This window comes from Vidua chalybeata, chromosome 3, assembly GCF_026979565.1.
Source record: "Vidua chalybeata isolate OUT-0048 chromosome 3, bVidCha1 merged haplotype, whole genome shotgun sequence".
NCBI classification, from domain to species: domain Eukaryota; kingdom Metazoa; phylum Chordata; class Aves; order Passeriformes; family Viduidae; genus Vidua; species Vidua chalybeata.
This window is the reverse complement of record NC_071532.1, coordinates 77479052-77767409: the sequence shown is the minus strand read 5'-3', so window position 1 is coordinate 77767409 and position 288358 is coordinate 77479052. Positions and strand designations below refer to the sequence as shown.

The following is a 288358-nucleotide window of genomic DNA, read 5'->3' as shown; positions in this document are numbered from 1 at the left end:
TGATCCTTTCAGTTCTTTTACACTCCTACCTTGGAATGCATGAACCAGCCTCTGGAGGGGCTTTTCTTCTCTTCATCCTGAGACCCGTGGGTGCTCAGCTTCAGTCAATTAATTGCAATTAACCTTCACTAATTTGCAGACCGCTCAGTCAAACAAGGCAAATCCCATTGGAGCTTGGCTGGCAGTGGCCAGGAAACCTTAGTGGCCAGGAAACCTTAGTGAATCTGCTGAAGAGAATGTCATACACAGGGGTGCCCTCTTTCCTTCTGTACATTTACTGCTCTCTCTCTATTTAGTCTTCTGAGGCATACATGGACATGTTTTGTTTTCATAAGCACAAACCACTTTTATTCCAAAAACAAATTTACCTTTTATTTAGGTATCGGAATAGAATTGCACTAGATAATTGTGGTCCTGATTGCTTTCATAAGCAGTACAAATGTGTCTTCTTTGCTTGTTTTGTTTCATTTTGGTTCATTTTTTCTTTTCCATATGCCTATATTACAGGGAAATACTGAGCCTACACAATGTATGCAAACACAATTTGTGGTTTAAGCAAGAGGAATCACAGTTGGGTGACATTCTGTAATTCATCAAGAGGTCTGACACTGTGTTATGAACAGTTATACCCTTTTCTGTATTTTATTGTTATACACTTTTCTGTATTTTGGAAAACCTTTTTCCCAACAAATATTCAAGTACATTATTTGATCAAGCAATAATAACACTTTAATCTACCTTGTGTATTCTCTTCAAAATAAGAGGTCAGAGAATAATAGTTCTCTCTGGCTTTAAAACGAATCCCATAACAAATGGTTTTAGATGCAAAGATATGGTGAAAGGATTTTTCTTACTTGGAGAATTTAATATTTTGCTGGAAGAAAAACCATGTCCATGGAGTCCAAGATGACAGATAATGGGACTTATTCCTTTGGTGTCACAGATGTGTATCCCACGCAGATGTACAGCTCCCCTGTTCTTCAGCAGAGTCACTCTCAAATCAAGGTCTGATGCCGTTACTTCCTCCACTGCTATCAATCACCTCTGGATTAGGGGCCTTCAGAGGATAAAGGAAGAAGTATCTGAATCTATTAATTTGCATCCTTGCCCCCCATTGACTCAGTATGAAGAAAAGGAGACTTGGCACATGGTGGCAGAAACTCAGTACGTTATGCAGAGGGAGTGAAACAAGCTGTGAGGTGGGTAAGACAGGTGTAGAGCAGCTGCAGCACTGTGGAGTTCACAAAATTCAGTCTCACAACTCAATGACACCAAGTGGGTGTGGGAAGAGACCTTGATCAAACTGTTACAGGATTCTCCTATTCATCACCTATATGTTCAACTCCTGATCATGATTGCCACAGAATATTACTGGTCTCAAGCACTGATTTAGGAGCACCTCAAATACCTGCACATTTCTATCAAAATCAAACAACCTTGAGCTGTGCTTCTTTTTCTTACCAAAAATTAAATTAGTGCTGGGATCCAGTTCTCCCAGATTTGTCCCTGAAAAGACAAGTGCCAGTTCTATCCTAGTTTTTCTGGATATCTTCTTTTGCTACCAGGCAAAAATGGATACTTCCATAGACCAGTCCATCCCACACATCTTCCATACCTCCTACAGGAATGTAAAGTACTTGTTAAGCTTTTAAGTGGGCAACAGTGGGTAATATGAATGTGTCCTACAGGTAATATAAATGTCTTCTACAAGGACATGGGTATTATTACACCATGCTTGATCAGGATTTTGTTCACTGCCCACTGTTAGCCCCAAAACGGCATAGCAAAATTCTTTTCTGTCTTGGCTGTTCCTTTGAAAAAGATTAGATGCCTGGCTGCTTTCAAATTCATTTAAAAGTCTAGAATGCAGCCAGATAGCACAATAGTCAGTCATGACTGTTTTTATCAGGACCTCATCTGTTTCAGGATGTCAGTGGAAGTTCTGCTTAACCAACAAGGGTAGAAGTTGCCCTAAGCATTCCCCCCTCCCTCTGGCTATTATATTGCTTTGCCAGCAGTTCCTGTAATTCATCTATAGTTTTAGGAACACCTTTTGCTGGAAGTTAGAAAAGTGAAAGAAAACACTGGAAAGTTAAATTTAATAATAAGTTAATAAGGATAATTCGGCAATAGTGTAGAAAGACCATTTATCTGAACAAAAAGCTCTGGATATGTATGGCCATGTTAGAAAAAGCAACAGTCAAAAATAATATAATAAGGAATTCTGTAAAGCTAAGGGGTCAAAGTGGAGACCCAAGATGATATTTTTCTACCTGCAATTTTAAAGCATTTCTAATGACACAGGACTTTTGAAGGAGATGGGGGAAAATGTATCTTTCAAGTTTGCTCATTTGGCAGACAGTAATTCAGCTGAGCTAAGCAAAATGGAGCTGATAAACGCCACTCTCCTTGGTGATAAGGGGTTTTTCTCCTTTATTTTTAATGAATACAAGAAGGACCCAAATTTTTTCCTACAGAAGACCACATCTGGAGATTTGCTACAAAATTCAGGGTCACTGTCTTGTTTAAGATGGAGCAAAATAGAGCTACCTAAATTTTTAATAAGAAAGTAAGACCTGAACAGAACACAGCTCCAACATGCCATGCTAAGCTGCTGCCAAGGCTGGCCATCTTGAGGAGCTGCAGCCATGGGTTAAACCTCAGTGAGTCTCCAGGACTTGGTGGTACAGGCACAGCAGGACCATGAAACATCAGCCTTGGCTGATCCAAAAGCTGTTTTCACCCAAAAAGTTGTTCTGTAAAATGAAACCCAAGTCTGCAAAATTATTTTTCTCTTTGTATCTTTTAATAGGGATAAGCAACATTCATCAGTTTTTTTTTTTTTCCCACTCAAATGTACAGCCATAATTCTAGATTCCCTGCAGCATTTTAGGTAAATTTCCATTCCTTCCTTTTCATGGAACACATACTCCTGGAAGAACCAAGTGGAGATAATCTAAATAAATATCATGAATAGCTTTATGAAGACAAAGGTAATTATAAAACAAGTCCCAAATGTTTGTGAACCTTAGACTAATTTCCACCTCATTGATGCTGATGCTGCACATCGCAATTCTGAGATGGCCTCTCGTGTCTCCCTGATGTTATTGATTGGAGAAGGTACTGAGATGAGAACCAGGCTCTGCATTTCACATTTTAAGGTCACTTTTAACAAATGAACTCATTTCACACCAAGCTATCCTAGAGCATCTTACCATAATAAACATAACAATTAACAAGCCCTCTCGAGGCTTGCATAATAAGCAAGCCCTCTTGATAATTTTCAGGCATGGGGCAGTTGACCTTTTGTAGGAACTTCATGCCTCTCCTCTAGCCCATCCCTGAGGGTCTGTCACAGCCAGCTCTGCCCACAGCCCTGCTGAGAAACCTGCTCTCCTCTTCTGCCCTGTGCTGCCTTGGGCTGCATCCACTTCCTGCTAGCCAGGCATCCCATGGGTGTTGGGAAAAAGAGAGCACCGAGCTACCATCTGGAGCTGATCTCAAAGCTCATAAAGCTTCCCCACAAGTGCAGGGTCTGGGTAATCACACTTTGCAGATGGTGCAAAGCACCAGACATTTGGAAAAGCCCAATTGCACCCAAGGACAACCAGGGTTCTTAAAATTTCAATTAGTTTATAAGAGCACATGCATTGTTGAAACGTCATCAATGATGAAGTAATTTGCATTTAACTCAATTATTATGTTGTGGGATTCACCAGAGCTCTTCAATTCAGGTTACTAAAGAACCAGGACAGGCTGCATGTTAGTCACCAGTTTGTCTCATGGATGCTTCAGCCTGCGTGGTGGAAAAGGAGGTGGATGTGCACAGTAGTCCCATTGCAAAGAACATTGCCAGCACGATGAGGGAGGTGATCCTCTCTGTGTAGCCCTGGTGGGATGTCTGGAGTGCTAGGTTCAGGTCTGGGCTCCCAGTACACAAGAGACTTTGACATACTGGAGTGCATCTGGGAAGCATCTTCATGTCCCTCTTCTGAACTCACTCCAGTGAATCCTGGAGAAAGAAAAGCATCTCACCAGCTGGGGAATTCCAGCTTCTGCTACAGGGAGGAGGCAACCCAGCCTGAACATCAATGCAGTTTCCTAGAGAGCATCGACCCTGGAAGGTTGTTTGGTATAATCAACACAATCCACATTTCCCAGACGGATGGTAAAGATAAAAAAACGACTGCTGCCTAAGGAATTTATTTTTTTAAGCTAAAAGGCTGTCTCTATTGGGAGAATTCTACCCCTCCACACTCAGCCCCTCAGTGATGCTCCAGGAGAGACTGGCTGGCAGCAAGAGCCCTGCTGCCTCTGCCATCCTGAAATGATGACCCTCTTCCAATGCCAAGATGCTCCCAAGTTAGCAATCATTCAGCTGAGGTATCCCAAAGCTGCAATGGCTATAATAAACATTCAGAGAAAACTTCCTGGATGTCAGCAGAGGGTAGAGCAATATCCCTACAATGCTATGAGAATTTTACCATGTAACAGTAGCTCTTTCCATGCCCCATAGCTGCAGGTGTAGTGGGATGATGGGGTCACTGTAAGGTGTGGGTAGTGACATGCAATCTGAACACGTGACAAGACAAGTGTTGTCTTATTTGACTTTGGTTAAAAATTATGATGGTCTGTATACTTGCTGTATCACGATGACCTTGTTTCCCAGTTTCCACTTCCACTTTAGAAGATGGTCAGTTAGCTGCACTTACAAATTGCCAGTAATCCTTAGCTTAAGAAGAAAAATTTCACTGCTAAATTACTATTATCTTGTCCTCTCTTATTAGAAGTTCTCCTATTTACTTGTATTTCTTTAAGGTTTCATTTCTCTTATCATTGGAATTATTATAAATATCTTACCTGTATTTGGTATTCTCCAGTTTGGTAATATTAGATTATAGTTGTGGAAAAATATATAACCCCTTGTTTATAAACCTAGAATCGTGCATCTAGGCAATGTATCATCCAACAAATTTATTTGTTTGTATTTGCCCAGTGGTGAATCACTTTCTTCACACCACTGTACTCTAACCTCGTAATGACATTCATTATCATAACATATTCAAAGCCTCTGCCTTTGGCTTTGAAGTTAGGATTGGTTCTTATAAGTAGTAAGGATTGATTCTTATAATAAAGATAAATGGGATGGGAAATCTGGTAGTTAGTGCTAAGCTAAGTTACAGTAACTCTTTAGAATAAGAGTTCTACATTCATTTGTCAATTAGAAGTTAATACATAACTTGGTTTAAAACCAGGTATTAGCATCTGGACTTTTCCCAATTTTGTTCTGAAGGACTGCCTAGAATCATTGAATCATAGATGGGTTTGGGTCAGAAGGCACCTTTAAAGGCCATCTAGTCCAACCCCCCATGCAATAAGCAGGGATGTCTTCAACAACATCAGGTTGCTCAGAGCTCCATCCTGCCTGTACCTAAACGTTTCCAGGGATGAGGCACCTACAGCCTCTCTGGTCAACCTGTTCCAGTGCTTCACTGCCTTCATGATAAAAAATTTCTTCATTGCATCTAGTCTGAATCTACCCTCTTTTGGTTTTAAAAATTACTCCTTGTCCTGTTGCTGTAGGCCCTACTGTAAAGTCTGTCTCCATCTTTCTTACAAGCTCCTTTTAAGTATTGAAAGGCCACAGTAAGATCTCCCTGGAGGCTTCTCTTCTCCAGGCTGAACAATTCCAACTCTCTCAGTCTGTTTTCGTAGGATAATTTTTGTGGCTCTGTGTCATGGTACCCCAGCAAAGATGTTTCTCATCCCATATTCAAACTTTTCTCTGTCCTGGGCTTTGAGATGTGTCCTACCCTGCTATAATGATCTCTGTGTTTGGTATCTCATGATAGCCTCATTTCAGAGGCTGGCATGCCTTCCCTGCTGCAGCTATCAACAATCCTGTGATTTTTAGCAATGTAGTAGTGGAAATAAAGGCAAATCAGGCTGCTGAGAGTCTCAGTTAAGTAGGAGGGAGGTTTTTTTGCATTTGATGTAAGGAATTGGCTTATGCTGAGGATGATGCATGGAGTAATTTTTTCTCTACCCAGAAAAGGCAAACAGCTTTATTTCAGCAGAGAAGTTTAAGCCATCTTTGTTTTAGCTGGGAAACAGATTATAAAAGATATCAATGCTTAGTAGTTAGGGATGTGTACAGATTAAGTTCTGGGATCATTTTGCTTTAGGGAATTTTGGTAAGACATCTGCAATAGTAATATAGGAACACATATATACAATAATGATGATAAGGTAACCATGGCAATGATGATAAGACAGAACTGATTCCAATACACACATGTCAGCCACAGAGGAGAGATCCATGAAAATAAACAGTTTAAGAAAATGAGCATGTCAAATGCATATGCTCAGGCCTAAAAGCCACTTGTGCAAAGGGTAGTTGCTTTACCCATTAGAATATCGTCTACCCTCTTGTTCCTTTTTTTTTTCTTGTTAAACTAGACACATGATGGACCTGGAGGGTATAAAAGACTGTTTGAGAGATTTGCTTTCTTGATTTTAGCAAGAGAGTGAGTTAATAAAGATTTTGGCTTCTGAGGCAGCCATAGAAATACCACAGTAATAATTTCTGTTTGATTGGACAGGCGAACCAAGTACAAGACAAAATGTTTGAGCATTTCTACTTTTATCTCAGAATAAAGCTGAAGTCAGACACAGAATTTCTTTTAAAATTAGAGGCAGCAGTTTCTGTCTGGGATGCCTGTATTATGATCAGAGGCTGACAATGGAGTGGCAGGTCTGGGAATGGGGATGATGTCAGGCCATGCTCAGGCACATGCACAGCCCCTTACTTGTGCAGTCACAAGAGCCCAACCAGGTTTTCCAGCTCCACTGTTGAGTCCCAGTATCTCTCAGTCCTCTATACACGTCACAATCCACGTAGCACAGTGATCTCATAGATGTAAAGAAGTGCAGCAGGTAAAGAAGGGGACCCCATCAGGGAGGGTCTTTAGAGATGAAGAACAGTAGTTTTTCAAGCAGTAACCAATCCCATAAACCCGATTAAGAAAAAAATTCCCATTGATTTTTGCAGGAATTTTCCTCTGTTGGACTTACAGTATTCATCCCACTGCAATGTATTTCACAAGCATTTGATTGCAAATATGGTTCACAGGTCCATAGGCTTGGATTAGCATTGTTAAAGACACTGAAGTTTCCACTCCTCCATCTTTCAGGCTTGCAGCTTCATGGCAGTATCAACTGTTGCTTTTTTCCTCCTTGAAACAGAAAGGAAAAATACAAATTTGCAATATTACAAATCTGTTTTGCATAAGTCCTTGGGCCAAAGCCATCTCTGATGGAACTCTGTTGCCTGGAGTTGTATATATTTTCTTCCTGCATTTCATTCCAGAAGTGTCATCACTGTAGGCAGTAAGATGATTTGCTAAGAACAATTGCAGAGATTATCACAAAGAGATCCTGATCTCAAACCTAATCCAAATCTCTGTCTAATACTCCTCACATTAAGTCCAAGTTCAATGTACTGTGCAGTAAATTATGCACTTGGCATCTCTTGGACCAGGCAGCAGAAGAAGGGGATGAATGCATAAAACAGGAAATGGATCATGGCCAATTAGTGGTGCAGAAACCATGGAGGGTCATTTCGAAAATAACAAATGAGCCTGGCAGGCTGGCATGTCTTTGTGCAGTGACCTGGATCAGGCAAGTGTTGAAGACCTTATCAGTGTGGGCTGGTCTTGGTGCTGCAAGATGAGCTTAGGAGGCCCTGCTAGTCTGCAGGCACAGAGCAGCTGTGTGAGGAAAAGAACAAGAAGAACTTGAGATATAAGTCAAACTTGTCACTGCAAGACATTTACAAATCATCTGAACTATGGTCCCCATTACTCAGAGCCTGCTTCTGTCCAAGAGAGATATCTATCCAGCAGGGAGGAGGAGAGGAAAGTCAAAGCACAGATTTCAGCCAATTCCTTTCACTATTTTTTTCCCCTTCAGCTTTCAAGAGGGGAAAAAAGCATCTGAGGAGCTGGGAACATCTAGTCAGGTCATTAGAGGTCCACGAGCCCAACTGAGCTCAGAGCCCACCAGGGCAGGCAAAACACAAACAAACCATACAAGTTGCTCCCTTCTGGAATGGGGCCGCAGGATAAAGAAGGGAAAGGGTAGAAGGGGAAACAGAGGCAGAGAAAGATGATGGGATTTGTCTTGGTTTGTTGTTGACCACAGTGGTGGGCACTGACCTCCCAGGAAGAGGTTGGTGAGACAACATGATGCCCCCAGCTAATGACTGTCCTGGTGGGTACCCTCTGGTTGGTCAGAGTGGAGTCCAAATGTACAGAGGGAAGATTCTGTTCCAATGTGAAAAAAAACACCTAGTAACAATAACACTAGGGTTTTGATGTTTACAGATGATCAATTTAGTTCACTGTAACTTGATGTCAAGGTGAAACAGAACAAAAGATGAAAGGACCAGATTTTTTTTTTTTTTTGTGACACCAGAGAGCACTTAGAAGAGAGGGAAAAAAAGCAAAAGAGAAGAAAAAGGGAATAAATACATTTGAAAATCTTTTCCTCACAGCTTTTGTTTAAAGGAGAGCTAGGTACTTATATGTACTTAATATTTCATACTTGTTTTTCAGGCAAAGAACAGGTGAGAACTCAAAAGAATGTCTTCTTAAGTCCCATTGTATTTTCTTTCTGTTTTTTAACCTTACTGGTTTTGTTATGTGGCTCAAAAACATCTTATATCAGTTGTGCTTTAGATTTCTTTCCATCATTAAGGACTTCAACAAATAGTTTTCTCCACAGAAACACTTGAGGGCTGGATATTAGAAATTGTAATTTCTAGAACCTGACGCATGAATTGATGAGGTATAGGTGAAAATGAAGACAAAGGCAACTTTCTTGCAAAAGAGGCAGTTGGAATTGCAGCCTGGAATTAGGTTGTACAATGCATATTCCTGACACCAGACAAGTTTTACTCATTCTTCTTTCTGAGCTTGTTACTGATTCCATTACAGATAAACATGTTGACAGCTCATCTTAGGAAAAGAGACATCTCATCTCTGTAGAGAACCACCTGCAGGATGGGGTGTGTGGCTGCATAATCTATACAAATCCTTGGGCAGAAAGAACTGCATCTGTCTAGACAGACAGGCAGAAAAATCTTCAACATTATTGTCTAGATCTTCAAGTCCTCAGTAAGAAAGCGACCCAGGACTACTAGCTACAGTAGGTTGTGCTGAATTTTTGAGCATTTTTATGTTGGGATTGAAGCTGTGCAGAGAAAAGAAATTCTGATTAATGTAAATTTTCAAGGTCTTCATGTAAGTCTTCACCATGAAACCCTTACGCTTCAGAATTCTTCACAAAAACTTTTTGAAGATTTAAGTTGCTCAAAATATGTTTCAGCAATGATACTTCATTTTTATTTTATTTCTCTGAAATGTTGTTACAATATAAAATAGAATACGCAAATAAGCAATTCAAAGGAACACATTGCCTTTAAAACTAGAAACCTTGATGTTTAATTCCAAAATACAAGATAGTTCAAAAGAGGATAGTCTGATATCAGAGCTACTTTTGGTGTTCAGACTGGAATTTGGCGAATTTGACATGGTTATATAATAGAAAATGGTACTGCTAGATTTTTTCCTGTCCAGTCCTCATGGGCATCTGTTAAAATGGGTACAAATTATTAAGTATTTATCAATATTAACATTTTTCCTTGCTGCACAACAAAGTTTATCAAACAAGTATTGTAGCTGGTTTTTGACATACGTTAAAGAGAAAAACAGCACGTTGTTTTATATGAAATTTTATACTGCTTACAAAGGAGTTTTTATTTTATAAACTCACTTTATAAAATTGTACTAAAAGCAACAAATGATTGGGAGAGGACACAAAAATATCTGATTGTATCAAATAATAAAATTACTTATTCAAACACCACACATATATAACAGGAGATTGATTACTATTCTGTAATAGGGCCACGACACAGTTGATCCTATGGTACAATAGGGAAGTGACACTGTCACATTGCACAACCAACCTTGGACATGATAACTGTGTAGATAGGGTGAACAGAAGCTTTATGAAGGAACAAAATAACATTTTAGAGTTCAAAAAAAATGTACGCAGAAACCCCAAAAGTTGCCCTTTACCAGGTAGACCCAAGACACTTGCTTATGACCAGTGGACTTACAGCCACAAAGGAAGTCTGGGACCCCTTGTGGAAGAAGCTTTCTGAATTTCAGATGGTCATGAACTGGAGCTGTACAAAGGCACTGGACTCCAGAATAATACAAACACTGGGGAAAACAGGACATTCAGTAAGTCAGGAGGAACAGCAAGGAATATTAGAAGTTGGGAGGCTTCACCCTAGGAATGAGGACCGGGTCAGACTTCCAAAGGAGTGGAAGTGCTGTGTTAACTCATGGTCTAGATGAATAGAGGTGCAATAGCACGACATATGAGTTTATCCACTTAAAAGTAACCCAGCTGTGAGTTAGTTGAAGTTTGCTAACTGGAAATGACAGAGAAGAAAGAGCTGGGTGGACACAGTCAGCTGACCATAGCTATGACATTTCCATAGGTTAATAGGCCAGTTGAGCTATTTCCACTTGATACATGAACACAACTGTTTTGGAGACTTAATCTGGACTTTTGCATGCAACTGTAATTATTCATGTTTCAGAAGGCAGCTTAAACTAGACCAGGCAAATGAAGAACTGGTAGGAATAGCCAGGGAATGGAAACAGCTACAAAAGTGAAGTCTAAAAGAAATTACACTTTTATATATATTATATGGTAATAAACCATAAATTCAGTGCCTACAGTTACAACAACATGATGTTTTCCTAAAAAGATTTATTCCACTTCCTGCAAGTTTGGTAGCTTTAATCCAGCTGGTTTTACACTGCCTTTTATCAATCAGCTTATGGCAGAGTTTACCATGTATAAACTTAGAGAGCAAATGCTGAGACAGAATCTGATTACCACTCATAAATATACTGAAGGTGGGAAAGGGAAAGCAATAGAGAGGAACAAGAGCTAATGAAGCTCCAGGACTACATTGTAACCTGGACAAGAGCTAAAAATCGTTCATAAGCAAATTCAGTCTGGAATTCTGAAGAAGGATTTTAATTGTCCAAGTAGGATAGCTGGAGAATGGCTGTGTAGTACAAAAAGAAGGAGCAGAAAACTTAATTGGTTTTACAGTTTCATCAAACTGAAACTCAATTAATATTTTAAAGGGATTTCATGGCATAGCTCTCTGAAATAATTGAGATCTGGATTCAGTGATCCAGATCATTGCTTCTAATTCTATTTTACTAAAATACAGCTGTAAATAATATGCCCAGAAAACACAAAAGACAACAACAACAAAAAAAAAATCCTATGAAAAAAAGCATAATGGAGAAAATAGAAAATAGGTACAAAGGGCAGTGTCACAGTTCCAGGAGAAAGAAGAATCTGAACTGGAAAGCAAAAGATGCATAGGGAAGAGAGAAAGCACTAGGCAACACATGAGAGTTATTTAGTAAAAAAGAAACCACAATGAAATTGTTTGTGTCAGAAACACTGTGATTTAGTATCCTTATAAAAAAAGATAGGAAATATGAGCTGTACACAAAGGGCTCTCACAAATGACCCTGGCCTGGGAGGACCTGAGAGGTAAGTCAGAATATGGAAATAACACAGAGTGGCCTACAGAGTCTGGGGACATTACAAAAGAAAATAACAAGATGAATTTCCACTTGTAAGCATGAAAATATACCTGAGGCAAAATCCTCCAAAACACTTGTAGTCAATGGCAAACTGCTAGCAGGAATACTGAAACACTTTGCAATGAGAGTGGGTGGCCGATTGAACATAAGTGCACATTATAGTTTGGCTGCAAAAATGCTGATGGCAATTTTAGGGTGAAGTTCCCTTGATATTTGAATCAAAGGCAATAAAGATCTATTTTCTTCATAATTTTAATGCAAATGTATCTGGAATAATACACCCAGTTAGGGGCGTTGCTGTGCATGGACAAATTGGTAAAAGGAGAAAAAACAATAAAGCATACTAGGAATCTAGACAGACAGTCTTACGAAGCAGATTTAAAAGCTCTGTGTGTATGAACAACAAAGGTCCTTTCAGCCCTGCTTTTCTGGGACTCCATGCTAAGCAGGTATAGATTCAGAAGACAGGAATGGCAAAGGGGAGGTAACACTTTAGACTACTACATAGAAACAGAAGTGCCAAATGGGGTGAAAGTAGCAACATGAAACCATAGGCTGAGTAGCAGGCAAATCTTTCAAGATGTACTCAGCTGTAGAAAAGCTGCTGGGGGACGTGGTGGAAGCCTGGTCACTCAGAATTTTTGCAAGGCTGGACAAAACATTGGAAAATGTACCATAGGGAGCAATTCTCTGCTGGCCAAGAGCAGTGGAGCAGATGATCTAATAGGCTTCTTGCATCTCTAACCTCTGCAGTTTTATGATTTCTTACTGTAAAGCACAATATTTCAAGAGGAAAAAGAAATAAATACAAGGTAAAATATTGGATGGTAAAAAGCCCCAGCAAACAAACACAAAACAGATGGAGAATGAATCAAGTTCTGTCCTTTTGCCTTTCTGTATTTAAAGGAGTTGCTTCTGGCACATTGTTTCCTTGTCAGAGGCACTTCATTTTCTTTCTTTCTCTTACCATTTTCTCTCTCACTACAAAAGCAGAAATAGCCACTTGGGACTGCTGATGTCTTTCTAAGGAAGGATGCTGCTCTCATGCTGTGGAACAGATCAAGGCTTTGGTCAGTCAAAACTTAAAAATCTAATTGTTTTCTTTGAAAACAGATTTCTTTTTAAATCAAGGCCCAAGCAATTACATGCATTGTGGTATATTCCCCAGCACAGCAGTCCTTCTCATCTTCTGCATTTCCTTCCTCACCCCTTCCAGTACAGACTCTCATTTTACCACCTTCTTCACCCATTCCTTTTGTGGAAGCTGAGCATTCACAAGTCCATACTACCTTTAGGGAGAAGTATGTGTGAACAGCATGTCCAAAAAAAAAAAAAAAAAAAAAAAATCAGGGACAGTAGTTCAGGTTTTTCAGTGTGTATTCATTTGTCCCATTCATCATTAGTGGGGATTGTGAGACCTCTGGTGACTTTGAAATTTTGATCAGCACACAGGTCCTGATGACAGGCAAATGCACTTTCAAAGGGAATAATAAACTGATTTTCAGAAGTCATGGCAGCTTTGACATACAAACATGTCATCTAGATAGATATGTAACACAAGACTATGCACATCGGCTGTTACCTCTGTCTGCCCTGGGGCATTCTCACAGCACGTGGTCCCCCTCAAACACCAGGGTACAATCTACATGAGATCAACAGGGTTACTGAAACCTCGAGGCATTGTTTCAAAATGCTGTTTGAGCAGGGGTTTCTTTGCTGAGGTTTGTTTGCTGGGAGTTTTTGTAGAGAAGGAGTGTGGTAAATATAAGAGGGCAGATTGTAATTGTCTGTGTTGAAAAGAGTTTCCCAAAGCAGGAGCTTCAGCAACACTTCCTAAAGACATATGTATGATATTACTTCCTCAAAACCTACTTTCAGATAGCAGTAATAATCTAACTGTGATTTTGGTCATGACAATACCTTTAAATTGGGTGGGGTTTTTATACAAGGAAAAACTGTTTCTGTTTCTTGTGCAAATCATGCATTCTGTATATAGACTATGAGTACTTTATCTATCAACAAACTGCAGCCAGCTTCAGATGAGTAGCTGTGATTTACCACAGAGCAAGGCTGGACTTGCACTGTGAGAAGAGAGATATTCAGCCTAGAGACTGAATCCAGGATCTTAGAGCTTCTGTCTAAAATTGCCTGCACATGCTGGGATAGTTAGCCTGTCAGGACCAAGCAATTCCTAAGGGAATGTCCTCCAGTACATGGCTAGTTTTCAGAAGATAAGCAAACCCAGCAGACATGCTGTTGAGTAGAAAGTGGTCCGAAGGTGCTTTGCATACCAGTTTCATTCTTCTTCCCTTTGCCATGAGTCAGTCCTTCCCAGCCTACTTTAGTCCTTTAATATTTTGACTTATGAAGCTGAAGAAAGAAAAATAAAAAGGAATTAAAATCAATCAAAAGCCTGAAGTAGCCTTAACACAGGCTGTGGAAGAGTAGAGCCTCTCTGATGACAAGCTTGTGGTCAGAGGGTTGCCTGGAGTATCTGAGGGAAGGGGATCTGCCTGAAATGTCTGTCTTACAAGACATGAGGGAAAAGAGATTCTCATTTACCTTATAAAACTACTGGCAGCACATACAAACTTGTCACAGTTTGTGATATTAATGATAGCAATGGGATATGGGACTTTCAGATTTTACATCTCAGCTTCACATTGCTGACAGCTCACTGCTCATCGTTTCCAATTTGGGGGATCTTCTCATCTATTTTTAGTTACCTAAAGATCTGGCATATGGTCTGAGCTTGTCATTTGCCTTCCTTTTAGAATCAGTGGAGAGGGCCATGACTACGTGAGCTGTGCCATCCTGTCCTGCAGGATTCTGAGCTCGAGTGGGGATGTCAAACTGGGGACAGCAGTGCTCACTGATCTACAAGCAAAGGTGCTTAAAACAGACGGAGAAAATGGCTTCGCTCGCACAATTAGGAAATCTGGTTTTGTGCTCAGCTAGAGCATTGTATGTCAGTGAGAGAAGATATGAACCTTGTCTTCAGGCTCAGGTTTGCCCAATGTCTTTAGAAATTACAATAGGGTCTCTGATATTCTTATCTTGGCATGTCAGTGCATGTACACCCTCGCTTACACAGGGACATAAAAAACAATACAAGCCAGGAAGACAGAAACACTTGCAAATACCTCTTCAGACAAAAGAGAAAAGTCAGTGTTCTGAGCTCTGCCTGACTTTTAAAATCCTCATTTCCTCACTCCTGACAGGTGTGAACAGGACACCATCCTGTTTGGGGACTGTTTTCTAAAGGAAACACATACAGTTAATGAACCTTGATCTAAAGTTAGAGAATGATATGAGTCCAAACCATCTGGCTTGGGATACAGCTTCAGCCTCCCTCTTTACAAAGCTAAGGTTCAGCCTTTTTGTGTTCCTTTGAGGACTGTCCTTTGCTCCTCTTCAGGCTATGTGGTCCTTGTGTTCATATACCCCTGGGAAAAAAAAAAATTAAACCAAAGCAAAACAGCCCAAAATTCATCCAGGGGTTGAAAGGAATATGTTACGCCACACAGAGCGCCCATTACTTTTGTTGACTTCAAGGCTGTAGTCACTCACAGAGAACGGGGTGAAAATATTTACATTGGGATTTCAAGGAAGACTGCTCCTATAAATTAGTAAAAGGCATGAGTCATCCCAGCGCAGTGTTGGATCCAGGAGATGCAGTTATCAGCCCAGCATAACACTCTAGCATCTGTCCAAAACACTGCACACCCTCATTAGCACGCTATTCCTGGGAGCTAAGCAGGCTGAAGGTTGCAAAGAGGTGCTATTGTTATACCAGGAGTAATTCTTATGTTTTATTGATACCCAATAAACTGTGTGTTAGCCTGAAAGCACAGAGAGAGAGAGAGGGATCAGAGGGCTGGAGTAGTCTGTTATATAACACTCAAACACAGGGAGTGGAACTGGACAAATCCTTTTCAATTACTTTTTTTCAATAAACATCAGGTTTGGGGAGGAGGACCATCTGAGCAATTTAATAATTAATAAGAATACATTCATCTTGCTATACAGCTGGACACATCACCTGTGAATAAATCCCCCAGATAATATATTTGTGGATCTTCATAATATTTTTTCATTCTGCTTTTTTTTTTTTTTTTTTTTTGTGTCTGTCTAGTCCCAGTTGTCCTAGGATTTTCCTGGAAATCAACTAGCAAGATAACCACTTGGGGGAAAGGGAACGAGCCTGTGGACCTCAGGCGCTTGGCTGTTCAGGAGCAGAAGTGATGTTTGCAATGATTAGGGCTCATGGCAATGCAGGGAACCTGGCTGGTGAGCTGCACAGCTTAGGTGATGCGACAGGACTCTGGAAAAGACAGACAAATATGGGTGCTGTGCACAAGCTGGGAATTACTGTGTGTGTCAATTAACCTTGCAGATCACAGGGTTTATTAGGCTGGATTATTTATCCCAAAGATAAAACACTGAAAGAAAGTAAGGCATCATTAAACAGCGCAGCCTTGCGCAGAGTTTCGGCAGTGAACCAAGTTTCCGAACAATTTAATTTATTAGGGACCTAAATTGTACTAGATTATCAAATCAAGTGGAATAGAGGGAGGCAATGCATTTTATGTTCAGTGTTCAGAATGTAATAAGTGTGTTATTCCATTCATGCCATGTCTCAGCCTGAGTTCTGAAGAGAAAGGGATATTTCCTCTGTAGGGTAATTTTCCTTTTTATATCCATTTTTAAAAACTGTCAAACTGTTGTCATGAAGGAAAGACATTTCTAGTTTATCACTGAAGCTTGAAACCTGTTAAATGTTAAATGGAGCACTACATATAGTCCCAATACAATGGGAAGAAGCTTAACTGTTTGAAGTCTGTCTTTGTGAAGATTATACCCTGGCAGAAAAAGACAAAAGGAGAGTTTTGCCTTGGGAAAAGAGAGATTGACAGGCCTGCATGTTTTTCTGCAATCAATATTGTAGACAGAGCTCTTCTTACACGGTGGGGTTCAATTAAAGAAAAAAACATGTGAATTTGGGGGAATTCCCTAAAGAGTTCAAATCCTTTCTGAGAGGAGGGAATGTTTTTTTCAAGATGAGCTTGCATGAAAAATTCATGCAGTGGATGGATACATTCATACAAAAAGAAATTTGATAAATAAATAATTGTTTTAATACTGAGTCACATAGCAGTTGCCCATCCATATTGACCACTTTAGTTGCAAAACTAGTCCTTAGTGTAAACATGTGTAAAATTAAATCATCCAGAAAAACAAAATAAGACAAAAGGTCATACATGTTAACTGAAGCAAGTAGTTCATACTAAAGTCTCTCACAACATCCAGGAAATAAGAAACTGCCACATGCAGACAAGAAACCAGTACAGGGATGAACACAAAAAGACAGACAAAACACAGCATGAGAACGGGTGATAAGCAGAGATTTGCAGCCATCAGGAAGAAGAGAAGAGGAGGCAGCTGCAAAGACAGGAGGCCGGAAAAGATAGACGAATTGAGCTGGAAATATATACAGTTATGATAGCGGCTATGAAAGCGATTACATGAAGCTGCAATTAGCTAGCTGCACTCGACTGCTATTCAGCCATACTTGCAGCCCTCTCCTCATTTTCCCCTGTATTGACTGCATGAGAATCAGTTATCTTTGAGTTATGTATACAACACCTGGGATAGGCAAATAAAGCCTGGTCTAGGATCTCTGCATTTCCAGGCCACGGAGAAATGCAAGAGGACAGGAGCTCAGGGAGAGCTCATCAACTAGCACAGCCTGCATTTCTACTGCACTCCTTCCCCACCAGGAAAGCAAAATCAAAGAGGGAAGACTCCAATAAGAAGACTCCAAGAAGCTTTTTCTTCTAGTAATTTCTGTGTCTTTGGTACCTGTCAGTTCCTCTCCCTCACCTTTTTTCCATCTTTGCATGGCTGTTTTTTGCGTTGTCTCATATAATTTTCTTTCTTCAGCCAGTTCTTCCCTGAGATATCTACAACTCAGTGAACAGTCCTGTAAACATCTTTCCTTTCCTTTTCTGCACCTTTCTCCACCTGCCTTCTCCCCTACCCATGCCCCTTGCTACAAGAAACCTTCCTTTGTGTTTCTTTCCCAATCTGTCTCTGCACATATTGTTTGGCCATGTGATTCTGTCTGCGCCAAGGGAAGCCCTAGGACATAAGATTGAAATGGCCTTTTCTTCAGTTGCAGGGTAAGCTGCCCCAGTGCTGGCATGATCCTGACAAATTAGGTGAAATATTCTGTAAGAAGCTAGGAAAAGTCTCACAATCACTAGTCCTTGATCTCACAGGGGACTTCAATTTATCAGATGTATGCTGGAAATATGAAACAGCACAGAGGAAGCAGTCTAGAAGGTTCCTGACACAACTGGTGAGTGAGGCAGCTAGGGAAGGCAATCATGAAATGACAGAAATTGTTAGAGAAGTAAGGACGAGGATCAGCAGAATTGCTAGCTTGGACTTCCAGGGGACAGACATTGTCCTGTTTAGGAGCCTGGTTGAGAGAGTCCCTTGAGAGGCAACACTAAGGGCTAAGGAGTCCAGAAGAGCAGGACATATTCCCCAAGAAGGAAATCTTAGAGGTGCAGCAGCAGACCACTCCCATGTGCCAAAAGACAAGCTGGTGTGGAAGACCAGCCTGGCTGAACAGAGAGCTTTGGATGAAATTGAAGAAGAAAATTACCTTTGGAAGAAGGGGCAACAACTTAGGAAGACTACAAGGATGTTGCATGAGGTTATGCAGGGACAAAAAAAGGGGCCAAAACCCAATTAGAATTTAGGGCTATGGTTTACTGGAGACTTGGGGATGCTGGGTTAATGGTTGGGCTCAATGATCTTAAAGGTCTTTTTCAGCCTAAACAATTCCATGATTCATCTTCCTTTCCCTTCTCTGAAAGGGACTCCCAAAGCCTTGCTCTGAGCATTTGTCTTGAACTGCTCCCCAATGACAATGAGAGTGGCTTCCTAAGCAGACCAAAAAAATGAGAAGAAAAGTCATGCCTCCCATCTTTCCCCCTGTAACAGTAATTACCTTAAGAAAAGAAAATTTTTCCAATTTTTTAAAAAAAGAAGACAGAATTAACTCTCCTTCAGCCTATGGTACTACAATAGCCCATGCTCTGCTTTGACTCATGACTGGGTTAGTCACCTTCAAGTTAGAGAAGAGCACTATGTAGTAAAAATACTAATTTTTAAAGAGTTAACTAAAAACCAGAGGCTGGTGGTTGTTTTTAGTTATAGGATACATCCAAACTGCATTGCTTAGTCCCAAACTGTGTCCCTTACTACATTAGATGTTCCACCACAAAAGAGCCCCTCTGTGAAGGAGGCTGATGAGCAGAACTTCATGGCCATTGCAATGGTGAAGACAGGTTTTGGCAAATAGTGCTTGGGCAGAGAGCTAGGTTTATGTAAAATAACCCCAATCTCTGATTTATAAATCTGTAAAATCCATCCTTGCAGTGAAAGGAGAAAACTCATGTGCCTGGGCATTTTTAAGTCTTGTCCAAAAGACCCTACTACAGAAAAGTCATTTAATCTACCTTAGAGGGATGAAGGGCTGAGTCAACCCTGCTAGGATTTGAACCTATCACTCCAGGGAGCCTAATTATTGCAAATGTGGTGTTTAAACCACTAAACCCTTCCCTCCTGCTCTAATCACTTCTCAAAGAGTCCGTTTTGATCCCTGAAGTTTACACAGCACCTGTGATAAAGGCAAAGTATTTAACAAAGTCTCTTTAAGCTGAGTATATCATTATTCATATTACAGCAGGTTTAAAAGAGCTGGGAAAGGATGAGAACATTGTGCTGCAACAAAGATCACAGCAGCAGCATCACGAATTGCTTCTCAGCTCCACTCTCACTTTTCTTTCTGCTACACAATAGAAAAATAGAGTGAGAGGAGAGCTGAGACAAACTGTGTGTGCTCCCTCCATGCTGCACCCCGAACCCTGGGTTTGCTTGAAGGAGGTTTCATGTCATGTGTCTTGGCCGCAGGCTGGTGCACGGCTGGAGGGTGACAGCTGAGTGAGCTTTGTTCCCCTCTGTACCCACGCCAAGTGTCACCAGGAGCCATGCACTTGGGAATGATAAGGGCATGACTGTGCTGCAGGAGCACGGGAGGCTCGGTGTGTGGGCACTGGGAGGGCATCGGTGCTGCAGGGTAGCAGGTGATAAAATATCCGTAACAGGAAATGCTAATGACAGCTCCTTGAGTTTTTTTGCTTATCTCAGGATGTTGGTAGTATTTCTGCACAGTTTAGAAGGCAGAAGTGGAAGCTGATGAGAAGCTTGACAAGGCTCCTGGTTGGAGGTGGAAGAAAAAGCAGGGCTGAAGAATAAAAGGAAGACTTTTTTTTTTTTTCAAACTCTGGGCTTAAAAAAAACCATATCCCATGTTCCTCCTCAGAGATAACATTGCAGCTAATAATTTTGCCTTTTATTCCCTGGGAGAAAAGGAAATTTTTGTCCCCCCCTTCCTCCTTCCATTACCTGGAGGGATGCATTTTTTTAGTACTGACACACAGAGAGACTAAATCTAAAATGCTAATGGACTGGCAGTGTTTGCAGTGGGGTGAACAGTTTTCTGCTGGAAGGCTGGTTGGCAGGATACCGTCCTGCAGTCATTGAATCATTGCACTGAATCACAGCCATGTTGGCAGGATCCCATTCTGAGGAAGTTCACAGTACTGTCAAACACCTGCTGTTGCCGTTGAATGGTATTATGCAAGATCTGAAATTCTATTTATCGAAATCCCTATTTGATTTTTTCCCCCTCCTTTTCAGTCACTAGTCTCAAATGACTGCAGCAAAACCTATTCCCAAGAGCATTTTAATTCAGCCTGATGCCAGGATACCAGTTCTCATAGGGTGAAAATCTGCTCTTCTTTGTGCTGATGCAGAGATTCCAAGGTAGCACAGGATATAAAGATACACAATCATTCGTACAGCATGCACTCTGAAGAGTTACTCAGGTAAGAAGATCAAACAGACTGACTCACAAAAGCCAACCACCTTTTATTTCCCTTGAAATCCCCAGGTGTACAGCCTGGTGGGAGAGTCCACTGCTATAAATAGGTTTTATCTCTTACTCTTCTTAAAGGTAGCGGTCATTTCAAGTTTGAGTCACCATTATGAGAAACTTGGCTTACACACAACTAGGAAGTGAACAATGCCAGGCTATGAGAGCTAGAGAGCAAGTATGCTTCTCTTTCTATTAGCTCATAAAATATAGTAATTTAAAGTGGTATTTCACTGGCATGACCTTCTGTCCTGCCATACATCCCATTTCACCTTGATGTTTTGGGGCCCTTCCTCAACAGCAGTAGCTCCACTCTGTCTCTGACTTTACTCACAGCCCAACTGGAATCAAGCATCTCTGGCACATCCCTGCCCCAGGGCAGCCTCAGCCATCCCAACTTTCCATGCAGCCACCTGTATCATGACCAGATCTTCTCCTTCTTTTTATTTCTACGGACCTGGCATTCTCTTTCCTGCAATCCTCTAATTTTGTCTGTTCTGCAAACACCACTCCCTGACTGACTCTTTCCTCAACCAGTGAGTCTGCTCTCTGCACAAAAAAGGTCTCTTCCTGTCCAAACTAAAATATCTATTTGGCTAGCAATTCATGAGGAGATGTCAGCAAGTTATGCCAGGCTGCAACAGAGCTCTTCCTGTCAAACCCCAGTCTTTCCTGACAGTTCTTTCTTGAGCCATTGGATAACATCATTACCTTGCACCAAACTCACAGTCCGTGTGTGAACTTCTCTTTAGCTTCTCACACTCATCCCCTAGCTTAAATTTCACCCTTTTTAAAGTAAAAATAAAATCTAACTTCCTTATCCAGTTACACAATAAAACCCTCAACCAGGAGCTCATTAACTGGGGTCTCAGTTCTTGCTGCATCCTTTACTTTAGCACTAACACAATCTTGCCTTGCCAGTATTCCTCTGAGCACCACTGCAAAAATCATTTTTGTAGCCTGTCTTTTTGCTCATGTCACCTCTCATTGTGAATCCCTCCACTGGCTGTCATTGCTCTGTTGTGTAAAGATATTGCTTGTCCCTGTGCTGTCATTTTCTTTTTAACACTTAGAAGATGATTTCTGTCTCCCATTTGCCCATGGCTCTCATCTCTGCTGCCCCGTTTGAATCTCAGACAAGTCCATTTTCTTTCATACCATATTCTCCTCCACAATAACACCTGGAGTTTCAAACGGCATGTCCCCAAACAGGTGTAAAAAATGCCTTGTTTTTGTCCTTGAAATCCTTCCTCTACACTTGCCTTGCATGGGAGAGTTACAAAAGCCTTCATATAGTTAGGCTGGCAACAAGTTCTTCATGATGACCAAGAATCCCTCTCCAACTGTACCCTTCTCCCTTCCTTCCTTCCTTCCACAAGAAATCACCATCTCTTCATCAGATTGTGTCATGATAGGATTTAACAACATAAAAAAGATTTCAAGTAAATTTCTTTAAAAGAAACCAAACCAATAATCAAGAAAAAAAAAAAAAAAAAAGCAGCTCTATGAAAAACTGCAAACCACACACAGTTTTACACACATATTTTAGAACAGAGCCCCAGAATTAGTTTATATTTGTAGGAGGGGTGTGACGGAACCTGCAGCTGGGGTAACAGAGATTGGTTGCTGGGATATCAGTAATGCAGAACTGTGTCCAAAGCCATTTTCTCCCCCCAGTCATGTGTAGAGCCTGTGGCAGTGCAAGGGCCTGGACCCCTCTCACAGATCCCCAGTTAGTGCCAAGCACTCAGGCATTAATCATCTGCACACTTGCTGTCTTCAAGCTGATACAAGCTATTCACTTCTAAACTAAGAACTCGGAAAGAATTGCTTTCAAAACCAGGAAGCAAGAGAGTAATTAATATGACCTGTCTATCTCCCAGATTATTAAACTGCACTATAAATGTTTTGTTGCTGAAGATTAATTATGTAAATCTTCACAGGAGTCTCACACAACTGAAGGAAATATTAATGTTTGTTCATCAGCTCTGATTTTTAGCTCTCAGCTGCTTTCTAAAGGTTGTTGGAGTTCTAGTCTGCTATCAACATCACACAATTACCATTAGCAGTAGCCCCAGTGCTTTGTGCTGCATGTAGCTAATAGCTCTGTGTGCATATGGTTGACTAGAGCTTGTCACAGAGATTCACACAAACACTGTCTGAACCTACAGAAATGGCAGGTCAGGAGCTGCAGCTCTGGCTGTGGTGACACCCACTGTAACCTGCTCCTAATTCCATGACCAAGAGTTGCCAGCTGGTTCATGGAAAAATATTGCTTAGTGAAAAATAAAAGAAGCTGAATTTTTAAGACCATTGAAACATTAAATTTATTTTTATTACTTTTTCAGTGTGTAACACAAATGCCATTCTGAAAAGCAACTTTGAAGGCTTTCATGGACTCCTTAGAGCTTTTTATTTGCTACTGGCAAGCAGAATCAGCTAAGTATTATTTCTGCTGAAATTTTCATGAAGCTCAGTGAAATTACTTTCAGCATGTCCAAAACTCATAGGCTCAATAGAAAAATATGTTTTGTCAAGTTGGTATTTTGTCAATAGTCAAGTGCTAACATGAACCTGTGTCTTGAGGACTTTGTGGGAATGTGATCATGTGTTCAAGCTCCAGCTTCAGTTTTTGCTACCAGCATCTCCACTGCTCAAAGTCACAGGATTTTGCAACCCAAGAGCTCTTCTGGACAGAAGGGAAGCTGTGGTGCAGGTGGAACACCTCATTACAAAAGCACAGTAAGAAACTAATTTTAAACAGGGAGCAACTCTGCATTTTAAGTTACAAGGGAAGGTGCATACTTGGCTGCACAGTTTCAAATTTAGGATTTCTCTTTTGTACTCCAGGCCTCACAGCCATTTAACAGTTTATCTTTACTGCTGAATGGAGATTTTCTTTAAAAAAATGAATCACTTTTACTAGAGCTAGCCATGGGAAAATTATATGGCAAACCTGTCTCTTGTTGATCCCACATATCTCAGTACATTGTTGACCCTGAAACATAAACTCAGAAATAAAAGATATCATTGATTTTCAGTCCTTCCCTAATGATCATGTTAGCAGAAAATCTCAGCTACCTTGTTTGTTTTATACAATCTCCAAGCACCTCCATGCCTCCTCAGGAGCCAAACCCAGTACTTATTAACACTCTGTTCCCCCGGGCTCGTTGTGGAACACTTGGTTGCTGCTGCTAGTGGCTTTCATGCATAACTGCACAAAATTACAAAACAAGCGTGTTAAAAAAAAAAAAAGCATGCAAAATTTACATGTGAACAAGCAACAGGGGCCACACAACTGATTATATTTTCACTGTCATGTTGTATTAATTAAAGGTTCCCATCCCATAATTAAAATGAAGCAGCCAGAGAAACTCCACCATGTTTTGAAGGGTGGCTGAATCAAAGGGTTGCTCTTAGGGGTTTACAATAATGCTGCCAGGTAGTACCCAGGGCTTTGAGTGAAGAGATCATTCTAAACAATGGCATTCAGAGCTTGGATCCCGATTTCTATGAAGTATAGGCTTGTCACCCAAGGTTTTGTTCTGGCCCCATCTTTAATTAGAACCTGCTTTGGCTTTCCCTAACTCAGCTGCAATACTTGGCATGGAACTCCTGCATATTTAGATGACAACTAATGAGGATTTTTATTAAACTTGAGCCTCGTCTGTGTGGGAAAAGGGAGCAGCTTTTTAGAATCAGATGGAAAAGACTTTTGCCTCTGGAATATTTCTCAGCACGGAGCAAAGAACTGGGGGAGGAGATGGCGATAGGAATGCTGTCAGTGCTGCCACTAATGGGGCCTGCCTGGGGCACACAGTTTGGTATCCCTTGGAAGGTGACCTTGACTGCTAACATTTGCATGTTAGCAGCCATTTGGCATATTTGATTGTGTCTGCAGCAGAAAGAAGCACAGTTCTCTGAGAGAGATGTAGCTCTGATCAATGTCTTCAACGCCACTGTCCCCTTGTCCTGCCACTCTCTGCTGTTTGCTAGTTAGTCTGAAAGCACAGGCTACAAGAACACCATGGCATTGCCCCTTCTTATTAATGTGGGGAATCAATTCCATCAAGCACCATCCATACAGGCTGACTCAAGGTACAATCTGCAAATTAGAGGCCTTCTCAAAACAATTAAGTAATTGAAATGGGTAAGAAAAGTGTTTGTTGTCCAATGAACCAAACAGCTGGCCATTATTATTTGCCTTTGGTGTGATTTATCAGGCTTGGACATGTGGGAGAGACTGTAGGTGTGTGCCAGAGGTATTGCTGGGTCAGATCCCAGAAAGCTTTGTGACTGCAGCTCCTGTCATTTCCTTACCCCACAGGATCTGTCTTGCAGAAGGTGGAGTTATGACAATAATTCCCAGTCCTTTCTGCCACATGTTTCAGAAGTTCAGCAGATGGCTGTGTGCTACTACCACCTGGCCACAGGGTGCTGTCACCCTTCCAAACACATGGCATTAGCACCTCTGAGGGACAGGCCAGCCCACTGATGCTGATGTGCTTTAATTCATGATATCAGGATGGCTAAGAGCACACATGGGGCTAGATAGGATGGCTTACCAGATGGGTGGTAATTTGTTAAGCTGAAAAAGCTTTCAAATGAGTAATCATAGGCTAAGGTCTTCAGCCAACATAAGAGTCATCTGGTTTGTCTTTAATATAATTGTAGGAAAAAAAAGGAAATTAGAATTTTGGGGCATAGTGTGTGCCAATCCTTTTATTTACTTCGAAAATAAAAATCTCCCTTCTGCCTTCCCTCTCTGCTGCTGAAAGTTCAACCACTTATCAAAATAGTGATGCCCTTTGTCCTGGTACATTACTGTAATGCTAAAACATATGTTATATTAAATATTAACCAACTGCTAATTGGAGCATCATTTGGCCACAGAAAGAGGTGGCTTCATATTATCCATGGTTGTTTTCAGTCTCCTCAGAGATAATAGGATAAGGTAACTTTGCTCTACAGTTAGTTTTTCCTTTTACTCCATCAGCCTTGAGCTTGAGAAGCATTGCATCATCTCCTGAAATCAGTCTTGTGCTCCCTTTTGCACCACAGTGTATGTACACTAGGAATCTCCACTGTGGGCAATATTGCACAGAGTATGAGCTGATGAATTGAACACTGGATTTCAATTCAGTTTTCCAACTGTCCTCCCAGGTGAACACGGGAAAATCACTTCATTTACCCTGTGTTTCTCTTTCCCAGGTATAAATTACAGGAGGAAAACCATCATGTTTAAGTTATTAAGGTTGTCTTCTCCCTGCAGGTCATAGGAAGAAATATGCATTGTAAAATCCCATGCTGGAAAATCTTTGTCAAAATCATTGCATCAGCTATACTGTTGACAAATTCTTAATAGAGATTTCATTCAACACACCTGGAGATGATGAGTGGCTTACAGCTACAGTTGCAGTGTGAGATGAATAACCGTCTGATTAATTGAATGGCGGTGATTTTTCAGAACAGGATGTGTAACACACCTTCATTTGCATGGCAGGAACTTCAGGCCTTAAGATATTTTCCAGATTCCTGAGCAAAACCAGCTTCTCACTGAGAGCTGCAGCTGGGGCAGTTGCAGGGAGGGACCAGCTGGAAGACCTGCAGAGTTCAAGGAACAACAGAAGCTAGGGGAAAAGACAGTGCACACTAGAAACTCTGACCATACTGCAGTTTGGTCACTCTTTATCCTTTCAGCACGGACAAGATGTAAAAGTTAGCAATTGGATTAATAATTAACATTCCCCAAGCTTCTTGGATGTGGTCAGGTTTTTGCAGCTTCAGATATACCAAACTGGGCAAACTCTAGTCTCACAGATCTGGCCCTGTGGCCCATATTTCCCCAAAATCCTAATGGTACAGGCAAAAGCTCTGAGGCTTCAGAGAAGTCAATCATTGGCAACTCAGGGTTGGAAAGAAACTCTCTCAATAAACAGTTTGTCCCCAGAACAGGGAGTTATCCTTAAAAAGCACTAGGTACCTGACTTACCAAGATAAGTGGCTGGGGTGGGTGATGGTTCTCTGTTCCTGTGCTCTTCAACACCTTCATGAATGTCTTGGATGCAGGACTGGAAGGAATTCTAAGCAAATTCACAGATGATACAAAACTGGAAGGAGCTATTGACTCCCTCATAGGCCATGAGGCCCTGCAGAGAGACAAATTAGAGAACTGGGCAATCACAAACCACATGAAGTTTAACAAGTGCCAAACTCTGCACCTGGGATGGGGCAACCCTGGATGCACGGACAGAGGAGAGAATGAAATGCTGGAAAGCAGAACCACAAAAGGGACTTGGCATTCTTGGTCAGGGGAAAGTTGAACATGAGCCAGCAGTGCCTTGGCAGCCAGGAGGGCCAACCCTGTCCTGGGGGACATCAGGCACAGCATGGCCAGTGGGGAAAGGGAGGGGATTGTCCCACTCTGCTCTGCACTGGGGCAGCCTCATCTCGAGTGCTGGGGGCAGTTCTGGGTGCCACAATGTAAGAAAGACATTATTAGAGAGCATCCAAAGTAGAACTACACAGATGATGAAGGATCAAGAGATGAAGACAGATGAAGAGCAGCAAGAGGCCACTTGGTCAGTTCATCCTGGAGAAGAGGAGACGCGGAGGAGGCCTCATTACAGTCTACATCTTCCTCATTAGGGGAAGAAAAAGGACAGGCATGGATCTCTTCTCCGTGGTAAATTAACCAGCTAAGGCTGGTTCAAAGGAGAAAGCTGTGGAGGAAGCCATGGTTTGGTAGTTCTGTGATCCCCTTGGCATGCCTTTTGTAGCTGCAGTGTGCCTGGAGCTCTGGGCTTTGTGGTTTTCAGAACCCTAACCCTTGGCGTAATCGTAACCCTAGGCAGGGGAGTACAAGCAGCCTTGGTCTAAGGCTGGTTCAAAGGAGAAAGCTGTGGAGGAAGCCATGGTTTGGCAGTTCTGTGTTCCCTTTGGCATGCCTTTTGCTGCCACAGAATGCTTAGAGCTCTGGGATGTGTGGTTTTTGGAACCTTTACCCTAGGCATAACTCTAGGCCCAGTTGAGGGAGGAAAAGATGCATGGGGAGGATGCTGGTGCCAAGCAGAAAGGCGTGCAGGGTGCCATGTTTTGGCAGTTCTGTGCTCCCCTTGGCATGCCTTTTGCAGCTGTACTGTAGAGCTCTGGGCTTTTTGTTTTTCAGACCCCTAACCCTAGGCATAACCCTAACCCTAGGCATGCGCCTCACCCTAGGTGAGGGTGTAAAAGATGCATGGTTGTGAGGCTGGTGTCAAGCAGGAAGGTGGGGAGGTAGCCATGTTCTGGCAGTTTTGTGTTCCCCTTGGCATGCCTTTTGCAGCTGCAGTGTGCCTGGAGCTCTGGGCTTTGTGGCTTTTGGAACCCTAACCCTAGGCATAACCCTAAACCTAGGTACAGGAGAAAATTATGCATGGACCCAATGTAATGGCCTGAAGGTTTGTCAGGGTAGGTTTAGGTTGATTATCCAGAGAAGGCTCTTTAGCCATAGGGTGTTTTGTCACTGGAACAGGGTCTCCACAGAAGTGATCACAGCACCAAGCCTGACAGAGCTCAAGTGCTTGGACAAATGCTTTTGGGCACATGGTATCATTCTTTGCCATGATGCTGTACAGGGCCAGGAGTTGGACTTGATGATATTTGTGGGTCCCTTTCAACTCAGCATATTTTGTGATTTTGTGCAAAGTCCTCTACCTCTGAATTAGAAAGAACAGGTATAAGCTGAGCCTCTTTGTATTCACTTCCCATCTTGCTGCCTAAAGGATGGATGAGAGAAGAACTACTGAGCCACCTGTCTTTGGGGCAGGAGCCTGGGCTGACCCTCCTGGCCATACAGCAAGGCTTGGCTATCAGCTTCAGAGCTGAGCCAAGGAGAAATGCTGATGGCTGCAGTCAGGAAACAGTGAGGCAGTATGGTCTGAAGAGTTATCCCAAAGTTAGAGTCACTGAGGAGCAACCTCATCCACAGAGCATCCATCCTGTGTGGCCAGATCCACCATTAGCACATCTCTAGATTTGCTTACTCAACACAAGCTGTTACAGGAGTGAGACATTAAAGATTTGCCTGGATATTTCAGTGTTTAGAAGACTGTTTTTTTCCCTTTCTTAAAGAACTCAGAAGTCCTGTTCTGTTTTGCAAAGAGTTAATTCTCTATTAAGAAATATAATGCAAAAAAAAAAATATTTTCATTGTGCAGGCCCCAGGTTTTTGAGATGCTTCAGTGGGCTACTAGGAAATCTCTTTAGGACAGAGTCTGGCTGAGCTGTCAGATTGACTGCTAGAGGCACAGCTGAGTTTCAAATGGATGAGCAGTGCGCATGTGAGACACATCCCAGAAAAGGAAGATGTTTGACAAGTGAAGTGTTTTTATTTTATGATGGAGAACGAGCAGGAACATCAGACAGGTAAATCAGCCTGCCAAGCATGAGAGTTCCTGACTGACAGGCTCATCACCAGCCCTGCTTGCTCGAGAGGATCCAGCACTCATTCTCCTGAAAAGCAACCCTTTAAATTGTTATTTGCTGACTTTTCATTACTGATTATAATTGCCATGTGCAGGTTTCAGAAGAGCAAAGGGAAGCCTTTGCTTTGCAGGCAGGGGAGAATGGAACATGATTCTTCTTGAACCAAACAGAAATGAAGGAAGCTGGTGCAAGTGAAAAAAGCCTGGAAATGGTCAGAATAAAAACCAAACAATCTGAGGCAGAGAAGCAGGACTATCACTGATGTTTATCATAATTTAGTCATTAAAATCACAAAATACCAATTAGAATATATTTAAGGATTGACTCCTACTAACATGCTCTAGCAATGCAAGCATCTTTATGTAAGAAATTCTGAAAATATAGCCCTGTAATTTGAGATTATTTACTATCATGTTACTATACAAACATGTCTAATTAAGCCTTTTGCTGAGTGCTATGATAAAGATGTTCAAATAAACAAACAGACTAGAAGGACAGCATGAGGACATTGGACAGTGTGACATAAATTGTTCACCCATCTGAATGTGAAATGCCTTCTTTAGTCACAAGTGCCAAGGCCACTAGTGAATGTGTCCTTTCATCTCTGAATGGGTGAAGAAAAAACCTTGCAATACAACATCATGCATTTTGTATGGACTGTATTCAGCAAAGTGTTTAAATGTGTGCTTTTATTACTATTCAACAGTGAAGTACTTAACTTTTACTAAAATCCAGGAGAAAAGTTATGCTGAATCAGACACTATACGCTGAATATTTTAAAGCAAAACTCTTTTGGCAATGCTTAGAAACACTTTTAAAACTTTATTGGGACCATTTTGAGATCTCTGTACTTCTCAAGCTCTGGTTACCGTAAGGTCAACTGTACACAGACCAGAAGAAAACAAATATTAAACTTAATTAATCCAAAGCGATTCATAAAATGTCTGAAATAATTTTCCCGTACCTAGGAAAAGGTCTCAGCTTTGAAGTCTGCTATGTGGAGAATACTCAGGGCTAAAGACAAAAGCTAAAGATCTTGGCAGAAGTCTTTGATGTTCTCCCTTCCACCACTGTTATAAAGTTCACAGTTCTACTCAGTAAAATTATAAGGTATTTGATCCTCAAGCAAGACTTGGCACAAAACTGAGCCCTGCATGCAGTAGCAGTGAAAACAGAATAACCCCAGGGGTGAGGGCAGGGAGGATCTTTGGAAAGAAATAAATAGGCAGGATATCCAAAATGGCAGCAGCTGGAAGCTGCTCCGAGGTGGGATGTCAGGATGAACCCCCTGGGAGATGCGATACCGCACACAGGGCAGGGAAGGAGGTCAAATGTGCAAGGCCCTGTAATTTGTCAGACAGCTAACACCATCATTACCTGTGTGTGTGTGCATGGGGCATGCTTGACAATAAATTACACGCACAAATTTCCAGGCTAAATGTCCTCTTATTGGCAGTACAGAGCACTGCACCACCCCCGCCCCCCATTAGGAGATATTGTTTTATAATGGGCAATAAAAGTTGGCTCTCACAGCGTGAGCCTGAAAAAGAGTCACTGCTGAAATTAGCAGCAATGTCAATAGTTTGGATTTTTCTGCATATTACATATTTTTCCTTTTTCTGACACAGCTGGGAGGAGGAGCGTGGGCTTGAAAATAGTCATAGAAGTGGAGAAGGGGTCTGAGGGTGGAGCAAGGGAGAGGAACAGGGGAGAAGAAAAGGTCTCTTGTTACCATTGTTACCCAGTATCAGGCACACCAGCCTCAAACAGCAGGCATCAGGGGCAGAAGCCAACATCTGAGCAACATCAGTGGAAGAAAGAAGGTGAGAGGACACAGAAAAGGGAAAATTAGTCTTCCCATTCCCAGTGGAGACAGGATCAAGCCCAGAAGGAAGGAAAACCAGCAGCCACTTCCATAAGGTGACTGCAGGGAGGAGATCTGTCCCGTCACCCTGCTTGGTCCAAGAGCAGCATGTGACTTATCACAGCTGTATTGCCTTTTTGTATTGCTTTCTCACAGCCATCTCTGGCTCAGGATGAAGGCTCTCTTTTGCAGTTGACAGATGCCACTCTCAACACTTTCAGGGCTGGGAACCAAGGAATTGCAGAAGATGCCACTTCTCCAAATTAGATAAAGGCAGAAGCCTTGGCAGTGGCACTGCCACTTCTTATCTATGCACCCTGTTGTGTTTCAGCCATAGTGAGCCTGCCTGGAGTGGGAATAGGAGAGGGTGGTGAACGCAGCAAAAATATCAACCCTGTGAAATTTAAATATGTTGAATTTTTCCTACATAAGCTGTATCTAGTGGTTTCCTAAGAGTCCAATACTCCTGTTTCTTTAGACCCCTGCCTTGTTACTCCCAGAATAGCCATCTCTTTATATCCTGTTGAAAAACATCAGCTGCTGCACTGGTACCTCCTCTGATAACCAATGAGGAGAATTGGCACTGAGATGGACGAGAACAACTGCAAGGTAATGCACACTGAGAGATACCATTTGAACTACCCATATGCATTGCTGGGTTCTGAATTAACTAAAACCATTTAGAAAAAACAAAGGTCCAGGCAGCTCACTGAAAAATTTGCTATTTTATGCTGGTCATTATCTCAGATTATGTGGAGGAGAATTTTTAGTATTATTTTTGTTCCATTATATAAATTGAAGACCTTTGTTCCATTCTGGTTATTTCCGATTGAAAAAGAGGTATGGTAAGAATAATAGGAGCCTGGGGACAGGTGACAAAGAGGATTAGAGGGATGGAAAAGCCAGGGTGTAGAAGAGATTGAGATGTAGGATTTGTCACAGTTCCAGGGTTAGCTGCTTCTCTGACCTCTTTCTAGTATAGAGGCATGCTCTGCTTCTTCAGGCCCCTGTGGGAGTCTGTCTATCTGCTTGTCCTTTCCCTGCTAACAGCTCCCTGACAGCTTAGTGAACATGTCTTTCAAGGAATTTGCTTTTTAATGTCCAGCATGCTTGGGATGTTTTTACTCCTGGCCTTGGCAAAAGAAATATATAGCTGGACTCTGAAAATAGCATCGTTCCATCTCTGGCTGTTTTGTCATGACCCCTACCATGCTAATTGCTAATCTGGAGGCACTGTGCAGCCTTCCAGCTAGTGAGTTCCCTGCTATTAAACTGAGCCAATGTTTGCATAGAGTAGTGTCCACTGCCACTCCATCACATACCTTATTCTTAGTGACTTAAAAGCAGCCCTGCATCCTCCACACTCTGGTTCACTGATGGTGACACATACTTGAAGCCTTTTTCCCTTTTTAAGAATGGGGGATCTGTTTATCCTTTTCTAGTCAGAGGGAATTTCACCAGACTCCCATGACTTCTCAAATATGTTGGACCGTGACTTAGCAACTTCCTCCACCAGTTCATTTACGACTCGTGGATACATCTGATCAGGTCATGGACTGAATCATGGAATCATAGAATGGGTCGTTTTTGAAGGGACCTCAAAGATCACCCAGTTTCAAACCCTCCTGCTATGGGCTATGCCATTCACTAGATCAAGTTTCTCATGGCCCTATCTAGCCTGGCCATTGTGGCAAGCACATTTCTCTCTCTCTCAGGAATTTTCATAGAGGTGCACAGAGAGAAAGAAAGAGAAAACAATTTCTATTTCTGCTCCTTGTTTTTCTCATGTGGAATGTGCTTGGAGAATTGTTTACCTGGGGTGATTGCTTGATTGGATTCTGGTGAGAATTTTTTGAGCCTGATGGCCAATCCAATCCACCTGTCTGGATTCTGGTGAACAGGGTCATGAGTTGTGAGTAGTTAGAGAAAGTAGCATGTAGTCTTTAGTATTTTCCTTTATATAGTATATTAATGTATTATAGCATAGTTATAATAAAGAAATCATTCAGCCTTCTGAACTGGAGTCAGACATCATCATTCTTCCCATTGGGTTCGCCTGCATTTTACAACAGGGATGGAGCATCCACAACTTCCCATAGCAACTTGTTCCAGGGCTTCACCACCATCTGAGTAAAGAATTTCTTCATAACATTTTCCCTACTCTTTCTTTTATCACTGATGTACCTTTTAGTACATCACTTTTCTTGTTGCCCTTGACATCCCTGGCCAGATTCAATTCTATCAGGGTTTTAGCTTTCATAACCTGATACCTGGCTGTTTGGACAATTTCTTCTGTTCCTCTGAGGCTACCAGTCCTTGCTTCTTGTTTTGTGTTTGAGTTTGTTCAGGAGCAAATATTTCATCCGTGCTTACCTCCTGGAATTTTTGTCTGACTTTCTCTTTGTTGGGATGCATCTCTCCTCAGCGTGGAGGAAGAAGTGATTCTTGAATATCAACCAGCTCTCTTGGGCCCTTCTTCCCTCCAAGGCTTTATCCCACAGTGCTCTATCAAGCAGATCCCTGAAGAGGCCAAAGTCTTTTCTCTGGAAGTCCAGGGAAATGACAGGTATTAGCAGGGGAAATTGCTCTGCTCTTCCCCACTCAAAGCTGCATGGCTGAATGAGCATGATGAGGAGAAGCTCACCTGAGGCTGCTCTGGTCCCCAGGGAAGGTGGACTTAAATACTCCTGAGATACTGAGAGAAAGCCACTAGGCTTGTTTCAAGCAAACATAGAGGGCTGAATAAACCCACCTAGTGCCTCTCATTTCCAAGGATGTTCCATGTTAGCCTACTGCCATCAAAAATAAAGCAGGCACTGAAGAGTAAAGAAGTGATCAGCAATTTTTCTAATATATATAAACATTCTAGTTCTAAATGCCCTGGTCTGTAAATTATTTTGTACCTTAGCTTGGTGTCATTTGGTCTCTCAGCTGCCCAAGAGAAAAATCAAAGTGGCATAGGTCCACTTTTGGCTCCTAGATGCTTACACATATCAAAAAAACAAGCTGATGCCACTGAGGTCTGAGTGAATCTATTCCTAGGAAAGCAACGATGAAAAAAATCAAAAAAATCTTGTAGGGGCAACTAACCCTTGTGAAGAATTAATGGAGAAAGCTGTTCCTGTAAAAAAATTAAGAATTAGTTGTGCCTTCAAATCTCCTCAACTATGGAAATGTAAAAATATCCTCATTTTTCATTTTTTGTATATATAAGCCTATTTTTCAGAACTGCCCTTCTTTTACACAAACACATACCACGGTACATACCCTTCCTTCCTTTGCTGTCATAAATTATCTTGTGGATATGCTCTGTGAAGTTACTAACTGTAGCTTAGCTATTAATCTTGGCTCTAACTTTTTGTAGACTTCATCTCCTTGCCAATCCATCTCAGGCAAGAAAGAGAGAGCTTTGGTCAGGGCTCTTCTCCCCTCCAGGGAGCACCACTCTGTAAAGTGTCTGTAACAATGCACCTTTTAATGATGCTCCCCTTTGGCTTTTACTGGGCTCATTGCAAGGCTTGTACTCCATTTTCCTGTAATAACTCAACTGCCACCAGGTTGGTGCTCCTGACAGTTACATCCTTTCCAAGACTTTTCTGACTTGCCCCATCTGGAGCAGGGAGATGCAAAGCGACTGCCGTGCTCTGGGGAAGCGATAAGGGCTCACCTCTTCAGTGACCTGGAGTATTTCCACTGGGGATACCATCAGCAGCAGCCAGCAGAAGAGCACATGAATTAATGCTCCCTGCAGATCCCTGGGGTGGTGTTATTCACTCGTTTCCCTGCACATCTTTCTGCAGACCTGAGCACATGTATAGTTTGTGCCATGTTTACCACCTTAACCTCTTCCTTTAGTGGACTGCATCAAAATAGAGTCAAAGAAAATTCATTCCCTATACTAGATGCTAATACAAATAAGAGAACTCTTCAGCTGAGTGAGTTCAGATGGTAAAATAATTGGTGTAACTATACTCAGGATGAATATATGCATGCCAGATGCAGTCAAAACATTTATGTCCTTTACCTCCAAAGCACACAACTCTACCAAATAAGAGCATTTTTGCAGACTCAGCCAGTGGAAAGAACTGATAAGCACTTGAGCGACCCTCATGTATATTTATTCTGGTAGGCAAGGGTGATGGGTGCACACACACACAAAAAAGCTTATGTACCTTCTTCTATTGCTATAAAGTATTTCTGATGTATTTTAAAATATTAGAGACTATACATGCACCTCCCACCTTGCATACCAGACTAGGAGGGGCAAGGATGAGCAGCGTGATAAGGCAAAGGCCATGCATGAAAATGTAGTGCCTGGAATTCTGTTTTATTTTTATAGGTCAGCACCTGATTTTGGTAAAATACGTTAGGAGGCTAGTGTCCTCCCACACCCAGATGGGCTCAGGCATGCCTGCTTCAGAGATTAAGGCAACGCCTGCAGGGTAGGATGGAATTCAACAGCAGCCACATCAAGAACAGAAACCAGTATTTTGTTGAAAACAGAATAAAGCCAAACAAAACATCCTTCTCTGAACAGCAGCACACAGAAATGTGAGAATATCCCTTCCTGGGAACATTTAACTTCCCTTCCCTTCCCTTCCCTTCCCTTCCCTTCCCTTCCCTTCCCTTCCCTTCCCTTCCCTTCCCTTCCCTTCCCTTCCCTTCCCTTCCCTTCCCTTCCCTTCCCTTCCCTTCCCTTCCCTTCCCTTCCCTTCCCTTCCCTTCCCTTCCCTTCCCTTCCCTTCCCTTCCCTTCCCTTCCCTTCCCTTCCCCTCTTGTCCTCATCCTGAAAATTCCTGAATCCACAAGTTTAGCACTAGAAGTCTTTCTCCCCCACTTTTCCTCTCTCTTCATCATTTTATATAACAATTAATTACCTATATTGCAGGGCATGTTACATCTGACATGATGATATTTTATATATCGATAAAACAGGTATAACTACATAGATATCCCACCCCTTCCTGTTTCCTTAAATATGAGCTCTCAAAAAAATATTGAAAATTAAAGTGGTGGGCTGAGACTGTAAGACCACCATGGCTGGCACAGGAGTGCTGTGACTGACTGAAGTCGAAGTCTCCGTTGCAAGGCCCAGGCACCACCCTCCCCTACTGCACCCTACTAAGCAAGGAAGGTAGTCAGCCATAAGTGACATCTAGGAACTAAATACTTAGGACAGAACATAATTTTTGCTAGGAACACTGCACTGTGACCTTGAGAGTTTGCTGAAAGAAAAAGATTGAGCCTCTTCCTTTGGACATGGTCAGCAGAGGAATGGCCCTGGTGAGACTACCTTCACTGGCCTATTCCATCATGACCTTGTCAACCCAGGATATGCAGAGAAGGGCAATAGTAGTTCCTGGCTTGTGAATGGTTACAATTCTTCTTAAATTTGATAAACCTTAGGGCAACATTTTCCACTAATAACAGATGAGTGCATGCAAAGCTGGTAGCCTCTAAAACTAGGCATGTGTATCCCCCCCTACCAAGACTCAGTTGGCAGCTACAGACACAAAGTGCAAATTTTAGGAAAGTGCACTCCAGAAAATCGAGGAAAACTGTAGTGCACTTTGTCATGCTTGAAGAGTTTAATCCATTGAAAACAGAGATCAAATTGCTGATAAGCAATATACTTACTTAAGGGAGGAAAAAAACCCACTCTGGCAAGGTAGAGTTGCAGTAAATAATTGGTAAAATATATTCACAGCTCGAACAAATGCAGTCTTCTGGAGGAGGCTGGTGAGTTGCTTTTCCCATCACGCTGTAACCTTCCCTCTCAGTCTGAGACTATTAACTTCTGACAAGGTGTGAGGCCTGATTTAGACTGATCTGATCTGATGGAGTGACCTATTTCTATTATCTGCTTCCTCTCTCCTCCTGCTGCTCTCTTCTCTGATGGCCACTCTGGCTCACTCCCACAGCTCTGCCAGCAGCTTCTGTATTTCAGCTTTTGGAAGAGTCACCATAACAATGAGAACTGGACATGGTTTCTTAGCTCACAGGAATTTTTGAAGCCATCTCTCTTGTCTCACACACATCACAGGGAACTCTTACACAGTACTTTTTCCTTTCTTTATTTAATGTCATCACTCCCGTTGTAGCAGAAATGCCCCTCAAACACGTAAAACAATCTGGCTATATGCTAGCCCACTATTTCTTGACACTTTTTCTCCCTTCTCTCCACCTGATGCTGAGGGTCACTTCTCCCTTGGGATTCCCACCCTGGGAACAGGGAGGGGCTGTGGGAAGCAGAGTGGAATGGAGGTGTCTTCACTCTTGACTTGGACTACAGAAGGCTGCACATATTTAGGTGCCTTTTTCTAGAGCAACTATGCAGGGTCCTATCAGGTTCTGAACTTGTCCATTCTTGGATTTCTTTTATAACTCACTGTGAGAAACAAGCCAAATTCTCCAGAATTTGGGGGATTTTGCACATCTTTTTTATTTTCCTTTAGATTAATATTTTTCTTTTATTTGTTTGTTGGTGTTTTTTTTTGTCTGCACTCTGCAAGCTATTGCCCTTTTCAAACTGCTTGACAGAACACTGCTTCATGACACAATGTTGACAAGCAAAATATTGAATGGTTAAATGCTATTTTCTAAAACAACATGGGACAGCTTACCACCAGGAAATTTACCATGGACAGAGACATGGGAGAAAAACCATCCATGAGATTCATTACAGATTTATGATGCCTCAAGTCAATGCTGGCACTTGATATAACATTAGGGTTCTAATTGTCTTAAACTAGGATTTTGTGACCTAAGAGAACTTATTAAAAAGTTTCGATCTTTTACAGCTAGTCTTTATACTAGGACAAGCTGAAAGAGCTCGGAGATTCTGACCTAAAGTGAAATTGATATGAATTTTAAATGTGAGTGTAGATAAAGTGGGTGCAATGATCAGTTCAAATATAGTCTATTTGAGGCAATTTTGTATTGTATAACATGCTAAAAATTGGACAAGACCTTATTTGGTTTCTGTGTTTGAAGCTTTAGCAGGTATGTGTCCCATGTCTAATCAATACCAAAACCATGTCTTGGTTTTTTTGGATGAGTCCCAGAGTCACTGCTTAAGGACTGATGGAACTTAAATGCTGGGACTTTACTTCATTGTGCAGTTTTTCTTTCCATTTCTGTATAATCATTGTCATTCTGGAGAGACGAGGTATTGTATATCAAGGAGCATATTCACAGGCCTTTTGTGTTGGCTTTCATCATGATAACAACAAAAGTACTGGTGGTAGCAATAATACAAGCAATAATACATGTACAAAATATACATGCATGTCCTGAATTGCGCCCTATTGTGTCTCAAATCTTTGTAAATGCTGATAATATTTTGTCTTCCTAGAGGTAGAAGATGCTTTACTGTTTCAAGCTTTTCTGCACAGAACCTCTTTTCAAGGTTGAAGCATTGTTGGAAGCTAACAACGGTGGTTTTGAAATATGTTATTTAAGCTGGAGAGTGACAAACACCCTACCCTTCTCCTGGGAGAGTAGCTGTGCTTTCACTTAATGAGGTAGCTGAAGACATCTCTGGTCCTTTTCCTACTTTGAGTCCAAATGCCAGAGGCAAAATGATGAGCTTTCCTTGCATGTGTGCAAAGATTTCAAGCTCTGTGTCTCTATGCACTTGCAGCTGTTGTCACCTTTCTGGAAAGGTCATTTTGACTTGCATAGTTATTAAATCCTGTCTCTTTTGTTCTACCCAGACCAACCCTAGGCCAATGCATCGATGAAGCGATGTCTGATTCTTTGTAAAATGGAGCATGATGGCTCGACTGTATTCTGCTTCTTTTTGAGAGCGTGGCATTGCTCAGTGGCAGGGTATGTGGGTCTCTGTGACCATTATGCCTGTTAGTACCACAAAGGGTAGCAAAGCAAGAGTACAGCTGTGCCAGTTATGATAACTACCTGGTTCAGTGGCACCGAACAGAGAGAAGTATCACTTCGTGATTTTTGCATGCACGGTAACAATGAACTATCCTTCTACCCCAGAAGATGCCTCAACTTGGAAAGCTCCTTTGCTTCATAACAATGGCTGTGTCTTCTGCACTATGTTCTTTACAATGTACACTTCAAAAAGATTCCTAAAAAGAGACCCTATGTAGCACCTCTCTATGTTATATTCAGAGCATATGCTCGAAAAGAATTCTTATAAAACTCTTCTTCATGTAGCACTTAGATAATGAGTAGGCCCAACATTCTAAATATAGGGTAAATGTCACATGCACATGGAGGAATTCATCCATGAGATTCATTACAGATTTATGATGCACAACTCATTAGGTTTTGTTATCTGATTCACCAAGTTTTCAATGAAGACAGATTGTCACACAGGAAAAGAGGAGAAGAAAATCCAGTCAATTTATTCTAAAGAATCCATTCTATCCATAGGACATTATTTTGTGAGAAGTCTGCTTTAAATCAGGATGTATGCAATTGGTTAATGAAACAGTTTGATTTGATGGCACTTGGTTGTCCTTATCAAATAGTATTTATTTCATCAAAGCAAAGGAAACAGAAACTCGTCCAGAAATTGGAAGCCTTGCTCATTAATCTAATGAGAGCTGTCTTCTCTTCCCATTTCACTTTCATGCCTATTGGGGACAAGAAGGTTGTTTGTTTTATCATCATTGTCCATACAGCTATCCCACTCTGCAGAATCCATGATGACTGCATTTTTGAAAGAGGGTCTCCCCAGGGACTGTAATTATTCATCTTTCAGGAGACACAAGATCTATAATACACAAGTGCTGCAGACAAGAACTAGTTTACAGGTTTATCTCATGACTGAAAGTATAATCCATCTTCTCTGGCATGATTTAGGAGGTGCTGCCTAAGAAAAGAAAGAAAGTGGGTCAATCCCATTTCAACTTGTATTCCCCTATTCACACAGGTCTTATTCTTTTAATTTCTCATTGAAGAGAATTAACGCTTGAGTGAGCAGAAGAAATGGGCCCTGTTTCCTGTATCCTGTAGCACACCTTGTAGCCATTAGGGTTGTGCCTGCACCAGCTTTGGACTCCCTGAGAGCTTTCTTGCCCCAGCAGCGACCCAGTCTGGCATCTGCTCTGTTATGAGGAAGCAGAACAAGGAAGCCCTGTTTCTAGTGGAGATAAGTGGCTTAGGATCTGGAAACCTTGACAACTTCATGAGGTAGGAATCAAGCTATCCATAGAGAACTTGAGTGTATTAATGGAATTTTCCTAATGTTTACATGGTAGGTCTAAGCCTCTGAACAGGAATTCCAAAATTTTCCATGTTTCCTCTAATGAATGATGCCTTAAGACACTTCCTTGTGTCTCAACCCTTCCTCTTTTGCCAATAAGTCAGTCACTTCCCACTATTACCGCAGAATAGCCCTGTAGCTATCACTACAACTCCTTTCCCAGAAAAGTTTATTCTCAAGATGGGACTTCAGGTAGTTTAAGCTTCTTGGAATGCAATTTAGCATCTAAAGACACTGAAGACACAAGACTGGCATATGTTCATGCCTCTGTTTCAAAGCCCAGGTTGGGTGTTCAAAAGAAAACATGAATGGACATGGCACCAAAATGAGAATTCATCTGCAGAATAATAAGCCATGTATGACCGTGTTGCCTCCTTAGAACTTATTTTTTCACCTTCATCCCCCCATATCTTTAATTTCCATGTATGCTAAAATCCCCATCGTAAACAACCCATTCCTCTGTGTTTCTGTTCCCCACACCCTACAATAACCATCTGTTATTTCTAAAAGGTAAACATAGCTTGTCTTTTTCATTATGACATAATATGTTACTCAACAACCCTAAAATATTTGCATTTTCTATAAAAACCTTGGCCAAATCTACTTTCTGTGATCTTACACACAGTCTTGCCTGCTCACCAAGCACTAAAAAGCCTTCTAAAGGATTGTTAACAGAGAAACCACAAGGTCTCTAGCAATGGGTACATTAGGAAGCAGGCATCAGTCCTGGGTGCTCACACTGCAAACTATTTCAAATACCAGAGTAAGACAGGAACAGCTAAACTGTGCTCCAGACATCTAAATTTAAGGATTTACGTTTCTTCTGATGCAGCAGATGACATTATGAATCCGAAAGCAACAGAAGGAATGTACAGCTCTGCCTTGCTTTTGCCATTAGGGATTAAATCAGCTCTGCTAGGTGTTTGCAGATAAAAAAAACCCTAAAAACTCTAAAGAAACCAGTTCAAAATTCAGCAGTGGTCTTAAAGAGTTTGAATCCAACCACCTCAATTTTAGCTGTAGTTTTTAAATACATCTAAAATATACTAAGATGGCTAGAAACCCTAAATCTAGGGTTCTTTGAACATATAAATCCAAATATCATTGTTGCTTCTTGAGGCTGTCTCTGATTTTGTTAGGCAGAATTACTGATTTTAGTAAGGAGCCATCCTTTGAAATCAATATGATTTTCTGGGCAATATTTAGGAAAAACAGCCTCATCTCTAATATTTATACTCATTCAATTATGACCATCTGAAATGAACTAAGTTAAAAATAAGTCTAATTTATTTTTTACCATTTCACAGCAATGAGTGAGCTGGCTGATTTATATGATCATTGGTATCATCATAGTGTCTAGATGAGAACTTGCTTACAACTACCTTATTTTTTCTGGCTTGTGCACTTTTGTGCAGACTCTGGAAGGCTGCAGACACTGCAAGAAAATAATCACAGGCAAAAAGCACCCCAATAAATTAATAAGATAGTTTCCATAAGTCCCAAGTCTTGAAACACAAAGAAATAGCCCACAATTAAATGAAATTTCGGGCTTCACCTATTCAGACCATGTTCATTAAATAATATAGATCTTCCAAAATCTTATTTATTTGTTGCAAAAGCATTTTAGGTTTTCAGCTCACCTTCATTTTCATGCAATTTTAGGATGGTAAACTGCAGCAGGAATTGATTTGTCTGGAATTTGCTAATTCTCTGTACCTTCCTCCCATGTTACTATAGTTTCTCCCTGACACCTGCCCTTCTGTGACATTTTTCTGGGAAGCTGACCACTGTGCTTTAATTTATTAAGCCCTCCACATGAAGATATCAATTGCCTCCTGGCAACAGAAGCATTCATTATATGTCTTTGGGGGACAGGCATTTTCAAGAAAAAAATTCTGAGTGAGGGACACCACTTGCTGTTAGCTCTTTAGAAAGGAGGACACTCTTTACCCTTTCTTTCATCAAAATTATTCAAAGGCAGAAATACTGACATTTCTGCCAAAATGGTCGCTTACCAAGAGCTGGAGACGCAGTTTTAGAAATGACATGTACAACAGTTGTGCCTGGGCTTTTGAGAGCAAAAAGAGTCTCTTGAAAGGGAGAAGCACATGACTCTGTGCCGCTGATAGTTTGTGGGTTTGGCTGTGAGATTTGCTTGAAGCCCTCGTGAAGCCCAGACTCCCAGGTCCCAGGGGAATGCTCACTGGTTTCTACATTCTGTCACTTGTTTGCATGAAGGAAAACAGCAAACTTAGTCTTACCAAATATTCTAAAGAACTGAACTGGGGTGTTTGGGATATTATTAGAGGACTAGACACTAATTTATAGGCAAGTGTGTTCTTGATGCAAATCTGCTAGTGCCAAGAGGGTCCAATCATTGCATGTAAATGGGCTCAAAAATGCATGTAAATGACTGTAAATTATAAACCATATTTTTTAAAAGAATATATGTTGTAAAATTGACTCTAAAAGGACACTTCAATTTCTGGGCACCAGGACATAGAATGAGGAATTGATGAGCAGAAAGGAGACAGAACAGAAGGCCAGTAACAAGACAAAATGATTTGACACTGCATCTGAAGAACTTGTAATTCAGATTTGGAGTTCATATAAAAGCTGAGATATAAAGTGAGAAAACTGAGACAGAAAATGCCCTGGCAGACATTAGCTTCTGAAGCCACAAGACTGCTTGTGCCAACACTCCAGGTCCCACTCCTGTAGAGCACTTTGCACACAAAACCTATCTCACAGCTGGCTCCATTGTCCCCTTACATCCCTGATCTCTTCTGAGAACATCCCTAGGATGTCTGGCAAAGAGCAGATCTTATCTGTGCAGGTTTCCCCCTCCTGTGAATCTTGCAATCAAATTTAAAGAGAAGTCAAGGTTCTTTATAATGAATGACATTGGGGAGACAACAAAGGTAAATTGTAACCAACTCATGCTTTTAGCATGCCCAATGCCAAAAGTTTCTTCCCATAGCACGTTCCTACAGGACTGAGCAGGATGGTGCCTGGGATGAGGACAGGATATTCTGCTAAGGAGGTTGTGATAGTGGGCAGCAGCAAAGAGAGGCTGGAGAAGCAACAGGAAGGAAACTGCTCTTTCTTGGCAGCAATGCAGCATGGCAGAGACCATGAGCAGAGTGGGCAGCACCACAGGGAAGATGAAGAAATATCTGGGTGGACAACAAGAACTGCCTGTAGCAGGAAGCAAAAGTTTGTGCTTGTAGAAGAAAGGAGACTTTCCTAGGAATATAAAGAGCACCATAAGAAGTTCATAGATGTTGAGAAAAAACTGAAAGTTGCTGGACAGAGTGAAGAGTGAGAAAGTTTCTATTAACCCATTTTGCTTTCAAGCCTTTTATTTAATTTGGTCTCACCCATCAGTACCTTGGTTTGTTCCACTGCTCTGTTCTTGTTGCGGTTCAATTTGTTTCAGGGGGTTGTTTTGTTTATTTGTGCACATCTGTCTAACAAAGCACAGCTTCGGATCTTGGATACCTTTCTTCTCTGCTAATATGCTTACTTAAAAGAAAATGAGAGGTGCATCCTTCTGAAAGTGTCAGATATTTTGTTAGGCCAATCCAATGATACAACTGATAGAACCCAAAATAAAGCCAAATCAAACTGACTTCACCAGGCTGTACATCAAAGAGCACATAGTAACAGATGAGAAAAGCTTTTCAGCAGCTTGCCACTATGAGTTAACTCAGTAATATACCAAATCTAGAAATACTTGCCATTTCACAGGCTGTTGGATCTGCTTTAAACAGCAGATAACTGGGGAAAAAAAGCAAGATGGGATGAGGTGTTCATTTATGGATTTTTTGGAGGGGATCAGTCCATGGATATTAAGTCAAAGGCCATATGTGTGATGATACAGCAAAAGTGATTTTTTAAGACAAAATATGGGCTAAGATACCTTGCTGACCACCCATTTGTGGTTAAGTGAAAGGACATACATCACTGGAAAATATTAATAGCTAGTCTTCAAGGAAAAACAGTGGAATACAGTCAGTATTAATCACATCCCTGACTCTATCTCAGGAGCCAAGAAGAGGTCATTTTTTTTTCCATCAGGAACATCTTGGTACTTAAAAGAAAAAAATGCATTCACACTTAAGGGTTTCTGTGGTGTAACCATAGAGATGTGTTAATGTAATAATCACACACAGCCATGTAGGGGCTTGTGCTGTTTTGTGCAAAGGGGCTTAGCAAAGTCCAACCTTTCTCCACACAAATGCACCCTTTTGTAAGTAAAGATAAGGAAATATGTAAGTTTTACAAAAGCAAAGGTTTTATTAAAATTTAATAAACTTAGTTCCCCTAATTATTTTCTTTGTGGTCTAAAATTGTGACAGAATCTCCACATTATGCAAATCAGCACACCCAGAGTAGCTCTGGGGATATGCTCCTGCTAAGAAACCAGTCCATCACTTCCTCAAGGCTCTGACATTTTGAGGACCATGTTACGACACAGAACAGCAATTCTGAAATGCCAGAGCAATCCCACTTTATCACCACGTGGTCCTGCTGAGTAAAATAACAAAGCTCAGTTTCTCGGTGCAGTGTACATTTCAGCATGCAAGTTTATTTTTCTGCAATGACAGTTTTCTTCCTCCTCTAATTTCACCAGGAATTACTATGGGCCTGCATACTCCTCAGGTGATACTGGCTTAGCAAACTGATTTGTTACAGCTTCTGGACAGAATCAAAATTCATTACATTAATCAGATTCTTTGATATTTCTGTAGAGCAATGCTCTCAGGTGTGGTGTGGAACCACAAATACAGATATTCTTAGTGTCCAGTAGTTTTTAAAACCTGGTGAGAAATATCTTAACGGACAGTTCATCATCTCTGCTGATGTGTGCACATGTACTGTTAACATTATACTGAGCAGGCATAGTAAAACCCACCAGAATATCCTATTTTCTGTATTTGTAACAAGTGAGCCCACCTCTGTGGGAATCCATTTCCAGCACAGTACAGAGACATCTGGTAATTAACAGGAAAGCCACAAATCATATCTAAACTCACCTAAACAAAGCCAGAGATGGTCTAATTTATTGCTGGTGGCAATCCTGCTTTGAGTTGCTGTAGGTAGCCCCTAGCAGCCCTCTAGCAGTTAACAGGAAAAGAAAAATTCCTACTGGACTTGAAATGAATTGCCTGTGTTTGGGGAGAGGGGTGGGAGTAGATTAAGATTTTAAAAATTATGCAAACATTTCCTATTTGACCAGGAATTTGTCCCCTCTAATATTGAAAACATGTTTCATTTTCAGCTTGCTGATGCATTCAAAAGCATTATTTCTCTAAAAAGTGAGAAGATAATTGCCTGCCTGAGAATGAAAATGTATTGTGATACCTTTAGCTGTTTTCCGTTCTGCAGATCCACAATACTCCTTTGAGTTTGTGATTGGTGATACACATGATGTACTGTAACAAAATGTTATCTTGTTTTTGTGCTACTGAAAGGGTTCTTGGCTGTTTCTTTCCTGAACTGTGGCATCACAATATACATATTGTACTCACTGGCAGACAATTCTCTGACTGCTTCCATCTCCCACCTTGCTACGGGCAGAGCTGTATTTCGGCACTGTGCAGACATGCACTGATGAGTGCTGAGCTCTGCACCTGGACCTGTCCAGCAAAGGGCAGCAAGGCTCGTGAGAGATCTAGAAAACATGTCTTTTGAGGAACAGCTGAGTGAGCTGGGGTTGTTTAGTTCCAAGTAGAAGAGGCTCGGGAGGACCTCATTGCTCTCTGCCACTCCCTGAAAGGAGGTTTTTGGGGGCTGGTCTCTTCTGCCATGCCTGCAGTGACTGGACTAAAGGGAAAGGCCTTGAACTGAGACAGGAGATGTTCAGATTAAACATTAGAAAAATATTTTTCACTGTTAGGGTGGTCAGGTGTTGGAATAGGTTGCCCAGGATGGTGGTGGAGCTATTCAAGAGGCATCTGGATCTGGCTCTGGGTGATGTGGTTTAGGGGATTAGGGGCTACAGTGGCAGTGCCAGGTGGATGGTTGGACCAGATGATCCTAAAGGTCTCTTCCAGCCCTGATGATTCTATGATTCTGTGTAGGCAAGACTGCACTTCTACATGGAACCAACTTGCCCGCCCTGGCAGTTTCTGCAACATGGCTCTGAAGCTTGCTTGCTTGCCCATTAGGGTTTCAGAATGAGGAAAATGTGGACAATTTTCCAGAGACCAAGAAGATACTCTACACAGGGGTCTGCCCAGTGTATCTTCTCTAACCCATATTGCTACGTCCCCTCCAGAAATTTCATTTAACCAAAGAAGGTGTCATAAAAGGTAGGGAACAGTCAGAGCTCTGACCGAGCTGCAGCTGAACATGCTCCCAGCAGTTAGGAGCAATAAAGAAAAGCCTCTTGAGTGCTCAAGCAGGGAATTAATTTTTTCCAAGCTGTATCTTCACAAAGGTGTTTAGACTCCTGATAGTGGCACCTGAAGAACTGAAAAACAGAGAACTTGCTTCAAACAAAAACATATTTGGGAACTTTGTACAGTCACATTGTTTCAAGACAACTGTTTGACAAATGAGAGCATGGTGAGTGCTAAACAAAGGTGATCTGTTCAAATAATGTCACAGCCTGAAAGAAAATACCACTATCAGAACTAGTCAAGTGTGCATCCATCACGACTAATAGCTGGTGTCAGTCCCCCCTGAGTGACAAGCCCTGTGCTCTGGGGCAGGTGGAGCCCAGCAGGGCTGTGGTGGCAGCACACCAGCTGGGACCCTCCAGCTGGCCGGGGGCTGCGGCGGCCCCAGGGCTGCACACAGGGAGCCACGGGAGCAGGGCTGGGCGACTCACAGTGCTGGTAAGGAGGCAGATAAAGCACCCTACAAAATATAGGTCACAAGCCAACGCTAAACTAACATGAGGAACCAGTTCATTTACTGCTTGACAGCTGAAATGGGTGGGGTTGAGGAGGAATGAATCTACGGGTCCCTGAAGAACTCATCCTGCTGCTGTCCACAACAGCATGGATGGTATCAACAAACATGAGTATTAATGGCACTGCAATTCTGCTATTTTTCATTTAAAACCCCCAAAACTATCAATCAAACAAACAAAACCAAAGGTAAAGCTTTAGCTGTAAAAGGTCCAGTGGAGAATCAAGAATTTCCCTCCTTTTCTTGGTTTAAATCATACCCAGTTCAAATTATATGAACCCATGTACCTTGAATCTGTAAGGGCTTTGTTGTGGTTACCAGGAAAATAGGAAGAAATTACTGTCCCAGTGATTTCTTTTTCAATTATCAAATAAAGGGTTGATGACTATAAAATATGAGTGACTTGTACAGAGAATATGTGATATCTTTTCTCATTGTCCTGACTACTGCCCCTGTAATCATATAAGTAATTGAGAACAGACTGCACCACCCTTTATAATTCCCCTTCGAGGCACTTAGAAAGGATGGGAATTCATTCTGTTCCATTTGCAGCCAAACTTTGCAATTCTGAAATTTCCTACCCCAGAAAATCACATTTATGAGGTAAAATGACCATAGGGGGAATGTGAGTCTGATGGAGAAAGGAGGCTGATTAGGTTATTGGTGTGTCCACAGTAATAATCATGTTTAAACTGGAACTGGAACATGGCAATGTCCTTAACAGGCCTCCTTGATCAGAACCTATAGAAAGAAAGTGGAAAGAAGGGAAAAAGGTAAATCCAAAGAAAGAACATGGTAGAAATAATGTAGAGCAAGGAATATGGGAAGAAAATGCTGCACCAAAAAGCCAGCAATGGGCTGCATGTTTTCCCATGTATCAGGGATCAGTCAATCCAGCTCATGGTTTGTTCTTACACCCTTCTTAACTGCACGGGGTGCCTGTTCAGCGTAATACAAAATGAGATGTGTTTCTGTATTTTAGCAGAGTTTTTAAAGTTCAAACCACCTTTAAAGTGCGTTAGCAATCCTATAACACCTGACAAAGAGGAAAGGCTGGGTACAGTTCTTCCTCCCCAATACACCCAGTCTTCTGCGCCATACTCTCTGCCCCCAAAATAGACATGGTAAGAAAGAGGCATTCTAATCTTTACAGACCATTCACTTCAATGGGCTTTGCTTTGCTTGAGCCCTCCACTTTTGTATTCTAAAGAAACCAAGAGAAAGCTTGTGAAGATCAGAGGCAGCTGAATGTCTTTATGTATAAAATAGCTTGAAAGGTAGGGCTTAACCCAGCAAAAGAGAGAAAAATTCACAGTTCACCTACTCCATCCAGTCACAGATTTGTAATTTTGACACTTGTGATAAAGCTAAAAGAAAAAATGTTAAAATTACATGGGGAAGGGAGGACGGTAATGAGTCTAAACGAAAAGCCTGAGAAAAATAATTTCAGGACTTAAATTGTCCCTATAGATTTCCTCCAAAGACTGACAGCATGTGGTACTATCTTACTCTAATTTTCTCCAAAGGGAAAATGTGACTCTGTATTAACATTGAATTAATCAGAGGAGCCAAATATATCTGTATGCACAACATATCTGTATCTCCCTATCTCAGAAAACTTTCTACCCCAACTGAGCACCAGCTGGAGGTGAAATTCTTGCAATGGAGCCCTTTCTGTTTAATCCCTTAATCTTCTCAACAGTAGGGATTCTCTCTTAAACCCGAGTGGAAAGTAACATCTGCACTGTTGAAAGAGAGAAAGCACCAGAAGGCAAGCCACGGAGGTCTCAGCTCCCTCTCTCCCACTCAGTAGTTTTCTCTTGAAGATGCCTGTTTAAGGACAGTTTACTTTTAATGGCAGTGGCACAGATCAGGCAGAACCCCAGAGGCTGAAATATTTTCTGTTTCTGAGCAGTTATGGCTCCCCATTCTCATGATGTGGCAGGAGAACTTTAAATGACAAGGAGACCACAGAGATGGATTAACCTGCAGAGATGGATTAACCTGTAAGTGGTGTTATTCCCTGAAAGTTACTACCTCTCCTCCCTTCGACCTTCCCTTCTTATTATTCATGGTTAGTATTTTGACAGCTTGGACCACAGTGATGTTCCTGTCTGTAACATGTCCTGACTGTCAGTCCTGGAGCTTTATTATGGGTTTCAATGTCTCTTTGAGATTCGAGGTTAAGTAACATAGTAGCACAGATTAATTGAGTGGTTGCCTCCCAAATGCTAGGTCAAAATTTCATGGGTCTGCTGGTTAACTCAGCCTTACAAAACCTCATGAAAAGTCAGGCACAGCACTCACAATCTTGTTATGTCTTCTGACAATCTAACAGAAAGAGGAAAACATCCCTCTCTAATCAGAATTAAATGTAAATATGTATTAATATATAGAATTCTTATGTATAATGTCTTCAAAATATCAAACCACTCTGAACTCAGGTGACCAGATGGGCTGCTAATGTGACTCACTTCATTCTGTTCTCTCTTTGAATATCTGTCTTGTTTCCTCTCTGCCCCTTTTCCTCCCTTTTTAAATTCTCACAATGCTGCAGCACAAGTATCTGTTGCAGAAAGGAGAGGTGATGGTAGCTAGCCTTATGTTGTTAGACTGGCTTGTTTCTGAAACAGTACTCACAGTCAATTAAAGCAAACTTTTTACCAATGGCCAAGAAAATCTTCACAGAAATTCTTCACACTTACTTTTTTAGTGACCTTTCGACTTTATAATAGTAATCACTTGCTCTGGAGAACAGAGCCTGACCCATGCCATATCTTAGGTTAGAAGCTACTTTTTGGAAGAAATACTAAGTTGTGAGTCTGAATCAGGCATATGCTGAAAAAGGCAAGTGCACAATGATAAGAATGCACCTTTTTGGTCTTCCATCTGAAGTCTGTAATTTATCATAGGTTGCATTGGATATTCTGTGATTTCTGGTGAGGATTAAATATAAATAATGCTTTACTTTAGCTTTTTGGGCTCAGAATCTGTGACTTATTTTATGGTTGCAGAAAAATTGGTATGCAGGCCCAGTGCTTCCTTCAGTCTCAGCTGGAAGCTTCTGACTCCTCACTAGGGTGGCACCTGCCCAAGAACCAGTGAGTTACTGAGCTGTGACACGACAGAAAAAGTCCCCAGGTGAGACATTTAGATGGCACTGCAGTGGTGTTCCAGAAAGATATTCAAGGGACTGGGGACCTAAGTTTACAAGCAGCCCTGAAGCCCCATGAGCATATGTAGGGCATCATGCCTGTGGGTATTCTCTTTATTCAAGAGATGCTGATAATAGCAAACTCCTCCCCTACTGAACACACCACACTTTCCAGGTTGTCTGTGTCCAAAACAGACCGGAGACTTGAGGCAGACCTTCTGCTCTCCTCTGTCTACCAGCTGGATCCATCACACAGAAGACATGAGGGTATCCCAGACTCTCACAGAATCAGGTCTTAACAAAACATATAAGTAATAACTTAAAGATAGGTAAATTATTTCAATGGGGAAAATTTAGGTAAAGTGACTGAAAAAGATGAACTAGAAAGGCTGGTAAACAACTTTTCTCCTATCCACTGGGTCCTAGATGGGTCGGTACATTCCTCCAGTCCTTGTTCAACTTCCAGTGCCTTCATGAGCCAAAAATACCCAGTAAGGTTTGGCAGTAAGTCAGCTTCCCTGTCAGGCCTCCTTCGTCTCTCACAAGCTTCTCAGTCTGTTCCTTGCTTGTTGCCCCTTTTGTCCACTGCCCATCCCACCCTTATTTGGGAAAGCTGTACCATGCCCACCTTTTCTTAGGGAAAAAGAAATCATCCTCCTTTCACCTCCTCCCCCAAGGTTTGGCTAGACCCAGAAGGCAGCAGCGAGGACATTCTTACTCTCATAACCTCTGCAACATGATGTACAACACACAACCGTGGGCCAGAAATAAATTAGAGAAGGAATACTTATGTTCCAAGGTTGTGGTATACTCTGCTGTTTTTATGTCTGCAGTGTTTCTGGTGGGGCCCTTTAGAAAGCCAGAGTTAATGCAATGGTCTATGAGTAACAGAGTGCAATTAGTGAAGGCTCCTGGAAGCTTGCAAAGCAGGAGAATCGATCTTTGCAAACCTTAGCCTTAGCCTGGAAAGAGGTGGTTTATGATCATGGTGCTTTTTGACCTATCAGCATCACGGCAGTATATTACAAAGGCTGTTGCTGTTCTTCGCTGGAGCAGCACTGGAAACAAAAGTGGATTAAGGGGCAGAGGGCACTGCACCACCTCCTCAGCTATCCAAATGCAAAAAGATATATATTGCATGGCCAAGAAGAGCTTGTAATGTAACAGCTTAGTACTGTTATTAACACACCAGCCCAGTAAGAATCCCCATGCCGTTGCATTCAGAAAGTCAGGTGCCTCCCCTCACTGTGTATTAACTGGGAGGCTCAGTGGTGAGCACTGATTCATGGTCAGCATCTTTCCATTTCTGCCCTGACCCAGATTCTGAGCTTTTGCTCCAAACTGGCATGACACTGCAGAGATCAGGGGCCATTTGCTCTGTTGTTGGCAGCTAGGTACAAGACTGTCCAGGGAGAGGTGGAGTGGAGGTGTTGGAAAACGTTAAGTCTCAAAAATAGATATTTTTACCTGGGAAACCCTAGAACGCCACTGTGCAATCAGGCAATGCCAGGGATATGCCATACTCTGCCCTTAGGAGCCAACAGCTCTGCTTTGCTGGGGGCTTTAGTGGAATTGCAGTTGGTGGTGATGTAAGCACACGAACCTCTCCCTTCCACTTCTCTTGATCCCATTGCTTTGAATTGCAGATTCAGGCTGAGCATACAAAAGAACACACTGTGAGAATATGGTTTTCTTTCTTTTCTTTCTTTCTTTCTTTCTTTCTTTCTTTCTTTCTTTCTTTCTTTCTTTCTTTTCTTTCTTTCTTTCTTTCTTTCTTTCTTTCTTTCTTTCTTTCTTTCTTTCTTTCTTTCTTTCTTTCTCTCTCTCTCTCTCTCTCTCTCTCTTTCTCTCTCTCTTTCTCTCTCTTTTCTCTCTTTCTCTCTCTCTTTCTCTCTTTCTCTCTTTCTTTCTCTCTTTCTCTTTTCAAAATCTCTGCAAGTGTGCTGAGAAGGGGCGGGAAGGTGTCTGCCGCAGATTATTACTGAGACCACTTGTGACACTTTCTCATTAGCCTGTGTAATGGGAAGCCAATCTGCTGCTCAGGAAGCAGCACTGCAAATTATTTTCAGCCACAGATGATGCAGTCTGGCTTTGAACTGCTTGGGCCTTGTTGCAACAGAAGCACCAGCAATATTCATTTAATGTGCACTGACCTTTCCCTGACCTGGGAGACAGAGACAGCTCCTGCTCTGGCCTTTTTCTATCACCATGCTTTTTTCTGTAAAGATTTTGCTTGGCAGACTACCAGGAGGAAAATTCTAAATGCTATCTGCAAAAAAAGTACCAAGTTTGTTTGGCTTCAGTACAGCTAGGGGAGAGAAACAATTTCGTTTATCTCTCCTCTCCTGTAGCCATGCTGAGGACACATGGCAACTTTTGAACCTTAAATGACAACGATGTGGAGTGAGGACAAAGGAGTAATCTGGACAAAGGGTGCCCCTAGGGCATTAAAAATAACTACTCCCCTCACCTTCTGTTGCTGCAGTAAGCTCACAGCACTTGTCACTCAGCAGGAGATCTGTATCAAATAGGATGAAACTGGGGATGACAGGAAGCTCCTGAATGCAGACAAATCCATCAAGCCCATGCTTTGGACATGAAACTCTGAACTACTACCTGCTCCTAAAATGATATCACTTTAATATGCAGTTGTAGGGGCACAAGTTTTCATTTTTTGTGATGGCAGAAGAGAGACTGGGGATGATGCCCTGACCCCAAAGCTTGACGTACTACACAGTGGCAGGCCAGCACAGCCATAGGACCAATTGCACCAAAATCTGAGCACCCACAACAGAGGCATAAATGAGAAGGGGAAACAGGAGACAGATGTGGAAGGGCATGAAGAAACACCTCTTCCTTGAAAATCAACCAGAGCTCAAGGGAAGAGATCATGAAGAAGCAGAATACAAGATAAGAGATTACTGCTTGGTCAAAAGCATAAGACTTCATACTAGAGTTGGATGAGCCCTTACTGACAACACTACACAACCATCACAGTGCCTGACTGGGTCAGGCACTCAAGACCTGATCACAGAATCACAGAATCATTAGGGTTGGAAGAAACCTCTAGAGATCATCCAATTCAACATCTGTGCCAAGGTAGGGTCAGCTAGATCAGGCTACACTGGAACACATCCAAGTAGGTTTGGAATATCTCCAGAGAGGGAGATCCACAACCTCCCTGGGCAGCCTGTTCCAGGGCTGTGCCACCCTCAATGTAAAAAATTTCTTCCTCATTTTGAGGTGGAACTTCTTGTGTTTTAATTTATGGCCATTGCTCCTCGTCCTGTCATTGGGCACCACTGAAAAGAGTGGCACTCTCCTCCTGACATTCACCTTTGAGATGTTGTATGAATTGATGAGGGCCCCTCTCAGTCTTCTCTTCTCCAGACTCAACAGGCCGAGCTCCCACAGGTTCTCCTCATGAGAGAGATGCTCCAGACCCCAAATCATCTTTGTGGCCCTTGCTGGACCCTCTCCAGTAGCTCCTTGTCTTTCTTGTACTGAGGAGTTCAGAACTGGACACAGCACTCCAGATGTGAGCTCACCAGGGCCGAGTAGAGAAGGGAGGATCACCTCTCTTGACCTGCTGGCCACACTCTTCCTGGGCACCCCAGGGTCCCACTAGCCCTTCTGGCTACAAGGACACACTGCCAGCTCATGGTTGTCATCCACCAAGACTCTCAGGTCCTTCTCAGCAGAGCTGCTCTCCAGCAGGTCAGCCCACAGCCTCTACTGGTACTTGGGGTTATTCCTCCCCACATGCAGGACCCTACACTTGCCCTTGTTGAACCTTATTAGGTTTCTCTCCACTCAGCTCTCCAGCCTATCAAGGTGCCACTGAATGGCAGCACACACTTTGGGTGTATACCTAATGGTATACTTTTGTATCATCTGCCACCAGAAGGCAATTTTTGTTCTATTTATTCACACTCCATCTTGTTTTCTGCCTCCTTGCTCTACAGATTACTCTGAAAGCTAAGAAAAACATACTGCAATTTCAGTTGCCTCCTTGGAGGAAGGCCTTTATATTTCCTTCTCGGCCTTTCTTGTTCTCTGGTTTATGGATTGCTGACATACTCGTGTGGCCTTTGTTTTGACCTCTGCACTATCTGCCAGGGCTTGACAGAGCTCATCCAAGGAGCAAATGGCCATTTGTCAGAAATATTTATGCAAAGACCGAGCAGTGATGTCTCAGAGAGCCTGCCCTGGATGCAAAAGGGTTGTGCCACATCAAACTGTTCTGACATCAGTTGTCACCTTGGCCAACCACGTAAGCAAATGTTGGTCTGGTACCCACTTCAAAGAAGCTGTGCAGAAAGATCTCACTTTTCCAAACTGCAGGGCTGTGAATGCTTCCTCTAACATGTTTGCACAAACTGTGAGGCTTAGAAGGGATAAAGGTTCCATTCCAGCTATTTATCCTGTATAGAATCAGAAACCCAAAAAGACATAGCCAAATTAATTTCTGGCGATAGAGGAGTTTAAACAAATTGCAGAGTCACGGGACAAAGCCTTGCTGCCTAGAAAGGCCAAGAGGGAACAATACTAGAGCCAATTGTAATTACCTGCTAACCCTGGTACTTCTAAAGCTGACCTCTCATTGCTATTGCTGGCTGCTTATTTTTTACAGCAATCTTGAATGTTTACATTGAATTAATAAAATGCAAACATTTGGGTCATTTACTTCTGGGCTTGGTAATTCTGACATTTCTGGTATTTCTTCTCCAGTGTGCAGAAAGCACCCTCCCTCTCCTCCAGTTCTGTAAAGGCTTCAAGTAGCTCAGTATAATCTCTGCCTTTTGTTCCATGATCCCCTGTGTGGGTCCTTGCCCTGATTTGGGATCAATCTGAATATATCCTCTGACAAAACAACTACACCCCATCTCAGCACACTCCTGCTCCACATTCTGCTAAGTTGATTATAGGGCTAATTGGACACAGGCAACAGAGCAATTTAACTTCCCTGGAAGATGACAGCACTTAAATGCCCAGAGCCATTGAGAGTAGCTCTACGCAGGAGCTAATTTTTCCACCTCACTTATCACAGGCAGCTTTCATGCACTGGAAGTTTTAGGGCAATACTTCTCATCAGAAAAGAAACCAAGTGTTTGGAAGCACACTGCATCAGCCCAGGACATTAATTTTCTCATTGTCTAATCTGTGTTGAGGTGTGCCCCAAATGGCCCTTTTCCCTACTGGGAAACATAAAAGCCAGCAGCATTACAGCTCCTACAAAAAATGATGCAGAGGATGGAGTGAGCCTGCTGTTGTTCACTGAAGAAAGTTGAGGAAAATGGGGTGAGATTGGGAGGGCAAAAAAAAAAAAAAAAGAAAGACTGAGCATTTGGGGAAAATTAAGCAGAGGAACAGAGAAAGAAAGGCAGACGAGAGGACAGAGGCTTCTCCTTCAGCTGAGTTGCTCCTTCCTGGACAAGTAAAGCTATGTCACTGAACAAATTTGGGAAAAACTTTCTGGTTATCTGGCAAGAGGCTGCTGAAAAAGAGAGCTCGTAGTTTTGAAACCTTTCAAAGGAATTGTTTCCTCCTGGTATTCATCAGTGCTGGTTTCCCATGGGTGTGATAGGAACGGGGACTCTTTTTAAAAGGTTTTAGCTGCTTGAAGGTCACCTCAAACACCACTCTGGAGACAATGACATGGGTAAACATTTCAGCCTCACCTATGCTCCAGCAGAAAGAACAGAAACCTCACTGGTTTTGTGGTATCAAAGTGCTCCCTTGTGAAAATGAGAGAGCCCATATATCCAGACATCTCAGTCCTTCATGTGGCTTGAACCCCACCACACACCTAAGTCCTGTTCACAGCCATCCTTCCATGATGGGCGTGGGGCTCTGTGCTGGGGACACACAGCATTGCCCTAGGAAATGCAACCTGTTGTGCGAGAGCACGTCGCCCCCTTTGCCAAACAAATAGCAGCTGGGAGAAAACATCTACCCCTAAATGTAGATTTATTAACACTCAGCACCAGGAAAGTCAAGGTCAGGGGTTAAAGCTTGCCTTTATCCATCACCTCTTGATATGACCTTGGTGGGGCTTTTTGCAAAGGGCAGGGACAGTTGAGGCTGTAATGAGCTGCTCTTCCCAGGAGACCCAGCACGATGAAACAGTACAGAACATCCACTTTCATGTATCAGTGCAAGAATACAGGTTTGATTGGCAAGAAGTTTCCCATTAAAAATACATGGGAACTTACCTCAGAGAAACAGAGAGTAGACCCCACAGGATAAAGTCTTTTCAGCCAGCTTTTAATGAAGACAATTATATCCATGTATTTGAGGCTTTCCTTCTTCATTCTTCTCTAAAGAAAACAGGCTCATTTCACGGGGCAAAACTAGAATGAAAAATAAACTTACAACTGTTGTACTTTAACTGGGTCAATTACATTTTGAAATCTGAGTGACTGTGGTTTTAATACAACTAAGATGGTCCATAAAAATATTAGCTCACATGAATGTGTAATAGCTGCTTTTCAGAATGAAATGGTTTTTAAATTCTGAGGAAATTAATAGTTTCTAAAGAAAGAAGAATACAACTTGGGTGGTCACTGAGACCATTTATTTTAACGAGTTTGCCAATAGATTCAATCAGACAAGGAAGGATCTAATGCTGCTTTATTCTGAGTACCTATTGAGGCATTCATTCATCTCTCAATCAAGACTAGATGTCACAAGTTTTGTCATTTGTTTGAACTTATATTCCAAACATGGTAAACAAGGTGCTCTTTGGTGCCCTCCTTCACTATTTCCTGTCCTGTCCCTCCCTCTCCAGTCACACATGGAGAGCCTGTAGCAGTTTGCTCAGTGGATTTGTGGATTTTACCCAGTGAACTACGGAGTTTGTTTCACCTATCTGTATTTCTGAATTTGAACTCCAATCTCTTATTCATAACTGATGTATCTCAAAGCATGGAAATTCACAGCACACAAAATATCCTCTTCTGCTCGACTGGTTCTCTGTTACTACTGACACTGACACAGGGCCATTATTTTTATGCAGGTAAGGACAGGGAAGAAGGCCACCCAGTCACCAATCCAGACTGGAATGATGCCAAAAATTACTGGTGTTTCATGTGGAATAAAGGCAGGAAGATGGTACACATAAACCAATTTACACTCCTGTCTGCTAGCAGATCTGATCCATCAGGATTAGATTGTTCTGCACCTTCTGTGCAGTACATCATCTTCTGAGGTTCTGAGGTGAAGTTAGGGGTGCAGATGGAGTTCAAGCATCATTCTTAGAAAAAAGAGATGCTTTGGAGTACTCAGATCATGATACCTTTAAAGGTGCCCAACAGGTTCAGAGCAGACACTGTAAAGAATACTTCTTTTAAAATTGTCTCCAGCTGGAAATCAGAAGACAAATGAACCATAGTCGCCAGCATTTTTTAAAACTTTGGTCTTGGTTTAAAGAGCTGAACTGTGAACATGGTATCATGTGAACCATAACAGCCTCATTAACTTGAAGCAGACCTGGACCTGCAACTCTTTTAGAATGGCCAGGGCCAGTCACTTCTCCACCCACCTCCAGCAGCAGCACTGGGGAAAACAGAGGCACAAACATCTGCCACACACACGCTCCCACTCAGGAACCATCACACCAGATGGTATTAAAAAAAACATCAGATAGCACAGGCAAGAGCCCAGGGACAACAGGGACTACAGCAGCACTGAATCTTGGCTAACTCTAAAGCTGGGTAGATTGGGCAAAATGGCTCTTCTGTTCACTCTGCCTTGCACTGCCCTTCTACGAAGCAGCCACAGTGGGCCACCATCATGGCACTTGGCTGTGTTCCACTCCATCCCCAGAAGCTGCAAGAAACTCACAGAGGGAAGTACCCTTTATCAAAGTGCCCAGCCCTGCCAAGACAGGCTTTGGGTTCAAATAACATTAATTTGCAAAATTCTCTGATTTCTCTCTGAATGTCTTCTGTGTTGTTTAGGCAAAGTGTTTTTCTTAGAGCAGTCTATTTTTTCTCAATATTGCATTTATAAGAAGAATTTCCTTACCCAGAACCAGCAGACACTCCCCCTGCTCCACACTTCCTTATCTTCCTCTCTGTCCCCATAAAACTATTATTTAAAAACAAGAAAAAATACCCTGGCAAACCATTTTTCTCCCCATCCTCCCTGCTATCTGTTTAAATATCCTTGACTGCAAGACATTCAGTACAGAACAGTCATCAATTTTTAATTCATTTAATCTCTTGGTAACAGTGTTCTTGTGAACTGAAGGGCCCCTGAGGAAACTTCAGAGAAACCTCAGACACTGGATCCAGGAATGAAATTTTGAGGATAGAATGGACTCTGTGACACTGTATGGGTTAATGGAGGAAACAAAAGATACTTAAAACTGAGAACCTTTCACCCCCAGCCAAATCAAAACACATTGTAAACCAGAGCTCTGTACCCTAACACAGCACAGATTGAAACAAGCAGCAGGGAGAGAATTCCCTGTGTCAGAGATGTTCATGATTCAGCAAACTTGGGAAGGAGCCCTCTGAGTAAACATGTGGGTTGTCTGCACTCCTGGTCCTGCTCCTGCTTCTTCGTTCTTGTTCCAAGAAGCTCAGAGAACATCCTTTTATGCTGTCAGTAATTAAATTCTGCCTGCTTAAATGCCCTGGAAGTCTCAAGAGAGGACAGTTTTTCTCCTTGAGTCTGTAAATGTGGGGGAATCTAATACTGTGTGTATCTGCATTGTTCTCCAAAGAACTGTCACTCAAAAATGCACAAAATGCTACCTGTGTACAATATGAATATTAATTGGCTCTGTAGGCATTTTAGGGTAGGTAGCAAGAGCATTCTTGGTTATACTCAATCATGTCATATAATGGTAGCACTCACAGGCCCCAGATGTACTGGAATGTTGCATGAAAACAGGGAAAGAGCAAAACCCTTTCCCCATTATTTTATCATCTCATGAAAGAGGTTAAAAATAACTTATAGGTCCAGTTCTGTGGCAGCCAGAAATTATGTGTTTTATCTGAACCCAAGTTTTCTCTTCAATGGCATGTATAAGAACTACATTTCTCTGAGGAGGCTTTTGGAAGGAGAGACAGGTTTGATCACATGCTGTACGATACCAAACTTAATGCACACATAGAGCCACATCAGCTCTACAGCACCCAACAGCACAAAATGCACATAGCTCCAGATATCCAAAGTGTCTGGATCCCACTGACTATCACAGAGAAACGCAGTGCTAACAAGGGTGGCAGCAGAAAGAAGCCTAAAGCCTCCAGCCAGCCTCCTCAGCACCCTCAGCCCTCCTTCTGAGTTGAGATCCCTGGCCTGAATTTCCTTACCTGTAATACCTGGCAAGCTGCTCTGTAGGGATGGGAATGGCTCAGTCCTGCTCAGCTTCTAGAGGTCAGTGCTAAATAGCTACTTCAAGCAGACTCAGTTGTAAAGAGACTGTGACTGTCACACAACACAATTCCTGTCTTTCCACATGCACCTTAATGTAACAGGCAGGCTGCTGCTGTAATGACAGGCAGCACAAGAACACAAGGCAATTACATTTCAGGGCTACTCAGTAAATTGGTATGATTTTTTTGCAAGATTATGCAATGTATAGGACATTTGGGGTCTATTTTTCAAAAAGTGTGACTAGAAAATCGCGATGCAAAACATGGCCTTGGTGCTTAGTGCTAAAGCACTTTCCACCAGTAGAACTGCAGCTCATCCAGCCAGGCACAGAAGTGCTGGGGCAATATGCAAAGTTACTATTTCTTGCAGAGACTTCCCCTATTTGTGATGCCTTTTTCTAAACAAGTTATTTGCCATTTACCAGCAGCAACCTCTGATTCTTTGCCTGTGTACCTCCTGTTCTCTTTCACACTATTAAGAACATTATTTTCTATTCTTCTGTCAGTGGAGTGTGCTGATGATTAGCACTGCAATATCTGGTCCCCTTTATTGAAAACGTTAATCCTTCCTTTTTGCAGGGTTTCTTTAGCCAGGGGTGTTAATACTTGGTTAATAGAATCAGGCTGCCTTTTTCTGCATCGCTTGAGTTGCATGTGTTTTAGGAAGGGAATTATTTTTTATCTTTTGGTCAGAATTTATTATAGTCTCTTGTTTGGTTCTCTTTTTTTTTTTTTTTTTTTTTTTTCCTCCAGAGGGGCTGCTTTGACTTTTCTTGTTTTGTTTTGTTTTTGGGTTTTTGTTTGGTTTGGTTTTTTTTGTTTGGTTTGTTTTTTTTTTGTTTGTTTGTTTTGTTTTTTCTGTGATTATGTTCTAACATTTAGCACTCAGACCACTCATTGTTCTGTGTCTTTTTTGGTTCCTGTAGTCTGTAAAGGGAACTTAAGAGTGTGTCCATCAAGGAGGAGTTACCTGTGTTCATAACCAAGAAGAAGACTGGGAGCTGAGAGGCTCCCCTCACTCATTGCAGAGGTAAGGCTTTCCTTGGCATTCCACAAGCTTCCCTTCAACCTGCAGATCCTTTCAGAATTTTGATAGTAACTAGCATCCACCAACTGCTCATAAGACATTTTTTTTTCCATGGAGAGAGCATGATGTGAAGCATGGGTCACCTATTGTACCTTCAGGAATCAGAGATCCTGCCCCAGGGGAAAGATGAGGTTGCCAAGATGCAAACCAGAGATGGCTGCAGAATGAAGTGTAGGTAACTTCAGTGGCATGATCTTTTAATCCTGATCAGGCAGCAGTTCAGTGAAAACTCTTCTTGTATTGATGTGAAGAGCACAGGCCCTATTTCCCACAAATTGCTGTTGTGATGATTTTCTTTAAAAGGAAAGACATCACCTGGAGAAATGCAGCCACTCAAGGAAGAAAAATGCCAAGTCATCTGAAGATTTGTCTCTCCTGATTGCAATCACATTTTATTCTACAGTAAAGAGAAACAGTTTTGACATGAAACTAGGAAGCAGTGGATGTTCAACATGAGGCTACTGTGGATATGGGACTCCAGGATGACTTTCAAGGTCACCTCAACACACAGATGTGCTCCCACTGGAGATAGTTTCGAAAGGCACACCTAAAGCTGGATGCAGGCAGCCAGCGGAAGGAGCAATGGGGGCACTGCGAGGCAACTTTCCTTGCGCCTTCTACGAGTCAGACCACGAGGCCGGCAGAGCTCTCCTGTGACCCTTCGCTGTTCCAGCTCCCCGGCACAGGCGGGCCCCGGGAGCGGCCCCGGCCCCGGCCCCGCCCGGAGCCGCCGCCCGCGCACGGCGCCGCCCGGTGGCAGCAGCGCCGCATTGCACGGGCAGCGCACGGAACCCGCCCTGGGGCTGCGGCGCGGGTTTGAGCGACAGCCGTCCCTAATTATGTTAATTGCACAGCTTCTTCTTCTTTTTTTTTTTTTTTTTTTTTTTTTTTTTCCTCTCCGGAAACCCTTAGGCTTTTGTTTGCAGGGAATAAATAAAGAGGGATTAGTTACGTTTATCTGTGTTTTCCTAAGTCTTTACGGAATAACTGTTACGTGTAATTAAGTAATTTGTCTGTCCTTGACCAGGCTGATAGCAGCAAATTACCAGACATTACTGATGAGGTTCCATTACATTTTAGAAATAGATTACATGGATCTGGGATTTATTGATTTTTATTTCTTATTTTAGACAGGATCAGCTGGAAATAATGGTCTTATGAAGGTGAAAATGCAATGTGCTTTTGTGCTTTGACAAGTTGCCTTTATCTAGCAGTATTGTTTGGCTATATGTGGATGTGGGACTCCAAAACCATTTTTAATGTTGCCCCAACACAGAGATATTTTCCCTCTAGAGAGTTTCAGCAGGCACACCTGGAGCTATGGGAACTGATTGAATCCCTCCCTCCACCCACCCATCCATCCAGCTGAGGGGCTGTTGTCTTCTCCACAAAGGATCTGCACTGAACCAGCTGCACGGCAAGTTTTCCATTCACAGCTTTCCCCTGCCCAGTGTCAAACATGCTGATTGGATATTTTCAGGCAACTTTTGTTAAGAGCAATATCATCCTGGATCTGTCCTCTGTGATCCTGCTAACTGATATTTAAATAATTCACACTCTTCAAGGATCCAGCTTAGCTGCTTCCCCTATACTTTGCTGCATCTCAAATCACTAATCCATATACCCTTTTCTTCAAATCTGCTTCCTGTGAGGTTTCCCATATAATTGTCAACCCAGATTGATGAGTTTCTCTTCAGTAACCACGAAGCACTGATGTGCAGAGAGAATGTCAAAACATCATGTTTAGAAATAGATTCTCTTGTCCAAGATACAGATACCATTTCATTCACATACTTTGAAGGCACTTTATTGAGCCTGCCAGATCCTTACAGACTCCCAGGGAATATGTTCTCCTGAAAACTGAGACTGGATTCTTCACCTTAAAATTTACTAATCTTATTACATCTTTGTTTTTTAGGTATATATGAATTTACTATAATCACACAAACATACTTCATACTAAACATATGCACCACTCTGCCAACAGAAGGCTTGGGAGTATGTCTACAACTCCTGACAAATTGCAAAGAGGAAAAAAATCTTCCAAGGAGATACTGCACTGGTGAATTTGCCAAGAGGCCTGGCCAGAACTGATTACAGCCCACCATGGAGCTCTAGAAAATGTGGCATCAAGGCTAGGACTTCAAAACTGAAAGGCAGCAACTAATCATAATTAAAGGGCGTGCATGTTTTTTTCATCCCCTGGGAGCTAGCTCTTGGGGTAAAATAAGAAACTCTTTCACTAAACCCCATTGTGTGGCTTTGTCTTCCGAACACACTGGGGAAAAGAAGGGGAGGAGATTCAATAAGTGCATCCAGGAGAAACTTGGATTACAGCCAAGAGTCGTGATCTGGACAGTGCCAAGACTGTCAGCAGCACAGAGAGGAGGGGTCGCTTCCAAAAGACTTTTTGCAGAGATTTTATCCCTGCCAAACCCTCCTCCCAAGCCTGTAAGTAAGCCATGGTGGTTATGCCTTTTTTTAGTACATGCAGAACCTCTACTACCAGAAATTAGAATGCCATTGTGATGCTTCTGTTTCTTGAGGAAATGTCAGCTGTTTCCTCAGAGAAGTAAGCAGCACCCAAGGGCAGATGCCAACGCACAGAAAACATTTTAGGTGGTTTTGGTCACGGGCCAGCCCATGCCTGTGGATACCTGGGCTAAACTGGTCTAGTTTTCTGGGACATGGGATTTCAGGGTTTGTTTCTCTGACAACCTGACCTGGCACACAGGCAGCAGAATATGCTCCAGGGAAGGCAGCTATTTTCAACAAGAGAAATGTGAGAAGGTGGGAGTCCCCCAGCCCAGTCTGGGGCAGCCCCAGCAGCCAGTGGGGCTGAAGCACTGGCTACCCACTGCTTTGGGTGAGGTTTACCAAAGTGGGATAAGCAGACTCCAGCTGCTCACTGGCATGGCTAAAGGACAGTCCCCCTCCCTACTCCTCTCCTCCTCTCTCCCCTGCTTCTCTCAAATCAGCTCTTGTTCTCAGTCTGCCCTAGGTGAACGGATTCAGCTCATTAAACTGGCTGAAAGATAATTAACTATGCCTGTTAGGGAAAAAGGGCAGGACACACTCCTCAGGGACAGGGAGAGGCGGCCCCAGAGACATTTCTCCATGCTGTGAGTGGCTAGTCTTGACCAATCCTCCCGTTCAAACAGGCCAAGGAGGGACAAGTAATCACAATTTTTGCACAGACTACCTTCCTTGTGATCATGTGCCCTGTCCCCCTACCTGCATCCAGGCTGGCAGCTAGAAGCCACCAGGGAGCTTCACGTGCCCCTCACACACTACACACACCAGCATGAAGGCACCTCCTCTCCTCTCTTCCACCTCCCACACGCAGCATCACCAGTCCGTGGATCTTGCCAGAAGTCCACCACTGGCAGCTGTAGTTGTGCCACCTTAGCCTGAACAGACACGTCCAAGTTTTGTTCCCACTGATAAGTATGTGAGGGTTTCATAGTGCCCCTGAGGAAGGATGATAATTATTTTGCTTATTTTAGGAGTTTTTATAACTGACCTCTCTGTTGTCAGAACTACAAGTCCCACAGATCAGAATATAAGTTACATTGTCTTTTGTCATCAAGGGGAGCACAAACTTCTCTCGGTTTCTTTCTTCTCCTCCATGGGGAGAAACCAAACTTGTTTTTTTTCAGTAGCTCAGTCATTGCCCCTTTGTTCTGTTTGTATAAAGCAAAATGCAAAGGATCCTGAAGAAGCAACCAATTTTTGTATTCTTATTACAAAGAACAAGTATGTCAGAAATCTTTTGTTTTTTTCCCTTGGAACCTGTCTTTCTACGTAAGTGCTTCTTGAAACATAAAAAGTCCTTATTTCATTTCCCTTTCCATTTGGAATGGGTGGAGAATCACACAACAGAAAAGGACAGTTCATTTTCCTAAATGTTTTTTTCTAACAACCAACAGGATGGCAACTTAATGCTGACACCACCTCTTCAGGTCTTAGGGTCTTGGCCAGGTCACTGCGGAGAAAAAAAGCCCAACGTGTCTGGATTCCTTGCACCGGATTTTCTGAATGGCTGCTCCTCCAGCTCTGCAGCTGCTGCCCCACGCTTCACTGGAGAGCGCTGATGTCCCATGAGCTCCTGCTCTGCTGCCTGCCCTGCCTGCTCAGCCGGGCAGCCTGGCAGGGACCCGGCAGTCCTGCGAGAGCGCTGCGCCGCGCTCTGCTCTACTGTGTGCTCTGCTCTCCTGTGTGCTCTGCTCTCCTGTGCGTTCTCTGCTCTCCTGTGTGCTCTGCTCTCCTGTGCACACTCTGCTCTCCTGTGTGCTCTGCTCTCCTGTGTGCTCTGCTCTCCTGTGCACACTCTGCTCTCCTGTGTGCTCTGCTCTCCTGTGTGCTCTGCTCTCCTGTGTGCTCTGCTCTCCTGTGCACACTCTGCTCTCCTGTGTGCTCTGCTCTCCTGTGTGCTCTGCTCTCCTGTGCGTTCTCTGCTGTCCTGTGTGCTCTGCTCTCCTGTGCGTTCTCTGCTGTCCTGTGCGTTCTCTGCTCTCCTGTGTGCTCTGCTCTCCTGTGTGCTCTGCTCTCCTGTGTGCTCTGCTCTCCTGTGTGCTCTGCTCTCCTGTGCGTTCTCTGCTGTCCTGTGTGCTCTGCTCTCCTGTGTGCTCTGCTCTCCTGTGCGTTCTCTGCTCTCCTGTGCGTTCTCTGCTCTCCTGTGTGCTCTGCTCTCCTGTGTGCTCTGCTCTCCTGTGTGCTCTGCTCTCCTGTGTGCTCTGCTCTCCTGTGCGTTCTCTGCTCTCCTGTGTGCTCTGCTCTCCTGTGCGTGCTCTGCTCTCCTGTGTTCTCTGCTCTCCTGTGTGCTCTGCTCTCCTGTGCCCGCTCTGCTCTCCTGTGCCCGCTCTGCTCACCTGTGTGTTCTCTGCTCTCCTGTGCATTCTCTGCTCTCCTGTGTGCACCCGCCCCACCATCGCAGGCTGGCCTCCCACAGCAGGCAAGCTGATAGGGCAGGGGCTCTGTGCTCAGGTCTGGCTCCCCTGCACAGCGTCCTTTCACCTCTGAACCCAGCCAGGCGTTCCCCTGGCCAGCAGTGTCACCCGCAGAGCTGTGCATGGGGTGTCACTGACCGCTGGCTCAGCCCGGCCATCATCTTGCCAGGTGCCAACCTTTACCTGACTCCAGCCTGCTCCCTTCACATGGGGAAAGGATCACTGGGGCACAGCTCTGTGTGGCCTTCAGCCCAGATGGAGCTTGCACTGTTCTGAAGCACTCCAAAGCACCGCACTGTGCGTCTCATTCTTGTCACACAGACCCTCTTCCCTTGGCTGCCTCGCAGAGCACAGTAGTCAGGCTTTAGTTAGTCCCATGTCTCCATGCTGTCTCTGGAAAGATGCTGTGGAGCAGCTCTTTCTCTCCAGACACCTAACCTAGGTCTCTTTACCTCATTATCTGTGAAATAGAGGCCATCTATAACAGATTTTTTCTTACATCTGATTGCTGACTGTGTGAAAATCCTTGCTGTAATACCTTCTCCCCATTCAATTTTTAGCAGATTAGGACACAATTCCACTTTATTCAGAGATGTATCATCAGTCTTTCTGAAATCCTGGAGTGTTTGAGGATAGCTTTTAATTTGGGGGGCTGTAGAAAGCATTGGCTCTCTCCTGCTTTTGAACTTTCAGCCGGTGCAGGGGACCAGGAACAAAAAAAAGGGACAAACACTGAGTTATGTGCTTACTGAGTGAGACTCCCTCTATTTAAAACCAGTTTCATCTTAGGAAAGGTTTTCTCTTGACAGAGATTCTTTACTCTAACACTTGTAATGAGTATTTATTACAACATTTGCATTTGTCAGTCTCTTGTATGCACTAGGCTCTCTGGAGATTTAATGTAGCTAAATGAGACGATGGACTGGATTTCTGGTGAAATATCAGATACTTGTCCTCTCTTAAAAAAAACAAAGCAACAACTTCCTATAGTTTTTCAGCTTTTCTTACATGGCAGCACCCATTCTGTTTCACATAGTGCCAACAAGACACTTTAAAATTTCCTGGACCTTCTACCTTGGCAGCTCAGCAAGAACAGCTTTTTCTGAAACCTCCCTAATCAATTGACTTTGCCAAGCCTTTTGCTTAACAAATCCTGCAATTGCTTCCAGCTTTTTCCCACAAGTGATACCAAATTAATGGATTTGCAGTCTCTTGGCGAGTCTCTTGGCCTTTCCTTGTCTGATTAGGCACACTCTGGCCTGCTGGGAGAAATGTACTGCATTGATAAAGATGCTGGAAGAGGTTCATTTCATGTCCCACTTTTCTTTTGCATTCTTGGATTCATGCAAGTCAAAATGTTACATTGGCGAGATTAAAAATCTCCAAGTCCCTCAGTATGGGCACATCTCACGTCATGACTAATCCACTGTCTTAGGTATCCTAAGCAGTCATGCATGCTATTCCAAATCTGTCTTGTATTTAAGAACTTGGCCCAAATTCATAAGAGTGTATTCTTAAAATATACTTGGGGCTTAACTGCACATGCAAATAAAATGTTCATACAAGTAACCTAAGGGCCCAGCAAACCTAACTTTATGCCTCTGTCAAACAATCCAAACCAAAGCAGTATATGAAATTACTACATTTTTAAGCATGGATATTTTGAGCATACAACTGCTTTCCGAATGCTATTTTCTCTGTCATATGTTTAGAATCACTGTCCTTAAACAACAGACTTTTCTTAGAAAGAAAAACAACAAATAGGATTTTGTAATTTTTCTAAACAGTTTCAGTTCTATTTCTGCCTTGTACCAGGTATTGTTTCATTTCCAGATAATCCAGTAAATCTCAGAAGTAGCTAACTCTTGCACCCCACTACATATGAAAATGCTTGCACTTCACTTTCCACACTCTTCCTTTGGCCACCAGTCATGCTGCACATATGATAGGGTTCAAGTCTTCTTTCACAGAATCTGTGTTCAGACTGCTAATAATTTCCAGTTCCCTAAGTGCCCCCCTAGAACTAGCAGATTCCTCTGACCCTAGGCTTTTCTTGAGGACAGATACTGATTGTTGGGCTGAAGAGATGCTCTAGGACTTGAGGATCATGAACCTACATTCCGCAGCATCCATGGATAGGAATCCCACCACCAAGCCTTTGCACACCCTGGGCAGGAGAGCTCTGCACAGCTTCTCCTGGCATTGAGCCATTTCACAGCCAGGAACACAGCCACAACCCAGTGAGACAGAAGGGGAGGCAGAAAATCCTTTGGTCAGCCTAATTACTGAGTTACAGCCTGGGAGGGGAGAGATACAAACCTCCTGGATTGTTTCTGTTTAATTTCTTTCTGACAATAATCCAACATGTACACAGGAACACAAAATCAGCACTTTAGTTCTGATCCTTGGTATGGATGTCATCTGCTCAAGAGAGTCTTGGATAGGATGGGAGCTATAAATCGTGGCATATGTTTGGTTTTGCATGCTAGTCATACATTCAGAGATTATAAATTCCAATTTTAACAGTCCTGTTCTCCAGCATTTTTCTGTCATCAAACTGCTTCTTCCCCCCTAAATGTTGGGACTGGAAAAAACAGGGACTTGAAACATTCTCAGTTCAGAGGGTTGTAGGCAGAGTATTTGAGGTAAATCTCCCTATTTGGTCAAGAGCTCCTCTGAACCTGATCACCCTTCTTTGTTTCTGGGGTTTGGTAACACTGCTATATCTCAGCAGCTCTTGATATTGCTATACAATTTTCCTTGGGTTTCTTGGGGGGTTTAGGGTTTTGTTTGTTTGTTTGTTTTTCTTCCAAAAGGCTTATTTCTCCTGTTCTTACCCCAGCAGTGAGTATTAGATCAATGCACCTTCCTTCCATTCCTTTTTTTTTACCTGAAGGTAACTTTTGCTGGACTGACAACCCAGGGGATTCTCAGCATTTTATCTAATAGTGAGCAGTAGGATAAATGTCACTCAGTCTCTTGGAAGATGTCCTCAAACGCTTCTCACTAGTTCTGATCCACAGCCACTCCAGTAATGGTGTCCCTTGAAAGGGACTCAACACTTGATACATATTACCTCCCACTATTAACATCAATACATTTCTCACATTTTATAACTTACTCTTACACCCATCTCTAATAAACCCTCAGTGGAATAAATTTTATCCTTTTTCTGACAGTACATCTGAAAACTCCTCTTTGTCCCAGTAAGACTGTGTGTAATGCCTGTGTCCTTGTTCCCAGCAGGCTGTCTAGGACATTCTTGATACAGCTCTTGGTTTCAGGTCAATCCATTTAGCATCTCCTCCAACACTATTAAGAAGAACACCTCTGAGCAAACAGGACCTGACACCATTCTCTGTTGTCATCATTTACATTCATACTTGGGCAGTGACAGTGTTCAGAAATCACAGTCACATCCAGAAAAATGTCTGGCACCACTAAAGAGCAGCATCAACCCAGGCAGCTCCTATGGCACTGGGACTTAACAGGAATGCAACCAGGGCAAGAGATGTCACTCAGTCCCTCTAGTGATGTGTACGTCTCCATCCTGTTGTATTTCACCATGCAGGATACCAGGGCTTGCTTCTGGCACCAGGGCAAAAGCAAAGAGGTTCACTGGAAACAGCTTCTCCTCCCTCACATGTGTGAAGGAGAAAATAAAGAGTAGAGCAAAAAGGAATCCCGCTGAAGGCATCCAAATGCTCTTTCTGTTGTCATGACTTCTTATACCTGCATGTTCTGGCAAGACAAGAAAGCCATCGCAGCTCCTGGATGTTTCTTTTCAGTCACTGGCTCTTAGTCACGCCCTGTGCTTTTTCCATACTTCAGGGAGCTCCATGATCTGTTTTTGTGGCCTTTGGGTTTGGGACTTGCTTTTTTCTTTTCTGATAAGATATTTCAGATAATCTACAAGTCAGCTATGGGAGTATTAACTTTTGCCCTAAGCTTCAGTGTGAACTAGGCAGCTATCCTTTGTGCAAGAAATTTTTGTTTTGTTGTCAAGGGTTAATTATCTTCACTGTAGTACTTCTTTGTGTCCCACTCTTACTGTCTTGGAATTTAAGGGTTTGAGGCAAATTTCTTTGTTACAGATAACAAGCTGCTATTTTATCTTCCCTGAATTGCAAGATTGACTGGGAAACCTTAGATCAATCACAAACTATGTTAGGCCTTCACCTTCTCTGTAAAGTATCAGTTTAAAAACATACTTCTCATTTCAAGGGCAGTGCAACACTTTTCAAATATTTGTAGCAGTTTCACAGATAACTTTCTCTGTCTGAGTGGATAGAAAATTATTAAAAACATCTTCAGGACCAGCTATTGTGGAAAAAAGAGCTGCCTATTGTGTTCTTTCTCCTCTGCAGAGGTGACCTAAAGCTGACTTGGTACTTTCCTCACTTACCTGTTTCCATTTTCCCGGAAAACTCAACACTGGCAGTGCTTCTCTCTGCCTTGTAATTCCAGAAGTGCTGGCCTCATGCAGCTTACCCGTGGTGCTGTGTGCTGCCTGTCCATCACTCAGAGCACTGGAGTATCCCAGAGGCAGGCTCCCTCTGCCATCTCAAGCTCTAGCTGCTCATTGTGGGGTTAGCCTGACAGTTTGAAGCACATCACAGCTTGTCCCAGCCAATTCTTTGCAGACTCTCTGAGGCCATAACTTCTTCTTGCTTTTAGTGATCATTTCTTGGTCAGAGTGAATGAGTGCTGCCACCTCCAGACATACTTTTCAGGTATCAACCTCCTCTCAGTTATTTGCATTCACAGTTATACCAAAACTCTTGCTGGTGGAGCAAGTTGGTTGATCCACAGCACTGGAGGACATTATGTTACTGGAGGCCTTGTTGGAGAAGATCCTCAGATAAAAAATACTAGGAAATCTTTAACAGCTGCCTTCCTGCATTTGAGTTTTGCTGTTAAAAATTTCTTGGTATTTTTTTGCCCTGTCCATACTCTTTTGATCCAAGGGATAAAATATGAATTTGCCCATTGATCACAGCTGCAGTTACATTTTCAGCCTGAATGCAAGAGTTTACGAAATGGAAAATTTGAGCAGACATCTGTGGATATTCTAAACATAAATCCAAAATAGATTTTCCCCAGCATATTTCCCTTAGTATGAAGTGACACTCTCCTGTATAGCAGCTCATGTGCTGCTCCACCAAATGGAGAAAGACAAAAGTAGATGTTTCTGTTAGTGGAGACCATTTAGCTCATTACCAGCTGATCATACACACATGTGTGTCACCTGCAGAAACAGGACTGGGATATTATTAGCAGGCTGGGGAGAACCAACCAGAAGATTTGGAGCATTACAACAGAATTCCAAAGTACAAACCAGACTTTAAGGTACCGGCTCAAAACATCAAATTGTCAGGTGTTGAAATTGGCAGCATCTACATTGGTGAAGGCTATGTCCTGGAAGTGTGCCTCTGAACAGGCTGCTGTGCTAGTTGTTGAGATGCCCACCAGCAAGGTCTTGTCATAGTCTCTACCCTGTACTGGATCCCAAATGCCAGCTGAGGCTGGTCAAAGCATGACCAAGGAGGCTGACCTGATGCACATTGTCACAGAGCAGTGAGAAGTCCCAGTCTTCAGCTGCAAATGAAAGAGAAGCAAGTTTGCCTGTTATCCAGCAGAGAGCTCAGAGCCTGCTGTGTGATGCACATGTCCAGCTCAGGAGATTTTTCCCCTTACTGAGACAGAGAAATGCTACATTATCTCAGTAGACTTCTGAAGAGAAGAACCAACAGCATTTTGGGTTAGATCAACTCAAACCATGATACAGGAGTTCTACACAAAACACCCACTGAAGCATCTAGTGATAATGGTTTGTACACCTGACTTAAAACCTACATTTCTGAATATTCTCTTGCATGGCTTCATTGTAGTTCCACGGAGGTGCAGCACCAGAAAAATCTTATCCAAATATGTGTCAAGTTCACAATTCTGTAAGTCCCAGCTGTTGAAGAGATCAGAGAACTTCCAAATGCAAGTGCATATCCAGTTTCAGCTGGCAACTGCCAGCATGTTTAATGAAAAAAATCCCAATCCCAGCCCCCAAACATATTCTTTGCTAGGCACTGTAATATATGACCTTCTTCTGTAAACTTCTGGTATCTCCAGGTTTCATCCATAGGAAAAGAATAGTTGGAAAAGTACCACAGCTTCTTTTAATAAGATACTATTGTGTTTTTAGTGAACTCCAATATCAGGAAGCATTTTTCAAGTGCATCACAGAAAATTAATTTCTTGCAATATTCCATAATTGAATTGCATTTTAATCTATCATTTGACCAATAATGTAAGACATTTATATTTTGGGATTTTCTGTCTCAAAAACAACTCTTTCTCACAGACCCCACTTCTTCATACCTGTGACATCACATGAATCATGACATCACAGTCATTACCATGACTGTGAGATACTTGCCTCACAATATTACTGTGTTATCAAACAGAAGCAGCTGGGTAACGTGGGTGAATAATCCTGTTCTGTATATTCAGCAATAGCAAAATGAATACCAAAAATTACTGACAAACTAAATAGCTACTTCTATAAATACTCCCCTTGCAAAAGTTCACCCTATTTTAAAAGCCACTTGTTAAATGCTATTTAGTATATATATAAAGACTAGTGAATGAAGACCAAAGTCCTTGAAACAGACAGGAAAAATATCTCATTACTAAATGTAAAGTAAAGTTCTCTATGTCTTTGCTTTATTGTATGACTTTTGTGTCCCCATCAGCCAGAAAGAGGCATTTTGCTTGCTATCACTACCAGCTGCTTGGGCATTTCTGGTTTTAAAAAAAAGTAAACAAGTGTCCTGTACATCGGTTACCATAGCACTTTTCACCACTGCATTTCATTCCTCTCAATGTTGAGAGGCAACATTAAATCCCTGCTTGGATTTAGAACCACCAGCTTTCTCCACAACAAATGGAGACAAGTAGGTAAGTGACAAGTAGTGAGGGTTGAGCACCAGAAATCTGTTCCGGAGAGTCAAAGAATTCTGTTTAATCAGTGGAAAAGGAAGTATGATAGAGTTGGAAAATACCACAACAGTTTCAAACTAACCTAATTTGGGCCAAATTTAAAGCCAATGCCAGTGAGCAAAGCACCTTGAAAGGAAGCAAATTTCAGCACCCCATGATCTGAGTTGCTTGGGTACTCAGCAAGATTACCCACCATGTTGTTATGACTGATGACAGCACTGTTGACCAAAGAAAAGAGCCCAGCAGCATCTGGGCATTGTGATAGGACTCATTCTTAGAAAAGGTATCCTGCCCTGCAAGTGGATAAACTTTGTGCTACGGAGACATGTCCTGTCCTTGTGCTTAGATAGTGAAGCAAGCCCATCCATATTGCACACAAAGTCCAAGCCACAGCCCAGTGAGTTGTCACTGAAGGCAGATCTGTCTACACATGGAGAGAAAATGTGCACCAAATAGCACTGAAAGCTCCAGAGGAGAGTTTGGATAATAGAGCTGTTCCCTTTCCTTCACACCGAAACAAGTAAATGAGATCTCTTTCCCCTCTTCTCTCTTTAAAATATTAGAAATCATTACCAAAGCTTGGCTATTATATTCCCTGTGCTTAAAAGCCCCTGTTTTCATGTGAAAAGAACATTGAATGCATCACATTTATTGCTGAACAAATGCATTTGCCAGTTCTCTTAAATGCCAGAACAATTGCTTTAACAGAGTTAATAAGGGGGGGTGGTGATGCGAGCAGCCTTATTTTTGTCCTTAGTGCCCCAAAAGGAAATGTGTTTCTTACTAATAATAGTGTATGTGACAGAAAATACCAAGTACATGCAACTGTTCTCATTCACTTGCCAAAACGGATAATTCACATCAGGGCTTAAAAAAGTAAAACAAAATAAACAGAAAACCACCCCAAGTAAACAAATTAACCCTTCCCCTTCTACCAGCAATTCTCCTAAACTGAAAGCTTGAATCGAAATTATTTTGCCATGACCAGAGGGTGAATTAAAGGGAAGAAGAACAGAGCTTGTGTTAAAATTCCCTGAGGAGCTTGTAAGAAACCATCCTGTCTGACACATTTTTTTTTCTCCAGTCAACCGTTAAGCACGCCCTGCCAGTGTAAACCAGACCTGTGGAGGAAACAGCTTATTCACACCCAAATTTACTTCTAGCCATGCATTTTTTTGTAGTACTCAATACAATTCTGACAGGCTCAAACATTCACCAGTCATAAATTCACTTTCCTCCTGCCTCCCCCTAGAGAAATCATGTAACTGGGCTTAAAACCAGGGAGACTTAACTGAAATTTATTAATAAATGTTGCACAGTTTTGTTTCAGTTCCTGATTCTCAAAGCTACATGTACTCTCTGCTGCATTTCCAGGATTTTCTGTAACCACAATGACAAGGAATGACATTCTTTACACCCCTTTATTTCCAGTAGCTGAAGCTGTAGGGGGAAAATAAAAGTGAATCACTATCCTACAGCTCCAGATGGAGCAGATGTAGCAATGCTGCTGCCTTGTTAGTTCAAGCCCAGCACGCTTAAACCCGAAACCCCAGCACACTGCCTTCAGAGGTGCTGGAAGTGAATGCCACACCTAATTCCAGGGGAGAAAATGGTACAAGATAGTTGGCTGAGGGTATATGCCTGCACCTCATTAACAACTTGCCTCAAATTAGCAACCAGCTCTCAGAGAAAAGTCTTCTGCTTGAAATCTAATGGACGATGGCATTCCCAGGCCCTTCTTCCCTGACTTGGGAGATTTCAGCACAGCAGGAGCACTGTGATGACAGAAAGTAGCCAGGGGACCCTGTACCTGGGATGGCACCTGCAGTGTGTTCAGTGGTTACCAGGAGCCTGTTCTCAGGCTGGGGTGTGCCCCTGTGGGTGGACTTGGTTCAGAGGGCCCATGGCCAGCAGGGCAGGGCAGGGGGGAGCTGGAGACTGGCCCCGCTGCAGTGCTGATGGGGCAGGGGCTGGTGGCCAGGGGGTGACATGGGGTCCAGGGCCTGGAGAGCTGAGGGGAGCCCCACAGGATGGGCAGGGACAGGCAGGGCTGGCGGTGCCAGGATGTGCTATGGCAGGGCTGTGACATAGTCTGGGACAGGCTGGAGTGGATCTTCTCTCAAACGTGGCCTTTTTTCCCTTCAGGAGGAAGGGGATGTTTTGGTGTTCTACCACGTGCACACAGATACCTGCAGATCTCTAAAGCCTTCCCCAAAGCCACTATAGACACCCCTGTGCAAAAGATTTATTCCTTCCTAAATTAACCCTGGGTTCGTAGAGGGACCAGAGGCTTATAACAAGTCTCCTGCTGCCTGCTACAGGAAAATCACTCTGTGCCTTCTACTCCCTCTTTGGCTACAGTGTACCAATGAGTAATTGTAGTGAGCATTTTCTTCCGTGGAGCAAGGGCTCTCTAAATCCTCAAGAACCTCTGGTTGAATCCATTTAAGACCAAGCAATAGCTTAGCAGTCAGATCCTGAAAATCTATTTTTGACAGCCCAGGACCTAAGGATAGAACCTTCCTTTCCTCCCTGTTGGTGCTCTCTGGAGGCCAGCATGCCAATGAGACCTGGCATCCCCTGCCCACCTGCCCTGAGAGAATCAGTGGGTCCCTTCTTCCCCATCCAGGGTTTTGGCACAGCAGGATCACAGTCAGATCCAGGCCCACTTCTCAGCTCCCTTCTGTATGGCAGCTGGACACAAAATCCACACTGTTCCTCTCAAAGACTCATTTTATTTGTGCAACAGGACTTCAAAGGCTGATCAGATATGAAGCCTTTCTAGTTTCTGGTTAATATGATGTATTTATTCACTGTAGGAACACTGCTTTCTAGTTTAATCTTCCAGGAAAAAAACACACCAAAATAAAGTAAGGAGTAAAGACTTACTAAATAAACTCTTAACCCTGTCTCAATAATCTCCAGTAGTAGAAAGCATTATCAACCAGTGCTGTGGAAAGAGCTGACCCAAACCCTTCCTCCTCTCCTTGCTTGGACAGACTCAGTCCAGGCAGTACTCAAGCCTTCTCTTCTTTCCAAGCCTCTTCAGAAATGCTTGGTTGTGATTTAATAAAGACAGTTTTAAAGTAAACTTTTTCTACATCTTATTTTATGTCTGTCTTAAAATGTAGGGATCTTAAGGCTCTCTTGGCTTGGCACACTTGGATCTGCTCTGCTACAGGGTCAAAATAGCCACTAGTGAACATCAGAAGGCATGGCCTGTGAAGGTACAATCCCTCTGAGATCTGTTTGATCATTTTTAGTGTACAATAGATAGAATAAACTGATACTGTGTAGACTGGCTTAGCACCTAGACAGAGGCAGACTTGCAAACCCAGTGCTGCTATCAAAAGAGCAGCCATAGTCCAGCACAGAATCATCTCCCATCTCTCACAAATTGATTCAGTTTCTATTCACCCTTCAATGAGCTCCAAGAATTAGCAAAAAACAGCTGATCTCCACAGCTGTCTAGATTTTGGGGGAGATGGTGAGGATCTGGGATCCACAGGGTTAGAGATATGCCTATGGGCTTCTGCACAGTGTTAACAGCCCTTCTACTAAAAAGTGTGGGGCACCACAATTCTGCAGTGAAGAAAAAGCCCATTTTTTCTTATGTATTTGGAATGACAATCCAGCACAACCAACAGCCTTCTGGGTGCCCATTTTACATCAGCCCTGGTACATAGATTATTTTCCATGTTTTGGTAGTGATGTGACAAGCTTATGGCCTACATGGTAGGAGAAGTAATTCCTTTAAAAATCATTCCTAAAAAGCAGACACAGGTAAAAACCTAATTATTAGAGGTGTTCCTAGCCTTATTAGGCTTACAGTTATTTCCAGTTCATGTATAATGCTAACTAGTCTAATAATTTTTTATTGTCAAGTGTGAAAATGCAGTATTAAAGGCCACCTCCTTATTTAAGACTGAGAGTGTGAAATGGGGAAAGTGTTAAGAAAAACAAAACAAAACCAAACCAAAACAGAAAGAAAATTAAAGCTCTGTATGGCTTTTTTTATTGTTATTTATTTTCAGTTGCTGAGAATTTTATAGACTCTCTTTCATCTTTGTTCCCTTCAAAGACATGTCTATTTTTTCTTCATTCTGAAGGCATTCATTCAGTGTGAAGCAGTGGCATGGCTCCCTGGGCAGAGAGCTGTCAGCAAGCCCAAAGTGCTGCCATGCAAACCAGGCCCACATCAAAACTTGCCACAGGTCTCATGAAGCTGTCTCAGGGAGAGCCATTTTCTGAGAAAAATATTTCCTCCTTTTCCCTTCTTCCCATTACTTTCACCATCCATATTTTTATGGAGGAGCCCTTTTAGCACAGTATTTATTTCTGAGTCATACAAATCAGCTCCAAAGCTTGGGTAGTGCCAAAAATGGGCTATTCATATTCATTCGTGCTCTTGTGCACATCTCTGCTCTCATAAAATGGAACATGTGTCTGATGAGCTTATTTATTTTCTAAATGTGTGGCAGGAAAAGATAGAGAATGTGCAGGAGATAATGGTAGAAGCACTGGAATAACATCAATAAGGCATTTTCAAATAGAAACTTCACAGTTTGCCTGATCTCTGCCAAACTCTGTGAAGTTTGGTTATAATGGTGTCGATTTTATTGTTAGGCCCTTAAAATACACAGGCAAACGCTTCCGTCAGTTAATTCCCAAAATAATGATGCTGCTCAGTACAGAGATGACTCACTCCAAGATGCCACTTGACTGGTTGCTGTTCACTTCCACAGGGTAGAAAACTGCTCAGGTTGTCACCTGTGCTGTTGCTTAGAGCCTTTTGGGGGCCAGGGCTCTTTGAGTACCCCCATCTGCAGCAGTTGGGTCTGCTGTGACTCATCCTGCACACAAAACTCACGGTCAGCTCCCATACCACAGCCCTGATGGATAATGCAGCACAGAAAATGCTCAGGGAGCAAATTTCTCCACTCCCTGGTGCACCCACGACATAACAACACCTTGCAGAACAGGTAGACCACCACCTCAGAGGCCATGGGGAGCGCTCACGATGCTGGCCTGCAGCATCTCTTCCCACATAAGAGAAAAAGGCATTATTTTCACTGTAAGATATTGGTGCCCCCTAATAGGACCCCATACTAAAATGGAAGATGCTCCCCACCCAGCTATCTTGTGTACACAAGCCAGTAGCTAACTGATCAGTCCTCTCTTTGGCAATAAGCATGCAACCTAGATAAACCTATATCTACCAAGTTACTATTCCTGTCCTTTCTCCAAAGATATTGAACATAATTTCAGGTTCTGCAAGTGTGTTTCTTGCCCACATTGCTGACACTGTATCCCCTGTGTCACAACATTCTTATATTTACGCTAAAAGTATGATGGAATTAAAGAGCACGATTATGAAATATCCTTAGGGAATAATTTTGTAAATATATATTCAGTGCTATGAGTCCACTTCAACAGTAAAAAAAAAAAAAAAAAAAAAAAAAAAAGAGAAAGAAAGGAAAAGAGAAAAAAAGTCTCAGCTCTTCAGAAGTATTTTTATGAACCTCAGGGATGACTCATCTCTGGCAGAGGAGATTTAACAGGATGCAAAGAAGGGCTGATTCCACACCGAAGCAGGGAAACCACCACTCCTTCAGTTTGATGAAGGAATCAATTCAAGGCTAATTTTTTTTTTTTTTTAACTAGAACTTCCCTTACCACCACAAAGAGCCCCCACCTCCTCATACATGACTGACAAATTGTCCTCTCTATTTCCACATTGTGCACGGACAACCTTGCCCATAACCTGGGCCGGGGGATGTGTAATAACAGGGACAAGAATCCTCTGCTACCCTGAGAAAAACCCAGAAGGGCTGCTTCCTTTTTTCTTTTTTCCTTCCCAGAAAAATGCATCTCCTTCAATAACCACCCTCTCCTTTCCTCACCAGGCATGGCAATTCAGTATCAGACAGAGCCATCTCTAATCTCCCATGTACCTTTCAATTTACTTGCTGCCAGGGCACTAAGAGTTGCCTCTCTCTGTGTGGCAGATAAAATGAGCTCAAAGTTACACTTTCAGGGATGGAGGTCAGTTCCCTGATATATCTAGACTGAAGCCTCCAATCACTTGAGATTTGTCCAAGTGAGAGCTGTGAATATGCTGCATTTCTACAATCTACTTATTAACATGATAACAAATGTAATGGATGCCTTCAGATGCTTGAAAGCTGAAGGCAGAAGCAAGCGTGCATACACATAAGGACAGCTTCTACATTTTTAAGCCAATTTGCTACTTGCCTAGAATTAAAAAGAGGATAACAACTTCAGATCTGCAAAGAGTTTAATGGGAGCTAACAAAGTCTAACTATGGCTGACAGGGCAGAGATGGATGATGTCTTCCCTACCACAGATAGGATTTTATTTTGTGGTCTTAAATCTTTTAAGTCTAAATTTTAAATACTCTATTACTCTCTACCATTTTGAAGTTTGCGTACAGCCTCCTGTAAGAGAGTTGCAAAAATCCATTTGGGATCATTTTTCAATCAACAGGTTAAAAGAAAGACAAAGTGCTCCCAGCTATTTTTCCAATGTATCTTGCATTTCTAACAGCAGAAAGTATATTTTAGAAAAAGCCCTGCTCTTGGTGCGGGCTCAATAAAGTTTTCAAAAATCTCATTCAAAACAAATTGGTAAGAGGATTTTGCTGAATGAAGATTAGAACAGTCTCACCTATTTTGGTGGAAGGACCCTTTCCAAATGCAAGTCAGGAACAGCTTTTCCATTGTTCTCAGCTGAAAGGCAGTCATGCACTTGGTTTCCCAAAAGTCCTGGGCCAGATTCGACACTGCACTGTTACCTGCATGACACAGTCAATTCACCTGGAAGGGAAGAGCAAAGATCCTTCCTAACACCAATAACACACACACTTTGAAACAAACATGTGCTACTTACTCCACACCTGGAGTGGGAAAGAGGGTCCTCAGTTTTTAAGCCTTCTCAGTTTTAGATCAAATTGGGGGTCATAGATCATACTTCTGGGGCAGAGGTAGTGTCTTTCCTGCCCCAAGCACAGCTATACAGTGCCATGTGAATAAACAATAGACCAAGGCAAGAGATCAGAGAAATATAACAGTGCTCTGACACCTTGAGTTTGGATTACTTACAAACTGCATCAATTCCTGGCAAGGCTGACCTAACTTGTGATCCTGAGAGCTCGAAAAATTGAATTCCACAGAGTTCACCATGTAGCGGTTTTTTGATGAAAACTTTAAAAAACAGTGTTGTTTGGTTTTTTCCTCTCCACAGCAGGATAGTTCTAAGAGTGTTGCATAAGCGTCGTGACTTCTCTTTCTGCTTTGAGACAAGTTTCTTTCCGTGCTATGCACTGAGTTCTCCTTGGGTTTTTCTGTCCACCCCAGAGGATGCTGTGTTTCCATGATGTATTATTAAAGTGTGTATGTTGTTTATGAGCTACCCTGATATCCTTCAGTAGGGAGACACAATCTAAATGTAAAATAGCATTACTGTGATAAATAAGGAGAATTCAAAGCTGTGGCATCTTCACTGCATGTACGAGATGTGCTTGGATACTAAAGCTATCCTAGTTTGCATGTAAAACACTAATACTTTGTAGTTTCTTCACTGAGATCTGTAAGTACAGAAACAAAGTGTGACTTCTAAATGACTAATGTTTGTGGCTGCACTGCAGACCTGAGACATCGCCTCCGCAGCCACCTGAAAATGACTGACTGGTTAATAGCAGGCAGGATGGAATGGGAAGAAGAAAGGCCTGAAGTGAAAAACTGCCCCATCAGTTGGCAGGAAGCTTAGGAGGTGTTTTGTTGATTCATAGCACAAAAAATGTGAGAATTGGGGGAGACAGAGGCCCAAAACCTAAAAGGCTTCACTGGCATTAGCAAGGCATCTCACGGAGAGACGGATATAATTCCCTCCCCGAGAGATCTCTGTGGGGACTGTGTACAAGAGCCGCCAAAAGTGAGGCAGCAATGACCCCACTCTGCAGCACTCTTTTGACTTAATAGGAACAGCTGGTCAGTGAAGTGTTTGCTAGAAATTTAACAAGGCTCAAACCGTGAGAAACGTCTGCCAATAAATCAAAAGGGAGCACCAAGCGAAATGAGTTTTAATTTAAATTCGTACCTAAGGCTGATAGATGAGAGCTTCGTGGCTCTTCTGCATTGCATTAGCACACACAGGTCTGTGCCCACAGCAGCAGCAGCAGCAGCTCAGGGAAGATGTTTCTGGGTGGCAGCGTGGGGTCTTGGGTTAAGTGTGTGGCCATCGTGCACCACACCAAGGGGGGCTGTGGGGAGAGGCAACAAGGAAGTTCTCCCTAATGGCACAATTTCCAAGCCATTTGAACACCATGAAAGCCACCTTGGCCACAAATGTTTTGGGGTCTGCTGTGCCCCATTGCTGCCACCAGCTTGATTCCGCTGTTCCCTATCAGAGCAAGCTGCCATAGCAGAAAAGGCTGTGGCCATAGGGATAATGTTCCCCCAAATGGTAGCTGGGGACAGCAAGGGGAGGGAAGTCAACTAAAATTTCTGTTCCCTTGCTTGAAGAAGCCCTCAGTGAAAGGCCAGCTTTCCCTGAATCTGCAGGATATGGTGGGTGTGGGCAGAAGCCTCCAGATGGTCACTTCACAGTGACCAAGGCCATCACAGGTACAGGGGGTTCATGAATCCCTTCCGATTCCCTGAGCAGTTTTCAGTCTGGTAGCAAGGGCTGTATTTCAGCTTGAGACACTCACAGGCAGACTGGATGCCTTTGATCCCCTGGGGGATCAGGAGAGTCATGCCAAGGGAAACCTGGGTGTTTGCTGATTGTGCCTGCATGTCACTCTGCTCTACCAGGAGCAAAGCTGACTCATTTTCAGGGAAATGCTCAGTCACACTTACTGTGACTTTGGAGAAAAACTTTGTGGTTGCTCATGGGCAACTTTAGCATTCACTACAGTGGCAATTCCACTGCAGACTTTGTGCCACAGCTGAGCCCGTTTGGCATCCATGCCTGCTGGTTTGTCTGAAGGAAGCTGGCATCTGATTTCCAGCTGTGCTGCACCATGTCACATGGGTTTCTGTGCCCTGGGAAAACTGAATCTGCTGCTGAAGCAGCATTCACTTTGCCAGGAGGTCTTGTGGTGCCGTCAGTGGAAATAATCACTTTTCAGGCTGTTGGGGTAATGCAAGCAGCCAGTCAAAACCGCATGAACAAGAATAGCAATGGGATGTTGCTGCCTCACAGATGAGAGAGCACAGCCAGGTGCCGAGGTCGCTGCCTGTGTGTCTCCATGATGCAGGGTCCTGGAGCCAGGCACCCCCAGGGGCCTCTCCCTACCCTCCCAGCCCTCTGCCCGTGGCTGGAAAGCACTGCAGAGGTACATGGACAGCACGCTGTGCCTCAAAACATCATTTGTGCTGCCCAAGGTGGCTTGCTCTGGATCTCACAGGGCTGCTGGATTGTTTGCTCACAGCTCATGATCCAAGATACAGGGCTGGTTGTCCCTTCATCTGGGATGTGGCATCACTGGAGAGGCAAAGGAGAGAGAGTAGGTAGGAATGGCTGAAGGATGAGCTGCTGAATTTCTCTGGGCTGGCCTTGTTGCATCCCGGGTTTGGGTTCAGATTAGGGGTTCTGATCTATGTTAGCTAGCCGAGTGCTGTGTACCCCCGCGCACCCCCCGTGTTTCCCCCACCTGACGCAGTGGTCGGCTCCGTGTCTCTTACTATTGGAGCTTCAGCCTGCCACTCCTGTAACCACTCCCCGTCCTGTCCGGAGAGTTCTGTGTCTGTCACCTCAATCCCACAACCCCATTTGCCCCAGAGCCCGGTGTCCACCCCTGTCGCATTCCCATTGGTCGCCGTGGTCCACGTCACTGCCACGGCACCTATCCCCATTGGGCGGGAGGGCTCCTGCTCTCCTTGCCCCACCCCTGATAAAACCCCACACCTCCCAGATCTCGGGGCCATTGCCATCCATGCAGAGTTGGGAGCAGTCTGCAGCTTCTCCACCACAGCTCCTGCGGCCATTAAAGCCTTCCAGCCGTCCACGCGGACGAATTGGACAATTCCTTTGCCTCTTTGTTTCCTCTCTCGCACTGACGGCAGTACACAGCTGGCCTGCCCCGGTGCGTGGCAGCAGAAGCGCCCGGGAATCCCGACAAGCACCGGCCCCACCGAGAAGCAGAGGCGCCCGAGCCGGGCACTCCGGAGCCGACCGGGGCCGGGAAAAATAATGCATTGTCGCATGGCCTGTCACTGAATTCTGCATGGCTACTCTTTGCTTGTGTTGGCGAATCAGTTTGGCTGCTTTTTTTGTTTTTCCCTCAAATGAAATGAGAGATATCCACAGCATGACTTACAACAAAGTGTACCAGGGGGTATTTCTGGTTTATGAACAAATCTAAATAGATGCATCTGTATGAAAGGAATTGTGATCACTGCCTCTTATACTCACCAATGCTCTGACTGCAAGAAACTTCAACAAACTTATTTTTTTGTAATGTTTTCCAGAAGTTTCAAACAAAAGAGACTGAAAATAGTGGACAAAAAAAAAAAAAATTAAAAAACAAACAAAACAAAACAAAACAAAAAAAAAACTAAACAAAAAACCCAAACAACTTCTATGCATGCACACACACATATATGCACATAAAATGGATTAGATTCGTTCTGAAGCTTTCTAAAACAGTAGCTAAACTTTTTAAAAGCCAGAGGCAACCATATTTCCTTCAGAAATGATCTGGTAGGAAAATATCAAAAGTAGAATGTGCAGGCTTTTAAAGAAATGTGTAGGAGCAAAACGAGCTCATTTCTGTTTTAATCCAAATTGAATCATATGTCTTATGTCAAAGCTATAAAAAACAAGGAAGGTAAAAGAGGTAATTCATGTTCTACAAACTTTAAAAAAAATTTGTGTTACATTATTTCCTTCTCTTTACACAAAAGAATCCAAAAAAAGGTATCAATTCCTAGCAAGAAAATTTCACCTCCTTCCTACCATTAAGAAGAAACTAAGGAAACACATCCCCTTCTGGTATAGTCTGTTACAGCCCCTCAGGAATCAAAGGAAGTAGGACAGTTTCCAACAATGGAGGACATGATCCTCAGATCTTTAGTAAGTGAAAAAGCATCCTGTCTGGAACTGTTTGGGAGAGGAAGCTTATCCAGAGCTAGCTAATAAAATACTTTTGGTGCCCTGTAAAGGAGCTCAGTTGCTCCCGAGTTAAAGCCACTGCCATTGCCTGCCTGTTGGTGGAAGCGCCGCGTCCCCTGGCCCTTTTCCCCAGCCCTGTGCGGGTCAGAGGAGCTGCCCGGCCAGCAGAGCTGCCATCTGTCCCCTTGGACACGTCTGCCATTATGTAATGGCCCAGACTCGGCCAACTGACCAGGCAGGGCTCCCAGTGGCAGTCTGCTGCCACTGTGGATGTCGAGTACACTGCCCTCCCCTCAGGTCTGGGGGAGGGACAGCATCCAGAACAGGGCTGCATGAAGGCCCTGGGTACCAGGAGCCTGCTTCTTCCCTCTGCTTGTTCACAGAATCCTCAGATCCTACTGGTGCAAGAGCGGAATCTGTTACACAGCAAGGGCTGTGCCACAGACTCAGCTCTGAAAAATTACAGTGAGCCAGGTAGTTCTGGAAAGCACAACACACTCTGCATGCACATCCTGTCTTCATGGCTCAACACGCCCAGCTGGGACAGTCAGACACTGCACAAATGAGCCTGAGACTGGGCTAGGACACAAGGAGGATAAAAGACCTAAAGATCTCCGGGCAAGCTGAAAAGGTTCTAGTAGCCTTGGAGCCGTATTCAGCTAAAAAACGTTAGGCACTGATGCAACAAAAGGATAATGTCTGGTCCAGAGAGTATTTAGAGTGTGTAAATTGGGTTCCTGCAGGACACAGACCTCCCACTGATATTACAGACAACTTCAGAGTACCCAAGCAGCTGAAGACTCCAGGAGGGAGCCACATCCATCCAAACAATACAGACTCCCTGCTGCCTGCTCAGCACTTTCCTTGGTACATGAAGCAGGACCAGCCATCTCTCCCTCCATTGCTGCAGATCAGGGTGCATCCCCTCATTTCTCTTGACACAGTGTGGTGGAAGGTGATGTCGTTTCAATCCACCCCTGGTTTTTACCTCCTTCCCTTCTCAGAGCAGACTGAGAGATCTTCACAGCATGGCTTCTGTCAGTGGGTCCCAGGCCACAATGGGGACTCCTGGACACAAGATCAGAAACTAATAAAAGAATAAAAATCCAGTAAAAGTTCTTGCAACTACCTCCTCCAGCTTCTTGCTTTCTCATCCCCCTCACTCCTGGGTTCTGCAGCAATAATTTCTGTGAACAGAATAATACCGCAGAATTCAGGTTATCTCTGGAAAATCTTCCCAGAACAGCCTGAAGTGGCCATATGATTTTAGAAAAAGTGGGAGGATGTCACTTTCACTCAAAGGCCAAGATTAATTACTTTAGCTGGATCCATTAATCCTGTCTTAGCTGCACAGGTCTCCAAATCACCTGCCTCTTCTGGGAACATTGAAATATTAGCAAACTAATGCAAAAACTATCATCACCCCAAGATGTGTTCATATCGTGCTAAGAAACTATTCCATGCCTTTGCACAAATTATGTTGGCCTCTTACACCACCAAAGTAGCCTTTATTTAAGAGATTTAATCATGTTCAGAACAAACAAAAGATCTTTCGGAAGATCAGAGAACTGCATAAAATCACTACCATAAGGAGAAAGATGTTTCTGAGATGCTCTCTCTATTTATTTTCTGCATGTGAAATCAGTCAGTCATTTTGAATGCTTGATAAAATCAAGGACAATTAAACTAAATTGAGCTTTAATTTCAGACTGTGACATATGTCTATGGCTAAGTATTTCTTTCTGAAATGTCTGGAATTACTAACCAGCAGCAGAAGCTAAGTTCAAATATCAGTCAAGGTGGCAAAAAGTTCTTCACTGATCAAAAAGCAGACAATAAAAGTGTTGGAATACTTTGCACTACTCTCAGAACAGGACAAGGTCAAGCAGCAATGACCAAGCTAATGAGGAATCCCACCTTTCTGTGCAAGAGGATAAATGAGCCCCATTGAGGGCTGAGCCCTCAGTATTCCTGAACAGCACCAGTGCCTGTGATCCCAGCTTCCTGCACACTCAACACCACCTTCCTGAGCTGCATCACTGAAGATCTGTAGAGAAACAATCCTTTATTGGCGCAGGCACAACTGCAGCAATTGTTTTTAATCCCAGTGTCAAATCCAACTTTCATATCTTTTAATACCAAAACCATTTTTCTCTGCTTCTTATGTCTATGTACCTGCCTGTTACAGGGTCTGGCTCTTCTTTTTCTGAGCAACTGGTGCTTCCCTGTGAACTGACCAGACAATTGCTCCTCCTGACAAAGTTTGCTCAGGCAGCAGACTTTATTGCCACCCCACATTAGCTCTGAGTTTGACTCTGCTCCTGCATCTTTGATGGCAGGTCTAGGCTGGTTGTTAGCCTGGCATGAAGTGCTGTGCCTGCATGATTTTGATCATGTTCTTTCCTTTAAAATCCTCAGATGACCTATGAGAAGAGCAAAGCTTTTCCAGGCTGAGCAGATGGCTTGCAAAGGGATACTTTTTCAGGAAGGGCAGGCTGTGTTAATGACTTTTCCAAAGTTCCATCATCCCATTGCCAACAATGTCATTTCCAGAAAGTGAACCCTGTGGCAAGACATCAAGGAAAGATGATTTTAACAACACAGCACTATCTTCTGCCTATATGAAAAAGTTGTAAAGACTCTTTGGCCACTCAAACAGTTATCCAGATGAGTTTTCTGTAGGTTCTGGATGGCTGAAGTCCTACAGAGGGGAGCTGAAGGGAGATGACTTGTACTTTCTGGAAAAGTCAAGTCAGTTGAGACTAAAGAAACTACTGAATCATTTCATTAGAGACCACATGGATTCGGAAAAGGGTTTTAATTCCATCCAGGAAGCTACAAAGTAGGATATTACACAGACTAGGGGAAAAAATTTCTATCAAACTCCTTATGAAGTTGCTCATTTGTGAAAAATCCATCCAGCTCAGTGTCTAAGGCACAATGGCTGGCCTATCAGCAAGGCACTATTCAAATCCCCTCTGTCCAGTGACAGCTCTATCACAGCTCTAACACAGAGGAGGTGTTAGATGTCTTACTAGAGGTCGGCAGAGCAACTTACGCAGGGAACTGTGGGTTCCTCTCAGCCCTAATGAGCACTCATTTCTGGAACAATAAAATCTCCTTTTCTCAGTGACGACTTTGAGAGAAAAATCACCTATGAAGCTGATTAAGATGCAGCTTGAGTACAGCAAAACCTTCTAATGTCTGTTTCCATCTACCTTTGAAATGCAGGCTGCTACACAGAGGCAACCAAATGTCCTAGTTTAACCTCTTATGTGGTTATCAAATCAAAAGGAAGAACAGTGAGAAATTCAGCAAATCAGAGGCTTCACAAGAGGGTTCAGGGACTTCAAAACAGCCTCTTCTCACATGCAGCATTTGCATGGGAGAGCAGGGGGAAGAAACGGTGTGTTCAGCTCTCCAGTCGGTTTAGGACTTATTCCTGTAACTTTCAAACATCATTTTTCTATTATAAAATTTAATCCACTTCACAGGAGTGACTTATTACCAGTTCTGTTTACAGCACAGGATGCCAAGAAAAAACCATCTGAAATAATGAATGTTACCAACTCAAACAAAATCTCTTGACAACAGGACTCTCTTTTTTTCTATTATTTATTTCTTGGAAAGATATAGAAATGCTATTCGTATGATTAGCTACCCAAGTAAATCAGAGAACAGCATATAAATAGGATTCACTTGCAAAATGGAAGCAGAGACAGACCCATGGAATATGTCAAAAGGGAGTTTAATTATGCCCTGTTTTTAATGAGTGACAAAACCATGCCATGAAATCCATAACTGCGGTATCAGAGAAATTTGCAACTCGGTAAAGTTGAAACACAAATTTAATTCTGCAGTATGCACAGACACGGCTGAGAAATTACGCAAAATTTTCTCTAAGAGACATCAAAGCAGTTAACTTCAATCACATTTTGCTGGGGCTGATATTCTCTTTCATTTTCAGAAAGTTTAGGGAATTAACAATGGTCTTGGCAAACATTTATTCTGACAAGTTAGTATGCAGTCCTTCTAGCTATAACAAGTATGCTCATTCCCTGGATCTCAGTGTACACATCATTCTCTCTCCCCACAAGCATTTTGGAACAGAGCCCTGTGTGCTGAGGAAGTTACAGCAATAGAAAACCCTACCCCCATATCCAGTCACGTGGATGTCATGAAGCTGAATTCTTCTTTATCCAGGGGAATAGAGGAGGAACCAAGAAATGCTAGACCAGGTCAGCTGAATGTCTGTGAGCTGCCTCTGATCCTGCCTGGATACCACATCCTGAACTTAGGTGATTCATCTTCCCTTCAACAGGAGCCATCACAGCCACCTTGGTTGTGACAGTCTTCCCTCCTTCAGGACATTGAAGCCCTAGTCCAAAACATGGTCTTACCTTCACATCACTGTGTTTTGATTTGAGATGGATTGCTACACCTGGAGCAAATGAATTTTCCTCAATACTGAGCAAAACAGAAGCAGGCAGACTTTGCGAGCCGCCAGAAGCTTTGAGTTCCCATTTAGGGAACGTCAGATGAGGAAATGATTTAGGCATCACAGACATGAAGGAATGAGGCTGGGTTCCTATTTGGGAAATTACACTGCTTTAAATATAAGGCTGAGATTGGAGATATTTTTTGCAAAATCATCTTCTAATTACTCCAGGCTTTATGCACTTGTGGGTTCTTCAGTCCTTGACTCCTTGGGAAAATGCAGGAAAAGATTTGGGGTTGTTGTGGAGGGTAGTTTTGTACTCTATCATAGGATCATGGCTCAGCAGAAAGAAGCTGTAGGTTTTGCCATGGAATGGCATTCCAAATTGCAGCTCCTCTGACTTTTTATCTCCATTTGCAAAACAGGACAAGAACCATCTTGCAGGAGCATAATCCAGTGTCAGTGAATACTTTTGTGACCCCAGAAGGGAGGGTACTTCAGAAACACAGAACGTTATTTTAAGCATTATTGTCAATGAATGCATTTGTGACATCAATTAAAAGCTTCTAAAAGACCACCTGCTTGTAAAACTTTGAAGTGCAATGGGCATTGACAATGGGCTTCTATAGATGCTATCTTTCAGATTTAATCTATATGTGTTGTATGTGCACAAGACGTTGCACAACAGCCATTCACTCATGTTCGAAAGTAATTGTGGTATTCTGGATGATGATTTGTTGATTAGTTAATTGCTGTCACTGAACATACTGTATGTACATTAGCTGTCCTGTTTTAATGAGAAACAGAACTCTTTAATGTTCCTCTTCTGACATTTTTTCATTCTTAATATGCAATTTAAAAATTACAAATGCAACCATCAGAAGAGGTTGGACTAGACAGTCTCTGGAGGTGTCTTCCAATTTCAGCTATTCCGTGACTTTGTGAAAATATCTTAGAATATTTAAACAGCATCAGGGGGAATATCATCACCTGTATGTGAACAGATACTTGAGATACCAACATGGCTGGTAGCACAAATGAGACTGAAGTGAGCAGCTTTTATCTCACACTGCAACAGAAATGCCTTCATTACAAAATGTGAATGCTCACTTAGTGCCATTTCAGATAGGTGCTTGTCCCATGTAATTTGTAAATATTTCTCCTGAAAGGCAGGTATCAAAAGCCATTATCTGGCTACATTTCAGCTGGACCCATCTTTCTGCACCTTACTCAACACCAGCACAATGAATGCATCTCTCTGTAAAAGACTGAAAGAAAATTCCACATTGCCATCAAAAAGAGCACAAGGCTGGGCCTTGGGCACGTGTATCCCTGGGGAAGGGTACACACACATTGCTGCCTGACCTTGTGAGCCCTTGGACTCGTGTGACCTGTCATCACAATGGTGGTGGCACAAACTGGGCTCTGCATCTCTAGGTTTGGTGTTCCATTTGGCATGGTTGATGCTGACATCCTGCTCCACAAAATTAAAAAATACCCCCCTCTGCCCTGTAGTTTTATGAGGACCACATCTACCTGAAAGTTACCTTGGTTGTTGCTTACCCAAATTTTTGCTGTGCTGTAACTTTCTGTCAACATGATCATCTGTGTTTCATGGAGTTTGTTCTGAATAAGCCTGAACAAAAGTTTGCATTATATCTGCTAAACAAAATTTCTGATTTGTGATACAAAATGGCTTAGCTGGCATCCCACAGCCTAGCACAATACATGCAAGCCTGTAGGTCACCTACAGATCGCCCACCTGAATGTCAGAATTAATTTTGTCACTAAAGTACCTGCAGCTGGGCACAATGGAGGTGATGTGACACTCTGATACCATTTATTTTAACGAACAACAGGCACTCTTTGAATGTGAATTGAGTTCCATTGCCACTTAGAATCTATCCAGGAACTTGAAAACAAGAATTTTAGCACTTCCAGTCTCTGGGCTGAAGCAATTTGCACAGAGTATTACAACTTATTTTCAAGGCTCATCTAACAAAGCTGAAAAAATTCAGTTTATGAAAAGTGCAGAATAGATTTCCTGAATTCTACCTGCTGACTGTTGCATTGAAGAGCACATGGATAATCTGAATGTTGCATTGCCATTGCTGATCACCATTTACCCCACGGATTAGCTGGCCAGCATCTAGCAAGCAAACAATCCTCAATTGCATGCATTTTGTAGCACAACAAACCTGGATTTGATGATCTGAGAGGTCCTAAAAAAAACATTTTAATAGTTTTATGATTCTAAGGCACATCACAAGAGGTGATAACCCCTTCAGCTGTCAGTCCGTTTGCTTTAGTGCAGTGGAGAGGGGATAAAGGCCTAGAACCAGTTCACTCGGGAAATGAAGCCCTGCTGCTGTGAGGGGGGAGGAACCCATAGTAAGAAATTACTTTTCGAGAAAAGAGCATAATTGTGAGACATTTTGTAGTTGTAATGCCTCACGGATAGATTTGCATTTGCATATTACACACTAACCAGTCCCTTGTGCATCATTTAAACTCTCTTCACACAGGCAATGCTCTGTCAGTTTTCATAACCCAGCTGCCTGTACAGGAATTGTTCTGTTTTCCCTCCTGAAGCTGTATATGAAAGCAGAAACATTCTGTGCTCACAACTGGCTTTGTGGAATAGGTATTTTTGTCTAATCTCCACAAACTCCGAAAATATTTTGCCTATGAATTGAACAGGAGCTGCGACATAATGCAGTAAATTTTGAATTTCATAATCAATGAAAGCTGATCTTTTTCCTCCTTGAAGCTATCATTAGCAGATGTTGCAGGCGTTTGGTATCTGCTGCACAGTGCTCCACAGAGACACAGGTACATAGGCTCAACTCTTTTCTCCATCAGTAGGGTGAGGAGTCCCAGTGTCACATGTTGCTGTTCTCATTCCGTTTCTGCAAGCCTCATGATCACTCCCTGTTCCTTCACAGCTCTGGGCCAGCATGACCAAATCTTAACGAGTGTGTCTCTAATTTTCTGTGAAGCATCAAGAAGCCTCAGTGGCACAGTCAGATTTCAAAAGGACAGCAGTTATTATACACAAACCCACAAGTATTTGCACAGCCACTCTGTGCCAAGGGCTCTGTGGCTCCTGTAAATAGAAGACAGAAGAGTTACAGGAGTTGGTAACTACAAAGATGTAGCTGAAAGTGACCTCCTTTTGCTTTAGACCTGCGTGACTGCATACCTGCTACTGATGGACAGTCAGCCCATTTCCACCAGTCAGAATGACCCAGCCATGCACTTCACCTCTCACTGGAGCTGAACAGCCTGCCCTGTTCCCCTGGGATCAACTTGCCTTCCCTGCTGATAAAATTGTGCCCTTGAAGGAAAGGAAGAGGGGTATTTTGCCACCCCATTAGACCAAAGCACCTCCTTCAGACACCTGTGCCTGTCTCTAAAGTCTCCAGCCCCAGTCCAGGGTACTGAAGAGCATTACCAAGCCATGCAGTCCAAAGCTGTGCAGGGGGGAAATACAAACAAGCCTGTCAGTATCCAAATGTCTTGGCTCACCTCCATGGGGCAACACTTTTGTAAGGCCATGATGGAAAAAGCCAATTTGTACTTTTACTGCTACAAATGCTGGAGGAGATTGGGCTGGAAAGGAGGGTGAAACACCATAAAACCAGGCTTTTCCCTAATGCAGTCACACTGCTCTCGCTGTGCCTGGGGAGCTGCAGCAGGCAGCTTGTCCCACATGGAGGGAGAGTCCAGCACCACTTCTAATGGGTGCACCAGGCTCAGCAACAGGAAGTCACCAGCCTCATTTAGCTACAGGCACTTTCGAAAAATGACTTGGCTCTGACACCAGCACCAAAGGAAGTTGTGGTTTTCTGCTTGACGTTTGTAAGAGGAAGCCAAAGGCCAGCTGCTGGTTACACTGGCTGGCACAGGCTTCTCTTGGTTTCAGGAATAAAACACACAGATTTGATGAAAGCAGCAAATGGTGAAACGCACAAAGCCAACCATGACTGCTTCAAACTACAGCATTTACCTGCTGCAGATTATTTTTGCAGAATAGCAGCAGGTCACTGACTCACACGGATAAGTATTACCTGGCAGCAGAATTATCATCGATTTCATACGATTGATTTCTCAGCCAAAAAGTAACATACTAAATCTTTTCTGTTAAAAGAACAAAGTGCCATGGCAGGAGAAAGTAAATTATTCTGGAAGACCACAGCTTAAAGACCAGAAAATCTTTCAGAGACGTTTTTCACTGCCTGATGGAGGAAAGAGACTTGTTTTGCTCCTTCGTGCTTTCCAAGCAGTTATTTTATGGGTCTCAAACCTCCATGTTGTCAAACCAGAATTCTTCATTTAAAAGATCCTGCATTCAATAGTCTATCAACCGAACCAAAGGAGATTATAAGAACTAAAATATACAATGAAACAGGACTGACTGCCAAGCAAACTGACAGGGGGAATTCAAACGAAGACTGTTTTTCTATTCTTATCTTACCTCATTATAAGTCAGAGCTTTTGTTTACCCCGGAAAGAGACATGTTTCTGGTTTTGCACTCCTTCTGTGCCAGTCTGAGTGTGTCCCCTTGTTCCTGCAATGCCAGGCCTCTCAGCAGACTTGCTTTTCTCTTGGTCCACTTCATCAGAAATACTACATAGCCATGTTTGTGGCCAATTTATGATGCTTCTTAATCTGGAGTTCACCAGAACAGTATTTGGCAAAGATAGCTGCCTGGAATTTATTCTTTTACCTCTCTAGTCCTGGACTCTGCTCAGTTCTTTGTCTGAAATTAATACATACACAGGTAAAATGTGTGTATTCCTATTGGCAGGATATGAGGTAAGAGGAAAGTGGAACATGGAACCCTGGCCCCACATTCCCCAACTTGAGAGTCCAATTTTCCCTTGCCGTGGAGCCAGGGTAGGCAGCAGGAAGGCCAAGGCCATACCCAGCTGCTGCAACAGTAAAATCTGTCACGAGGAGCTCTATTGGCTCTGCACATGGGTTTATATAGCACAGATTTACCTAAAAAGGGCTCTGAAGTGTCTCCATGCTCCTGTGCTCTGATGCAGAGATGTGTCTCACATTCACTGTGCTACTCCCAGTGATCTGGGAGCGTGCTCATGCCCACGGATGTGATTGTAACCCCAAGCTTTTGGGGCTCAGGAATGGTGTGGCTATTAGAAGAAAAATGTCTTACTGTAACTCTGCTCTTTTAGCACCTCACCACAAACACGCTGGCTCTTGGTCCTCCCTCACTGCTGCCAGCCCTCTCTCTTGGCAGTGCACCTGAGTCTCATGGCTTCAGGGTAGCTCCTCACCTCCCACACCAGCCCTTGCTCCTTCCCTTGTTCTGCTTCCCCTGCTCACCACTTCTTTTCTTGTGCAAATGCCTCTTTTCTCAGTGTCACTGATGTCTGCTCTGCTCTCATCTTTCCACTGGAGTTCCCTACTCCTAGTGCCATCTCATTATTATTCTCCCTCTTCCCTTCTTCTTCCATACACGAGATACGATCAGCCCTGGCTGCCTTTCATGCCCCTTCCTCCACAGGACCAAACTTGTAGCATCTGTATGGTGTCCTGTACTGTTGCCTGGTCTCCAGTTGCTCCCACTTCAATGCACTGATTTTCTGGCCACAGAAAATCTCAGCATCACCTTCTGCACCCACAGCAGTCTGTGGAAATTTGTACTCTTCTTCCAAGCTTTTTCTGTTGAATCATCTTACCTTCCCAAATGGAATTTTTTACCATTTGGATTAAAGTTTCCCATGCATTGATGATTAAATCAGTTCAGAAACTTTTGAAGTCTGTTTTAATAACAAAATACTGTTCCTCCAGTGTTACGTACTTGGCATTTACACAGACCTATTTCATATGATAATGTTATTGTCTCCCCACATTAAAGTTCTGAGTAGAAGAGTTAATCAAAACTTAATTTTCTCAAAGTATCATAGATGAATGCTCCTGAACCCAATTAGTATGCTTTCTGCTAGTCAAATAGACACAAAGATAGTGAGGGTGGAGGAAGGAGAAAGGAGAGATGAACAGTATTTCTGATGAAATAAATTCCCATAATGGGAGTCAAATTGACAATAATTTGATTGAAAAATGTCTATTGTTTTTACATCCAGTGCTAAGAGAAGTGGAAATGGTTTGCAGTTAAATTTTACTTTAGGTTTCTTTGTAACACTGAAAGAAAGTATTATTACTGTTCCCTCATCAAGTTCAGTCTTCTATATTTTCACACTTCTGGAAAGGCTCATGCTCATGGTCTGCCCCCCATTGCTGACTCTGGATTGAAATAAACCAGATTAAAATGAGCCCCGACTGAGGGAAAACTGTTTTGTAAATGTCTCAATCAACCTCCAACCTCAGCCCTAGAGATCTCTGCAGAAGCTCAGCAGACTCTCACCAGGGAAGCAGAGAGCGCTAACCTATACTCCCATTGCAAACATTAACTAATTTATCCAGATGTCAGTGTAAAGAGTGTGTCTTACCTTCATTTGTACAGGGAAATGGGGTCATGAGGAAGGGAAGGAGGAAAGGGCTTTCTTCATACAATGAATACTGTCACAGCTGGTAGATGCTGCTTTGATTTCCCTGTGCCAGCATGACTGACAGGGACAGCACTGCCCTACCATCGATCCTCAAGGCTGGGGTCATACAGGGATGAGCATGCAGGCTCTGAGTGGAGCACTGCCCTCAAAGAACATGAGTGGGGGGTCACTCACAGGGCACAGGTTTCTCTCAGCCTCACACCTGATCGTAGGACAACTGGAAAAGCAGGTAGGTAGGTGTAAGGAGGAGCCCAAGCTTGGGGAACTATTCCAGAAGCACAGAGGGTAGAAACTTGACACTGGAAACAAAGGGATGCAGGTGAAATCTAGCCCCTGCAGGGTTTGTGAGTCTTGGAAGCTGCAGCAACCCCCAGGCAAAGTGAGAGCAAACCTCATGCTGTAGCATAGGATTTAAAGCATTTCAGCCAAATGTTACTTCCATTCAAGTTAGCAGGACTGCTTGGATTTAGCAGCAGCTGTGTGGGGCTGGGCTGCTGGCTGGGGTTAAACCATGACAGAGGACTAATGGAAAGCAATATCATCTATTGAAAATAAATAGCTCTTGACTAACTAATTGGATATCTTTAAATGACCTTATAAATTTAACTGACATTTCAAGAGTTTCAATGCTATGAAATAAAAATATTTAACACTTTGCTCACAAAATCCTAATAACACAGGGGAGTAACATAAAATGTGACACATCATACTGATTGAGAAAGAATTGAGAGGAAGCATTGAAGAGGCAAAAATCTGCATGAGAGATGCAAGAGGAACAAATCTGATTTCAGCTCCCTTTCTCTCTCTGCTGAGTACAGATGAATCCTAGGAAATTACCTTGCTGTGCCATGACCTTTGAGAATACTCTGAGATTGTAAGAGACAATTATGCCTTACACATTATGCAAATATCAAGTCACACCTCGCAGGCACAGAAGCGAAGAGCTGCCATGCAGAGGAGCAGGGATCCTGAAGGACTGCTCCAGTGAAAAACCAAGCCAACAAAAACTACACAGTGTGACATGCTGGCCCAGGCACATAAATCCCCTTCCTTAATGCACACAGAGCAGAGGACTGAGCAGGGCTTAGAGAAGTTACCATATCTCTCCTGGTGTGCTCAGATGTCAGATCTGGTTTGGCATTTGCACTGAAGCACCGCAAAGTCAGAAATGGTTGAGCGAAACACCACAAGAATTGTACACATAACAAGAACATAACAGCAGTGGAGGCAGGATCTTAATTAGAAAGAAATTATAAAAATCAAGATAGGCTTTTTAGCTCCTGAAAAGTGCCACGTAGACAGCTGCAGCTTGAAAAAGGAAACTGCCTTATTACAATACAAGTCCAGGGGCTGATCCAAGTAGGTGGGCTACCAGCTGTAGGGTCATGCTGAATGATAAATTGTCAGGGAAGACTCCACAGACCTCTTGCACAACTTTTGATGCAGCTGCACTTAACACTGAATGGATAAGCCACACAACATTAGCCTGCCATAGAATATGTACTTCAGGCACCAATTGGTTTCCTTCTGCTTCTATCTGCAGCAAGATCAAATTGCACTTAAAAAGGGCACAATGAATCATGGCCACTGCTGGGCTGGGGGGCTCCAACCTCAGAGAAAAGCCACTGAAAAATGTGGACCATTTCTTGGAGGACTGAACAACAGTAACACTGAGGTATCCTTGTACTTTGCACTGGTACCACAGTACCACTGAAAAGGCATCAAAAGCAAATACATCTTTAGGGAAAGTATTTTAAACCATTGACTTTATTAAAATACATAATACACGGTTTTTAGAGGAATGTACTTACATTTTCTGGAAACTCCACTGAACCCAAATTTTAATTATATATTTAACAAATGACAAAACAGTGGATGAAATCATGCTGTACACCAAAGAATAGACAAGTTAGGGTATTGTTTTTCATCATCATTATTATTTTCCTGGCACAGGCTCTTCTTTGCTTTTTAGCTTAATCTCTGGAACATCTAGTAGCAGAGAAAGGAGGTTTACATTTCTCATGGCATTAAACTCATCTGGTCCAAGTGGAAGTCCATTTGTTTTCACCACCTTTATTCAAACCTTCCCCAGGAGCCTCCCCTTCCAGAAAAGCAAAGGTGACTGACCTCTCTGAAAAGCTACAGGTCACAGTGCAAGACGACTTTGACAGTCAAATGTGAACATGGAGCTCTGTACATTCTCAGAATCATTACTCTTTCAAAATATCCATTTCAAACCAAGAGTGGGAAAAAAGACACTGTCAAAATACAAGGGCCAAAACACACACATGGACTTAGTGGAATGCACGTGGAAGACAGCTTGCAGTGCTGCAGCTCTGAAGTAAAAGGTAAATCAGAAGCCAGGTTTTGTTGAAATACAAGATGCAAGAGCTGGGAAGGAGAAAGACGGAAATAACCTGGACACATTCTTAAAAAAATGAAATTTCCAAACCACACGGAGAAGTGTGTGCACACACACTGCAATTGCCATGAACCATGGAGATCAGTGACAAAGTGTATGTTACGAAAATTTCTCTGACAAGTATAATCTGGGGGAAATTATTCATACTGAGCAAAGAAATAACTGTGTGTTTCAATGCAAGATGCACAGAGGATGCATAGGTTTTCACATCAAATTAATAAGGCTCTTTTTAAGAGATCATTTTGCAACCTTGCATAGGTGATATTATATCTTTTCAATAGATAATGTGCAGAAACTATGTACAGTTGAAAAAAAGAACTTTGATGAAAGCATTTTTTCCCCTCAAGTTTTACCATAGTATAAAAAGTAACTTATATAACTCCTTCAGTTCTCTAAAACACATATGGAATATCCCAGAAAGAGAAACCAGGAACACCATCTAAATGACGCCGTGTGCATTTATACAACAGGTTGAAACAACCAGAGAAGCCACCACAAAGCAGAGTCATAACGTTTACATATAGAAAAAAAAAAAAACCAGGAGTAAATTTTGTTTACAAACATGAAAACTCATTTAAACAGAAATGCATTTTAGTTATAACAAATTCATGACCTTCACTAATCAGACTACTGAATGCATGGATGACTCACACACTAAGTAAATGATAGAAAGAGCCAATTCAATCCCTGCTTGATAAATGGACAGTAAACTTTAAAATCTGCATTTGGTTTCCAATTAATCCCAGCTCAGAACAACTCCTCCCTTCGACAGCCAGACGGCAACTTCTCAAAACTAATATTATGAACATCTGCCAGTCTGCTGCAACAAAAGCCATTAGGGCATTCATGTGCTTCTTCATTTGGTAAGAAAGAAAGTCAGCCAGAGGATGAGCACAGTGCCACAGGACAGCCAACCCCATCTTTGAAAATGAGTGTCCTGTTCCCTGGGACACTCATTCACCGCCCCACAATGACTTACTTTTGCCCTGCAATTATGTCACTCAAGAGACTTCCTGTCTGATGGGGCTCTCTTCCACTGAAACTGCCTTCTCCTTTACACAGGAGCTGCCTGGCATTTGTTTTGCCATTTTGTGCCTGGATGCAAGACTTCATTATCAGCACTGCTTATTACTCTTGCATATCACAGTGAAGTGTACTTTTTAGTAGTATTTACAATGGTATCACTGTGGAGAACTAAGCCCTGTACTAGAAACAGTCTCTTTAACAGAGACCTTAATACTAAAGATTTGGTGCATTTCTGATCTACAGATAACAAGGCAAAGCTAAAATCAGCCCACTATACATTTGGCATTAGGTTCAAACATGGGGAGAAAGCAAACATCTAGCACATTCCCTTGTTTCAAAGGGATGCTATTTACAAGAAGAATTTGCTTTTTTAATATTTCAGCAACAAAAACTCAGCTAATTTCAAAATTAGAGTAATCTAAGGCGACTTAGTTTTTAATCAACAGAGAACACAAACAATATTGCTGTTTGCTGTTAAACACAAATCTCAAAAATGCAGGGAAACTATGATCTGTTATACTATGGGTGACAAATCACAGCCAGTTTCATAACAACAGTAAAAAAAACCACTTCTGCTTCTTTTAAACACAGCTCCTAAAAAGTACGGCATCCCAGTATTTCCTCAGTTCCAGACTGCTGACATTATAAATTAAAGGTGAAAAGAGATCCATATATAAACAAGGCAGCTTTCCACTGACTTCATTGTACTTGGTTCTTGTCTAAACCTTTGGAAATTTAATCTTCAAATACCATAAGGTAAGGTTGAATTTCTCAGTTACAAAACAACGTCCATTTGTAAGTGGAATTCCGAAAAACAAAACAAAACGAAAACCAAACTCAAAAAACACACACAAGTATTTAGAGCAATCCAGATCTCTGTTTTCCCTTCTGTCACCTTCTGGAGAAATGTACACACATGATCCTCTGAGACCAAGGCCCTATGTTATGGTACGAGGTCTTTTGGGCGGCGGGGGTGGCATGAGTTCAGTGTCAGGATCAAGGTGGTGCTTCCGCGTCTGTCCTTGGGAAGCTGCTGCACATCTGTCAATGAACTCAAACAGCATCTCCTTCGTCACTGGATTCTGGATGCTGTTGCAGACAGCTGGGAACAAAGAGCACATTCTCATATAACTAAACTGATTTGTTCTAGTTGGCACTTCAATAACTTCACCCCCTCTTGGCAAAATAAGAACATACTCTGGCTCAAGTATTAAGCCTTAAACGCACGCTTTGACAAGGGGGTTGTGTCTGGAGTCACGAATCTCTGCTCTGCCCCCCAGAGAGCAAAGCAATGCCGTGGACCTCTACTCCCATGGGAGTCTCTCTTTCTAAAACAAACTAAAGGCACATGTGTGTGTAAGGCTTCCTGAAGCAACTATAAAACCACCAAGAACTGACATCCTACTGAGGCAAGGAACAGCAACGAGGGCCTTGTGAGACACGGCTTTGAAACACACATCAAGTCCAAGTAGATAGAAACAAGGTTGGCTTCTAATACTGAAAATGTCTAAATTATAGTAACTTTTTTTTTTCACCAGTAAGTACTATAAATACCCTAAACCTGCAATGCACAGTCCTTTTTTTTTTTAGCCCATATACCTTCATGGGGCAGAAAGACTTGACACCAAGCAAATGGCATGTCTAGAACACCAGACTATAGGATGGAGGAGCAGCCACAGTGCTGTGTGGTGGCCAAGGCACACATGCACAGGCACTCTTGGGGTACTTAACACAACTCCCCAGACCACAGTTTGTAAGTCATGGTCCATGGGATTTTATGGAACAAATAAATAGGCTTACTTCACTTTAAAGAAATGAAATATTTTTTAATGCCTTCCTATGTAACTTTGTATTCCTCTAATTAATCCTCCTGAGAGACTTAGAGGAGGGAAAAAAAAGGGAAAAAAGGAGGATGAAATTAAGTGGGAATCCTACAACTCTCTTGGAAGAAAGCACAAAATGATTAGAGGGTAATTGATAGCATGTAAGGGCTGGCCACAGTAAGGATGCAATTTCCATGCAAAACAATCTACTGACACCCTAGAGCACTAAATGTTAGGACTCCTTAAAATGTACTTGCAATGTAGCATTGTTATGAATAACAATGACTCACAAAAACATTCCTTTTCCTGCAGAACACCAGAAGCAAAGGATTACTTTACAATTAGTAAAGCACCTTTACGGAATTATTTTTAATTATCTCACTATTTTTGGTGAAAAGGTGCTTTAAGAGTTGCACAATATTTGACTTTAGCAGTTGGGAAGCATTATGATTACCATTAATTTAGGAACAGAATTCCAGTCTCATGGCAACTGGTTTAACTCATGTAACTGGTGTAACAGTAATTCATATAACTGGTCTATCAACTTTTGAGTGCTGCCTTAGCTTAATCACTCAAAAAGATCTCCTGTTTTCAATCTGAAAGGTAGCAAAGCCAAAAGTAAGATTCAGACAGATGCTTATTTTGGTGCTATTTCAACCATGGCAAAAAATAAATAGCATTTTTCATAAAGAGAATGCTAATAGAGGAGAGAAGATCTAGAGAAAGAAGTCTCAAATGATAAAAGTATAACTTTTGGAGATTTTGAAAAATGATCAAAAGTGAAAACTCAAAGCCAAAAGAAAACTTTCTGTTCTGAAAATTCCTATAGAAAATTTGAAATATATCCTAAAAATTCTTCCTGTAGCATTTAATTTTCTTTTGATTTTAATTTTTAGGAAGTTCACTGTGTTTGGGGAGGAAAAAAGGTCAGGAATAACAAAACTGCTCTACAAATGGAGAAAATGAGAAGAGAGAACAGACAAATACATATGCTCTAAAAAATAAAGGAAAGAAGAATATGCTATTCATTAAAAAAAAAAAAAAAAAAAAAAAAAAAAAAAAAAAAGAGAAAACTCCAGGGAAAACTAACTATTGAAACACTAAGGTGAACCAGAGAAGAAAAATTTAGGTCATGGTCACAAAGAGATGTCATTGTACTTGTATGACTTTCGTGGCCCATTCCTCTTTCCTGACAGGACTGCTCAGCAAGTATTTCAGCTACATTCTGTGCTGGTTCCCTAAGGTGCCAATAGATTTATAATCTCCCAGGAAAATGACCACATTGTGTTTATTCAAGAAAATCCAGTCACTGCTCAGGCAGAAATACAAGTAGAAGGGTCTAGATAAAATCCTGTATCAGTGCTAGTAATTAGCATGGTCTTAAATATGATTAAATTTCATTTTGGCACTTAACAAAAGTCAGTGTCAATATGTTTATTGCTACTCAGCCTTGCACACACTTCTATTCAAACTCGTATGCTTCATCTCAAAGTAAATATCATCCTTTAATTTACAAAATTTGGCAAAATACTTTTTGGTAGAGGAACATAAAGTTTTGTAACTCTGCATAAAAATAAACCTTTCATTAGTTTCCCTGCTCCATTGTGCGTGTAACTATTGTTGAAACTCAAGATCACATTTTTCTCCTATTAATTTTCTAGCCCATCTGCCAAATAATGGTTTTGGCATTCTAATGGATTTTTTGTTTAACTAATTCCACTCATAATGTGCCAGTTTGCATTACATCCCAGCAAGCCAACACAACGCTAGGCACTGATGTCAGCTGAAGCCATGCTATTGTAAATAAAAACTTTCTTGGCTCTGACTTGAAAGGCATGCCCTGCCATTTAAAGTCATCTTTGCACAAGTGTTTGCAGTTCTGCAAAGACTCAGGCACTTGATTCTTGATTCTGTATTACCTGTTAAATTCTGCATCAGAGTATTGGTTTGACTGACATTATCAAATAACCTTGCAGCCAGAGGATTCATGCTATCTAAAAACAAGTGATGACATAAGCATTTGCAAGATGAGGCGTTACTTCAATAAGTTAGGGGAGTCAGGACTCAGACCATAAATGAGAACACAGAGTGCCTTTCCTACTTAGAACAGAACAGAGGTAAAACATTAAAATTTTAGCCTGAGAAACTTCTAAAGCAAATTGTTCTACTCACCGATGGCAGTGCTGTAGGCATTTGGAAAGCTTTTGTCTATCCTCTGTCTCATGAAGACCCAGCTGTTGTTCTCAAACTTGCACTCTATAATTTTGTTGTCATACTGTTTGAGTTCTTTTGTCACCTGTATAACAAAAAATTGTTTAGGATAAACAGATTTTAATTCACAATTTTTTCTTTCTTTTAGGCATAAATAATAGAAGATCAAAAGCTGCCCTGCATTTTTCAGCAACATGCCTCCATCCTACACAAAAAAAATTGCACAGAATACATCTCCATTTTACATATGCTTAGCTACTTAACATTTAAAAAGTACTTTTCAAATTTGCTGTCAATATTCAGCAATTATATTATGCTAAAACATCAGCAGTGCTAACAGAGGGGGGAAAAAGTCACTTCTGGCCCAAATGCAAATAGGTTTCCATGGGAATAAACTGCTTCCAGTTTAAGTGCTACTGCCAGCCTAAGTGCACAAAATGTATTATCCGTGTTTCATCAACCTTCTTTGTTGAAGGTCTCACAGCAAAAATGTCAGATTTCAATTCTGGAAAAAGATTACAAAAAATAATTTCACTCTTTACGTGACTGAGGTTTTTTTCTTTTCTTCCTTTTTCTTTCTTCATTTTTCTTTAAAAATTAAGATTGTAACTTCAAAATAATGCAGACTTTCAAATGGCGTATATTGTAGATCTCCTTCAGGCCTCTATTTATTGATTCATAGATTTGTCAGCAGCCAATATCCTGAGCTATTTGTCTCTCTATTTGGCAACACTGTGTGGTTTGGAAATGTAGTTTATATGCATTGGACTTTGTAGTTGTTTTGGCTACTTCATCCTAGGCATCCTAATCTATGATACAATGCAAAAATTTTCATGTAGCCATGGTAACCTGAGAACCTTATCTAACGCTTTAACAATTTTACCCATACACTTCACTTTGTTCCAAAGAGCCTCTTCAGCACTATGAAGCTGTATTTAACTGCTAGCTGCGTTTAGTTGCTATAGTTTACCAATAAAAAGCTGCCCAAGGTAACGTAACACTTTGGATTCAGGATCTTATCAAGCGCTCTCATAAAAAGGAGGTGGTTATTGCAATTCATTAGCATAATTTTTCACCTCTGTTGTCTACTTGCTCCTGAGCAGTGACACAGGAATTTACTACTGACAGAGAGATGCAGATTTTAAAAAGGCCATAGCTGTCTCCAGACAGCTTAATAGCACATACACTGGAAAAACCCATGACCCCCTTTTCCATTAACTCCCAGATAAAGACAATTAATTAAGGAAATGGTTCTGAGCATGGATCAAGTCCTCCTATTCTGTACAGTACAAGATTTGATAAGGAGAATCCTCACATTGTTGGCATTTAATCTGAATACTTGTGTTCACTCCTGGATAAGGAGCCCTAGGATTCTACTTGTCAAGTGAACACGGAATTTTAAGAAAATGTTGTAAAACTTGCTTACAATTGAGTCCTGTCCTGCTGCAGGACAGACAGAGTTAGAGTCAGGTTTTCATGTCACACACTATTCTTTATCCATTCCAACACCTGCAAAGAGTTTTTTTTTTTCCTCAAATCATTTACTACTTAAGTGGAGTTTATGTCTTCTGTTGACTATTAGATTGCTCAGATTAGCAACCTTTTCCTTTACAGAATGCTCTACACAGCACTGCACTTTTTCCATCTGCACTGAAAAGCTACAAGCAGTCCACAGGATTGACTGACATGTGTTTATGGATGCATTATGTTTCATTAGGTGTATGTAGGAAAACACACCATCCTTTTCCAGTGTACTATGGATACATAAACCCAGGAAGAAACTCCTGGCTGTGCAGTGCCTTTGGAAGGTATATTGAAAACAGCTGCCTAGTGGAAGTGGGGGCAGCAGGGGGTATGGCCACATGTCTGATTTTCTGCCAAAGCAGGGAAATACTAGAAAGATCACCTGATAGAGAAGGAAATGCATAAATTTGCAGGTAATGACTTCAACTAACCACCCACCTCATAAGGTTTTCTCATGGCTTATCATTCTTCTGGTGTTCAGATGCTCAGAATAGCAATAAATTATATGGCAGCTTTATTTGACTGTGGCAATTAAGCAATATTATTAACTATCCAGAGACTTGCTTGGCCATTCATTAGCAATCTGGAAGATGGATCTTTCCACAAAATATGAACACCTGCCAAAGCATTGACCTAAATGAATTTTCCCATTAGAAAACTGGTGATCACAGCCTTTAATGATTGCAAGTTGCAGTAATTACTTTACAAAGGAAGAAATACAGCACCTACTACTATTCCCTGTACTTTGTTAAGTGACCTTAGTCTTATATAGGTACTTGCTCTAATATAAAAGAACCTTTTAGCAGCTGCTGGACATTTGATTGAAACTACACATATTCTGAGCAAAACACACTTTCAGTATTAAAAACACTCTTCCACTATTGCATCTTAGCAGACTTCTAAATGGGTATTTTTTATACAAAGGACTGAACAAGGCTGCAGTGATTCTTGTATCCATCACATCTACCTACCATGCATATGCTACTTTCTGGTATTTCAGATTCAAAGTGGGACAGGGAAACCATCAAATTTAACTGTCTAGAAATTCCTTCCCTTTGGGAATTAATTCTCAGCTCCTCAACACAGTGTCTTCTCAATTCTCCCTTTGCAGTGTGTTCATCCCTCCTTCTTCCCTTTAAACCTTACAGTCCATAGCAGTATTTGAATAATGCACCATCACTTCTCTTCCTGAGAGGTACTTCTTCTAGCTTCCAGTGCATCACAGAAGGTCAGCTAGGAATGATGGCCGTTCTCAGCCAAAATGCTTATCCTCAGTGCTGGTACAGTGCCAGTGCTTCTGCCATACTGTTGATAAAAGGCCTTGAACCAGCATTCAGCAATTTCAAGACAGAAACTCCCACCACACCAAGGACTCCATGGAGCCTTCCTTAATTAAACATTTATTCCTTAGCCTATTTTTGGACAGCCAGTCAGAATTAGAATCCCAAAGGATCAAGTCTTGGACATGGGGCTGTCAGAGGTGGTGTGCATCAGAACAGTAGCACTGGTCTGGGCAACAACTGTGTCCTGAGCAAGGACAAACACCAACTTGTACACTTATTTCTTTTCAAGAGGAAGGCAATTGTTCAGCAGCAGCAATGTTCAGCGTTCCTGCCCGTACTTGATCTAATTATCAGCAACCAACCTATTTGCCTAACAGAAGTAATTTCCAAAAACACAGAGGAGCATCCTGTTGCTAGTCTGCAAGGTGTGACTGAAAAAAACCCGGCTTGAGCTGCATCCCCATTTCAGCAATTGTTCAGTATCAAATCAGACTGATGTAATACAACACCATTGCCTAAGAATGTCAGATTACATAATTATATCTTCCCCTCCCTGCTGAGAAAGGCTTCCCCCATCATCATCATCTGGACCATTCATGGGAAGAACTTCAGTGGCATAAGCTTATTTCTTTTTCTAAGAATGAAGATAGTTAAGGCTTAGAAAATCTCTCATTTTCCAGGCTCCTTCTAACCCCTATGTTCTGAAAGAAATTAAAAATATATTTTAAAAATTTAAAATATCTAACCCATTTCAAATGTTCTTGCTTGGCTGAATAACGGAGTCATTTTGAGATGAGTAACATGCAGCCACAGTTTATGTTAAATTAGAGCAAAATACGAAAAAAACCCTAATATATCCAGCTGAGAAAGAGAAGAACCCATTTAAATTGAATGTAGTTAGTCCCAGTCTCATGAAGATGCCTTTACTATCTCTGCTGACTATCAGCAGCCAATGCTTTTCCATGTCTCTCCACAGGGCACTGACTGTCAGACTGGTCCATCATTCCAATCAAACATTAGTCTCATCACCCTTAACTCCAAAGGAGAATGAAATTCCTGGGCAAGCTCCTACTCTACATAAGAGGCACTAACAATGCAAATTTAGGTTTTAAGGTAATTAAATTAGTATTTCAGAAAGCATGTCTACAATGGACAGGCTTAAATTTACAAATGCATCTACTTTTCCCATTTTCAAGTTCTTTAGAAGGAAAAAAAGATTTATTTAAATAAATGGAGACTCGGCTGAAAGAAGTTTTATGTGTCCATATGCATGTTTTTTCCAAAGCAATTTAAATTATTTCAGTTTAGTAAATAATTCCCTTAAAAGAAAGTGATGCTTGTAAGCAAAATCTTAAAACATTCTATTTCAAATTCTTTTCTCTTTAAATGCCTTTTTGCTGCACTTTCCCCCCTATTACCAAACATAGATAGAAAAACATTCTTCAATTCACCCATTTCTATTCTTACTCCACACCTCTAGTCATCAGCCAATTCTTAATGTCCCAGAAGAAAATATCATAATAGTACATGCAGAAAACCTTCACTTCCATGAGAGGAAAAATGAGCAAAAGCAGCTGTTGAAGTCTTACAAAATTAAAAACATCGTTATTTTCAAATAGAGAATTAAAAAGCAAAAGGAACCATAACATAAAGGCAAGATGGATTCTAAATGCATTGGGTTTCTATTTTCTAAGAAGAATCTGCCTTTTTATAGCTAGCATGAGCAATGAAGGCATTTCTTTTTTATATGCTCAAATACACAAACTGTTTGTTTTCTTTTTTTAAACCTTAAGTTCCAATGCCTGGAGGCGAGAAAAGTTTAGAGCTGCTACATAAGGCCTAGAAAGTAATTCTTTCTCTTGCTGATACCATAACTACATTTTCTCCATTAGGATACATTCCCACAGCCAAAGCGAACAAACAATCGAAAGAGGCACATCCCAAAATAAATTATCAGCTGTGTGGTCATGAAGGAGAAACCTTTTGGTTGCTTCCCAGTATCTTACTGCAGGAGAACTGGAGTCCCATACCTCCCCTAGGAGGTCACCCTGCAAAAATAAATCACATTCCTGTAAGAACCGTCCAAAACCATGACATGTGTGAGTTCCCTGTCCTGAGGGTATTGGGATATACCCAGGCACAAATGACAGTCTAGTAAATAAAACCTCTATAGCAAAACACCACATCTCAAATTCCATTATCTATATTAGTCTCCACTGCTGTGACTGCCCTCAACTGCAAAGTACGAGAGACTATTTCCAAACTTCTCCAGTGCATGGAATGTCCAAGACAAAGGGAGAATTAAGCTGCCTACTGGTACTATGACTCCACAGCAGTAAGGCAACATCTGAAGATCAGGGAGACGCAATCATAACAGTCAGGGAACAAAAAGAAGAATTACATGGGAATTTGAGGAAACAAAGAGGAGTCAAGACTTTGAAGGAATAAGATGGAGACAGAAAAAATAAAGAAGCAGCAGTAACAAAATAAACCAGCTTCTGAAGACAGAAAGATAAATCAAACTCAAAGCAAGAACTTTTTAAAGACCAAACACTTAAAGGTGATGAACTCCAAGGATATTCATGTCAAACCAAGGCAACTGAGAGGAAATGAGGTGTGAGAAACAGGGATCCTTTGAAAGCACTCTTACATGTGATTGCTGGTGAGGTCAGGTCATGAATATAAGAAATTCTAATCACTTGAGTACGAACATCTGAGACAGTCAGTAGACATGAAGTTATTAGAGCACCCAGCACCTATAGGGCACAGACCAGCACCACACACAGATCCCAAGCTGTTCATTCAGTGCTTCTTCCTAACTCTTGGACTGTTTGTTCAGATGCTTTTGAAGAACTTTTTTGCTCATTCACATAAAGTACCTCATGCTTTTCATAGTCAAACTTCACAAAGAATAAAAATATTACAAATTGCATGGTTACTAAATGCCTGTTCACATAAGCTGTGTATACTGAACCATGTGAATACTATCTGCAGGAAAAAGTTATCAGTTAATATGCTTTGCATTTTTGCTCAAGCCCAAACAGATTTTGTAATGCAGCTTAATATCTATTTCTTTATACAATTCAAGAGATTATTTTATCAAACCATAGATTTATTGCTGAACTAAACATACTGATTGTGTTTCCTTTTTAAGGAATGTATTACCCAACAAATGGTTACCAGCTTGGGTAAACACAATGCACTTGAGATGATTATTTAACATTAATAAAGCCTTCTAAGTGCAACTATGCTGCTTCTTATGTACATAGGAAACGGAAATGCTCCAATTTAGTGATGTCATTCCTGAAAAAGAATATTAAGGAATATAAAATTTTAGCACTTTTGTTCATGTTCGTTAAACCACAATGTTAACACCAAGCACTGTAGAATCAAGGGAAAAACAAAGAAGAAAAATCATGTTTCCAAATTAGAAGAATGAGGCTTTTTAAAATTGTGGATTTTGTTTGTTTGTTTTTCATGCCCAGTGTCTAGCACTCTCAGTTCTTTATTTAGTCTTTCTTTTTAACATACAATATTTTCTCAAAGAATCTCTTATTCTTACATGTAGTAATTAAAAATATGGATACTGTTTTCTGATACATATAATGGGTCGGAGTCCTGGGGTTTTCCTGGCAAGTGACAGATGGAAACACCAGAAATAAAAAGCTTTCCTCTTATTAGTGATATTACAAGTTTAATGACTTTCAGTGCCAGCTGGAAATAGATTTCTTAATGTATCCTGGGAGGTCTCCTGTGCACCTGACCTTGCAACAGCATTTGAACTATCTGGAAGAAATCAATGTTTTCCTGAGCTTTGCTTTGGACTCTCAGAGGAACACAGTGGTATCTATGAGAAAGCAGGTAACTGGTAACTGCTTAGACCAAGATGTGGAAATAGACATGTGTTTGCACAAATGTTTTGCTCAATGATCACTCTTCTATATTTTTTTTAAATATATACTTTTATATGTCACATTTGACTCAATGGTAAAGCCATTTGCCACAGCAAACCAATGAACTCTTTGAACACTTTTGGGCATTATAGCTCAGGCATCTACATTACTCAAAGAGCAGGTGACCTTCCTGCTAGGCATTGACATGTCCACTTAATTCCTGAGAGAACTCTAAAGCTTTAAAAAATCCTATTTACTTTTAATCATCATCAAGAATGGGACACAGAGATTTGGGTGTCCATACACATCTTGAACAGTTAAATGAAACAAAGTAATAAATGATTGTCCTCCTAGATTGACATCCCTTTCCCCTGCACTCTAATCATCACAAGTCTCTGGATTAAAGAAAAAAAAAAATCTATATGTCTCCTGTAAAAACTGAGAAACTGAAGAATTCTGTGCTGAGGATTTGTGAACTTGGCATAGCTCTGCTGTGATGAGTTTTTAAATAAAGTCTTGTTGAAAAAGCAGCTCATATAATTCTGACCCTCAGCATGCTGATGAAAGAGCAAGAAACTCTCAGGGGAACTGCAGAAACACCCAGGCATTAAGGGAGCAGCAACAGAGCTCTCAAAGCAAGAGACCAGCGTGACCTTCCTGCAGAGAGGATGTGCATTTGGTGCAAACAGAGCTTCACCTGCTCTACAGCTCATGAATTTGTAGGAAGAGGTAAAAACAATGCTCTGCAAGCACCTGGGGTAACTTTGTGGAGGCCAAAAATAGCTACCTTGGTTTTGGCACATCATAAATAACTGGGCTAATAATAATAATAATCCCTGGAGACAGTACTGAAACTTGAAAGTGTTTAAGTTCCAAAAGCAGGTGCAAGCATAGTAGTAAAATGCCACAGCACACTGCAGAACTGTTCAGCAGCTTATGGAAAAACAAATAAACAACAAAACAAACAAACAAACAAACAAAATCAAAACCTTTCTGTGAAGGACAAGGAATTCACAGGAGGTTTCTGAAGAAAAAGCCACCCCATCAGAAAGGTAAGCAACTGTACAAGGGGAAGAGAACAAGGATATACAGTGCAATCTGGCAAAAACAAAGCTGAAATAATAATATAGAAATGATTCTGTGAGAAAAGATTTCACTCACAGCCTGATACATTTTGAGGACTGTACCTCTGCTTGCTATGATCTAGCTCGTGAAAGCCAGTCTTAACCCTCATTTGTGCTTTGTTCACTCAGAGTGCTTTTGCAAAAGGGAGCCTGCCCCAAACAGGGAGTGCTACATAATGAGACACAAAGATCCAGGAGACAAGAGTTATACATTACTAGTAAAGAATATAGTTTGAAAACACCACTTAGCTCATTCATAAATTATTAATTCTTAAGGCTTATTATTCTCAGTTTGCAAATGGGGAAGAAAGAGATAGTTTGTGGCCACACCACAGGGAAAGCATTTACCCCCCGTTAGGTTCTCTAAACCCAATCTTAATTACCCATCAGGTACTTACACTCATGCTACCAAGAAATCTTGTGACACAGGGCAGCTAAAATCTTGTTAATAATTTATCAGTAGAAACCCAAACAAGTCTTCCAGACACAAAGCAATGCTATCACTATTTTATAATCACTTTGGCAACACAATTCCTGCACCTCAAAATAAATGAAAGAGAACTTAGATGGTTGTGTCAGAATAGGACTAGGAGTTTTTGTGACATTTGCTGCCTTTCACCTGCTGGAATTCATCTCCAATAGGATGGATTTCCAGACAAATGTTTGTGCTTCTCACACATAGATTTTACAGGGTACTTTCTCATATTACTGTTTTTCATCTGTTCATCTGTAGCCAAGCTCTTGCTATTGTAGGGGTCTAAGTTAATCTTGTTTTACCTGTACTTCTTACACCATACAAGGGATTCTGTCACTTGCTGTCACACAACCAGGGATGGGTTAGAGGGAGACTTCACAGGGCTGGGCTAGCAGGAGCTTCCCAGCAGCCTTTCTACTACTTTCACAAGCTTTCACTACTTTTTTTTTTTCACTACTTTCACAAGCTCAGACACTATCTGATGGCTATTCATGTGAGATCCAGCTCTACAAGTTCTTATCCTTGTAAATTATATGCCTTTGAGCAGCTTCAGAAGATCAATTAGTCCACACTAGTGTCATCAGGATGGGGCCCTAAAACTAATTCTTGTTATTTCTTATCTGGCTTCTGAAATGTTCTCTAGAAACCGTGGGTTTATACTCTTTCAGGAAGATGCCAAATCATATCAGAATACACCAAAAGAAATTTAAATTAAAATCCAAAGTATCGAGTAATTGCAAGTGAGTCTTTTAAACCCACTTTTACTCCTAACAACACACAGCTTTCAAATGACAGCCATTAAGAAGCATATTCTTTTCTTCCATTTAGATCCCAAACAACCACTTGCTTAAAGTTTTTTCCCCATAAATCAAAATTCACTACTGAGAACAACTGTGTCAACACTATAAGGAAATTTGTTTGCTGTGTTAAATTGAGCTTCAAAAGCATGAACTGAACACACATTTGTGATCACAAGTAATGCCTCTTCTTATAACCATTCAAAGTGTTTACCTTATTACAGCTTATTATAAATGTACTGTCTAAAATGCAGCAGCATGATTGTTCTATTTCCAGGCCCTAATTTTATGATAATCATATGTAATATATTCATATGTCTACTTCACTGCCTAACAAAGCCCAAACTGGTTAGCAGATCTGCTCCCTCCATGGTTCAAATTTCTTTACCTCAGAACGTTACTGAAAAACAACATTAAGAAAGATATAATCAAAATTTTACTTTGTATTTTGCACTATAGTAGACAAACAAAGGAGTATATCATTGGAGGCTGAATTTGGCACACTGACTTTATCAAATACTGGTATCTAAGTGGTATGTAAATTATTCAACACGCTATGCAAGCATTATTAGAAAAATGGGGGTAGGGAGCAAGATTATAAATTTATAAATGTTTTCAACATCTAGAAACCCTATTAATACTTGAAAATGTACAGAGAGAATGTGCAGATAAACTAAAACCAGAAACAGCAAAATTGCTTTTAATCTCCTATATATTTAATGTTTCAGGTTTTGCCTAGAACAAATTTATAAAAAACAGTAACTTTTTTTCTTCATAAATTTCAGAGGCAATTCCTAGTTACTCACAAATCTGACACTAGAACATAGAGAGATTTACAGAACTCGTAGGAAATAGAAATTCTTTTGCTCCCCATCTACTCCATTAGACTGAATGGTTTGTCATTAGCCAAGTCTCCTAAGAACCAAAGTGCTGAGCTAGAGAAGAGAGCTCAGTCTTGCTCATCATAGCTTTTACACAGTACATGTAATAGTTTTTTTAGACAAATGTCACATCTTGAAATCACAGAAGTCTCTTACAGCAGAATAACATCTTATCTTTTAATGAAATTTTCAGGTTTTGTATTTGTATTATATACTTGTGCTGGTTTTGGCTGGAGTAGCATTAACTTTCTTCACAGTGGCTGGTGTGGGGCTGTTTTGGATTTGTGCTGAACACAGTGATGATGATGTGGAGACACAGAGCCAAGGCTGTTTCTAATTTTTGTACTACCAGGCTGGTGGGGAGGGTGCTGGGGGGAGCTTGGGAGGTTGGGAGGGACAGGGGATGGATGGCTGGGGATGGCTGAACACCCACATGCACATGGGAAGCACTGAATTCATTCCTTGCTTTGCTTGCCTGCATAACTTTTGCTTTCTGTCTCAATTAATGACACTGTCTCTATCTCAATTAATGAGTTTTCTACCTTTACCCTTCCTATTCTTTCCCAGGTTCTGATGCTGAGTGAGTGAGTGAGTGAGTGAGTGAGTGAGTGGCTGAATGGGACTTGGCTGCTGGATGGACTTAAACTATGACAATAATAGAGCACAAACTTTAATTTTTGTAATATATGACAAGAAAAGTCAAACTACAATGATTTTTAAAACCCTGCCATTTTGAGGAGGCATTCTTACACCTAATTGTTGAGGTTGGACTTCACAACTCTGCTGATTCTACCTATATTTTTGTAAATAATGAGTTTTAATGGGACGAGTTTTAGGTAACTGTTAGAACCACTTGAATGAGGAAGCTGATAAATGCCTGGATGGAACACTGCAATAATATACAACAGAAAGCCAACAGGAGCCAAACAACAATAACAACAACAAAAATAATCTCAGCAGTCCTATGACATCAAAATAATAAAGCAAAGATGTGCTGGGAAAAAAGCTGCAAAAGTCACGTTAGGGATTTTTCATCCTTTTAGTATTTCAATTAAAAGAAAATAATCTTTTTTTCCCATTACAGATAATACACCACAACAAAAAGATTAATAGCTGCTGACTTAACGCAGACTTTCAAAAATTAGCTTTGATCAAAGGAAGTGCTGTAGTGAAAGTCAACTGCCCTAACCCACTTCTCATCTGCCTTTATAGTATTGAGCTGGCATGAACTCCCTCCCCTTTCTTGAATGGTTTCCTTTAAACTTCAAAGAATAACTGGCTTTGAGGCTTAAGACACAGAAATCTTTTTCCTTCTTCTTCAAAAGCAATTAATGACATGATGTAGAATCTGACCTACAATCTAGCATCTAAGCACACAGGTCTTCTTGATCATTGTGGGCCTACAGAATGTAAGGGGCTCGACAGAGAAGTTAATCGTGGCTCAGGAACTGCAAATGGTTTTAGGGTGCCTGCCAGCTGATGAGGTCAGTCTGCTGAAAGAAAGGTAAGCAAGGGCTAATCTATCAATGGCACAAATTTGTCGATAAATGAGGCTAAATGAGGCTATGGAGGGATTCTCACTGCTTTACCTTCCATTGCAAGCTCCTCTTTCCTTTCCATGCTTTGTTTTTAATGAGTCTGCAGAGTTTGGAAGCCAGATTTCCCAGGACACCACAGTAATGGATGTGGGGTGGGGCAACACAGACTGCAGTAATCACGAGGCAGAGGAATGGACAATATTCATGGACTTTCAAGAGCCACAACTGGCTACAGAAGATATAAAGGATTTTGCAAGATCTGGTCAGAGAAACTTCTTGGTCTGTTTGGGCAGCAGCGTTTCCAGACAAATGAACAAAGACTGTATATGAGTTTTTGTTTTAGTGTCAGCTAAAAGGGATTGCAACTTCAAATGGCGAGTGCTCATAACAGGAAATAATTAATGGTTTAATAGTTGGTCCTGTCAAAGCCCTGAAAGATAGGGAATCTGGGAAAGCCCTCTGTACCTGAGCATGTTTTCATGGCTTTGTCCATACATTTTGTTATTATATGTGGGATCAATAACAAAGTAAGCGAGCAAGAACATTTAGTCTTCATTCTTCTTTCACGAAATGACTTCACCCACTTAATCTGCAAAAGCTGAGGCAAGCAAAGCCAAGGAAAGTCTCTTGAGTTTTCTAACCATATGACGTCTCCAAGAAAACCTCTGTCATAAAGTTGCTTTCTGCAAAGATCTCTGCATGGGCCAATTCTTAAATTCCCCAGAATTCTGAGCCTAATTTGAGTGCTCTGCTCAAGTACTACACTTTTGTTTGAGCTGCTGTACTCCCCTACCTAAAGCCCAAGACGAAAACAGCTTTAGTTCCCTAACAAATACAGCTAAAAACATTTGTTTTGCTTTCCACATGATGGAATAGTATTTCAAGTAACATCATAAGCACTTTCTAGAGACAACCAGTCAGACACTAAGACCTCCATCCAGAAAAAAACAAAAAATCCTTGAAGGCTCTTTCCCAGAAGAACAGAAATAAGAAAAGAGAAAGAAAAACAAAGTAACAGCAATGGCAACTCTGTAAATCTGTTACCCAGTAATCTCAAAGTGTATTCTTATACACTTGTAATGTATATAAATAACTTGTAACGTTAAACTCATTTCATTAGCACGCTTTAGATAAAACAGCTGTATGTATGCAATTCTGCAGGTGAGAAGTCCAAGGTAAAATGGAGTTGATTTGTCAGGCAAGAGTGCACAACGTGGAGAAATTAATGAAAAAGCCTTGGTTTGTAGTTTCCTGCTATAACTACTAGCACTAATTACTAATTAGTAATTACTTAGCACAGACTTTTCCTTAAAGTTCTGAATGAAATATTAACAAGATAGTAATTAAGTAATTCAAGGTCTGTTTGCTTTAGTGTTTGCATTAGCATTAACTTTAGTATTGTAAATCCAAAATCTGACTCACTGATCTATAGATGTCCTTCTAAATTAATCAGAGATGTCCTTTGCTTTCCTTCTATTGAAGTTAAATTATTCTGAAACCCCTTTTTATGCATTAATGGTATCCAAAGTGTAACAGGAGGAAAGAGAAGGTAATGATGTAGTAAAATGCAGTAATTGTACCCTGCATTATTTTCTAAAAGAACAAAAACATTCTTGTTTCTAATCCTGCTTTTGCATATTCCTTTACATTGCTTCTACTACAGACCAGCCTCTTCCCTACATCCCAGCAGGGTTTAAAAGGAATGCTACAACAGGTAGTTAATCTGCTCCTGCAATGATCACCAATCAAGCATGGCTAGCCATGACCCACTAACCAAATGAAGCAGAAGTTGGGTTGCACTTGTGTGCATTACTGTTAAATTACACCTGGGTAGGTTAATGTACAACCCTAATGGGGCATTTTATTTCTTGTGTAGTGCAGCAGGAGCACGCAGGCAATGGGCAGCTCTCGAGGCAATGAGGGCCACGGCCACCTCTGCAAGGGGCAAGAGGTTCCAGAGCTGTTTGGCTAGAGCATCACTGCCTCCCACTTAAAGCTCCATCAGGGTCCTGGCTGACCCAGTCAGAGTCCATGGATGACTTCTGCACACTTAAGTGAGACAATTGGCTTCCAGCAGACATCAGGTCATTAATTCTGTTCTGAAACAATATTGACTTCTCTACTTCATGCATGAAAAATAGAGAAAAATCTCACATCATTGCTGGTACAGAATCCAGCATGGCATCTCATGAATCAACCACTGAGAACATGCTCAAATATTTTTTATTACAACACATTAAGCTAAAATCAATAGATTCATTTACTGAAATGGATTTAGTACTTCAGCAAACCAAGGGAAAGTAACACTTTTTAAAAAGAAGTGACATTTCATTACAGCATTTGGTTGTAAACTCACTGGCAGAAATTTTTCTGTATATCAATTAAACAGTAACTCACTGAAGTTAGTAACATAAAAAGCAATATTGCATATTTACAGTTCCCTTCCCAGTAAATGAAAACATCTACAGTTCTCAGCAATACAAATAAAGTCTCTGCACAATGGTTCTAACAATGCTGCCACTTCTGATCTTTTCAAATATTTCTGAACTATTTTCCCCAAAGATATAATACGCTATTGTCTCTACAATCAACTTTTTTTCGTTTGGAGAGAAGCAGAAGTGGCATTTTGAAAACTTCAATTTGCTGAAATATAATAGCACTGCTGAGTTCTGTTGTTCTTCACTTTCATTCTCACTTTATGCTAGAAAGATAAAATTGCAGTGGCTTTACTACTGTCAAATAAAAAATAAATGAATAATGGTTTGTTGACTATTACATAACAAGATACTGCATCACTATTAGTCAATTGAGTTTTAATATATATTTCTCTCTCAAATGGGAAACTTTACCAATACTATAATCGTTCTGGAAAACTGCCAAGGAAAGCTATATGTGAGCCTTGCAATAAGAACTGTGAAACCAAATTTGATGAAGAAATAATTTAAACATTTTAGTGTAAATTACACAAATAGAGAAACAAAATAAGAATTCAAAAGGAAATAATCTTACCTGATTTATTGTCTATGTACGGCTTAATTTTCCCCTAGGATTACTGCTTTGTAGATATCAAGGACATTTTTTGAATTGTACAGGTGCTATTTATCATTTCCTTGGGTAGATCAGCATCCTTCCACTTTTACTAGTATAAAATCTTGTCTTTTTCCCTGCAGGCCTGTCTTTCATGGGCATAATCTAGTTTAGTTACATCTTCCTTCTTCGTTGCTAACCTTCTCTAAGAGTCACCAACTTTTTCATCAGAGCTCTAACATACCCTAAGCTTGCAGGACTTACCTGGTTTTGAAGACTTCTATTATAGGATAGAAGTGGTGGGGAAAATGGATATCTGAAAATCAATTACCAGTAGCTGAAGTGACAACTGAGCTACAGGACTTGTCTGTGGGGAATACTATACTGGAAATGCTAACTTCCAGTTAAAATAGCTGTACAATAAGAATGTGGTTCTACTCCAGCCTTTAATCACATACTTAGAAAAGCCCAGAGAGAAAGGCAAGACAAGTATTTATGCCATTATATTAGTTACTTAAAATCTAGGAGCTCGTTTCTATATGTAATTCACAGAGAGAGACTGGCACCTCTAGAAAGTGATTTGAAAAATTCAGTGAGGCAACCATCAGGCACTTTTCTTAGAGGATCCCAGACTCATCCTTGGATTCATCTGTTTTCCACTGCCTACACAAGGAGCCTGCAGGGTCTATGGTGGCTGAAATTAGATCATGTGACCTTCTTTATAGGTATTCTAATTAGACAGGATATTATCTACAACCCCATTTCCTTTCAAAGCTGATATCCTGCATAATTATCTCATTTGATATTTCTTCTACCTTCTTTGTTATTGTTTGCAACCCTATTCTTTTTCATTTATCTAAATTTAATCTGTATTTGCCTTTTACTAGCCCTAAACCAGCACAGTACCTCTCAATACAAAAATTTTTGCCATCAACTGCTTTTTCTCCAATGTTATCAGTATCTGACATTTAAAATATTTCTCATTCATGATATTCACTATTCATTTTACATATACTATAAAGAAAGGTCTCAGAAACAATTTCCTAGTCAAAGAATTTCCCTATTATACCATCTCTCACCCTTTGCAACTTCAACGTCTTGATTTATTCATGAGTAATTTATTTTAAAGACATTATCATCTGCATTTCACAAAGGTACTACAAGTTCAAGCTCATTTATCAAGTTCAACCTCATTTGTTCAGTTCAGATTCAAAATAATTCACCTCTAAAAAGCCTAATAAATTTAGATACTCTCTGCCTATAAACTGTACAGTAACAATTTGCTTTCTTTACCCCCCTCAAGCCTGATCTTGGCTGATGTTCTCATTCTTTAAAACAATAAACAACTAAGAAATGGTAAAAAATGTCTAAAACATTTTTTGTTGCCCCCTTCAATTAGAATTAATTTCTAATAGAGTCTGATATTTATAATTTTGCTTAGAATCTACTTTTTTATTTATTCTTTCTCTTTGACTGTTATCCATCCCACTGTCTTTATTTCATTCACCTCCACTACCAACAAAAGCCTCTAATAGAAAATAAAAGATGAAGAACTTATTTCAAAAATCAGAACAGATTAATAAAGAACAATTATGATCACGAACATGGTATGAAATGAGTACTTTCTGATGGAAACAATAAAGATATACAAATTTAGGACATTACTTTCTCTGAGGACAATTATCTACAATAAGTTTCCTAAATTGTCTAAAACTCGTAGAAACTTGAACACACTGCCATACTGTCTGAGTATTATATTCTAGTAAAAAGAAAATGCAAATGCAATCACATTTATGGAAACTAAGCGTGGGGATGTCTACATCAAAGGAAAAAACAGTCCCTACAGCCACTCACTCAAGCATAAGAGCTGGCCCCATAAACAGCTGCTGTCATCAAGGTATCCTCAATTATTCAGAACAAATTACACTCTCTATGTGCAGAGGCACACCCAAACCAGGTTTGACAATGCACTTATAACAGAAGAACAGCTGCAGCAACAAATTACGATGTTCAAGAGCTTAAAATCATCATGGACAAATCATTCTCTCTGCCAGATGATTTTTGCAAAACATAAGAAAGCAAAACAAAAGATGCTGCCAACCCCAAATCACCCATGTATGGGAGCCAGAACACTCTCAAACACTGAAGCTTGTGAAATAACAATGTGACAAAGAGGACAAGGACAATAGCACAGCACAACTTGCACTACAGCACAAGAAATCTGGCAGTTTTACAATGACCTGATCAGTTATTCCACTGTGACAAGTATGAAGGCTCAACACAAAGCAGATGAGAAATATCTGCAATATCTATGCTCATCTATTGCAAAAAACAATAACCCCTGTGCTCATCTATTGCTAAAAACAATAACAATAAAACAAACCCTTCATTTCCAGGATCTTTCTCAGCAATTTTTAGCTGGTAGTGAGCAATAACTTTATGGTTCAGAAACAGAGCTTAAGCCTTTTGTTTTGCCATCTTTTCAAAGTGGAAAATAAACTGTCTATTAATGCGTTATTATAATGAGACATAATCTACATGTCCTAATGCTCACATTTATCACAGTATGTTTCCATATCATTGGGCACAGGAAAGCTACCATAAGAACAATCTGCTTACCACCTTGAAAATCCAGTTTTCTATATGACTGTACCTGTCAGAATGGTATCTGTAGGGGGTCAGTGGTAAATACTTGGAAAATTACCAATAAGGTAAGAAAGCAAATGAATTCAAGAAGGAATGCTGAGGCAAAAAAAAAAAAAAACAAAACAAGAAAAAAAAAAAAAATAGAAAAAGCCACCAAAGTCTCATGGCACATACATTAGCTACTACTGGTTTCAAATCTCATTACTTATCAAATGAAAGGAAACAGGAAACTCCAAATCAAACATCTCTAATGTGATAAAAAGCTGTTTTCTGGCTTAATCTTGTGGGTAGTACAACAGAAGTACCCCAACCAAAACAACTGAAGAAGCAAATACTAATGGTCTCAGGGATTAATTGTGGAGGCTTTTTCCAAGGGTCAGTGTTGCTGCTGGAACAGGGGCCACAGACAAGTCTGTAGGGGAAGGGAAGGTATGAATGTTAGGTTGAATGTTAGATAGCATGACTGCGACCTCCCAGCACATATGCAAGTGCTGTTTCCTCAGGTATCCTGTATTGTATCGCTCTTACACACCCTCTTCCCTTAATAATGCACAACAGTTACAAACCATTTGACACATTTACAGTCTCTTGGCTCATTTACATCCAACAGCTACTCACGGGCAGCTCTTCTTCCAGCCCCTTACTCCTGAACTTTGCTACGCTGCCACTTCCAATTTCTTTTCTTCTTTGCTATATTTCTTTTTAAATTAGTTATATGGCTCTGAACAATCTATAAACCTCTTGAGTTTTAGACACATTCCTGAGAACACCAGCTTCTCTCAGCTCCAGTTAGACTCACAAATTTTTAGATTAAGACAGAGATGCTTTATTTTCAACATATACCGCATACTCCATTAAAAAAATCCATACTGTGTCATTACGGGAAAACAGCTGCAGAATGACTTCAAAGTAAAACACCCATCTTTCTTCTTCTAAATAAACATTTTAGTGAAGAAAACACAGCATGTTATTTGAAAGAGGACCATAGGATCTCTGGAATATAATGAAATTCTACCTCTTAATGAAAAAAAAGGGTGCGTCTTTTTGTATTTTTTGTATTATGAGAAAAACAGACACTTTCAAGGTAAACATATAACAAGAAAGATCCCAAGATACTAAGAATGGAAGTATTGAAAGCCTTGTATAATGCAAGTTGTGGTCACAGCCATCGGAAAAGATAAGAAGAAGAACTGACAGGAATACTGTATGCTGAAATTAATTAATGTATGCTATTCAATCAGTAACAGCAGAGGCTCAGAAACATCCAACTCTAACATTTCTCAATCATATATCCTTATGAACTAGTTAAGTTTCACAGCAGTGACTGCTTACACTCCAAAAAGTCACAGAACCTGAAAAATTCAGGTCAGAAGGGACACCCAGCCAACACTCAATCCAGCCTCCTGCTCTAGGCTGGTTAACCTCAAAGATGAGTCAGGTTGCTCAGAGTGTCTTCCAGTTAAACTTTGGAAATCTCCACAGACAGAGCTTTTACAGTGTCTTCAGGAAGCCTGCTGCTGTGCCCCATCAACTTCCATGCAAATTTTTTTCTTACATCCAACTTTCCAATTGGATTACTTCCATCCATTTTTCCTGCTTGTCCTTCCCCAGGCACCTCTGAGAAGTGTCTGACTTGACTTTGTTCTGCAATCTCACTTCAGATGATGGAGGATTGCAAGGGATTAATTTCATTTATTTTGCAATGGATTGCCCCCTTTACCCATCTCTTCTAAACAAAGCCTACTCCTTTAACCTCTCCACACAGGCCATGTGCTCTTCCCTTCAGCATGAGCCCCACAGAGGGATGGCTTCTCATGCCCTGGGAGCCCAGAGCTGTGCACAGCTACCCCAGATGTCTCTCAGAAACGCTTGAGCAGAGAGCAGAGACCTTCCTCAACCTGCTGGCAACGCCCTGGCTAAGACAACCCAAGGAGTGGTTGGCTTTTCCCAGGCTCAGCTCAGCTTGTGGCCACTGGGACCTTCAGGTGCTGCCCTGCAGAGCTGCCACTCAAAGGCTCCGCTCTGCCCCTGGTGCACAACTCAAAGGTGCTGCTCCTGAACGTGCCAAGGTTCCTTTGTCAGCACTTGTTTTACTAAGCTTTTTGAGAAATGAGGTATGATCATACTGATTTTGTATCGCTAAGATGCATTTGTAAGCCCAGGGAATGGAAGGCTTGAAAAAACTGCGATCTGTTCATTTTTACAATAGTCATGAAAAGCATTTGAAGGCTTTTTTTTCTCTACACAGTTAACATAGAGGTAAATAGAAAACAACAAAAAAAGCCCAATAAATTAAGATCTACAATCAATTAACTATTATTTTAACCTTTCCAGAAAGCTTAATTCACCCTATGCTTGCCAAGAACAAACTTGGATTTATTTTCAAAATTAAAAAAAAAAAAAAAACCACAACACAACCAACCTACTAGGAGCTGAAATAACAAAACCTGCCCCCTGACCCCCAAAAAACCAAAAAACTCAACCAAAAAAACCAATTAAAACCATATTTCAAAACAAAAAATACATTTATTCTATCTTTTTGGCAGCAACAAGAGAAAAATGCAGAGGTAATATTCCTAATTCTGTGGACTTCTATGGAACACTGCATGCTTTACAGAGAACCATTTTTAAAACTGAATTCATAGCTATAATCATGACAAAAAGCAAAATGGGGCCTGATCCATCAGAAGAGAGTGAATCTACAAATTATAGCTCATTAACATTTTGTTCTTAGGGGCAGCAATTGTGACAGCACACAGAATCACTGCTTCAGTTTTTGCAGTGCCAATGCAGATTTCATAGTTATTCTCTTTCTGTTTACATCAGCAGTTCTAAGGCTGGATTTTTTTAAAAGTATTTTATTTTTGCTCCTTTACATGTCTACAGAGAATAAATATGTCCACTGTATGCTGGCTTTTACTGTAATATAAATGCAAATATATATTAATATTTATTTCTATTATTGGTGTCTAACATTCCCAGGCAGGACTGAGAGCTCTAATATTCCAGGATCTATAGAAACACACAGGCAGTCAGGACCTCTTGCCCTTAAGAGAAGAAAATATAATCGAGAAAAGCTGCAACAAACAATGTCAAGATGTAGAGAAAGGTAAGGAGGAAATCAAGGGAAAAATAATTAAGCAATATGCTTTTTTTCTTTCCTAATTAATTCTCAAAGTAGTGGTTCAAAAGTGTCTTTTTTTCAAAATGAGCTAAATTCACTACCTTTAACAAACATATAACTTAGGAATGAGCAGTTGGTGATTTTTTTGCCAGCACCTTACATTTTCTAACTTGCAGTTTGTTCAGCAAATTCTCCCTAGCACCTCCCCTACCTTCTTTACAAGATATCAACTGTGTGGGTAGGGCAGAACCTCCCATGGATTCTGTAACTGCTCTCATGAATTCAGAATTTCGTTATTGAATATGTTCAGATTATTGTTTAGGACACAAAGAAAGGCATCTTGAGCTTGGGCCAGAAGATTCCAAGATGTCTAAGTACTCTAGGTTCCACCAAGTTCACTCCAAGTCCTACAGTGTCCTCCTGAAAACCATCTTGCTGCTGAGAATTATTAACTTTATCTTCAATGTAAAACCTTTTGTAATTCCTGCCAAAGGCAAACACAGTCCACAACTCTATGCCAGGTAACTTTTCATGTATCTCAGAGAACCTGACAACAAAAAAAAAAAGATGCTGAATTTGACTCAGTACTGTGGAATGATGTGGACACAGTGCAGAAAAAAAGGAAGGAGTGGAAAAGGACAGGTTCAGACTCCAAAAGGCAGCACTGTATGACTTCCCTTGACTGGGAAGTACACTGACCCATACAGACTTCCCATGAGAAGACTGTGCATTGTCATTGTACCAATGAACATTAGGGCAAAATCCTAAATTCTCACTATATTGAGAAATTTATTTTGAAATATTATCTATCAGCCCAATTTTTAAAAGTTTTGATGCTAAAGCTGTTTCCATGTGTTGACTTCTGCATGACACACAAGTATAGGTGATTACCACGAAAGACAGAATAATAAAAACAAAGAGAAGGATTTCTTTACACAGTTCCAACAGCCTAATACCAGCAATTCCAATGATGCTCAGTACAGCTTCTCTGAGTAGCAAGAGGATATAAAAGTCCTGCTGTAACATCCCACAAAACTCTATAAAATGTAAGAGCCACCCATCAGTTCTCTTGGAAGACTGTTAACAGTAATAAGTATATATAATTAATGTTGATTACTTTGTCCTAAAGATGCAGTTTGAACTTCAGTAGAGGCAGATTATACAGCTTTATCCTCATCTGGTGTGTTTTAATTTAGAGTGACTGTGTTCAATGAAATGTAGAGACTCAGATTACCTGGATTTATCTTCTTTCACAATCACCAAATCACGTAATTATCACATTCCTTCTCAACACTGTCAAGGTATTTTTTCCTAGTGGAGGTTGGATCCAGATCTCTAGCTCTGAAAGCATTCTTCAGCTTTCAGAACAAAATTATTTCTGTCCAGGATAACCCATTTGCTGTTCCATCATTACTTTCCTAGCTAAAAATAATCTTCTCCTGTTTTTATTCCCCTCACTGTCCACGTTAACTCTGGTAATAAGAAGATGAAACAATCCTTCTCTGACACTATCTTGCTAAACTAACAAAGGTTACAGCTATTTTTCTTTAATTTGACAGGCCCCTGTTCAACCCAGTGATGTCTCTTTCAGTTTGAAATTACTTGCCTTCAATGTGAACAACCAGAACCAAACACTTAGAGATAAATATGGCCTTCTGTTTTCTCAGGAACAACTCACTTCAGAGATTCTAGGGCTGTACCATCTTCAAGCTGAGGACATGATTTCCCTAGGTCATATTCTATGGTATTTCACATCATATAAAACACAGTAACAGCACAGTAAGAAGGGGAGACAGGCTACAAAAGCAAAATTCAGGTTATGACTTGACCATGATAAAATGAGTTCTTTTTGCTCTACTATTTGCTCTGGTAGTGAACACAAAAATCTCTGTGATTATGTATTCAAGTCCAGTAAGCAAAGCATCAAATAATTAAGACACCAACATACTGTTAGTGGCTGTCAACAGGCTCAAAGGGAAAACTTTTAAACATTTTTTGCTAAAAAACTTTGCAGACCACACTGCTACTGTGGAGCTCTGTCTGGACAGCAACTGATTGCATGGTGAAAGTTGGATGAATTCTCTCTCTAAATTTGGAGTGGTCTGAACACTTGTACCCTAAACAAGGGCATCCCAAGCTTTGGGATCACTCATTATCACTCAGGGAAGAAAAACACGCCAGCTTCAGTTGAGAAATCAGCAGCTTATCCTACCTTAAAACATCACCTCTTAAGAGCAGCAAGACCATAAATTCATTCCTGTTCCCTCTTCTTCAGGAAAGGATTGTTTGGTAAATTGTGGCCAATCATTTCAGTAATCAGCTACAGAGGTTTGACATTGCTGAAGGAGTCATGCATTATGTCTGACCTGGTTCTCAGACACCAGTTCAGCCTGGGTGTTTGGACAAAGGTAAAGCAGCTACGTTCATGAAATTTCAGCTCACGAGGTTTCAGCTCTTGGGAACATTACAGTAAATTATCTGAGGTGCTGAGCCATTGCCTGCAGATCTTAAAGTAAAGCTGGATGGATTTGTATCGGGAAAGTCTACAGGTTCTGATTTGATATGATCAAAGAAATTATTTTGGGGTGATTACCTGCTGCAAGATCTCTCTTTGGCAGAACTTTACTATCCTTTATCATGTTTTAAGTTAGAAGTGTATTTGTCGAGGGGAAGTGAGACAGTTGGACAAATAATAGTTTAGAATCAAACTACATTCCTGGAGTGTAGGTGGTAAGCTTAGCTGTCTCAGCAATCAGCAACACTGTTCTCAAGTTTAATAAAATCACCGATTAGAGCTATTGATGTGCAGGTCAGAGCAGAGATCTTGATTCCTTGCTAGTCCTTGACAGCAAAACAGCTGTAACTACAGCAGCAAATTCCCCAGAAGCAAACTTAAAACAGAATCTTTCCACTGGGATCCTATCATAAAAACCAAAATACTAACAACACATTATTATTTTCAAAATATTCCTTTCAATGTAACTGTCCTCATATTCTATCAAATCAAACAATTCTATTTTGAACAAAGTAGTAGTTACTATGAAACTTTTAATAACTACTCTTAATACTAAAATTAAAACAGTAGTAATTAATCTTTATTTAAATGGTAATTTAATGTGCTAAGAAAGCCAAAAAATGAAACTAGTCATTAGTTCATAGTAAAGACTGCCAGAAGCTTCATTACTTATTAATAATCGAGAACACAGTGTACTGAACCATTTCCCCTAACCCCAGAAGCTACTAGGAACTGAACTGCAAAAACTGACAATCCTAATAAATTGGTTAAGCAGTATGATTTTCTTTATAGATATAATTACTTCATATAGTGTACCTAAGTTTTCATTGTAATCTACATTGATCGAATCTCAAGTTTAAAAACAAAATGTCATAAAACCCCAGTAACACACCCTTCCATTGAGCAATTATTATGTATACTGGGACAATGGATTTAGTTACTTCTAATAAACAAAATTTCTATGATAAAGCTTTTGCTTTAATAGTATCCTTGTTAGCAAAAAAAAAATACTAACAATATTTAGGAAAAAATATAAAAGAAAGCTTGTCAGTTAATTCCAACTAATGACAACACTTTATCTTCTTGATCAAGATTACCACTTACAGAAACCTTTTTCATTTCACCAAATTTCCAAGAGGTGTTTAATAAATAAGAAAACCACTGGTCCTAAACCTTTTAAGATCCAAAGAAAGCTGCAAATCATTGCATTGCTCTACAGGTCTTTGAAGGAAAGCAGAAGTGACAGTAACCACTACTATTGCTACTACTAACATAGCTTAAATGGGAAAAGATACTGAAAGCAAACATCCATGGTGTGAAACTGTTCTACAATACCATTGAATGGACATTAGAATTAAACAGTAATTTAGAATAAATTTATTTAGAAACAAAATTCAATTTTTAAAAATAACTAGCCTCTATTAAATTGATCCCTTCAATATAACCTTAGAGAACAATCCCCTGAAAAAAAAAAAGGAGAAACCATTACCATAGCAGAATTTTGAAATAATTAACTGTCTCATAAGCTAACTGAAACAGCCATCATTTATATAAGTCACTGAACTTACAGAAACTCACTAAATATTGCACTAGAACAAGAGCAATCACAAACACTGTGCAAAAATTTAAATATTCTATCATAAACCCCGTTCAAAAAAGCTACACAAAAAATCTTGCAATACCTATGAACTAGCAGATTATTAGCAGAGTTAAGTTCCAGGCAGATGCCTCTAGCCAGGAAAACTCTTTTTTCCCATTTCTTCTCTCCATCTGCTACCAGATGCAAGATTCAAAAGCTTCAGGAGTGAATGATTCACATTTCTCTTGCATAATGAAGTAGAGATATCCAACAGCTATCAAGCACAACCAGTGATACCACTGAAAGCAAGCTGAGCAGGAAGACCAGGTAATTTCAGTTAACCTTATCAGTTCAGCTATGTCTCAGAAACATCATCAAAATTAATATATATTAATGAATTATTGATATAAGAAAGAAAGACATAGAAAAATCACCCTAGAGGAGATATTACTATTTCAAAGTCTTTTCTCAGAATTGCCATCTACAGTTCTTCATCATCAAAGACATTTTTGTAATTATATCCTGCACAGTTTTGGAAAGCCAAACGTGTTTGCTTTTGGGAAGGGATACTTTGATAAGGAGTTTTTTTTTTTTGCAGTTTTGTAAATGCATATAAACTGAAACACGAATATATGAGTACTATATATGAGTTTATACATAATTATGAATATTTCAAAGGCCTGGTAACATTTCTACTTGTCCAACTGAAAGTGCACTAAAATGAGCTGGATGTACTGCTGTCTAATAATGGTCCACTTTGAGTAATAAATTACACTGGCAGAGGACTGTAGTGGTTTGGGGCATTCCTTAATGCATACATTTGGCAAAAAATGCTGTATCTTAATAAAATACGTAATACTTGAGATGTTTGCAAATGAACACGGGTGGGTAATTTATATAACAAGAGGGACCAATCTATCACACAGTGTGTAAAAGCATATTTGAACTAAAAGGTTATAAAGACTGCCTTATATATATTCAAGGACCATATGTAGGTCCCTGGTCTTTTACCTGATGGGATCATTAGTAAAAGCATATTAAACACCTGAAGAAGTGCTGGGGGAAGAATGAAAGAAACCTGTGTCAACAGTTATGAAAGACCACTGTACATCTCCAGAATACATAAACTTCTTTTTGCACCACCAGCTCTCACTGTGAATTATTATTCCTTTTTTCTTTTTCTGGTGTTGAAGATCTCTATAAAGTTTCCATACCAGTTCCTCCTGCTGCCATGCAGCAAAAATCAATCTAGAATCTCAAGCAATCAGAGAGGAGCTTCAATTTCAAAAGCTTTTTGTCTTTGTGAACTACATGCTATTTCCCAGTTGAAGGTAATAATAATCCACACCAATCAGCTCACCAGTGCAGCATTGCTTTTAGCACCAGAAGCAAAGCAAAGCAAAGCAAAGCAAAGCAAAGCAAAGCAAAGCAACAGTGTGCAAACATACACCCATATATATCCCTATAGCTCCAGAAATCAGTTCTATTTAATAGAGTACATCTTGTGGAATTCACTTATTCAAACTTATCATTGCAATCTCTAGTAATTAAGTGGAAAATAGGCCTTGTTTTTCGAAGGCATCAACTGAAATTTATTTTGATTATCCACTTAACCTATCCTGTGGCAAATGCAACATTCAGGATGATACTAGACCAGTGATATATTACCAGAAAGTCCAGTATTAACTTACTCAAATTAACTGTACATCAGATATTTACCAAGCAAGGTACCATGTATAAAGAACTGCAGACACAACAGAAAACACAATTGTGCCCATATCTTCAACACTATGCCATCCCCTACTCTAAAAAAAGCAACAACAGAAATACAGAAGGGTAGGTAAAACACAAAATTGATCTGACATACAGGTAGGATTTCAGAAGCAATTAAATAGATTAAGTTTCTGTGGTCTGAAGGATGCAAGATGGGGTAATGTCAAGGGGAAGATAAAAATCAGGAATAGAGAATGGCTGCTCATCACTTCTCTTGACATAAGGGCTAGGTTGAGCCAAAAAGATTAATTTTGCAATAAATTTAAAAGATATAAAATAATACCTTAACTCACAATGATAGTATGGCTTTGTATGTTGAAAATATAGTGGAAAAACCTTCAAGCACACTGAGGGAGGGAAGTCCAACTGAGTCTGTTCAGCAACAGGATGGAGATACCACTTCCAGCAAAGACAGTGCATGCAAACTGCAGGAAGCTGTCTGCATGCTTTGTATTTATCCTGTTAGTGCCCTCTTTCCCTAAGCATTTGCAAGTGGCCTGCCTCACAGTCCTGCAGCTGGATCCTGTACAGCATCTCTGCAGCTGTCCTGTGAACAGAAGGGTCTCTCCTTGGCCCAAAGTATTAGGAGGGGTACCACTGATGACTGCAAGCAGCAGAAAACCAGTGGGGTGTTCACCTCTTCTCTCTCACTTCCACCCAGGGGACTTAAACTCTTCCCAGCCATAGGGAAAACCTCCCATTTTGCTACTTAATATTCTTATAAGTGGATGGAGCAGGCAGAAATGGAGTCTCATTTAGAACAGGAGAACAGTTAACTTTTATAAAGTTTTAAAGAAGAACTGGTCTGAAGAGGGATCAACAAAAGTATATAAGGTTATTTTTGAAGAAACCTCTAGCAAGCTGTTTCATGCAAGTAACATTTTAATTGTTTGGTTATTAGCCAAACTGAATAATAAGCATGTAGGAACTGGGGAGATGAGTGAAAGGGAAATAGGAAGATGAAAAGCATGCATTTCTTATTTTAAAATAATTTTAATACGGTACCAAGGTTTAAGTTATAAAACTTATTTGCTAGATACAGTTGGGAATACTGTTTAGTAACATAATTAGGGATGGCAAAGGAACAATCTGAGTTTTAGAAACTTAGTTTCATTTTGATGTAAAATAAAACCAAGGTTTTTAAAATTCTGAAGGACAAGCATATGCACATGATGGAGGGAACAATGCAGCCAAGAGTGCAGAAGATGTAATAATTACAGGTATCATCTAAGACACAGGAACACTTCAGCATTCTAAAACAGATACCACATTTCCACATTGCAGTGTAATGGCTGACATGCTAATGCCTCCCTCTCTTTGTTCTAATGAAAATATCAATGACACTCATCACAATCAGTCCATATATACTTGTAAAACATTTTTGTCTGCAAGTGACATGGCAATAACTAATTAGCAACTGGCAATTAGAAACATGAAGCTATTGTAGTTTCAATGAAGAAAAAGAAACAATAAGTCAGTCATAAAAGACAAATTATTTTCCAGCAATTGTATGAGTCTTTCATAATAAATCTAATAATACTGGGAAAACAATCTGTGCTTTTTACTGCAGTGTCTTCCCTGTCAAGGATCACTTAAAGAACTACAGGGCTTCAAAAGTAGCTTTGCTTTGAAATGCCTTTGACAAGAAAACCTTCTGGTAACTAAACCAGAGTCAAAATTAATCTAAAGATGATTGGAAACACTAAAGTTCTTCGACAAGTTAAGAGCACAGATTAAACCAAAAGTAAACCCAGAATATGGTAAACAACCAAAGCAGCACTATTTCCCATTGTTTTTCCTGGAGCTATATTGATAACTTGAAGTCCTGAAGTTTTCTAAATCATACAGAAGTGAAATAATTGAAATAGCAGCTTATTAATCATACCTTAATTTGTGCAAAAGGTCTGTCAAGGTTTCCAACATAAAGAAGACCAACATTCTGGGTGAGTAGCCTAAAAAATGAAAAGAATCTTTTAAGATATCACTTTACATCCATAAGTTTTTTCTGCATCTGCAGTAATTGTTACCAAACCCTAGCACGGCATCAATCTTCACCACAATAGCAAGAACTACCCTTGCAAATCTGATTACACAATTCTGTGTGAGATACTATAAAAAAGGAAAATGTGCATTAAAGATGGGTGCACACCAGTAGTTTGGGTTCATGTTGCAAGCAGAACATTCAACAAAATCCTTTAATAGGCTTCTTTGTGATGGATGCCACTGAGCAACGTAGAAGAATGGCAGGTATGTGCCTTTTCTATTTATTAGAGACCATTAGAGACAAAGAGACAGCAAGGGAAAAGAATTGAAAACACACACATTCAGAGCAGCAAGCCCAAGAGTTAAAACAGATCAGGGCACATAAAAGTATTCACAACAATACAAAAATGACATCACTATAGGCAGAGAAATACCAGAGAATCTCTGTAATATTGCCTAATGGTTTGCTAAATAAAAAGAGCCCCAGATACAGCTTGTGCTTGCTGTTCTCTTTGAGTCTTAATAAAGTTCTTGCATACACCACCAAGATCCAGAGGGACAGGGGGTAAGTTGTCTCGAATGCCTGTTGATACTTCTGGAAAAGAGTTTGATTTTGGCAGATACTGTGCAAGTCAATGCTATCAGTACATAACCTCCAACTTCCAGAGGAGCATTAGGGCACTGCTGTTACGAACAGGCTGACAAGAACATCACTGGCCAGCAAAAAGGGCAGGAGAGCAGTGTTCTGTTCTGATGGCATAATTACAATGTTCCTCTTGCTAAGCAAAGGCCCAGCAATCATCCCTCCATTTTAGAACCTCATAAGCATTACACTGAAATACAGGGTCTTCATAATAATGAGAACTTTTTTGATTACAAACCTCGGGAAGAGTTTCTGTTTTGACTAAAAGGGACATTGAAAACCCATCATACTCCTCAGCAGCTCCAAGTTTTCATTAAGTGTCTGCTGCTTTATATTTTCTTTCAATTTTACATCCCATTCCCCCTAGCAATAAAGCCTCATATATGAATTAAATTAAATAGCCAGATATAAGTACAAATGTAGGTATCACTCAGCTTAAGCAATGACACTGCGGTGTCTCTTTCTTACATTATTAAGCATACATAAATATATATATATATATACACACACACACTCATAATTCATACTGAGATTTTTTTTATAATAACTAAGCCACCTGTCATTGTCTACTAATTTTTCACCATTGCCAGGCCTATTTTCATAAACAAAAGAAAACAGAAACTTAGATGGCAGTAAATAATTTTGAGCCCACAGAATGTACATACCTTAGTATGATCTTGATTCTTCCCAGTTCTGACAACAATATGATGTATATGACTTTAAACTGGTTCACCAACAGTGGGAATTGGTGGAACTCAGCAAAATTACAAAGTCAAAACATTCACACATATGAAACAGCTAAGTAAGAAAGGGTGTTGAACTATCACTCTTCAAAAACCTTTCCGTAATTAGATATGGTATATAAATATTTCCAGTGCACTGACAGAAATACCCAAAAAAAGCAAAGACCAATAAGGATCAGACCACATCAGCCACAGTATGGACAGGCTAGTGTATTCCTCCCTTTCCCTATCAGTGTGCCAGTCTCCATCAGGAAGACTTGTACTGTTAGGCAATGGTTTAGCAGTGGTATATGGAAGTCAAGATAAGCATACTGAGCACATTTTCAGTCACAGTAAGTCAAATTTATTCAGAACTCAGGTGTCTGGAACTGGAAAATCCAGCATACTGATCCTTCTCCTAGAGCTATAAAGCTAAATCAGAAAATATTTTACCGTTTTCTAAATGGAAAGAAACATATGGGAAGTAATTAGAAAAGAAGGTTGAAAGAGGCTACAAAAAGAATTCAAGGTAGGACATCATATTTCAGAGAGAGGCACCTTAAAGCAACAAAGTATTCTTACATCAAACTGCACATAATTACTATAAGACAGAAAAGAAAAAGTAGTCCACTAGCTGTATTTCTAGTAAGGGGCCTTAAAAAAGAGAAGACATTCAGTGTGATAATTCCCACGTGGTTATTCACATTTTCTTTACCAGATAAAAATGTAGGACTATTAAAAATCGAAGTCTTTACGATTGCTTTAGTTAGAAGTAACAAACATCCAGGGAACCTTAAGACTGGTCTTTCCAGGAGACTGCCCAGTTCTCTACACAGTTTTAAGATGCTATCACTGATATACACTCCAAATGAACTGCAAGGCTTGGCTACCTTAAGAAGACTGATATTGACACAGTACAAGCTGATTACTATTCATTCCTCTTTCACTGCCTCTGCCAAAAAGTAATTTACTTATAACTTTTTATTTGTACACACATGGCACTTCAAAAAGCAATGTTAATGCAATGTTAGGAAAATGTTTAGGGAACAGAGTTACTTGTGTTCTCCCTTCCTTAAATGAGAGTTTGCATTCTATATTTCTCTAGTTTATTTCTCCTATTGAGTTCTGCAGTTCAAAATTATACCACCAGCACGTAGTTCCATGTAAGAACTCAAGAAGGTTAAAATGAGCATTCCAATATGATCATAATTTAATATTCTGAAATATCCGTGGTTTATGCCCCTATATGGTCTGAGCAATTAAAAAATACCCAATCCCATCACTAGTCTAAGTTCTTTTACTCTGGGTTTTTCTTACAAGCATAATCTCTGTATTTCAGAGGCTGAGCTCACACAGAAGAGCTGTGCAGCTGTGACATGAGTCACAACCTGCACAAGCAGGCTGTGACATGAGTCACCACTGAGGCCCTGAATAAGCCAGGCTAGTGCATGAGTGTTACCATCTCCTCAGCAGTCCAAAAAGCCATGTGCCACTGAGGAGAGGGGCAAGAGAGAGGAGTATGTGCCAAACTCCATCTCACCCGGAGAAACTCAGCACAACTGACCTCTAAATGGCACTTAGATGTACCTCCCACCAGTAGAAAGCTCAAACTATGCATAGCTGGTTTTGGAGTTCTTTACCACAATACCAGGGTGTACTTTTAAGTACCTAACATTAATTTTCTATTATAAACATCAATGTGTCTAAATTAATACATATATTCTCTCCTAATACTCTCAGCTAATTACCCTTTGCTTTTATAGGCTTCTCAATGGTAATCAGGGTTGGCATGTAAGCACTTATATGCCAAAGCTGTCTTTTAAATGTCACTCTATTTCTTACTTAGTTTAACAATTGCACAGTTCTGCTCTTAAAACACCATCAGCAGTACTCAACACCAAACCCTGATAAAAGTTGGACATCGCTTGTAATTGGCCAAAATCGATACCAGGCTATGAAACAGTGATGACAATTTCACAGCACAATTATTACTTTTGAATTTCAGTTCAAATAACTACCTTAAAATTATGACAAACAATCATCAGAAATACGAATGCTTACTGGCACTTCAACACATATTCATTTTTATTTAAGAATATGTAGCAATATACAAAGCTGCCTAGCTTACAGACTGTCATATATTTTATTTGTAGTCTCTCCCATTCAATACATTATCCATATAATTCCTTTTTTTTCCTGTCTATTGAAGGAAAGAAACATGACTCCAAGAAACAGTAATTCTTTAAGATGTGCTGTCCATATGTTACATGACACTCCATGCCTTCCTCTCCTATACACCCAAGTGAGCAGACCTCTAGCCCAATATGCCTGTTAGGGCTGCAGAGTTATATTTCAATGCAAACTACATAGAACCCCCAAAAGTGTCAGGACAAACCATTTCAGAGTTTTGACAATATAATACCAAGGTCTTAGAGGCCCTTCCAGTACCAAGAAAATGCTGCTAGATAGTTATCGCTATATTTCCCTAGATTTGGTCTTTTCTGGGACATAAAAGCACACAATGTTTTCAAAATCCAGGGTGCAGGAGCCAGGTACTGCTGTTTGTGGGGAAGTTGACCATAGGAGTAGGCATGGTCAGGCCACGTGTTCCAAAAAGTGTGGTAGCAACAGTGACGTTGGTTAATGCAAATAAACACAGGACAGGCCTAAGAACTTGGCTAAAAAGAGACTTGGAGTAAAGCACTGTGGGGACGGCAGGGGATGTAGAACACAAGGGATGAGAAAGGTATAAAGGAGTGAAAAAGTAGCCCTCTGGGCTGGAAAGTACTGGGGTAGAGCTCTGGGCTGAAGACCAAAGGATTAGAGAATGGGAGCAGCATAAACTGATTTACCACAGGGTTCATCCTCCCTGAGCATAGCTGACCTGCTCTGGGGGCTGGGACATTGCTGGTACCATTGCCTCTTTCCTACTGCCTTTGGCCACGAGAAGCAGAGTGACCCTTGCCTGTGGACTTTATGAGGGCAGCACTTTTCAAAGAAGCCTGATCATTTCCTCTTCTCCACACACAGTCTGTTCCTGCTAACTTACTAATACATGTTAAGATGAAGGTGAATTACCCTTTCAGTACCTAAAGGGGGAGGGCAATAACAGAGCTGGAGAGGAACTTTTTACAAGGGTTTGTCATGATAGGACATGGGGAAATGGCTTTAAACTGAAACAGGTTTAGATTCAGAAGGCAGGCTTAGATTTAGAAGGCAGGTTTAGATTAGGTATTAGGAAGAAGTTCTTTCCTGTGGGGGTGGTGAGACACTGGAACAGGTTGCTCAGAGAAGTAATCCATCCCTGGAAGTGTTCAAGACTAGGGTGGACCTACCTGGTCTAGTGGGTGGTGTCCATACCCATGGCAGGGGGTTAGAACTTGATGATCTTGAATGCTCCTTTCAACCCAAACCATTCTGTGATTTCAAGATAATACTGACAAAAATTCAGGCACTGCTCACCAAGCCACCAATGCTCCATCCATTAAGTAGTATTTTGTGAAGGCAGAAAAGCAGGCGTCAAAGAGTTCCTTCATATCTTTTTGGGAGGTGTACCTTGAGGACACCACTACAGCTTGATCTGTACCCAAATGCCCACCCCTTCAGACTCAAAAGCTGCCTTGAAAATCCACTCAGGTTATCAAACAGGACCACCCAAACTAGAGCTGAACACGTTAATTTCTGAGTGGTTCGTACACAAAGCAGTTGTGAGTTTCCCTCTAGGCTGCGTAGTGCTGCTGTGCAGATTATGGAAGGAGGCTTCCAAAAAGGAGCAGAGCATAAGGAGCATATGCTTCCATAAAGTAGCAGAGAAATAAAGGTGCAGGGAGGAGCCAGGAGCCGCTACCTCTCACAGGAGCAAGTTACTGCAGATGAGCTGAACGCGGTAATTTGCTCCTGTGCGAGGCAGCAGCTCCTGCGCTTGCTCTGGTGGGTGCAAGACTGGTGACACATTGTGCAGGGACACAGACAGACCTGCAGCTCTAGCCAAGAGCACAGGGGTCAGATAAGACTTGGAAAGCAGGGAGTATGGAGTGAAAAACACAGTGTGTGCAGTAGGAGGGCTGAAAAGGGGTAATGGGCACTGGAAAGGTGGAATGCGTAGAAGGAAAATGATGACCAATGAACAAGCATATGGCTTGGGGTGGTTGGCTTCTCAGGAAGAAAGCTGCCCTGCAACAGGCAATGGTGGGCACAGAGCTGCCCACAGCAATGCTTCAGTTACTCACTAGCCCTAGGAAACAGAACATTCAACTTCTTCCTTACATTTCAACAAAAGCGCTCACAAAATCCCACAACTGATGACAAATTACCAAATAATGTCTTGCAGTATTTTATTAGGCAATCCTAAAATTTAACTTGACAAACATTATGCTTGAAGAGTAGTTCATTGCTCCACATAAGTCAAGTAGTTTGATACTTTATTTCTGGCTTATTCTTGATGGTTGCCTGTTTCACCAGCCACTGGAGCACCTGACCCTAGATGAGTTTCATTCTAGATAAGCTTGTGTTTGCTTTTAGGAGCTTGGTCAGTGCTATAGCCTGCCACCAAAGCTTTGTTGGATGTAATAAAACTTCACTGTTGTATTTTATAATCACAAAGGTATTTGAGGGCATGCAAAATTGCAGAAACTTTCAAAACTCATCTTGATACTGTACGTGTCTGTCTCTGCTTGTAATGACAACGTGGATGGAATTGACTCCTTTCTGCAAAGGATAAGAGGCAGCTTCTGCTGTGGTCTGTTCTCTTACCTGAAAGAACTCTCTCCAGATCAGACAGATTTTTTTTCTGGTTTATATGAACAGCAGATTGATACCTGAAACATCCTTGGTGTCTGCCTGGAGGGATCTCGCTCTATCAGAAATGATTAAATAGGAATTTGACTGATGGGATGATGAGATAAAGGGATTAAAATACATAGATTACTTCCACTTCACAGTCAGAAGCAGCAAAAAGCAGCTGCACTGGCACTGGGAACTGATGTAACAACTTCATCCTTCGTATGCTGTGGGCAGATTTGCACTCTTCACAGAGGTTGGTAGTGAAAAGATTTCAATCCTTAGAAGATTTGTGCCAAGACTGAAGCAAAACAGAAAGAAAAAAAATCCTGACACCCACTTGGGTTATTGACCTTTCTGCACGTCTGCATCTTTATTGCTTTACACCTCAGTGTACACATCCATGGTTAAGGCCAAAAATGCAACACATCCTGTTTTGAAGATAAATTGGAGAGTCAGAACAAAATTTTAGGAAAATCTATGTTGCTACACTCACAGTCTAAACTCCCATATTTAAAATAGCTATATAATGGGAATTAATATTAGTTATGAATGTTTTATGTTTAATTTTAAAATGTATCTTTTGTGTGATAAGCATATACAAATACTATACTGATATGCTCTGTATGTGCTTTTAACTGTCTCTGAAAATCACTCTGGATGCATTTGCACATTTTGGGCAGACATGACTGTTAGAAGTCATGAACACAGATGAACAGCAGCCCTGACAACAGAAGTAAGAACTTTGTAAGTTAAGTAACTGTATTTTCAAACACTGCTTGAATGCTCTTCATGGGTAGCTTCGAGGATGAAGGTACCTTTCATACATAATGTTATAAATTTTGTATTGTATTGTACAAAGATATTATTCCACTATGTCATTAATGCACATGATGACCTGAACACAAATACAGCACTGTGACACAGCAGAAAGGACACCATAATTATGTGATGAAGCTGATGGTTTTTACAAATATGATAAATATTCTGCCTTTATCCTGTGTTCATTTAAACTGGGAGGGGAAACTGCACTGTGCTGCAATATCATAACCATAGAAAGAGAAGCAGCTTCCTAAATAGTTTTTTGAAGAATCACTTGAATTCTACTACAGTGACATTCCAAATATATTTTGCTTCTTGCTTATGATAATCATTTCCTATTGGTTTAAAACTCCAATATGTATTTTCTAGGAATATAAAAAAAAGATTAATGTAATTCACTGACTATTGTAAGAGTAACACAGTGAAAATACTACACTAGGTATTTTAAATGTATAAATTTTTTTTTTAAATATTTAAAAAGAAATAGTTTAAAACAGTCATATTTTAAAATATATAAAAGGATCCAATACAAGTTCTGAAAAAGGCTAATAACAGTGCTTGTAAATTTAAACTGGCATGCATATATGGTCTGCAAACAACATGCATTTCATCTTTTTCTAGAAGTATAGAGAGTCAAGAACTTGACAGTTCCACAGAAGCAGTGCATGCAAAACAAGGACAATGGCAGAACAGAGGCTTCACAGGAGACAGAAGAGCTGTCTCCTGCTTTCCACAGTGCATTTACCAACCACCTGTTTGGACTGCAAAAATATTCTAACAGAAATTTTTACTTATCAGCCAAACAAGAAAACATTTTTTGTGGACAAATATAAGCTATTCTAATATAATCATCATGGTAAGGAGGAGGCAAATAGACTGTATATCTGATTTAGGACATTCTTCCTCAAATAAGATCACAAACACAAGAAAGTTATGAGGGAACTGAAACAGATGTTATGCACTGCCACTTACAAAGTAAAAATGCAAAAATCCCTGGGTTAGAACACGAAGGAGGGAAAAAGCTAAGAAGGAATACATTAAAGTATTCCTTTAAAAAAAGAGACCATAAAGAGTTTTATAACGCTAAATTAATCTCTACAAGAAACAACCCTGCAGAAATGTAAGTAAACCTCCTTCATTCCATGAATTCTGAATTTGCAGAATAGCCCAAGCCAAGTTAACAGCGACTACAATTAACATAAAAGTGTATTCCAAACAATATTCCCAGGGAAAAACGCAGTGGGTAGCACAAACTACAGACTTGAATTTAACACCCTCAGCCCTCCCACAACAGTACTACAATAGCATGTGCCATTTGTCAGATTAATAAGCGTGGTGCTTTCAGGCACATGCAACTGAGCAACAATATCAATGTTATGTGCTAATTGCCCCCCAAGCTCTTATGTGTGGTACTTGAAAGGCTTCACTGCACTACCTCACTCCCTCCAGTAAATCACTACCTGTCACTGACTATTGATAATGGGAATCTTGGCAATAACTGATCCCTGAAAGACATACTTCCACTGAACAATGTCACCACAGTTATATACCAAAGGAAATAAAAATTACATTTAGAGGGCTTGAAACTGCAAACTGAAGTGACCTCGCATCTGAGGTAATGGTGATTCTAGACCATCAAAAAGAATAAACTGATTAACGTGAAGGTTTACTTTCAATTAGTAGGGTTTAATTTGCATCAGTTTTTGAAAATGTGTTTGGCTGTGGCAGGTGTTTTTTTGCGGGGGGAGAGTGTACACAAATACTTTCCTAGAGGCAGGGAGATTTTTTCAAGGCATATTCGCGCACTTAATAAATAAAACCACAGTATCAGATGTTTCCAAACAGCACTTCTTTTTGTTTGCTGCATTAATGTCTAGTGCTGATTATATTTTAACATTTGTCCAAAGCATGTTTAGCTTTGTTTTACAGGCAAATAACATCAAGAAGCATTTTGACTACATTTACATATAACCTATCCATAAAAAATAGAAAGAAAAACTAAGTAGAAACAAAAAGTACCTATTAAATAATCATGCCCATTCCTCCACCAATGGAATATTACTCCCTGTAGTATAATGAGCAATTTGGCCAGGCTGGCCATAAATTATCTGGAAAATGAGGCTGCTTGCCTTTTCCTTTGGGAGGTTATTACGTAGTTCAAGAGATTTCACTATTAGAATCTATTTCTGATCATAAACATCAATTTTTCTTTCTGAATATCATCCCTTTCATCTCACTGAAATATAGGACAGGAGTTAGGAACTATTCCCAATTTGCTGAAAGAGCTGCCTGACACTGGCTGTGATGCAACTCTGCCCAGATTTATCCATGTATCACAAAGCAAGAGCACTCACACAGCTCTGCAGTGGCCTCACTGGAACACCATAAATCCACATTCTAGTCTATGACCCCAGAGGGTCCTTTCACCTTGGCCATCTTTTAAAATATAACAGACAGCACAATACAGCAAATTCAACTACCAGAATTAAGTGAAGAATTGATACCACAATGTGAAGCTTTGTATCATGAGACTTCAATAAAATACAAAATCTCATTACAATTTTAAAGTCCAAACAAAGTAATTTTCAGTGTTTCAAGAGCTATTTAAGAAAAACAGATTTCTAACAACAAGATACAGAAGAAATAAATGAGATAATGAAAAAAAATCTCAAGTATAGCCAAAGGAGAAAACTGGTAAAAAAAAAAAATCATGTGGAAATACAGGATCATGTGATAATACAGGAAACAACCAAGAAAGATAGGGAGACTGAAGAGGTTGAAAAGGTAGTGGATTTGTTTGTACCCACCAAAAAAATAAAGGCACTTAGTCAGGAACATGGGGATTTTTAGTCACCAAAATGAAATCCCTGCAGAAAAGGGAGGTACTAAAAGGAAAGCTCTGGAGTTACATTGATAATTAAGGTGAAATAAATCACCAAATTCTGACTTTTTTTTTAATATAGAGGGTCTGAATTGCTATTTTAAAAAAATCCAATTCAATCCTACACACAGAAATAGGGTATTTTCTGCAAACTTCCCAGAGCCCTACCCTTTAGCACAACACTGTTCAGCACGCCTACCTTGGCCACACATGGCAGTGCTACTTAGGAGGATGCACATCCCCTGCACTCACACTGTGGCTGCATCTGCCTCTCTTCTGATCATTTGAATGAAAGAGTGCTTGGAAAGTAGTGGGGGACAGAGAGGCAGCACACTGACATCATCGATTCAGACTGCCCAAAGGCATCTGTTACACTCTTATTCCATACTACTTTATATTTAAAACCCCATAAAACTAGGCAGTAAGTACTTTCATATGGAAGACATTTCTTACTGTTAAGGACCAAACCCTGCTTGAGATTGGAAAGGCAGATTAAATGGCCAGTTTCCATCTCGGCAAAGGCCAAGTGACTACTCCATTTATATAACAGACTGTTTAATATATTTATTAGTAATCAGAAAGTCACAGATAGAGAAAGTCTGCTGATGAAGCAAGTTATGAAGCAATGGCTGGCAACTTTTGCCAGATGACAAAGTTCATCACTTTGAAAGGAAGCTGATGTTGTATTTAGTATCACTCATACCACCTCAGCGTTGCTCACTTCCTCTGAAGTGGATGATGTGTGCTCTTTTGTGTATCAATGAGGGAAAGGTACTTACACCTTTTAACTAAGGGATGTATCATAATGTGAATGAGCCTGTCAACTAGAATTCTGTTATTTCCTAACATTTAAAGGGTTGTTTTCAAAGCTCACTGAATTTTCTTTCCATGTGAAGTTTTGTCATTCCTTTATTCTTGGTCTTTCTAATGAAAAACAAACAAACAAACAAACAAACAAAAAACAACACACAAGAAAAAAAAACCCAACCCACAAAAATATACCCCAACCCCCAGGTTTTTGTCCTGCACAACTATTCTAAATCATAAGAGCAGAGCTGGAAATTTGAATACTCTGCAATTGTAACAGGTTGTTACTATTGAAAAAACGTGACAAAGAACTGGCAGGGAAGTTATGATGGGGTGATCTCATCTGGCTATAATTGCCCCCATTCTGCCCTTCATTTGACAGCACAGATGCTCCAACAGTTTTCTGGTTTTCCCAGTGCCCTGCATGCCACACCAGTGGTAGCAAGACTTCACTGGTACCCTGAGTAAAGCAGTTGGTAACAGTATCCTTTTCACAATGCAGGGCAAACCAAAGACTGATCAAGTGATCTGTATTTAATTCTTTTAACAAAAGAACGAGGAGTCACTGAATTAGTCCAAGTGAGTGAGAATTTAAATCTGATTAATATTTAAACACAAAACACATAATTAAACTGGAGCTCATAGACGCTGCTCTGGTGTGCAAGAGAAACAGAGATTTGACATGCATGTGCATAATAAAAACATCTAGAAGACTAAAATTTTCCCCTTAAAATAAAACAGAGAATACAAAATTCACCTGTCTACACTAACCAGAGATACAATCAGTATGAAAATTCCCATCTTCTTATTAAAGATCCTCAATGGGAAGAGCACCCTTAGCCATATGTATGCATACAGCCAGACCACTGCAACTGATTTCTTTTCCTTCCTGTTTCTCCACATCACTTTAATCATTTATTAAAAATAAATACTTTATTAATTAATCATGCACAACCAGAAAAATGACTGAATTACAGTCTACAAACCCTTTAGGTATGGGTTCATGGGGGACTATGCAGATTGCAATCCCAAGGTGAAGCCTGTAATGAACAATGGATTGTTTGTTTGGAATACAGGATATGGACTCAGCTGCCACTCTATCCAGACCCAAGTGTCACCAGCAGAATGCTTGAACAGCCATCTGCTGCAAACAAACCTACCACCCAAAATAAGGTAGGAAGGCTGTCAGAGACCTCATGAACTCTACTGAATGCTTCAAGCTCATTACTGAAACCTTTACGGATGGTGCAAGATTTAGTTCCTCTGTCAATTATAAAATCAAATCCCTCAGCAGTCATACACAAACTTGTAAATTAAATTTCTTTTATAGAAATTCTTCAGGTCGTAAGAGACATAAATGTAGTATTCCACATTCTGAAATGCTAAGAAATGTAGGCTTCCTGGGTGTGACAAAATAAAGGACCATCCTGTAATATCAACTAACACTGTGATACTCATTATTGCATCCATAATCTTCAAGGCATTTACAGGAAAGCTGCCCTGTGATTCTAACATGTTACTCTGCTCAAAAAAAAAAAAAAAAAAAAAAAAAAGAAAAATTTGTATTCTGACCCATAAAGCCCCCTTCTCTATAAGGGAAATCACTGCGGTTATCAGGGTGCTCTGCTTCACTTCAGAATGCCACATCCCCTTCAGTAACCCCTTTATCCATTTCTCTATCTTTATTTCTCCTTCATGTTCAGCTGCCCCTTGCTTTTGTTTTTTATAGACTCCTAAAGATGGCTATGTCCTCTCAATACATTCCATCCCTCTCTGATCTTTTACCCCAAATCCCAAATTTAGAGGGGAAGCGTACTTTTATCAGAGCCACCAGGAGGGGAGTGGGAATGCACTGGGACAATGGCAGCTTGAACAATGCCAAGAAATGGAAGGCAGACAGGATTAGGAACAAAAAACCCCTTCTGAGATGGAACACATAGCTCCACACACAGCTCCAAGGTTCACCACTACTGTTCCAGTTTCTTCTGAGCAGCCTTGATCTCCACTCCAGTTAAAACCTGAGGCAGCTACTAAACCCACACAGGGCAATAGCCAGGCCCCCCCTTCCCAGGCATTTGGCACATGGTCACATCTCAATTCTCACCTGAAAAGTCCCATGCAGCCAGACCCACCACCCTGTGTGAGGAAGAGGACCAGGAAGCTCCATATTAAGGAGCTGCTTCTAGAAATTTTTTTGTCCAATACAACCATTTTGCAAGCTCTTTGTATGCTATCAGTATTCTTCTTTTCCAATGCCGGCTTTTTAGATTTCATTTTAAATTGTTATTCAGTTTTGTGACACACTCTCTAAAAAGCCACATAAGCTGAAGTCTGTGTGATAAGCAACTTGCAGAAATGTATCTTTTCTATAAACTGTGGGGGAAAAAATTGAATTCTTTATTAAAATTTCTGTATTATTATTACAGAAAGAGAGCATCTTTTCATTTACTGTACTGAACGATTAATTTTTATTATGTAGGGCACAAGTGAAAGAGCTATTGTGATTAAATGCAAACCGCACAGGACAAAAAATTGGTTACTTCCAGACCCTGGTTGATAACCAATGATTTAACTGGTATCAGGATGACCTGCTTTGTCTCTTCTTTCACATCTTTCTGAGAAGATTTATGTAATGTAAATTATTAAGTTTTTAATTAACAAATGTACAGTAAAGTAGGGGTGTTTTTTCCATTTTGCAGTCTGCCTCCAATACATATTTTTTTTACTCCAAGCAATTTTGCATGTCCTCTTGGGCTATAATTTACCCTTGCTAAAAAAAGCTTGCTTAAAAAAATTAGTGTAACATGGTCCAGTATATTTTGGTTTTCCAAGCAGAAAATCCTCATGGTGGTTTTTAAGGTACCTGCATGGACAATAAGACTTTTAAAGTAATATAGCTAACTGCAATTACCTACTAGTATTACCAAAAAAAAAAAAATCACAATCTTCATTATAAAAATTGTGAACTTAATTCAGGTTTGATTTAAGGTAGGACAGTCTCTATAAAAAAATTAGTATGTTTTCTTAGGCTAAGTAATACAGCCAGAAAAAACAAGGATGGAGCATGCAAGTTAATCTCAAGTATGAAGAAAGACTTTGATGTCTAGAAATTTGGCTATTTTTTAATATATCTATGATAAGCATAACAAAACATAAGCAATTGCCTTTCCCTATATACCAGCTACATCTTCAGACCATCAAAGAAAAAAACTTATCAATCGGCATACAGGAATGAAATTTCAGCTATTTCATGGAAATTCTATGCATTTTAACCAGGACCTAAATCACTTTGGAGTAGTTATAGCAAAAAAAAAAAGATAATTGCCTTTACTGGGAAACCAACCCTGAAGACTCACATGCAAATATGGGTGAGAGAAGTAAAGGGAAATGAATAAAACTTCAGCAGGAACACAAAATTGAATCTATCTGGAAACAGTGACACAGTAATGAGAAGACACAGAAGAGAGAAAAGGGCAGACTGGTAGAGCACATATTACTGTAATAGATGATGGGAAACCTACATTTTAACACGCCCTGCTGTCAAGTTTTATATCAGCTAGGACACCCAAGAGCTGAGTGTCTCATATCTTCTTTTACAACCTTATTTCTTAAAAGAAGTGCAATTTAGGAGTGGTTGAAGTTATTCTGTGTACTCAGCTACTACAGAGGTCTGTGCTCTGGTTCTGTGCTCTGTCCCAGTACAGCCCCTGGGTGTGATTTGGTCCACAAATCTTTCTTTGTGGAAGAATTCCATTTCTTTTGGACATTCCTCTGCTACATTTTACATGCACAGATTAGTGACAATGGGATTACACTGACAGTTCCTGCAATTCTAGTTGTTTTGGTCCAAATATTTAATTCCAAATTCAGAATATTGCTTTAAATTTTTCACACCTGACATTTACACTGGAAGAAGTCTTATCCATGATCGATTTAAAATGCACAGAAAAATAATTAATTCCAAGTTAATGTTATATGCAAACACATTCCTGAAGCAGTAAAAGAATATCAATCAGACAACAACGAATACAAATACTGCAAAATCAAGTTTCAATTGTTCCTTCAGAGAAATCTTTATCACTCCTTTTTTGAAGTTACATTCAACACTACCTTGTTATTATGGCAGAGAAAATTTATTATCAGAGAGCAAACAGGCATTTCATTCAGATATAAATCTCTCAAAGCTAAGATAGAACATAATTACTGTATTTGACATTTGAAAACTAAGAGAAAGGAAAATTAAATTGTTTTCCTTAGGATCACAATGAAAGAAGGGTTTTTGGAGAAGCTAGAGAATTCTTGTTCATTAAGTTTTTATGAAGATAACCACGCTAAAATAGTCTGAGGGAGGCAAGAGTGTGCAGTCATATTTGAGAGTTTGTGGGTCAGAAATAATTTTGCAACTCTCAACTTTCTCAAGCTTGCACACATGGTACAAGCAGATTTTCTGCAGCTGTCCCAACATCCCAGTCAGTTCTGTAAATGCAAGTTAGTCTATACTGCAGTTGAAATGATGGTTATTCTCCTCACTATACATTCACTTTCTCCACTTTCAATAAACCCCACCTTTGTCTAAGTTTATCAGTGGTCTTGCCTTATATAGAAAACTGGTTAGTGTCTACAGAAACTTAGAGTTATGGGGATTGGGATGGTCTTACTGTTAGTTTTGTTTGCTTATATCAAACTTGAGTAGAAAGCAACCACAGGTACCAACAAAGAAATAACAGATTACCTAAAATGAGAGTAAAGAAGGAAGCTCACTAGAATTAGATTTCCTCCACCCTGCTTCTTCCAGCCACTCACCTTTCCCACTGCTAATATCATTCCATAACTTCTGTATTTCTGACTTATCAGGTCCCCTTATTAATTAAACTTGAGGATAAGGCTTTGTCAAAAGAAACCAAATAAAACTGCCACCAGCTTCTCTGTTGATAGAATTGCTGTTTTAGAGGTTCAGAAATCCATTTGATTTTTTTAAAGTTAAAATAAAATCACATAAAAATATGTGATTCTGGAGCTATTACATCATAGGAATTAATGTTTAATAATTACCAAAAATTTGCCCTTCTGTCAGAAACATCTATGCACTTTGTCTTGCAAGAAATTTATACGAAGTCAAGTTTAGTGAATGAAAATAATAATTCAAGTTGAACAATAACAGAGATATGCCTTTTTAACAAGAAGACATATCACTAAACAAGAGTACATAACTAGATCACACTGTTTAAATAATAACCTGTTAAAAAACCACATAAGAGAAGCAAATGTGCAACGTCTACATCTATAGCATCTTTATGCTCTGCATTCATTCCTAGACTGTTTAAAAATCTTTCTGCATTAAATTTTCATTTTAGAGGAGTCATCAGTTTCATAACTCAGCTTTCAGCAACAAATACTTTTGAACCAAATGCTGTACAAAACCCTTTGGGAAATGAATGACCCTCAGTCTGTGCAGGGGAAAGCAGCAGAACAGCAGACAGTGCCGTATAATTTCAATATTAGTTCTTTTCTGCAGTCAGTACGGTTCATAGCTCTTCCTCAGGCTTGTCCAGTAAACTTGTCAAGTTTTTAAGTAATTGGTACAGGTTATACCATGCTTTAAATATGTGGGACCAATTTACTTTCATTCAAATGTAAGTGTTTTACAAGTGTAAAATAATGGCCCCTCCTCTTACCACAGTCTGGACATAGGCATGCCTTTTGTCCATAGAGGCTCTATCAAAACACAAAATTTGCCAGACAAATAACATCAAAAAACTTAACCTCTGAAAAGGTAGGATATAATCTTCAGAAAACACATGGAAGATTCCTACATACTGCATGTATCTGAATATTACAGAAAAACAACGGGCATATGATACATGAAAAAAAATGTGTAATAGCTTCCTCTTATTTTTAATATGAGAGCAAAAACTAAAGTAAACAACAGAGAAATTATCACCATGCAGAAACCATTAATCACATCTTATTAAATGGCTGAACAAAAGAGAAAAATGACCAGCTTTGAACATTTCGTTTTGGTGACATAATTCAAATAACTGAAGCTTAATACTTCTGCTGTTAAAGCAAGCTGTATTTTAGCTGGAAGAAAGCATTTGCATGCCATACCATTGCCTCTCCAAAAACCAAAAAATTATTCCAGTTTTTCATGATACAGAATTCACCTTTTGAAACACAATTTTCTTAACACACAAGTAATGTGTGAAGATTTTTTTTTAAAGTGACATTGTGCAGAAACCAAGTGCAAACATCCTGCTCAGTGGGACTTGAGTAATTTCTGCTTCTCTTCTTGAATGAGACTAAAATGATCAACAGTAAGTCCTGAGTCAGAACTGTGTTCAGATTATTTTAATTACAAATTAAGAAGTCAGAATGTTAATGACACTTAGTTGAGGAGAGTTAACCATGTCCATAGGAAATCTCCCCTTCTGAAGGGGAGATAATAGTTCAGATCCTTCATTAAGAGATATCCAATTCACTTCTGAAACTGTCTTACTCTATTCCACAAATCCAGAGATCTCCTGCAACTGAATATCCACTTTCAAGTAGAATTCTGTATTCCTGAGAAAAAAAGACTAAAATCCTGAGAATTTGATATTTGATACTTTAACATTCACCAAAAGAGTGAAGTGCTTTTATAAACATCTGTGTGAAATGATAGTTTTGACATTTTCCCATTGAGAAGAAAAAAAAAAAAAAAAAATCAAATTCACTATCCTGTTTCACTCGTCTCAATCCAACCTTCTCTATCCTATACTTAGAGATATACACATTATACTTAATTTATAATCCACTGATAAATATTTGGTCACAGAGGAATCTTTTAGTACTTTGCGAAGAAAAGGTTTTAAGTATGAAAATAGCCAAAGATTATAGCTTTGAAAATATTTAGTTGTTTTAAGGGGAAAAATGCCATCTGCTGGGTACAGCTGAGGACTGTCCCTTTCTTACCAATACACCATGCTGTCCTGAGAGTTTTCTCTCCATTTCATAATTCATTTTTCCATCTGGAAAACTGATACAGATTCATGCATTGTTTTTGACGGGATGTAATAGCAAACTCATTAAAACTCTGTAACAAAAACTTCTTACCATATACCTCTCAGAGGCTGGAGGGCTGACAACAGATAGGATGACTAGCAAAGGAATAATATTGCTATTAATCTTTCAAAAACATTAGAACTGGCTCTAACACCACTCCCCCCCACCCCCAAATACTTCACAAACTCTTGTATTTTCACTTATATAAACTTCACTATTAGGTGATTTATAAGCCATGGAACACAGAGCACTGGTTGGTGGAGTACAGGTGAAGAACCACTTAGTTACCTAGCTTAAAAGCATGAAAGCAAGGCACTGAAAATCTCCTTAATAAAGGATGAAAAAGAAGTGGAGAATGTCCAGTTAAGAAATATATTTGTATGAAGAGGGCAAAAAAATTAAAAGAGAAAAACCTGATTTAATAAAATGGATATAATTTAAAATTAAGACATGTGATAAAAGGTAGATAGGGTTTCCATATGCAAACATGAAGAAGAAAACAAAAGAGTTGATTTGATTCATAACAGACAACGGGATTCCTTTACATTTTTGCTTGTTGTTAATTTTACAATGTAAAATCTAACAGCTGTCACCAGTGTGTGCATATACACATATGCATATAGGTATGTATATTTATAAATTAAAAATTCTAATTAATTTCATATGAAGCTGAACCAGCTTACAATCTTGAAAATCTGAGTTTCAAAGTTAAAATCAAGTCTTATTTCTCATGTATACAATGATGCTAAAAATCATGCAGCTTCTGTGATGTACATCTCTTTCTTCTGTTTAAGATAAAAGACTTGATTTCAGAATAGAATTCAGTACAAAACCATGCTTGTACTTTGCACTCACTGCTTTGTAAAAAGACAACAAGCATAAAAACTGTGAAAATAGTTTGGCCTTTTTAAGATCCTTGGAACTTTGGCCTTTTTAAGATCCTCTAGCAAGATGACATGTTGTCAGATGGAACCAAAACTCTACTGAAAACTCTTAAATGCTTTTTACAAATTCCCACTCAAAGTGCAATACGTGCACCTGCTCCATACGCCGCAGTTACCGTTCTCCTCCCTGTCTCTCAGGTAAGTAACAACACGGATTCTCCACTACCACTGGCTCATCAGGCCCTGATTATGCAAACTGATCTCCCACTGACAGATAATTGCACCCATAGCCTCACTGATTTTTATGTGCTTCTACAGCAGGACAAGCATCTTTTCCCAGAAAAAAAAAGCTACAAGCTGGGTGTTAGTTAACAAGACAGCAAATGTGAATTACCAAACCTACGGCACATCCTAAGTCATTAAACAGATATCAAAAATCCAATTTACTTCCTCAAAATGAAAATGTCCCTTAAAAATGCTAATTTTTAAAAACTCATCCTTCACATACATGTTTTTTTAAGACAGTCATCACAATTTGAATCCCTTCAAAACCAGAGATATTAGATAATTATCCTGAAAAGGGATTAAGTAGGCTTCTTTTCTAATGTCTCTGAAGTTGTAAGATAAGCACATGTACCAAGAGTTTCTCTTTGCTATCAACGAGGGAAGGTGAAACTGCTGATAATCTCCCTGTATTTCAGAAGCCCACAGTTGCATGCATACCATATTGATAACAGGGTTATGGCAGAAATGCAAACAATCTGCATCAGGGTCATTTATTTTGTTGACATATTTTGCTGATTCCAAACTACTTGTGAATTCAGTAAGACACAAAAAGCTAGGCTTCTAATTCCTAAACCAATTTCAAAACATTCTGATGGTATCAGAGCAAACTGAACGGTAGTCTTGGAGCTATGCCTGTCATGAATTATTTTTATCTTTTATATATTCATTATTTAGTACTTATATCTGTTCTTTTATGATTTCTGAGTTTGGTATTGTCAGAAAATTAAGTAATAAAATGCTCAGAGTAAGATCAATGAAGAGCAGAAACAGGTACAATATCTTTGTCTGTCCAGACTTTGCTCTACTCTACCATGGTGATAATTCCTCTTCCCTTTTAGTTTGCTTTATTCTTATTTGAACTACACCACAGAAGGCAAGGAAGTCATCTGAGCTGAGCTTTTTTTTCCTTTTAAATGCATGTTTCATAGAATCACAGAATGGTTTGGGTTGGAAGGGACCTTCAAGATCATCAAGTTCCATTCCCTGCCACAGGCAGGGACACCTTCCACTAGCCCAGGTGGCTCAAAGTCCCATCCAGCCTGGTCTTGAACCCCTTCAGGGATGGGGCATCCACAGCTTCTCTAGGCAACACATTCCAGTGCCTCACCACCCCCACAACTAAGAATTTCTTCCCAATACTTAATCTAAATCTGCCCTTTTTCAGTTTAAAGTCATTCCCCTTTGTCCTCTCACTAGAGGCCCTTGTAAATAACCCCTCTCCAGGCACTGGAAGCTTTCCTGTCTCCAGGCTGAACAAGCCAAACTCTCAGCCTGTCATTGTAGGAGAGGTACTCCAGCCCTCTGATCATCTTCAGAGCCTCCTCTGGACTCATTCCCACAATTCTTTAATTTCAAACACCATGGAAAAACACTTATTTTTCAGATCTGTAATAATCCTATACTAACGCTCCTTTCTGAACATAGTTTAGAGATGTGTAGATCTGCAAATTCAAGAAAACAGACAACAAAATCTCATCAAGCAACAAATTAAAACCACAAACACATATCACCAAAAAAAAAAAAAAACAAACCAAACAACTGAATATTAATTTGTACTGTAAACAATTAATGGAGAAAATTATATTCTGAGTTAAAGTATCCTTCATAACATATATTAAAAATCTAGAAAATACTCCTTGTCTGAAAAAGACCAAATAGTCACTACATGCAAAAATGCAAAAAATGCATTTCAAAGAAGTTCACATCAACTTCTAAAATCCATGTAAAGTACTTTGAACAAGATATTCACAAATACTCTCTAATAAATCCTATAATTTAAAAGATTTATATGCACTGGTGAAAAAAAAAAACATGTTCACAACTGAGTTCCAGTCAGTTTGAGAGCAGCATATCTATTTCAAGCTATAGCAAAAGGAACATGAACATTTTTTTCTATGTAAATTAAATGGTTTTTAAATTATGCGTCTCACAAATCTTTACAGTGTATCAATACCAAATTCCTGTTTATAGGAAATGTATGTAATTTTACTTTGCAATTCACAAATCTTCTCAAAAAGGACAATCCCACAATTCGTAAATTAAATATATGTACAATAAGTGCTCTTAGTCTAAGTACTACACTGAAAAATCTCTATTTACAGTAAAGAAACCATAAAGAAAGAAAACTAAAAATGTTTCAAAATACATATTAAAGTGTCTAACAGTTCCATGTTATTTGCAAAATATTTAACATCTGATCTGCAAATTATCTTAGAATAAGTCTGATTGGCAAGGACCATTGCATGTCATCTGCCTCATGCTCAGGACTGGGTCAGCTTCCAAGTTATATCAGGGTGCTCTAATTAACTTCTGAATGCTTCCAAAGATGGAGACTCCACCACTTGCCAGCCTACTACAGTGTTTGACTTTCATCACACCGTTTCTCCTCTGGCCCTTCTACAGCGTGTGTCCTTTGCCTGTCATTTTGTCAACATCAATCTCAGAGCAATGTGGCTTCATCTTATCTACCACCTGCCATTAGGGAGTAGTAAACAGCAGTAAAGTATTACACAGCTTTCTCTTATGTGGACAGAGAAAACCCAGTTCTCTCAGCCTTTCTTTGTATGTCATGTTCCCCAATCCCCCCACGGTCTTGGAGGCACTCCACTGAACTTGCCTAGTGCATCAATGTCTTTCTCAATTTGGGGAGCCCAAAACAAGACACAGTACTCCAGATGCAGTCTCACAAATGCCAAATAGAATTGAAGAATCATCTACTCCACTGCAGCCCAGCTATCACATTAATTGGCTGCCTTTGCTCTAAGGGCTAACTCTTGCCACAGTTTCAAAGTTTTGCCTTCCAGTATCCTGAGGTCCAGTTTGCCTAAGTAGTCCCAAACTTCAATTTGCCTGCACTCTGCCATGAGATTCAGGGACCTCAAAAGCCTGAGAACAGACCTTGCCAAAGCAAAGGCTGCAGTGTGTACCCTCAGCCTTTTTGTATATTTTCCACTGTTCATTGCTGCATCAGCATCACACCATTTCCTTAAGTCTTCCTCCCATTAACAAGGTACCTACAGGCATCAGTGACTTACCTTCAACTCCAGCGTAGTTTTGGTTTTCCTATTTCCTTTTCTCTACACCCAAAAACTGTTTTTACATTCTTCACTGCCTGCCACTGTTTACAGCTTCCATACATTTCATTGTTTTGGTGAGTTGACTTAGGAATTCCCCATTCAAGCAAGCTGCACTTGTTTGCCATATCTTCTTGAGCATTCCTGCACATCCTTGTGCATTTGAGGAAGCTGTTCTTGAACATCAACCAGCTGTCCTGAGCCTTTCTGCAGCTGAAAGGGACCTGATGTGGGACACTACCTCTTTTACATGAAAAAGCCAAAGCCAACTATTCTGAAGTCCAATTTCTTCACTGCCTGCTTCTGTCACTCCTCTCAGATTCTACCACCTTACAGTAGTTTAGTTGGGGGGGGGGGGGTATTAGCCCTCCATTTTCACATTCACAAGTAGCAAGGAATCTAAGGTACATGGACAAATAGGAATAAATATCTATCCAAATGTAAATCAGAAGAGAGAAATACATGGGAGGTATGAAAATTTTGAAGATGTGGTATTTGGGAGCTTTTCTCCATCTCACTCAAGAGATAGAAATGGCTCTTAGAGTGGATAATCATGATGATAACTGACACAAGCAACTGGGAAGACTACTTTAAGGCAGCAACTATTTCAAGAAAAGAGAACAGGGTCCATAAAACATACGAGACTACATTTACATTCCAATTTGCTAGCATATAGATAATTTTAGGATGATATGAGGCAAAGCTTTTAGAAATCTGGAGAAATGAGTAGCTGAAGTAGAATAATTATCTGACAGATGGAGATTGCCCAAGACTGCCACTTGAACATATAAAAAGATGAGACCGACTTCATTTCTGAAATGCAACATTAGAAATTCCGAGAGCATCCTGACTATTAGTTGTGGAAGGTACAAGATTTTGTTCAGTGTACCAGAGTATAAATAGAGGTTAGATTCAAAGTTCTACTTTGAAAATAGTTTTCAAACCCTGAAGCTTTACGAAAAGATTTTAAGTGTCCTCATACAAACAATATAGCATACATATTTACAGCATAGCACTTCACTAAAATATCTACCAGTTTCCTTTGCAATGCCAATGTTGCAGCTGCACATGCATATTTCTACCATGGTGGCATTTGGGCTTCCCCTTCCCGTGCCACTGCATTGCTCTTTCTAAACATTACAACCTCTTCAATCTGTTGCCACAACCATGCCCCTACATTTCCTCTTCAGAAGGTCAACTCTAGTAACAGCTGAATGCCTGAAGGTAATAGCTAAGCAAATTACTCCTTTACTTTGACTTGCAACTCTCACATTTCCACAAAAAGTAAGCAATTCCACAGCATGCTTGCTTCCTTTAACAACAGTACAGCCATAAACACACTGAACACATGCAAACCTGCACTCAGCCTGCTGCCATCCTCACATGGCACAACTTTGACTCTATTTGTAACATCTTGGCCTTACTTGTTCCATTATTGCCGTACAACTTCATCTGTCTTCTGCCTCATAACTCCACTGTACCCAACAGCAATGCAGCCCCAACACTGACTGGTCTTTGGGGACTAGGGGAACATGGGATTACTATTTTTATCACCAGGGGATTACTTGTAAAAACACCTTTCTGATGCACAGCACATATAAGAACAAGTCTGTGCTCTTTGATAATGGACATTCTGCAAACAGGTGAGAAGGCAAAGATTTCACAGCCCAAACGAACAACTTCAGTATCACATACAAGTGGGAATGAGAAGGGAGGAAGAAGCACCAAACCCAGGCCATACAAACTATCCCATCAGTTCTGCTGTCTTAGCTAATTCAATTAACTCCTATGATTTTTCAGCCAGTTACTGATTTTTTTTTAAAGCAGAAGAGTGAGAAAGACTAGCTTATAAAAAGGACAGAAACATAGCTATATGAGAGCAAATCAAGAATATCACAGCCGTTTTGAACCAGTTGCAGCTCTTCTTCTCCTCCAGTCCTTTTTAGTTTATAAAAAAAAAAAGGAAAACACCACTTCCAAAAAAAAAAAAAAAAAAAAAAAAAAAAAAATTAAGAAGACATCCACTTGCCTGTAGTCATGGTATCTACATCTGGTCGTTGATTTGTAATTTCCAACTGATCCAAGGATATCCCCACTATCTTTGAATGTATTGTATTTTATCTCCCATTTTTTATTACTTGACAATGTCCAAGCTAAACAGAACCTTGCCTAAACACTGTTTTTGCCCCATATGGTCTAGTTAATAATGGATACAATAAAAAAAATTACAAACTTAACACTAATAAATAGTTCATGCCTACTTCAGATTACTAATATTTTTAGAGGAGTACAACTTTAAAAGTGAGCAAAATCCTTGATGGTTTTTATCTAGTACTTCAAGGTACTAGATAAAATTTATATTATATTGTGATTGGAAATAGTATCAAATTGACCCAATAAGATATTAATTCAAAGCAAATAAAGCCAAAAATTTGCTCGTAATTTGCTTTTAGCAGTCTGATACAGATAAAATTAAGGGATTTGCACAGGCTAATTAAAAATCTGTCAAAGGAAGCATGGACATTTAAGAAATTCTGGATATGGAAGTTACCAGAAATATGGTACTATGTGACATTTCCAGCTGGTATTTGTGACATTTAAAGAAGACTCAGAGTTAGTTTGGGGCTTTTTGGCTTTTTAAGAAATATTCATACAACCAGACATTTTGAGAAAAAGCATCTCTACTATTTAAAAGCAGTCTTCCTTGTAATATAAGTGAGAATCTGTGCACAGCAAATAAATATCCTTCACATTCTCTACTAATAAGGTTATTTAACTTGTAGGTCACTGGGAAAAGCAGTTAATGTGCTTAAGACCCTCTTCTTTTTCATGAGCATCATCGTAATTTAGGAAAACACAAGGTATACGTGAGACCATTGGTCTAATAAAGCTGAAATGAAAGAGCAGTGCTGGGAAGCAGGTCAGCCTTTTTAAAACACATGTAATATTAGGGCTTTTCAGTTCAACTGCTGTGTTTCACAAGAGACAAACAACAAAGTACTCTTGTTTAGCTGATTTAATGAGTTGCTGGTTGTTATTGCAGGGGTTTTGTGTTAGGGGGTTTTGGTGGGTTTTTTTTGAACAAAGACTAACTATATCGATGTAATGAGATTGACAGAGAGCACAAGCTAAAATTCTTGCAAACACAACACAAAAAGAGTCAATCTAACCATCATCCTGATGCTTGGAAAGGCTGGACTATGATAATGCAGAGGAGACAATTACCAAGGCTCAGCTGATAAGATGTAACTCACCAAGGTGCAATAATGCAATTTCTTTCAAATATGTGCATTGAACAGGAGTGTCAGTATTAGGTCACTGAGGTTACAGAAACCCTGCCTTTCTTTAGGATGCAATAGTATATTTTTTCTTTATGTTTATTCTTTGTTATGCAGTCTTCATCTTTGTCAGGCTTATTCTAAAAGTACTTCACAGATCATAAGACCAATCCTTTTTAATTCAGTGGCAGAACTCCCTCCAATATCAAGAGTGAAATAACTGAAGCCCAGATAAAAGCAATTGGTCATTCATCCGTAACAGGACTACATCTGGGGTGAAACAGCAGCTATTTTGCAGTTAACACTTCTTTTGCAAACTGATCTATGGATGGAAATGCTCAACTCAAAACACAGGGGAATTTACATAGATGGAAAATAATCACACTGACTAAAATCTGGCAAACTCCCCAGAGGTAACTCCTTTATTCAGATGAAAAATGCACAAGATTGTTTACAATTGTTCAGGATCTCAATTACATATGCTATCTAAAAGACATGTCCAATAGCTGACAGAACTCTAATCTCATGTTACTGAATAAATAATGCTCCTATATGTTTTTTTTTTTCACTATTTGAGTGAGTAGGGAACTATAAATGCAAGGGCTGCATGGTTGTAGCTCTGTGATTTGGTTCAGTTTGTAGCACTACTGCCCAGGCTGTACACCGTGATAAGATCACACACAACTGCAGAACAGGTGTAGTTATGTCCACATTTCAAGATTTAAAGATGAACTGTAAATCAGAACAGAGGACTTTCTTTCAGAGGACTTTCTTTACAGAAATTACAGACAATCCCCATTCACATTGTTTCAGGCTGTTATGTATTTGAGATCAATATTTTAATGTGGGCTCCTTATTTGTCTGTAAGACATCAATACAAAGGCATACCTTCTATTTCTGTAAATGTTGTTTGAATTTGTGTCAAAACAACATGCAACTTCTGTAAATTCTGTTCCAGTACTTCAGCCACATCTCTAGTATTTTGCTGTCAAATGCCCAACAGATTCACTGGCTGAATGGCAGATCCCAGAGGATTGTGATCAGTGGCACAGGGTCTAGTTGGAGGCCTGTCACTAGTGGTGCTCCCCAAGGTTCAGTAGTGGGCCCAGTATTGTTTCATTTATTCCTCCATGTCTTGGATGGAGGGGCAGAGGCCTCCTCAGCAAGTTCACTGATGACACAAAGCTGGAGGAGTGGCTGATACCCCAGAGGGCTCTGCAACCCTTCAGAAGGGCCTCAGCAGGCTGGAGAGAGGGGCAGAGAGGAACTTTCTAAAATTTGTCCAAGGGAAATATGCACAGTCCTGCATGTGGGGAGGAATAACCCCATGTGCCACTACAGGCTGAGGGCTGATCTGCTGGAAACCAGCTCTGCAGAGAAAGACCTGGGGCCTCTGCTGGACAACAAGCTGTTCATGAGCCAGCAGTGCCCTTGTGGCCAAGAATGCCAATGGTATCCCGGGGTGCATTAGGAACAGCATTGCCAGTAGGTCAGAGGAGGGGATCCTGCCCCTCTACTCTGCTCTTGTAAGGCCACATCTGGAGGGCTGTGCCCAGTTCTGTACAAGAACTGGTACAAGAGAGACCTGGAGCTCCGGGAGCAGGTCCAGTGGAGGGCAACAAGCATGACTGAGACTGGAGCATCTGTCTTACAAGGAAAGCCTGAAGGAGCTAAGCCTGTTCAGCCTCGAGAAGAGAAGACTGAGAGGGGACCTCATCAATGTCTGTAGGTATCTAAAGGGAGATATCAGAGGTTGGAGCCAGGCTTTTCTTGGTGGTGCCAAGCAATAGGACAAGAGACAATGGGCAGAAAGTGATGCACAGGAAGTTCCACCTGAACAAGAGGAAGAACTTCTTACTATGTCAGTGACCAAGCACTGGAATGGATTGCCCAGAGAGATTTGTGGAGTCTCCTTCACTGGACATATTCAAGAACCATCTGGGTGCAATCCTGTGCCATGAGCTCTAGGATGACTGCTTGAGAAGGGAGGCTGGACCAGATGACCAACCCACGGTGGTCCCCTCCCAACCTTACCCATTCTGTAGTGCTGTAATTCCTTTTTGGATTACTGAAGAAGAAAATTTTCGTTACCTAAAAAGTTGAAACCAGTATCAATGCTTGCTTTTAATCTCAGTGTGGTGGGAGGAAGCAGGAAGCCCAGTGTTGTCACATTAGAACTGCAGAAATGAGATACTCAGTTCATCAATTCAAACAGAATTTTAGTTAGTGCTCAGAACTCAGTAACTGTCTTTATACAGTCTAAAGTTAAAGATGCTTCATTTAAAACTCTGGTCAACTGTTTCAAAACCTGTTTTATTCCAAAGTTTCTTCAAATGACTTTAGAATTTATCCAAAGTAACAACTAAAGCAGACAGACCAGGAGTATTTCATTCACAGTTTGTGTTTCACTGAGCAGAAGCTACTGTTTCATAGGACATTATGTAAGATAAATACCTCTCTTCCAAGAGTGTTAAGTTATTCTTTTCTGCCCCATACTTCATTAAATTTTATTTTTATTGGATGAATGCACTTAGTAGCAATCAATTGTCATGTGTGATGGAGTAAAACTTACCTGGAAGAACTGTACTTTATTTAAGAAATATCAGATTTCTAGGATTTTCTATATGCATGTGAGAGCAGCATAAATACTGACATATTTAAATATTACATTATTTACAGAGTAATTCAGGTAGTTATTTCCATAATACAAGAACTGCTTCATTTTCACACAGCTGAAATATGATAGAACTTTTCTAAATGTTAGAAAGTTATTTCAATTCTACAATGGATCAGCCATTCTTTAATAATTTGTTATTAACTGCTACTAACTTTTTAAAAATAGCTTTTTTGCTGGCTCGTATTTTATAACCTTTTCATGTTCTAATCAAATAATCTATGATGTAATATATTAAATATAACACAACAGCACTTACAATTTGGTATCTGAAATCAGAGATAACTAGTCAACCAATACTCCTTTATTAATATGAAATGAAAAATGTGTTGCATTTTGTTTCTGAATCACATGCTAATACTGTATATGTGTAAACTCCAGCAGAAGTCATAAAAATACTCTTATAAAATAACCTTCCTATCAAATAATGGGCAATTTTAAAAGAACTTTTACATAAATCTTTCATATTAAATCATCCTGTGACTTAAATAAATTGCAAACAAACATAAAATGTTGTAATCAGCTGATTATCTGAAGTAAAATGAAGTATTTCTGTGTGTTCTCTGAAATAGTTATGATGTCACTGAAGACTTATTGCATTTTCAAACACAAAAATTTGAACAGATAATTCTGATCTCATTAAACACTGAGAACTTATCAGTTGAGAATATTTTTTTTCATAAAAACCTCATATCCTTAAGATTCTCTCTATTCACCAAATGTTTTCATTAATGTCACATGCAAATGTCTAAAAGTTAAGTGGGCCATTATTAGCACCCTGGAATATGCAAGCAATATCTGAATCAATTGTTTAATCATACTGAGTTGCCTGTGGCACCAAGAAAAAGAAAAGTTAAATGTCAGTATTTCACATCGTCAGTTGAAATGAGTCCCAGATGTTAAAACACTAAACAACCTAAAAAACATTAATTTCATTTTAACCAAGAACTTTTCCAAAGCAGGCTTAATCTAGAGATTCAGTCTTTCCCTTCCCCTTCCCAGCACAACGAAATATGGAAATAACCCCTATTTAATATGTGCAGTGACTGAACTAGGCAAATAGCAGGACCAATGTAAAGATTTTCATGTCTTCTGCCATTAAAACTCACTGTTTTTGATTAAGATTTTAATGGTTTTAAAGACAATACCAAAGAATCCAATACCAATTTTACTTGTTTACTAACAAGTAAAAATGTCAGGCTTTGTTTTTCTCTAAGAAAACAAGTACCGTTTTCTCTAAGAAAACAAGTGCTGACAAACAAAACTGTCATTGTGCACAGTTCTAAAGTAGAAGAAAGCTTCAGTTGTTCTCATTTTGTCTAAAATCAATGAAAAACAGTTTTAAGAATTTAAGCTAATACAGCCTGCCTACTCTCAAAAACGTACAGACTAGTGCCAAATCCAAATGGGACTTTTTTCAGAAATTTGAAGAAACTTCATTTAAGAATGAATAAATTCACAATATAAACATCTGCCATTGTTTTCAGTACAATGATAATTACAACAGTTGCTTATATTTTGAATGAACAAGTTCTAGAGAATATAGAAAGGCTTAGCCCCAGGAAGTGTCAAGAAATCTCAGAGGACAGATTAACTGCTAAGGGACATTCATACCACTGCTACAGATTTAAAAAGGGAAGAGATTACATACCCCTCTCCACCAACTCTTGTTATCTTTAGACGAAAATCAACTGAGTTCAGGCTGGGTGGCTTCCATTTCAAAATATCATCACATCGACCAGGCTTGTATTTCTGAAGTAAATTAAAATGCAGTTTAATTATGCTTATTGGTTTTCACTGGTTTTAAAAGTAACAATTCAGCCTTTCAGACTCTATTAGCTGTCTCTAATGAATAACAATAGTTAGTGACTGAAACAATGAATACCATTACCATGGAGGTAGTTGTGCTTCACTACTTTGCTTCTCCCTTTTAAAACTGCTTAGCACTGTAGCTCTGCCATTGCATATAATAAAAAGCTGAGAATGGAAATAAAAATTAGCATACTTCATTATCTTTCTCTGGCTAATGGAAAATTTCAAAAAGAAAATGAGACAGCGCAGAAAGAAACAAAAACACTCATAGGACATACAAAAAAGACAAATTTAAAGTAATCTCAACATTTTGGAACTATTTTATGAACAATATTTTTGTTATCCATGCTGCTGGCTGACAAAACATGAAAAAAGCAGAAGTCACCATAGTGCCAGCTCTCAGTAACTCATCAGAAACATGTTCTTTCATAGCAAAGGAATTGAAGCTATGTAAAGATTAAAGAACATCATGATGTACAGGAACATAAATAAGAGAGCATCTCTTGCTAAAGAGAGAGGGTACACATTTGAACCACAAGTTGAAAGAAACAATTTTCTCTTAAATTAGAGCTTTAGTTTCTCATGGTCTCTGCTGTCATTTCCTAAGCTGCCATTTTGTTCATCCTCAGCTATCAGTGAGAGTTAACTTGTTGACCTCTTCCTTACCGAGTATCTTTCATAGCAATGGAGAAAATCTGAATTAACATGAATAGGGCAAAAGTAAAAGAATAATTTGCAAATGCACAGAATGAGAAAATTTACTTCTTTATTTATATACAGTGAGAAAATTTAAGCAATTTTGTATGAAAAATAAAAATAACCAGGAACATCCACCATCTTTTGGTAACAGAACAGTCATCAGCATCACACTGCACTCCTCCAAAATACAGACTTTAGTGATGATAAACCTAACAGTTCTAGATCTAAAATGACAAAAGCAAATGAATTTTATGTTTTCTGATGGAAGAATGTAAAGTTACTCTTTCCAATACAAATGCAGAGTATCTGACCTACCATTTTTGATGAAAAGATAGTCATTAATTCTTAATGATGCAAAAAGGATGGACCAACCTCTCTAAGTCACGGCACTGAAATTCTGAGGAAAGGCTACATCTGATCTGTATAAAAACCTTCCTCACTAGAGCTCTTGTATCCTGACTCTGACAACAGCCGACAGCATGTGCTCAGGGAAGATGAAAAGCAAGGTTAATATAGATGATATTTTCTATTACTACTTCTTGAGAAACTATCTATTCTGAAGCTCAGAGACTTCCTGATGTGGATATGATTCAAATGTGATTCCTACATATTTAGTTCTTTTCAGTTTCTCTGCATGAACTTAGATAGCCCCCCACTAAGATCATGTAAACCCCCATCAGCTGTAAAAGCCCGTGGCACAACCTTTCATGCACAGCCTGATTACCTTGCAGGAATAAAACCACTACCTTTTGTGTTTTTTGAAGAAATTTTTGTTGTTTTTGAAGACTTGCACTTCCCAGGGATCATACTAAGAGAGATGCTTAACAATCAAACCCCATTGTTTCCATGCACACCATAGTTTCATTTGCCTCTATATGCACAGAAATGCACTCAGCTCAGAGGCTATCATTTTATATGAACTGTTACAATTTTTTTTCCACTTACATTACTCTACATTTATCTTCATAAAAGTTTACGCACTCTTTTATCACTCAGCCACCCGGTCTTGTAAGAGCTTACTATAATTCTCCACATTTAGGACCAGCCCCTGCTGATCCATCAAGAAAACATCACTGAATGGTTCATCCCATTTTCATGCACGTGCATTACAGGTGGCTGCCTTCCCTGGTGAGGACTGAACTGTACCCCATCCCTTCACTCCAACTTTATAACCAATTAGATATCTCTGCAAGAACCTTTTAAGTCTCACACTACTTTAGTTTCTTCAAGAAAATTTTGACAAGAGGCTTTCTGGAAATCTTAACAAGAAAAACCACATGATCCTTACTTAAATGTGTTTTGAACCCTTTGTTGGAGAGGCATAACCTTCCTTCCAGAAAGGTATGTAATTTTCACCAACTATATTATATAAATCATGTTCACCCAGCTACCAACTACTATATTCCTTATTGTTTCTATTCCTTTGTCCATTCCAGATATCAAGCTTACAAGACTTATTTCGTCCCTGATCTTTCATGATACCTGTCCCACCTTCTTTTTTTTTTTTTAATTGGCATTGTATTTTCTACCATACGTGCTTAGGTACTAATGTAGATTTTTCACACAGGATCTACTATCTAGTTTTTTCAAACTCTTTTTCCTAGACTGACAAGTTACATCCTCCTAAAAGTTAATAAGAAACTAACTTGACAAGAGACAGCAATAACTATTCCAAGATCAGTAATGAAAAGCAATGTTTTGACAGAATATATCTGCATACCTGTAATTACACTGTGTGAACTACAATTTTGACTCAAGTTTAAAATTAACTGGCTGGCTTACTTGAAGGGACGATTGGGGGATGATTTGTTCATTAAGATGGAGATATTTTCTTTACCTTGAGAACCAGCATAGCGTGAGACAAGCCTTAAATAAACATTTTATTCTATTAATAAAAAAATATAATCTCTAGCACACCTCAAGTTAGTCAAAAATATCTCACTTAGAAAGCAATAACAATAAATAACCCCTTTTATATACTTTTGACTATTACGTTTAGTTTTGACCACTGTCAAACAATAGCCTTCTCACTTCACAGCAATCTGTTGATACCAAACACCTGGTGAAGGTAACAGGTAAATTACAGCTATCTTTCAGCATTACAAAGCCTTATATAAGCCATCAGAATTCAATGCTCATACAAGGAACAATTTATGCAGCTCCTCCCTGGCTTCCCCCAACTTCTTCTGTTACCATGAAAGACAGAAATCCACAGAAGTCTGTCTCAAAAGGAGAATTCATTCAAAGGCCATATGAATAATCCCTAAGAAAGAGATTAGTTTTTAACAGGTGAATCCACACATATAAGACAGCACTAGTAAGTTACTGAGTTTGAATGCTAAGTGCTAAATCAAATTCTTTAAATATGAGCTGAAGCCAAACAAGAATTTTGCTTGTTAAATATATGGAAACTTCACCTTAGATGAATCACTGCATACTGCAGACCTGTTCTGCGTGAAGTTACTCTTTATTTTAATTCCAAACCAAAATGTGAAGCAATCTGTTTGAGATCGAACTACACCCTAGCATTTTAAATATAGCATTCATAGCAATGATATCCTCATCACCACTCCCCAACAAATATCTATGTACACGACTACTTCTAAAACATACCAGATCCCCTGTCATCTCAAATACAAAGTTCATGCTTCAATTTGAAATCTGTCAACCTAGTCTAAGCACAAAAATTAGAGTTCCACACCAAAAAGGTACATTGACAAATCAAAAATTATCTCAAATACCTTTAAAGGATTGGACTAGGAGGCCTCCTGAAGTCCCTTCCAATCTAAAGTACTCTGCAAAACTGTGTCTTTCTTTGCTTGCTTATTCTTTTAGCACCCATGTTGGGTACATTTTAGTTTGCAAAAACAACGAACATTCACAATAAATGCCCCAGTTTTTCCTATTTACTACATTTTAGTTGTGATAGCTGGGCAGCTCTGCTGCATGCAAACTGGATTCCACCAAATTTGAAGTTTCCCTTCAGGGACACACCTAATGCCCTGCATGCCAAAGTACAGACACCAGAGGCCAAAGCAAAGCCATTCCATTGCATTGCTACCTTGCATCTATGGGGCACAAACAAACCTGAGCTGTAAAGGTACCCTGCAACATCCTGAACTGCTGCTTCAAAGAAATAAAGGAATCAGTGCCTTCAGTTGGCTATAAACCCTAAGCTCTCCAATTTTTACATCTTTTTTACATCCACTCACCACCTACCCAACATTTCTTCTATCTTTTCAGTAGTAGTAGTAGTCGTTGTATAAATGCCCTATCTTCTGTAGCCGTTCTCTCCTGGCAAAACCTCAGGTCCTTCTTACTTTCATGAAAAGGGACAACAGACGTGTCAGAAGTAGCATCACAAATGTGCCCCTACTATGAGCATCTTGAACTTCAGGCAAGAATACAATAATGACCCTAAAACTCAGGCAAGAATACAATAATGACCCTAAAACTCATCCAGTGCCCTGGGATGAAGAATCTTCACAGAAGACAGCTCAACAGAAAGCACATCCTCTGGCATGCCTCTTAGGGTACTAAACCCATTGATTTCTCACCTCAAACTCAATTCCAAAGGCTCAAGTAGGTCTAGTCAAACCACTATGAGGGTTTTGTTAGACCCGTATTAGAACCATTTTAGCACTGCAGGGTACAGTTATGGGCTGCTGGTCATGTTGAACCTCAATCCCATGTCCTGTTCCAGAGTTCAAAGTCTAGTTCCCCCCTTCCTCCACAGCTGCCCAAAGAGGGGGACACTCTTTTCTCATCTCCTATCAGATCAAGAGAAAGGCTGGTCCTCCAAGCCTCAGGTTCTGTTATCTTAAATTTTGCTGACACATTTCTTGTCAATTGCAGATAGCCTCACACACTGGTTTGGGATTTGCCTAAAGCCATGTGTCAGCATCTGCATTCAATGGATGGAACAGCAGAAAGCTGAAAGCCTAGACAATGGAGATATCAGAGGCCCATAAGGAGGATAAACTTTGACTCCACATGGGTCAAATAGCTGCTTCCACATGGGATAGATGTTTCTGCTTAGTATTTTGTAGGAGGAAGAGTGGGGTTAGTTTCTGGGACTGCATTCTGGGCAGGCAGTCTGGGGTGTGGGGTGATGTTGACTCACCATGAAGACACCCACCTGGAAGGCTGAGTGACTTCAGCCTAAAGTCTAGACAAAACAAACAGTTTCTCCTAGCGACTGCAAAGGAAGAGGTGGTGGGATGATCAAGAGAGAAGTTCGTGTCTCATCAAGAAGAGGAAAAGAAGGTTTCCTTTACAAGGGTGGATGTCTCACTATCCTACAACGTCTAACCAGCCAGCTCTACCTCCCATAACCCTTCTTAAATACCATCCTCCTGAAGCACAAGCAGCAGCTAACACAGGCCATCTTACATTTCCCTTCCTCCCTATCTTCCCTCACTCCTTCCAAATAAAATGACAGGAAGCCAGCAAATAACCCAGCTCTTTCTTTTCTCCTAAGTGGCACAGAGCTGCTCCTTGTCAGCTCTAATTTCTCCTCAGTAAACTGGTCAGACTTAGCCCTGCAAAGTATCCAAAGGCTGCAGAGCTGGCAGCTGCAGGCACACACCAAATTAGAAAGAAAGATAAAATAAAGGGCACAGAAAGCTCAGGGAAGGTTTGTTTGCATTGTCATGCTTGCTCAAGAGGTATGGAAGGCTGAGGACCTTTGAGGAGTGATGCAGAGCAGGTGGGAGGGGATATGGTCAACCAAGACTGGGAATCTACTGGAGTTCTTTTAAATCATTAAAGGTAGTTTGCCACATTAACTATGACAAACCTATAATGACAACAAATCTGCTCCTCTTACAACACAGAACAGTATTAAACGTTTTATCTGAAGAGCACAACTTAATTCTGAAGCCTCTTAATCCACAGAGCAGCTGCTGGCCTGCCCAATCTAATAGTTGGCATTCAGCTGGGTAAACATAAAGACAGAATCATTACCCAAAATGTGTTTTTATTTTCTTGCACTACAGACCCTGGATCTGGACCCTGATGATTATAATCAATCATTTCAGGCAAGACTTTATAAAGAAATAAACTGAAGACACGGAAGTTGCTCGCATTATTGTTGACAGATTATGTGAATAAATCACAACAATGGATCAAGAAACCACAAGATCAAAGGCAACCATTGAGTCAATTGGATATTCATAGATTTTTAAGACTGGAAATCATTACTGGGCTCATTGAGTGGGCTCTGTTGCATAAAGGACAGACAAACTTGAACAATGTTTACATCAAGCTTATAACTCCTATTCAAACTACAGTAGTGTTTATCTCAAGTTTTAGAATGCCTGTTCAAAATACAAGACACCTTTGTGAAAAATACCACATAATGAAGAAATCACAACATGCTGAGGGAAGTGACCACAGCTGTTTATTACAGTTGTGTTTAAAAATGCTTATTTCTACACTGAGACTTGTTAATGCCTTGCTTTAGACTGAAGCCTGGCTCTCCATATAATTACTTCCCTTTTCAAGACAAAATGAGTAAGTCTGAGTCTCACTGCATGGATAATTTCCCCATTGGCTAACATACACATCATCATAGTGTAATTTCACAAAAGCCTTTAGAAGAGTAGCCAACAGAACTGAATCTACTATTTCAATATTCTTTTCATTGCTTACACATACAGCAGAACACGAAGTATATTTGTATTCTTCTGCATTGCACTGAGAGGTGTTAATAACTAGCTCAAATAATTCTTTTCAGATTCATGCCTTTAGCTGGGACTTAACACACTTACTCCTGGAAATACAGCCCACATTTGTGTGTATTCAAGCACCACCACAAGATCAAATGATCCACCTTATCCTACATGATTGATTTTTCAGGAAAACAGGTACATTTGCTGAAAAAAGTTCAAATTATTAACAACATGACTATGAAAACATATGCAAAGTCCCAACACTATCATTAAAACCCTTAAAGTCTTTATAGTAATGTACTTCTTTAATTGTCACAAAAAAAACCCAAAACTTAATACAAACAAACAAACAAAACCGAAACAAAAATGTAACAAAAAACCCAACAAAATAAAAACAACAAACACAACCAAACTAAAATCTACTTGAGGAAATAAGTTATGTCACCAGCAGTTAAACTGCAACCCTTAGCTCCTTAAAAAATTCTGCCTTTTGTCTCTTCCAACTTCCCTTCTCAGTTCCAACTCCTTCTGTTCCTCAAAGTGCCCATACAAACAACTTACAATCTCCCCATAGTTCCCACACCACCACTGTAATTCCTCATGTATTCTATTTTCTTTGACAGGGAAAAAGCTAAGCAAAAGGGAATGTGGCATCAAAACTTTTTTGGTCATTGATGGATTAATGCTTGCTCTTGCTGTATATTGGGCAGGACACTGGGAACTGGAAAAAAGGGATATACCAGTCTGATCACAGGCCCACTACACTCCCTGGCTGAGGAGCAGAAAGTCCAGCTGCTCTTATTGATGCCAGAACCAAACTGGTTATTTGAAAAAAACTGCTTTGAGAGCAGTGGGATCACCCCTAACTCACATCCTTGGAGGTGAAGGCAAACTGTGTACACCACTGAGGTGAAGGCACAGTTGTACACTATGGGATTTATGGTGTTTGCTGGTGTCACTGGTCATCAGCAAAGCAGCTTCACAGATTATTCATCCCACCCACAGAGAAAGCTACTTTGAATGTTGGTGGTCTAGGAGAGAAAGGAGGACAATGTCCAAGAGCAAAGGCCTCCAGATTCAAACAGGGTGTGTGACTGATACAGAGAAAAAGTGAATAAAATTAGTGCTTTGATCTGAAGCGGACATTGGAAATAAATACCTGGACAACACTTTCTACTTAGACCAAGCATCAGATAGTAAGAGAAAAATATTACTGTTCATTCTTGCACTAAACCATCATATTTACTTCTAATTTAAAATACATCAGAGCTGGCCAAGCTATCTGTCTTCACTAAATACATTCCATTTACCACAGAGGCAGTAAGAGAACTCTTAGAAAGTCTGAAGAATTCAGAGGCATCCAAGAAACTTCTATTAATGAATGCAATAGATGAAACTTTTGACAAATGCATTTCAGCACGGGAAAGATGCGTAACTTCCAAAGAAAAAAGAGTTTTTTTTAAAAAAAACCTCTTCTGTGGCAGTCAGTGTCTCAAAGATTATCAGGATTCCTTTGTTCTTTAAAAACCAAATCAAATGTACCAAATACGGATTTCTTTCTTGTAGAAATTTGACATAATTTCTGTAAAAACTCTGTATAAAAAGTAGGCATTTCTTTTAATAAATGTGAGTCAACTGTTCCTGTATTTGTAAAGGAAATACAGGGAGATGTGATTTGTAAGTACTCCTAAGAGTGATCAGGCTAAGAGAAACTCCTGGATAAACACTGGTACTTTCCAGACACTTGTCAGTTCTGAAAGGCATTTTCATAGCTGAGACAAAACACAAAAATCTAAATACAGAATGGAAAATCTGTAAGAACACAAAATGGCTGCAAACTTCATACAGCTCCAAAACACAATTCAAATGCTTTCCAATTTCATGCAAACAGTTTTCATATGTTCTACCAAACCCTCCACCAAGCATATCCTGTGTCTAACCATGGAGAGATACCGTGATGCCCTAACTAAAACATGACCAAAAAAAAAAAATCTAATTCCTTTCCTTTATAAAACTCTTTTAATGAAAAGAAATTAATAAATGATGCTTTTAATGCTTAGTGTTCTAAATTACTGATTCAAACCATCTGAACAATCAAAGAGCTGCACTTCTCACCAACATCAACTTTTTGCCTGGTTCAGTGATTTGATCAGAATAGACACAACAAATATTTGATCATCTTGAAAATAAGGCTGTTAATGAATTCCATACATTATATAAGGTAATGTTGCCACATCATGGAAAGCAAATCTGCAACAGTAATTTTAGAGACTCAAAAAGATGGAGAAAATACAAGCTCCTTGGCTAAACTCAAATAATATAGTGTCCATGGTTAAGACAAAAGGATGATAGAGCCAACTCCAGATAACACAGCTTTAAATAATTCATTACTTGACAGTGAAGTCTCCATGCTGTTTTAATTCCATGTAGTCAAACAAATTTGTGTTAATGCTTCCATTCCTCCACTTTAAAAATCAAAATAATGAAAAATTGATGTGTTTTAAGACACAATCACATCTGTATTCCAGAAATTTTTCCTTTAGAACGTTAAAGAATTAAGTAGGAATTATACTTTTTAATGCACTACTTTTTAATGCACTAGGACTGGTTAGCTATGAATAACTGTTTTGGAACAGCTGTTTGAGAAAATGTTATTGTACCACAATTTATCTTTTATGAAAATGTGACTTGAAGGTATATGAAGTAGAATGAAAACTATTATAATCAAAATTACCTACAAAATAGTAAGCTTAATTGTCATACCAGAAGCAAAACCTGCACCCATTTAAATACTGTTAGATTATGTTTTATACTAACGATTTAACACTTGAATGCAAATCAGGTTTAGAAGGTTAACCTGTATGGAAAAAATATTTTGTTAATATGTTAATAGAAAACTGCTTTTTCCAAAAGTGTCTCTGATCCTCAAGGTAATGTAATATTTATATTGGACATCTCTGGTAATTAGTGGGCTAAACATCTTCTCTTGCACTTTAATTTAGCTTTATACCTCCAGCTTCATTAAACATCTTGTTTCATGGCTACAGTAATCGCTTTTCTCAGTATTCCATTAAGCAAGGAGAAAAATATGAGGACATTTTATTCATAACTAACATAATTTACATATTAATCATATTAATATATGATAAATGTAGTGCAGATCACAGCCAAAACTCTATGTTTATGGCAATCAAAATATAGCAGCCACCAATTTTTTTTTCCTCCTCCCTCCAGCACATTACTATGAGCAGCAGAAACCTATTTTTGATCATTTCTGTCCTTTCACTGGTATAATGGTCTGCACCTAGAAACTCTAATACATAGGTTTGAAGCAAAACCAAAAAAGCAAATGGCTTCAAATCATTGGCTAATGTATATGTGATCCAAAATGGACCAACTGGTGCCTGCCTTTGATTATAAACTCTACTTTTGGCAAACAGGTAACTGTTGAAGAGCTACATACTTCTACCTTTATGACAAACAATCTCCTGTCAAAAGAACTATAGTGCCCATGGTCAAAGGAATTGGTGATGGTCCATGGTTGCTACTTAAGACATTAGATTTATATTGCTATTGATTATTTTGTAATCTTCTTATTTTTCAGCATCACTAACCTCATTTATAACTTCATTGCATATGTGCTATGTAAGTCTACTGAAAAATTAATACAATAATAGCAACACTCAAGATACTTCATAGCAACACTCAAGATACTTCAATTGGTCTTCTACTGCTGTATTTCACTCTATATTGCACTTTCTATCACTAAGTTAAATTGAGATGGCCTCAGCATGTATCAACAGTGTAAACTGTCACCAGGAACTACTGTATTTACTTCTCCAGATGAAATTTTGTTTCAAATTCAGCTTCACAACTCATTAACAGTCTTAACCAGAAATTAGTACAATGGAAAAGCTCATATCTACACAACTTTTTCTTAGCCATACATTGTTAATTTCTACCTGTCCAGAAACACACATAAACAAACCCAGAGGTAAGAAGCTAAATGGCTTAAAACAGCTGTCCATAAACTGTTGGGAGAACCAAGATAAAACAGAAGCACTCCTGGCTCACTCCTTTACTGGCTTTTCTTTTTCTCTCTTAAAGCTTATTATTCTTCTCTCTGCCCCAGCAACACAACAAATCTTTGGAAGACTCTTAGGGAGATCATCTTCCCTCTACTCTTCCTTTCACACTTTTACTGTGAAAAAAGCCTTGGTCACATGAAGCCAATAACGCTGGAGAACACATCAATTTTCATTGTATAAAGTGATGTGTAGTTGCTTCACTGCATCACTTGTTTTATGAGCCTTACTGTTTATGTCTCTTTACAAGTTTAAAGTGCTGTACATACCAGCCAAAACCTTCTCTCATTTCTCAAACCCTATGGCACCAATCTCTCTTCACCTTCTGTCCTTTCATTTTTACCACCTCTGTCCAAACTCAAGCTTAAGTGTAATCATTTTAAGCGTCATCACTTAAATTTACACCAGAGAAAGAAGGAAAGCAGTCTCTCAGAGGACTTCTTTCTTTTTGGCTAGTTAGTTTGTGATGAAAAGTCCCTAGAAGTCCCACAAAAACTGGGTTGGATCAGCAGAAAGTATTCAGTGCTTCAAGTCTGACATCCTGGTATAACAAAAGAATCTCCATGAACTGAGCAGCAGTGCTTTTGGCTGACTCACTACAATAACCCAATTTGGAAGCTGGGTAATTTATCAGTATTAGAGGCCACATTTGCAGAAGCTCCAACCTGTAAATTTAAGGTTTCATTATAACATCAGTTTTGTTGACATTTTTAGTAAGCTCTGATGATAATCAGTATACCGGGAATAACATTTCAGAAAATCCCCTCAGAGCCCAGGAAGATTAATGAAAATTACCAAACTTAAACAAAAAAAGATTCAAAAATATATTTCAAAATACTTCTTGAGGAATGCCAATCTTTAAAAAAAAGAATGAAGCCTTACATCAAAAGGCAATCATTAGGCTGGAGTTTTTAGCTAGACTGAACATAAGGACAAATGTGCAAGTACTAAGAAATTGCAGCATGTTAGTCTCAGACATAGTCCAATTTCTCTTTGTAATTCCAGTGCTAAAAAGTCCCTCGAGCTGAACAGATATGCCTGAAAGATGATGCACAGAATTGCCAGCAGGATTTTTTCTACATGTTGCTAAATGTGTGCTACACAAAATAGTCATTAAAGGCTAGCTTATTACATCTTATAGGGCTACAAATCTCCTTGAATTAAATATTCATGAGTCTTGCTTGGAATACTGAATCCTGTGGTATTTTATAAGAAACAATAGAAACTAGCCTCCGTATTCTAATATATAAATTAAAAAATTGTGAGTTTCAATGATATTAAATTTATCATTAGCCACTGACATGAAAATAGCAAACCACATATTTCACATCCTTATTTTCAAAAGGAAACATTCATACAACATGGGAGTTAAGTCCCACCAGTAGAACTCAGCATGTGCCCTGCAGGGCTTTCACTTGGCAAGTAGCAAGCTGATGTGCTCAGAGATGAAAAGCAAAGTGGGGAAAAATGTATATGAAAAAAAATCAGTATGTACTTTCTCTTTCAAGTCTCCAACAAGATTAATACAACTTAAAACTGCATTTTTGGGAGACTAATTTGGATACTGAGCAGGGAAAAATCCTCATCTAAGAAGAAAAAACATACCACACCAAATAAGAAAATGAAGGGATCCTGCCCGCTCTTTGTGTGAAATTAATCCTTGTAGTTCTGACTTAGGAAAAAACAAGTCAGTGTCTCTAGGTAAGAACAGGTTAAGTTGAATAGCATAGCTATTTGCTGAGCACTGTAAGCAAAGGGAAAAGAAATATACGTTGTATTTTAAGAACATTACTCAAAAAAAAAAATCCAGTTACTGTGAAATAAGTTGCTATCCTTCTTGGGAAGCACATTCTTCCATTAAAAGCAGTGGTTCTGATGTAAGTTGTTAATACTGCCTTGTAACCAAACAATAGTTCCTACCACATCAGATTTTTTTGCCCCTTCTACAGAGCATGACCACACAAACACCCATCAGACATGCAACACAAAATTTCTGGTTTGAATACTGGGATTGAGCAACTGCCATGAAGAACCTGTTCCAACTTCTCTGCTGCTGGCAGGGAGCTTTCATTCTGTTACTGGCAGAAGGGTTACAGTCAGACTTTTTCCTTCTTTCCCTTTTCTTAAATGTTTCTTCTTTAATTATACCAAACGTTTAAATGTTAATGTAGCTGTGCTTTGAGCAGGCAAGCAGCTGAAGGGTCAAAGAATTAGGGGAGGGGGTAAGTGACAATTACCATTTGCCAAAACAAATGTCATCAGGTTTAGCTGCTATTTAACAGTTTAACATTTTAACAAGGAAGAATAGAAGGAGTAGTTAAGGACAAATTTACCATAAACAAATGTACAATGTATTTAAAAAACAGAATTATATTTCTGAAGAAAGAGAACTGCAACTCATAGCGCCACATCACCAGCATCCATCAAGTGAATTGAAATATCTGATGTGAAGTCATTGAGAAATTCTGGGAGAAGAAAGCAGACAAACCTGAGCCAGTTCATGAGAAGCTTCTTTCAAACCTGATTTCTCTTCCAGGAATCCTTTTTCTTAATATAATAAAAAGACCACAGTCCTTTCCTTAACCTCTAGAACATAAAACACAACTGAGAACACCATAGGAAAAGAATAACATCACTGATTCAAGCAAGACTCTGTGATGATATTTGGAAGACAGTTTAAAAATATCTTCCAACCTGCAAGATAAAGCGAGTTTATCACTTCTATATAAATGTTACTAAAATGTTGCCATCATGAAGAGCATGCTAGTATGAATTCTGAGCTAATAAATTACATCTCTGTGAAGCTCAATCCTACTTGTGAAACAACTTCAACAGAGTCCTTCAAAAACTTTGTTAAAGCAGAGTGAGTGGTACAGAGATAACAATAAAGTGAACAAGCTCACCAGTCATCTATCCAGCAGTCATCTATCCAGCAGGTACTCCAGAAAGAATTAGAGAGTCATGTGGAATTACATCTCTCTCAACATCAAGAACAGTAAGCACCATGCTCATTTTATGAGCTGTCTTGTAAAAGCCTTTTCTCTTGTATAGTACACCCTCAACAGAAGGAGAACCTGGCTTTTATAAACCAAAATCATTCAATAAGCTAATTGTTGGAATTCAATTCTAAAGCTGGGACAAAAAATATGAATCTTAGCAGATGGAGAGTCAGCAGTACCGGTTTTGGCAGAAAGATCTAGAAATTCAGTTCAAGTGGAAATCAAAGGCACTTTAGGTAAATTGAGCTATAACAATGATAGCAGTGAAAGTTGAGGGAGAGTATTCGGTGAAGCACCATTCTGCATTTACCAAAATACTAAAATAGGTTGATCAAAATTTTACCTGTATTACATAGACAACACTTAAGGCTATTAGGCTTTTGAGCACATTTTCTCCTCAGTTGCACATGTGTATTTGTGCTTTGTGAAATTGGGAAAAGCTCGGGAAAAAATGGGTTGCAAAAGGGGTAGCAGCTCAGGTCCTGACAACTGTTTTTAACTGTTGCAAACAGACATATTACAGAATAATATGCTCCAAGAAGGTATTACAAAGGATCTAAAGCTTTAGACTTGCCCTCACAACTGGGGGTAAAAGAGAAAGACCACTAAAAAAACAAAACCACTCTAGGACACTAAAACCTAATTAGAGCAGAAGAGTGGTGTACAAAGGGAACAACAGTCAGCTGTTCATTAGGAACAGAAGGAAAGCAATTTTGTCTTGGGGTGGCATAAGACTACTTAATGGTGTTTAAGTCCCTGCATCTCTCCTCCCCAGCACCCTTTGTACCAGGAGGGAATAGGTCACACAGTGGTGCTCAACAACCAGTATTGTTCCCTAACCCCTTCTATTCCAGCACCTGGGGATCACAGCCATGTGCATTTAAGTAAGTGCAATCTTGCAGAAGAGAATTGTATGTGTAACTCAGTCAGAAATGCAAAACAGCGGTCAAAAGCTACCTGCAGGTGACCAAGACATTGCCCTAACAGACACTAAAGGAACTTCCCTTTATGAACAGCTGCCAAGATTTTCATATCTCAAAACCACTTCTTTCATCTCAAGAAAAAAAAGAGGTTTTGTAATTTACCCCTGAGCCAATAACTGAATCTTGAATAGTGAGCGATATCATGACTTGAATTAAAAATTTGCTGTTATTCAAAATTCCCCTCCAGTACAAGGCAGTTCTCACAGTATAAAGCTATTAGACAGCTAAACATTTTTTTTCTAAAACCAGCAAAACACTACTTTACTTCTTTAATAGTTGTAGGCTTATTTAAGCAACCAAGATGTGCACAAGCAGAGCAGTATACCCAGTTAAAATCAAGCTGGAATATCTATTCTAGTAAAAAATATTATCAAAAAGCCTTGCTTTCTGTTTGATCATGTTAATAACTGATCATGTTAATGAATGTTAATAACTTTTTCCCCCTCCATTTTTTTCCTGGCCAGTCACCATTACTATTCCTAAGAAATTAATTCATACATATTTGCAGTGAGATACTGCGAAGTTTCAGAAGTAATGGAATTACACCCACCAAATTTGATAGAGGACAGAATCCTACTTCTTTTGAAGGCCTAGGACAATATGCAAGCGAATGTCATGGAAACAGAAGCTCTCTCCATAGTAACACCATTTGTGGCACTGTAGCTAGCCACTCTAAGATCCTCCAAGACAAGGTATTAGTTTAAACCCAGTTTTCATGTAGTATTTGTTCCATAACATTCCATATCTCTACCAGCCGTAAAGATTTATTAAAAATATTAATAGTTCACAAGAATGCAGTATCAAAGTCAAACATAAGTATAAGGGCAAACTAATCAACTGTGATAAAGCAAGTCTGAGTAACATTATCTTTTGGGAAAAAAGCCAAGAAACTGATGGCACTGTAAAGAATAATTGTATTACAGTACAGGCTCTGATTCCATGCAACAATTGTCAGATGTGCAACAGCATCTTACACAAAATACATAGAAGGAGCTACAGAGTAAGACACACATAAAAGTAAAATAAATTTTTTAAAAATATAAAAATATATAATTACACCTAACAACACATTACCTGCTGTTACACAAAAATTTAAATTTTTTATCAACCAACGCAGCAACCAAAACCAGCTGAACAACTAGCATTGTAGCTGCTCTCCATGGAGATGGACCAGCTTAGTGCACAGCAATCAGAGCCATGGGAATGATTTTCAATGAAAATTTATTTGACAAATTCGGTCCTGTTTGTGAACTATCTGTATGCAGTTCATGACTCTGACCAAAAAAAAAAAAATCCTGATTAATTTTGTGGCAATGCTTGTTGGCCCATTTTCTGATCTGATGACCAATGCAAAGTTTCACTTCCCTGACTGTTACTAAATACAAGGCATGTGGTACTACATGTCCCTTCCATCCAGAAACTGAAAAGGGTCCGTAGTGCAAAGAGGTACAGAAATACATTACCTCTGACATTTTTGCAAGTAAAATACCAGGTCTTGCAAGCATAGAAAAGAGAACTCATCCTGCAGAATTTTTTTAAAATGTCAACAAATAATCAACAAATTATTCATCTGGTTATTCATATGCAAATTATAAAATGTTACACTTGTTCTTTTACTGGTTCAAGAACTTCAATGAAATATAAAGTTCAAACTGAATCCTGTAACAATGAAAAGCATCATGACTGTATTACTGTAATACTTAAGCTGTCTGAAAATAAATTAAAATAAATAAATTTACCAGTCTTTGTACATGGAACTAGTCCCATGCTCTCTATATATTTTAGAGAGCAGAGCTGATTCTACTCAAAAATCAAACATATTCTTCCAAAAGCATCCTAGTGCTTTAAAAAAAAAAAAAAGAAAGCTCTGAAGGTTTCCAAAATATAATATATCCAATATAGTTCACTACGTACATGTTTGCCTTACAGAAAAATCTGTATTACTTGAAAGTCATACCTTTAAAAAATATTCTGTAAATAACAAACAAAGCAATAATGCTTTTGTCTACTGGCCTTTGTCTACTGGCCTTGGAGTTAGAAGAGTAGAGGGAAGGAACCCCAAAAGCCAAATATGAATTGACTTTGCTTGATGTTAGTTGATGGTAAGACTCCTGCAAAGGAATATGCTGCCTAAAAACTAGCAAATACTGACCTCTGCCAGTCTCTTCTTCAACTAAACTCACATATTTTCCTCATCATCATATGCATCAGACAACTTGCAGAATAGATTTAAGTAGGAAACTGGAATTTTACATTTCATACTTGAAGACAAAAGGAACAACCTTGAAACTCTTATTTTGTTAATCACATAGCAAACTTCTTTTTTCACCTGTTTTGAGCTCTGAGCACTATGATCACTGGATCCTGTGATCAACTTACATTTGTTAAACAGTTGTTTCCAAAACTATTTAGAATTATCCCTTATTCCTCTGGTTCCTTTTTCTCATTACCAGCAGAACAAGCCATATTTTCCCTTAAAAATGGCAACATCAATTCACTGTCTGACAAGTCCCACAGATACACATTTCAATTGCTCTCATAAGTTAAAAGCTCTCTAGAGAATCTCATGTTGCTTAAAATAAGTTTTGTTTCAGTGGTTGGATGAATATACAGATGCAAGATCTGTCTAGTGATCACTGTTTGGAAACAAGCAACCTACTGTTTGTCAGTTCAAACTTGTCAAAACTTTCAGATAGGATGTAACAAGTGCACTAACTTGTTTTTAAAGAACAATTCAAAGCACACAGAATATCTGCATTTTGGAAATCTGGGAAAATTTCCAGCTAAGACTTCTATTAATTTTCCCCTTTTGGAACAAACCAGCAGACATGTCATAGTTGTACATTCCCCTATTTCAGTGGAAAGCTCCTAGAGTAATGTGGAAAAAACCTGAACTTCATTTCAAAAACACAACTAGCAGCATCAAAAGAAAATAAGCTTTTGCTTTGGGAATATCTGTGCTAATTACATAGGAAACTTTAATCAGGTTTGTGATCTCTGACTTTTATAATCAAGGCATGAAGTCCAGCACTGTCCTTCCACCTCTGTACTTAATAGACCTGTATCCTACAATCACATCTGAATTATTCACCACACGCCTCACTGGAAGACAATGAAATTTTCGTAGAAGCATTTTATAACTTTCATATCAAGTTCAAGACTTTCATTTTTAATCATGTTAATGGACTTGGTTCACTATTTTTGTAATATCAAAGGCTAGGCAAGCTGATGAAAGGAACAGACAGTACAATTACAATGAAACTAAAGTTACTGTCAGTCAAAAGGAGACTGAATTGTCACACAGTGCTCTGTTGTACCTCTTCAGTAGAGAATACTATTCCACAGGTACCTCTGAGCCTTGCAGAGCACTGTTCTGTACAGTATCATGAATATGATTATTTTAAATGTGCAGTCACCAATAAACAGAATGACTTTCAAAGATTTATCTAATAATACATGCTAGCACCTAAGAAAAATATGCTTATAATTAAAAAATTCAGTTACCCTTTGGTGATATTTATCATGCGTTTTCAAAATTGCTGTTTATAAGAACAGTGACCTAGTAAACATTGCAAATTACAAATAACAGGGTAATGTAGAACAAATCATTCTGCTTTTAAAGTAAGTGTCTCTAAATGTTTTGACCATCCAGATACCACAATGCAAGTGTTGATACTCCTCTGAAAATCATCCTGTTTCGTCACATCTCGTGTATATACATCTTTTTTCTGAAATGCTAGGCTACTGCTTACACTAAACAGCAGGATGGAGATCTAGCTAAATATTCTGTTTATACCAACACCCCTATTTTTGTTTTACTGCTGTGCTCCTGCCTAATAAAGAATGTGAATATTTTATGAAGAACTTTCATGAAAACTTGAAAGGTTTGTTGGCTGTCTTGTTCTGCCATGTACAAAAAAACAGAACTGGGAGAAAACAATCACAACAACCTAGTTCTTCCAGATACCTTGCTAAATCTCTTCAGCTTGATAGAAAGAGTACAGAGGGATCATAAATGAAGTACTCTGTTTATGGATAGCTATTCTATGATCTGAAGAAAAGAGAGTGTTGACAAAATACTTTCTACTGTATTGTCCAGTTTCCAAATCATTCCTGATCTATCAATTTCTTAGTACTGGAGAGATTGCTGTATATTTCAGGATGAGTCAGAACACTGCCATGAAGACAAGTGACCACTTCATTAATCCGTTCAAGAGCTGAATCAGATGATTCAGTAGAGTTCTCACTGATTCAAAATCAAAAACTCTCTTAGATTTCCCCATGCAGTTATAAAAGAGATTTTTTTTTTCAAAACTGATCCACAACACATATAAATCAATGTAATTTTTGGAATACAGACCTACTCATTTAAAACAGGTATGTTTTGCAGAAGTTGAACCATTGTGTTGGTATTCTCACCTGAAATCCCATTTACAGTATGTATTCCTAATATTAACCTATTTACTTTCCATGCAACCATAGTTAGAAGCATGACAACAAGTGCACTCCACAAGTTCCCTGACAGCTGGCTTTGAGACAAAGAAACTATGCAAAAACCATTTTTGAAAGTCTTTATGATTGATGATCCTACAACTTTATTTTCCCAACATTTAAAACAGTAGCAGGCAGAGAAAGTGTTTTTTTCCTTTCCTAAACAACACATGCAGAGACATCACCATATATTAATGTCAACTGACAATCCCAAAAATGACTAGTACACATAATGTAGGGAAGATCTTTCCTACTGCCACTGGCAGGAAGAATGATTAAAGTGCACAACAGAAGTTCAAGAACCCATTTAGATAGCACCCATAAATGCAGTTCACTGCCTGAGAAATCAGAGAATGTCAGGCAGTACAGGTTATTAGCAAGCAAATGAGACACCATACCAATTAAGACCAACACTCTCCTTAGGTAATCAGACTCAAGGCACTGACATCTATTCAGGCTGACATAATAAGAAAGTCAGGTTAAACAATTCTGGCAAATAGCAAATAGGTTTGCATTTCAATCTGAATGTACTAGAGGACCAAGAGCAGAAAGTTAAACAAGAAAAACTTTTGCTACACCCCAACCTCACCATATTTAGAGCTAAAAATTATTCATAAAGGGAAAGAGAGAAATGTAGATATTTTCTGGGGTGTGAGTTATCTCAGGTTCTTGGAAAGTAAGTGGAAATCATAAAAATCTGCTACATTCAAAAATCATGGTACTTGTATCTAAGAGTCTAACAATTTAATTAAATAAGGTGTAATTAATTTAATAAGACCTTAATTATTGGTGTTGGGTTAGCATTTCTTAATTTTCCAGTTTTCTGATTAAAAAAAAAAGAGGTAGAAAATGAGTCACCCCAAGTGAGCAAAGACAAACTTGAACTGGTATAAAAGTTTTACTTGTATAGTCACAGAAAACTCCTCAAAGGATTATTGTGTATTGCTAATATATTTGGGCATGTTTGTAAAGCATATGAAAAAACAGTGTATTTGAGATAGGAACAGCTACTTAAGAGATTAATTGCAAGAAACATTGCCATGGAAATTGAATATAACAACTATTCATAGGCAGAAAAGAGTTGCAAAGCTCAGTGGCATTTTAGGAGATTGACAGCAAGTTCTCTGTTAAAGGAAAACCTACAACTGCACAAAAAGTGCACACTCATATGACAACAGCATCCCCTGACTAGCAACAGATTCAGTCAGGAACATTACTCTTACAGAAAAATCACATTTACCAAAGAGCGACTCTAAAGATGAAAGGTTATAGTAATGTGGATCAACACAAAAGACTGATGAAAACTATTCTCTCCAGATTCTCCTTTGTTCTGCTGCAAATTCTAGAGAAAAAAAAAATCAGGTGGTCTTAGAATCTGTGTTAACATACTGAAGTGTTGATGTCTTCTTCCAGTGATAGGTTGTGTGGGAACAGTTCAAAGCTGTGCCAGGGAGTTTTAAACTGGATGTATTTCTGTACTTGAGAGGATTGTGAAACATTGAACAGGCTTTCTAGAGAGGTGGTCAATGCCCCAAAACTGTCACTATTTAAGAGGCATTTGGTCAGCGTGCTTCATAACATGCTTACATTTTTGGTCAGCCCTGAAGTGGTCAGGCAGTTGGACTAGATGATCACTGTAGGTCCCTTACAACTGAAATAGTCTGTTCCATTCTATTCCATTCCATTGCCTCCAAATCTTACATGAATCACTACAAAAATAGAAAACTAAATCCAGAAATATGTGTTTGTTAGAAGCAAAAATCTATGCTATTATTCTTCCTAAGCCTTTATATATCAGCTTTGGTATTGAGAGTATATTTGGTATATCTGAGTCTGCCTGAAGCCATTACTTGCTATTGCATCAGAAATACATGACAATAATTGTTACCCCATCACTGATAAACAGGATATCTGAGCTTCAGAAATGAGCCAGCAAGTGACTATGCCTATGATTAAAGATTTACACATCATTTGATAAAATATATACTGTGGAAGAAAATGCTTTCCAATTACATAGGATTATTTATGACAAACTGGCACTGCTTAATGAAACAAATCATGGAGATATTTTATTTGGTGGTATCTTTTGGAGATATTTAATTCAGTTTTAACTTCAGTGATTTTGGAACAACTTTCACAATGACAGAAAATAACACAGCCTATTTTACAATGGGAATAGCACAAATAATTAACAGGCAACTAAGCATTTCAGATCACCACTAAGTCTGCCAAGGGAAGGGAAGGAAGATATAGTAATAACTCATGCAATGTTATTCAGTTATAAAAACCTATTCATTATTCTTTCATTTTAAAGGCTAAGCTTTCTATTAGTATTCAGTATGAGGAGTTATGTGTTAAATAATTCAGCTGTTCTTTAAAATAACATTTATCTTAGAAGAACAGAGCTCAGCAGCTGCCCTTCGTCCTTCCATCTAAAAATCCCAATTCCACACAACTGGACTTTATTCCTCATCCAAAATGAGAGCATGGAGGAGTACCAAAAAGAAATCAACCTGAGCCAATGCAAAAATGTAACAGAGCTCAGGAGGCAAACACAAACCAGAAGATTTTAAATTGTGATACAAGCTTTCCACAGATGTTCAAAAGCTGTCCTTAGGCCTTCCTAACTGATCGCCAGGTGAGCGTTCATTTAGTTGGCTAAAGTAAGAAAATAATTCCTACATCCTTTCCTGAAGCAAAGGAAAAGTAATACTTTTAGTCAGCAAGAAAGCTGGTTATTGGAGATTACTAGCATAAAAATTAGACAGTCTGAGATATTTAGCAAAAGTACGATTTACAAGGTAGACATGAAAAGTAATTTCACTGATGAGTGCGCAGAGGCCAGAGAGCCAGTTCTGCCATCAGGAGAGGTCATTGCTGAGATTTTCATTAAAAATACACAGGCTGGTAACCTGCAAGTGTTCTAAAACAAACGTAAGAAGTTTCCTGTTTTGAAGCAACGTTTCAAAATAAAGGACTGGAAGCTTCCAAGCTTTACACAAGTATTCAGAGTCTGTAAATAAGGCATGTGGCTTTCACCTTTAAACTAACTCACTCTTCGTCTGGGGCATGATCCCAGGGTGAGATACATGTCCATGAAATTTCCTGTTGCTCTGTTTTACTCCTACTTAGCACTTACCTTCAGGCCCTGCTCTGCCAACCTGTTACAGGTAGAGGAACCAGAAAATTAATCTGATGGAATAGAGCTGATTTAGGCATATTGGAGTTATAATGATAGGATCTTAAGTGGATAGACAATGATGTAAAGAATAAAAGTGTCAGGGAGAAGCAACAGAGAACAGAAATCAAAAGGAACGAGGAAACAGGCTGCTGGATAAAGAGAATGCATGAAGAGAAAAAGAGTAAAGGTAAAGAGTACAAAGGGAAGCAGAGAAGCAATAGTAAGAAGACATTTGTCTCTTGCAATGGAGTTGTTAAGAGTAGGATATGTTAATGCAGGAATTGCAAAAGAATCACACATCACATCAAGCTACTTACAAAGCATTCTTAAAACATAAACAAGGCAAAAATATCCATCACGTCCACTAAACATGCTCTTCTCATGATCTGTGAAAGCTTTCACACTGAGAAGGGAGGAAATCAGAAGGGGATGGGATGCCTCAGCCTCAGCCTTTCAACTGTCACTGTGAAATGAAAGCCTTTCCGTACCCCAAGCAATGCCCAATATAAGTAACTCAAATAACCAATTGATTAGGAATAATAATGCTCAGTTAGTCTGATCTTGCAAAATAAACCAACCTGCACAGGCAGAAAACAATCTCCTTACTCCTTAATGTTGTTTCTACCATCATGGGTCACAGTGCAAAACAATTTCTGCTTCAGTACAACAACCTTGCTATTCATAATAAGAATTTAGATAGAAATACTAACAGGAGAAAACAAACTCTCTTACATCTAACTGAAACCCTAGATCCAGTAGTAAAACTTTTTCACAAATCGTTTTTCATTAAAGCATACCAATATCTCAAAACTGGACTAATACAGAGGCACTTGATGCCAAATCTCTTCAAACCAAAGAGGAAAGTGAGAAAACCGAGAGCTCTTAGAGGCTAAAAGCATATTCACAGATAATTTTGGATATTTTGAGTTTTATTGCAAATCAGAATTAAACCAAACTTCAAGACAACAAAATATTCTTTCTCCATCCATATTGACTCCCAGTATCACTGCTGCCTGGAGCTAGTGGGGAATTGTCCGAGGTTGAAAAGCAACATGTTTTCTATTGCCATCTCTGTAGCAGTTGTCTTCTGGGCAGTTTTCCTTATCTCCTGTTGATGGGCCCATGGATGTCTCACCACATGACTCAGAGATAGCTCCCTCCAGGAGCAGTTTTTGTTTAGCAGGTGATCAAGGACCCACCCATGACTCAGAACGACATCAGCCCATTGTGAGATGCTCTGCCCAGGGGGGAGGAGCTAAGCATTCCCACCTCGATATATTCTGGGATTTTGGACAGAAAGACAGCCTTCCCACAGGTTTCCAAGAGGACACAGCTGGGCTTTCCACTGGATGACTACACCTTTTCTACAGGACCACTGCTTCAACAGAATCACATCTGCCACTCCAAGAGGTCTGCAGCCACTCCAATTTGGACTGCTACCAACACACTGGCCAAAGGGGTGTCAGGTTGTATTCTGACTTTGTCAGTGGTCTTCCTTTTGTATTATTGCATGTATTTTGTTTCTTTTCCCTTTTCCCAATAAATTGTATTTCTGACTTGGAGTCTCTCATTGGTTTTGCTTTCAAACCAGAACAGGAATATACATATACTCAGGTCTGGATGCCTTTGTCTAAGATCAGACAACAGGAGGAACACCTCTGAGTAAACCAGGGCAGAGGGGAAAGGAAACTCCGAAAAGACTTTCAAACAGTATGAACTAATAAGCACAACATTCCTTGTAGTAAATAGTTAACTTCTGCATTCTGCTTCACCTATCAAAAATATGGCAAGTGTGGGTAATTTTCCCCAAAGAATTTTCTGTCTGTACATGTTGACATTCTGTTTATCTTCCTCTGCTGCCACTTCATTCTTCTTTGTGATTTTGCTTCAATTCCTGTCTACATTTGTGTACTCCTCAAAACACACACTGGATTTCAGGAGCTCCCAAAAGATATTCTTGAATTTCCCTTATCTTCTCAAACTCAGCATCGTTTCTGTCTATCCATTTTTTCTGCAAGATCAATTATGTCAACAAATATGGTTCTTCATTTTCTTCTGGATATGTCATGGTCTCTTCACTTGAGATGAACAGGTTTTATAAAGGTCTCTAACTCTCACAATAACCAAAGTTCAGGGTTCTATATCCCAATCAGCAACAGGAGGTTGTTGTTTTCTCTCTGACAAGACCTGATAGATCATGCATTCAACTACAACACAAAAATTATTTTAGTTAGTATTCTCAAGAGGTCATTCATGCACTGTTACACTGTTGCTCTTGTATTGTTGCCTATTTATTTATTCCCTCTGTATCACATAACAAAAAAAGCCATCTCTATCAGCTTCATCCTTTTCAGTTATTCAGCTTTAATGCTTCTTTCCCAAGTAACAGGACTACAATAATATTTTTCACTCTAAATATATTACTGTAGTGGAAAACCAGCACAATTACATATACTTTCTCAACTAAGAAAGTTATCACACTGAGAAAACTGCATATTGCTTCATCCAAGAAAATTAGCTTAATAACAGAAGCAACAAACTTACTCAGAACTCCATAAACTCAGAAACAATATTAAAATCTGAACATTAAATTAAATAAACATATTAAGATGAATAACCTTTATAAGCATTTATAAAAGAAAATTGTTTTAGTTGGGTTATACATTTTTTAGTGTGCTAAGTAAGAAAACGCAAGTTCTAGAAACAAAACATATCAGATATTGATTTCCTGTAACAGTGACTAAGAGATAAATTCTTCACTAAGTTAATTTCAACTAGAAAAGGTAATTACAAATTCAGCTGTAGTAACTCTGCTTAGCTTAACCTCCAATTTTCAGAGAAGTGCTTCTGAGAAACTTTTACAATTGCTTTAGATTCTAACTGTATCTAAGATATCATCAGGATTTCTTATGAAAGTTTGAACTCTCTTTACCCCAGTAGTTCTGCTTTAAATTGGAAACAGCTATGTATTAAAAAAAAAAAAAAAGAAAGGAAAAAAAAAAAGTGGCCTAATTGCTTAATTAGCTAATGTAGAACTTGAAATAGAGAGGTTTATCTTATTTCCAGATGGGAGTGTCATCACTCCTTGCTAAGATCTACAGTATAGGAAAGTAGACCAGGAAAAATATGTTTCAACTGGAAAAGTATACACATGTACTTTCCACGAGTAACTGGAAGGGTAGAAATATCAGTCAGAAAAATCAGTCAAATTATCAGAAATAATTGAAAACAATTCCTTGCTTGATTCAGTCAACACACTGGAGGGAAGGGATGCCATCCAGAAGGACCCTGACAAGCTTGAGGTGGGCTTGTGCAAACATCCAAGTTCAACAGGGCCAAATACAAGGTCCTGCACCTGGGTCAGGGCAATCCCAAGTACAAACACAGACTGGGTGGAGAATGGATCAAGACTTTCTCCCTGGGGAGAAAGACTTGGGGGTGTTTGTGGACAAAATGCTCACCAGAAGCTGGCAGTGTGCACTTTCAGCCCAGAAAGCCAATCATGCCCTGGACTGCATCACAGGAAGTGAAGGCAGCAGGGCAAGGGAGGTGATTCTGCCCCTCTGCTCTTGTGAGACCCCAGCTGGTCTGCTGCATCCAGCTCTGTGACCCCCAGCATAAGAAAGACAGGGACCTCTTAAGAACAAGCCCGGAGAAGGGCCACTGAGATGATCTCAGGGCTGGAACACCTCTCCTACAAAAACAGGCCGATGGAGTTGGGGATGTTTAACCTGGAGAAGAGAAGGCTTCAGGGAGACCTTAGAGCAGCCTTCCAATATCTAAGATGGGCCTACAAAAACAGATGAAGAGGGACTTTTGACAGGGGCATGTATTGACAGGATAAGAGAGAACAGCTTAGAATTCAGAGTAGGTTTAGATTAGATATTTGGAAGAAATTCTTTATTATGAGGGTGGTCAGGCACTGAAACAGGTTGTCCAGAGAAGCTGTGGATGCTCATCCATGGAATTGTTCAAGGCCAGGCTGAATGGAGTAAAAGGTGTCCCTACCCCCTCTCTGGCAGGGGACTGGAATTAGATAATCTCTACAGTCCCTCCCAACTCAAACCATCCTCTGATTTACAGGCTAAGAAAAAAGCCAAGATGGATGATACTACAGCCATGATCTATGCCCATATACAGTACACACTGCAGTGTATCCACTGTATATGATGCAACAGGAGGAGTAATAGAATGGATGAGGCCATGCTAGCTTGAGAACCACTTGCATGATTTTTTCCAGTTGTCTGTAGTACTTCTGGTAACTTCTCCCCAGGCCACTAATACACCTTTACACAGGCAGACATGGCTCAAGAATTTATCATGCTTCAATTGCACTAAAACAACATGAGTCACAAATTTTAATGAAATTGTAATGTGTGAACACCCTTGAAAAAAGCAAAATAACATGAGAGCTCAAATCAATGGTTGAAAGACTCATGGAATGCATGCAGTCATAGAAAATCCTAAACAGAAAATTATCCTAATAATTCCTATAATCCTAAATAGAAAATTATTTAGCAGCACACATCCATAGTAGATACTCTAAAAAAAACAAGAGATGCTTCCTGAAAACTACCACTGTTGATTAGTAAGAAATCACACATACTACAAATGAGATAGCAACTAATCAGAAACAACACTGCAAAGTAATCCTGACCAAAACAAAGATTAGCTAGCTAGTAGATGGATGAGTGGGGAGGGAGAGCAAGAATTTCATCTGGAACTAAAGGGAGAAAAAAATCCATTCTTTATGCTACTTACTCCTGTAGGCTGAAATATCAGTCCATCCACTTCATGGCTAACTTCTCTGGCAAAGTTTCCTTCCAGGAGCTGTAGAACAAAAGAGAAAGAAATCCTTTTTCCATAGAGAAATGCACATCAAAGTGAGTAGTAGTGGATTATATGTTACTACTGCAATCATTTGCCAGTAAACAGCTTATTTATGGTTTAACATTAGAGCTTGGGAAATGTCAACGTCAACAAAGTAGCAGTTTCTACAAAGAATACTCAAGGCTAGAAATACTTAGAAACCAAGATAATTCTATATACTAGAAAACTAAGAAATATAAATTCTAATACAGGACACTACAGTCATTTGTGGGCAAATTAAAAAATTCGTTTTCCATTTTAACACACAAGTAGCACTTTAGATTGAACTTATTTCCTGAAAAATACTTCAGGGCATCATTTGAAATTCATGTTTGACAGACTTCTTAACTGGGGCATAAACCAGTAACACAGATACATGACTGTAAAACCAACTCTTTGAATTAATTTGTATCTTGAATAAAAATATTGAATATTCTATTTAATGCTTTCAAAGACTGTGAATTCTGTATGGAGGTAAATATATCCATCAAGATAAATTTACCAGAGAAAAACCATCTAATTAAACAAATTACTGAAACAGCTAGTCAACAGTTATGAAAATTGATGATATACTTCTATATTAAATTCTGACTTGCTTAAGGAAAAGCAAATGACCAAAGAGAATTACAACCGACATGTAATTGCAAAAATTAGGAGAATTACCAAAATATCTCTTTATTAACTTCAATTTGTTTAACTGTTGAGATGAAGAATCTGTCCTGAAGTTGTAGATACTTTTGGTAATATTTGAAAAAACTTTGGCGTAAAAGTAACCACACGGTGATAAAACATAGCAAATACAGAATCAGTAAATCACAGTCAGTTTTAAAAGCATAATTTTGGCCTGGTCAAAAATCTTGTACAGAAAATTTTGTACCATTTTCTTTCGAGAGCTCAACTTAATAACCTGCTGACCAAATTATGACTAAATTATCCAAATGAAGTCAATAAAGTATGAAAGAAGCTGAGAACTAACATTTGTATCCTACTAAGGCTGTACAAGTAAAAGCAATGCAATTTTATGTTTCGTGGATCAAAAACCTGATGGCCAAAAGCTTCAAACAATAGTGATTCTACATATTTCACTTAAACCTGTAACTGTTTGCACAGAATGACAGATTATTTTGCTATAAGAAGTTAGCTTTTTCTCTTACCCAGTCATTAGCCTGTATTTGTGCCTGTATCTCCAACAACAAAGAAAGCTCTCTCTATTCAACTTTTACATACAATTTAACTGGAAAAAACACACTATGAGAGTACTCTCAAGTGGAAAAACACTTTAAGAATATTTAATTCCGAGTAAGAAACTATCCAATGAAACACAATTTTTCAGAAGAGAAAATCCCTAATTGAAACTTGAAGCTGCACCTTGCTGTTATAACCTATTGCTATCTTGAAATTTACAGCTGAAGCTCACAGTGTAATGCATCTGCTACCATATGACTACACAAAATAACAATACAATAACCCCAAATTCTTTCATAAATCTATTGTTCGTCTTTGTTTTTATTAGAGCAATGAGTGCATTGGAAAAACATTTAAACACAGGTCAAAAAGTTTTTTAAATAGTGGGTTTTTTTAATTTCTACACAAACTAAGTCTTCCATGGATCACTTACAAGTTACTTAGCAGTTCCAAAACTGATTGGCCAGTCATCTGTAATAAGAGTATGCTTCAAACTTACAAAAATGCCCAAGACTGATTTCATTAAATTCAGGTACCAAAAAACCTCTCATTGAATAACATTAATATTAAAGAATAATGATATTTAAACCAAACAAACAAATAAAAAAACAAGCAAACAAAAACAAAACAGAAACTTCAAACTAGTTGAGACTAATTTTTATGTATTTCTGACTAACTTATCAAAAGGCATTAACCAAAGTGGCAAAGAGAAAAATCAATCACCTCTATTTCTGCCTCTTTTTGAACTTGTGAAGGGAATTTCAATTTGAGGAGACAGTTACTTCAGTGCTGGACTTACAAAACTGAATTATGCATTCCATCCCAAAATAAAACTTAAGAATATAGAGACAATCTTCAAAGTTAGAGTATGTGCAAAAGCAGAAAATAATTATCATGCTGTTTGGCAACTCTCTCCACTCTGGTGAACATGTAGTTTTTGAAAACTACATTCAAGTACTATTACAACTTGATAAATGGAGAGGAAAACATAAATTAATTTTTTTCCATTTCAGAAATACATTCTGATACTTTTCATTCACTATTTAGCCAGAATTAAAAAATGTAAAGGCATCTGTCCCATCAAGCTCCCATCCAGTTTCAGAGTCAAACATGTTCTGTTTGGAGGTCCACAGCATTTTCACTAAAAGAGCTCCTCCCAAGTGTCAATTAGACATTAAAGACAAAAGGACTTTAAATCCAGAGCAAGCCTCAACAGATAACTACCCTTCTTTGTACTCCCAGTTATCCTGCTTTCATTCTCATTAGATCAATTACATGTATTTGAATGATAACTCTCTCTAGAAAGGAATTTTCACTAGAAAGGATTAGTAACTGGGGGAAGGGAACGGAGGAAGGAATGTACATTTTCCCTGGCATTATTCCCATAACAATTTTCTTGAGAATTAAACTCTGTAAAGGATGTCTGTGAACAGCAGAATACACAGACATTGAATACTGCAGAAGGTTTGGAATGACACTGAAATGCGCAGAAAAGGAATGTTTGACATACAAGCAAGTACTTTTTTCTTTAAAAAAAGTTATATTTCTTCAGTTTATGAACTTCAAATGCAAATGTCATGGTTCATCTTTTAAAAAAAGTTGTTCAACGTTCCACATGTTCAATTTTCTAATTAACTTGAACAGAATGGTCTTTTTTAATCGGTGCCATGATAAATGGCACACCTGTTTGACTGGGATGACTGCCATGGATCAGATAAAGTGCAATGCATCTCAATGACATTTTATAAAAGATGGGTAAATGATGCATGTGAACCAGCTCTTCTGGCATCCAATTCCATGTTGCCTCATGGCATTTATTTCCACCTGAGATCCCCTTTGTTCACTCCTTTCAGCTTCCTTCTTCCCCATGAACACTGCAATAAGCCATATACTCATATTACAGTTTATTATTTAAAACTTTTCCTTTCATACTTTTCAACTAAATTTAAAATTATCCCTACATCTAATAACACTTCTCTAAGCAAAAGAATGGTATAATTGCATGGATTGAGTGGAGCTGTACAATGAGTAACAGATTTCTCCTTGCTCCTTAACCACTGAGAAGAGCAGCGAAAGAGCACTAATAACTTGCTGAAGCTGATTTTGCTAAAACACTGAACCAGCCAGCAGTTCTTCTGTGGATAATTGAAAATTCACGCTTTAGAGATCTCTCTGTACTTATACCAACAAAGAAATCACTTTGCTCCTTCAGCAGGAAGGAGAGAAAATTTAGGTGCATACAGATTCCATACAATGCTAGTAGGTTTTCATTAGTGTTTTGGTATTTCTGAGCCAAGACACATAATTCTTTGAGTTCACAGATATTACATTATTCATAAAATAAATAAGTCCAGCAGGTACTACTGTGCCTTTTCCTTCCCCTTACAAAAAAAAAAAAAAAAACTCATGGAAACACAACACAATGTGAATTATGAAGATTCTAAAATATAATGAGGACTCTGCAAAGTCATACTGACTTTCTAAAAAAAATTTACTACGGTCCTTGTACACACATCACAATTATTGATCTCCTTTGTCACAATATGCAAATACTGCTAAGCATTTAGTCGAATTTCTGATTCAAAACTGGCACTGCTTGCTAGCCTCCTGAAATACTTAGGGATACAGAAAAAATCCCTTTGAATGTTATAATACAAGACAAATACATGTCCCTTTTCCTTGCTTTTTCACTTTCAGAACTGCTATATGCTTCACTTCAAGTCAAGATAGAACAACTCTGCCTGCAGTCCCTATGGAGTTTTCCAGATCCACCTTCAAATTACTGGTCATCTCGACCTGTTTGCTCTACAGAGAGCTGTAACAGGAAACATACTTCACTCTAAAGTATTAGTTACAAATAAACTATTATTTGAATTGCCAGCCAGAACATCAAACACCTTCATACATGGGCCTACTGTCATTGCTAACTTTACAGAGCCAGCATCTTCATCATCTTAGGTTTCAGTCCAACTTAAAGGACCATCCCTTTCTCCAAGGATGACAGCCCTCTCCATCAGCCTCAAAGAAATTCTCACATCCTGACAACTGTTGAGTTATATAAACATGAGCTCATACATCTCTGTAGATAACCTACTACATAAATCTTCATGAATCCTGTTTTTGAATGACATCAGAAATCCCAGAATTACTTTTATGCTAAGATCATTTAAAATAATGCAAAAATACTCTGGCTCAGATTCATCCCAACTATCACATTTGCCAAAAATAAATCAGTCTGTATCAGGCAATGATGGAGCTATCACCCAAACTACTAACATTCTAAACTCCAGCTTTCAAACAGTATATTTTGAAAAGGAGGCCTCCTGAAAAAGAACTAAGCATGCATTTGGTGGGGTATAACCTTCCTTTCAGATGACACACAGGCTGCTGTGCAATGCTTCAAAATATTATCAAATGCATATTATCAAATATCAAGTGAGGGAAGTGGTTCTCTAAGCTATGGCTGTAGCTCCTTCCTCCTCACCAGGATCTTTCCAGTTTCCCCTGTCCTGCAGTCTTCTTTGGTTTGTTTTGTGTCTAAAAGCAGAGAAGGTATCAAGAAAGGAACAGCTGCTTTCAGTCTCAAAGCAAAAAATCATCAAATAGCATGTGAATAACTATGTCATAGGGGAGAAAAGTTACATATATTATTTAAAAATTAAATGCAGAATCTCAAACTTTCCACAAATAGAAGTTGGCTAGTTCACATTTTAACAGAAATAAAGCCCAAACCAAAGTCTTCTGAGAAGTTTTGACTTTGTTTCACTGAGTGTATTACTACAAATACATGGTATAACTTTCAAAATAAACTTTAGTGACTCTGGGGAATTCATGATTTTGGGAATTAAAGGGAGAACACACCTTCTGAAGTATAGATTAAAAAAGGGAAAAAAAAAACCAAAAACAAACACATGAAACTCAATCCATGCAGACTTTTATCTTTTTCACATTCAGGATTCCAACAACTCATCTAACATTTAACATTTATTTGTTTTAGCAAGTAAAACAGCTGATCTAAACAAACCTAGTGTAAATTAACAATCTGGGGGCAGATGGGAGATGATCAAAGACACATCTCTGGCAGTTCTATTGCTTCCTATCCTCCCTGTCCAAACCAGACATAATCTGGATCATCATTTCAGACTAACTTTCAGACAGCTATGAGGATGAATCCTCCTCTCACGCATATTTAAGTTCCTCTTCAAGTGATATGCTCAAGTGCCAAGTAATTTATTTAGAAAGCTCTGCAATCTCAAATTACAGCATGCTGTGATGGAGAACCACAATCTTCATTAAGCTGTCCAACGAAGTACTGCCTGTGCAATTAAAATATTAATTCCTATTTCTCAGCATGTTTTTTTCTTCCTTCAACTTTTCTTCCTTGCTCCTCTTTTTAGACTCTGACCAAGACATCTCTTAAAGGTTTTTTTTTAGAAACAAGGTTCACATTTCAAATATTTCACAAGGAAGCATATGCAACTCTTCAAATATTTCAATGTGTCCTCAAAAGATATCCCACAGATACCATGTTTTTATCAAATGAAACCATGCCATTTAGACTACAGAGAATATTCCAGAAAGGCCACAGCAGCAGGAAAAAAAAAAAAAAAGAAAAAAAAGAAAAAAAAAAAAAAAAAAAAAAAAAAAAAAAAAAATGCAGTCCCTGTTCTCTTTCACAGGAGTCTCCTTTCAAGGAGATCTCTGCATACTTGAGCACTTGCCTAAATATTTGACCAGCCAATGGCTTATTACAACTGGCTGCTTGCCTCAAAGTGGCTCCTTCCAAGTAACTCTGAAGATCCCGAAATCACAGCCCATGGTCTCAGGAGTGTGACTTAACACATGGTCATAAAGTAAAGATTTCTACTTCATTGTTAACATTCATTTCCCTCTCAAAACCACAAGTGATCTCTCATTTATATGATTTCAAGTTTTCCTCCAAGTGACCTATAAAAATGTTGAAAAGCAGATTTTCAATAATTTAACATGACCTGGTTTCCCCTGCATCAGTCTCATTTCCTAATCAAAATATGATATGCTACCTTACATCAAATAAATGGGGTAAGAACAGTATCAGTTGAAGTGTATCTGCATCAGGGTAATGTCCAATTCTATAATGCATCCTCCTTCTTTAGTCATTGTATTTAGCTATATTTATCTTACCAGCAATAAAAGGCAAGAAAGAAAATGCATCATAATAACTGAGAGTACAGTTAGAAAACCACAGCTTATACTAAATATTCTTAAGCTAATATGCTAAGAAAAAATCATGAAGCAACAAAATATTTCCTGGCCCATGTCAATGATCTAAAATATGCATAGAGGAAAAGTAGGATCAAAAACTGTAGAAAATAAATTAAAATCTGAGCTCTCTAAGAAGTAATTGCTTAAAGAAGTTTCCTATGCTAATTAGGAACTGCCACATATTGAAGATAACTGCTACATTTTTAGTAAACCAGTGAAATTATCTACTTTGCCCTAACTGTATAAGGAACACCAAGTATAAAATTCTCACTTGCTCATTACTTAAAAAGAAATTTCATGCTTTTGGGCTGTAAACTCAGGGCTGTAAAACTGTATGAAAATCCTTGAAAAAATTCATGCTCAAAGCTCAAATCCTAGCTTTCACACAGCCATCCAACTCAAGATGCTAATTCTAGACAAAAACAGAGAAAAGCTGCAAACATTATTATGTCTGTATGAACACGTACATATTGAAAGTACTTGATGTTAACCAGTAACCCAGTAACTAAACAAAAAGAGCAAAAGTAAACTCTCAAGGTTCACCTGTTTAACAAAATCATCAGTATTTTGAACTGTGTAATCTCTGGCAACAGCTGAATCATATGGTGATGAAAAATACATCAAATGACTGTGTAAAGATGCATGGGAATTTTTTCAGTTGATAAAATTTAAAAATATATACTTTTTATAAAATATTATTTTATGGAAAGCCTTTCAATTTGTTAATTTACTAGAAGCTCTGAAATCAATCATACTGAAAGACTAAAAATAACCTCTTTACCAAGTTAATCATACAGAACATTTTGGCTCAAAAGACATGAAAAACACCTAATTATGGCAATAGATTTGTTCCCTATAAGAATGAAAGCAGATAATGGCAGCATTGTGAGACTGATGTTCACTAATATGATCAAGAGACTAATTATTATCCATGAATCATTTGTAGCATTCAAAACTTGATTAATGTCAGGTCAAGTTTAACATGTGATAGGTTTTATTAGTAATGCTGAGCTATCCCACAGCTTGTCAATGTACACGAGTGCCATCTGTTAGGTGTACGAATAGCCAACAGTCACAACAAAAACACATTGGCAACAACTGGTCACTGAAGTATGTTTTAAGAATTCCATAAGGAATACCCTAATTATTTTAAACACAAAAGACCAGAATCCAGTACTAAAGACTTGCTAAAGATAGGAAACTTGTAGCCCAAAAAAAGTGAGCACCTGGGGCATGTTTTTGTCTTTTGAATGGTCAATCGAAGGTATGTTTAATAATATTGAATACTTCACAGTCTGACCAGTTTCTAGCAACAAATATTTTTTTTTGCAAGAGGAGTATGCAAGAGAGTAGCTTCCTCTCTACACTCCTCCATGGATGTTTAGCAAGCATTCCTGTAGAGAATACACTTTTTTACCCTTTTGAGCATCACTCATGGTATTCAAATACATATGGTCCTAATGGCTCATCTAGCAAAACACTGTTAGAGGATGCTCAATCTGAAATTCATATTCCACACAAAAAAAACCAAAAAAAATTCACTTACAGCCTTCCATTTGTTTTAATTACACATTATGGCAAGAAGAAATCCTTTTGTGGGAGGGTCACTTTCTAGTATTTCCCAGCACTTTGTGGAGGGATTTACCGGGGTCACCTCTCCCATGTACAGCCCATTATAGCAGGACAGAAAGTCACCTGGGCACTTCCACTGAACCTCCACAGCTCTGCACTAGTAACAGTGTGAGCAGCAAGGCTGAAATAACATGAAGTGGCAACAGACAGGTGCATGCACAGAGAGGAAGGAAGGTGACCTAATTCTGGGTTTGCCCTGGCAACTATGTACTCTCCTCTGTCTACATCTAGTTAGAAACTCAGCAGGAGCATTGAAAGAAACATTTTCGTATCTCATCACTACAACAGCCCTCTCAGACGTATTATAAGCAAGTTCTCATTTGATGGCCCTCTTGCATTCCAAGAGGATGAAGCTGAAAGGCTGGATCTGGGCTGCCACTGGTACCTGCATTCTGCACTTGAGCTCCAAGTATTCTGTTTCCTGCAGAAAAGTGTGATGTGCAGGGCTCCCAGACTCCTTTGTGTCTAATATGTAAAAGCTAAATATGCTGAAGATTTAATGCTAGTCATCAGACCATAGACCAATAATAACATAATTCCAAGAACCACAACTACTGCAGAGTGTCTTCCTCAACCATTTGCTCTTATAATTTCACAGTCAGTGACTGACAAGGGCCCAAACTACTAGTCATTAGCATTCTAATGACAGCACTCTTCATTATCCTTTAGAACAGCAATTCTGCAGAAAAGTCTTCACTGGAGTCCACATATTTTTTCCAGTAGAGGAAGGCAGTAGAAATTCCAGTTTATATTCATGTCATAGGGAATGAGCAACACCTCTGAGCAAGAAAGCCAAGGAGATTCAACCCTTCTCTTTGTGGCTTGCTTTGTGCCATGATGCACTCTTAGGAAAAAGCATGTTGGGAAGCAACCTTGGATGTTGAAGTCTAAGAACCACACTAGCTTCATTTCACTACCCAGCCACACCGGGGAAAAATGCTATTGTGAACAAGAGTAAAATACATTGTGAGGGTGGCATGGAATCAAGTTTGATGGTTCTAATTTTTTTTTTTTTAATCCTCTTGGCTTTGCAGCTAATTCATTACCAGCACTCTTCAAATATGCTAATAACACTAGCTATATGCCATGTTTCTTAATTATTTGGAGACATCTTAGAAAAACCTAGAGCATGCTACAGTAAGAGCCCCACTGAGCTATCACCCATGTGCTGGTTCTGAGTGAACAACTCCAAAGGTTATGCATCTAATATATTCAAAACAATACCCAAGAATAACATAAGCACTATGTGTGTTAATGCTGAATTTGACAGCACATCTGCATTCCTGAATTCAAAATAAGCATGAGGCATTTCTCACTGTCAATCTCTTCTCAAAAACACAATTGTGAAACTGACATCAATTAACTACGATGTTTCCAAATGCTTCTTTCAAATAAGAGAAATAAGCTCCTCCAAGAAACTCTAATTTACTTTTGTGATAGCTTCAAAATTAGAGAAACGTGGACTCCTTGAAGCTTTGTGGGAATAACCCTGCCAAACAGCAATATTTCATATTTATTTTTACTGATGAAGAAACAGCAATATATTTCATGGCTTGGCCATTTCATGTACTGTGCTCTTCACAGTTCTCTATTTCAAAGGGCACGGTGCCTTCCTTTTCTTTCTTTTAGGCACAAGGTATGTTGCCCACATCACTCTCCCCATGCCCTCCTACCTGGCAGAACACATCCATCTGAGATAAGAGTCTTGCTGGAGGTGGAGGAGATTTAACAGGTTCCACTAACAAATGCTTTGAACTATTTACACATTAGCTGCAATCTACATTCCTGAATGGATGAAAGATGCTCGGTAAAGTCTGTAATGTCTTCAACTGAGCAAGGCTCTCATTACACTGATGCTTGCAAGCTCCCTAATACTCTGGGTTTCACCAAATACTGCATTCAATAGTTCTTCTGATGTCAGAGGAAAGAATGGCACTGGGTTGAGTACAATGGCCTGACTGATCTTCCACAGTTACATACTTGATAAGGTTTATCTATTATCCAGCCCCTGCTTAAACTGTTCCAACATAATCTGGTCTCTGGTTGCCAAAATCATGGATAGGGCTGTTTTAATTAAGTCAGATAATTGAGGATTTTATTTTATTAAGCATTTCTAATAAGACTTGTCAACAAAGACAAAACTGTATATACAATAATTCAGTTAGACACAAAACTGATATACAAGAACATAATGTTTTCATACATTTACTGTTACAATTTCTGATTCAAACTGGGTTAATATTTTATACTGGGCCTGAAGCATTGATTTTAACACAAAAATTAAGGTTTAACTTTATATTCTGGATGTTTAAAAAATCAGATTCTTCTGCTATATAATGGCACTTGAGGGCTTTATTTGCAACAATGTTGAAATTAAAACTATAAAGCCATAATAGTAAAATGCTAAGATTTTGTAATTTCTTTATTTTAAAAATTAATTTTGTTTGAGGTCTGGTTTTGGGTTTTTTTTCTCAGAATTGAGCAGATTACAAGAAAAGAAAGAGCTAGCAGCGATGTCCCATAATCTTGCATCATAATAAATTGCTTTAAATTTCACCCCCATCTTTACCATTTTCTTTGTGCTTTTATTCATTTTATCCAAATTAAGCGCATGTCTCTCGAACGTCATTCCAATAGGAGAAGGCTGCTGGCTTCCCTGTGGAGCTGCATTGCCAGAAGGCAGTTTGGAAAGTGACAGGCTGTGAAGTGGCACAATGGACAATATTAAACAGTTGCCCCTCAATTAATGAGTGGAGCGACCCACTTAGTCACCACAGCTGAGTCTTCCAACTAATTCAGAAGATATCAAATATACAATTCAATTGTTCATACTGGCATACCAATTGGTAATTAGGTCCAAACAGATTTGCATTTCCCTGGTTTGGTAATACACCATAAAACTGAAAGAAGAAATAATTGTTAAAGACACTTTTCCTGCTTAGAAAGGTATATAGTATTTCCACTGTACAGAATACAGAAGAAATAATTTACAAAAATGGTAGAATGTTCGAATCTAATGTTAAAGTGTTAAAAGCTAAGCTGAATATGTACTGTCCTGATGTTTAACAATGTGCACCAAGTAGAACACTTCATCCATAAGCCTTTATTTTTCCACTAGTTTCAATGCTTTCTTTCTCACACAATAGTTTGACAAGTCAGAATTTAATTGCACATTCCATTTTTGAATCATTCTACATTAATTTAATTTGTACCACTAGCAATATCTAACATGGGCCACAAGTTATGAAAATAATCCTTCATGGAAATATCCAAGACTCTTTGTTTTAACTTCAGGAGATCACATTCTGAAAAATGAGAAATGTAACTAATGTGTGAATAATTTCTTAAAGAAAAAGAAAAAAACTTCTTTCCTAACCAAAACACTACTGTGCTGAAATATTATACTTGACCTTCAACATCATAAATAATAACCAAAAGCAAGTAGCCTAATCCTCTCCTGTCTACTCCAGGAAACAAACACAGATTCTTCTTCGTGAATGGGTCTCCTTAAGTGACTCCAGCAAAGCAAGGAGGCTGAGAAGTTAGCCACAGCTGAGTCAGTGTTTGCCCTAGCTTGGGGGAACCCAAATCTAAGCCAGTAGCTGCTGCCTCCCTGTCCCACAGAAAGCAAAGGAACAGTCAGAGGTAGCTGGACACCCCACCAGCACTGCCCTCAGCCTCTCACTGACAGAAATTATGTTTACCAAATAGCATTCACATCACTGCAGTGCTGCAGCTGGCTGCATGAAACAGCTGCAGTTCAAGCACCGAATTTCAAGTGGCAGCAACCTATACTCAGCTCAAGATCTGCAGTTTAGTCATCTATTTCATCTTACAATTTACAAAGCTTCCACTTGGGCTGACTGGCTGTACTTACCTTTACAATTCATGTGGTAAAATAACTTTGAACAATCAGGCTGAAGTACTACATGCTGGGATATAAGACAGCTGCCAAGTGAACATTTCAAATTCTACTATAAGAATAAGGTAACATCTTTGCAACTTCTTTTTCCCTATTTGTTTACTAAGTTCCTCAGGTCAATGACTATTTGTGTTTACAGAAAGAAAAGCATGCCAAGAAGATTTAAGTTAAGGTTACACCAGCACAAAAGCATCTAAGGGTGGAATATGGCAATACTGCTTTTATTCCATTAAACTTTCCATTCCTGGGGAGATGTACCAGGAGTAAGTGAGGAAGAAAAGTAAGAAATGAAGAAATAAAAACAAACAGAAGCAAAATGGTAGAGGGGACATGGGTTAGAAGACAATTAAAAGGTGATAAATAGGCCAAAATCTTGGAATGGAACAGATGGAGTGAGGAATATGATGTAGGCCAGACATGAAGAATGGCTGCCAACTCTAGGGCAGGAAATGCAGGATTGAAAGGTGAGCTGATTAAACTACTCCTGAAGGCATAGAAAATCAAAACAAAAATAAAAACAGAGGAAACAAGTCTTCTTGGCAATAAAAAACCTCCAGATGGTAACATTCCCTCTCCACTGACATGGGGAATTCAAGATCTTCAATAAATAGACAGAGAATTTGACACTTCTGGAACCACCACTGTTGCCATGCAATTCTTCTGTCTTCTGTCCCATGACTGCAAAGCTTCTCCACATGTTGTCTGTAGGCAACTTGGAGATGTAAGACAGGCCCTTGTCATTTTCAGTCAGTTTTGGTTAACAGCTCTCTTGGCAGACACGGATGAGCAATGTCTGCATATTCTGCCCTTTATCAGGGTTCACTCTTTTAGGGCATGCAAATACTAACTTACAGCTGCCTCAGCTGCCTGCAAAATACATGAACATCAGCAAAATGTGCACTTACACATTCTCCTGCATCATTAGAAGTCCACAGCAGCTTAATTTTTCAAAGCAAACCATCTCAACAGGATCTATACCTTTATTGGTATAAACTCTAAACATTCCACCTCTCCTAACTACAACAAAAGCATTTTTAAAAAGTAAAAATAAAAATTCAAATGTCAAATAAACAAGGAGAACAAAGTAAGTCACCTGTCAGTTCACAGTTTTGACTGAAAACTTTTAAAAGGATCCTAGACCATTTAATCTTCCAGCAGACATTACCTTGTCTCTAATCCCTCTAGGACAAGCTGTCATTTTAAAACCAGATAATAGTCTAAGAACTGACAAGTCATTGACATACAGTGTGCTAACATTTGCAAAAGGTTGTTCATTTGACCTGTATCACTGTTTGACCTTTAGCCCTTTTGTTCCATTGAGAGTGATGGGCACAATTCTCCATGGGACCACAGACTGTACAGAAAGGAACTTTTTTCCTACTCCTGCTAGACAGAATTTTCAGTAGACAATGGGTTTTAGTGATGACATCCAGACTGAGACTGTCCACACAAAAAAGCCTTGCAAGAGAACTGTGAACTGGTTTAAGCAAGGAAAGCCAAGATTTGGACAACTTCCAAGAATATAATTTTTTCTATGTACCTGTACTTCCAGCTCAATATAATGAAAATAAAGTCTTGCTGAAAAGCCTAATATTCCTGTAAATACAAGGCCATGGTGCAAAGCCTAAGAGTACAAAGCATTTAAAGAACTAACCTAAAACTCAGCTTCTTCCATTGACTGCTGCAATCCTTTCACAACAGGTGGGAGAATTTGACCATATCATCTCCTTGAATTCTGATACAAATCAATAAATGCAAAGAAAGCAAGCTACGCAACAAAAGTGACCAATCATGCAAGTGTAATGACAAACACCAAAAATTCAACTTTGCTCAAAAATGTCTAAGAGAACCTGGAAGTTACGTTAAAAGGAAGTTCCTAGCTAACACTAAAATACTAGTATGTGTTTAATTGATTACAGAGGAAAAAAAACTTTAGTGATGCTGCTTTCTTTATCAATATCAGAGTTCAACAAGACAATATTTTTAGAGACTCTGAGAATACAGAACTTGCTCCCCAGTGATTGTTCGTTTCTTTTGTCTTACCACTAAAACTCAGTCTTACAAAAAATAGAAGTCTATCCAAACATCTTAAAATAACATAGAAGGCAATATTATAAAGACACAGCCCTTATTTCAAAAATCCAAAACTAAATCTCAAGACAAAACTGCCATACTTTATAATTGCACTTTAAAAGTGCATTTCATTTCACAGTAAATTGATTTCCAGATTAAAAACAAAAAAATCAGTCAGTACCTAACTCTGGTATTAACGTTCCAAATCCATAACTTGAAGAACATTTTCATTAGTGGATGTATTATATAACACAACACCAAGTTTACTGCTGTTTCAAGTAATTACTTCCACTTTTTCATTGAAAATAACTAAGTCTACATGGAAAACACTCATTTTTTCTGGTATAAATAAAAGTTTTAGCCACTTTTTCTGCTATTAACTATAGCAGTGAAGCTCCTGGCTTTTTGAGTAATCTTCCTACAGTCCACACAATCTAACACACATTTATTGATACATTATTTTTAATAAAAAGAATGGAATGGAATGTCTTAACTCAGATCATAGAAAGGTATGATGGAGGGAGGCTGTGAAAAAGAGGTCTAGAGCATTCTCTTGTGAAGTTCAAACTGCATTCTGAGAACATGTTTCAAAAATTAAAGCTTCTCAAAACAAAAATAGGATGTGATGAAGTACACTTGATTCTTTTCTTGATCCCAAGCAAACCCCCACTACATTAAAAAAAAAAAAAAAAAAAAAAAACAACTCCTAAAGTTTTGATGAAATCAATTCTGACAAGGTATGTTGTTTTTCAGTCTTGAATATGCTGGTGCAATCAGAGAGCCATCTTATCTGTGTCCAAGGACTGCTACCTTAATCCTTGAAAACAACAAGCCTTGGGGGTGATTTAGAAGCCACATTTTTCTCAGTGAAATACATTGGGAAGAAAGTAGGGAAGAAACCCAGGCTTAAAAATATAACAGCTTTTCTGAGACCACTCAAGGGTGTAAATCTTTAAGGATCTTGTGGTGGTTTTACCCCAGCCAGCAACTAAGCACCACAAAGCTACTCATTACAGTCAAGAAAGGAAGGATCCTGTTAGATCCTTTCTAAAGATGAAAGGATCCAACTCTTCTTGGAAAAGAAAAATGTCTAATTGAACATAAGGAGAAGATCTACCTAAGCAGGTCCCACTTATCCTTTAGGATCCATTCAGCAGCACATCTCTGGAGAGGGATTGATGGATATGAACAGACTTAGAGGATAAAAGGAATTCCTTGTTTTCCTGCAGACCTCGGTGTCCTGCACATAGAGCTGGCAAACCCTCTCAACACATTCATCACTGATGCAAGAGGAAGTCTGCTCGCTTTTTCAGCTATACTGATGAGTTATTCATCACTATATTTGTTGCTATAGTTGCAGAGATGACTAAATAAAAAGAGGATAAAGATTCTTTGGGCAAAACAATACTATTTTTAAATAGTCTTTTTTTTCAGAATAGGGCAATGATTCAATAGACTGGACTATTGTTTATAGTCTATTCTTACCATACATAATGAAAAATTCACAAAGTTATGATGAATATGAAAATGCAAGCCTTTTTTCATTACACTAAGGAAGTGTTACAGGAATCATACTCATCAAGTTCACAGAAGTAATGAAATGAAAAAGGTATTTTGAGGTAAGTAAGAGCAAGAATAATTCCTAGTTTATATATTGATCTTTTGAGAATATATTTTTATGAATACTATTATTTTGAGCAGATATAGATTTGAAATCTATTTTGAACCAATAATTATTTCTCTTAAGTGTTTACCAATATTGCCTTAGATAAAACTCCACATCAATACTGGTACTGCTACCTAAAACTCCTTACAGTTATCATAGGGCACACAAACAATTCTCAAATATTGACATAAAACGTCTTGCTTATTGAAAACAATGATCAGATTTCAAGCCTCCCAAGAAGCTTCCTGTTGTAAGAGTAGTAAAAAGAACATATTTCGCTAGGTAAGATTGATTTAAATGAGGACAAAAATATCCTATAATGTACATTGTACATAAAGAAAAATGTGTAACCTAAACTCCAAAATGTAGAAGGCTTCAGAGACTATCATGATTGACACTTAAAATACCTACCTCAAACCAACCAAAAAAAAAAAAAAATCCAAGGAAAAAACACCAAAGCCATACACCAACCCCGAATATCCCAATAAATTAAAAGTGTATAGATATTCATATCTCAAAGATGCTTTTACGGTGGTGCTTTTACATTGGGGTAAAAAATTGTTGACTGAACTGCATTTGAAACGCAATCATCTCAAATGCAGATTGCAATGTTCTTAAAGTCTTACCTGGTACTTCATATTTATTGATAGCTTCAAAACTGTTTTCTAAAAGCCTGAGATAAGTAATAAAACAAAAAAAACCCACTTTTCAGAATATCCCAAGCTGCCAGTGACTCCACAACAATTGCTGAACATTTGGTTAGCAGAGGAACTCACTGGAAGACACAACAAAAATGCTGAGGGAAAACTATGCCACAGCCTCCAGTACCACAACATAAAACAACTGAAATCAAGCTTACCTTTCTGGAAATGTATATGTCGAAAAATGGTTTGTTTCGAACACTGAACGGCTCCTGTGCTTTGTCAATGAGACCACTCTTCATCTTTTCATGTCGTGGAAATATAATCTCTTTCTCTATACATGCAAGTCGAACATTAAAATCGCAGTCTCCAACAGGCTGTCCCTGCCAAGTTACAAAAATCAGTATTAAAATCAAACACCAAATTAATTGAACAATCTAAGTTTTCCTAACACAATATTTAGAAAACTACAGATACATAGAAGTATTATCAAGTCACTAAATTTTTCCCAAATGTGCGGTTTTCAAGCATTTTTTCTCAGGCTATAAGAGGTTTAGCCAAATCAACATTCACAGAAAGCTAGAAACCTGCAATATGCATACAAGCATACACAAATTAAACACCTAAATGCCTTTAAAGTTAAGTAAAATAATTGAAATACTTCCTAATTATAGCTTTTATATGGCAGCTATAATTCTCCACATAGCTTTCCTCTGAAGTTATTTCGATCATTTTGTTCACAATACTTTTAATGACAAAGCAACAAGATTTACAGATTTAAGTGAACTCCTTGCTCCAAGTGCAGTACATTGACGCCTTGAAAGAAACATTAATTAATGTTCATTTTTCTGTCACAGAAAAGAGAAAAATAGGTGCAGTTGGAAAATGCACCAATAAACAATGGCTACAAAACCCTGCAAGATATTGGATGGCTCAGTCACAAAAAGGCAGTAAAACCCTTCACTAAGCCTCAGCAGCATGTCCTGACCTTTCAAGATCTGAAATAAACCAGCAGCTTTACATTGCTCTTTCTACATTTGGTCCATTGCACCAGATCGGTATGAGCATTTGTCAGATTAGTAAGGGCTTGTAATGGAGTTCATTATATTTTGAGCATTAGATAGTGAGGAAAACATGCTTTGGATATCACTAGAACAAAACAAGCAACTGTCAACTAATAAATTCTAAAGCTTGTTTCAATCAGAGGTGTCACTTTCACAGCAATGAGACACAAAACTCATAGATTTGCATTGTTACAAGTGTGATTAAGCACTGGAAGTTATCTACATGGGATCATCCCTCATTTTGCCACCCCATTCACACAAGAAAATCATTTTCAAAACCCGTTCCTTTCATGGCCTACAGGGAATTAGCTCACAGAGCCTTGGCCTGCAAACCAGAATTTTTCAAAAATTGAAAGCAACAAGCAAAGGAAACTGGGAAGACATGGGACTCAAATCATCAGTGGCAGTAGTACAGCTGAGCAGAAGAACTGGCTACAAGGTACCTCCTATACTAAAGGCAGCTTGAAGAAAAAAATCACTGCTCAACATGCATCAGAGAGGATCTGAAGTGGTCAACTGGAAAGAAGGCCAAAAATAAATGGCAAAATGACATTCTGATGAGGCATACAAAGGTGAGAGAGAAAGTAGTATCTGAACAGGTATCTCAATTAGGAGAAAAACAGAGTGCCAATTTTTAATAGCTTTGCTTTAATCAGTTCTTTCCAAAATCTTTAACATTTCATGCTCCCAAAACTTGTCTTACATTTCTTTGCTAGCATTAGAACCTACTAGACCCCTACTGTAAGTCCTCAGTTGTTCATGGCAACAGCTTTAAGAATTATGCATTGCTCCCATACAACATGTAACTCACAACCACTTTCTTTTAGGATTCTCCTTCCTTCAGTCTACATAAGAGCAGGCAGCACAGGCACCATCCCTCTGTGGGGAAGCACACCTTGTACAAAGCCTGTGGCAGACACCACGGGTGAAATGTCTCCTAATCTCTGTTCACTGATCCATGCCCGTGAAGAAGAAAGCCTAGCTGGGTGTTAAAGGTACCTTCAAGTGCTGTCCTTTCAAACATGAAGGTGTTATCAGTAAAGAGCCATTCACATGAATGGAAAATGAAGAGTATGGAAAAATCCAAGGGGCAGGAGAGTGGTTCACACTTTATTCATTTTTCACAGAATACAGATGCATGATCTACAGATTTTTAATTGCCACAGACAAAATATTGGACAATCAATCAATCTTTCCTTCCTTCTTTCTTCCTTCCTTTATTTCTCCCCCTATGTATAGCATACTTGAGTACTCATCTATGCAGTGATTGAGCTTGTCCTGGTTTGAACATTCAATTAAAACAGAGAAAACACATCTCAACCCCTGTAACAACTGACTGAAGAACTGATTGAAGAATTCTTTCCTGGGAAATGTGTATATATTTTTTTCTAACTTCAAAGAACCCCATAATTCTCTAGGTAGATTTCAGCAAGATCTAGTGTCCATGCTCTCTTCCCTGTAGTATCTTTTCCACTCAGCCACATTTTATTAGTAGGTCTGAAAGAGCAAATTAACTAATTAATATTTCATACATTTGAGCTTCCAATAAGCCAATAGGCAGTTAGGCTTTTTAGAAAGCTTTTTTACAATGATTCTTTCAAAAATGGTTTTGTACAGTGATTTAAATTTATTTCCAACCATAAACAGTTAAATTAAAAGCTGAGGCAACTTCATATGCACCATAAACCAGCTGAATCACTTTCTTTACCTTAAAATATTCCTTTCACTTTTCTCACCTACTTGGAACTAATTATTTCCTGCAGTTCTGCCAATCATATATTTCTATTTTAAAGCTTGTTAAGTAGAAGGGTATATTACAACTAGGTTCCATCAAATAAAGGTCAAAGCTAGGTTGACATAAGATCAAATGAGAAAGGAAAACACAGACAATGCTGCCAAGCTACTTCTTCATCAGACTAGTAAACTAAGAAGTCAAAGAGTGTTTCTTTCTTACAAAAGCACAGGATATTAACAATAAGAAAATTAGCACATAATTGAATTTAACTCAAGGACATACTGAATAAAAGCAATATTGTAGGAGAGTGGCTCTTTCTTTGTTATTAGACATTTCCCATAATTACAAAAAATGTTGCTAATATACAAGGTATTTATCCCAGACATAACCAAAATCTTGAAGTGATAAAATTCTTAGCTTTTAGCAAATAAGTAGGAGGGTAACGTAGGCTGCAATAAATAATTCAGAGACCTTGACAAAACCAGGAAGATATTATTTAATGTATAAAGCACACATTTAATAATTGTCAAAAACCAAGACATTGATGCATACATAATCTAAACCCAGGCATTAAGTAATAGCATGTTTTAGGCAATACAGATGTTTTACTAACTTAAGCATTCTGATAATTAAGTTCTTATTCCAATATGTAGGTTTTTATTTGTCTGAGAAGGATAAGCATCACTACTGCTTGACAGCATAGCTACTGAAGTACCTTAAATGGTAATTCCTGTTCTAGACATTTTTAACCTAAAGTAAGTGTGTTAGTAAAGGGTAAAACAAAATTAACAAGTAGCATGTATCTCCTACCTATGATAGAAAGTTACACTTCCCTCTCACTGTAAATAAAATTTATCCTAAAGCAAAATATCATTTAGACAAGCCTTAAGAGAAGAGTCATCTGTTGAATCAACACCTCTTCCTTGAGCAGATGAGCTTTCTTCACCTGTTGAAAATCTTTGCAATGCACTAAGGTCACAGCATGGAGTGGGCTTGCAAAATATTGTTTTGATGTTGAAACATCCTTCACACAACTTCAAACATAAGATGAAATTTCTAGTGAACTTTGAAATCCACCCAGGACTCAACATTTCTAAATTTAAACTCCAGTTATTTCAAATTAACTTCTCAAGAGAAATCATACACAACAAGTCACATAAAAATCACAAAAAGAAATGGGGTAAAAAACACTGAAAAACAGGGTCTGCAGCTCACTTAATATCCATTGGCTTGAGCAGATGGTGGAAGGCAATTTATTTGCTGAATGGAGATTAAAAAAAACAAGGAAAAGGAAAAGGAAAAGGAAAAGGAAAAGGAAAAGGAAAAGGAAAAGGAAAAGGAAAAGGAAAAGGAAAAGGAAAAGGAAAAGGAAAAGGAAAAGGAAAAGGAAAAGGAAAAGGAAAAGGAAAAGGAAAAGGAAAAGGAAAAGGAAAAGGAAAAGGAAAAAAGGAAAAGAATGCTACCACCAAAAAAAAGCCACCCACTCAACAAGACCAGTCCCTCTAAGAATGCTCCAAATGGGTGCCAGAAGACCAAATTTGGACAAGTGTCAGTCTGTGCTCCGCCTTCCACCCAGTTCAGTGTTGAAGTCACAACCTCATGCTACATCAGGTGAGGAACTCAAATCCCAGGTCATGACATATGACCATATATCCAGCAAGATGGCAGGAGTGGCTGGGACGGGGATGAGAGGCTAACATGATTTCTGTTGCACATCCTGCCTCTCTCTCCACGAGCAGAAGGTATCCACGAGGATCTACCATCACCCTCCACGGTCGAGTTTCCCTTCCCTGTGTCTCCAAGGTTACCTCGTGGCCACAGCTCAGTAAATTCCATAAGCCTTACATGGAAAGTCCTTTCCCTACATGGATGCAGTGAACACACCATGCTACACAGGCACCAAATTCCATAAAAGTATTTCATCTTTGATTTTGGTATTTACGTGCTTTTTTCCTCAATGCAGCTATAGTAAAAAGAAAAAATGAGTCCTAGGCTTCTGCACACAGCTGATAACCGGCATGGTCCAGGATAAACTGAGAATATTTATTCTTTTCTTCCATGAGATATGGCTGAAGTGTACCCACCAACAAAGCATTTGCTTCTCCAGGGCAGTACCTGAAACATGAATAATTCAGCGCACACACACAGATATACGTCCATGCACGTCTTCACTTCCTGAGCCAGAGTAGAACATATGTCACAACTGTCTCAGCTTTCATGATTTTGAGAGATGAATAAGCTCAGCCTGATATTCTACCCTGTGTTTAACGTTATTATTGACAATTCAAGGCACCCACAGTTGACATCTGTATTCCCAATGAAAACCCATTATTCGTTTTCCCAACTTCTAAAGACCACACAGTCTAATATTTTTCGTTTTATGTTAATGATCTGGTACATATTTCTTCTGACCACGGTTTTATGCTTTTTGTACACATAGCTTTATATACAAACAATCTAAAACTGCTATTCGAGTTTCCAAATAAGATTATTACTACATTCAGTGCCTAAAAGGTTTTTTAATTTCCTATGAAGTTTTCTTTTTGAAGCAGAAAAGCATTAGAGAAATGAAAAATTTTATAGAATTATATCCCTTAAGTTCTTTATTTTTAAAAGGCAAAAGGCATGACAATCAATAGAATCTAAACATTTATTTTAAAGTTTTGGCAGTTAGATAATCTAACTTTAAAATGTTGGGAGTCTTCTAACTTTATTCACTCAAATATTCAAAACATGTATCATAAGGGCAAAGAATACAGCCTTTTCAAAAGGTTTCTAAAGTTTATCTTAGCATCAGTGAGGTACAGCTTGTGAAATACTGTTTCAATTGTAATAATACAACCAGTGTGCTGCAGGAACATGATTACAATTTATATGTTGTTGTTCTGTACAATGGAATATTGCTCTGATTTACCACAGAACAAAAATGGTTTGAAGAATCTGACTTACTAAAAATATTGCTTGAGACATATATTAAATTACTGCTATTTCCTTAAAAAATAATCACTGAAAATAAAATTTAAAATGTGCAAAGGAAAGAAGTTAGTAGCCAATGGATAACACCAAGGTCTAACAGAACATACAAATATAGCTCCATGGGGGTTTTTTATAAGTAAATATAACTTGAACAAAACAGCAGGACTGTCAAAACTGTTACTAAACAGGTATGACCGAAACAGAAAAAGCAGATTGTACTACAAAAATTGCTCTCTCCCTTAATTTTCTCAGATTCCTCAAAATTTTAAATAAATTCACAATAAAAACCATCAAACTCTGTAATTGCAACTGGATGATAAATTTGCACCACCAGTATAAGGCAACGTATACAAAGCAGAGTATTTACAGTCAGTTGAAGTGACTGAATTATGATTCTCATCACCAACACTGGGCAGTTAAGAGGCAGAATTATGGAAATAGGCATCTAGCACAGATGAACAGCTAAGCCCTCCCTTTTGAAAACAAAGCTCCAGTTAGACACTGAAAGCTTAGTAGTTGCTATATTCAGACAACTCAGTCAAATTCATTGATTGCATGTACAGTGACTTCATTTAGAAATCCTTCTGAGCCCTCAAAACCAGAACTCAATGAGGAGATTTTACTGGGACATAAATGATTAAAACAAAAAGGAATCTTGTTCCGTCTAGACTGGTTACCTCCCCTGAGGTAATTTGAGTAGATGAACTTCCCACTTCAATTACAGAAGGAAAAGTCATAGTTCTAAAAAACCCTAATTATAAAAGAGATGTGTCATTATCACCATGGGATATTTACACACAAAAAGACTGCATATGGGAATATAAGTTTTAATAATTTATTTTACACTGAATTTAGGCTATCTTCAAAGTCAAACACAGGATTTTACTGCTTCAGTTTTTTCTAATTATTTTTCCTAGTAGTTGTGTTGTATTTATGGAGGTGGTCTTACCTTAATTGGACCACCTAGTATGTGTTGCAGTCAATATTTTCTCTTTCTACTTCTATTCTCCTCACATTCTTTTCCTTTCTGTCAGCCATTCACAAGGAATAGGAATAGCTATTGCTGGGTTTTCACACGGCTGTCTTTATTGATAAAGAATTATCACTCCAGTGAATTAAAGAACCGTGGGAAAATTCCTTCATCTTAAAAACATTATTCAAGCCATTTCAAGATTGTGGCACTGGTGTTTTTAGACTATAAATCACTTCATTGTATTTAAAATAAGACTGTCTAGTACAGTTAGTATGAAGTCTTGTAAAAACTAGAAGGGGGGGGAAAAATAGTAGTAGCAATCAGCACTTATTCACAACCACTATCTTAGAAAAGGAACCGCCTACGTTGCCTAAACCATGATAGAACTAAAAATTAAGTATCACCTCATAACACCTGAAGACTTGTAAATATCTACCATTTTAGTACACAATCTGTCTTTAGATATCTAGTTCTTTGTGTACATGGTCAGCTTATGAGTAAGAAACACTGAAAATATAATACTCGTTTCAAGAGGAAGTGGTATTCTTCTTCGTATTTATTTTAAATAAGAGAAATATTCTAAAAAGGATGAAAATACAGCATTCACATTCTCTCCCAGACCATAACAGTCAGTGAGGCTATTCAAACTTCTTGGAATCATAGAAGGGTGTGGGTTTGAAGGGACATTAGAGATCATCCAGTTCCATCCCCTTCCATGGGCAGGGACACCTTTCACGAGACCAGGCCAGTCAAAGCCCCATCCAACCTGGCCTTGAACACTTCTAGGGATAGGGTATCCACAACTTCTCTGGGCATCCTGCTCCAGTGCCTCACGAAGCTCACAGTGAAAAATTTCTTCCTACTGTCTCATCTAAACCTGCCCACTTCCAGTTTACGCCATTGCCCATTGTCCTATCACTACAGGCCCTTGTGAAAAGTCCCTCTCCAGATCTGTTCTAGGCTCCCTTCAGGTACTGGAAGGCTGCAAGTACCTGAAGCCTTCTCTCTTCCAGACTGAATAATCCCAATTCTCTCCCAGTTAGGCAAGAAAAAGAAAATACTAGTGCTTTCAACCTTCATAAAAATAATCCTGAAATATACAGTTATTATATTGGCTACATCCTTCTGATTAACTTTGACTATTTCTTTTTCTTTAGTTCTTTTCCCCTAGAAACAGGAAAAAGATGGGAAGAGACAGGGAGAAAGCCAAAAAAAAAAGAAACATTGTTGCTAGATTAATTGTAAAATTTAGTAATTAAAACTAAGTTAGAGAAAAGACATTACAACATTGGAACACTCTCACTGCTTCCATATGACATTTCCCCAATACTCTATTTTCCCTACAGAGTTTTGTTTTGAAATATGTTGGACAAGAAAAGTCCTGCTTAAGACTTCACTGCCAGTACTTAGAAAACTGGACATGAAAGTACAACTGGAAAACCTGCTCCACTGTAAAGTTTTTTACACCTTCCACTTCAACCGTGATTACTGCCACATTTTTGAGAGATCTGAATATTTGCTTGAGACAGAAGCTGGGTTTAAGTCCACTTGGCAGTTCCTATGAGAATGACTCACAAACTGTGAGCTGAAGGAGACAGTTTCTCTATTTAATCATAAGTTTCCATACGTAAGAAGAAAAAAAGATACTGCAGATAAAAAGTGAGGGATTTTAAAGGTTCGAATCCTGAGAAGCAGAAAATTGTTTAACAAAGATACTGAGGAAAGCTCTTTAAGGAAACCTCTGAAGAACAAAGAAATTGAGTTTGGACTTTATTCTCCAAATCGTATTTAAGGTTTAAAATATCTCAGCTATTTTCATTTATAACCCAACTTAAACTTTCAGGCGTGACTTTGTATTTTTTTTTTTTTTTACAAGTTTCATGGTTTGCTGGAAAAGTATCACATCAGGGTAAGCAAGTGAGAGTATGGACACAAAGACACAAACTGAAAAATACAAAGAATTTAGTATCACAGTAACTTCTAAAGCTACTCTTGGAGAACTACTTGTCCTGTATCTCTCTCCCAGGAGCAACATTGTGTCTCTTCCTCTGACAATTAGTGATAATCAGCCATTCAAAAAGTTTCTGGTGAGACATACTTCATGTTGAAGAACACTTAGATTTTGAGAATAAAACAGGCATGATAGAATTTAATTAACTCCCTTTTGCTTTTATATAATACTTTATTAAGCCTTTTTTATTTTGGAAAATATGGAAAACAAACCACCTTCACTGTGATCCATAGCGGCCCCTGGGTTGGGGAAAGGAGGATAAAAGTAATAGATGTAAGGGAAAGAAAGAATTCAATGGGGTTTTTTCTTCACACAATCTAACCAGCAAGTAAAACAGTCAAGCTTCAAGCTAATTACTAGAAAATGCTCCCCTACAAGAAGCAGCTTGTTAAATAAAAAAATAAGAGCATGAAAACAGCAAAGACATCCTGGTCAGCGTGTACCAATTATCACTCTTCAACAACAATCTAAATTTTGCATGTGTCATAGCAAAGGAGATTTTTTTTAAAAAAAGGGATGCAAAAATGAACAGAAATGCTACTTTTCAGTTGCTGTGCACTTTACTGAAATACAAGGAATAACAGTGAAGCAAGCACATGGTAGCTGTCTGAAAGTTTACCAAAGAAATAAGAAGATTTTCAAATTGTGGTGTTCAGACGTACAAGTCAGGTTTCTAGTGATAGATAAAAGATGATCAGCAGGGAAGGGGAATAAGGCAAGAAAGACTTTAAAATGACAACTAGCTATAATATGTCAATCCTACTTCACAGACTCAAAAGCTTCTGCAGCATCACTCCCTTACTGTGTTGATTCTCCATCCTATAAGCCATCATTAGTTGCTCTTCCTATACTGTAATGCTGCCCTTTTGGAATTTCAGGATACTCAAATGTATTACCAGGCTGCCCTTGCTCTCAATAAACAGCACCATAAAAGCTGAAGGAGGAAGAAAAAGCAAACTTAATGCACCTGTCTCAGACTGAACAGCAGAAAGCAAAGCAAGACAGCACAGAGTGGATAGTCTGTATTTCATTTACCTGACAGCCCTGAGCCATGAAGGAATGAGGTGATATACACTGAGAACATAACACACAGCACGAGTGCCAGTACAAGCACCTGGGTGTTTGTTAGGTAAGTCTTCACAAGAAATAATCTAAAGGGTGCAAGAGCAAACATACCCAGAGCGCCCTTACTTTCCAGAGTACTGTTAGAAACAAAAGCATTTTAAATCTGTATTTTCAGGTGATACCATTTGAAAATAATTCAGAATTAGAATTAAGGGCAGAAGGGTGACTGGCAGCCAGGTGCACTTGTAACAGAAGAGATGCAATTAAACACTTGCATCTATAAATTTTGCCCTCAAAGCTTTCACAGTACAACTTTAAGATAAGGTTAATAGGCTAATAAGTGAGAGACAGCATGGACTGTGAGCCTTACATTGCTTTAAAATGAGGTTTGTAACAGAAAAGTCAGACACGGTAATGTTTTACAGGGATTTAAAACAAACATTTTTCATATACTAATTCAATGAGCACATTGGCTGTGGACAGGATTTATGACCAGCATATCTGTTTACCATGACAAATTTTATCAATAGCAACAGCATTGCTACACATAATGACAACCAAAGAAATCTTGATCTTGACTTAATTCAATGCACAAGTATTAGGAAATTTAATCAAAATTCTATCTCCTTTCTAAGCATTTAAATAATTATTCTTTTTCAAGCATTCAGTCTATTCTTACCATTGCAATCTGGTCTCACAAAAACTTGGCTACAATTTAAAAATTTAAAGGCCGGGGTTAGAAAGGAAAAGGAAAGTTGTATTCATTTTCAGCATCTTTGCTAAGAATGCATTAATTAGATCCTACATCATGCCAGTGTTACTGTTTGTTACTTAACTAAGTAAAAAACCAGTTGCTTAACTTTAGTGTCCATACATTTACAAGTAGCTACTGAATATTATCTAAGAAAAAGCTTCTCAAAGCAAGGTTTTTCAGGAAGAGCTGTCTCCAAGATAACTGGAGAATGAAGGCACATTCTTTGTGGACTGTTTCAGATGAAAAGGGATTTGGATTTCCCTGCATTTGCTTCTGGAGCTAATTATTCTACTGTCAGCTTCCTCTGTTATATTAGAATTATCTACCAAATTATCCACAAAATTTGAAATTGTAGCTATACAGCTGCAGTTACTATAATGATGAACTCAACCATATACAGACACAAATCAAGAAAAGCAACATGCACTGCAGGGATTTTGCTCTGTACTCATTAAGACTAAACACCGTAAGGAGTGTTGGGTGCTATTAGCCTTTTATGTTCAGAGGAATATGAAAAATCCAGATTTCTTGTGTGTGGAGCTCACAAAGGTCGAAAGGCATGCTTATTTCGCTAGGATATCGCTTTCTTTCTATGAATTTGATTTTAGCAGGTGAGATGAAAGCAGTGAGACAGCAATGCCATTTTTTGAGGTGCTAATAACAATCAATGCCATGCTTCAGACTGAATAAAATTACAATAAAAAATCTTTTTAAATCTGAAGAATCATTTGTTTTTCTTGACACAAACATCTCTTGCAACAATATGGGATCTGTTACAAGCTTTTAGAAACCAGATGTTACAGAAACAGTAACTAAAAGAAATAGCCAAAAGGTTCCATCAGCATCTTTGAAGACAGATTTTTGCAGCAGCTATACACAATAAGCATCAGAATTCAATACAGAACTTACCAGGGAAAGAAACAACCAAACCAATTGACATGTTTTGTTTAAGAACTCAAGTAAAGGTTTCTCCCAACCACTGAAATTCAATTTTATGGTTGCCTTCCTCCTAAGACTTTCCTGTACAGACATCTAGAGCCAAATATTCACTATGTATGTCAATCAATCTATTCTCTTAGTTCCCTTTGTTTCTTTCTAGAATGCTGCTAGAGTTTATTCCTGACATACTACAGCAAAATCAAAAAGTAAATAACAATAAGCCTCACCAATAACACCATGGATTAAAATCTGTAACAGGAAGGTGCTTATCCACTCACTTTCTCTGCATTATGAATGCAATATTTCTGAAGGAATATTCTGACAAAGCCAGAAAACTCTGCAATGCTTAGCTAGCAAAATAGGTCAAGCATTTGAGAATAAGCTCAGCTAAAAATATCTTGGTTCGTAAGACCTGACTAAAAGATGAGGTTTGCTTGAGCAAAGGTGTTTATCAATGGGGTTTGAATGTGCATTTCCCCAGCTGCAAAGCTGCATCTCCCAGAGCAGAGTAAGCTGAGTCCAGTGGAGGGTGAGACAGGGGACATGCTGCAAATCTTCCAACTCATGATGGACAGCAATACAGTAACTCCATTATTCACCTTTGAGACTCAACTGCTTTCCAGATCAAAACAAACTGCCAAATTCCAGAGCAATCTTACACAACTTAAATAGGAACTTACTCTTTCTTGCCATTTACAAGTTATATTACATTTACCTCTCTTGGTGATAAAATTCTGTTGATCACTTCTTGCCAAGCCAAACATCCTTGGGTGCCCATTTTTATAATTAAGCTTCTAAAATTAACCTAAAAACAGCTGTGCTTTTTAATCTTTATAGTAGGGCCATGGATAATGACTTCTTGCAGCTAAAGCCCTGCTTATGCTCATACTGATAACATTATCTTAATTCATCCTTGACTTTAAAAAAGTATTACACAGTCACTAGCTCCTCCTCTCATTCCCACAGCACTTAAAAAACAAACAAAACCCAACACTGTTCAAAAGCAGACTTTTCCTAAACACTGACAATCCTCTGGAAACCTACTGATCATTTTTCCTGTTTGCCAAGTGGGATTCATCATGTTAAGTCTGGAGACTTCTCTACAAATGAGGGCTTCCATCCCTTCCACCACAAAAGAAAGCTTAACCAAAATAATTATGAGTTTTGAAAAGCGTTATTTTGCTAGTATATGCACATCCCAAACTGAATGACTGTACACTTCTAACATTACATGTTTATTTCAAAGGAAATGTAACAGCAGTGAATGGCAGGTTAGACTCAAAAGGAGAGCAGAGACAAGGCAAGACATGAAGGTTAATAAACATGGAACCACAAGTGAAGCAGCAGGTAAGAAATGTGGGAAAAAAAAAAAAAAAAAAAAAAAAAAGAGAATCCATGAGTGGTTACAGAAGACTGTATTTTTCAGAAGAGTACATGAAAATCTTGCTTAGGGACAAGTTTTCATGGTAGGAGGGATCCAGGATACCAACACCTACTTTTCAGAAAAGGCTAGAGAAAGGACATCCAGATACAGAATTAAAATGTGTTAACTAAAAGCTTCTAGTCCTAACCTAACACGTCTTCCCCACAAACTACTCCTTTTAAAAGCAGCTGTCCTAAGTCACAGTATGACTATGCTTCCAAGAATACCTAAGTAATTTCTGGTGACTGGTACCATGCCTACACTTGCAATTCCCACTTAACACTGAGTGACTGAGCTGAGTAGTACCTTACTCAAGACTGGAAAAGTCAACTGTAGTTGAGAAGGGCTGAAATGTCCTCTGGTTTAATAACACCACTTTTGTTCTATTAGGTGCACTGAAATAATAATTTTGTTTTTCCAGAAGCATTAACAGATACTAGTGTTTTCTCCATGGGCTATTTTGACTGAATTTAACACATTGTTGTGGTTTAACTACAGTAGGTGCTAAGCCTTCCGCAGCCACTCATGCCCCTGGAATAACATGGGGGGAAAGAATCAAAAGGGTGTAAGTGAGGAAACTCAGGGTTTGAGATAAAGAGAGCAAAAAAAAAAAGCAAAGGAAGTCATTCACCACTTCCCATAAGCAGGGAGGTGTTCAGCCATCCTCAGGGCAGCAGGACTCCATCACACATCATGGTGACTTGGGAAGATAAATGCCACCACCACAAACATCCTCGTTCCCCCAGCTTTATATGCACAGTACAACATCACATGGCAAGGAATGTCCCTTTGGTCAGTTGGAGTCAGCTGTCCCAGCTGTGTCCCCTTCCCTACTCCTCATCAACCCCAAGCTTACTCACTGGTGCAGTAGGGTGAAACAGAAAAGGGCTTGAAGATGTGCAAGGGCTTGAGTGCTGCTCAGCAGTAACAGAGAGCATCCCTGTGTTATCAGCACTATTCCATGCTGATTTGCAAATCTATAAGCAATACCATATGGGCTACTATGAACAAAACAACTACAAAAAGACCTTTACTGTATTTGAAAGCTTGTTTTATAGAAAACAATTTCCCATTTCCAGTACTGTTTAACAGCTCTTTCTTGTGATCACAAAGATTTTATTTCTACACTCTATTCTTCTTTTCCACAACTTCTGCAATATATTTCCTTATTATACATCTTCCCTACAGCCTGTGCCACCAGGAGACCCTGCTGTTGAGGACTTAGCAGAGGACCAGTTGCCTGGTTTCAAACAGAAATTTGAGAAGGAGGTGACAGAGCACCCTAACAAGTACTGTGAAGCTCTGGTAACAAATACACCAGGCTAACTCCTCATCCCCTCTTGATTTCACTGCCTATATAGTTCAAACATGCTCTAGAAATGGGAAATTTTCCAACAGTGTCTAGCAGAATGTTTCAAATGGCCATTTTTTCTTGAGCAAGTGGAAATAAATCAACATGTATTGTTAAGGCTGCTTTCAAACTAAATTCTGATGCATTGCTTGTAATCAAGATGCAAAATACTCAAATTATTTTGGTGTTTATATTTACTCTGAAGCTCTTACTTATATAAAAATATTAAAATTGAAGTAAGAATAACTAATGATAAGCAATAAAACTGAAAGTACTTACATTAAACTTAATAATGTCATATATCAAGTACCGAGGGACAACCTGTCCATTAACCTTGTCGATGATCATTTCCTTAAAAGAAAAGAAAAAGCATTGGCATTTTTTTCATAAATACAGAAGAAGAATGTCAACACATTTATACTTAGTGCTGATACCTGCAAGCATGATACAAACACCAGCTACATCTTTATTACAAAAAAATTTTACAACAAGTCAAGATTATAAAAATATTATTGTGGTCTTAAAAGTCTCTCATGAAGCTTTCAACAAAACACCAGGAAGCTGTGCTAGGGCTTCCCATTCTGATTTGCAACATTTATACATTAGTTTCCCACAGCTTTCAAAATCTTGAGTGAACAATGCGTTTTTAGAAACCTTAGTAAGAACTGTGATCCTAAGCCAACCAAACACTACTGGAAATCTTGCCCACAGTCAGAAGCACAACAGTGAGGATGTAAAGAACAAGCATTCACATTCATTTCCTCTGCTCAGGTTGGATCTTTTCATTTTAAAAGTGTCCTAGGCAGCACTGAGAGCTGCCATTTGCTTGAACATTGTTGCATTGTGACTAAACAGGATGGCTCCTTCAGACAGAAGTATCAGACACATCACATGAAGTCAGCTAACATTCAATATGTACCAGCAAATCAGATTAAAAATAGGCAGGTAGGGAAAGAACATTAATGATCAACATCCAAACACAAAAGTGTTTCCTGAATTGAATGGTACATGCAAAAATACATACACCTTACATGGTGGTGTTACATCTGTAACTCAGGCTTCCTATGACAGGAATTAGACATAGTATATAGAGTTTAATGAACCAAAAATGGAGACTGAAAATGGTAACAACCAGCCACTGGTAGATCTTTTCCAGAGACAACTCTGAAATAACCACTTCTCTAAATGCAATCCATCTTCTCCTCACCTCCTTCCCCTACCTGACTCGTGACTAATAAATTGTATCAGCTACAGATTTTTTTTAATTAAAAAAAAATTAAAAGTTAAAATTCCAAATTCACACGAACAAGTAAAACAATTGGAAAACATGGAAACAATTCGCTATGACATGATGAAAACAAAATCAGGAGCTCAAGAATTATTCCAAGAAAGAACATTACATCAACTCAAATTATTTTTGTTTTGCTAATGTCTTGCTATTTTTATGCCTTACAACCTTTTAATTTCTCTCAGAATCCATACATTCTACAAAATAAACCCAAAATGTCTGATTGACTCATGTGAGATTAATTTTTAGTCTGTACAACAATAACAAGATTCTTGAATTAGCATCTAACCACAATTTGCTTTGAAAAATAAGCAAGCAGTTCAGTTGTAAAAACATAGATCTGGTTTAAAGCAAACATAAAGCTTGAAGCATTGAAAACTAAACTAGAAGACATGAACATGTTGTTCCCAAAAACCACTGTGAAATCTAAGTTGCCTACTTAGTATTTTGGAATTTCTTCCTCTGTGAACACAATGCTGAGATGGAGACTGGGATTTCAAAGCCATGTGCAGCATTCACAGGTATTGTGAATGAGTTGACCTTACACTTTATTCCAAATAATTTATTTTTTAAAATTAAAAAAAAAACATTAATCCAATGAGTGAAAACTATTCCTCTGTAACATTATAATATCTTCCCTCTAAAAATTTAGTCACAGGCACTGTCAAATAACATGTGCAAAAAAGGTCTGCATAGAAGTGATGAAACAAAATGCAATTCTGCTTGTGTCCAATATTCAGGTAGGACCCTGGTGAGCTCTCAAAGGAACAGCAGACACAATGCTGCAATGCCTTCTTGGACAATAACTGTTATAACTACAAGAACAGATGGGTGCAACTCAAGAGACAGAAGGCATGATATGCAAACTTGGAAGAAGGCGTAAAAATGTAATGCAAGGGAAAAAAAAAAAAAAAAAAACCCAGGATAAAAAAATACCACCTGAAATTCCTGATAGTAATCTGGTGAAACAAATAACAAAGTAACAGCGAAAGAAAAGAATGGGGCTAGGTTTCATTAACTCTCAGCTGAACTGGCAAGTGAAACAACTAAACAACTTTTTTGAAACACATTTAATTGAGCACATACTTAGGGTTTAAGACCTCACTTTCTCAGTATGCATATTCAGAAATTCAGCTTTGATGCAAAGCTAGCATTTGTATGCAAAATCCTGAAAACATTTCAATGCCTGGTATTACAAGATTTTATGCCTAATTTTAAAAATCTGAACCTCTGCATATTCAGTTTAAGGAGGATTTAAAAATACAACAAAGAGGACCAAGAACTGTTTTTAAACATCCTTTGAAGTGTTTATTTTTAACTTTTTCTCTACTTCAGACATGCAAACATTTTTATTCTATTACTGATCAAACAAGCCTTTTTCCTCATCTCCTCCCTTCTTTTCTTCTTCCCTTGCCTCCTGTTCTCTTTGACATCCTGACTGAAATCCCAGCTACCAGAGCAAAAAACAATAGCACAATATGCCCTAGAAGATGAGATGACAAATTCCTGCACTGCTCATCTCCATCATGACAACAACATTCCCTGCTCCATTAGTTACGCCGATACAACTGTCAGAAGGCAAAAGCTGTAAAGTGAGCATAGGAATGGTTCAGATTAGAAATGCTCTAACATATCATTATTTTACAGTCTGATTTCAGAATCTTCCCTGAAATTATCAGAATTGAAAAATACACCAGGGAACAGACCCCAGAGACCACTTCAGAGAAGATGGGAAAATGTAGGATTTGAGAAATGACCACAATTAAACTCATTCTGACCTGAGTAATAGCCTGATACTGTAAGACTTTAAGCCAATTTTTAGATAACTAAAAACCTAAACCCAAATTCACTCACATGACATGTTAATATAACATAATATTATCCATAAGGCACACCTGCATCCATGCAGCTCCTTCTACAGACTCCATGCAGATTTACAGCCAGTATTGTGTGTTCCAAAGCTACCTCTGCTATTAGCAGTTGTCCATTAGCTGCTGGTTTAGGTATCCACTTAACCCATGGGCCTGAAGAACAAGGTCCAGTGTTCAATTAATGCAATGTAATCTGGCAACACTGTGCTGGTGTCATTCTCCTCAATCCTGTGGTGTTGCAAAGCAAAATTGCACAGTTGTACAGAGCTGCAACAGTGCTAAGAGCTTTTTGCTGGACAAGTACCAGAAGAACAATGCTGGACTGAGAGCTCATGGACTTTTTTCCTTGAATCACATCTCTAGAGAGTAACTTGGACTTAAAAGAATCCAAAATTCAATCACAAAGCAAAGGATTCAATTTTACCAGCCACTTGCAGAATGATTTTTTTTTTTGTTGACATAGAGTATGGAATCAGATCTAATAATACATCTGTTTGTTTTTCCTTTTTCTCCTGGGCCTTTTCTTAATCCTTTATCCATTTACCTTCAACACAATTCTAGTCACTGCTGTATTTCAGGAATGAAAACACTTCTTTGTTTCTTGCCTTTTCTCTTAAATTTATTTTGCATAAATCTATTTTGCACCAGCTTTCGCAAACTCAAAGTTTTAAGTTCTGCAATTTCTGAGACAGCTCACAAATAGATAAGGTCTCTCCTGACAGAGAAACATAAATGCATCTTTATCTCGCTCTCCATTTATGGAGTTCCTGGCCTTCTTGAGTCTTCAAGTGTAAACAGTACTTTATATAAAAATAAAATAATTTTAAAAATTGTATTAAAATTGTAAAAGTTACTTCAAGCCTAAGGATGACTCTGCATTTTCTACCCAACTGTTCCAAAGCTAAGTAGAATGCCAAGAAAGCTCCTGAAAACAGCTATTTAGCTTTTTTGCATGACAGCCAAAACATTTGGACAAAACTCTGTGCATTCCCTCAGATAGCACTATGGGTGCAAAACACTTGGCTCCTAAAGGAGTAAGTCATACTAGTCACCTGTAGGTGAAATTTAAATTAGCTTTAAGGAGCTTTGCAGAAAACTTTCTTCTATGACAGGAGAACAATTGCAACTTGGAGATGAGCACAGAGTGCTGCAGATCTGTCATCACCCAAGACATCACTGATCACATAAGAACTGTTTGCAAGTCATTTTAGCCTGAAATGAACCACAAATGCATCTGAAATTCTCAAAGATAACCACATGAAAGGTTTACACCAGAGGCCTTAAAGCAAGTTAATAGATCCCTGAATGCATTTTATAAAAGTTTCGTGTATACTGTCATTCTAAATAATGTTAGGGGGATATTAATCTTTTGTATTCTTCAACTCAATAGTTGTTTGCTACATGGCATTGATATTTCTGTTTTCTCTTTCCTTTTTTTCTCATATTTTTAAGAACACTCTAAAATAATACCAATTGGACCACCTCATTCCTCATTCTATACTTTCATTCCCTGAGAGAAAGCAACTTCAAGGACAGTAAGTATGAACTACTTCAGCCTGTAATTAAAGAATTAATTTCAGCAGCTTTTCAAGCACTAATTAGCAAAATATGTTAATAGAGAAAAAGCCAACTTCTTCCAATGGATTTAAAAATTAAATCAAAATCAATCATTCATATATCTAAAGGATCATTCATGGAAATTGTCATTTGGCATCAACATTAGACAAATACTCAATTACAAAGTTAAGTTCTTCTGATGCTTCAAATAATAGGCAAGTCTTATCCTCAAACCTGTTAAAGGAATTTCAATTGAAAAAAAATATTCCAACAGCATCTTTTTATTTAACTGACCATAACAAAACACATTTAGAAATCTGTACTATGAAAAGTATTTATCCATTGAATGGTTTTAGTTCTGTCTCAGGGTACTTCATTCAATCAGTACTTGCTCATTTCATGTCATTTTGCTTTTCACTTGATTAAAAAAATAATGTGAGGGGAAAAAAAAAAAAAATCACACTACAACTGATTTTATGCCAATAAAGTGAAACACCAAAATGCACTATTAACAGTCAAACTTTTACAGAACAACAAATTAAGCAAAGTTATAGTTCATGCCCTGGATACCTGAGAGAACTTCAGTCATTCTTAAAAGACTCAAACTATAAATCTGGGGAACACAACACACCAGATCAGAGACCCTCTTCCATGCCCCACAGCTACATTATGCACTTATCTCAATATCCCTGTCTTCCACCATGTACATATCAGCCACCTTTACTAAAACATCTGTTTGAAATAAAGAGAATAATTAAATAAACAAATTAAAGAGCAGCCATTTTCCTCAAGAACACCTAGCACTGTACCATATGGACACTAACAAGTCATTACTTTCTCAAGAGCCTTAGAAGTAGCAGGGGAAAAAACAGCAATACCAGGCTTTTTATCTGAAAAGCATGGAACCTAATGTATGTCATGAAGAATAATATTATGTATATCATTAGGAAGCTGCCTGGCTGAAGAGGCTCCTACCAGACACGACAGCTTGTGCAACTACTTCTGAGCTGACAGCGTGGCATTTCTTGCATTATGCTCTCAATTTTTCAGTGAAGCAGAGATGGTGGAAAATATTCATTCTCTGCTTCTCTGTCCCTGAGACAGTACATTGCTCCTTGCAGTAATTGTCCTCACAGATTCAATTTAGACAAGCTTCACATGTAAATGTGTGTTCAGTAAGACACATCATCCACAGAAGTGACATTTCAAGTAGAATAATGACAACAAGGGCCTGAGAAAGGAAAGAAAGTTAATAAAGACAATATGGCTGAAAAGTGCAAAAGGCTTCAGAGGATCTATATGGAAGCTATCTCAGGTACAAAAATACTTCATCAAGCAGGAGTTACAGCAATGTAGAGTCTCCAATACTACTGAAACATAAAAGGAAACTGCATTGATCTATTAGTGTAAAAACTAGTGAAATCCTCTCAGTCATGTGAAATGGAACAGTCAAGAAAGAAATAATTTCTTCTTGTGGCTACAGTTGTGAAAAGTTTGCTACCAATAGTCCAGCCCAGCCTCCAAATACACAAATCCATATGTTTTACAGCTTGTTTTACAACTGGCTCAAAAAGTTCATTAGGAGGTTTACAAAATTTAATTTTTAATGTAATTTTTGAGCCAGCTTGTTTTACAACCAGCTCAGAAAGTTCATTAGCAAGTTTACATAATTTAAATTAGCATAACAACTTAGAAATGTTTTTGCCTTAAACAAATATAACTAAGCCATTTCTAAATCATTCAAAAATTCAGCTGAAAATAAAGGTGACAGAAACAAAGACATCAATTCACAAAAGTGTATCAAAACATTATGAAAATTTTATCAAATTTTAGAAGTATTTCCATGAGCTGTATAAAACTGAACATGTTTACTATTTCAAAATATAAAGCTGTAGCAAGAGATGAAGTTCGGCAATAATTTTTTTCAGATTTTCTTTAAGCCTTTTCTCATATTCAGAGAATGTCATCTCAATACCTTGATTTATTTCAAAGACAAACAGCTCCCCCCAGAGCAGTCATCAGCCCTATTCTGTAAGTAAGTCATTTCTTACAAAATGCAACTCCCACATTCAGCCAATGACTGAACTTATATTCCTCCTGAAATCCTATGATTCACTGATCTGGCCTGAAAATTTGGCCCTGTTTATGAACAAAAGCAAACAGCACTGAAATAGTTACAATAATTATATAGTATGCTCCTTACCCCATCTAGAAGAGTGTTTGTTAGATGTGTGCGAAGATCTTTACGAAACGGAAATTCCAGGTTGGATACATGAAAAATGGAATTGTCTCTATCAATCATATAAACTTCATTCTTGCCATCAATCAGCATCATATACCTGCAAAGGCAGTGTTAAGATATTATAATTACAGGTATATGCTCAAAATCTCTATTGTTTTGTTTTATAATAAGTGTTAAAAACAAGTAATCATGACAGATATTATCTAAAAAAAAACATTTTAAAGTATTTTTTTGCATTTAAAAGTTTAAACCTGTAAACTAACCAAAGGGATATCACAGACCATATGATGCTGTTCTCAGCAATAAAAAATGGGGGAAGGAGGAGGAAGGAGGAGACATTTGGATTTATGGTGTTTTTCTTCCCAAGGCACTGTTGTGCATCATGAAGCCCAGCTTTCCCGGAAATGGCTAAACACATGCCTGCCAATGTGAAATAGTAACAATTCCTTATTTTTCCTTATATGTATCTCAACCCCAATCTTTCCCAGATCTTTCACCCTTCTGATTCTCTCCCGCATCCTGCTACAGGATGTGTGGGCTTAATTGCTGCAGGAGTTAAACCAGGCCACACCTTAGATATTCTTCTCACATGGACAAACACTGCAGAACTGGGCTACAGTTCTTCAGCTAAGTCCATGGAGTAGAACTCTTAAGGCCCACAGAGAATTTTCACTGGCATTCTGTATGGAAACAAAGTTTTTGTTAAGCATACCTCTCTGCATGCCATCTTCCTTCATAACTAGATGATCTGGGTGGTCCCTTCCAATCCAAATCATTCTATGATCCTATGATTTCTATGATTCTGTATCTTATTTCAGAGAGATGCTGAGAAACAGCATGTTCTGACTTTGAAGACAGAAAAATCCTCGTCTCAGGACAGTGAATTACTTTCATGTCGACCCATCTGTCTGGGTCTCATGGTAATATACCTGTCTAATTTAGAATCTGAACAAGTTCTCTGTTTGGGAAAGACATTAAACTGATCCAGATATGTCTCATCTTTAAAGGTTTTGTTGATGTATTTTTTGCTGAAATGGCTGAAAACTCCTCTACTCTCCCAATTTAATAAACTATTGAAATAAAACTCTGAATGTGGTCCAAACAGCAGAATTTATCAAAATTCTAATTACTAACAACGTGAGACTGAAAAAAATTTGGTCAAGAATGGACTGAAAACCAGAAGTGTTCTATAAGCACCTAATAATTGAAAATGTGCAAGAAGCAAGAGATAGGCAAGGTTTTGGTGAAACTGAATTTATCAATTAATGAGGGATTTGAGCTGGTTGGTTGAGGTTTTTTGATTGCTTATTTCACTCAAAAAGCTTAAGTTCATGTGCTTAATGTCAGGTTTAAAGTTTTATCCAGAAAACACTACAAGCATTCATGGAGAAATCTTGTGGACTGCTGAACAGCACATTTCTGAATATTATTTTGATGTACCATGGCCATTTATATTTTAAGAAGTTAATTAAGGTATTAGGAGATAAGCACTTACACCAGATTAGAGAACACGCCTCTGGGCAACACCACAAAGGCAAAGATAAAGAGCGATGATTTCTCAAACACATTCACTAGAGACAGAACACAGGAACTTAACTGTCAGGCATTGCACTGCCCACTGTGAACACTACTTGCTATTATAGCTGTACATTTATTACTAATTACCTCTATTGTGTGAGCACCCAAAAGCTCCAATTAGTAACCAGGCCCCATTGTTTTAGATTCTGGGCAAGTACACATGATGACATGGTCCTACATCAGATGGCTCAATCCAAATGTTAAACCAGACAAGTGAATAAAATAACAAAGGCAGTGCAGCAATAAGAGCAATAACATAACTGCTCGTTCACCTCTGAAACCTATACATGGAAGTAGAGAATTGTATTTGAGCTACAAGCATCATCTCTCAAAACTGTCAGTGCAATCTCTACAAACCAAGAAATTCTGACAAATAGAGGGTCACAGTGTCCATGCAGATTAATCTCACAAGCAGATAAAATATCTAGTCATAGAAATGGTAGAATCTAAAGTTTCATTAGAAGCTACTTTTCATTCACTTCTGATCCTGAGGCAAGGCCTGTTGTTAATTCTAATTGAACAATATTATTAACACAATAATTCAGGAAATAGGATGAAAATTTCATTTGCAGAGTGACAGTTATTGGCATTAGGCAAACAGATCTCCAAATCACCTGCCAGAGTATAAATAATTTTAATTTTTAAACTTAAAAAAAAAGTCAACCATCAAATAAAGTTTTCTCTTCAGAAATCAATTATTTTTAGCATACTTAAATAAAGACAACTGTATCAAAGGCTCATTTGCCTCCTCCTATATCCCGTATCATGCAGTCCACATCAGTTGGGCCCCAAACAAAAGCTAAAAGAATTATTTTATTAGGCTTCCATTTTCAGTTGAGTTTGTTTTGGTGGTGGTAGGTTTTTGGTTTTCACACAGTTTTGAAGCTGACATAAGCTACACTGAAAATCCTAAGTTAAAAACAGAGGTTTCTCCTTTATGTGGATGTTTAGTATTCTTCATCATTAAATTTGAAAGTACATTTCAGGAAGATATTACTTAATGCATAAAATGAGGTAAATTACTTGGTGTCCGTCAATTTATGGTCACTCAGATTAAGGAACAAGAACAGAACTGCATTTCCCAATCTCCAAATGCAACACTGTACCTACTGGAACACGTGGCCTCTGCCTTCTTTTCCATATTATTAGGATTCACAAAACTGGATTTGAAAATACTCCCCCAACACAGTACCTCACTACACATGGTGTAGTGCTTGCCAAAACATATTTACCACTAAATTGATTGCCTATGTAGTCACAGAAGTTTTGCATCTGACTTCAATTTTGTGATGTGCTTTATTTATGTTTAACTTTCTCTCAGCCAAAATGACAGCAACCATCTCAACAGTAAGCTTATATATGTTAATTTTGTGCTTCATAGAAGTTTTAAAACCTTAAGAATAACATAAAAATGCAACACAGTTTCCTCAAACTTTAAGATCCTATCTTCTGAGCTTGAGTTCAACACACAAGTAATTTTCTGAAAAAAAAAAATCTACAAGTAGCAAATGGATTAGAAATATTGTTTCAAAGGAAGCTTAAAAATTTAGCTCCTCTAGGAGCTTTCTTTGCCCTGCAGTATTTCTTTAGACAGGCTGTATCAAAGAAGAGTATTCTTTTCGACACAGTACTGCCATCGCTGCTTTTTTTTCGTTTTCCTTTTTAAATACGCCTGTGTCTGTATTATCACATTAAAGAATGCAAAATGTAAGAAATTCCATCATCAACTCTAAGCACGAAATACACAGCAGCTCTCCATTCCAAAGGGAGTTCATTATACAGCCTGGAATTCAGTCTTGTGCAAGTGCTGCCCTCCCACACAAATAAGCATTACCCAAATCCGAATAGCAATTAGCATCTCTAATATGCTCACAGACACAGAGGTAACAACGAAATCCTGCTACAAATGTGATTTTCAATTTCTTAATATCCTTCTATGACTGGCAACATTTCAATGCCACGAGCATGTCACCACTCTGTAGATGGATCACCTAAGATGAGGCCAAGTCACACGAGTGCTTTACACTGGACCCTGCCACTCCCTCCTGGCAAGAAAGCATCAACTTCTGGCCAGATGCATCAAACACCGAGGAAAAGGCCAAGAGAATGAAAATTAATGACTGCCCTTTATCCACTGACAGTAGGAGATCAACTATCAGTGTCACTAAGCTGCTGCAGTTCCATGTCCTGACCCGAATCCAGACTGTGCTGGATTTAGAGTAAGTTTAAATTAGAAGAGTTTGAAGCTGGCCTGTGGTACATGGAGCAAAAGACCCTAAATCCCAATAAATGGGGAAGGCTCAGCTTGCTTTCTGCTATTAATTACTGCTGGCAATGGTTGCTGCTTTAAAAGATGTCTCCTCAAGGATGACAAAGCCTTGATACAGGGACACTAACACAGGAACTTACAAGAAGACTAATATTATTTTCAGTGTGTAAACAAAAGGAAACAATGTCTTTTTAATCAGCACACTGACAGTACTGTCAGCAACCACCTTCTCCAAAGTTGCACACATGTTGTCATTTGCATGAATACACAACACACCAGCCAGCAAGAGACAGTGCTTGCTACATGCAGAAGCTGCTGTAGAATTATGCACTCAACAGCCCAAATTCCAAATACTTTTTTAAAAAACACACACACAGACTTTTGGAAGTTAGACTGCTCTGAGTATACCAACACTCTGTATTTTTCTCACTTATTTCTAGATTAAAGTATTCCATCAACAGTCTCCACAGCATTTTAAACCAAAAAATCCCTTAGATTGTGACTGACAGTCATTTCCAATTAACAGCCTCCAGCTCCAATATTTCTCATTCATGACCTCGCATTTTCTATTACTAAATATCCTTCCAGTTTTATTATTCTCCTCCTCAGTGAATTCAGTGGCTGATCTCCCTCATTTGTTTATCAGACCAGACTTGGATTCTGTTTCAAAATACTTAATGATACAACAAAATTAATATTCAGGATCTCTACTTGTGGTTTTTTATGCATTTTCTTTCAAAACCATCTAGTGCCATTTTCTTTCAATCTATTCTTTACCTATCTTAGAATTCTAGCAATCTTCTTAGCCTCATTTTCTCCAATAAACAGTAATTTTGTCAAAGTCCAGAAGCATGAGATATACCAGTCTTTCTAGGTCAAAACTGCAATTTTTCCCTTAACAAACTCCTACGAAAATGGTTGAACTCCGAGGAAATCCCATTCCTCATCTGTACTGCAGACTGTGTTCCTCAGTCACAGTAATTCTGAGTAATTCTATTAATTACTGCCCTTAGGGCAACCAAATCTGTCATTTAATAAAGAGAGAACCTGCATTTTTGATCTATTTTTAGCTCTCATTACAATCATAATGATTTAAATTTAAAGCAAAGCCTTGGCATGATTGAGCCAAACTTACCTTCTAAAATCAAGACCTATTTTTTCCCCTCAGTATTAAAATACTGTTACTAGGCTCTTGTTCAGTACATAAATGTATCTTGTATATCTCTTTCTACACTCAGAAGCACCTAGATTTGTCACCTGTTGAAATGCTCCACTAATTCTCCACCCTCATAAGAGGGTAGAATTCAGCTTCTGGTTAACTTCCACAATTTTAAGGTGTCTCCATGGGGTGAAATGACCAGTTCCCTGTGCTTCAAAACTGTCTTGGTTAAACTCTTATTATGAAGGTCAAGACACTCAGCTTGCATTAGATATTCAAATGTGCTCATTGTGACAACTCTGATCAGGCATCTGCAGCAGGTTCAGTGGTAACCCAGAAGTTTTCTTTAACAATCCTGTCATGTTTTTTTTTTTTTTTTAATCTGAACTCTGTAACATTTTTTTTATCTTTCAGATATTAGGAAAATAAAATGCTATTCCTCATATTTTATCTTGTATCTTTCCTAAGCAAAATGAATGCTTTCCTATATTTATGTTACAGTTAAGAAAGTTGTCCTAGTTCATCTGCTACACCAACATCTAATTTCATGAGAAGTCAGAAGGTTTCCAACAACCAGCCTCATGTTCTGAATCTTTAGTTCAAGATACCACTGCCCTGACTCAATGCTAGTACAGAAAAATAAATTACTTTCTTGTCTTATTGATCACCTCATATATCACAATGGAAGGGCTATGCTTGATTTTGATATTCATAACATCATTTCAGGTGGAAAAGACTTTTAGGATAATTGAGTCCAAATGTAAGTCTAACACTGCCAAGTCCACTACTAAACCATGTCCCGAAGTGTCACATCTACATGTCTTCTAAATACCTCCAGGCACTGATGAATTGATCTTCATCAATCGCTCTGCTTCTTTGAGAACAAAGAATTTCATTTCCACAAGATTAGTTGAGGTGCTATTCCAGATAATGAAGTAACCTTGTCAAGTCACCACTCTAAGTTAAAAGATACCACACAGCCTATACAGCTTTTCAGTCTCCATAATTTTTACTATTCATCAGTCTCCTCCACAGTTACCTCACTCAGCATCCAGACCTTATTCTTGCCTGCCACCACTCTCCTTTAAACTCTGAATGCAAGTTTCCCTTTTCATTTGCTTCCCTTGACAATGCAAGGTCCAGAGCAGTTATTTTGTGACTGTTATGGCCCTGAACATCATCAAAAGTGAGTGGCTGTGCAGATGATATTTACTACAGAAATATTCAATATGCCCAAAACTACAGCAACAAACACTGCAAGTTTTGATACCCAAAGGGTACCACAGCCAGGAGAAGAGATGTGACCACACTTTTCCACCTTACAAGGTTCTAAATTAACTGTCAGCTGGAAAAGCTCATATAGCCACTACTTTTAAGGGTTCAGTAAGAGCACAGAACAGCAGCAGCATCCAAACAAGCAAACAAAAAAAAAACCAAAAGAAAACGGCAAACAAATAATTAGGTCAAATAACGAACAGGGTAGTGAAAAATATAGAAACAATGTTGCATCACTATACAACTTTATGATATCCCCTCACCTGGAGAAGTTTTTTGATAAAGGAGACAACAGCAATACTAAGGACCATGGAAAAATATGGAAAAACGGGGACCAATAAGAAATGTGGAAACTACTATAATTTCTCCTAATAAAGTATTGCAGTTGAGACTGAGCTCGAACTTTAGCTTTTCCTATTTTGTAAATCAAAGATAAAGATGCTTTAATTAATTTTACAGATGGCAAATTCAAATCCAGTGTAAAACTACATTTTCTATCTTAAGTATTATTAGACTGTGAAACTGCTGGTAAAATGAAGAATTTAGCTAGGTTAAAATAGCATATCCAGTTACGGTGTTTTTCTTGTCTGTCTTCCAGGGTTTTAATGAAGTTAAGAGTGCAGTGGGGGTTTTGTTTCTTTATTTTTAGAAGGATATTAAACCTTATGGGTTAAATTTAGAGTTGTCTTGCAATCATTATTTGACTTACAACAAAGAGTAAATTAAACTGCAATTACTACATACTGAGGAGCTCTTATAGTGCATTATGACGTGATTTGTCTGATGTAAAACAAAAGAATTATTAACAAGCGTGAAAAAAATATTACCCAGTAACAACCTGTACACTAACAGATTAATTTTAAATATTAGATTATCTTTGTTTCACCCAAATTTTAATGATGCTAAGTGCATTTCTCAATTACTGATAGTAACACTGTTGAAAAACAACTGCATGGTATAATGTTCTGATTACTTTTTTTTAAAGATGCAAGATCAGTGAAATAAACTATATCTCGAGCTTGACAGAACTCATTAATTGTTTCATAATTTTTGCTGTTGTTGTTATTATTATTATTATTATTATTATCTTCATTATTTATTGCAGATAGATTTTCAAGTTTGCTTGATCTTCTTTGGCTCCATCCCTCTCCACAAACCTTTGTCTGAAAATATCTTGGAGGTTTAGGGCAAAATTCATGCCTGAAGCAACAGGCTAAAAAAAATTTATAAGAAAGAATAACAATTTAATTTAGCATTAGATGACAAGTAGTTAGGTTGCTTCTTTCCCAAGTAAGTGAACCATAATGTCTCTCATGGAGGGCCATAACAGAGCAGTCACAAAAAGAGTAACACAGCTTTGAAACAGGAGATCTGCTTAACTTGGAACCGATTTAGCCAGAGCGTATTCTGGGTGAATTCTGCCTGCATCACCAGCACAAGCCACAGCACGAACACAACTGCCATTCCTGCTCACAGAATAGTCAGCTCCAAGAGAAAGGGATGCCCTAGATATCTGTATAGTTCAACGTCATAAACTCAGTGTCATTCTTCCCTGACTGAACATAAGCCATCACGCTTCGTGGATGTGTCTGTAATCCCCCCTAGGAGAACCAGCAGCACGGAATGTACTGTTCCACTAAAAGTGGTCTGGGAGAAAGGAAAATAAATAAATAAGCCAGTAATCACTGATACTGGTTGCTGCTTGAAAGGCAGACATACATGCAGGCACACCCTTTATCTGCATCTCATTAGAACATTTTAGGACTACAATTGAATACTCTAAGATTAGTATTCACAGCACAAGCTACATAACAAGCATTTTAATGCATTAACTATTTATAAATAAACAAAAGAGCTTGCTTATAAGACAATCTGTCCAAATACTCAAATAGTTACATATGAATAATCAGTTAGGTAGCATTTTTCAAAGAGCCCAGAACTGTGACCATAAAACCTTGTGTGATGTCATGAGGCTTCAGAACTGTCAAGTATCAGGCCTGCTGCTCCACAGAATAGATTTCCTGTATAGTATCTCATCAGAACTGCTCCTTAAATACTTAAGGAAGGGACAAAAACCCTTCTTTCAGAGTTATGCCAGTGCTGTGAGCATAAATAAATGAGAAACCACCACCTAGAATAAGAATGCTTTCTTTGGCCATTCCAGTGATTTAGATTCAGATGAGGGATAATGTGTTCTGTCACACCTATTTATTAATTCCTCTACATTGACTCAATGACTGTAAAAGGAATATTTCAGGAGATGAAGAAGCAGCTAAGTGATATGGATGTGCCTTAGTAATAAATGCAAAAATACACCATCATCAGCCCCTCATTAAAAAAAAACCCAAACACAAAACCAGACATATTTTTATATCCAGTGGTTCTATACATTAGTCCAACAGTTTATGACATTCTATGCTGCCTCGCTTGACTCACAGTCCCCCAATCAAGAGAGACCTCTCCTGACTCAAAATTAGTAGTTAAACAAAATGAATGAGTTATCTGATAATACCCACCAGTCTGGCTATCAAAAGCTGAGAGCTCCCTTTCTGCTGTCAAAGTCCTAGCCAAAGCCTAGACATGGCCTCATTGCCTATACACGAGGGAAAACAGGGGAAATGGACAACATGGCAACATGGGATAATGAGGCCATCCTTCCTAGACCTTCCTTGCCCTGAGCTAGAATAGCTTTACCTAGAGACTAGGGACATGCTAAACAAACCAAAGTGCTTTTAATCCAAACTCAATTTATAAAAGTTTTATTTTTACACTCTCAAATGAAAATTCAAGCAACCATACAATATTTATGGGTTCTAATGCTGTGGAAAACAGGCAAGTATTAGTCTTATAATCCTAAATTTATTGGCCAATACAACTGTATAGGACAATTATTAAGATGCTGAGTGAGCAACAATTCACAGCTCCTGAACCCTCCAACTCTTTAATGTCCAAATGTATCATTCCTGCCATCTCACCTCCTCTTCCTCTCCTACCTAAATGCACAAAATAAAACCATGAATTAGGCATCTGCTTTTTAGAAATTTAAGAGGAATGCTATATAGAGTGCTTAACACATATGAATTGCTCCTTTCAGCAGTCATCAGAAAGGCACTTTATACATTTTAATCCTGAACCATTTATGTGATCTTTGTATACTTTCGCATAAGCTTCTGACATTATGTTATCATTACACATTTCAAAGTTAAACTGCAGGTTCCTAACAACTACTAGTACTGCAGTTTATAACAGCTAATTATTTAGAGCTTTTAATCTTGACTGGGAGTAATATCTTTCAATAACTTTCACAACTTTAGTTTCCAGACAAAATATATACTATCTCCACTTAAATATATTCTTCCAAGTAAAGTCAGTGAAATAAATTCCACATGGATTGCAGCCTCATTCTCAACCAAAATTCTTCCATCTACAGATGCAGATGCACAAAATTAGTGAACTTGTTTTCCCCTAAAGAATAGTTAAAATAATTATGAAGAGGGACCAAAAGGGACAATGGCACGTAAACAAAAACTGTGTTTTTCCCCCCATGACCTTAAAAACTTATCATAAAAACACAGTGTGGAGACTGGAAGACTGGACTAAGAACAATCACTTTAATCTTTAAAGTAAGGTTCTTCGTTCCAAATCTCTTCTTTAAGTGTCACTCCATTTTGACTATTTCATGCAATTAATAATAGAAAAACCCTTACAAATACTTCTTTGAGACAGTCAATGAAAATAACACAAATGTCTGAAGAATGGCTGTCCTATACACACAAGTGATGTGTAATTACCAGTTGAGGCTTTGCCCATTGCTGATAGTTACATAAGCACAATTGAATCAAGCTCATTTAACTTGGAATCAAATAACTTGGGTTAAGCCCAGTCATTCACAAAACCTGTCACTCCTATAAAAAAATCCATTTGGTCCTGAAAAATCTATTCAGCATATGCCCAACTGTGTAATATTTCCATCCTTTAAAATTTCCCACCACTGAAACATGCCACAGAGAAAGGAATACACAACACTACCAACGAATGGTTGTGATTCACATTTATGTATATTTCTTAAGATAAGTGGGGAGAGGAAGAAGGAAAAGAAGGTGTGGTTTCAAAGCAGCCAGATGATTCTTGTGTGGGTTCTTCACCCTATCCTATGATTAGGACGCCAACATTCCTTCCTTACTCCAAGACCAGAAACATGTATTAACCCTAAACATGATTCAATGACAAGACACTCAAAATACAATTTGTAATAGTTCACTTTCTCAGTAGCTGCCTGGGTCAGAAGGCAAGGTGCCCAGGAAGAGAGTATTCATACCTTGAGAAACATTTATTTCCTCATAAATGCTTTGTTGTGACTAATAGCCCTTAATTTTCCTGCTAACACCATTTCTGAAGATGGCTGAAAATCTCAACACCCTACATTTTTGTCCCCCTCCTCTAAATTAGGGAAGAATTCACTATCAATTTTGCAAACCTCCATTACAGGAACTTTCCCCTACTAGGCAGAAAATTTCACATCCATGAGAACCTAGTCATGTAATTTGTACAATCTGAAAATTCATCTATGGCTTGTTTCTCATACCCAACAGCTTCCTTGAAGTTCAGTTCTACATTAATATCTTTGCTCCCAGGAGCCAAGCTTTCCATTGCAAACCCAGGACACTCCACATCTGCTTTCATGACAACCTGGTCTCTTGTTCTTAATAATGAATTCTCAAGTGTATAGATTTGGGATTTAATTGGATTAGTACTAGTCTCCAATCTTCTCTGTCCTCCTTCATTCTCATTATTATCTCAACTTCTTCTCCTCTCTCTCAGGGATAATAGTTTTTCCAGGAACCCATTCAAGTATCTTTTCTTTAAGCCTTTACAGACATGCAACCTTTTTGCTTCCTTGCCATGTAATTCTGGGCTAGTACCTTTTACCTCCTAATTTCTAAAACAAACAAACAATTGTTTAGCAGTTTTCTCCTTTTTTTTTTAAGTGTTGTTCTTTAGCAGTGATTATTTTTTCACAATTTACTCTGGACCAAATGATTTTGGATAACTTCTCATATTAGGAATTTACCATTTCTCAGTTATGCATGTCATCTTCATCTCATAATGTAAAGGATCAAAGAGTAAGGAAAGAAAAATTATTGAGCCATGGAAATCAGAAATGTCAACCTTGTTTTCATTACATTTCTAGAAAAATTATCTTAAAATATACTGAGTAGATTTCCTTCAAGTAAGGATCACAAATATGTTTCTGAAAAGGCTGCAACTGCCAAAAAAAGAGAGACATTTTCTTCAATTTCTACAAAAAGCTGAACTAAAAAAAAACTAGTAAGCTATCATAAGTTTGATAATATAGCAACTAAATCAAAATAATTATATACTCTATATATAGATATATTGATTTATTGATTGATACATTCAAGATAAATCAAACTTATTTGATTAATAAACAATCAAAAAATGCCTATCAGTTTTATCATACAATTAAGTGTACATTTACTATTTTTATTTTGTATTAGGATAACAACAAAAAGTTAATTACTTAGGCAACAGGCCTTTCTTTTAATGTAAATGTAATTTGCTAACCATGAAAGAAAAAACAACTTCACAGATGTACCTATTTTGTTACAAACACGTTAGACAACTAGCAGCAATTCTCAAAGAGCTGTTTTATTCTGCATCTACTTATTCACATTTAGATATCTGCAAGCCATCAAATTTGCATGAATATTTTTCAAATTTAATAGCCTTTGGCAAGAACTACCTGTTCTGCATTTTTTAAAATAGCTACCTTAACATAATTGAACAGCCATAGTATTATTATCATATTTATTATTTTTCACTAAAACTGCATGTGTACAGATGTGAAAGATAAAAATGGTACTCACAGAAATGTAGGAAAATAACTTACTCCCCTTAATAGGTTCCATTTAGTGCAGGTCACAATTCACCACCATAAAATCTAATCCTGTTTGATTGCATTGATTTGAATTATTCCATAGACATTTTTAAGCTTTTTATTATTCTTAGTGGTGGCAGTCTTTCCTTCAGAACTGGTGTCTCATTACTTTACCCTGCCTGAACAGTCAGCTCCACTCATTAGAACAAGCATCTGCTACAAACAGTATTAATGAGATCCATATGAAGGGATACAACCAGCCATTACCCACCTGGGCTAATCATTTTACAGTACAAGGCTGATAATGCAGAGTCATCCAGCAATGCCTTCAACATGCTCTTACAATTACCTTACTCACACAGTAAATACTATTTTAGAACAGGGCACTGCAAAACTGGGAGAAATTTGTAAAGATGTATCTACTTTGTAGCTACTGTTAACATACAACATATATTTCATCTCAACAAAGCCAAAAGGCATGATTTTACTAGTGGGAAATTTGCTCTTTGGCTTATGAATAGATTAGCATTAAAATTATTTATACAACACCAACAGTTTGACTATTGTTCCAATAAATACTGAGAATTTACAACAAGCCAGTCAGAATAGCTGCAGAACTCAGTGACTTTTATTTAAACAATAATAATTTAAAGCAGTATGATTTTAGAGGTGGTTTTCTTCAAAACAGCATGAGTTTGCATACAGCATTTACATACCAAGTAGCTGGTACAAAGGAAATATTTCACCAAAGAGTGCCGATGCTAAATGAGCTTCACAGATATTTTAACTTAAAGTTCATTTCTCTAAACCTAAGATACAAATACACACATCTTTATACATTGGCATTTACAAACACGAGGGGAGAAGCATTTGTTCACACTGCATTTTTCCTTTTGGGACAAACACGCTCCAGAAGGAACACTGGAGCAGAACCAGGAGGTGTGCCCTGCTGATACTGGCTGATGCAACAAGGGCCCTGGAAACCAGGCACAGAACAAGCAAGAGCACAGTGAAGGCTCAGACTCTTCAAACCACAACAGACTAGGCTAAGCAAGGCTAAGTCAGAAGATTTTGAACTCAGAGCTCCAAGAGAATGGAGGAGGTTTGAGTTTTGACCCAAACCAGACTCAGAATGCACACACTTAAAAAAAAAAGTAAGACACTACTACTCTGGTAAATGCCCACAAGATATTTTATAGAATCACTATGAAATAATTTAACTAATCAATTTCACATTGTTAGACAACATTATTTGAGAAATAATGTCCTTTTATTTAGGGAAATACTTTCTCTTTTCCTAAAATTATGGGTAGAAAAAGACAACAATGCTAAGAAACCAAAAAAAACATGCACAGTTCTGCCACTGGAAAAAAGCCCCAAACAATGGGGAAAGGGAAAAAAAATAACAACCACAAAAACCAAAACCAACAGCTCTTAAAACAGAGGAAAGAGGTTCAGCTCCAATCAGAATCTAGGATTAGCAAATGCTTTTGAAGAAAAGTAGAAGTCCTTAGTCACTGACACTGCATATCAGTTAAGAGAATGTATTAAAAAATGCTTCAGTCATGAAACCTCTAGGAAAAACTACTGCTAAGAAATCAAATACAGGTAGTTAACAAATAGTGACATTTAAGAAGTCTGGCTAAGTGAGCAAATGTTGCTTTTAACTAAAATAGAACTGTTTTATTTCAGTGAGAAAGTATAACAAAGTTATTAGCTATGCATCTGCTTTTCTTTAAGTCCAACAGGGTCAACAAAAGAGCAGTGCTTTTTTAAGCAGAGAGAGAAAAAAACAACAAAAGAGAAAAGCATGCAAGCCTAATAATATTCTAATAGGCAAGGTCTAGACTAATGCACCTAAACCACTTTTAACAGAATAGCTTCAGAGATATTTGATGACAGGGGTTCCATCTCCAGATAATGTAAGCAGGGGATCCATAAATGGGTCTCCACTAACTGATGTCTTAATATTAAATTCAAGAAGGTCACGCCTGTCAACACAAGCATTCAGAATAATTAATGAAAATCTGTTTAATTGCATATGGAGTCTGGATCACTGGAGAACAACTAAATAATTCGAAGCATGTCCAATGTAAAAATGATCATAATTTTTCATTGTTGATTAGGATACATATCATGCAAAGTGTCTAAATGTCCAAATAATAGATCAGGTTTTCATCTTTAATCTCTCTTTCATATTACTTAAGGTGATTTTAACACTGGACCTCTGTAGACCCATTTTCTTCTCTGAATATACCTATCAGTCTGTGTACCTTCATAATCTATTACCAGTTATTATGTTTTGAAAAAATTGAAGGAGCTATTTAGTTCCTTCAGTTTTGTTTTTCCTCCATTCTGTTTTCCCACCATTCTAAAACTAAAAACAGAGGATAGAATGTTCAAAATACTGAAAATTTCAACAAGAAATTACATGCATACTTCAATTTCCTTCACAAAATGCAGTCTTCCAGGTACACTACTACATTCTGTATAATTGCTTTAATACTCAGAACATGGGCATCCCATCCACACATTTGAGTAAGAAAATGAGAATATTACATTAAGACATCAATTTTCCAAATTAATAACATAGGATATGACAAAGACTCTTCAGGTCAGTTTAAGCTGGCTGACTTCATTTGTTCAGGGTCAGCAGCTTTGGAATGCCCTATGCCCTGTACTGCTCTGAGAATATGCCTTGACCTCCCAAAACCCCACTGCTGTAACTTCCTACCCTGAGAACACCTGCACTGCAATATCCAAGGGCTTGTGCATACAGCCAGTTTTAGTAAACCAATTATTCCCACACATTTCTTAATGCTAGGACTCCATACTGACTGCAAGCTTACTTTGACTTTTCACACCATGCTCAGCCCAAGCTAATAGACCCTTGAAGCACAAACTCCACAGAGGAGAAACACTTGAAGGGTCTGGGTTTTTTTTATACAAGACAGCTTAGTTCTGGCTGAATTGTGCTGAATCCTGACTGACTTCATGTGGAGCCACTTGGCAATTCTCTTAAGACATCCAATTCCCCATATTCTACAGGATTTTCATTAACTACTATATTCAATTATTAAAGATAACAACCTAGCAAAATAAAGAACTCAGGAAAAACTTTAGAATATGTCCAATAAGTCAAATTAGGATGTAGTTTGTTATTAACAAAAGGCACCCCTGCAATGAATGTAAGAGAACTGGTGAGGGAAGATAAAATTATTGACTCTTTAGCTGACATGAACTACATGTTTGAACAAAGGATCACAGGATGAATTTTAAAAAGGACCCCTACAAAATTTCTGATACTACCTAGCTTCTGAAGGATCAATTAGAAGTTCTAATTTTGCTTATAAATAAAGTCTTCACCTTAGCAACCTCTCACTGCTATGTAAGATTATTCTAAGACTTGGTGGCAAGTCATGACTGACAGACAGGCAAGGGTTATGGAGAATAAGGGTACCTGCCTTTAACAGTCAGTGTGTAAAACAGCTGCTAGAAAGAAACTTGGCCACAAACTTCAGCAAATGTTGGGTACCAAGACAGAATAAAAATTAATCTCTGAAGCCAGTTTTGTTGCTGTGCTTTGTCCTGTGTACAAGCAAATTCACTTTCCTGAGAAAATACAAACTGTCTACCGAATTTACTGTGTTTTGCTTTTTCATTTAAAATTAACTTACCGGGTGCCGTCTGCTTTCCAGCTAACTTTGTATGGCTTCTGCTCCAAAAATTTAATATTTTGCTTGTCCATGGAAACAGGCTGTGCTCCGGGGAATCCAGTCCTAATAAAAAGAACAATGTTTATTAATGGTTCCGCAATAAATAGTCACACAAGTAAATACATTTTTCACATCAGACTCAAGTCACACCTCGTACCAGACTTGCTGCAAGGTTAACTCTGAGTTAGAACATCTTCTCCAATAAACTATTTTGCAATAGAAGTCAAAACCCTATCTCATAAGAACAAAGTTATTTGCTTATGACAAAACACTAAATTATGTGGAACTTCAAAGTTTTAACTTCGCAGAAAGAGATATTTAAATTTAAAATTACAGGCACGATAAGCATCAACAAGTTAGGAAGCAGTGCGGATCACCAACTTTGGAGTGGAAAAGTTCAGAATCATAGACACTAAAACCAATATTTTCGTTAGCATTGGACACAAATCCAAGTTGGCTATAAAAACAAGTATTATACTCTCCATACTTAAGTGTAATAGCAATGGTATAAATAAATCTACTGCTTGAGAAAGAACTAAGCTTTACACAAATAGCTGGACTAGGCTACATCTGGAATTTGAACAACAACATTTTGTTATCTCAGTGGAAAAGTAATTCTAGAACCTTGTTTCTTAACATCAAAAACTGATCATTTTATTTCATAGTACAGTGCAAGACTTTCACTGCCAAGTGTGTTTGAGGCTTTTTTTTTTTTTCTAAACAATCCATGGTCACCTTTTCCTCATTTTCACAATGAGAAGTTTCATTCTGCAAAATACAACACTTATTTCTAGATAGTATAACTAAATAAGTTCTAAATATTTTCATACCCTTCCCATCCACAGAACTGCTGACATTTTTGCTGTATTCCTCCTAATTTTGGTTGCGTTGTCACCTGGGTCACACATTTAACTGTTATTCCTTCCAAGAAAATTGCACCCTAAATTAAAAAAAAAAAATTAAAATTTAGTATTAAAGCCCTCATAAAATCAAATCAGAATATGTCAATACAAGATTAAGACTGTTTTCACAACCCTCTAGAGCAATATTAGCTTAAACATTCCTTAAGGATTCACCCCCAAATGTCAAGATACATTAGCTGAGCTTTGCCAGGAAACTCACAGGTGAGCCATATTATAAACCCAGGAACTACATGAGTTATTTACGAGGAAAACATATAATTTAAAAAAGGCAATAGTGATAAGGCAAAAGGAAGGGATAGCTAGTACTTAGAGGCTTACACTACTTAGCTAATACTCTCAGGAGCATTGATCTAGGACAAACTTAACAAAAGAGAAAATATAAACAGCAGATTTGTAACAAAATATTTGTGTAAATATATTTTTATACTTTATTCTCAATCTAAACCAGGTTATTAGAGTGGAACTGCTATCCTGAAAGCCCCAGAAAAGCCTATGTAGAGATCAAAAAAATCAATTTGGTAATAAAACTCTAAAATAACTTGTACATTCTACAAAAAATTTGATGCCAAGAGGAATAAAAACAAATCTTGCATTACAGAACACATGAAAGCCATCAGGTCTACAAAGCTACCAAATTAAAGATTTCTATGGAGATCTCAAATCAACCAGACTTAATTCAACAGAATGTCAAATAAATTTTCAATGCACACAAAGAAGATGAAACCATGACTATTCACCTACTGAACCCTGCATGTGAAGATTCAAGTATCTCACATCTGTTCTCTAAAACACCTGAAACTAGCTTTAACAAATCCAGCTGTATACCACTAATGAAAGGAGCAGTATTTTTCTTCTCTGCATTTCCACACATTGTGGCACTCCTGTGTTATACACTTGAGCAAATCTAGGAACTAATTTGGCAAAAATAACATCATAAATTGGTAATCTTCTGCCAAAACAGTATCCTAAGCTAGCTGACCATAGGATAACTCAGTACTAGGACAGCACAAGGGAAGCAAAAGGGAAAGCAGGGAAAAGCAGAACCACAGTTTTCAGTACAGCCTGCAGTTAGTTAAGATTGGCTCAGTCACATCACCAAATCACATTCTGAGAACAGAACATCCTAAAGAAATATACTGGTTTATAACCTTAACTACCTTGAGCTCCACAGACCAAATCACATTCTGAGAACAGAACATCCTAAAGAAATATACTGGTTCATAACCTTAACTACCTTGAGCTCCACAGACTTTCTGTGTGTCACTCACCCCATACAATTTACAGGGGCACCAGCCGGTGCCACAGCACGCAGGAGAGTGGGCGAGAGAGGCAGACAGCTACTCGTGCCTGGCCAGCAGCACATTGTCTGAATTCTGATAAGTGGTGAAGAGCACCAGGAAACAAAGGAAGATGGTCCTGCCTTGCTTCTGTGAATAATGGCAGAGTGGAATGGCAGTACGACTGCTAAGATTGAAATAACAGGCAGGAAACAGGAAAGATTTTCCAGAAAAGAAAAATTAATAAACACAAAATTCATACTTGAAAGTGTTTCTTGCAGATTATCTGCTTCAAGTATAATCACTAAGGCACAGCACTATGAAAACAATGTGAGTCACTTGGGTATTCGTGCTTGGCTAACTTAGCACTCCAGGTTTCATGAGGACATTCCTTGGATAAGGTGCTAAAACTGAGCCAGACCCGTGCAGTTTTTATCCTGCTGTTCAGATACCAATGCCTTTGGAAACAGGACACTGGAGACCATGGTGCAGAGACTCCAGAGAACTCAGATCACCAGGAGCACACTGACTCCTCAGCACTGATACTAAACCAAGAGTTATAAGCCCTAAAGGATCCAAGGAAACTACATGCACTGGTATCTACACTGTGCACAACCTTCACACCATCTGTACTAATCCATCTTGCCCCACTTGCCATGAATTTTTCTACCCATCACTTCAGCTGAAGGAGAAGTGGCAATGTTGATCATCCTGTGTTGGTTCATATCCTAAACACCATCTGGAGGAGTGGGTGAGTGGGAACAGCCCCAAACACACACCTTCCTGACCCTAGCGACTATCGCCAGGCCTGGGTGAGAGCTGTCTTCAGCTACTCAGACTTGACTGCACGCCAATATGCTCAGAGCCTGCCTCCCAGAAGGCAAGAAACATTCCAAAACATGTCAGGAAGAGGTATCTACTAAAATGAAGGAAGTGAGAGACAGAGAGTTACACTTACCAGCTTAGATTTAATACCTACAAACACAGGACCAAATCACAGTAACTGCCTCTTGGCATGTACAAGCAAAAAAGAAAACAAAATCATACTGACTGTCACTCAATAGCAAAGGTGTTCCACTAAACATTTGGTTTTCATAATGAAACAGGCTTCACAGAATTGGCATTGCATGCATTTGCCTTGGTTTGTCTTTTGTTTGCTTATCTGGTCCTCATAGAGGAACTCAGAAAACATGGGGCAGATGTAACTTCCATACACCAGAAGTGTAACCTGTTTCAAAACCAAGTTCATAGGAGTTAGTGTTTCATTAACAAAATGAAAGAATCTGCAGGGTCTGGTTTAGGCATAAAATAATCAATTTATTTCCACTAAACTTCCTATTAGCATTCTTATTTTTGTGACATCTCTGACTTTAGTAATAGGGATATAGACTGGGATGGTAGTTTAAGAGTCAGTGTTATCTTTCATTTTAAAAATGGGCTGGAAATAACACTGTGCAATTCAGCATAAACAAAGTTCTACACTTAATAATGGATAAGAAATTATACAAACACACACTGGTAGATAATTAGAGAAAAAGACATGGAAGCAGCAAGAGACCAAAAGCTGAATTAGTATTGTTCTGCCTTGTGAAAAGCAATTATGTTGAGATATATAAACAGAAGTATTAGCCTTAAGACATGTGAAATTAATTTCTCCCTATTAAGCCTTACTAGGATGGCCTCAACTAGAGGCTTGCATTCAATTACAGGCACCACAGCATCAGGAAAACATGAGTCAACATGACAGAATACAAAGAATAACAAGAAAGGTCAGTAGTACCAAAAAAAAAAAATAGACTATAAGGGAAAAGTGAGCTAATAAGCATTTAACATGGAGAAGGAAATGATACTCATATTCAAGCACATAAAATGGTGCTGCCAAATAAAAAAAATAGTATTTTTCCCATATTCTTCAATATGCCCAGAGGCAGAACAATAAATGCAAGGGTTAAACTTTGCAAAAGAGAGTTGGTTAGGCAGAAAAAACCCAAGTCACTAATATTTAGAATAATTGTACTGTGATAGTTAACTAATAAATATTATCCTCATTACATCAAATCAGTTTAATTGCTTCCTTCTGTTTCACAGATGACCACAAGACACCTGCACTCAAAATCATTACAAAAATCATTAACAGCCACCATCTCTTCCAGACTGTTTAAGATGTCACCATTCATTTCAGAAGCACTGCATCTCACACCCCATAAAATGCAACTTACATGGGACTAGAAGAGACAACATTCCTTAATAAACAGTAAAAGTTCCAATTGACCCATGAAAGGTTTGTAGGTTCTGGCTCAGAATTACAACTTTTTGTCCGATTTGCAAAATGAAATATTTTTTCCTGAAGTGAGATTCTAAGTGTCAGTTAATAATGTTGTTTTGATGCTACAATCAATACTGCATGCACTGACAAAGTCAAAACTTGTTTGGATTTCCTGTGTGGCACCTCAGACTGCAACAAGCATATTTCCTGGTACCTGTCAACTTCCTTCAGGTGATGACAAAGGAAACTCTAATGGCTTTATGTTCTAATGATTCTTAACACTTTCTGTAGTGTAGGAAAGAAAGCCTGTCAAGATTTTTTGACATCAAAATATGGAAGTTTTAATGAAAAATGCTGCAGTAAAGTTTCTCACATCAGAGTTTCTGAAATGGACAGCATATTAACTTCATTTCACAGGCTAGCTAGCAGTTGCTTCTGACTATTCATTATCCTAGCAAGATGCCTGGGAGCTGTCTCCTCCTCTGTTACTAAACTTTTCTTCAGTCTCCACAAAGATTTGGATCAAAATGAGAAAAATTCAGAACACTGCTATCACTACAGCTACCTCTAGTTTTACACTGCCTACCCCTAGGCTTTTAGGAAAGAGATGAATTATAAAGGTGGAAACATCTGCCACAGGAAACCAACATAATACTGAAAATGTAGTCCTTTAGACAGTAAAACAAGAATATCTCAGCAAGAGGTATTTACCTGATACTCACTCCCCCTGTAGACCGCATATTTACAAGGAATCACAAATATCCATCTCTACTGAGTTAAGAAGCAGTCCCATCTGCCAGCCAAGAACCATGGTAAAGAATTCTGCCCGTTCCTCCTCTTCGTGTCAAAGAATGTTCCTTCAGAGCTGCAAAACTGAATTATACGAATATGCATATTAACTAGATGATTCTTCCTTTCACAAATTCTCTAACTCATAATTAACTTTTAGTTATTAATATGCTTATTCGTATAATTTAGCTTCTAGCTTTCAACAAAACTATGGTGGCAGACAAGAAAAAGCCTGGGAAGCCAATATCATTCCTGTTAAATAGACCAGTTGAGCTTTATACTTGATGAGAAGAGGCTGTCATTGTAATTCATCCTAACACTTCAGTTCCTAATGCATCAGAAGGCACATCAAAAAAACTTTAAGGTTCCAGCCCCCTGAAAATATTTAGACATCAATGTTTTACTGCAAGGCTAATGGAGGAAGCCGTGATACCCCACGAATATACTTTTACTATGTCTTTACAGTGTGGGAAACTTTTTATTCCAGATGAGGGATAATTTGAAAATTTTCAAAGTTCATCTTGTTTCTTTAGACTGGATTTTGTACTCCTGTCAGGTTAACATTTTCCATATTCCACCTGTAAACCTTGTTGAGCAGTGGCAGTAACAACAAAATGCTTTTTTGCAGCCTATTTCAATATGAGGATTTCCAAGTCTTTGCAAACAAACACACCTCAGCACACAAGTAAAATAATTCAGTATTATTAAAAAAAAAAACTATTTTTGCACTCAGCAATAGTCTAGCTTACTTTATTTGCAAATAAAAAAAAAAAGTGAGTCAGAAATTTGAAGAGAACTGAGTCATTAGTCTTCAGATTATACAAATATATTCTTTGTATTTGCGTATTAGTTCCATATCATGGTAACTACAGTAACTCATTTAATCAGAATTATGCAGCTGTATGTCAGAAATCACAGTAAGTGATCAGCTATATCTCTTACAAAGCTAAAACAGCTTTGAACACATTATGACCTCAAAGCTGCCTTAGGTTTTTTAAGCTCGTATTGCTTTTTGCTAATCCAATTTTCAATCCCACAAAATTTCCCAAAGAAAGACTACTTACCAAAATGAGCATTGAATTTTAAAAATTTTGAATTTCATCCACATGACTACAAAAAACAAGAGCTGTTTCCATCCAACTCTGATAACATTTCATCTCCAAAGACAGACTGAATAATTCAAAAGCACTTTACTGTCTCAAAAAATTGTTATATTAGAAATTTTTTAAATCATTTTTACAACTAGAATATTTGAGGTATTGAATATTAAAGAGCATGGTTCACATAGGAAATACAAAAAAGTTTACAATGTGTCCACAACTTTTTCCAGTTACAGACAATGCTTCCTGTCCCCATTTACAAGAGCAGTGACACATGTATAACATGTATGATGAGGTAACTGATGGGTATGAGGTTATGAAATTATGTTTAGCAATTTGAGTACTAAATTCCAAATCAAAATTACCAGTTTTAGGCGTTCTTTTCTCCTCTTGCCAAAGGAAGAGCTTGATGATCCAGGTTCGGATTCTGGGCCTCCAGTTTTACCATTATCATCATCCTCCTCTTCATCTTCATCAAAGCACCATTCTGGAAGCTCTGGTGGTGCTGGTGCATCATCTTCATCACCATAACGACGAAATAGTTCCTTCAAATAGTCACCTTTATAAATACCTGGAGGTCTGGCCTGAGCAAAAGTAGCCACAGCAGCCTCAATACTGTCAAAAAAAAAAATTAAAATCACTCTGGATGCTTAATTTACATGTCTTAGTCATGTCATGCTTTACCAAACATAAGAATTATTAGGACTGAGAATCAATACAAATTCTGAAGTGGTAATTGCAAAAACATTCCTTATATTTGAAAGTCCATGCTTAGATCAGTCAGGTAGCAGTTGCTCTTGCACTAGATTCTGTATAATTTTGTAGGCACTGCAAATGTTCTCAAGTAACTGCAGCTGCTTTCAGTCCTTATTGCAGCTCCTAGTGGTCTGCTGATCACTCTTTTATCACAGATAAAACTTTTTTTATTGCTACAGAGAAGCAATGGGTGACATGCAGGTAAATACCTGAGGACTGCATGAACACAAAAAAAAGACCAAAGAAACATATCAACAAACTTAATGGAGAAAAATGCAAATGTTTAAATTCAAATATGGTTACATTTTTCTCTGCTAAGAGAAAAAGTCTTTCCTCTCATTAGTGGTTTTGCCATCATACTGGGAAAAGCCACCCTAACCTTTTTTAATTAATTCTCTTTCCAGAAGTTTCTCATAAAAAGACTGTAGTTCAGAAGCCTTTTACTGTGCACCTAATACTTAATCTTGCTCAAATAAATTGGAGGCTGGACCACAAAAAAATTAGAAACCAAAACTAACAGTCATGCATCTTTACCAGCCAAGGGGAAAACTCTCCTAAACATACAACAGTGAGCACAACACAAGGGTTTTATTGCTGCCATTTTCACAGATCGTATGAAAATATTTAACTAAAAACATTGGATATAATTCTGTCCTCCATTTATCATGGCTATGAAGAGCAGTAAGGCTCCAAGAATCAACATTTTAAAATCTTACTATATAGGGGAGACAAAAAACCACAAAAATAGAGAGATGTCCCTGTTAGGCTTCTTGACAAGCACATGTCTTAAAACTGGAACAAAAGCACATACTATACCATGTAACTTTTTTTTCCAGATATTTAATTCAAATTGTTTTTTTGTCTGACCTGTACAGTATAGAATAGAACCTGAGAACTTTAAGAGGTAAATTTTCCAGAATAGACAGAAATGGTGTCTAAGAACCAGTAAAGTTGATTCACTCCTCTGATCTTTGTAAGAGGAGAAAACAAGACGCTATCCAGAGTGACACTATCACATGGTATCACTTCAAAAATGACAGTTTAAGAGTCTGAGTTACGTAGAAGGACCTTTTTTCCCCATTCTGTTTTCTAAGACTCCTAATTTCTTTCAAACAAGACATTTTTTACTTTGCTATCTTTCTTAAATTGTTTCACATCTTCCGTAATGAATGCCACTGAAAGGACAAAACAAACCAAAAGTTATGGGGCCTGGAAAATGCTCTTTTTTTGTTTTTTTTTTTTTCTGGTGATATTAGAAGAACTCTATAATCTTCTGGAATAAATGGCAATAAAAGCCAAAAGGGGTGGCACAAATTTCAAATATAGAACCCTAGCTGAAAAAACCCAAGGTTTCCAGGTTCTAGAAACACAGCAGTCTTTGGGAAAAATGAGTTGTTGAAAAGAGAATCAAGTAAGGTTTCTGACCTTACTGGTCAGAAAGCTGAAGACCTTTCAGGCCTTTCTCTAAACTAGCTATAAAATATATCCCACTGTACACAATACAGCAGCAACACTCTTACATCATAAGCTTACGGAATGAATACGGATGGATTTTTCCATCAGGAAGATCTTATTTCCTCATTAGCAAGAAACAGTGCCTTGTTTTAAAGAATGAAACAGCAAATTAGATTTATCTTGATACAATACTCAGCATTAATCAGCATCTTGCCAAAATTGTTTCTTTCACTGTGGACATTTTTTCCTACCAGGGGACATCTGGATGTTCTATTAAAATAATCGGACAGAGATTAACAAACTTGAAAATTAAATTAACTACCCAAAGCAAAAAAAAAATTAGACATGGCTGTTGAGTTTTAAGGCTTTTCCCACCAAGGTTTGAAAACAGAGAAGTGACATAAAAGTAGGAGATCCAAAGAGATTCAAGTCCCTTTCATCTTCAGAACAAAGGATCAATTCTAAGTCTAATTATTGCATGCTACTTTAAAATTGTTTGATTAAAAGCCTACAAATTTTCTAATTCATAGGAAAAACAAGAATCATACTATAAAGCCATTTGTGTCTGTATCTACTTCCTATACACAGTTAGGATCCTGCAAAGATTCAGCCACCCATTACTAAAGGTTTTCCATCTCCATTACTCCAATATCTTTATTCCAGGTTTACTAACAGACAGGAACAACCTAGTTCTTTGCAAACAGCTTGCACATGTATGCTAAGCATAATAACTGTATATCCAGTCACAAGAAAATCCTGCAACAGGAGCAGAATTTTCTTCACTTAAAGGACCACACATAAGAAATATCATCAGAATGTTTAACAGGCTTGTCAAGAAACATGACTTTCACAAGACTCTGTCAAGAAGGAAACAGTGTTTTGTAAATACTACAAAACAAAAGTTATGCATAAGTTATGTTCAACAGGATGGTACAGGCATTGTTTGGATTTGGGGTTTCTTTTAAAACTAATGTTATCTAAAAAAGATAATTACTCCACATGAAGGAACCAATGTTTTTAAAAGATGGAAAAAACAGGTGAGTGTGTATAGAAGTATGCTGTAGACTTTAGTCAAAAAACAAGCTGGAAACAAAGGCTTTGTTTGCCCCCAGTCCTTCAGAAGCATGAATGTTACTCTGTTGTTGCTCTAGTTAATCTCTTCAGATTTCAAAAAAGCCCAAAAAACCTACACACAATGCCTACATGAAAAAGATAAAAATGTATGGAAGAAAATCTTTCAGGAATCTCTGAACTCTACATTCTTACTTAAAATGTGGGACATGTCATGGGAAAGAGACATAATATGACACATACACTGCTAAAGGCCCACACACAGCAGGTACAGCTGACTTTTGACCTACCAGACCTGGAATTCTTGACTGCAACAGGCTAAGCTACCAAAGGACGATAAAAATAATGTTAATATGGGCTGTTTACTCAAGATTATTACGCAGCTATAAAACAAGCAATAGTGAATGCATTAGCATAGCTGTCAGGACAATGAGTGAAATATACTGAAGAACCCTTTGGCCACATTCCACAAATCCCCAGGAACTAACATACAAAGTTACCTCCAGTCCATCTTCTCGACCAAAAAGGCACAGATCAAAAATCCAGTTCTATTGAAACCATGTGTACAATGGACACCTAGAAAAGACAAGAAAAGGGCATAATCACTTACAAGTGGTTTAACAAACATATTTAGTATCAAAAGTGTGGCTTTAGATCCTTCCATCTTCATCTGTAACATTAAAAAGTTATCTCCCTTCCCATCACGGCAGTACAGACCACATAAGGCACATAAGCCTAAAAGGCAATTTATTACATTCTTTCTGCAAATTAGCAGGAGCAGGGGTATAGGACATTTCATCACAATCAAGAGCACTAACTTAATGTGACTGAAACATGGCTAATACAGATAAGATTCACAAATCTGCTCAAATGCTTGTCAGAAGGCAATATAATCAAATTCATTAACTGAGCTTTTACTGGATTCAACAAGCATGACATTTCATTTCATACCATCAGGCAAAAAAATCATATTCATATTACCTTTCCTCAAAACTGAAAGGGGTGCCAATAGACCATAATTCTATCTCAAATTCACTACAACCATGCTAAGACCAGACTTATTAATTTTGAAAAAGAAAAGAGAATGTACAAAAAGAAAACTATACAACAGTACAATCACCTGGAATTACTTATCTTTTCAATGTGAAAAAAAGAATTAAGTCTTCAGCCTCTGTTTTACTGAATTCATCCCCCAGTGAAAGTAGGGATACACTGTCAAATGCATTGCATTTTTTTTTCTCTCAAGGCAACAGCACCATCTAGTGATACACAGACCAGCCTCAAAACTTGTGCTATTAAAAATGTCATGAAGGATTCAGGCAAGATGTTGTCTCTTCCTCCCACTTATTTTAAAATTATAAATATCATTAAAGTTTCCACTAATATCAAGAGCAATTATTCTTAACATTTTTCATTTGTTACCATAGAATCATAGAATTATTTAGGTTGGAAAGGGCTTTTAAGTACATTGAATCCAACCATGAACCCAGCACTGCCAAGTCCACCACTACACCATGTCCCTAAGTGCCACATCTACACAGCTGTTAAATCCCTCTGGGGATGGGGACCCAAGCACTTCCCTGTGCAGTTTGTTCTTGTGCTTGACAACTTCACCTTTTGCTGAAGAAATTTTTCCTAATGTCCTAAATCTCCCTGTGTAACTTAAGACCATTTCCTCTTGTCCTGTCAGTGGTTGCCTGGGGAAAGACACCGATCCCCACCTGGCTACAACTTCCTTTCAAGCAGTTGTAGAGAGTGATAAGGTCACCCCTGAGACTCCTTTCCACCAGGCTAAACTATCTCAGATCCTCAGCCACTCCTAATAAGACTTGTGCTCCAGACCCTTCACCAGCTCTGTTGACCTTCTCTGGACACACCCCAGAATGTCAATGCCTGAGCACCAGTGCCAAGCACCGAGGGACAATCACTTCCTAATCCTACTGGACATTGGCCTTCTTGGCCACCTGGGCACACTGATGGCTCATGGTCAGTAGACCAGCACACCCAAGTCCTTCTCTGCCAAGCAGCTCTCCAGCTGCTCTTCCCCAAGCCTGCAGCATCAGCTGGGGTTGTTGTGACCCAAAGTGCAAGATCTGGAACACAACACCATGAAGCAAGCCACTTAAGCTTTAATTAATTTGCTCATTTCTCTACCACAGCTAGTAAAGTAAGGTTAGTAAATAACAATTCACTTGATGCATATTCAAACAAAATGTGAATATCTATCTTTTCTTACACTCGTCTACACTGAGGTATAAACTTTTTCAACTGGAGAACCAAAGTACCTACAAAAAGTAGACTGATAAAAAAAAACCAAACCAACTTTTAAGTGGGTAAAAAAAAGTAAGCGTTAACTGTAACAGGATTGGTTTTCGTGCCTGCCCCACTAAGGTTCCCTTCTTGATAAAGCAAGGAAAAAATTATCATTAATTTTTTTTATTCATTTCTAACCATTTAAAAATACTAAAAACTGTGTAACTTGCATCAAATTAAATGAATTTTAGCTTCCTTATAGAATTTATTCCTAACAATAATTTCTCCTTTGTTTTCTGCTGAAGCAAAATTTTTGTATGTCACATCCTTAAGGCTGGCAGGCATAACCCTGCCCTTGGCTCTTTCTCCTCAGCTTTCTAAATGACTTTTTTTCCCTAAAGAGGTGAAACATCTAAATAATGGAAAAACATTCCACAATTCATCAAAGACAAAAACTTAGTGACTCAACACTAAAATTGGCATTTTATAAGTTGAAATAGCAACTAAATAGGTCTGCTACTTATAGGATATCACCATGCTATCCATGCACTATATAAATTGCTGACCTTAACCACTATTTTGAGTTCTAAAATATTATTGGAGGACCAGTGGAAGAACTGCAAAAGGAGACAGAAAACAAGGAAGTGCTAAAAGAAAAGTGAGTGGGATCAGTCACCAACAATATCTTGCTTCTGGTGTAAGTTTTGAAATACTGTTGGTGACTGGTTCCACTCACTCCCATTTAGCAGTTCCTCATTTTTTAAACCAGAGATGAACACACAGGTCTCTGTCCTGGTTTCAACTGAAGCAGAGTTAATTTTCTTCACAGTGGCTGGTGTGGGGCTGTGTTTCGGATTTGTGCTGAACACAGGGTTGATAATAGAGAGATGCTTTTGTTTTTGCTGGGCAGGGCTTACACAGAGCCAAGTTCTTTTCTGCTTTTCATGCTGTCAAGCTGGTGAGGAAATGAGGGGTGCCTGGGAAGCTGGGAGGAGACACAGCCAGAACAGTTGACCCAAACTGGCCAAAGGGATTCTCCAGACCATAGAACACTCAGTGCATAGAGTAGGAGGAAGAAAGAGGAATGGGGGGACATTCAAAGTGATGGCATTTGTCTTCCCAAGTCACCGCTAGGTGTGATGGGGCCCTGCTCTCCTGGGGACCAGCTGTGTGGGGTTTGGCTGCTGGCTGGAGTTAAACCACAACAGTCTCGAATTAAACTGCATTCTGTGTGCAAGAAAGAAGTAAGCAAGTATCTAAAAGAAAACTAGGTGAAAAATGTGTGACCAAATTAAATCTGTCAAGCACTCAAAAAAAAAAATCTCAGTAGTATCACATCCTGCAACAGAACAAGAAGAAATGGCTACAAATTGAAATACAATAAATTCTGTTTCAATATGAAAGAAAAACCACCTGTGTATTGTAAGAACAAACACTGGAAGAGGCTGCCAGAAAAAGTTGTGGAGTCTCCAAGCTTAGAGGCTGGTCAAAAGCCAAATGGGCATAGTCCTGAGGAAGTTGCTTTAGCTGGCCCTGTTCTAAAGAATGGCAACTGAGTAGTTGATTTCCACAGGTCCTTTCCAATAACGTCAGCTATCCTACCACATATCTGGATGAATCCTAAACTGCATGAACATACCAGCTTAGTTTATCAAGCTTTCACCAATGACACCTGCACAAACAACTGTTCCATGCACTCCTAAGTCACACAGACACGCAGATTCAAGAAGGCTGCAAAATTATCATCCAAGAGGATTGAGGACAACACCCATTCTGACTCTGGAAACTCACATGCAAAGTAATTTCTTGTCTCTAACACTTTGCAGATAGAGATGAACATTAATATGATTGACAAAAATCAGAGTAAAATACTTTTAACTAAAACTAGAAGGGATGCAAACTAAACTCAGAATTTATTTCTCTGAGTAAAAAAAAAAGTATGCTTAGAACATTCAAATATTCACTGCAAGACAGTATACCACAGAAGAAAAACTTAGCCTAGTATCTACTACCAGTTCTGTGAGACTTGCTAAAGAATCTCTGATAATCCAGTTACCAAATACAACTTCAAGTAAACCAGACCATCAAATACATAACTTGCATTTGCATCAGCAGAAGTTACAAAACCACAGTGCAAGTATCATGTATTTCTAGATAGCTCTTGGGCCTGTGTAATTTTCTGCATTACATCAACAGCTGTTATCAAACTGATGGATGCAGAAACATTATACTTTTTGTAAAAAATAAAAGAAACATATTAGCTTTGCAGCAAAAGCAATCAAATCTATATATGCTTAAACACCATACTGAGGAAATTAATTTGCTCTGACTTCTAAGAATAAGAGACTGCAGTTACAAGCAAATATTAAACAAACTAAGAATAAAAACTAATGATGGATATAAGATGTACCTATAAGCTCTGAAGGATTCTTATCACTGAAGCGTTCACATACACGGATAAATGTTTCTGTATTCTCAGGTGTAGGGCACTCACCATGCCTGAAAAACACAAGAACACATGGATTAGGAGACACCTGGGGGAAAGGCAAAAAGAGAAAAAAAAAAAATAGTTTCTTTAGTGTGATCTTTCAAAATAAAAGCCAAAGAAATAATTTAAAAGTGCACACAACTTACCCTTTACATTGGAGCTTAATATATTTAATTCCCTCTTTCTCTATATCATTTCTGTCATAGAATCTAGTGGTGTTGGTCAAGTCTACCAGCAAACCCATTTTAACCTAAAAACAACAACAACAACAAAAAAATAAACTTCTACATGTGGTTCAAATACTAGTGCATAAATACTAAATGTCTAAAAACATAATAATTAAAAGCAACCACAGGCTATATTTGTAAGTTTAAAATAATTAAATATTGTATTTGTTTATAAAATCTGTATTTTATCACCATTACAGACATCTGCATTTCTTTGTGAAAGCTGGTGTCTAAATTAGCACTAGTCATCGACTCAAAAACTTCAGTTTGCTCCAATCAATGATTCTAAATAAGAAAATTCTGCTAACAGCAGGAAAACCTGGTAAAGAATTACTTTAACATGCTAAAAAGACAAACATGATGGAATCAAATGCTCTTATGCAAAGCAGAACAGTACTAAACACTGGCACAGCGAAAGTACCATAAGAAAAATTAACTACTGAGACTTACATATAAGTACACCCTCAGAAAAAATAACTCATTTTAATTTACCTATTAGAGTGCAAAACAATGCAAAAGAACAAACACGTTTTCAAATTTAAAAATTAATCAAATTAATTAAAATCTTAAAAACATCTTATTTAAAGCTAAAATGCAAAACAAGCTCAGATACTGAAACATGCTGTCAGCAGCTAAGGTGGCAGTGTCAACCAGCCAGACGTTAGGGCACTCCTGAATTCAGGAAGCCTTGCCCACTCTACCCTAATGTGTCACCTTGTGCCCCAAATCATTTTTTTAGTGTTTGTTTTTATAGCTGGAAAACAGGTCTTTTAAAGAGCCTTCTGGAAGTTACTACATTTTTTTAGAAGGATGGAAAGCAGAAATTCCACTGGGTGGCACAAAACATACAGTGTATCAAAGTATGTCCTACTGATACTTGTTCCAAACAAAATTTCCAACAACAAACCTACCAGTTTTACTCTACAAAAACAGCCCACTAACACACCTGAGCAAAGGAAGTATTTCTTGTTTTCAGTCTTGTAAGTGCAAGCAATTGCTTTTGGACAAAAAATTCAGCGTCATACTTTCAGGTGGGACCAACAGACTGGCAATAATTTAGCAGTGCAGTTGGAAGAATTACAAAGTAAAACACCATTTCCACACAATTCAGAAATGTAAAATACAATTATAACTAGAATACACTTCAGAAACAGCTATTTCACATGAATGTGTTGTTTAGTAGACCTCTAAAGGAAAATTTCCAATTATCTACAGATAGCTCTCCAAGATATTCAAACTTCTGATGATATACATTTGTAATACTTATATACTTTCATATTACTTTTATTTAATAAACATTAAAAAGCATCATGATGTTATGTCAACAGCATTAAAACTTCTAAAGTAATATCCACATCAGTTTTAAATTTCTTATTGTCAACTTTGCATATTGTATTCAGAGTACTTTATTTACTTATTAGTGTGTTTTGCAGACATACAAACCACCTCACAAGGGGTCCACCTGAAAACAATGTTACAACACCTGAAACTTCAAATATAAAGTATCAATTGAGCTCCTAAAATGCAGATTGACGGCATCCTAGACAGTGATTAATTCTGTAGAAATTATACAAAGGCAATTAATTCAGTGATTACTTTCCTTCCTCTCCATTCCTTACAGCATTTTGCAAATGTCTCCAAGACTACTTAATTCAGGCCTGTAGGATTTCTCACTTGCAATTCTTTTGCCATTATCACATATAATTTCAATCATACAAGTGAAGCTCATGTGAAGTGACACTGTTCCTCACACACTTCAGGGAGCACTAAATAGGCATCGAGTGTAATTTATCTAAAGCTATAAAAGCATTTATGGCATATAGAGCATATAAGACCTAAAAGCAGCTTTCCTGCTCTACAGAAAGCCTAATCATTTGCATTCTCAATCCATGGGATTGACTGCACATAGCACATTACCATTTAGAGAGTGCAAAGCACAAAAAATTTATCAATACATTTTTAAAGAACAGGAGGATTATACAATGTATCAAAGTATACAACTATGATTTTCAAAAAATCCATGCAAAAAAGAACACCAGTACCACTGGAACAAAATAAAAGCCTTCCCCTCACTTCCTCACATTCCAGATATCCCCAGCTATTAATGCCTTATGCACGTGCTCTTTTGCTGCTGTGCAATAAAATGGGCTTTGTTAGGTTCCCCTGTACGACCCCAGAAGTTTCTCCTTAGACACTGGAGATTGAAAACACCCTCCACAGGAAGGAGAGAGTATAGTACAATACACTGAATTCACTCCAGTCTCAATTTTTCTTGCATTTCTTATTTGAGGAAAATAGTTTAGATCAGTGATTGAATGTACCTGTGAAAACAATAATGTGGCTGAAAATTGATAAGTAGTTTTCCTAATAGGAATTCTGTAACTTGAGTGTACTAATTATCCAAACATTCTTTTGAGTAAACTAATGTCTTAGCTCTGTGTGACAGAAATAAATTTACCTGTGCTAACCTACCTACTCAAGAAATAAATTTTTAAAAAAAATTATCACGCTGTCACCAATTGCTCCTGCAATTTGTTTAAGAGAACATTAAGATACTCTGCCAATATTGGCTATCAAAAGACAAATGGGGCTGCCATGGCTAATCAAATCAGTTTCTAACATTCAGATTTTCAACAACCAGCTCCGTGAGAAAAGGAATCACACAGGAAGCTTGTTACAGACAGTTCTACCCAGACAGATGTTGTCTTAATGCTAAACCAGCAAACCTTCTAAAATCTGTGCTAACATCAACATCTCTCTAATACAGAAATCCAGATGTAAAAGTTTCTGCTGAAGTTTTTATCTGGGAGCTAAATTACATGGACTTAAGTAATAACCAGTTTTCAGAAGTAACTATTCTGCAAAGTATTAGCAGTAAAAAACACACTACAATAAAATTACAAGAACCATGCACAGTGAGCTACTTTCAGCCCTCTTACAGGGCTCCTCAATTTCACATTTATTTCATTGCTGGCCTGTTGGCAAATTGCTAATCTATAAACGGAACACTCCAGTAACCACTACATAACTTGGCAAATAAAAAATAAATATATATTTTCAAACAGCAAACACTCATCAACGATGCCAGGGTCCAATATAATGTGATAGATTTGACGAGAACAGAAAGTTTGAGAGAAATTCTATGTTCTGCTTGTTAATCAAAATTACTAAAATGTAAGTCGGGATCCTCATGCTACTAATTTTACTATCAAACTCTAATAATCTGATGTCACTCAAGACGTCAATTTGTAGCATTACAACAGAACTGACAGATGCGACTACTGGAAAGGCTACAGTCTCACCATAATTATTACATTTTGGGGGCAAATCACTAAAGAGGCAAGCATTTAGAAATTCTGAGTAAGGTTGTGAAATTCTCTGTTGCTTCAAAATATACACAGAATTTTAAATTACTTTAAATATTAATAAGATTGGTTTGGGAAAAATTCCAGGTATGCCTATCACATCCAGTCAGAGTCAAAAATAACATAATACATACAAGAGAAACTCAAGTAGAATTTAGATGCTGAAATATTACAGTTTACGGTTTAGACATTTTTATTAAGGATTTTTGTCCATTAAAACTGTGTAATGAAGCTACACCAATAAAAGCTGCATCACCAAAGCCCACCCTGAATGGGCCCCCTGTCTGAGGCCCCGACTGTAAGCTGATCTGAGATAAGGTAGAAGTGACACTATTCTCAGGGCTGTGCTGGGCTGGGGGAGAAGAATTCCTCAGCAGAATTAAGCCCAGCAGCTTCGGGGTGGAGCCGTAGCCCCAGGCTTATCTGCTGCCAGGTCTGCACAGACTCTCGCCCAACCCGGGGGAGGAGGAGAGGTTTTGGGTGTGTAACCTCCGGGCAGAGGCAGTGAATGCCCTGCACAGTCTAGCTCAGCTGTGGGGACCCCAGCCCAGGAACACCACATCTACAGGACATTCACGTGAGGGACAGCAGAGGGGGTGTCATGGTCCATCAAAGACCCCCTGAATGGTTCCCCAGACCCTGCACCAGAGCACTGCACGAGATGCAAAATGATGCAACTGACACAGAACCTTGCCAGGGACAGTGCCAACCTTCCCCTGCTCAGGGGAGGCACCTGGGCATTCCCACCTGACCCAAACGTATATTAATCCACTGGACTCTACACTTCGTGGTGAAGGACCCTGCCCACCAAGAAGATCAAGAGGGGAGCAGCAAGATGTCATCTATTTAATCTGTTCCTGTCACCCTTTCTGTGCCCCACCCACTTCTTTTTTCTATTTGTCTATTTCCCTTTGTTTCTTTTACTGTTAAATAAACTATATCCATTTTTTGGTATCAACATTTAACCTCATTTGATTTTAATCTTCTTTTAGGAAATACTTTGAACCTCAGGATTCTTACCATTTTATTCACAGAGAGTTCTGTTTGATCCTCTGTGATTAGAGTGGATCGTAAAAGCACAGATGCAAGAACTCTAACAAGAAAAATCCTACCAGTTCAAGCACTGAGAACAGGCACCTATGCTTCACTGATCGTACTTTCTTATCACATTACTGCACAGGTACTCCTACCACTGCTACACTGAGTAGTTCACCATCTACCTAATACCTAAACTTAAACAACATTATTAAAATGAGGATTCCCACCTTTTAGTCACCTAATTGTTCTGATGTTTCAGGTCTGATACTGTTAAACAAATTCAAAATTAATTTAACCTCGATCAACAGCAAAAACTAATGAAAAAACCCACAGAAAAAACACCACTTACATGATTCATCTCATAGAGACAATCAGAACAAATGGCACTAAACTTCTATCTAAAGTTTAATAACCAATTAAATTAATTAGGTGGTAGGCCTTTCTTTGCTTAGCAGGCTCTAAATCCCATTTCCTACATCTCCAGATGCACTGGACTGGCCACAACACTACAGAGACCTACATGAAGGCTGGAAAGGTCCTGTTCCCACCTTTATTGTCACAGTTGTGTTACAGCCCAGAACAACATGCAAACTGAAGCACACAGACACACATGGGCAAAACAGAGAATGAAGAATTGAGCCAGAACCACAAGTCTGTAGTGGTGGATGCCACAAGGTTTAATAAGGCAAAGGGCAGGGTCCTGTCACAGCAGCCCCGGGCAGTGCTACAGGCAGGGGGAGGAATGCCTTGAGAGCTGCTCGGCAGAAGGGGACACAGGGGGTGCTGGCTGACAGCTGCCTCAGCATCAGCCAGGGCTGGGCTGCCCAAGTGGCCAAGAAGGCCAATGGCACCTGGCCTGTACCAGCAGTGGTGGGGCCAGCAGGAGCAGGGCAGTGATCATCTCCCTGCACTCAGCACTGGTGCACTCACATATCGAGTGCTGTGTTCAGTTCTGGGGCCCTCACTTTAAAAAGGACATTCAGGGGCTGAAGGGTGAACAGAGAAGAGCAACAAGGCTCATGAAGGGTCTCTTATGAGGAACAGCTGAGGGACCTGGGTTTGTTTAGTCTCGAGAATTCTAACTTGTAAGAAAACACTTTTGGAAATCCATTAATTGCAGAGGAGACCTGGAAACGTAAACAAACAAAAGAAATTTTCTCTACAGGTGTCCAAAACAAAGCCATCAACAACTTTTTCCTTAGATCTGAAAAGCAACACTTGAATAAATATTAATAATGAGAGCAATGTTTCAATTATTAGAAAATTTATCTTTACCTTCAGACTCTTTAAGTAGTTGGATAACATACTCGGGTGAAAACGATTTTCTTCAGCAACCTGTTCATCATATCTTGGTCCTAACATTGTCTTCAAAGGTAAAAACTTCCCTATGAAAGATAATAAAATTTTGCAGTATTTTATGCATATGTACAATTACAACTTAGCATTTCAAACCAACATGCTGAGCAGTTTTAGACATTCACCTTCAATAATAAATAATTGCAGAAATATTACAGTCAACAGTAAATTGGAATATTTTCTAGTTATGAGTTCTCAGAATTCACAAGTAAGTTTAAAAGTTTAAAGGAAATACAGGTCAGTTCATCTAAAATGGAGTAATTTAGCATTTTTTGCTAACTTTTGGTGTGATTTAAGTTGGGAGGGCTACAGCACAACATAGTATAGAAAATTAAATTCAGTACAGTTGAAAACATGAAAACAGCATTTTAAAATAACAGTTTGTCATCCAATCATGCAAACATCAGTTTTGATTACCTGCAAATACAACATACAGTAAGGATCCCTACAAAAAAAAAAATTAGCAATACTCTGTGTAGTCTCAAATAAGCATCTATCTTCCATGAAATAGACAGATGTGGAAACTATGAAGCTTTATGGAACTGGTTAGCTCAGGTTAGATATTGGTGAGCAACATGAGAAACAGCCTCACTTTTCCCTTGAGATAGTTCCAAAATTTACAGCTAAAAGGAGAGTTCTCTGTCATACAATCAACACTCATGTTAAATGGTAATAAATGATAATCACTTCAACTTGTTTGACTGTTAGAAAAAATTCCCTTTATTGCCCTTTGCCTTTTCATCTCAACCCTCCACCCACCCTGGTAAAAGCTGTTGGGTTGGAAACCTCCCCTCCATTTCCTCAGCTCTTCAACTATCTTTTTCTTTTTCAACTAATTTTCTTGCTTCTTTGTGTTCCTTGTCACCTTCATTCACACCTTGTCACACTATCATTCAGCCTCTCTCTCAACTAGCCCTTCCACTTTAACTTGCAATACTCCTCTGTACAGACTGATTATGTGAATCCTAAATTTACATGATCTATACGCAAAAATCTATCCTCACCCTAATTTTTGAAAAACAACATCGTGCTTGACAGTTTTTTTTGACTTTGCCACTTATCACACCCATACTAACATATCTATTCATTCATTATGGAACACAAAGAAGGTAACTAAGCTTTTTTATCCACAGCACTCAAGAATAGGAGCTGCACTGATGAAAGAGTCAATGGCTACATAAGAAAACCACCATCATTTACAAGATGCTGGGAAAAGAGAAGAGTGGGAAAAGTGCCTGGAGGTTACAATTGTTTCCTGTAGTATCTGATATGAGACTGTACAGTCGCACAGAAGACTCTCCTGTTCTCCATCTTCAGGAACAAAGAATGAACATGTTCATTCTCTTCCTAGTAGCAAACCTTGATTTAGTGTCTGATTTGCACTCTGATTTCTTTTTGAGTAACCAAAATACACTGCTGTTCACTGACAGAAAAAGACAAAGTCATCTAGTCAGCATCTCCTGCAGCATTTGAATACCTACAGACAGCTGTGGAAGTGATGAATATTTCATACAGAGCCCATTTACTATGACTTTCAAACCTGAAACACAGATATTTGGAAGAATTTAGGTGCTCAGCTTCTATAAATTCCAGTTTCTTCTTCTCTACCTGGAAAATCTGCAATTTGGTTTTTGTACAGATGGTTGAAAAACTTCTTCCCCATATGCATACAAGCCTCTCATAAAGCATCATCAAGCTACTGAAAATCTAAGCTTTAATTTTAAAAATATTTCTAAACTTTTTGAGTAATATGGACAAGTATAAAGGAGGCAGCAGCTACTGTCTCTTCTACAGCTTTGCCTTACATCTTGTGCTAAAGAAGTGATGCAGTAACACCTGATTGCAACTCAACTTAAGCCTCCATGCATAAGCTTTTGAAGATTAAAAAATAAAGTGATACTTTACATGAACATCAAAGCATCCCAAGTCATTCAAGTACCTCAACTACATTATGACACTAATTGTAACTCCTCGATAGAATTTCCAAATTAACTTCAAAATGTTACTGGAACCCTGACAACAGTTTATTACCTACTTCCACAATTATGTTCAAATTTTTCAAATAGTTCTGGAAAGTGGCTACTAAAAACCATTTTCCAAATTAATTATCTGTCTAGCAGATGGTATTTCTTTAGGCTGAAAAACAGGTAAAAATTCTAAAAATAAGAGCCCAGTATATCAGAGTACAGACATCAAGCAGATAAATCTGAGGGAAATCAAAGTGAATAACGTAAGATATCACATTTTCTACACGTACATGCTCTAACTTTGTCACATTTTTTATCTTCAAATATAAATTCCAGAGCACACGAGTGAAAAAATACTTTTAATTTAGCCTGATTTTCTGTGACATGAAGCTATCAACTCAAAACATGACATACATAATTAAGTATGACCATGGTATGTTTAGATTGAGCATTGATTAGGAAGGCTAGACTGGGAAAAGTGTGAGGTTGAGGGAATAAAATTAAACAGTAAAATACACAATTAAAAAAAAAAAAAAAAAACCAACAATATCTCTACAAAGTAACAGTTTTCTGATTCAAGAAATCAGAAAATGAACTATGCTGGATCAAAGCATCCATTTCACCTAGTATGTCATCACCAACACAGGCCAATAACAGACAACTAGGAAAGAGAGTAAAACAATGCCATTGGCAATCCATCATCCAGATTATTCTCCCCAACTACAACAAGCTATAGCTCAAACTTCCTGAACCAGAAGCATTACTCTTATTTAAGGTGTTTTCTCATATGCAATATGGATACTTTTCCATAATATCCCAGAGTTCTGCATGCTACATGTGTGTCTAGAACAGGATTTACTAATATGCATCAATAGAAGGAGGCTGGAAAACACTGTTGAGACACTTTTCTAGCCTCTTCCTCTGTATCTTGATAGCACTTTTCATGGCAAAATTGCCAAGAGAATGGGTTTTCAGTGGTCATGAAAAGCAGATACCTGCTGGGATGGTGCTGCCAAGGCAGTAAGGCTGAAGCAACCTGATCACTTCAGAGCTAAGTATTCAGAGAAACCCGTTTTCATCAAAATGACTGAAGTTCTACTACAATGCAATGAATGTGAAAATGTGCGATTCTGAGGATAAAACCAGAAAGTGGCACAAAACTACCAATATTTAAAGAAGTGAACAGGAAAATAATGGGAGACATAGACGAATTCACGTTGTCCAGGATAAAGAGCCCTGTTAACCTGAATGAACCCAATCTCAACAACAGGAGAGTTTCAGGCCTCATTAGAACTTGTCTTGAGGTCATCTAGAAATTCTAGATGCCACAACCATGAGACAAGAGCCTCACAATCAAACATTCAATGAATATGAGTCCACAGAAGCCATACTAAACTTGCTTAGCAACACTATTACTAATATACTATCAGATGGAAATAAAGTCGCATACAGGTGCTTAGAAATCTGATTTAAACACTAATTAAAACTAGAATGTATCATCTGGGAGATAGTACCAACATCAATTAAACCCTAAAAATCATCTCACGTAAAACTGCTAGATGTCTTTGAATGTAAAACAGCAAAAAAGGGAAGAAGACCAGTGGCATACCATTACTTTTGGTAAGTTGTTCACACTAAAAAAACTAAAAATCAAGTGAACAAGAACACATCCTGATAAAGCACACAAAGAAATGAGCCAAGCACTTCCAGTTTTTTTACTTTGCATTAACTTCCCGTGCATGATCGCATGGAATGGAAAAGAATTACCTTGCAGTTCCTGAATAAACAAACACACAAGCAGTGATGGCACAGCAGATGACACACTGATGACCCTCATTCACGCTTACTCTAGGTTGCTATTTCTGAGAAACCATGGCTCAAAAGACAGACAAACAAAAGCCACAACTAACAGAGATCAAGAACTTGCTGAGAAGAAAAACACAGAATAAAGAATCATTAGTCTGTTTTTGTCATGGCCAAAGGCTTAGGCTATCAAATCTCCCTCATTAGATACAAAGTAATTCGTGAGGCCAAGATCAGGAGAAAGAGATAATGGACATGAGCAATCCAACAACACCGTTATTTAACTGAGCCAAGTACAGAGAAGTGTAAGGAACTTGAGGGAAACCAGTAACCCACAAAATGAACAACTGATGCTAAATACTGACAAATGCCAAATAATGCATATTGATGATTATTGAGGATTGAACCAAGTGAGATGTCTCACCAGGTTCTAAATATAGTCATCAGTGTCTTCCATTCCACAACCAGCTGCCACCAAAAAATGTAAGATGACATGGAAATGTGGGATAGAAAACACAGGAGTTGTAACTATTAAGCAAATCATGGCACAGTGCCAGTTTAAATAACACACTGAGTAGCACACGTCGTGTTTTGAAAACATACCTTCACATCATCATAGAGAGGAATATGAAAGGAGTGAAAACTAGAAAATATTGGAGGAAAAAAAATAACTGGAGGCAGGAACTGCTTGCATTAGAAAGAAAAGAAGAACTTTAGAAAACTGAAAAGACACGTTTGTTTACTTTATCTCATAGCAGGCAGCAGAGGAAACATTCACCTGAAGTCAGAATGATAGCTAACACACACTATATGCCAGAAGACTAGATACCGAGTAACAACCAAGACAGTGCGTTATGGGCAAGAATATCCAAGAAGACAGCAACCACTGACAAACCCTGAAATACAAGTGTAACACTGGAGTGTTACACTTAAACTCATTTTCCAGCTAAAGCACTCAGGAGTACATTGGTGACTGGAAGGGCACTGTCAGTCGGCAGAATAACAAATTGACACAGATATGACTTCAGAGCATTCCGGAAAAAGAGACTCAAACGTGGAAGAGGCTGCACAGAGGAATGGTATCACTAAATTGGTCAGGGTGGAGGGGACCACAGAGGGACAGCTGGTCCAACCTCCCTGCTCAAGAAGAGTCATCCTACAGCACATTGCACAAGACTACGTCCTGATGGCTCTTGAATATCTCCAGTAAGGGAGAGTCAACAATCTCTCAGGGCAATCTGTTCCAGTTCAGTCACCCGCACAGTAAAGAAGCTCTTCCTCATATTCACGCAGAACTTCCTGTCCATCAGTTTCTGCCCATTGCCTCTTGTCCTACTGCTCAGCACCACTGAGAAGAGCCTGGTTCCATCTTCCTGACCCCCCCACCCCTTTAGATATTTATACACATTAATGAGATCCCCTCTCAGTCACCTCTTCTCGAGGCTGAACAAGTTCAGTTCTCTTAGCTTTTTCTCCTAAGAAAAATGCTCCAAGCCTCTCATCAACTTAGTAGCTCCAGTACGGCACCTTCTGCATGCCTGGCTGTCATAGCTCTCATCAGATGTGACAGCTAGGAAAAGTTTCAGCCCGAAACTGAACCAATGAGAAGCGAGAGCAGGAAGCGAGGCTCCGGGGGGCAGGAGAGGGCCCGCACCCCCGCACCTCTGGGTGAGGCCGGGGCGAGACCGTGTCAGACGGGGGCACAGGCCGAAGGGAGGGCGAGCCCGGCGCTGCTGCTGCGGGCCGGGCTCTCAGGAGAACAGCCACCCAACGGGAGTCAGGTCCGGGACAAACACCGGCCTGGAGCTCGGGGCGGAGCAGTGCACAGCCGTAGCCCCGGGACAAAGAGCTCCGGCCGGGACGGAGGGCGAGAGGCCGCGGAGGCTCCCGGCGATGAGGAGGAGCGGGACGGGCGGGCAGCGGAGCGCCGCAGGGGAGGGGGCCGCGCCCGCTGCCGCCCCACGGCCGGGCAAGGCCGGACTGGGCCGGGCGCTCACCTGCCACGGGCTGTCCCCTCCTGGGGCAGTGGAGCCAGCGCGGCGGGATCTTGTTGTAGGACATGGCGGGGCCCGGGCGGCCCCGGGGGGGGAGGGAGGGAGGCGGGGAGGGGGCGCGGGGTGCGGGGCGGCCCCGGGGCGCTCAGCGGCCCCTCGTCCGCGGCGCCTCCATTCAGACCCGGTCCGCCTCGGCCGCCGCCGCACACGGAGCGCCGGGAGCCGCTTCCGCTTCCGGGGCTCCGGGAGCAGGGGTGGTGCCCGGCCGGGAAGAGGGCAGCGTAAAGCAGAGCTCCTCATTCAGCCTGGGAAGCGGGGTGGGCTGGGGGGAGGTGGTCACCAACTGCTTCAGGCTCCTCCTCCTGGTGCAGAGAGGGGCCACAAAGCTGGTGAAGGGGCTGGAGTGCAAGTTCTGTAAGAAGCGCCTGAGGGAGCTGGAGGTTTTTGGCCTGGAGAAAAGGAGGCTCAGGGGGAACTGTATTGAACTGACTGAGAGAAGGCTGCAGCCAGCTGGGGTTCGGCCTCTTCTCTCAGGCATCCAGCAGTAGAACAAGAGAACAGTCATAAGCTGCACCAGGGGAGGTTTGGGATGGACATTAGAAGGAATTTCTTCACAAGGATGATTAGGTATTGGGATGGGCTGCCCAGGGAGGTGGTGAAATCACCCTGGAGGTGTTTAAGGCACTTGGCACTTGGTGCACTGGTGTTTGGTCATAGGTTGGACTCAATCTCAGAGGACTTTTACGGTCTAAATGGTTCTGTGATTCTGAGTGAGCCCCTTCGAGCCACTACAGGAAAGTAACAGGACTGGAAACAGCTGGGGGGATCATTTGTCCAGCCACAGGAGCAGTCAGCAAAGGCTGCTGCAAATGCAGAGTTTACAGGTCTCAGGGAAGAGTGAGCAGGTGCTTCAAAGAGAATGTAGGACATGGCTACTGATGTAGCAGACTGCATCAGGTTTGGGAGACAGCCTGAGTTGAAAATGGCTGGAGGCTTGGACAGACATAATTCCTCAGCTTTTACTTTTTGCCAGATGTTCCCTTATAGCCAGAAGTGGATGTGGAAGTAGGTGGATCCTCCTAGTAGTGCAGCTTAGTCTAATCGGGATATAACAGGCTTGCTAGTGTGGCAGAGATACCTCTGTCCTGGGCCTTCTGTTTCTTTTGTGAAAAAAAGCACACCCAGAAAGATGGCATGCAGAGAGAAACAAAAGCTTTGTTTCCATACAAAATGCCAGTGAAAATTCTCCCTCGGCTTTAAGAGGTCTGTTAGGTGGACTCAGCTGAAGAATTGTAGCCCTGAAGTGTTTGTCCATGTGAAGGAATATTTAATGTGTGGCCTGACTTGACTCCTCTAGCAACTAAACCCATACAGCCACTTACTCTCTCCTGCCTGTGGCAGGATTGGGGAGAGAATCAGAAGGGTGAAAGTGAGAAAGATCAGAGGTTGAAATAAATATAAGGAAAATTAAGGAATTTATTTACTATTTCCCATGGGTAGGCATGAGTTTAGCCATTTCCAGGAAAGCTGGGCTTCATCATTCACAACGGTGACTTGGGAAGAAAAACACTGTAACTCCAAATGTCCTCTCTTTCTCCCATTTTTTATTACTGAGAACAATATCATATGGTCTGGGATATCCCTTTGGTCAGTTGGAGTCAACTATACCAGCTGTTCCAGCTGTATCCCCTGACAAATTCCTGTGCACCCCCAGCTTGCTCACTGCCAGGGCAGCATGAGAAGCAGAAAAGATCTTGATGCAGTGAAGACCTATTCAGCATTAGCTAAAGCATCCCAGTGTTCCCAATACTGTTTTGGTCACAAATGCAAAATGCAGCACCCTACAAGCCACTACTATGAAAATTAACTGTCTCAGTGATGTCTGAAAGATAGGCTGGAAATAAATCCCCAGAGACTGTCGCCCTGGTTATCAAGAGTTTTCTAAAGCCTTCTGAGTTTACATTCTTGTAGAGAACTTTCTCACACAACTTTCTGTAAATAACCTATTGTTTTGCATTCTTTCATAGAGGCGGAGAAATTTGATGTACAGGTAGTTTGTCCAGTGTCGTTGGAGAGGTGGCACGTTCACCCACCAATCCACTGGCATCTTTTGAGAACTATAAAAGGTTGGAGTCAGAAAAAATAAATTAGTCTCTTCATCGTGACCAAGGCTGTGGTGCGTCGTTTTTGCTTGTGTCATTTGGTGACATCTGGTGGCCGCCGGCGTGTACTACAGCTTAGGTCGGGTGAGAGTGTGCTTAACCCCCCCCTCCGCTTTGGCGTTTTGCCTGCTGTGTTAGTGATGGAAACCTCTATCGGTTTCGGGATGGAATCTCTGATGTTGGATCTCTGGAGGGATGTCCTGCAGAGGAACAATGTTCCCATCTCCTGGAGTGATTTTGAAAGGCTGTTTTTGTGGGCGAGGCAGCGGGGGTTCTTTTCTGACCTTAGAGAGGTGTGGTCTCAAGTGGGGGGCAGTCTCATGAAAGCCCTATTTGATGACTGCTCTGTGGACGTTGGGCCATTGCTGGTGCAATGGAAATTGCTAGACGTGGCTTGGCCGGGATCTGAGTTTGGTAGCTCTCGGGGCTCTTTAGGGGAAGTGTCCGTCTCGGACGTGGATGACGGGGAATCTGAGTTTCTGCAGGATGCAGGCGCTTCCCCCTCTCCCCGAGACGGTGAGCCGGAAGACAGTTCCCCCTCTGAGGTGGATCGGGCTCCCAGCCTGCTGGCCTTGAGCGAGCGGTCGGTGGAGCCGGCTCGGCCGCCTTGCCCTGCTCCGCGCCGTAGGCGCAGTGAACCGGGGGCAGAACGGCCCTCTCTTTGCGCTTTCCCAGCGCTCGGGGACGAGGTAGGGTCCGGGAATCAGCCCCTGCCTCTGACTGTGTCTAATTCGGTGACGACGCTTTGTCCGAACTGCGGCGTTTCTACGACATACCCCCTGGGGGCGGCGGGAGCGGGCTCACCCCCTTCGATCTCGGGCTCGTCTTCTGGGGGCAGATTGTCTCCCATTCCTCAGCCCGCGCAGCCTGCTGGGCATGCGCCGGCAGTGGAAGCCGCCGGAGGCGGGGCGTTGGTCGGTGTTCCGCCAGGCCCCGCCCCAGCAGGCGGGCAGCCCGCCCCGCTCCGCCCGGCGGGGGCGGTGCCCGCTGCGCGGCTGCGCGGCACGGGCCCGACGCTCCCTGGGGCCGTGCCGGACTCCCGTGGGTCGTCCCGCGGTGACGTGACTCCGGGTCGCGCCGCGGCTCTCTCTGCGCCCCACCCCTCCCCCGCGCCGGGGGAGCGGGACGCTGCTCCGGGTTTGCGGTCTGGGCTGGCGCCTGTGTCCGCCGCGGTGCCCTCTGCCAGTGCTGCGGTGGACGGCACTGCCGAGCTGCCGGCTGGTTCGGCTCCGCCTTCCCCGCCTGCCGCGGGGGCTGACGCTGCGGAGCAGCGGGGCGCTGAGGTGTTTACTTTTAGCGCGAATGCTGACGCGGTCAGCGGGAGACCAGTAGGTTCCCCTGGCCGCGGGTCCTCCCCATCGGCTTTGTGGACCCTCCCCGCCTGCCAGGTGACCGTGCGTCCGCGGGACCACGGGCGGTTTTGGCAGGAGGTCCTAGATAAGGCTGAGGAGATGTGCGACTCTGCTTCCTCGCAGCGTTTGCGAGATCGCGGAGGAAGTTCCTCTGGCTCTGCTGATGCTGCGGGGGGCGGGATGTCAAGTAAGGTTGCACTGTCCCGCAGTCAGGCGGCTGCTGCTGTCTCTGTGGAACCTACGGGACGGGACACGGCAGATGATGCAACCTTACTAAGGGGTCCCCAGGCTTTCCCTGTGCTTACGGGTGTTACTCATAACACCCATCAGCCTTTATCGTTTAAGGTACTGAAAGAAATCCGTGATACCGTTGCCCAGCATGGTGTTGGGTCTGCTGAGGTCATGCAGACGCTCCGAATGCTTGTCGCTGATATGCTGACACCGTATGACATCCGTTCTCTGGCACATGCTCTTTTTGACCCTGTGCAGTTTGACGTTTTTGAGGACAAGTGGGCTCGGTTGGTGGCCAGTGCAGTGGAGAAGAATGCTACGTGGGGGCCACAGGATCCCAGGAGTGCAGTTGGCGCTGACATGTTGCTGGGCACAGGCAATTATGCTGATCCTCAGGGGCAAGCCGGATATGGTCGCCTTGTGCTTGACCAGTGCCAGACGTTGGGTTTGGCAGCGCTGATTCAGACTCTAGAAATGGCTGCTCCGTTGCAGCCGTTTGTGACCATTGTTCAAGGGGTCGATGAGCCCTTCATGAAATTTGCAGGGAGGCTGACTGCCTCTGTGGAGAGGCAATTGGCAGATCCTGAGTCAAGGAGACTTGTGCTTGTGAACCTGGCCAGGAGCAACTGTAACGCAGAATGTAAGAGGGTCATACGGGCTCTTCCTAGTACGGCTACTGTCTCGCAGATGGCAGAGGCCTGTGCAGACCTCAGCCCCTCGGTTCAAAAGATGTCTGCTTGGGCTAATGCTGCGCAGCCAGTCTGGGCAGTGCCGCAGGGCTGGCAGCAGCAGCAGGGGAGTGCTCGGACCAGCACCAAGCAGGGGAAGAAAGCGCAGAAGGGAAGGTTTCCCCTGTTCTTGTGTGGCCGGTGTGGAAGGCCTGACCATATGTCATATGCCTGCAAGGCAACTGTTCATGCTAATGGCCAAGCACTGCCAGGCCCGGGAAACGGGAAGCGGAGCGCGAAGGGGAAGCGCGCCCAGACACAAGTTCATCTCCAGACCCCAGAGCCCATGGAGGTTTGCTCAGCCAGCTTGCAGCCAGCACCCGGGGATCAGCAGGCGTGGATGTCTGCACAGCAGCAACAGTTGTTTTAGAATCGTCTAAGATACACAAGGTTCCCCTGGATGCCTTTGGTCCCTTGGGTGAAGGCATGAGTGCTCTCCTTATGGGGAGGTCTAGTGCCACCCTTCAGGGAATCAACGTGCACCTGGGTCTCATTGATGCAGACTTCACAGGGCAGATCTGTGCAATGGTTTCCACCCCCGTCAGGATCCTGAAGGGGACACGGCTTGCTCAACTTGTACCTTTTAAGTCTTCTGTTCGCAGGATGGCTGATTGGCCACGTGGGGCTGGCAGTTTTGGGTCCACTGGACCGCCTCAAATTCACTGGACCGCTGTCCTGACCAAAGACCGTCCCGAGATGTCGTGTACTCTGTCCATCCCTGGTGTGACGCCATCAGAGATTCGCCTCCGCAGGCTTCTTGACAGCAGCGCTGATGTCACGGTTCTCTCCCTTGCTGCCTGGCCTCCGGACTGGCCCCTGAATCCAGTGGAGATGTCTGTCACAGGACTGGGGGGAACGGCACGATGTTACGTGAGCCAGCGGTCCGTGCTGGTCACAAACCCAGAGGGACAGACGGCCTGGGTTAGGCCGCATGTTACTTCTACTCCTGCTAACCTCTGGGGGAGGGATGTTCTGTCTGCGTGGGGGGTGCGCATCGGGACGGGCTTTTGATGGGGGCCACTGCGATGAAGGGCGCAGAGTGTCCTACGCCTCCTATACAGTGGCTGGTGGACACACCTGTTTGGGAGAACCAGTGGCCCCTACCTCAAGATAAATTGAGCGCCCTTCGAGATTTAGTGCAGGAGCAGTTGGACCAGGGTGATCTGGAGCCTTCTACCAGTCCCTGGAACACTCCTGTCTTCTGCATCAAGAAGTCTGGGAAATGGAGGTTGTTACCTCCATTGGCATACCAAGACCTCCAAAAGGTCAATGCCATGATGGAAAGCATGGGAACATTGCAGGGAACATTGCAGGGGATGGAAAGCATGGGAACATTGCAGGCGAGCATGCCATCGCCTACCATGCTTCCTGCAGATTGGCCAATCTTCATAGTGGATTTGAAGGATTGTTTCTTTACAATTCCTTTGCATCCCGATGACAGACCAAAATTTGCCTTCTCGGTGCCAGCAATTGACAATGCTGAACCTGCACAGCGATATCAATGGAGAGTTTTGCCCCAGGGGATGCGCAATTCCCTGGCCATATGCCAATGGTATGTGGCTCCTGCCTTGTCTGGAGTTCGCAAGCAGTTTCCTGGTGCACGTCTGTATCATTATATGGACGACATTTTGGTGGCTGCTTCCACCCAGGATGAGCTGCTGAGGATTCAGCCTCGGTTGCTCGATGCTTTGCATGCGCATGGACTGCAGGTGGCTCCAGAAAAGGTCCAGCAACAGCCTCCTTGGAAGTATTTGGGGGTCAAAATCCTGGAACGGACAATCCGACACCAGGAGGTGCAATTTGTGCATTCGGTGAAGACACTGAATGATGCCCAGAAATTGATGGGTGTCATCACTTGGTTACGTCCGTACCTGGGACTAACCGACGCACAGCTGTCTCCTCTGTATGATTTGTTGAAAGGAGACTCTGATCTAAAGTCGCCTCGCGCATTGACCCCTGAGGCGTGTCAGGTGCTGGAGGAGGTTCAGCGGGCTGTTTCTGCCCGCCAAGTTTATCGCATTGACCTCTCCGTTGATGTCACCATGTTCATTACCACTCCAGATTCGCATCCCACAGGTATCATTGGCCAATGGAGTGACGAATGGTCTGACCCCTTGCACATCTTGGAATGGGTTTTCCTGCCCCATCAGCCGCAGAAGACGGTGACTGAATTGGCTGAGTTGCTTGCTCGTTTGATAATCAAATGCCGGCAACGGTGTTTGCAATTGATGGGTGCAGATCCCGCAAAGATCATACTCCCGGTATGCCGGGAGGATTTTGACTGGAGCTTTGCACACAGTGTGTCCTTGCAATGTGCTCTGGAAAATTTCACAGGGCAGATCACTTATCATCTGCCCAGCCACAAGCTACTGCAGGTGGCAAAATCCACACAAATTTCTTTGCGGCCCAAAAATAGTCAGGAACCCGTGCAAGGGCCCACTGTCTTTACTGATGGTTTGCGGAAGACAGGAAAGGCCATTGCTACTTGGAAGGATGGATCTGAGTGGCAGGTTCTGGAAGGTCATCAGGATGGGTCAACCCAATTGGTTGAATTGAGGGCTGCTGTCATGGCATTTGAGAGATTTTCCCAGGAACCTTTCAATTTGGTCACGGATTCCGCCTATGTGGCTGACATTGCACAGCGATTGGGTCATTCGGTCTTGAAGGAGGTCAGTAATCCTGCCTTGTTTCATTTACTGAAGACCTTGTGGTGTGCCATTCAGGCCCGGGTTCATCCATTTTATGTTTTGCATGTGAGGAGCCACACCAATTTGCCAGGGTTTATGGCAGAAGGTAACGCAAGGGCTGACAGGTTGGCTAACCCGGCGTGGGTAGCACCTCAGCCTGATACACTCGCATAGGCCAAGGCATCGCATGGGTTCTTCGATCAGAACGTACATACTTTGCAGAAGCAGTTTCAGCTGACGCCAGCTGAGGCTCGTGACATTGTCGAGTCTTGTGACGACTGCCATGCGCTTGCTCCACCTTTTCCAGCAAGGGTAAACCCCAGAGGCCTTAGGGCCTTGGAGCTTTGGCAGACCGATGTCACTCAGATTGCCGAGTTTGGCCGGCTCAAGTATGTGCATGTCACGGTGGACACATTCTCCTCCGCGATGTGGGCTTCTGCTCACACTGGAGAGAAGGCCCGCAATGTCATTGCCCACTGGAGGCAGGCCTTTGCCGTTCTGGGTGTACCTTCTGCCATGAAAACCGACAATGGTCCTGCTTACGCATCACAAAAGGTGCGGCAGTTCCTGCAGCTGTGGGGTGTGTCACACAAGTTTGGTATCCCTCATTCCCCGACAGGTCAAGCTATTGTAGAACGTGCTCATGGTACTCTGAAGCGGGTTCCTCAAAAACAAAAACAGGGAATGCAGGGTGAAACCCCACACAGTCAGTTGGAAAAGGCTTTGTACACCATCAATCATCTTACAGTGCAGCAGAACTCAAATAACCCTGTCATTTTGAATCATCATTTCTCGTTGCAGGCTGCGGACGAGGCACATCAGCCTCGAGCGAAGGTTCGAGTGCGAAATTTAGTCACCAAACAGTGGGAAGGTCCCTATGACCTTATCGCTTCGGGGCGCGGGTATGCTTGTGTGTCCACAGATACTGGGACACGCTGGGTACCTTCGAAGTGTGTTCGCCCTGACCTGCAACCGCAGAGACAGAATCCAGCCGAAGGGCAACATGGAGCCCGTGACCAACCTGAAAGGCATCAAGTGGGTGAATCGTTGAGTGATGACTCAGATGCAGACAACGCGAGTGATCACTCTGATGAGTCCTCCATGAATGAGCACTGAACATTGTTCATTTTTCTTTTTCTTTTTTAAACTGAAAAGGGTGAGATGTCGCCCTGGTTATCAAGAGTTTTCTAAAGCCTTCTGAGTTTACATTCTTGTAGAGAACTTTCTCACACAACTTTCTGTAAATAACCTATTGTTTTGCATTCTTTCATAGAGGCGGAGAAATTTGATGTACAGGTAGTTTGTCCAGTGTCGTTGGAGAGGTGGCACGTTCACCCTCCAATCCACTGGCATCTTTTGAGAACTATAAAAGGTTGGAGTCAGAAAAAATAAATTAGTCTCTTCATCGTGACCAAGGCTGTGGTGCGTCGTTTTTGCTTGTGTCATTTGGTGACAAGAGACCGATGTTTATAGAGCAGGTATTTGTTTATTGCAGCACTGGTGGTGAGAGGGATATCTCCACCTAACGCACCCACCCTTGTGCTGTGGTATATTTATACAGTAAGTGTTGCTTAGTATCACTATGTCACTACATCATCACATACATGCCAGAACGAATTTACATTGTGTGATCTCATGGTTATTAGATCGTACTTTTGCACTGTGCTTGCACCTCCCCAATTTGGAGGTCTTCTTCACATCTGAACTTTTCAACTTTGTCATCGAAGCATGCGCATTTACAGTGTTCCTTTGTCTGTTTGGTCTTAACAGGCAAAAATTCTTTGTTTTGTGGCTAATTGGCTTTGCACTTGCCAATTTTTCATTAGTACTATACTTATCCATCTGTAAAACTATCCACCTGGTGAGTTTTTTCTCTTTTTTTTTTTTTTTTTTTTGTCTATTCAGCATTAAGCAACTAGTTAACCATATACTAGCCATTACATAAAAAGTTATGACTCAGGTTATATAAGTATCAGGTTATGTAGATATATAAAAAGTAATGATTTAGGTTATATTGATATCAGGTTACATTTATTTATTAAAAAGTCATGATTTAGCTTATATTAAAATCTTAAAACTCAAGTTATATAAGCACCTTGTAACTTTGATCTTAGTTACGTTGGCATCATCAGCCAAAACCAGTACAGATGGCTTCAGTGAAGCATTAGGAAACAACAGCAATAGATTAATTTTGTTCCTAATTTTCTAGTAACTTACATTTCAGTACTGTTCTGTCTGCACTTTCTGTTTTGCCATAAGCCAGGTGTGCTGCCTTTGCAAGTCAGCAGGTGCCACAGCTTGCAGAACTAACTAGAGCTGTGTGTACAGATTTAATAGGAAGCCCTGAAGTTCTGTGAATACATTGAAACAATGAAAATAATTTCATCCATCTAGAATTCATTACAAACTTCATTATACATTTTCCTCAGACATTTTATAACTTGATTTTATTAGACATAGTTTCTTCCCTACAATATCCTCTCATAGTAATTCAGGTATTCAGATAGGTAGTTTGCATAACTGAGTCATCAGGTTCTTATACTATGTTAGAAGTTTCTGAATTTTGTCTTCTAAGGCTTTTGTCACCATCAGATACTAATCTTCTCATCCTAGCTAAAATTGAAGGTCTTACTACAGCAAAAGACTAATCATATTATTTTCCCTAACTGCTAAATGCACTTCCATTGTAGTGTTACTGTATGCTGTTTGAAATAATTTCCTTTACAGAACAAACAACAAGTCAGACACTAGGTGGTGGCGAAGACCGGCTGGAAAAGAAAGTGAACCAAGTGCAAGGCATGCTCAGAAAGAGTGAGAAGCAAAGAGCATCAGCAAGATAGTGTCCGATTTCAGTAAATTGAGAGCAACCTGCAGTAATGTTAGCAGTATGGCAAAATTAGGAACGAAACCATTTGGAGAGGGGAAGATTAGTACAAAAAGATATCATGAATGAGCAGTAATCTGTTCTCATCACCTAGATTTAAGAGTCTGATATGCTTTTGAACAAGTGTAAGAGCTGCAGATGAGAAATATCATGTTTTATATATATAATATGTAGTTGAAATGGGAATGTATATTTTATTTAGCAATGCACAAGGCAAGTAATTGTTTACAGCTGATGTTAAATGTTAAATGGATATGTATGGACTTTGCCATATTAGACACCTCAAAACTATTTACACAGGCATCTGGTGATGTTTGCATGTGACATCAAACACTCTTTGTGAACAGGCATGTCCTGCTTGCCTTTATACCAACAGCTGATCTGATTCTTCTGGTGTACCAGCAGAGGAATCCAAGTCCCTCATGTCTTCTTGTGATTTCTAAAGCTGACATGGCTGTGTCTGAACAAGGACTGTGAGGGTGGCCATAGCAGTCATTTCAAGGATTGCTTTGAGAAAACAACTGCAAAGTGTTAATAGTCAATTATATAACATTCCTCTGTACTGTATATCAATTTTCTTTATCTTAGAGGTACATAGATGCTTGTACACTTACTTCTGGTTTCTGCTCACCAATTTTAATCCTTTTCCTGGCAGAGCAGACACTACAGTAAAGAAGTCATTTTCCCAGGATGCAGTTCATCCTCTGTGCCAGGGGTATCACTGCTTTGGTTTCAGTTCAGCCATGTTGGTTTAGGTAGTGGGGAGCTGAGTTTTTGTTCTTCCTTGACTTTAAACCATTAAAAGAATACCACACAGGAACAACACACACACACACACATTTTAACTCTTTTTCTTAATTACATACTGAACATTTACCCAAATTATTGCTGATGAATAATTGCACACTTTTAATGTCATAAATTATGTGGCTACTTTTAATATTAATGTAAGTTACCTGTTCTACAGAAAATTAATAAATTTGGTACTTCTCCTGACAGAAGAACACATGGTGTTGCCCTCTGCTATAGTGATACAGGTCAATGACCCTATTACTCTTCTGCTTCAGTATAGCATTATTTTCCATGTGCTCATAAAGAAATAATGAATGCAATAAAAAAAACATCCCTTGGGATCTTCTATGAAACAGACACTTCTGACTCTATCTAGTAAATACATTCCTTGAAAAAAGAAACAAGAAAAAAAACCCCAACAAACAGATTAATAGCTAAACTGAAATTGCAAAAGAATTTAATTAAGGGAAAGTAACTGTGAAAGAAGCTAACTGTATGCAAACATGATTCATATAATATTATTTTTCCACTTTGTGGTGTAGGTGTTCACTTGGAAAGAGACTCGATGCAATAAGCTCACAAGTACATGTAACATAGAAAAAATATGGTTTTTATTTACTGATTCAATTGATTTATTCCTTGCTTATTGATTTTATTGTTCATGGCAAACTGACTTAGGTGTACAGTGTTCCTTTGTGACTGATTTCAGCATGCATGAATCTTTTGTAGGGATGGGTGAGTACTGGTGAATAAATATTTTAACTTTGTTATTGTAGTTGTATTTTATTCCAATAGTATGTACGTTCTAATGGTATCATAAGAAAAAAAAAAACAACTAAAAATAGTAAAATTAAAGCATAGTTTTAGATTTCAGTGGAAGTTAATATTATGGTTGCTTATGGTTATGTTCTCTAATACGTATGTAGGCTTCTAAATTTAAAAATGTGTGAGTATGCACTGACTCTTAAAAAGAAAATTCTAGGAATGCAACATTTTAAATTGACTCCGATTTGTTTGGTGTCAACAAATATTTAAGAACCTAACTTCTGAGACAAATTATGTTTTCAGGTTTGAAAATGAAAGTAAGACTTAAAAAGAAAGTTATTTTATTCCTTATGTGTATACAATATTAAAAAGGGATGTTGAAACAAAGTTTTGAGTGCCACAATCTATTTGAGAAAATAAAATGTCATTTACAGAGTTGTTTCTACAGAGAGCTTTGAGAGAAAGTCAACAACGAAATTACCGGTGTTTAGTCTTCGTGACATTAGGGGGCATCACAACCTCACAGACTGAGAAAGATGCAAGTTAAAGTCTAGTTGCTTTTCCTGTCTAAAGTAAACAGGGAGCTACATAAAATAGCAAAATCAACTCCTGGAATCATTCCCTCGTGCAAGGTTATGATACAGTTCTTAATAAAATTTCAAACAGAAACAACCCATACATTCAGTAGAATATAGACTATACCCTCCTTTTTATAAGAGTAATAAAATTAATAGACTAATGGTTGCTATATATGCAGCCTCCTCTCAAGTCTATTTAAATTTTGAAGCTTCCTTTCAGCTGAAGTCTCTAAGGTATCACAGTGTTAGTTCAATCAGTGGAGTGAATCTCTGTATGGGCAGGGAGCACAGGGAGTGAAACTGGGGCAAAACTGCTATAAATCTGGGTCCCTGGACTGGGTATCATGCTTAGGGTTATCACCACAACTGTATGCAAACATGATTCATATAATATTATTTTTCCATTTTGTGGTGTAGGTGTTCACTTGGAAAGTGAACCAAATCAGTCTACACCACCAAACGTGTGTGTGCTGCACTGATGACATGTAAATCTCACACTGCAAGGGGAGACATTACCAGTCTTAGATGTGGCAGATGATTTACCTAGTAGATGATTTACTTAGTAGATGATTTAGTCAGCAGATCTATCAGAGAAGAAGGTGTCTGTCCAGAGGGTTGGTGTGCTTGAAGAGGGACAACAGCTGTGACTTCATGCACTGATTTGCAGGCCTGAAAAACAAGATGCCCTGCTATTGATCCTCTGCAGCTGAAATTATAGCGTGTTTGATGTATCAGAGATAAGAAGCTGGACAACAAGCTTATAAGCAAGATGCCTGTCATTCCTGGAAGACTAACACTGGTCTCCCTAGTGTTATTACAGTTTGACCTAGACAGCTGAGGCCTTACTTGCATCAGCTCTGACGGATGATTTTCAATGGAAATCCACAATGTAAAAAATATCTACATGTAACATTGAAGAGTATGTGTTCTACTGCATAAAATGAATCATATGATAGTAGGGTGCTTTGAGTACGGATGAAGTAATCAAACAATTAAAATGTCATGATGGGAAATGACTAGTAGTAGGGCAAAGTATGACATGATATATGAAAAACTCATCAAATTTAATTAAATGGAAAGTATGACTCATAGCCTTTGGAGCTGGGCAGGGGAGTGACTGGATTCCACAAAGTAGAGCAATGTTCTGATGTGATCACTTTCTAGTTTCTCTACTGCCTCAAAATGGACACCTTAGTAAAAAGCTTACCCTGACTGGAGGCTCTGGTTAAAACTAATGGAGTAACTGCAGTCCTGGTTAGTGAAGGAGGCAGACTGGGGCAGAAACAGCTGTCAGAGAGCTGTCACTTCTCTACAGCCTGAAATAGCAAAGAGAGTGGCAGTGTTTCAGCCTATAAACCTGCATACAGGATGATTAAGATCTGGGTTACTATACTGGCAGAAATCTTTCTTATGCAATCAGTCTCACAAAGAAAAGATTATTACCCATAGGCACTCTGTCAGACTTTCTGCATCATAATTTTTTACCTATAGATATATATGCTATAATTTTGTATGTGAATATATAGCCTGTGAAGAATAATACATGTAGGAGCTATAATAAAGTACCTGAGAAAATACATACAGACCTGATTTTATTTATAAGACCTCATTATATAAAATGTGTGTATCATACTGTACAAAAGTAAATGAAGACCACAGTCTCTCTTTTGAGGTGCCTGAAATCCTGAAAATACCCCAAGAAACTGGCCAAAGGCAAAGGAAGGGAATACAGACTAAAGCAGAGAGATCAGCCTGACAGCCCCACAGGCTTTTTAAAAATCAAATCCAAATATATATATTCAATATAAATTAAGTTATGGTAATATATATGTATGGTTATATGTATATAATCAGATGCTCAAACGTTGCTCTTGTGAGGTTAGTTTCTGTTGGTATGCATTGTGGAACAAGCTGTACAAGAACACATGCTACCCTTTCCCAAAAAAGCCTCACTCCAAAGTAGAGAGAGGGAGGCGTATCCTACATCTGCAGCACCGCTGATCTAGAGAACTTTAAGAATAAACTGGCAAATGTCATTTTAAATAATGATGTTGAATAGGTTGTAAATTCTTGTAATCCAAGCATTCCTTAGAGATAGGGGAAAAAATAATTTTTGCTTGGAATATGTCTGTAACTTCCTATGCTTGTTTCACATTCTCACCACTTTAGGTTTCACAGGACAATGATATTTTATGATGGACATGATGGAACAGACTTGGCCACAGAGAACACAGTGCCTGTGGTGCATTGCTACAGTTGGAGTCAATGCCACGTCTCTCCACTGCTGGTTTTACCTACTGCAACTAGGTTAAGATTAATGAAAAAAAACCCTTATCATCCTTATCCTCAAACCTTCACTCAGTGTGGAAAATGTCCTTGTCCAGAGGGACTTTTAGGGAATTATTCAGAGAGATTAAGTTCCTCCAGAAAGGGAAGAAGGTAAGAAAATTACTCTGTACTGGCCTGAAATGAATTTCCAAGATCTCTGAGTAGCTTAAAGTTTTGGGTTTGCAATCTGTACACTCTGAAAGAGTGCAGGCTGTTACTGGAAAATGTTAACGCTTCTTCAGAAAAGTCACTTTGTGAAGTCCTGTATCTAGCTCAGCCCTACAGAAACAGCTTCTCAAAAATCCCCTTTGGGAGAAAAATCTGCACATGTCCTTCTACTTTCTGAGAGTTAGATCCGCTAAAATGATTTTAATATTGTATTTTTTTTAGATATTTGGATGCTGTGTCAGAGATACACTATGTCATACATTCTAGGCTTTCCAAACTTCAGTGAAAGACTTATCAGTCTGTGTGAATTTAGACCTGACCTATTCATGTTCTCTAACACGGAGAATTAGAAAAACGTGCCAGCATGTGTTGCTACACAACAGTAAAGAATCGTGAGCAGAAGGAAAAATGATTAATTATGTGTAAATTATTGAACAATGACACAGACATGAAGGTGCCCAAATGAGTATAAACAGCATGTACATAATGCTGGTCATACACAAGGTTATGCTGTTTTCAAATAGGAAGCCTGTTTTGATTATTTGTCTCAGATTCAAAGTTTGATTACCACAGAGGGAACAGAGAGAATGAAAAGACAAGACATTTTGTCCTGAAAAACAGCCTACTTCATTATTTTCTATTCTTCTCTGTACTGCAGTTGTATCAGCTTTGAAACGGGTAGAGCTGTTGCTAGGTGATCTTCTTTATCCACTTTGTAGCTGAAATTTCAGCCAGGCTGAAAAGAGTTTTTATATCTCTAACAGCATAAAATTAAATTCTAAGGCATTAATAACTGTTTTCAACACAACCCTGCTTCTAACTATGGGCCTCTTTTCTTGGGCCAACCCAACCACCAGCACAAGCAACGCACTTTCATAGGCTGCGGGTCAACATGATTTAAGTGGTAGCAGCTGTAAACCCTCCCTGAGCATTTCCCTTATCTCAGCTGTGTGCATCTGGCTAGAACACCCTTTCTTCTCCACAAGGATTCCTCCCTTGTGCTGAGCAGCTGTCTGTGCAGTGCGACAAGGCTGGGAATCAATGCAGCCAAAAAACAAACAAGCCTTCCACTCCCTCCTTGCTTGGCTCAGCTGGGTGAAGTTCCTCACTCTGGTTTGTTTTGTGGCTGCACAGGGAGTCTGGATAAACTCAGGGGGAAATGCAGTGGATGAAAAGGAATAAGTTGGCATGGCTTGGGCAGAAAGGAGCTGTTTGGGCTGCTTTGACACATGCCTGGCATTGCAGACAAATACTGAAACAGAGCCTCAGATTTTCTTAGGTTTGTGATCTACCAAGGAAATCTGGGTCAGCTTTATGTGTAAAGCTGAACTAATTGAAGTTAGAACTGACATTATTCATCCAGATCTTGAAATAAACATGTCACTTATATTAACTGAAGAATGTGGGGGGAATTTTATTGTTGTGTCTTCAGATTTGCAATATAGAAAAGACAAAGTTAAACCCAGGACAGTTCTCACATAACCACAGTCAGCAAACTAGGGTTATATCCCCTGTTTTAAGCTATATTTTGTTCCATTTGTTACTGACACCCTGACACCCACTGTCACCACAAACAATATTTTTTTTTTTACTTTTGGGTGGTAAAACCACATGTACAATAATTGGCAATTTTTTTTGGTTTTTTTTTTTTTTTTTAATGGGGTGAGGGCTACAAAGGATGGTTCAATTACATTCATTGTCTGTTTAACGTCAAGTATTATTTTCTTCTACATGACCCATAACATCCAAAACCCTGATAAGTAACTGTCTATCCAGTTTCAACAGCATTAGTCACCTTGGAGATACAGAAATTTCTGTATCAGGTGGCCTGCAGTGAGTACTTGCCAGCCCCGCAGATCCACCCCAGCCAATCTGTGGTGGTACAAGCAATCTACCACCTGGCCTATTTATTCTTTATTCTGCCTTCTAGAGAAGAAACCTGGAGCCAAGCTTGCAGAGCTCCCTGTGGGATCGCTGATCTCTCTCTGCCCCAAGGGCATGCCACTTCTGCAGCAACTCGCAAAAACTCTTCTGCAGTGAGAACTCGCTTTCAATCACACCTGCTATTGAATAGGTTGCCAAAATACAAGTATCTCAGCCTACTAGCACACTGGCTGAGCCAGCACGATGTATACACAAAGTACATTTGTTAATTCACTTTCTTAGAAGTTGTTCAGAACAACAGTGTAACCTAGAAAAAAGAACCCACTAACCAGGAAGGAAAGCTGAGAAAGGAGAAAAGGGCTCAGTAGTAGCATTCCCTGAGGGGACTGTTAAGAACTGAAAAGAGATTAAAAAAAAAAAAAACCTAACACATAAAATAGTGTAACACAGAAACCTTTTGATAGGACTCCCCAGTGTTTGCATCATCCAGCTGCCTTTTCATAGAAGTAATACATACTATTAAAGATAGGTTATCTAGCAGGCAGCAGTGACAAGTCATGCTGCTCTCTGTGTATCATGAATGTGTAACATGGTGTTGTGTTCAACCCAGAAAACTTTTGTTTCCCAGATATTGTTCAAATGGATATCAGCAGGATACTTAATTCAAAGTCTCATTACAGACTGGTAGAGAAATAAATATAGTTTTGTTCCAGTCTTGTTTTGTCTGTTAGCCAAGCTGAACTATTTCTGAGACAAAGAGCTGACCCTTATCTTGAAGGATAGCTTATAAATAATCAAGGAGAAAGAACATGCACAAGTGATTTCACAACTGTAAGTGCTGATGAATGAATGCCGCAACCAAAAATTCCTACAGTGCTACGTAAATTCCAGTAGTCATCAACAAGTTACACAAATGTTCTGGTTTATATTAACACATAAGGGAAACATGTTCCATGACTTACTTTGCTGAATGTCCCAACCAGTTGCCTCACTGTTCAGTTAAAGTGTAAGAAACAGACCCTAGCATTAGGTTGGACTGAAGTCTTTGCAATCCCTGCTGATAGGTATTTTACATACTAAGATTGTACATACTTATTAAGATCTGTACAGCTGACCATTATTAAAACTGAATTTTAACAACTTTTAAGCTTGACTTTTTACAGCTATTCTAACCAGTACAGTCCAACAGAATTTTTGTTTTGAAACAGGTGTTTTATCACTTTTGTAAAATTAGTGTTTTGGTCATGACTTGCATTTTTTCAATTGTCTGTGCAGCACAGGCAGTATGAATAATCTTGTTAAAAAGGAACTGATTTGCCGTACTAAAGTATGTACCTATGATTCTTGGTGAACAAAAGAAAGGAACTGCTTTGGCATATCCTGTGCTCTAAACATTCCATCCCATCCTTTTTTACCATGATTTCTTTCCAAGGTCTGTTGCAGGTAATAAATATAACACATCCCATTGAGTTTCACAACTCCCACAAAAATACATCCAGCTCTTTGTAGAGTCAGCAAAAGCCCTGTGTGAGTGCATACCAAAATGTAGGCAGGGAGACCAGAATTTCTTGCAGCAGTAGCCTTACTACAATATTTACTTAATCTTTCTAGGATTAAAAAGAAAAATAATATAGTTTGAACTGGGGACTTGCACATATTGCATCACCTCACCTGTCACGTCCTATTTGGCGTTCTATAACCCCAGCGCTGGGAGCCTACATAAGCAGCAGCTGATTGATTTGCACCTCTCTTACCAGATACATCACAGCACTCACATAATACTAGCCTTATTTTGCAAGTAGTTTGTAATTTTTATTTGCATTTGTTGGCCTATTGTTAAAATAAATCAGAACCAAATAATAAGACCTAGCCTCTCTCCAATTACAGATATTTAATTTTTACATAATGCCTCCTGTTTAGTATAATTATCTGCTATATATGTAGTTTCTGACTTGCCAGTGCCTGTGGTTTGATTTTAAAGCAAGACAATTGGTGGTGGCTATTCTGGATACAAGAAGCATTGCAGAAGACAGCAGCAAGGAATTACTGAAGAAAGTGTAAGGTAATTTACTGTGACATTTAAAAGGCTAAAGGAATGTATGACATCAAAAGAAAATAGATCAGGTAGGCAGCAGAAGCCTCGGCCAGGAGCTGCAGATAGCCATTTGAAATTTGAGGGAAGCAGGAATGAAAAACAACAAGGGCAGCTAGAAGAGGACACAATTGAGCTAATAAGGCTGGTGCCTTGCCAGTACGGTAACACAGATGTAGTAAGTCATGCCACTGCAGACAGAAGAGAAGTGGATCAAAGAACAGCACCGGGAACTGATGAGGTCCAGAGGAAGGTTTTTCCAGGGGAAATGGGGTACAGCTGGTGGCTGTCGAAAATGGTGAACGGGGCAGGGGAAGGAGGGGGTGGGGACACAGTTGTAACTTTCCAGTTACTCTCAGCAGACAAAAGAAAGCAGATGACAGCGGAGCAGGAGAAATGAAAGGCTCGTAGTTGCACATCTCTTTCTTTGAAGAGGGAAACAAAACCAATCTAGATCGGTATCATCAACTATAAATGGCATGCAGAAAGAGTTTTGGAAAATGGAAAATCACAACGTTGCTTAGTGGTGAGAAACTCTCCATCCCTTCCAGCTGAGGACACGTCACTGGAAAAGTCCCAGCCTGGGAAAAAAAAAAAAAAATCCACTGAGTAAACAAATTGCATAGGCAGTGAAAACAGAAAGCGGAACAAAGTCAAATGATACTTTGGCTTTAAAGGAGTTTATTTTCAGGTTAGCATTTCCTTGAATGGCATCAGCTCAAGTTCAGACAAGAAAAATCTCATTAGAGTGAAAAAGGCTGGTAAACTTCACTGCTGACATTGAAAGCAAGCTCACTTATTAAAAATATAGGATTTCAGCCTGGGAGTTCTTGAATTTTCAGTTACTGAGCATAGTAAAATGATCCCACTGACAAACCAGATACCCAGGATTGGGCAAGTTTGTGGATTTTTTCCCCTTAATTTACATATATTTCTAGACAAAGAAGTCCTTAACTAAACCCTTCTGAACAACTCCCTGGGCATGGCTCTTTGTCTTGCAAGCAAGTTCAGTGGTGAGAATTTTTCCAGCTTGTCTATGAAGAAAATAAGGGGAAAACTTCCTCGGTGACAACGAGACAAGAAACACAGTGTTGGATAAAATTCTAGGATTCTTACCTCTCTAACTAGCATTCATAAAAAATAAAAATACTGACAAAAATTATTACCCTTCTCTGATAAAAATCTACATTCAACAAAGATACTTCATAGTAATTAATCACAGCAATGTTAACTCAAATTCTGGAAACAATTACAGTGGCAGCACTTTGTAGCTGTAATCAAGGAAAATAATCAAGATCGTTTTACCTTTGCTTTTCTGGTCCCCCACTTAATGAGTGCTGCTGCATCCTGACCTATGCACATGACAGTCCAACCCTGCTAGCAAACATATTCACATTCTCTCAGACTTGGGAAGAGGATCATTTAAGAGTCTTTGGGCAAAGAGGTTATGAGTTTTTTGTTTATCGTAGAGCTTCTAATGTGTATAAATAGTAGAAGGGAACCAGAACTGCAGGAAGGTTTTAAATTTTGATTATCATTTTTCCAGTTACAAGATAAGAGTAATGTTACTGCTGTCCCAACAGAGGGCACAAGGATCTTGACTGCTAGGGTGGAAGCTCAGGGCTCAAGTCCATTGATCTCATCTCTAGTTTTGGAGCTTCAAACAACAGAGAACAACAGTGACAAAAGCTTTCCTGAGGCACTAAGCTGAAGGGGCAAATGTGAAATTCAGTCATGTTTCAATTCCTGCATCTGACGCAGTTACTGCGTTAAGCTTTCTAAAAGAGAAGTGTCATCAATTTTCCATGTGTGCTCTTGTATGCAAGGCGGGAGGTTCCAGGATGTGGCTAGGTGGGGGACAATGCCAGAAGTACAGACAATGCTCGCAAAAATGTACTAATTGGAATAATTTATAATTTTTATAGGAACGTTCTTTTCTCAAAGTAATTTTCAGGCAATAAAACCAGGTTGTGACAGTATAGTAAATATGATCTGCTGTTCTTTAAAAGTTGTTTTTTTCATGAGTACACATTAGGGTTGATCAGGACAAAGCAGTGTGGCATCTGACAGCCAGAACCTGTCTTATGTTGGATGACACCTATTGCAAGAAATCTCTGTCTTAACACTCTTTTCAGTTTTAGCTAACACAGTTTGCTAGGAGAATTGATCTTACTCCTGTGGAGAGCTGTTGATAATTTGGAAGTTTTGCAATTTTTTGTCTTTTGGTAGTACAACCATGCTGTTTGAAACCATTTCAAAATAGTTGTATCTGTAATGCTAAGAGGTTTGCTCTTGGATTCAACTCACATGCTGTTCCTTGCACTGGTAACTCAGTCAAGACCTTACTCATGAGAGTAAATACCACCTAAAAGCTGCATATTGCAGCCAAAAATTTTGTGCATTTTAGATACAAGACACATGCAAAGTTGATGCATTTACTTATTGAGTATTTGATGCAATTAAGCAAGACTGGGAAAAAAGTCTTAAAGGTGAAGTGTTGGTGAAGTTCATGCTTGCTTTGTGTGACCAGGCTTTTTCTCAGCTGTAGTACGGCTGTATCTGGTAAAGCATGGATACAGAAGTGGATCAGAGTCAGGGGATAGAAAACCTCACAAAGGAGGGAAGTCTAAAAATGCACTGAATGAATCAGAACCAACCATACCTTAATCACAAAAAGGATTTCCACAGTCAGACCTTACACTTGAAAAAAAAAAAAAAATCAGACGAAGCCAATTCCTAATGGAGTGGTTGTTGTCAGAGTAGAGAAGTCATTCCTAGTCCACAAGTAATTCTGCATCTGGCTTCGCTTCATGCTATGCATATTGTTATATTTTGTTAATTTTCTTCCCTGACCTT

The 288358-nt window shown here is 39.4% G+C and overlaps 1 protein-coding gene across 2 annotated transcripts; it reads right to left on the bottom strand.

The window, feature by feature from the left end:
• Positions 1-96639: 96639 nt before the first annotated feature.
• RNGTT (RNA guanylyltransferase and 5'-phosphatase) lies at positions 96640-267029 on the bottom strand. Of its 2 annotated transcripts, none has more exons than XM_053938712.1 (16): positions 266855-267029; positions 261007-261116; positions 255248-255351; positions 255024-255112; positions 250861-250936; positions 247444-247693; positions 241554-241663; positions 240685-240786; positions 224789-224924; positions 218149-218220; positions 203797-203961; positions 187108-187176; positions 160076-160176; positions 130437-130503; positions 102334-102457; positions 96640-99440 (listed from the first exon to the last, which is right to left on the bottom strand). In XM_053938712.1, exons 1-16 carry the CDS (start codon positions 266916-266918, stop codon positions 99277-99279), a joined length of 1803 nt encoding a protein of 600 aa, XP_053794687.1. In that variant the 5' UTR covers positions 266919-267029; the 3' UTR covers positions 96640-99276. The 2 variants fall into 2 exon arrangements, with proteins under 2 accessions (XP_053794687.1, XP_053794688.1); XM_053938713.1 differs by lacking the exon at positions 266855-267029 and adding an exon at positions 266289-266344.
• Between the last annotated feature and the right edge of the window lie 21329 nt (positions 267030-288358).

Excerpts from the sequence above, each read along its gene's own strand:
- RNGTT (XM_053938712.1), bottom strand. The coding sequence starts at position 266,918 with ATGTCCTACAACAAGATCCCGCCGCGCTGGCTCCACTGCCCCAGGAGG. Across the intron at positions 255,113-255,247 it reads ATTAAGCTCCAATGTAAAGG|GCATGGTGAGTGCCCTACAC; the intron begins GTAAGTTGTGTG and ends TGTGTTTTTCAG. Across the intron at positions 187,177-203,796 it reads ACATATACATTTCCAGAAAG|CTCCTGGAAGGAAACTTTGC; the intron begins GTAAGCTTGATT and ends TTTGTTCTACAG.